The sequence below is a fragment of the Pongo pygmaeus genome, chromosome 19 (assembly GCF_028885625.2).
Source record: "Pongo pygmaeus isolate AG05252 chromosome 19, NHGRI_mPonPyg2-v2.0_pri, whole genome shotgun sequence".
Classification (NCBI taxonomy): Eukaryota; Metazoa; Chordata; class Mammalia; order Primates; family Hominidae; genus Pongo; species Pongo pygmaeus.
The window spans coordinates 44,153,486-44,397,426 of record NC_072392.2 but is presented as its reverse complement, the minus strand read 5'-3'; the positions used below and the strand labels follow the sequence as shown (position 1 = coordinate 44,397,426).

Below are 243,941 nucleotides of genomic sequence, written 5' to 3'. Positions count from 1 at the left end.
ACAAATGTGGCAGATATAAGTTAGAGCCGTGCATTTGGCAGCTCCAGGCAGGCGCTTGAATTTCTCTGGGCTGCTGCCTGTGGCCTTATCCTGTTTGTCCAGCAGGTGGCAGTAAAGACCCACTGACTCCGCTGTCTCCGTAGGACCCACTGACTGCTGTCTCTGGTGCGATCCACATCCAGGGGCTTTGGAGGAGAGGCTGAATCTGGTTCAGCGTTACCTTCCTGTTAGCTGGCTTCCTACTGGCTGGCAAACCCACCTGTGAATCCTCAGGATTTACTCCGGATTTACAGCTGAGTTTTCTCAGAAGCGGTTACTGTGAAATCTAGGGCCAGGGTCATCATCATTACTCCCAGCACCTGCCTGAATCTGGCACGTGGTAAGCGCTTCACAGATGCCTGCCGACATCAGCCAAAGTGTGCATATGGGAAGGAAGGTGGAAGGCATTGTGCTGCGTCCCTCTACCGGGTCACATGCCAGGTGTTTTTCTTATGAAGTAGGGTTTATAATTCCCACTTCAGAAAGAGAAATCGAGGCTCAGGGAGGTGAAATAACTGACCAAAGGTCATAAAGATAGGATGTGACCTAAGTCAGCCGACTCCAAGTTTTCAGCCTTGTATGCTTGCCGTACTGAGGTGGGAAACATTTAGATTCAGCGAGAGTCTAGGATGAACTTAGTTTCAGAAAAGCAAGGGAATTTAGTGTAGGTGTGATCTTTATTCATTAACATATTTCTGGGCACCTGCCATATGCTGTGTACTGAGGAGGAAGAGGTAGAGGCTGTAGTTCCTGCTTTCATGGAGCTCGGAGTGGAGTGGGGAGGCAATGGCACACAGGTCAGCACAACACCATCCATGAACTATGGAAAGGGTAAGCCTGGGGTGTGGGGGAACCTAGAAGGGGTGGGGGATAAAGGAGACCCCTCAAAGGAGACCATCTCTCAGCTAAATTTTTTGTTTGTTTGTTTGTTTGAGGCAGAGTCTTTCTCTGTTGCCCAGACTGGAGTACAGTGGCATGATCTCTGCTCACTGCAACCTCTGCCTCCCTGGCTCAAGTGATTCTCCTCCTCAGCATCCTGAGTAGCTGGGATTACAGGCTCCTGCCACCATGCCCAGCTAATTTTTGTATTTTTAGTAGAGATGGGGTTTCACCATGTTGGCCAGGCTGGTCTCGAACTCCTGACCTCAAGTGATCTGCCTGCCGCGGCCTCCCAAAGTGCTGGGATTACAGGCTTGAGCCACTGCGCCAGCCTCAGCTGAATTCTTGAGGACTTGCTGGGCAAGTAGTGGTGGGGGTGTCATCTAGGCAGAGAGAGCTGTGTGTGCAAAGATCCCAGGTGTGAGAGGAGTTGAAGTGTTCGGGGGAACTGGCAAGGGAGGTGGTGAGGGATGAAGTCTGGTAATCACAGGGCTTTGAAAGTCATGCTGAGCGGCTTGAAAGGTTTTTAACAGGCATGTGACATGGGCAGATTTTCATTTTTGGAAGATTATTCTAGTTTCTGGTAGGGAGTGGCAGGAAAAGGCTGAGACTGAAGGCAGGGAGGCCAGGCTAGGGGCTATAGTCTAGCAAGAGAGGATGGTGACCTAAACTAGGGTAATGGGTATGGAGATGGAAGGAGGTGGACAGATTGGAACTATGGATAGAAGGTAGAGCTGGCAGGAGTGGGAATAGATTGCCTGTGAGGGGAGGGCGAGGGAGAGAGAAGACTCTGGGATGACCTGAGTGGAGCAACCAGGTGGATGGAATAACCTCTTAAGTGTGAATGATTTTTATAATTATTATGTACTTTCTTTTTTTTTTTTTTTTTTTTTTTTGAGATGGAGTCTTGCTCTGTCGCCCAGGCTAGAGTGCAGTGGTGTAGTCTTGGCTCACTGCAACCTCCGCCTCCCAGGTCAAGTGATTCTTCTGCCTCAGCCTCCCGAGTAGCTGGGATTATAGGCGCGTACCACCACACCCGGCTAATTTTTGTATTTTTAGTAGAGACGGGGTTTCACCATATTGGCCAGGCTGGAGGCTGGTCTTGTACTCCTGACCTTGTGATCTGCCTGCCTCGTCCTCCCAAAATACTGGGATTATAGGCATGAGCTACTGTGCCCAGACTCATATGCACTTTCACATCCACTCTTTCAAGAGGATGGTGCTCCATGTTCCAGATGTACCGCTGCATTCTCAGCATTTGGAAGACCCGCCCCCACCTCCAGGATGGTGTAGTCCTGAGCCTTGACCTTGTCCAGGTCTGGCCTCTAGGGTCCTGTTTTTCCTATGCTGTCCTCTCTCCCAGAGCAGATGCTCAGGGAATGGCACTTTTCTTACACAGGGTGCCTGGAGTGGACACTGTGCTTGCCTCTCCCATATTCATTCCTCTTCTCTTGGTGACCATCCCTTTCCCATGCAGCCCATGAGCTTTGGGGAAAGCTAATCCCACCCCTGCACATAGGGGCAGGGCACAGGGCTCAGGACTCAGCTAACTCTCATAATTGCAGTCCTTGTCCTCTGTATTCATTTCCTAGGCCTGCCATAACAAATTACCACAAATTTGGTGGCTTAAGACAACAGAAATGTATTCTCCCATAGTTCTGGAGGGCAAAAATCTGAAAGCAGGGTATTGGCAGGGCTGTGCTCCCTCCAGAGGTTCTAGGGGAGTCTGTTTCTTGCCTCTTCCAGCTCCTGATGGCTGCTGGCCCTCCTTGGCTTATGGCTGCTTCCAATCACTGCTTCATATTTACATGGCTTTCCCCTCTATCTTCTCTCTCTCTTTCTCTTTTTTTTTTTTTTTTTTTTTGGAGACTGAGTCTCACCCTGTCACCCAGGCTGGAATGCAGTGGTGTGATGTTGGCTCACTGCAACCTCTGACTCCCGGGTTCAAACAATTCTCCTGCCTCAGCCTCCTGAGTAGCTGGGATTACAGGTGCCCACCATCATGCCCAGCTAATTTTTGTATTTTTAGTAGAGACGGGGTTTCACCATGTTGGCCCGGCTGGTCTCGAACTCCTGACCTTGTGATCCACCAGCCTCGGCCTCCCAAAGTGCTGGGATTACAGGCATGAGCCACCGTGCCCAGCCTCCTCTATCTCTTACAAGGATACTTGTCACTGGATTTAGGGCCCACTTGGGTAATCCAGGAAGATTTAATCTCAAGACTCTTAATTACACTTGGAAAAATGCTTTTTCCAAATCAGGTCACATTCATAGGTTCCAGGGGTTAGGAAGTAGACATAATTTTGGGAAGGGGTTGTATTAGTCCCTTCTCACACTGCTAAAAAGAACTGCTGGACACTGAGTAGTTTACAAGGAAAGAGGTTTAATTGATTCACCGTTGTGCAGGGCTGGGGAGGCCTCAGGAAACTTACAGTCATGGTGGAAGGGGAAGCAAACACTGCTTCACATGGCTGCAGGAAGGGGAAGTGCCGAGCAAAAAGGGGAAAAAGCCCCTTATAAAACCATCAGATCTCGTGAGAACTCACTATCATGAGAACAGCATGAGGGTAACTGCCCCCATGATTAAATCACCTTCCACCGGGTCCCTTTCATGGTACGTGGGGATTATGGGAACTACAAGATGAGATTTGGGTGGGGACACAGCCAAACTGTATCAGGGTGCCATCCAACCTACTATGGCCTTTGTGGATGGCAAAATAGGACAAAATTGGGACTGTGATGACACCGTTGAGCCCCTATCAACCAATCCAGAAGACTGACTGCTTCAGGGCTTCACGTTATATAACTCAATAAATCCTTACTGCTTGAAGCCACTTCAACACAATCTGCCACGCCCCCATCACTAGCTGCTGAATGTGCCCTACTGATACACCGTGCCCACCTGGAGTCCTGCATGCAGGCAGTGGGATGTGATGGAGATTGGAATTCTTCTTTGTTGGGCTCTATTGTGGACACTCCGTGTGACCGTGGGAAAACCACAGCTTTGCTGACCATCAGTTTGAATATATAAATGGGCCCTTGTCCCTGCAAAAGGCTCTTCAAAATGGAAGCCACTGTGGTTTCTGTTGTATGGCTTCTGCATTCCAAGAAAGATGTAATAGGACTGGAAAAGGGCCAGACAATGGAGTGATGAAGGGCTTTTACCATGAGGGCAAGCTCTGCAATTAGAGTTCTCCAGCCAGGAAAGATGGAGGCTGAGCAGGGAGTGTAACTAAATCCTTTTCTGTGGTACAGCATATCCACAAGGCAGGCCAGATTCACCCAATTCCAGAATCCTTATCATATATATATATGGTAGCCAAATATAGCAACACAGCCACTATATATATATGTACACACACACCATATATATACACAAACACACATATACACACACCATATATATAGTGTATATATACACATATACATGTATATACGTATATATATACACACATATGGGGGGTGTGTGTATAATCTATATAAAGAGAGGCACTTCTGAAAGTTTGAGAAGTTGTTTTAGGGCAAACAATAGAAAGCGCCGTGTTCCATGGTGGAGCTGAGCTCAAGGCACTCGGGCAGTTTTGTGTAGTGCACCTGGAATCCGGGAGCGCTTGGCTCTGCTTCTGGCTTCAGTTGTGTGATGGTGAGCAAACCCCTTTTCTCCTTGAGTCTGAGATTGTGCGTCGGTAATTTGTGGGTGATAATATTGGTAACAAACCAGAAGTGAGCTGCCACAGATGCCCACTGCTCTACCCACCCGCCACCACAGGCAGCCCTGTGCCTCTGCCTCCTGCTGGTCCTCTCGATGGCCAGTCGAGGATCTCCCCACTTAGGCGTAAGGCCTCATCCTGTCACGTTGCTCAAGGACTGCTCAAGCGATTCTCTCGTCTTTCCCACACCACCCATTTCCCCCTCTCTACTAGATTACTCTCACATACACAAAAACAGTATCATTTCTTCCATCTTAAAACCACCCTCCCTTGATTCCACTCTCCCTCTAGCTGCTGCCCACGTTCACAGCTCCACTCTGCAGCAAAACTCCTTGAAAGAATCATCTCTATCCATTGTCTCTTATGTGTCAATGAATCTTTACAAAATGAGTGTACCTATGGAAGGACCACCCAGATTTTAAAAAATACTACCAGTTCCCCAGAAATCCAGCCCCCTCCCCATCACTTACACTTCTTTATACTCTAAGGTAACTACTATCCTGAGTTATTACACCATGGATTCATTTTATCTTACTTTATTGTAAAATACACATAAACGTTACCATTTTAACCATTTTAAAATGCACAACTCAGCGGCATTTAGTACATTCACAGTATTGAGCACCCACGACCACTCCCTAGTCACAGAACATTTTCATCACTTCAAAAGGGAAACCCATATCCATTAGCAGTCACTCTCCATTCCCCGTTGGCCTCAGCCCCTGGCAACCACTCATCTGTTTTTTATCTCTATGGACCTACCATTCTGGATATTTCATATAAATGGAATCACGTAATATGTGGCCTTTTGTGTCTGGCTTCTTTCACTCTGCATAATATTTTCAAGGTTCATTCATGTTGTAGCATATATCAATACTTCATTCTTCTTCTTTTTTTTTTTTTTCTTTTGAGATGGAGTCTTGCTCTGTCGCCCAGGCTGGATGGCGAGCGGTGGCGCAATCTCAGCTCACTGCAACCTCCTGGGTTCAAGCAATTCTCTTGCCTCAGCCTCCCCAAGTAGCTGGGATTACTGGTGCCTGCCACCAAGCCCGGCTAATTTTTTTTTGTATTTTCAGAAGAGATGGGGTTTCACCATGTTGTCCAGGCTGGTCTTGAACTCCTGACCTCAAGTGATCCGCCTCCCTTGGCCTCCCAAAGTGCTGGCATTACAGGCGTGAACAACCACACCTGGCCTCAATATTTCATTCTTTTTTATGGCTGAATAATATTCCATCACATGGCTATACCAGATTTTGTTTATTTATTTATTTTTATTTTTTGTAGAGATGGGTTTTTGCCATGATGCCCAGGCTGGTCTCAAACTCCTGAGCTCAAGTGATCCACCTGCCTCGGCCTCCCAAAATGCTAGGATTACACGTGTGAGCCACCGCAACTGGTCTCTATTGTGTATTCCAAAGTAGCTAGAAGAGAGGACAATATTATACTCCCTAATATGAGATCAGGAGGTCAGGAGTTTGAGGCCAGCCTGAACAACATGGCAAAAACCCATCTCTACAAAAAAATACAAAAAAAAAAATTAGCTGGGCGTGGTAGTGTGTGCCTGTAGTCCCAACTACTCAGGAGGCTGAGTGGGAGGATTGGTTGAGGCTGGGAAGTTGAGACTGCGGTGAGCTGTGATTGTGCCACCGCACTCCAGCTGGGTGACAGAGCGAGACCCTGTCTCAAAAAAAAAAAAAAAATAGACAATAGATAGTTGTTAACTATAGTCACTCTGCTTTGCTGTCAAACAACAAAACTTACACCTTTTCCTAACCGTCTGTCTGTAGCCATTAACCTGCCTCTTTTCTCCTGCATCAATATTATACTCTCTAATGTGAGATTCATCCACATTATTGCAGATAGCAGTAGTTTTCTCACTTTCATTGCAGGGTAATACATCATTATGTGACTATATTACCATTTACTAATCTATTTTTGATGGATTATTTCCAGTTTGCGATTATTATGAAGAATGCTATGAATGTTTTTGTTCACTACTTCTGGTGAACATATGTACAGATTGCTATTAGATATATACCTAGGAAGGGAATTGCTGGGTCATAGATTATAAACATGTTCAGTTTTAGTAGATACTGCCAAAGGGTTCTCTTAAGATTGAACCAATTTTCACTCCCATAAGAAGAGTGTAGGCAGCCGGGTGTGGTGGCTCATGCCTGTAATCCTAGCACTTTGGGAGGCTGAGGCAGGTGGATCACGAGGTCAGGAGTTCGAGACCAACTTAACCAACATAATGAAACTCCATCTCTACTAAAAATACAAAAATTAGTCAGGCATGGTGGTGGGTGCCTGTAATCCCAGCTACTCAGGAGGCTGGGGCAGGACAATCGCTTGAACCTGGGAGGCAGAGATTGCAGTGAGCCAAGATCGCACCATTGCACTCCAGCCTGGGTGACAGAGCAAGACTCTGTCTCAAAAAAAAAAAAAAAAAAAAAAAAAAAGAGCATGTGGGCCGGGTGCAGTGGCTTACACCTGTAATCCTAACACTTTGGGAGGCTGAGGCAGGCAGATCACTTGAGGCTAGGAGTTCAGGACCAGCCTGGCCAACATGGTGAAACCCCGTCTCTACTAAAAATACAAAAATTAGCCAGGCATGGTGGTGGGCACCTGTAATCCCAGCTCCTCGGGAGGCTGAGGCATGACAGTTGCTTGAACCTGGGAGGCAGAGGTTGCAGTGAGCTGAAATTGTGCCACTGCATTGCAGCCTGGGCCACAGAACAAGACTCTGTCTCAAAAAAAAAAAAAAAAAATAGTATGTGAAAGTTCCAGTTGCTCCATATCTTTGTCAACACACAGTATTTCAGTTTTGTTTTGTTTTTTAATTTAAAAAAAATCTGATGGCTGGCAATTTTCTAAGTTTACTTGAGGCCAACTCTCACCTCTTCCATTCCACCAAGACTGCTCTTGCCAATGGTCAGTGCTCAGTCATCGTCTCGTTTGACCCACCACCTTGACAGTTTTGAGGAGTGCTGGTCAGGTATTTTGTAGGATAGCCTGCTATTGGGATTTCGTCTGCTTTTCTCACTGCAAGACTGGATACTTGATGTCTATTACTGTGTGCTAAATATGATGCTCAGTCCTGATTCAGAGATAAAGCGTAGGTTCTTTTCTTTTTATTTTTGAGACGGAGTCTCAGTCTGTTGCTCAGGCTGAAGTGTAGTGGTGCCATCTGGGCTCTTGGGCTCACTGAACTCCCAGTTCCAAGTGATTCTCCTGCCTCAGCCTCCCGAGTAGCTGAGACCACAGGCATGCACCACCATGGCTTGGTCTTTTTTATTTTTTTTATTTTTATTTTTATTTTTATTAGAAACAGGGTTTCACCATGTTGGCCAGGTTGGTCTTGAACTCCTGACCTCAGGTGATCCACCCGCCTTGGCCTCCCAAAGTGCAAGGATTACAGTTGTGAGCCAGCGTGCCCAGCAAAGCCTAGGTTCTTAGCTTGTGCTCACTGAACAGCCTTGCATATCCCCTCCTTGTCTCAGTTCCCTCAGTGTGGCTTCCAGGGCCCCACACTCTCTTGGTTTTCCTTTAACCACAGTGGCTGCTGCTCTTCACCCCCCCTTCTGGTTTCTCTTCTCTCTGACCTCTCTCTGTTGGCGGTGCTTCAGGGCTCAGCCTTTAACTCTCTTCTCTATATTCACTCTGCTGGTGAGCTCCTGCAGCCTCATGGCTTTAAATACCATCCGTATGCCGACATCTCCCAAATTTACATCTGTAGCCTGGAATTCTCTCCTTAATTCCATATATATTTTTTTTAATTTTTATTTTTTGAGACTGGGTTTCAGTGTGTCACCCAGGCTGGAGAGCAGTGGCATGATCACAGCTCACTGAAGCCTTGACCTCTCAGGCTCAAGCAATCCTCCCACCTCAGCCTTCTGAATAGCTACAGGGACTACAGACTCATGCCATCATGCCCAGCTAATTTTTGTATTTTTTTTGTAGAGACAGGGTTTTGCTGTATGGCCCTGACTGGTCTTGAACTCCTGAGCTCGAATGATCCTCCTGCCTTGGCCTCCTAAAATGCTGGGATTACAGGCATATGCCACTGTGCCCAGTCAATTCCATATATCAAACTGCTGACTTGGCATTTCCCCTTGAATGTTTAATAGCTCAAATTTGGCCAGGCGTGGTGGCTTACGCCTGTAATCCCAGCACTTTGGGAGGCCGAGGCGGGTGGATCATGAAGTCAGGAGTTCGAGACCAGCCTGGCCAAGATGGTGAAACCCCGTCTCTACTAAAAATACAAAAATTAGCTAGGTGCAGTGGCAGGTGCCTGCAATCCCACTACTCTGGAGGCTGAGGCAGGAGAATCGCTTGAACTTGGGGGACAGAGGTTGCAGTGAGTGAGCCGAGATCATGCCACTGCACTCCAGCCTGGGCAACAGAGTAATACTCCGTCTCAAAACAAAACAAAAAAAACAAAACCAAAAAAAACCAAAAAATAAAAAAAAACCCTCAAATTCAGCAAGTCTAAAATGTACCTTCTTTTCTTTTTTTTTTTGAGACGGAGTCTTGCTCTGTCGCCAAGGCTGGAGTGCAGTGGCTCCATCTTGGCTCACTGCAAGCTCCGCCTCCCGGGTTCACGCTATTCTCCTGCCTCAGCCTCCCAAGTAGCTGGGACTAGAGGTGCCCGCCACCACGCCTGGCTAATTTTTTTTGTATTTTTAGTAGAGATGGGGTTTCACCGTGGTCTCGATCTCCTGACCTCGTGATCCACCCGCCTCGGCCTCCCAAAGTGTTGGGATTACAGGCGTGAGCCACTTCATTTTGTTTTTAATGATTGTGTTTAATTGACCTACTGTAAATGAATATTAATTTTGGAAGTCAGTAGTGTAAATAAACCCCAGTGTAAAACAAACTTGGATTAAGTTTTCAGCTGCATTAATCTTTCCAGTGATCTTAAAGAAGTTATTTAATCTCTGTAAATCTCAATTCCCTCATCAGTAAAATGGGCATAACATTCATGTCTGTTTTTAAAACCTGTGAGTCATAAATGAGATAAATGACATAGTAAGGGATTTAGCATTGGGATTGGCAAACAGTATGAGTTCAATACAAATTATCTGTAATGGCTGGGCACAGTGGCTCACGCCTGTAATCCCAGCACTTTGGGAGGCCAAGGCGGGCGGATCACCTGAGGTCAGGAGTTCGAGACCAGTCTGATCAACATGAAGAAACCCTGCCTCTACTAAAAATACAAAATTAGCCGGTGTGGTGGCACATGCCTGTAATCCCAGCTACTCAGGAGGCTGAGGCAGGAGAATCACTTGAACCCAGGAGGCAGAGGCTGTGGTGAGCTGAGATCATGCCATTGCACTCCTGCTTGGGCAACAAGAGTGAAACTCCGTCTCAGAAAAAAAAAATTATCTGTAATGATAAAAATGTTTTCTTTGCATTAGCCATATATTTAAATAAACATTTCCCCGGTTTCTAAGTGTGCTAATCAAACATTTAGATTCCACTAGGAAATTCTGCTAGTGGGAAAAAAAAAGAGAGAGAGTGAGAAGGAGAGAAACACGTGACGCAGTGTATCTTTATTATGGATATTTCTTTGGAGCTATGAAAGGCATTGTTAAGCCTTTATTAATCATAGGCCAGTGGTTGTTTACCAGGGGTGATTCTTCCTCCCAGAGGACATTTGGCAATGCCTAGAAACATTTTCTGTTGTTACAGCACAGGTGGAGGTGCTACTGGCATCTAGTGGGTAGAGGCCAGGGATGCTGCTAAACATCCAAGGCACACGACAACAACACAAAACAAAGAATTATCCACCCAAAATGTCAACAGTGTTGAGGTTGAGAAGCTGCTCACAGTGGCATCATGTACAACCTGATTGCAGAAGGAGTGTGTAACAAAGTGAGCTTATTGCCTTCCAGCTTTTTCATCCATTGTATGTTTGTGTATGAAACTGAAGTGGAAACATTTTGGAAACACCTCCTCAACCCACCCCACATAGAATATTCTTTCTCTTCCACAACCCAATAGATCTCGGGTCCTATTGTGCACCAAATCTGTTTATCAGGGTTAAAAGATGAAGAAACACACAAGCAACTCATTGAAAGCCAGGGTTAGAGGTAGTAGGGTGAAGGTTAAGAGCTTGACTTTTGGAGTCTGACCAATATAAGTTCAAAAGTCACTTTCCTCACCTGCTACCCATGTGATCCTGGGTAGATTTTTTTTTTTTTTTTTTTTTTTTGCTTCTCCACAGGTTAGTTTCCTTAAATAAAAAATGGAACTAACCACACCTAGGATCACAAGGTTATGAGAATTAGATGTGAAAAGATAATGTAAAGCCTTTAACCCAGAGGCAGATTATGGGAGGAATTCAACAAACTGAAATAAAAGTAGGAGAAGGAAAAGAGAAAAGAAGGACTCTTAACAGTTCCTTTGCTCCAGAGCTGGGTTTGGTAAGCACTTCAGAATGCCTATTAAAGCCTAATGCGTTTGACCTTGAAAGCCAGCAGCAACTCAACAGACAATGTACTTGATCAAACAAATCACAAGGAAGATGACAAATACAAGTTGCTGGACAAACCTGTTTTCTAGAAGAACAGATGCTGAAGCCATGATCCTAGGTGCCAAGAAAGGAATTCACAGAACCATGCTTTGCCAACAAATAAGTTATCAGATCAGAAGTAATTGTCACTGGTTCATCAATGTCAAAAGTCAACTCCAAATTGCAAAGCCGGAAAACATCTTTACAACATTTATGACAGATGCCTAATAGCCTATATAAAGAGAGCTTACAGATGGAAAATCCTCAAAATAAAAGGCTGATCAAGAGATGCCATGATGTTTAGCTCATTGGCAAGTCTGCTGCATTCCACAGCTTCGGGGGGTGTCTATTTGGAAATAGACACTCCAAATAGAGAATTGTGAAATTGGCAGCCTGCCTGATCATATTCAGTGCCGCTGCTTAGTAAACAACAACAACAATAAGTAAAACAATGAGAATACTGTAATACAGTTGTCCCTCCATATCGCTGGGGTATTGTTTCCAGGACCTCCCACGGATACCAAAATCCATAGATGCTCAAGTTCCTGACAGAAAAAGGTGTATTTGGGAGGCCAAGGTAGGCGGATCTCTTCAGCTCAGGAGTTCCAGCACAGTCTGGACAACATGGCAAAACCCCATCTCTACAAAAAGTACAAATATTAGCTCAGCATGGTGGCATCCCCCTGTAGTCCCTGCTACTTGGGAGGCCGAGGTGGGAAGATGGCTTAAGCCCAGTAGGCAGAGATTGCAGTGAGTCAAGATCTTGCCAGCTGCACTCCAGCCTGGGCAACAGAGCCACAACCTGTCTCAAAAAACAAAAGAAGAAGGTAAATTTGCATATAGCCTATGCACATCCTCCTGCACACATTAAGTTACCTGTAGATTACTTACAACACCTAAGCCTATAAAAATAGTTGTTTTGCAATATTATTTAGGAAATGACAAGAAATAAAGTTGGTACATGTTCAGTACAGATGCAGTTTTTTTTTTTTTTTTTGAGACAGAGTTTCACGCTTGTTGCCCAGGCTGGAATGCAATAGCTCAATCTCTGCTCAACACAACCTCTGCCTCCTGGGTTCAGGTGATTCTCCTGCCTCAGCCTCCTGAGTAGCTGGGATTACAGGCATGTGCCACCAAGCCCAGCTAATTTTTTTGTATTTTTAGTAGAGACGGGGTTTCTCCATGTTGGTCAGGCTGGTCTTGAACTCCTGACCTCAGGTGATCTGCCCACCTCAGCCTCCCAAAGTGGTGGGATTAAAGGCGTGAGCCACCGTGCCCAGCAATCATCTTTTTTTTTTTTTTTCAAATATTTTCAGTTGAGTTGAGTTAATCCATGGATACAGAATACGCACATACATAGGGCCGACCGTCCTGAGGGGAATTTTTTTTTCTTTTTTTTGAGACAGGGTCTCGCTCTGTCACCCAAGCTGGAGTGCAGTAGCATCATCATGGCACACTGCAGCCTCAACTTCCCAGGCTCCAGCGATACTCCCATCTCAGCCTCCCGAGTAGCTGGGACCACAGCCATGCAACATCATGCCAAGCTAATTTTTGTATTTTGGGTAGAGACAGAGTTTCACCATGTTGGCCAAGCTGGTCTCAAACTCCTGAGCTCAAGCAATCCTCCCACCTTGTCCTCCCAAAGTGCTGGGCTTATAGGCATGAGCCACTGCACCTGGCCTATCTGGGGGGATTTTTAAAAGCATCTTTATTGACATGTAATTAACATACAATAACTACACATATTGAAAAGGTACAATTTGTTCTGTTCTGTTCTATGTATATGACCATGAAATCATCACCACAAATCAATATAGTGACCTTATCCATTAGTCCAAAAGTTTTCTTTGTAAGTGCTTTATTTTGCTCTTCCCCACCATTACCAGGCAACCACTGGTCTGCTTTACTATAGATTAGTGTCATTATAGATCAGTGCCACTAAATGCAGATTAGTGTATACTTTTTAGTGTTTATACAAATGGAATCCAATGGTATGTACTCTTTTTTGTCTGCATCTTTCACTCAGCATAATAATTTTGAGAATCACTCATGTCATTGCATGTATCAATAGTTCAGTTATTTTTATTGCTGAGTGGTATTCCATTGTATGGATGTACCACAATTTATCTATTAAGTTGTTGATGGACATATGGTTTATTTTCAGTTTGAAGTTATTACAATTAAAACCACTACAAACATTTGTGTACGACTCTTTGTATGGACATCTATTTCCTTTTCTCTTGGATAAATACCAAGGCATGAAATGGCTAGATCATAGGGTAGATGGACATAGAACTTTTAAAGAAACTGTCAAACTATTTTCCAAAATGGTTACAACACCTTTCTTTCCTTCCAATGGTATATGAGAGTTCCAGTCCCTCCACATTCTTTTTCTTTCTTTCTTTTTTTTTTTTTTTTTTTGAGATGAAGTTTCACTCTTGTTTCCCAGGCTGGAGTGCAATGGCACCATCTCAGCTCACCACAACCTCTGCCTCCCGGGTTCAAGTGATTCTCCTGCCTCAGCCTCCTGAGTAGCTGGGATTACCGGCATGCACCACCACGCCCAGCCAATTTTGTATTTTTAGTAGAGACGGGGTTTCTCCATGTTGGTCAGGTTGGAGACAGGGTTTCTCCATGTTGGTCAGATTGGTCTCGAACTCCCGACCCCAGGTGATCCACCCATCTTGGCCTCCCAAAGTGCTGGGATTACAGGCATGAGCCACCTTGGCAGCTTTTTTTTTTTTTTTTTTTTGAGATGGAGTCTCACTCTGTCACCCAGGCTGGAGTACGGTGGTGCAATCACGGCTCACTGCAAACTCCACCTCCCAGTTTCAAGCGATTCTCCCGCCTCAGCCTCTCGAGTAGCTGGGATTACAGGCATACACCACCATGCCAAGCTAATTTTTAAATTTTTAGTAGAGATGGGGTTTCACCATGTCGGCCAGGCTGGTCTTGAACTCCTGAAAAATGATCCACCCACCTTGGCCTCCCAAAGTGCTAGTATTACAGGTGTGAGCCATTGTGCGTGGCCAAGTCCCTCTACATTCTTGCCCACTCTTGGTATGGTTAGTATTTTAATTTTACCAGAAAATATCATAAATAATAAGGTAATATATAATGAGAAGAATATTTTGAACTATAAGATTTGCAAAAGAATTTCCATTGTTAAAAACCAGTGTTGGTAACATATAGAAGAAAGCACTCTTATATACTGGTGTTAGAAATGTAAATTAGCACAATTTTCTGAGAGCCAGCTTGGCAGTGTGTATCAAATGGCTTGAAGTCTTTTTTGTTTTATTGGGCAATTCCACTTCTGGGAATTTATCCTAAAAAAAATGATAATGCATGCAAATATATATAGACAATGCTATTTGCCTCATTGATGTAATAGTATAAACATGAAATCATAGAGACATAATCAATAGAGATGTATGAGATTGATACACCCATCCCTGGAATGGTGTGCAGTGGTTAAAAAATTATTTTGCAGAAAAGTACTTGTCGGAAATTTTTCATCACAACAAAAGTTGAGATAAATTTCGCAAACACAGTGTGTGATGTGACATCTGTGAGGCTGCTGGGCCTACAGGTAAACGTGGGCACTGGGACGGCCTGGGTTCAAATCCCAGCTCTGACACATGATGTAGAAACCCTACGACACTACCTTTCCCACTGTAAAGTGGTCATAATAGCATTCCTTTCTTTCAGAAGCCAGGATGAATGAGAAAAAGCACAGTGGGCTTGGCACAACCTCAGAGAGGTCTTGGCTTTGTTTGTTTGTTGTTTTTTGTTTTGGGGTTTTTTTGGGGGTGGGGGATGTTTGTTTTTGTTTAGAGACAGGGTCTCACTCCGTCTCCCACACTGGAGTGCAATGGCACGATCTCAGCTTGCTGCAACCTCTGCCTCCCGGCCTCAAGCAATTCCTCTGCCTCAGCCTCCCAAATAGCTGGGACTACAGGAGCGCACCACCGTGCCTGGCTAATTTTTGTATTTTTGGTAGTGACAGGGTTTTACCACATTGGCCAGGCTGGTCTTGAACTCCTGGCCTCAAGTGATTCTCCCACCTCGGCCTCCCAAAGTGCTAGGATTACAGGCATGAGCAACCATGCCTGGACTAGTTTGTTTGTTTGTTTGAGACAGAGTTTCACTCTTGTTGACCAAGCTGGAGTGCAATGGCACGATCTTGGCTCCTTGCAACCTGCACCTCCCAGGTTCAAGTGATTCTCCTTCCTCAGCCTCCTGAGTAGCTGGGATTACAAGCACCTACCACCACCATGCCTGGCTAATTTTTTTTGTATTTTTAGTAGAGTTGGGGTTTCACCATGTTGGCCAGGCTGGTCTTGAACTCCTGACTTCAGGTGATCCGCTCACCTCAGTCTCCCAAAGTGCTGGGATTACAGGTGTGAGCCACCACGCCCGGCCTTGTTTGTTTTTAACTAATGATTTTACATATACCATTCTAAATGCTGGCCCTATTTTCACTATTAATCTTAATCTATATTTGTATTCTCTGAAAATAAAGATCCCTATTAACAATGGGTGTTTTGCAGATACAGGGTTTTTGGTAATTTTTTTCTTTTCATTTATCTGTGTTTGCTAAACATTCTCTCTAAACTCACACTAGTTTTGTTATTAATAACTGTGTATCAACCAGAGGTAGAATTTATTTGCATATTTTTCCTCTGGGATATTTTTCCTTTGTTTTTCCATTAAATACAGATTAAAATGTTTAAAGTTAAAAAATCTTAAAGGTAAATACAGAATTAGAACATAATTCAGCAGTTCCACTCCTAGATATATATATCTAAAAGAATTGAAAACTGGGACTCAGATATTTGTACATCGATATTTATATCCACATCATTCCCAATAGTCAAAAGGTAGAAACAACCCAAATATCCATCATTAGATTAATGAATTAACAAAAATGCAGTACATATATATAATGAAACATTATTCAACATTAAAATGCTACAACATGGCCGGCATGGTGGCTCACGCTTGTTATCCCAACACTTTGGGAGGCTGAGGGAGGCGGATCACTTGAAGTCAGGAGTTCGAGACCAGCGTGGCCAACCTGGTGAAACCCCATCTCTACTAAAAATACAAAAATTAGCCGGGCATGGTGGCATGCACCTGTAATCCCAGCTCCTCAGGAGGCTGAGGAAGGAGAATCACTGGAAGCTTGGAGGCAGATGTTGCAGATCACACCACTGCACTCCAGCCTGGGTGAAAGAGTGAGACTCAGTCTCAAAAGATAAATAAAATGCTACAACATGGACGAAACTTGAGGACATTATGCCAAGTGAAATAATATTTCATTTTTTTGCCAATATTTCAAAATAAAAAGCTGTGATATAAAAACCTAATTTCCAGGCTTTTCTTGAAAAATTAAGGCTGGGTGTGGTGGCTCATGCCTATAATCCCGGCACTTTGGGAGGCCGAGGCAGGAGGATTGCTTGAGTCCAGGAGTTCAAGACCAGCCTGGGCAACATAGTGGGACCTGGCCTGTACAAAAAATAGACAAAATTATCTGGGCCTGGTGTTGCATCTCTAGCCCCAGCTACTTGAGAGGCGGAGGTGGGAGGATTGCTTGAGTCCAAGAGGTTGAGGTTGCAGTGAGCTGAGATCACACCACTGCACTCCAGCCTGGGCAACAGACTGAGACTCTGTCTCAGAAAAACAAAACAAAACAAAACAAAACAAAAAAGAATGAAAGAAAGAAAAAGGCTGGGCACGGTGGCTCACGCCTGTAATCCCAGCACTTTGGGAGACCGAAGTGGGCGGATCACCTAGGTCAGTAGTTCAAGACCAGCCTGACCAACATGGATAAACCCCATCTCTACTAAAAATACAAAAAAATTAGTTGGGTGTGGTGGTGCATGCCTGTAATCCCAGCTACTCAGGAGGCTGAGGCAGGAGAATTGCTTGAACCCAGGAGGCGGAGGTTGCAGTGAGCCAAGATCACGCCATTGCACTGCAGCCTGGGCAACAAGAGCAAAACTCCATCTCAAAAAAAAAAAAAAGAAAAAGAAAATTAGAAGATTGGACACACCCTGGGCCTCCATGAAAACCAAAAGCTACATGAAATATCCTTTATGTTATGTTACCTAATTCATAGCCTTTGTCACACTGTGGTACAAACTATGTGTTGGCCTGTCTCCGTGCCTCTAGTCTAATGGGGATACTTTTCAGGGTATCCCCTCATTCCTCTCATCCCAGTTCCTGACACAAAGGATAAATGTTTGTTGAAAAATGAATGGTTGGATATTACAGTTAGTTTCAAATACATAATTAGTTGAAGCTTAGTCAACTTAAAGACAGAAGGCTCTATTTTGTTAATAAAGGTGTCAGCAAGACATATCTCTACATAGATGGTAAGAACATAAACAGTCATCTTTGGAGGAGTTTTGTGAGGTCTGTCAACATTTTAAAGCTGCATACTCTTTGACCTGGTTATTCTGTTTAGAGGAATTATCAGACAGATACAATAGCATATGGGCATTTGCACACAAAGCTATGAACAAGAATACTTATAGCAATATTATTTGTAGAAGCTGGCAACAATCTGAATGTTTATCAACAGGGGACTGAGTAAATAAGTGATCTATCTGTACAGGAGAATACAGTATTCTGCAGCTTGAAAGAGTCTATCTGTGCAGATATGGAACTATCTCCATGGTTAGGTAAAAAGGATGAGATGTAGAAATATGTGCATTGTTATTGCGGGATCTGGCCAGCAGCCGGCAATGCAACGGGGCTCTCTGTCTGCCCCTAGGCGGATCGGCGGGTTGAGAAATAATAGACACACACAAGATAGTAAAAGCTGGGTCCAGGGGGGTCACCGCCTTCTGGTCCCACAGTGCCAACAATGCACTGGATATACCAGCATTTATTATTAAGTTTAGTGAGGGCGGGGGTAGGTTAGTGAGGGATTTAGGGTCATTTGATTATGAGGTGAGATGTTCACATGGGGATGAAGTAATTCTTTAACATAACATTTGTACGTAGAAGTACAGTACATTTGTATGTAGAAGTACAGTATACAGAGATAAGAATTTACAATATAGTGTGTGCATCAGTAATTTATAACAGAGCCTTAGAACAGAAACACAGTCTTTCCATAACGTATGATTAGCAAGATATTAATCAGCAGTAACAATTGCAACGAAAGCTGGTTACTAACAATCCATGGAAACAGGATGTGAAGCTAGACAACTGGTTAGACCAGAAATTCTCAGAAGAGAGTATGCTTTAACCCTAAAGAGGCCTAGAAGAGCCGTGGCAAGATGAGGGTGTTTATAGCCCTATCTTATCCATATGGACAGGCGCCCCCCCATGCCTCCGTTTATAGACTTTCCACAAGGGTCGCATTCCATTCCCAGAGCTATGAACATCTGCTTTTCTGGGATAGGAATCTTGGTGACGTGAAACCTCCCTGACTGCACGTCCATTCATAGGCTCTCTGCAGAGGGAAGCACATCATGCGCTGTTGGCTCGTTCTGGTAGTCCAACCTGGCATTGTCTTTACACAATCTTGCATGCAATTTTGTATTCACAATAATCAGGAACATTTCATCTTTTATTCCATAGCAATAGTTTCAGGGGGTCTCCCTACACAGTGTAGCTACCATTTGTGTATGAAAGGGTGTGTGTGCCTCTGTGTGTTCATGCACACTTATATTTGCTAATATATGTGTAAAGCAAGGTTTCTCAACCTTAGCACTGTTGACATTTTGCACCAGATAATTTTTTGCTATGGGCAGCTGTCCTGTGCAAGATCTCCTGTAACTGCTGTCTGTGGAGATGAAAACGAAGAGATCACAACCAAAAAGAGAGAGGGAAACTATTTTCACCTGTCTGAAATTTTAACTATTTTTTTTTTTTGAGAGAGACTTTTGCTCTTGTCCCCCAGGCAGGAGTGCGATGGCACTATCTTGGCTCACCGCAACCTCTGCCTCCTGGGTTCAAGCGATTCTCCTGCCTTAGTGTCCCGAGTAGCTGGGATTACAGTGCCACCAGACCCAGCTAATTTTTTTGTAGAGATGGGGTTTCACCATGTTGCCCAGGCTAGCCTCGAATTCCTGGGCTCAAGTGATCTGAGCCCAGGAATTCCACCTTGGCTTCCCAAAGTGTTGGGATTACAGGCATGAGCCACAGCAGCCGGCCTACACTCCATTTATATGAAGTACAAAACAGGCAAAGCTACTCTCTAGTTACCAGGGCTGGGGATGCTGGGGGTTCCTGAGGCGCAGATAATACTTTAGTTTTTTTTGTTTGTTTGTTTTGTTTTTTAATCTGAGTCATGTTTATACAGTTATTCATTTTGCAAAAATCTATTGTGCTGTATACTTACTACTGGTGTAGATTTCTCTATGTATATACTTCATTTCAAATTTTACTTGAAAAAGTCCTGTTGGAATTTTGAATGGACTTGCATAAATTTGTCGATGAATTTGGGAGATAATTGACATCTTAGAATTGTTAAGGTCATATTATCCATGAGCATGTTGCTAATTATTTTTTTCCTTTGAGACAGAGTCTTGCTCTGGCACCCAGGCTAGAGTGCAGTGGTGTGATCTTGGCTCACTGCAACTTCTGCCTCCTGGATTCAAGCAATTCTCCTGCCTCAGCCTCCCGAGTAACTGGGATTACAAGCACCCACCACCATGCCCAGCTAATTTCTGTAGTTTTAGTAGAGACAGGGTTTCACCATGTTGGCCAGGCTGGTCTCGAACTCCTGACCTCAGGTGATCCGCCCACCTCGGCCTCCAAAGTCCTGGGATTACAGGCGTGAGCCACCCACTGTCCCCAGCCTATTTTAAAAATATTTTTCTTTCTTCAATAATAAATTAACCTTAGCTTATTGTAACTTTTTAACTTTATAAGCTTTTTAATATTTTTAAATTTTTGACTTTTTTGGGATAACAGTGGAAAACACACATTGTAAAACTGCGCAAAATTAATTTTCTTTCTTCATATCATTATTCTATAAGCACTTTTCTATTAAAAAGTTTTTTTTTAACTTTTTAACTTTTTTGTCCAAAACTAAGACACAAACACACATATTAGCCTGGGCCTACAAATGGTCAGGATCATCAATATCACTATTATCACTGTCTTCCACCTCCATGTCTTGTCCCACTGGAAGGTCTTCAGGGGAAATAACACGCATGGAGCTGTCCTTTCCTGTGTTATCAATCCCTTCTTCTGGAACACCTCCTGAAAGACCCAGCCATTCCACTCCTAAGTATTTATCCAAGAGATATGAAAGTGTAAGTCAATATAAAGACTTGAATATGAATATTCATGGCAGCTTCATTTGTATTAGTTCAAAACTGGAGACAACCCAAATGTGCATCAATAGGTGAATGAATAAATTATGGTATATACAAACCATGGAATGACACTACTCAGCAATAAAAAGGAATACATTATCGATACACACAACCCCAGGGATGAATCTCAAAGTAATTGTGCTGAGCTAAAGAAGCCAGACAAAAAGATTGCTGGATCATTCGATTTGTATAAAATTCTAGAAATGAAAATTAATCTATAGTGACCCAGAAAGGTTAGTGGCTGCTTGGGGACAGGGACAAGGGTTCAGGGAGAGGTAAGAGGGAAGGGTTACAAAAGCACATGAGAAGACTTTTGGGAATGATGGATATATGTTCAGTAGTTCTTAGGAGTGGTGATTGCACAGGTATATACATATGTCAAAACTGAAATTGTTCACTTTAAAATGTAGTGTCAACTGTAGATCAGTTACACTTCAATAAAACTGTATAAAGATGGCATGTCACCAGGTGCAGTGGCTCACAGTCGTAATCCCAGCACTTTGGAAGGCCGAGGTGAGCAGATCACTTGAGCCCAGGAGGTTCAAGACCAGCCTGGGCAACATGGCAAAACCCCATCACTGCCAAAAGTACAAAAAAATTAGCCTGGTGTGGTCGTGTGCACCTGTGGTCCCTGCTACTTGGGAGCCTGAGGTGGGAGGATCTCTTAAGCCTGGTGGCAGAGGTTGCAGTGAGCAGAGATCGTGCCACTTGTACTCCAGCTTGGGAGATGCAGTGAGACCCTGTCTCAAAAAAAAGAAAAAAAAAAAAAAAAGGCATGTCTTTTATCTGAGTCTTTTAAAGCATCCTTTGAAAGAGTTTTATATTTTTCCTCATAAGGATTTTGTGCATTTGTGTTAGGTTAATTCCAGTTTACACAATAATTTCTGGTGCTATTGTGTCATATCTTAATTCACATTTTGTCATTACTTATTGATTCAGTAGTATCAGTTACATCACTTATGTATGGCTGCATAATAAACCACTCCCTAAACTCAGTGAATAAACACAACCGGGCCAGGCACAGTGGCTCACACCTGTAATCCCAGCACTTTGGGAGGCCAAGGCGGGCAGATCACCTGAGGTCAGGAGTTCGAGAACACCCTGGCCAACATGGTGAAATCCCATCTCTACTAAAAATACAAAAAAATGAGCCAGGCGTGGTGGTGGGCGCCTGTAATCCCAGCTGCTCGGGAGGCTGAGGCAGGAGAATCGCTTGAATGAAGTTGAAGGTTGCAGTGAGCCAAGATTAGGCCACTACACTCCAGCCTGGGCTACAGACAGAGCAAGCCTCCATCTCAAAAAAAAACCACAACCATGTTATTACTCATGATTCTGGGGGGATCAGAGTTTCAGGCAGCTCTCTGCAGAAAGTGCTTCACATGACATCAGTGGGATGACTGGACTGTCTTAGAGGCTTCAAGATGGCTTCATTCACATGTTTGAGGGCCTGGTGGTGGGCAGCAGAGCAAAGGCACATTGCAAAGGGATGGATCTGGAGAGGCATGATTCACTGGAGATAGTTTTTAATATTTTACCTTAGTGAGGAGGAACACTGTATTGGTTAGATTTATGTGTCAACTTGACTGGGCCATGGGGTGCCCAGGTATTTGGTCACACATTATTCTGGGTGTTTCTGTGAGGGTGTTTTTGGGTGAGCATAACATTTAAACTGGTAAACTGAGTCAAGCAGATTGCCCTCCATAATGTGGGTGGGCCTCATCCAATAAGTTGAAGGCCTGATCAGAACAAAAGGCTGACCATCCCCCAAGTAGGAGAATTCTCCGCCTGATGGCCTTTGAAATGAGTCATTGGCTCTTCCTGGTTCTACAGTAGCTTCCTGACTTCAGACTTAAACTGAGACATCGACTCAGACTTGGGCTGATTTGGATTTGCCAGCCTCCATAATCGCATAAGCCAATTCCTTCTAATAAATCCTTTTTTATTCCTTATGAATGAATGAATGCACCCTAGTGATTGTTTCTCTAGAGACCCCTGACCATTAATTTTTTTTGTTTTTTTTTAGATGGAGTCTTGCTCTGTTGCCCAGGCTGGAGTGCAGTGGCACAATCTCAGCTCATTGCAACCTCTGCCTCCCAGGTTCAAGCACTTCTCCTGCCTCAGCCTCCCAAGTAGCTGGGACTACAGGCATGTGCCACCACGCCCAGCTAATTTTTGTATTTTTAGTAGAGACGGGGTTTCACCATGTTGGCCAGGATGGTCTCAATATCTGGATCTTGTGATCTGCCCGCCTCAGCCTCCCAAAGTGCTGGGATTACAGGCGTGAACCACCATGCCTGGCTATTAATTTTTTAAGTGATCATTTACACAGCAATGTTGGTGAACTTTCTGATTCATAAATTTTTTGCTTCCCTAATAAACCTTATAACTCTACTTTTCTTGCCTTATAATGATGGCAAAGACTTCCAATACTATAATTAAATGTAGCTTTGACAATGGCTATCTTTGCCTTTTTTTCCCAATTCAAAGCAAAATGAGTCTGAAATTTCTCAGCTAACCATAATGTCTTTCTGTAGGTTTTTAGTAGATGTCAAGTTAAGGGTATTCTGTTCCTAACTTTCTGATAGTTTTTTAACCATAAAGAGCTGTTTACCTTTGCCAAATGCTTTTTCTGCATTTACTGAGATAACTGTATGTTTTGCTTTTATATTGATTAATTTTCTAATGTCAAATTATTTTGATGGGCCTGACTTTTGTCCTCTTTTCTATTTGATTTACTAATATTTTATTTAGAATTTTCCCATCTTTGTTGATAAGTAAAATGAGCCTAATTTTATTTGCTTTTCCTGTTTTATATGACTTTGGAATCAAGTTTATACCTGCTCCACAGAATGATTTTGGTAACTTTCTATTTTTATTTTCTGGAACAACTTGCACAAGACATGAGGTTTTATTCCTTCCAAGTTTGGTGAAACTTACCTATGGAATTATCAGGACCAGAGAATTTGAGGGTTGTGGAGGATATCTTGATTACCAATTTCTTTCTTTCTTTCTTTTTTTTTTTTTTTGAGACAAGGTTTTGCTCTGTTGCCCAGACTGGAATGCAGTGGTGTGATCTCAGCTCACAGCAACTTCTGCCTACTGGGCTCAAGCAATCCTCTCACCTCAGCTCCCCAAGTAGCTGGGATTACAGGCACGTGCCACCACACCCAGCTAGTTTTTGTAGAGAAGGGGGTCTCACTATGTTGCCCAGGCTGGTCTCAAACTCCTGAGCTCAAGCAGTCCACCCACCTTGGCCTCCCAAACTGCTGGGATTACAGGCCTGGGTGCCACTGCGCCTGACCATTTTTTTGTTTTGCTTTTGTGTTTGTTTGTTTGTTTTTGAGGCAGGGTCATCCCACTCTGTTGCCCAGGCTGGAGTGCAATGGCGCGATCTTGGCTCACTGCAACCTCTGCCTCCTGGGTTCAAGCAATTCTCCTGCCTCAGCCTCCCAAGTAGCTGGGATGACAGGCCTGCGCTACCACGCCCGGCTAATTTTGTATTTTTAGTAGAGACAGGGTTTCACCACGTTGGTCAGGCTGGTCTCGAACTCCCAACTGTTATGTGCGTCCACGTGAAAAGAGTCCACCAACAGGCTTTGTGAGAGCAACAAGGCTGTTTATTTCACTTGGGTGCAAGTGGGCTGAGCCCACAAAGAGAGTCAGCAAAGGGAGATAGGGGTTGGGCAGCTTTATAGGATTTGGTAGGTAGTGGAAAATTACAGTTAAAGGTGGTTATCTCTTGTGGGCAGGGGAGGGGTCACAAGGTGCAGGGTTGGGAGTTCATGAGACTCATTGTCCAGGGGAGGAATGCCACAAGGTCGATTGATTAGTTGGAGTGGGGCATGTATATGTGCACGTCACAGGGGTTATGATGGCTTAGCTTGGGCTCAGATGTCTGACATTGAGGATCCTTCTTTATCTTCCTCTGATGCCCTTCTATGAGAATGAATCTGTTTTGGAAGAAAACGCAATTAAGATTATCCATCACAACAACCATTAGCTCCAAATCTGTATTCATTCCTTTTATTCATTATAAGTCTCATCTACCCGATGAGATAACTTTTTTGAAGACAGGAATTGTATGCTATTTAACAGTGTTGATTCTTCCACAGTTCAGTCATCCTTGCTATCTTGAGGGGGACTGGTTCCAGGATACCGCCCCCACACCATACCAGAATCTGTGGATGCTCAATCCCTTACATATAATGGTGCAGTATTTGCATATAACTAACACACATCCCCCCCATATACTTTATTTACTTGCTTAGAGACAGGATCACCCTCTGTTGCTCAGGCTGGAGTGCAATGTCACAATCACAGCTCACTGCAGCCTCAACCTCCTGGGCTCCAGTGATCTGCCCACCTCAGCCTGTTGAGTAGCTGGGACTGCAGATGCATACCACCACACTGGCTAATTTTTTATTTTTATTTTTAGTAAAGACAAGATCTCACTATGCTGCCCAGGTCGGCCTCCCAAAGTGTTGGGATTACAAGTGTGAGCCACCATGCCTGGCCCCATGTACTTTAAGTCATCACTAATAAAATGTATAGATATTGTACAATGGTGACAGTCATTATACTGTACTTTCTATTTGTATTTTTATTGTTTCTTTTTTCAAATATTCAGCCTCATCTAGTTGAATCTGAAGATGTGGACCTGCTGATGAAGAGGGCTGACTGTATCTAACTTAGGGTCTTGCATGCAGCTGGCACTTAATACATTTAATTGACTGTTTTAGCTAACATTCAACAGACAATTCCTAATAATAATAATAAAAAAAACTCTTAAAAGTAGGAAATAAAGGAAACCTGAGTCCTTCCTCTAAAGTGGCATGAAAACCAGCCTGGAAAACATAGCGAGACCTTATCTCTACAAAAAAAATTTTTTAAATTAGCTGCTTGCCTGTAGTCCCAGCCACTCAGGAAGCTGAGGCAGGAGGATCCCTTAAGCCCAGGAGTTTGAGGTTACAGTGAGCTAGATCACACCATTACTCCCCAGCCCGGGTGACAACAAGGCCCTGAGAAAGAAAAGCAAAGAAAGGAAAGGAAAAAAAGGGAAAGGAAAGGAAGGAAACAGTATAAGTATCGAAAAGGAAGAGACAAAACTATCATTATTTGCATATGAAATGATAAATGTTAGACAGCCTAAGAAGCCTAAGAGAATCAACTAAGATTTTACTGGAAGTAATATGAGAATTCAGTATGGTATGTCAGCCTGGGTGACACAGTGAGATCATGTCTCAATTTTTTTTTATCTACATAAGCAGAATAGGCACAAAAATTATCTAAAATATATTTATTTATTTATTTATTTATTTATTTATTTATTTATTTATTTATTTTAGACAGAGTCTTGCTCTTGTCAACCAGGCTGGAGTGCAATGACACGATCTCAGCTCACTGCAACCTCTGCCTTCCTGGGTTCAAGCGATTTTCCTGCCTCAGCCTCCCTAGTAGCTGGGATTACAGGTGCCTGCCACCATGTCTGGCTAATTTTTGTATTTTTAGTAGAGACAAGGTTTCACCATGTTGGCAGGCTGGTCTCAAACTCCTGACCTCAAGTGATCTGCCTGCCTTAGCCTCCCAAAATGCTGGGATTACAGGCATGAGCCACCACGCCTGGCCCTGGGTGTCTTTTTAAACTGCAGGCACTGGTTCAGTAGGTCTGAGCTGTGGGCTGAGACCCAGTACTTGTCTAATAGGCTTCCTCTGAAGCCAGGCTGCAATTCTGCATCACACTTTGAAGAGCAGGTTCAAGACCAATGTATCTTCTGCCATTTCAGACTACTCAAAAATCCTTCCTCCTATCTCAAGGTCTGTCTCAATGTAATTCCAATTGCAGCCCCACCACACTGGTCCTGGCTACTTCCTGCAGAACCACATGGAACAAATTTAATTGACCTGAACTTGATAGCTTATCAGCTATGTTAAGGCAGCTAGCTGTTAGGGTCCCCTGAGTTTTCTTTTCTTTTCTTTTGAGACAGGGTCTCACTCTGTCACCCAGGCTGGAGTGTAATGGCACAATCTTGGCTCCCAGGTTCAAGCGATTCTCATGCCTCAGTCTCCCCAGTAGCTGAGCCTACATGTGTCCACCACCACGCCTGGCTAATTTTTGTATTTTTTAGTAGATTTGGGTTTTCGCCATGTTAGCCAGGCTGGTCTGAAACTCTGAGCCTCAAGCGATCCGCCTACCACAGCCTCCCAAAGTTCTGGAATTACAGGCGTGAGCCACTGCGCCCAGCTGACAATTAGATATCTTTGAAAGAAAGACTCTATAGCTGTTGATGATAACACAGAAGTTTTTAGTTTTAGTTTATTGACGTGACCCTTCTCCTGACTATGTAACCACTTATCTTCCTCTTCCCATTCATCTAATATGGGGTGATATGTGATATTACCAGTATAATTCTAATATATGCTTTTTGTGGAAAATTCAGAAAACATCGAAGCTAAACATGAAAATCTGCCAGGCAAGGTGGCTTACCCCTGTAATTCCAGCACTTTGGGAGGCCAAGGCAGGCAGATCACTTGAGACCAGGAGTTTCAGACAAGCCTGGTCAACATGGCAAAACCCTGTCTCTACTAAAAATGCAAAACAGCCTGGCATGGTGGTGCACACCTGTAGTCCCAGCTACTTGGGGGGCTGAGGCAGGAGAATCGCTTGAACCCAGGAGGTGGAGGTTGCAGTGAGCTGAGATTGTGCCATTGCACTCCAGAAGCCTGGGCGCCAGAATGAGACAAAAAAAAAAAATAATAAGAAAGTTGAAAATGAAAATCTCATATGATGCCATCATCTAGTAGCAACTGCTGTTGACATTGGGTATATTTCTTTTATTTCTTTTCTATTTGCATATTTTATCTTGCTAAAACTCAACATCTTACCTGTTTTAATGATAGATGTTCATTACAGAAAAAGTGGAAAATATAAATATGCCAAAGAAGAAATAGAAATTCCCATGGTCCCATTACCTAGAAACAACCTCTAGTTACATTTTGATGTGTTTCCTTAAAGATTTTTAAATTGGCTGGGTGCGGTGGCTCACACCTGTAATCCCAGCACTTTGGGAGGCCAAGGATGGTGGATCACCTGAGGTCAAGAGTTTGAGACCAGCCTGACCAATATGGTGAAACCTCATCTCTACTAAAAATAAAAAAATTAGCTGGGCATGGTGGTGGGTGCCTGTAATCCCAGGTACTTGGGAGAAGCTGAGGCAGGAGAATCGCTTTAACTCAGGAGGCGGAGGTTGCAGTGAGCCGAGTTTGTGCCACTACACTGCAGCCTGGGCGACAGAGTGAGACTGTCTCAAAAAAAAAAAAAAAAAAAAAAGAAAGAAAGAAATAAATGGGGGATATATATTCTATACACATTAAAAAGATAGTAAGGAAATACTAAAACTAGTTCTACATAAATTAAACAACTTAGATGAAATGGACCAATTCCTCAAAAAAATGAAAACAATCTACCACAATTCATCCAATATGAAATGGATAATAAGAACAGCCTTATGGCTATTAAGAAAATTAAATTTGTAATTAAAAAATTCACAAACAAGAAGTCTCCAGACTCAAATGATCTCACTAGACAATTCTACCAGTTAAAAAATAATTAACACCGCCAGGCAAGGTGGCTCACACCTGTGATTCCAGCACTTTGGGAGGCCGAGGCTGGTGGATCACAAGGTCAATAGATCAAGACCATCCTGGCCAACATGGTGAAAACCTGTCTCTACTAAAAATACAAAAATTAGCTGGACATGCTGGCATGCACCTATAATGCCAGCTACTAGGGAGACTGAGGCAGGAGAATCACTTGAACCCGGGAGGCAGAGGTTGCAGTGAGCCGAGATCATGCCACTGCACTCCAGCGGGGGTGACACAGCAAGACTCCGTCTCAAAAATAATAATAATAATAATAATTAACATCAATCCTACCCAAACTTTCAGAAAATAGAAAAGAACATTGCTTAATCATTTTAAGAAGTTAGTATTTACTCTGACACCAAAACCAAAGGAAGCACACACAAAAAAGGCGAAAACTGCCAAAGAATACCCGTCATAAATAAAGATGCAAAATCCTTAACAAAATATTAGCAAATAGAATTAATCAATATATGAGAATTACACAACATGACAAAGTGGGATTTATTCCAAGGATACATAGCTGATTTGGTATTTGAAAATTAAAAGGCTAAAAGAAAAAAAATCATGTCAATTAATATCAGAAAAAAAGTATTTGACAAAATTCAACACCAACTCATAATAAAATTCAGGTAAAATAGGTATATGGGGGCCAGGCGAGGTGGCTCACACCTGTAATCCTAGCACTTTGGGAGGCCAAGGGGGGGGGTGGGGTGGATCACGAGGTCAGGAGTTCAAGACCAGCCTGGCCAAGATGGTAAAACCCCATCTCTACTAAAACTACAAAAGTTAACCAGGCGTGGCTGGGTGCGGTGGCTCACGCCTGTAATCCCAGCACTTTGGGAGGCCAAGGCGGGAGATCATGAGGTCAGGAGATCGAGACCATCCTGGCTAACACAGTGAAACCCCGTCTCTACTGAAAATACAAAAAAAAAAAAAAAAAAAAAAAATTAGCCGGGCTTGGTGGCGGGTGCCTGTAGTCCCAGCTACTCGGGAGGCTGAGGCAGAAGAATGGTGTGAACCCACCCGGGAGGCAGAGCTTGCAGTGAGCCGGAGATTGCACCACTGCACTCCAGCCTGGGCTACAGAGTGTCCATCTCAAAAAAAAAAAAAAAAAAAAAAAAGTTAGCCAGGCGCAGTGGCAGGCACCTGTAATCCCAGCTACTTGGGAGGCTGAGGCAGGAGAATTGCTTGAACCTGGGTGGCAGAAGTTGCTGTGAGCTGAGATTGTGCCACTGCACTCTAGCCTGGGCGACAGAGTAAGACTTCATCTCAAAAAAAAAAAAAAAGTATGAAAGGTATATGGGGAGAATTTCCTCGATTTGACTAAAAAAAAAAAAACCTGCCAAAAAATTACAGTTAACATTATAAAGTGCTGGGATTACAGGCACGAGCCACTGCACCCAGCTGTCTTTTTTTTTGTTTTTGTTTTTGAGACAGTCTCAGTCTGCTGCCCAGGATGGAATGCAGTGGCGCTGGAATGCTGAAGGGGGTCTGCCCCTCGACACCTGTGGGTATTTCTCGCAAGGTGGAGATGAGAGACTGAGAAAAGAAGTAACATACAGAGACAAAGTATAGAGGAATAAAAGTGGGCCCAGGGGACCAGCGCTCAGCAAGCAAGGGCCTGCACCGGCACTGGTCTCTGAGTTCCCTCAGTATTTATTGATCACTATCTCTACCATCTCAGCGAGGGGGATGTGGCAGGACTATAGGGTAATGGTGGGTAGAGGGTCAGCAGAAAAACATGTGAGCAAAGGACTCTGTGTCATAAACAAGTTTAAGGAAAGGTGCTGTGCCTCGATGTGCAAATAGGCCAGATTTACGTTTGACTTCATGCAAACATCTCAATGCAATAAAGAGCAGTATTGCTGCCAGCATGTCTCACCTCCAGCCATAAGGCGGTTTTCTCCTATCTCAGTAAATAGAATGTACGATCGGGTTTTACACCGAAACATTCCATTCCCAGGGATGAGCAGGAGACAGATGCCTTCCTCTTATCTCAACTGCAAAGAGGCCTTCCTTTTTCACTAATCCTCCTCAGCACAGATCCTTTACGGGTGTCGGGCTGGGGGACGGTCAGGTCTTTCCCTTCCCACGAAGCCATATCTCAGGCTGTCTCAGTGAGGGGGAAACCTTGGACAATACCCAGGCTTTCTTGGGCAGAGGTCCCTGCGGCCTTCTGCAGTGCATTGTGTCCCTGGGTACTCAAGACTGGAGAATGGTGATGACTTTTATCAAGCACACTGCCTGCAAACAGATTTTTACCAAGGCACATCCTGCACAGCCCTAAATCCATTAAACCTTGAGTCAATACAGCACATGTTTCTGCGAGCACAGGGTTGAGGCTAGGGTTACAGATTAACAGCATCTCAAGGCTTTCGGGGGACCTGCCCCGATAATCACGTAGGTTCTTTTCTATTTTTCCTAAGCGTTGGCCGGCTTAAGAAATAAAGGGACAGAGTATAAAAGAGAAATTTTAAAGCTGGGCGTCCGGGGGAGACATCACACGTTGGTAGGATCTGTGATGCCCCACAAGCCACAAAAACCAGCAAGTTTTTATTAGGGATTTTCAAAAGGGGAGGGAGTGTGTGAATAGGTGTGGGTGACAGACATCAAGTACTTAACAGGGTAATAGAATATCACAAGGCAAGTGGAGGCAGGGCAAGATCACAGGACCACAGGACCAAGGCAAAATTAAAATTGCTAATGAAGTTTCGGGCACTACTGTCATTGATAACATCTTATCAGGAGACAGGGTTTTGAGATCAAGCGGTCTGACCAAAATTTATTAGGCAGGAATTTCCTCTTCCTAATAAGCCTGGGAGCGCCATGGGAGACTGGAGTATATTTCATCTCTGCAGTTTCGACCATAAGAGACAGGCGCACCTGGGGGAGCTGTTTATAAGCCTATACCTCCAGGCGCGTATTCTCTTCCTCAGGGACGTTCCATGCTGAGAAAAAGAATTCAGCAATATTTCTCCTATTGCTTTTGAAAGAAGAGAAATATGGCTCTGTTCTGCCCGGCTCACCGGCAGTCAGAGTTTAAGGTTATCTCTCTTGTTTCCTAAACATTGCTGTTATCTTGTTCTTTTTTCAAGGTGCCCAGATTTCATATTGTTTAAACACACATGCTCTACAATTTGTGCAGTTAATGCAATTATTACAGGGTCCTGAGGCGACATACATCCTCCTCGACTGACAGGATTAAGAGATTAAAGACAGGTTGGCGGGGCGTGGTGGCTCATGCCTGTAATCCCAGCACTTTCGGAGGCCGAGGTGGGCGGATCACGAGGTCAGGAGATCGAGACCATCCTGGTGAACACGGTGAAACCCCATCTCTACTAAAAATACAAAAAATTAGCTGGGCATGGTGGCAGGCGCCTGTAGTCCCAGCTACTCAGGAGGCTGAGGCAAGAGAATGGCCTGAACCCGGGAGGCGGAGCTTGCAGTGAGCAGAGATTGTGCCACTGCACTCCAGCCTGGGCGACAGAGTGAGACTCCCTCTCAAAAAAAATAAATAAATAAAAAATAAAAAAATAAAGTAAAGACAGCCATAGGAAATCACAAGGGTATTGACTGGGGAAGTGATAAGTGTCCATGAAATCTTTACAATTTATGTTTAGAGATTGCAGTAAAGACAGGCATAAGAAATTACAAAAGTATTAATTTGGGGAACTAATAAATGGCGATAAAATCTTCACAGTCCACGTTCTTCTGTCATGGCTTCAGCTGGTCCCCCCATGTGGGGTCCCTGACTTCCCACAACACAAGGCAGCAGAATTTTTCTTAGTACAGATCAAAATGGAGTTTCTTATGTCTTCCTCTTTCTACATAGACACAGTAACAGTCTGATCTCTATTTCTTTCCCCCACAGAATGCAGTGGCATGATCATGGCTCACTGCAACCTTGAACTCCGTGGGCTCAGGTGATCCTCCTATCTCAGCCTTCCGAGTAGCTGGGCCTATAGGTGCATGCCACCACTCTTGGCTAATTTTTTGTAGATATGGGTTTTCGCCATGTTGCCCACGTTGGTTTTAAACTCCTGAGCTCAACTGATTCCTCTGCTTCAGCCTCCCAAAGTGCTAGGATTACAGGCATGAGTCACGATGCCCAGTCCTTGAATGGTTTTAAAGTGTTATTCTTATCTGAATATTTGTTTTAAACAATAGTATTTAAACTTACAGGAAAGCCTAAATACAAACCTCTGCATGTTAACCCTATATACATTTCTCTATGCTGTCACTTACATTTGTTAATGTACTGCTTTAAACTTCAAAACAAGCAGTCTCCCCCAGGTCTCCCATCACCTTCTGAAATCCTAACTTATATTAACTAATATAAAGCTACAAATTATGCTGGTTGGGTGGCTGGGAACAAAGAATGTGCCATAAAAATAAGGCAAATGTGAATGCGTACATCAGTTTGCTAAGTTTTTTGCCACTGTTCAGCCTCTTAAATTGTGGTAGCAGCTATTGTTCACATTGATTTGTATATATCTGTAGTACAAGGAAGCATTTCTAAAGGACTTTACAGGTGAGGTCATCCCGCGGGCTGGGGGTGCCGGGTCCCTCGCCGGCCCACGCCCAGCCAGGTGCACCCGCGGCGAGAGTCCGGTGGCCTCAGGTCACAGGCCCCTCCCCGCCGGACATTTAAGGAGGGACGCCGGGCGCAGGCGCAGACAGCGCAAGCCCCGCGCCTCGCGTCGCTGGTCCTAGGCAGCGAGTCGCGCGCGCTATCCGAAGCCCGCCTGGCGACAGCCCCTCCGCACACACACATGGAGGGGAGCGCGAGCCCCCCTGAAAAGCACCGCGCCCGTCCCGCGGCTGCCGTGCTGTGCCGGGGCCCGGTAGAACCGCTGGTCTTCCTGGCCAACTTTGCCTTGGTCCTGCAGGGCCCGCTCACCACGCAGTATCTGTGGCACCGCTTCAGCGCCGACCTCGGCTACAATGGCACCCGCCAAAGGGGGGGCTGCAGCAACCGCAGCGCGGACCCCACCATGCAGGTAGCGGGGCGCCGAGGAGCCTGGCAGGTGGAGGGCCCAGGGCTGGAGCGTGGGGGTAGCGGAGGGGCGGGGCCCGCGTAATGATAGTGGCGGGTAACTGGAGGGAGGGTGCATTTTGGATGGTGGGCGGGACCAGAGCAAAGGGCCCTGACCGAGAACCTCAGCGTGTGGGATGCGAAAAGTTGAGCCAAAGTCTGGCCTTGCAGGTTAACAAAAGGGGGGGAAAGGAAAGGGAATGGGGCCTTGGTCCATGTCCTTCCCCCTCTCCACTGGCAGATTTTGAAAGTTGTGCTAAGATTCTCTGAGGTTTAGGGCTCCAAAGAAAGTCCTCATCCCTGTAGCTCCCGGGATGGCGAGGATTTGGGGATTGGGCAACCCAGAGTGAGGAACCGCACCCTGGTCATTGTGCCCCTACAGGAAGTGGAGACCCTTACCTCCCACTGGACCCTCTACATGAACGTGGGCGGCTTCCTGGTGGGGCTCTTCTCGTCCACCCTGCTGGGAACTTGGAGCGACGGTGTGGGCCGCCGCCCGCTGCTAGTGCTGGCCTCGCTGGGCCTGCTGCTCCAGGCCCTAGTGTCCGTTTTTGTGGTGCAGCTGCAGCTCCACGTCGGCTACCTCGTGCTGGGTCGCATCCTTTGTGCCCTCCTCGGCGACTTCGGTGGCCTTCTGGCTGCTAGCTTTGCGTCCGTGGCAGATGTCAGCTCCAGCCGCAGCCGCACCTTCCGGATGGCCCTGCTGGAAGCCAGCATCGGGGTGGCTGGGATGCTGGCAAGCCTCCTTGGGGGCCACTGGCTGCGGGCCCAGGGTTATGCCAACCCGTTCTGGCTGGCCTTGGCCTTGCTGATAGCCATGACTCTCTATGCAGCTTTCTGCTTTGGTGAGACCTTAAAGGAGCCAAAGTCCACCCGGCTCTTCACGTTCCGTCACCACCGATCCATTGTCCAGCTCTATGTGGCTCCGGCCCCAGAGAAGTCCAGGAAACATTTAGCCCTCTACTCACTGGCCATCTTTGTGGTGATCACTGTGCACTTTGGGGCCCAGGACATCTTAACCCTGTATGAACTAAGCACACCGCTCTGCTGGGACTCCAAACTAATTGGCTATGGTTCTGCAGCTCAGCATCTCCCCTACCTCACCAGCCTGCTGGCCCTGAAGCTCCTGCAGTACTGCCTGGCCGATGCCTGGGTGGCTGAGATCGGCCTGGCCTTCAACATCCTGGGGATGGTGGTCTTTGCCTTTGCCACCATCACGCCTCTCATGTTCACAGGTAAAGTGTGTGGGCTCAGGGACAGCTTGTCCCAGAGGCACTGGGTAAGAACTGGGGGCCAGCCACTCACTGCCCCCAGATGTGGTTCATTCCTGTGTCTTTGGAAACATAGTTATGCCCCCAGCCTGCACTGGAGAACAGACAACTAAGAAATCCCTCAAAAATGCCATCTTTGATACATGGAAAATATAGACCTTCAGTAGCTAAAGTAATTAACCCACTGTTATCAACCATTAATATTGTTAGTAATATAGAGCAAAAGACAAAAGTGTGGCTCATACACTAATTGCTTTACCCCTTGGCCTCCCACTGCCTATTCATATGTTCTTAAACAAAGTCCATGCCATTAATGCCTTGGTACTCACTTCTCTGATAAGAATCACAGGACCTACCTCAAATACCCTTAGTCAGCTTCTTTGGGTTTTTTAAAAACCAGTCTTCTCGGACCACAGATATGAAATTCCTGCTTCAGTTCCTCTTCTCTTCCTCCTTCTCCTCTCCCTCCTCACTTCCTCTCCTTCTTTTTTTGGTGGGAGAGGGTCAACAGGCCAGTAAATGAGGAAGTTAACTTTTTAAAATTTTTATTCGATTGATGTATTTAGAGACAGGGTCTCGCTTTGTCATCCAGGCTAGAGTGCAGTGGCACGATCATGGCTCACTGCGGCCTCATCCCCCGGGCCCAAGTGTTCCTCCCACTTTGGCCTCTCTAGCAGCTGGGACCACTGGTGCACATTACCACACCTTGCTAATTTTTGTCTTTTTTATAGAGATGGGGTCCTCACCATTTTGCCCAGTCCTGGTCTCTAACTCCTGAGCTCAAGGATCCGCCTGCCTCAGCCTCCCAAAGTGTTGGGATTACAGGCATGAGCCACCGTGCCCGGCTTTAGTTAACTTTTTTTAAAGGGACAGATTTATTTTGATAGAGCCCTAAAATGTGCTGTGTATAGCCAACAATACAATAATCACAGATTTCTTAACTCAACTGCTTGTCTGACAATTAAGCAGAAGGGAGCATTTCACTCCTGCTGATGGCCCTGGGGGATGCAGAGATGATAAAGATGCTGTCATTGCTCTGGGTCGGGGGGAGGTCTCAACAGAGTGGGATTTGAGGGGCCTGACACTGCTAGGGTCCCTGGATGCCTCATCGTATACCTTCTTTGGAGGATCCACTGTCCTGTAGGAGTTTGCAGTTTTGCTGAGGAGTCAACAGTCGCACAGGGAGAGAAATGGTTATGAAGAAAACAGGAAGCCTGTAAGTAACTGAATGCAAAGAGAAAAGGAACTCACATTTGCTGTGTCCCTATGCCATACTCTTCATAGATGTTACCTTTTTACCTCATGTATTGGTTCCCTGAGATTGCTGTAATGAAATACCACAAACTTGGGGGCTTAACACAACAGAAACATATTCTCTCACAGTTCTGGAGGCCAGAAGTCCAAAGTCAGTACCACTGGGCTGAATGGAAGGAGTCAGCAGGCAGTGCTCCCTTGCAAGGCTCCAGGACAGAACGTGTTTCTCATTTCTTCCAGCTTCTGGGGCTGCTGGCATTCCTTGGCTTGGGGCAGCCATCACCAGTCTCTGCCTCTGTGCTCACATTGCCTCTCCTCCTCTTTGTGCCTTCTCCATTCTGTCGGTGCCAAATCTCCATCTGCTTTCCTCTTATAAAGATATGTGTGACGGCATTTAGGGCCCAACCTGCTAATCCAGGATAACCCCGCTCTCTCAGGAGGCTTAACTGCACACGTGCATAGACTCATTTTCCAAATAAGGTAGTATTTACAGGTTCCAGGGCTATGAATCTGATGCCATTGGGCACCATTATTCAGCCTCCTATGCCTCAGAACCATCCTGTGATGAAGGCCTTATTATCTTCCTCATACAGGGGGTCAGGCTCAGAGAGGTTAAGTACCCCAGGTCACACAGATAATATGTAATGGCATCAGGTTTTGAACTCAGGGCTGACTCCAAAGCCCATGCTTGTTTTCTGTGCCCTGCCATATCCCTACTAAGTGCCAAGTGGGTGGGTGATGCCTACTGTGACCACAAGAGGTTTAGACAAGAAAGCAATCAATGGGAATTAGCATTCATTCATGAGAGCTAGCAGGTGGCCAAGCCCAGACAAGGGCAGTCTCCATTCCTCCTTGATTACTGTCTTCCCACCCTCACCATCAAGCAAGTTCTTCCTGGGTCTAACCTAAGCCCCACATGGGGTATGGATAGGAGCTCTGCTGCCTTTCCCTTGGACGCCCCTCTCCCCAGCCCCATTTTCCTGATGAGTGTTTGTTTCTCCACAGGATATGGGTTGCTCTTCCTGTCATTAGTCATCACACCTGTCATCCGGGCTAAACTCTCCAAGCTGGTGAGAGAGACAGAGCAGGGTGAGTGTCAGAACCCACCTGTGTCTGGTTCCTCATGTCCAGTGCTGCCGGAAATGGGCTGATGGGCAGCCATGGCTGGGGGAACAGCTTGCCTTCCCCCCTCTCACCCTGGAGAAGTAAGTGGCCAAGACAAACACATTTCGGTGAAATTGCCCACAATGGGCAGAGGATCATGCTGCCTTGGATTTTCAAACCGCAGAGTTGGGATTTGCAGTCAGCAGAGCACAATTATGTTCTTTCTGGATAACCAGAGCAGAGGATTTACCCTCTGCAGACCTCAGCTTTTCCGCCTGTAAGATGGGTGTGATGATGCCAGAGTTTCCTGTTTCTCTGGGGTCAGCATGTACAAGCCCAGAAGTGAACAACCTTGTGACATGGGTTTCATTTTCCACAGTTGACAGATGAAGAAACAGAGGCCCAGGGGGTTACATTGGCTCACCCAAGGTTACTCAGTAAATGGTGGAGCTAGGATGCAAACCCACGTCTGTGTTTAAAAGCAGCTGGTCTCAGGATCTGGGTTTTAGTCCGAGCCCTGCCACAGGCCTGTTTCTTCATCTGTGATGTGGGTGGTTTGCTTTTGATGGCATCACAGGCCCCTCTAGATGTGACAGAATTTAATCTCAACTTCTGTTGGGTTGTTGCACATTTTGTAAACTGTGGGTTCTCCTGGTGTATCTATAAAGAACAGCTTCTCCAGCCTCTGGGTCTTTATGCCCCAGTCTGGAAACATTCATCTTTCTCCATCTGTCCTGGAATGAGGATCTGATGATGACAGAGACCCTGGTGCCATACAGAACCCACTGTGGGTTCTGGTGTCCCCAGAATCCATGTGTCTTCATTCATTCACCTAAACTTTTTTTCCTAGCACTTTCTCTGTGCCCAGAGATGTCAAGAGAAACACGAGAAAAGAACAGCCCTTACTAACTAGCTACTTCCAGGGGGCCAGGCCCAGTGATGGGTGATTTCCATGTGAACTTAATGTTGCTCACAATCTAGGAAATAGGTATTATCCTTATTTAGCAGAAGGAGGAACAGGAACCCAAAGGATAAGAAGCTATTCAGTGGTGACACAGCTATGAATATTGGAACTGATCAGACCAGCAGTTAATCCCAAACAGGAGATGATTCCAAAGAAGATAAACCAGAAAAAAGCCATTTCCATCAAGCTTTCATCAGACAATATCACATGTACTTTTTTTTTCTTTATGTGCTGGGTTCTGTCAGATCACGTGTACTTTTAATGTGGATTTAATAGCAGCCATTTGTTTAGTAGCCCCTCTGTGCCAGCTACTGTCCACATATGACCTTACTGAATCCTTGTCACAGTACATGATGTAGCAGGATTTACAGGTGAGGAAAGGGAGACATAGGTTAAGTGACTACTCCCGGTCACACAGCTGTGAGGTGGTGGTGCCAGAATTGGAATATGGCCCTTTCGTACTTCAGAGTATGGTATTTATTTCTTCACAGGTGCTCTCTTTTCTGCTGTGGCCTGTGTGAATAGCCTGGCCATGCTGACGGCCTCCGGCATCTTCAACTCACTCTACCCAGCCACTCTGAACTTTATGAAGGGGTTCCCCTTCCTCCTCGGAGCTGGCCTCCTGCTCATCCCGGCCATTCTGATTGGGTAATGCAGGGCACTGAACCCATGCTCATAATGGAGCCCTTTCTCTTAAAAGTTTCCTCTTCTCCTCCCAACCAGAAATGGCAGCTTCATTCCTGGAATCCTTACCCTCTGGGTGTCTTGTCCCAGGTTGCCCCTCTCCTTGCAGATGGCTGCCTAATCCTCCAGGAGCCACTTTCCAAGGGCGAGGTGGCGAGCTAGGTGGAGGAAGGATCAGGCTAACATTGCTGCTTGGCAAGGCTGTGTTCTCTCTCCCAATTCCGCTATTTCCCTCCATTCCCATTTTATAGATGGAACTATGGCAGCTGAACTGTGTTAAAGGGAAGGCCAGGAAGCTTTGTCAGCTAGTTGTGGCTGGGCCACAGGCTAGCTTGACCCGCTGACTTTTTCCTGTATGATATTAAGAATTATATTTCATGGCCAGGCATGGAGGCTCCTGCCTGTAATCCCGATCCTGTGGGAGGCTGAGGCAGGAGGACCACTTGAGCCCAGGAATTCAAGATCAGCCTGGGCAACACAGCAAGACCTTGTCTGTATAAAAAATTTAAAAAATTAGCCAGGCATGGTGGTATGCACCGGTAGTCCCAGCTACTAAGGAGGCTGAGGCAGGAGGATCACTTGAGCCCAGGAGTTCAAGGGTACAGTGAGCTATGATTATGTCACTGCCCTCCAGCCTGGACAACAGAGCAAGATCCTGTCTCTTAAAAAAAAAAAAAAAAAGTTATTTTCCAGAGCCATGTCCCTGGATATTGTCCTCCAGCTCTCAGCTTCTTAGCTTGGGGAAGGAGGAGGTTCAGGAGAGCTACCTGGACCAGCCCACCCCAGTAAATCCTGTGTCACTTCTCCAGACAGGCCTTGAGGGTTCCCCATGTGAAATCCAAACTCTCTCTCTGGTCTCTCACAGGATGCTGGAAAAGGCTGATCCTCACCCTGAGTTCCAGCAGTTTCCCCAGAGCCCCTGATCTGCCTGGACCAGAAGACAGAGGGCAAGAGGAGCAACGTGAACACCAAACAACTGGAGATCTGCAGCTGGGAGCCCAGCCCACAGCAGGACCAGCAGCTCTTGTCTAAGGGCAGTGCTCTCTTTGGACGAGGTAGTCAAGACAGACCAAGGCACCACCCCATCCACAGCTGACCCAGCCTCTGTCTAGGATCTAGAATCATAACCCACACAAGCCCACTGCAGGAAAGGTGGCAGAGGAGCTATTTGGGACAGGAGTCAGTTCTCCCCTTCTGCCATCCATCACTTATAACCGCACAGGCCAGAGGAGAGGTCCTGAGAGAGGTGACACCTCAGGGATCAGAGGCAGCACAAGGGCTGGCATCTCTCCTTCCAGCCCAAACTGCACAGCCCCAACCAGGTTCCCAACACGTGTAGCAGTCACCAGCCACTCCTTAACAATGAATGTGGTACCTGGTTAGTGCCAGCCTTGGGAAGGAGGGAGGGAGGTAAGAGGGGCTTGGTGATCTCTGGAGGAAGAGTGCTGCCTTCGCTGTGGTTGGGGAATCGATCCTTGGCTATGGCTTACCCACTCCCTGGGCTGAAGAGTGCCAATCATTATAAACCAGCTTCAGCAAACTGAAACAAACCTTCTGGTGCCTTGGGCTTTGGGGCCCTCTGTTTTCCTGTTCCCAGTCTGCCTGCCATACGTCAGACAACAGAAGCTGCTGGGCTGGGCAGGAGCCCTGAGCTGCCTGGTGGATTGGTACCAAGTGGGGCCAGCCAGGGCTTCTACTGACTCGCTGTGCAACCTTGAGCAAGCCCCACTAGGAATGGCTGGATCAGCAATGCCCCAAATTGTTGAATCGTGGTGATCACATTTGGATGGACAAGTTAGGAAACTTAGCTGATTCTCTGAGATACTTCCCACTTCCTCATACATTCTACCATGAGATGCCTCTCTTCATGGGCCTGGGGAAAGGATGAATGAGTGTGGCTGGACTTTTGACCTTTAATGTCCCTGAGCAGTTCTTGGCCCTTGGGGAGAAGTGGGGGGAGGATCTGGCTGACTCAGCCCCAACCGAGGGGTAGCAGCTGCAGCCCAGCCAAGCAGAACACCCTGGCCCTACAGACCTGTGTCTGAGCAGGCTTTGGAGGAAAGGCCTCTTCTGAGTCCTCTGTCTCAGGAGAAGCCAGGCCTAGGTGCTTGACCTGGTGATCTGAGCTGTGTTTGTCCTAGTATGGGTGGCAGTCACCTCTGAACACACTGGCCTTGGCTTAGGGGAGGCTTGTGACTTCAGCTGTTCCAGCTGGGGCTGGATGCTGGACTCTGATTCCCCCAGAGAGACAGAAGATCGGGCAGAGGTCAACCAGAAGGCCACAAAGGGCAGTGGACAACAGTGGAGGGTATACCAAACAGAAATAAAACGTAGGAAACCTCTCTGAGTACTGCCCATGGGGACCTCAGGAGGGAGTGGGACTGATTGGAGACAAAGAGCCAGAAATCATCCCCTGGAGATACTCAGACACTGTATTACACTGTATTGTTATTGACGCTGTCCTGTGAGGGCAGTGTCCAGGCTGCCCTGCTTGTCATATCCATGCCCTGGCTCTGGCTCCGGTGAGCACTTGTGCTGCATGAGGAAAGGGGGATCAGGTGGGGTCAAAACCAAAGCATCGAGGCTGGCACTGGCCAAGACAGACTCTGGCAGGGAGGGGAGTGGAAGGAAGGAGCCCCAAACCTGGAGTGAGACCTTTTGACTCTCTGATGATGTGGTCAAGAACTAGAAGTCACCTGGCCAGCACAGCCAAGAGTGGGGCTGGGGGCGCAGCCAGCTTTAAGGTGTCAACACCTGGCCCTTGCGGGGAAAGAGCCTTCAGCAGCCCCCACGGCCTGGAGCCTGGGTTTATTGGAGGGTACTTTGTTGCCCTCTGAACCCAGTGGAGGAGGGGGCAACGGGATATTCCTGCTCTGTATGGCCTCTGGGTCAGCTTTTTGTTGCAAAATCCTATCCCCCGCTGCTAGATTCTTTGAAGCAAGGGAGAAGCAATAGCCCAGCCTCAGAATGATTCTCAGGAAAGCAATTCCACTGCCAGTGGACGGGGTGCCAGGAGGCCTAGGTCTGGATCTGGGGCTGCCACTAATGACAGGAAACTGGGCTTATCCTCAACCTTTCTGAGCCTCAGTGTCATTATCTGTAAAATGGGGATGATAATACCAGGTAGAGTTGTTCTGATGACTGGAGACCATGGAGCAGAGTGTTTGGGAAATGGCAAAGATTTGTGAGGGCTTCGTGCTTTAGAGATTTGCTACCCTTAACCACCAGCATCAGCTCACCTGGGAATCTGTAAGAAATGCAGAGTCCTAGGCCCCACCCCAGATCTCCTGATTTTAACAACATTCCCAGGTGACTTGGATGCACGTTAAAGTTGGAGAAGCTGCCCTAAGTGACAACCCTTTGCCTTTTCAGGACTTTGCCTCTTTCCACAGAGCTGCAGGTTCTGTCTAGGCTGCTTTTACTGCCATGGGGGGCTGCCTGGTCCCTGAGCAAGCGGTGGGTAGCCCTGGATGGCTGAGGGGCTGGGGAAGCCAGCTGGGCCAGACCAGGAAGGAGCCTGAGGCACAGCACCAAGGCATGGGGTAGGGTGGGCTTTGAGGCACGGCCTCCCCATGCCCAGACCCAGGTCCAAACAGGAGGCTCCTGTGCACCAGCAAGTGCAGCAAAGCTGGCTGCAGTGACAAGGAAGTCAGAGGGAGGGCTGGTTTGCCTCAACCCTCGCCCTGGATGTGGCAAAAGATACCACACCGAAGGAAGCTGTAGGGGATCTGGGACTTAGGCTAGCTAAGGGCACTGAGTGATTACAGGGCAAGGCCACAGAGTGGCAGGAAGTTGTAAGTGCAGGGGCCAGGCACGGTCTGAGTGGAGAGCCATGATGGCACTCATCCCTGGCTGGCTCCTGGGCCCAGGCCTTTGCTCAGAATACAGTGCCCAGGCCCGCCTGGGCATTGCCTTAATTCCTGTTTGAGGCTACCTTCCTTCATCCTCCTCAAGCTGGCTGCTATCAGAGCAGGAGAAGGAAATGCAGAACCACCCCCACCCCAACTCCAGTGTCTCCAGAACTGAACAGGGACCCTCCCCATGACGGAGACAGACAACCCAATGGCAGGGCCTGGGGGAGTTCTAACCTCCCGCACCCAAGCCTGACTTCCCTTCCCTCTCCAGATATTGAGGAAAGTGGGTTGGAGGTGGGCCACGAGGGTGGGGGACAGGGAGAGGGAGAGCCATTTCCTAAGAAGAGCCCAGGTTGTCTCAGCCCAGGGAGACCGGTTTCAGGAGCTGTTCCTTCAGAAAGGACGATGGAAATGGAAGTCACAGCAGGGCTGGGGAACTGGGGACTGGTTAGGTCGGACCCATGGGTGCAGCACCCTCCAAACTGGTGTCAGAGCCTGCAGATGAGTCCCGGGAGGAGCGACCCTGCAGGAAGCGGATGATCTTCTCAATGGTGGCCTCCTGGTATTCGTGGGACCACCTGTGGGCACAGGAGCCATGTGGGTCAGACAGCTGGGCAGAGGGAGCTGCTAGTCAGCTGTTTGCCTACACTCTGCCTGTCATGGTGATTTGTACCCTACCCCCCTGGTCCCAGGGCCCTGGGGCTCACTTGATACCGTTGAAAGTAAGCACAGCCTGCATGTCCTCAGGCAGGACCTGGGGCTCAGGCCACTCGAAGCCATCAATGATGGGCACAATGTTCTTGCCACAGCTTAAAGCAGTCACAATCTCCTGGAGAAAGAAAGGAAAGGAGGAAGATACCCCTGTACCCATCTAGGGACCCTTGTAGCCAGGCAGGTGCTGGGAGGGCCACTGGCCTGAGGCTGGGCCCAGGGCAGGACACCAGTCCTGATGTCCACCTTGATGTCTACCTAACCCTTGTAGTATAATAAAAAATCAATATTTCTCCTTTGCCCAGAGTTCCTGGCACAGAGCTCCTAAAACCCTTGGAATCTCTTGAATGATGAGTGTCTTTGTATGCTAAAGAGATGATTCCCCACTGGGGGCCTGGGTGGTGCTATGGGGGTAGCCTAGATAGTTTCAGGAAGAGGGCGGGTCACCAGGGAGACCAGGGCATGATTAGAGGACGGGAACTTTCAGCCCCACCTCCCAGCCTCCAGAGAGGTGCTGGAGATTGAGCTCAATCACCAATGGCCAATGATTTAATCAATCATGCCTACATAATGGAACCTCCATAAAAACCCCTCAACAAGGGGTTTTGAAGAGCCTCCAGGTTGATAAACGGGTGTAGGTGCTGGGAAGGTGGTAGAAGGCATGGCATCCACACCTCTACCCTCCATACATAGAGATCCTATATCTCTTCCATTTGGCCATTCTTGAGCTGTGTCCTTTATAACTGTGAAATTAAATAATTCAGCTGGGCATGGTGGGTCACGCCTGTAATCCCAACACTTTGGGAGGCTGAGGCAGGAGGATCACTTGAGCTCAGGATTTTGAGATTAATAATATTATTTATTATTATTATTCAAGCTTTGTTAAATCAAACCTAAAGCTCTTGGAACTTTAAATTATTCTGAGCCTTGACAGGAATTGGTCTGTGCAGCCTGAGTCATGAGGCATGCAGCTGCAACTTCCACCTATTTTTTTTTTCTTCTGTAATTACTTAGGAAGACCAAATGGCACCAAAGATAAGACTCCCTTAGATCCCCACCCAGATCACCACCCTTTCTCAGGGGGTGATAAAGTCATCTTCCTTGGAATGTAGCAATCTATAACCAATCAAAGCACTGTAACATATGCACTGGTCTTGTATGGAAAATGTTGTAATCCTGCTAAAATTCCTCTCTCTTTGCCTGTGGAAGTGAAACCTTAACTTCTCCAGTTTGGAATGCTCACCCCATTCCTTTGGAGTCAATGCTTCCTGGGTGGCTATTCTCAAACTTTGCACTCAAAGAAACTCTATACTTAGTCTTATTTTCTGAATCTCATTATTTAAGGTTGACATAATAAACAACTAATAGTAAGTAAAGTGCTCTCCTGAGTTCTGTGAGTCATTCTAGCAAATTGAACCTCGGGGTGTCATGGGAACCCCCGAATTTCTAGCCAAATCAAACAGAAATGTGGTAGCCTGGGGACCTGGGCCTCGTGACTGATATTTCAGAATTGAATTGAATTGTGGGATACCCAGTTGGTGTTGGCAAGTTGGAGAATTAGTGGTTAGTGTGGGAAAAACCCCAAACAATTTGGTGTCAGAAGAAAAACATCACACTCCTGCATACAGGTTGATCCATCATGCGCCCTGCCAATTGTACTCCTTACTTATTTCTCAAATTCACCATTTTTCCCTACCTCCACCCCACTACCACCCTCTTCCAATCCCCATTATCTTTAAGCCCCCATCAGGTCTTTCCTCATCCACCCTTGTCTTCTCTAATTCACTCTCCACATTGCCCTTTCATGTAGCTAATATTTGCAAAATGCACATCTGACAAATTAGGTCCTGTCACCCCCTACTTAAAATTCTTCAAGACTTTGCATGGTCTTAGAATAAAGTCCAAACTCCTTCACGTGGCCTGTGAGGCCCTATGTGGTTGGCCACAGTCCACTTCTCAAACTCTACCCCTGCCCTGTCCTCCCAGACACACAAAATAAGCTTCCTTGTCCTTCCCCCTTGATAATGCCCATTCGTTTTTCTGATCTGAGCTCAATCAACTCTTACACAGGGCAGTTGTCTCCCACTGCCCTGACCAAGTCAGTTCCCCTAGTATAGGCTCTGCAGAACATATTACAGTTGCAAATTTTAATTAATTAATGGGTAAATTACTCAGTATTTGTCTTCTCTGCCAGACATGAGGAGGGATCATATCTGTTTTTCACTGACCTTATATCTCAGCATCTTTCACAAAGCCCTTATAGTTAGCCCTCGCTAAATATTTAATGGATGGATGAATGAATGAATGAGAAAACACAGCACAGCAGTTAGGGCTGCACTCTGGAATCATCAAATCGGAGTTCGCATTGAGTCTCTGACACAGGCTCTACGACATGAGGCAAAAATAATAGGTTCTCAAAGTCTCTGTTTTCTTCTTTCTTTTTTTTTTTTGGCGGGGGGCAGGGGAACAGGATCTCACTTTTTGCCCAGGCTGGAGGGCAGTGGCACCATCAAGGCTCACTGCAGCCTCAACCTCCTGGGCTCAAGCCATCCTCCCACCTCAGCCTCCCAACTAGCTGGGACCACAGGCGTGTGCCACCATGTCCGGCTAATTTTTTGTATTTTTTAGTAGAGATGGGGTTTCACCATGTTGCCCAGGCTGGTCTCAAACTCCTGGCCTCAAGTGATCCTCCCACCTTAGCATCCCAAAGTGTTGAGATCACAGGCCTGCACTACCACACTCGTTCCTCTGTTTTCTAATATATAAAGCAGGATTAATGATAGTCCCTGTCTTCAGGATTGCTCCATGGAATAAGCGCAACATTCCATGGCAAGTAATTAGAACAGCACTTTGCATACAGTGTATGCTTAATACGTAATAGGTGTTATTATTTCCTCTTCTGTAAAGTGGGGATAATAAAACCTACCTCAAAGCGTTGTTCTGAGGAATTATTTGCTAGTAATCGGGTTCCATAAGTGCTTATTGAATGTTTTTCTTCCTCTCAAGAGGGAACCAAAGGGATTTTACTTTCTTGAGTGCAGTTCACTTGTGGTTTTCCATATTGATTACCCACTAATGTGACTTCAGGGAAAGGAGTTTTAAAACCAGAGGCAATTAAGCACCAGAAACAACCAAAGAGGGATGACGGAGCCTCTGGGGCCGGTCCAAGACAAAGGCTCCTCCCACCTCTTTGCCATCTGCTGGGACGACAAGGGGTGCCAAGCATTCTTGGGAAGTGGAGCCTTCCTGGGGAAAGAACATGCCTAACTTCGTCCTTGACTGGCTTCCCGGGGAGCCGCTCCATTTTACAGATGGAGAGAAAAAAGCCCAGAGAGGAAGGGATTTCCTCCTAAGCCACACATACGGCCAGCCCACGAGGGGCCGGTCCTCTGACTCAAGCCTCGAGAGTCCAAGTCCAGGCTGTTTCAGCCAAGCCCTGCTGCCTCTCTGCTGAGCATTGGAACGAATCCTGACCCTGCAGCAATTTATTTGGAAATCTTTAGACATTTGTTTCATCCAGAATTATACAAAACCAAAGACAGTACAAATTATTCATCGCACAGATTCAGAGGCTGGCCAAGAAAGGGATAATGGCAGCCGGGTGCGGTGGCTCATGCCTGTAATCCCGGCGCTTTGGGAGGCCAAGGTGGGCAGATCACGAGGTCAGGAGATCGAGACCATCTTGGCCAAGATGGTGAAACCCCGTCTCTACTAAAATATATATATATAAATTAGCCGGACATGGTGGCGTGTGCCTGTAGTCCCAGCTACTCAGGAGGCTGAGGCAGGGGAATCACTTGAACCCGGGAGGCGGAGGTTGCAGTGAGCTGACTGAGATCTCGCCACTGCACTCCAGCCTGGTGATAAAGCAAGACTGTGCCTCAAAAATAAATAAATAAATAAATAAATAAATAAATAAATAAATAAAAGGGATAATGGTTTGTTCAGGATCACCTAGCTGGTTGAGAACGAAAATAATTAGAGTCAAGTCCTCTGGCTGGGCACGGTGGCTCATGCCTCTAATCCCAGAACTTTGGGAGGCCGAGGCAGGCACTGAACTCCAGGCTTGAGCTCAGGAGTTCGAGACCAGCCTGGGTGACATAGCGAAACCCTCTCTCTACTGGAAAAAAAAAAAAAAAATGCAGTCAAGTCCTCTAACCTGGTAAATCTACTAGATATGTATGGCTCTCCCAGGCATGGCATCTCAGCTTCATCAGTATCACTTGTCTGCTTAATCATTGATTCAATTGTTCTATAAACTCCTCTACAGCCTCAGCCTCTCTCTGTTTTTTTTTTTTTTTTGGTGCAATTGCATAGAGCCTCCTTTGTACCACGCATGGTTTTAGGCACCAGGGACATAGATGAATGAGGCAAGGTCTGAAGTCTCATGGAGCTCACAGACACTCTTTTCTTTCACTCAAAAGGCTGCCTGCCACGTGCTCTGGGTTATCAGCCATGTTCTTCCTGGATGCTCACCTGGCCCAGGGCCCCTCCTCAAATCAGGCCTAGTACTCAGCCCCTCCTACATGGCCTCTGGGGCTTGACTCCACACTCCATGTGGACTGCATTCCAGTGTCAGAGCCTTCATCCTAAAACCCACTGCCCTGGCATCTTCTCCTTCATGGGCTCCTTGATTTCCAGTGCTTTAAGCACAGGTCTTCTCCTGCCTTTAGACACTCCTTTACCTGGTTTCCATAGTTCTTATCCAGCCAGTGGTGTGCTGGTAACTTTATAATAACTAGAGCTATTCATGGGGGAAGAAAACCCAACCAGCCAATCAACCAAACAAACAAAACTTTGATTTGTAGCGGCTGCCAATTTCCTTGGTGTAAAGGCTCCCACCATGGCTGATGTCAAGCTACCAACATGACATCACTGGATGTGAAGTTGTGAAGAGATACAGACAATCATCTCTGGTGTCAACTGAATCCAGCCCTACCCCATCACCTCCCCTCACACCCCTAAGAGCTGTGCCATAGAATGCAGTGTGAATCTTGGGAAAGTGGTGAGCTTTGGAGTCAGATAGATGGAATTTGAAGCCTAGCTCTTCTGATTTCTACACTAGTAGTACAGCCAGGGGAAAATTATTCTACTTTTCTGAGCCTCAGTTTCTTCATCTGTGATATGGAGAAAGCAGTACCCAAGATGTATGTGGGCTTTCAGCACTGTTCTCCTCCCTACCTTTATTCCTTTGCTCATGCTGTTACCCTGGCCTGGGATGCCTTCTCTTCCACTTACCCAGATTCTTAAGATTCTTCTCAAGACCTGTTTCCTCCATGAAGTCTTCCCTGATTATTCCAGTCCTCTGAGGACTAAACTCTGATTTTTTTTTATCTTGCCCAAATTCCTACCTAAGGGGCCTAGGGAGTCATGTGCTACAAACCATAAAGTCTTATTGGAGGATTTTTAACCCTATATAACGTGGTCTGCTTTCTAACCTGACTCTAGCATAACATCACTTAATAAGGGAGGAAATAAAAGTATTTTAACCCCAAATATATTTCCCTGCCATATCTTGAAATTGCTCCACAAGTTCGTCTCTTGTGGGAAAAAGCCACATTCTATAGAGAATCCCCTTCCCCCCATTTTTTTCTTTTTCTTTCTAGACTCAGGAGATAATCAACAAAGAGCCAGGCACCCTTTTAAGTCTGACAAGAAACATTTTAAAACCTACTCTCTCTGAAGTCTGCCCTGAGAACTTCCTCTGCACAATAAAACTTGGTCTCCACAACCCTTTATCTTAACCTAAACATTTCCTTTCTATTGATCCCAGGTCTTCAGATAAACTCAACTAATTATCAACCGGAAAATTTTAAAATTTACCTATAGCCTGGAAGCCCCTGCTTTGAGCTGTCCTGCTTTTCTGAACCAAACCAATGTACATCTTAAATGTATTGATTGATGTCTCATGTCTCCCAAAAATGTATAAAACCAAACTGTGCCCTGACCACCTTGGGCGTGTGTTCTCAGGGTCTCCTGAGGGCTGTGTCACGGGCCATGGTCACTCATAGAGTCTGACTCTTTTCGTTGACACCTTGATGCTCTCTCCCTTCTCCAAACCCCTGTGGCAAGCAAGAGGTTTGCTTACCTGGCTCAGCATTTACACCAACTTGTATGCGATCTAGTCATTTTGAGACAGGGTCCCACTCTGTTGCCCAAGCTGGAGTGCAGTGGTGTGATCTCCGCCTTCTGGGCCCAAGCGATTCCCCTGCCTCAGTCTCCTGAGTAGCTGGGATTACAGGTGTGTGCCACCATGCCCAGCTAATTTTTGTATTTTTTAAGTAGAGACAAGGTTTCACCATGTTGCCCAGGCTGGTCTCGAACACCTGACCTCGAGTGATCCTCCTGCCTCAGCCTCCCAAAGTGCTGGGATTACAGGTGTGAACCACCGTGCCCGGCCCCGTGGGCATATTCTTGTCTCTGAGCTGACTGCTTGTCTCATCCTGTCCCTCAGATGACGACTGCATCCCTCAGCCCCAACTCCAATTCCTACTGACCCATTAATGATTAATAACCTGAAGATGCAATATGGATCTATCCATCAATGCATTCTGTTAGTATTCAGTAAGTTCCTACAATGTGTCAGGCACTGAAAATACAACGATGAATTAAACAGATATAGTAGTTATAATAATTATATTAATAATAATAATTGCTACCATTATTGAGCAGTTACTATGTGCCAGCCATTCTGCTAAGCACTTCACAAATTTTGGCTTTTTTAATCCTTATAACAATGTTCTAGGGAGTTAGATACTATTATTATACCCTCTTTCCAGTAATAAATACGAAGCTTATTGGGGTTAAGTAACTTGCCCAAGGCCAGAGCCAGGATTCAAACTCTCAGTTTTGAGTTCTCAACAACTATTCCATTCTGCCTGTCGCTATGCTGTCCTGTCTCTCACGGAAGTTATTTTTCAAAGCATTTTTATCTCTCTCTGATCCTCACAACAGTTCTACAAGGTGAGTGGAACAGGTAAGTTACCCCATTTTGCAGATAAGAAAACTGAGGCTCAGAGAGCCAAAGCCTAGTCTCTTGTCCCTTGTGGTTTGCTAAAGTCCTATTACAGTTAGAGCTGTGGTTCCTGACTTCCAGCTGGGCCAAGGAGGTGCTTCAGGGCTAAGTGTGCTGGGATGTGCAGACAAGAAGGAATAGAAGATGACCCTATCTTCTGGACCACGGGCCAATGCTGGGACTGCAGAGGCATAGGCGGGCACCTACCTTATGCACCCAATCCTTGCAGTCATGGTCTTGCATGCACTTATCCAGTGCTCCAGGTGACAGCACCAGCACAAAGTTACGGGCACCCATGACACTCTGGATGAGTTTGTCCTCGAACTTGCCTGCTTCCAGCTTCTCCACATCAATGAAGACACTGAAGCCATGCAGCTGCAGGTGCACCTTCAGGAGGCTGCAAGCAGGTCCTGTGTCAGTGCCACAGCCTTGTCCCCACACCCCGCCGCTGCCCGCCTGCCCCTCCTCACCTGGCCAGCTGGGAACCTGAGTTCCGGCGGTAGCTGATGAAGACATCTGGAGTGTCCCCACTGGGTTTGCCACCAGTACAGGGCAGCGGGGAGTGTAGCATTTCTGAAGTGGGCAATAGGCAGCATGGTGAGGGTGGCCCCTCCGCATCACTCACTGTCAGGTATATCATCCCTTGTGGACTTAGTCCCCAGTCCACCCAGCTCTCTCAGCCCAGCCTGGGAAGGGTGGCCTGCCCCAAAAAGGAGAAATGGGGCCTACAGAAGGAAGGTCATGTTATTGTTGGGTTCCTCTTAGGAGGCAGGCACTGTGTTCTAGGGACATTGATATGCATGCACTTCCAGCCCTGACCTCTCTCTGGAACTCCAGACCTGCACAGCCAGCTGCCCACAATCACTCCAAATTCAACACACCCCAAATCTCCCCCTCATTCCTTCTTCCCTATTTCCCACCAAAGCCAGACACCTGGGTATCAGCCTCAACTCCTGCCTCCCATTTAATTTATTCAACAAATACTTCCTAAGCGCTTGCTGTGTGCCAGGACTATCTTCAGTGCTTGAGATTCAGCAGTGAGTAAAACAGATAGCACTCTTCTCCTCTGGAGCCATGCTCAGTGCTAAGCGCCAGGCACCGCATTCTGAGGATTCTACCTACTAAACATCCTGGACTCCAGCCTCCGGGCCCTTCCCTGGCTCAGGTTTCCAATGCCAGCCTCCTCAAAGGCCTCCCCAAACCCAGCTAGAATTGCCCAGTCTAGGCCAGGCGCAGTGGCCCACACCTGTAATCCCAGCACTTTGGGGGGCCGAGGTGGGTGGATCACTTGAGGCCAGGAGTTCGAGACCAGCCTGGCCAATATGGTGAAACTCTGTCTTTACAAAAAATACAAACAATTATCCAGGCATGGTGGCACATGTCTGTAATCCAGCTACTTGGGAGGCTGAGGCACGAGAATCACTTGAACCCAGGAGGCAGAGGTTGCAGTGAGCCAAGAATGTACCACCGCACTCTAGCCTGGGCGACAGAGTGAGACTCTGACAAAAAAAAAATAAAAAGAAAAGAATTGCCCAGTGTAGTCCATTTGCCACAGCTACCAGAACATCTTTCTAAAATCCAAATCTGAGCATGTCACTCCTCCCACTTAAAAACTATGCATGGCTCCCTACTCACTATACAAACTATTTTTTGTAAGCTATTTTTGCCCTAGGATTTTCCTGTTGTTTAAAAATGAAATCTTGCGCCGGTGCGGTGGCCCACACCTGTAGTCTCAACACTTTGGGAGGCTAAGTTGGGAGGATTGCTTGAGGCCAGGAGTTTGAGAACAGCCTGGGCAACATGGTGAAACCCTGTCTCTACAAAAAATACAAAAATTATCTGGGTGTGGTGTTGCGCGCCTGTGGTCCCAGCTACTTGGGAGGTGAGGTGGGAGAATCACTTGAGCCCGGGAGGTTGAAGCTTCAGTGGGTTGTGATCGTGCCACTGCACTCCAACCTGGGTGACAGAATGAGACCTTGTCTCAAATTAATTAATTAAAATAAAAATGAAATCTTGAAGTTTTAATGGGAGCTGCAATGTAAAAATAATAAAAGCCAACCTGCTTTGGTTGAAGCATAAGAATGCAGCCAAAGCTCAGTCCCTTGTGTCTTGTGGGTGCTTAGTCTGTAATTGCTGAATGAAAGGATAAAATGAAAATAATTCATCTTCTTATAATATTTAGACATAACCCTCTTAGACAACATTTGTTTGTTTATGAAGCAGAAAGACAAGGGCTCAAGTCCCAGTTTTGCCATCTAATGACTTTTATGACCGTGGGAAATGTATTTGAATTCTTTAAATGTTAGTTTCATTATCTTTAAAAGGAACACCCATGATGGAAATATTCTATATCTTTAATGACGAGGGTGGGGGTGGGGGGTCACACAGATGTCTTTCAAAACTCCTCAAACTGATACTTTTTTTCTTTTTTGAGATAGGGTCTCACTCCTGCTGCGCAGGCTGGATGGAGTGTAGTGACCAGATCACAGTTCACTGCAGCTTTAACTTCCTGGGCTCAGGTGATCCTCCCACCTCAGCCTCCCAAGTAGCTGGGACTACAGGTATGCGCCACCACATCCAGCTAATTTGTTGTATTTTTTTATGGTTTTAGTAGAGACAGGCTTTCACCATGTTGCCCAGGTTGGTCTCAAACTCCTGGACTTGAGCGATCCGCCTGCCTTGGCCTCCCAAAGTCCTAGAATTACAGGCACGAGCCACATTGCCCGGCCCTCAAACTGGACACTTACTCCTCTTTTTATTCTTTCAAGAGTTCTTTAAGGTTGATTTTAAAAACTGAACACTCATTGCATAGAATCAATGTAGAGACTGATGGGATAACATCTTAAAAACCAAATAGAGTACCTTGTAATTGACAATAAAGATTAGCTAAGTAGTAAATTAGTAAGTTAAAATAAATTAGTAAACAAGGAGGGTGGCTAGAGGCCTAGAATTCACTCTAAACCACCTCTAGACCCAAATTTTGTAAGCTGTTGGCCAATAGGATAACACACATACGCACACCCTTCCTGCCTACACCCCACTGCATGGACTCTCCATAGGCCGCTGCCTCTGCCTGGGCTGCCCTTCCTGTTGCCACCCCTCCCCGCCAGTGCATCTCTCGAGACATAGTCAGGCATCCTGTCCTCTCTGAAATCTACACCTGGGTGGATGGGGTGGGCTGGGCTTCCTCTGTGCTCCCACTGGAGACCTGGGTGGCTTTCTGCCGGGGCCAACTGCCTGTTTAATACCCTCCTTCCTCCCACCGCCTACCCCGCTCAGACTGGGAACTTCCTGAGGTAAAGTGCAACGTATTCATCTTTACATCCTCAGAGCCCAGTGTGACCCACGTTTGTGCTCAATCAATCCACGGTGAGGCTGGAAGGCTCCACCCCGTGTCTCCCCTCACCCTTCCGGGGCCGCGGCTGGGGCTGGGGCTGGGGCTGGGGCGGGGTCCCGGGTGGGCGGGCTGACCTCTGGCCGCCGTGAGGATGCGGGCGCGGTGCACGCCCAGGTGGATGCCGCAGTCTTCCAGCAGCTGCTGCTCAGACACGCGGTGCAGCAGGGAGCGGTCCAGGCCGCAACTGACCAGGCCGTAGGTGTACTGGCGGAAGCGCGGGTCCAGGCTGCCCAGCCAGTCGGCCAGGTTGCTGCGGTCGCACGTAGAATAGTTGGCGAAGGTCTTGAGCTCCGTGAGCTCCCTAAAGAACCTGCACCCCACGGAGGAGAAGACGCTGAGGTCCAGAATCGGACGGGCTGCGAGCGGAGGGGGCGCTTATTTAGACCTAGCTGGGGTCCGGCGAGCAGGAGGCTCCGTACCTCTTGCGGGTGATGCCCGATTTCATGCCCAGGTCGGTCTGGAGTTCCTCCTCCGTGAGCCGCAGAAGCAGGTCGCCATCCACCTGCTGCTCCTGGGGAAGGAGTCGGGTGTCAGGAAGGGCTCCGCTACTCCGCCCTTGGACCTCGAGCACAAGACGCAAGGGAAGGAACTGGAGAAGGCGTGGAGGAGGCGGATGGGACCTAGATCAGAGCCGAGTGACCCCAAGGGTGGCTGCGTACAGGCTCCCCGCCCCCAAAAGCCACCCCGGCGCCGCGGGAGTGCGAGTCGGGGAGGGAAGGCAGTCCCTGTGCACAGGGCGCCCGCTCTGACTCGGGGGAGGCGTATCCCCTGCGACTCTACCCGGAAGCTCTCGCAGTACTTGGAGAAACCGATCTGCTGCAGCCACGTCTGGACTTCGGCCTCCTTCCAGCTGGGCACGGAGGGCAGGATGGGCCGTGGCACCTCCTCGCCCAGCAGGCGCAGGGCGCGCTTGGCCAGCGCCGACTTAGTGCCATTGGTAGAGTAGGAAACCAGGCGTTTCAGGCTCTGGATGGCGCCGATGTCGCTGAACACCTAGGGAGGGAGTGGGGAGAGGGCTGTAGGTTCCACCAGTTCTCCGGGTGCCTCCACACGTGCCCAGTCCCTCTCCTTGTCTCTTCTCACAACCCAAAGTCCCTCCATCTGCCCTGGCCCCGCCTTCAGCCACTAAGTCATGGGGCCCTGCGGATCCCCCTCCTGAATTTCTCTCAATTCCTGACCAGGTCCTGACTCGGATGGGTTGGGGGCGGAGGGGCGTATCCCTCCTTCATATCCCTTCTACAGCATCCACCGGCCCTGGAATAAAGTTGAGCTTTCAGCATAGCGCCAGGCAGGGCACAGTGCAGCCGCCCATCACTCCCAGTTCACCTCGCCTTCCACTAACTTACACTTCACACACACACGCACACACACACATTCCAAGGCTTTCACACCTCTGGGTCTTGGCCCACTATGTTTCCAAACCCTTAGTTCTTCCAGTCTGCTCATGGGAATCCTCCCACTCCACGGAAATTCTACTCATCCACCAGAATCCAAATTGATTAGCACCTCCTTCGTGCAGCCTGCTTTGATTCCTCCACATCCTGGCCCACACCTCCAATGAGGACTTATACCACACTCTGAATGCCACTGTCACTGGTTGACAATGCAACTTCCACTGGAGTATAAGCTGAGGACATGTCTTAGTCACTACTGGAAACCTGCATCTGGCACAATGAAGGACAGAGTGGGACTCGAGATGTCTTTTTTGAACTGCACTCACTTGGCCTCGGTGGGAAAGGGGTGACAGGCTGGTGATCATGGTTGCGGCCCAGATCCAATCCTTGGGGTCCTCACTCCCTACTTCCTTTAAGACCCTTCTCCCTAAGCAGAATGACCTGCCTTATAGAGCAAGTCCTCCCTGACCCAGCTCTGGAGTGCAGAGAGAAGAATCAGAAGTTCCTAGAACACTGGATGTTGAAAGAGGCCCCAGAGACCCCCCTAACATAGCAGTCTCCTTTTTCTTTTTCTTTTTTGAGATGGGGCTTCACTTAGTAGCCCAGGCTGGAGTGCAGTGGTGCGATTCTGGCTCACTACAACCTCTGCCTCCCAGGTTCACGTGATTCTTCTGCCTCAGCCTCCCGAGTAGCTGGGATTACAGGTACCTGCCACCATGCCCAGCTAATTTTTGTATTTTTAGTAGAGACAGAGTTTCACCATGTTGTCCAGGCTGGTCTTGAACTCCTGACCTCAAGTGATCCACCTGCCTTGGCCTCCCAAAGTGCTAGGATTACAGGCATGAACCACCTCACCCAGCCAGCAGTCTCTTTTCGATCTGCAGGGACACACATGATGGGTGATAATCATCTGTAAGATACACTCCTTTGAGCACCTCCAGATGACAGCTGGGGTAGAGACAAGGTGGGCCATGGGGTATGCACCACATCTCTGTGCACCAGCTATCACCAACCTCCAAGGCTCCACAGAAAAATGCAAAGAAGAGAGAGTGACATTGTAGGGAGAATTTTCAACCTGTAATATTTTAAAAACAAAGCCCAGCTGGGCGATGTGGGTGTGTGCTTATAGTCCCAGCTACTTGGGAGGCTGAGGCAGAGAGGATTGCCTGGAGCCTGAGAGTTTGATGCCAGCCTAGGCAATATAGTAGAACTCTGTTTCCAAAAAGTACAATCCACAAACTTGTGGTGCTAAAACTATCCCACATCCAGGGTAAGAACTGCTGCTGTGGTCCAATTTATTGAATTTTCCAGAAGATAAAAATGAGGCCCAGATAGAGGCCTAGAGAGGGGAAGCCAGGTGCTCAAGGTCACACAGCAAGTTAAAGCAGTGGGCAAAGGTCACTGGTAGATTAGATCCTGGACATGAGGACCCCTTGGAACTCCGATGGGGGTTATCTGGCTGACACACTGATGTCCTGTCCCAAGCCCCAAGCCTCTGTCCCTAACAGCCATCTTGACTCCAGACTCAAAAGGCTACACTACCCACTGAAGCTCCCCAGCTGGGCATCTCTCAGGCATCTCAAACTCCATATGTCCTGCAGAAGTCACTTTCTTCCCCTTCCCCACTTCCACTTGTCTCTCACCCAGTTCACCTTATTCATTGCTTATGTTCAGGGCCAGGAGTCATCCTCAGCTCCTCCCTCTCCTTCTCCCAGCCACCAAGTGCTAACTCCATCTCTTAAACATCTCTTGAATCTGCTCTCTGCCACTGGCATCCCTGTCTCTCCCTTCCCCCAACGCCCACCCCTGCAAGTCATAGTCTTCTATTGGGTTGCCTTGCCTCCATCCTCACCCTTGCCAAGCCCCTTTCCACACAGCAGCTAGGATGATCTTTGTAAAACCTAAGTGTCCCCTTGCTTAAAAGCTTCTTAGTGTCTTCCTCTTGCCCCCAAAACCAAGTCCAAACTTCGGGTCTTGCCTTCAACGCCAAAATGACTGGCCCCCTTCTCCTTTGTCTTGCTTCACCTAATTCTGATGTGTATTTCAAGACCCGGTTGAATGTGACTTCCTCTGGGAAACCTTCCCAAAGGCTCTCTAACCCCTGATCCACCTAACTCCACATCTGCACCCACCTTGGTCTTGCCTTGCAGGCTCTTGATGGCAGCCTCCGCGCAGAGGTAGAAAGCCCCGATGCACTGCGCCTCCAAGCGGTTAGAGTCGAGCAGCGGCACGAGGCGCTGCAGGTCGTCCGGCCCGCGGCCCTGGCTTGTGTCGCTGGCGTCCACCAGACAGCGGGCGAAGCGGCCAGGGTCCAACGAGGCCACAAGCGGCTCCACCAGCGCCAGCGTGCCCGAGCGCTCCACCTCGCGCTCCACCTCCTTGTTAGACGCCAACACCGCTACTGCGAGGCAGGCGTGCAGCCGAAGCAGCTCGTCCTCCTTGGAGAAGGCGAGCGGGAAGAGCCACTCGGCTGCGCGCTTCTCCACCATGCGCCGCTGCACCGCCTGGCCCCCGTGCAGCGCGCAGTTGCCCAGCGCCAGCGCGCAGTGGCGCAGCAGCGCGGGGTCCGTGCGGCGGCACCAATACAGCACCGCGTCCAGGCCGCCGGCCGCCACCAGCCTCTGGCACGTCTCCTCCGAGTGCTTGAACATGTGCTCCAAGATGCCTGCCACGCTCCGCGCCAGCTCAACGGGTTCGCGCTCCTTCGCCAGGTTCAGGATCACGCCCAGCCCAATGCGCGCCACGCGGTCTCTGCCCAGTGAAAGTGGAAGGGGACAGTGGAATTGCCGCAGCTTGGGGAGCTTGGCTTGCCCGTTTGGGGCCTGGTCACTAACCCTCTCTGGGCCTCGCTGGCCTCATATACTGGAGAGCATTCCCCTCCCTGCTCCCCACCCTCACCACCTCCCCTGGGAGGACCCCACTTCTCGGATTCTAAGGGTGCTCTATTTTGGCCGCAGCCGTTCTCCCCCTCCCTCCTCCCCTTGAGAGGCAGTATGTGTGGTGGCTAAGAGCCTCAGCTCAGGAGCAGATCCCCCTGGGTCCTGGTTTCTTCTCAGCCCGTTTTCTAACTGGGATAAAGGAGACCTTTGGTCAGCTTCCTTTATCTACCTTGCTTTCCTTATCTCATAAACAGAAAATAGAAATACCTGCCTCATAGGATTATTATCAGGACTAATGAGATAAGCCTTATAGAGTGCTTGGCACAATGCCTGGCACATGGTAAAAACTCAACAAATATTAACTTGTCCTAATTTGAAGTGTCACTTGAAGCACACCACTCTTAGCCTTGCCTTTTCCTCACTCCATGGCCCATGACTGGGGCACATCATTCATTCAACAGATGTTTCCTGAGGACCTCCCCTGTGCCAGGCACTGCCCTACGGGCTGAGGTTTAACTGAGACTGGCCAGAGCTTATCCTCAGGGTGATGGAAGAAGACATAGACAAGAAAACAATGAGTGAACCAGATCGTAGTGACAGGGCCTTGGCTAGCAAAACAGGATGATGTAATGGAGTGTGCCTGGAGGAGGGGTATGTGGGAAGAGATGACATCTAAGAGCTTAATATGAAGAAATTCCTGTGTGCAAATATCTGGGAGGAGCATAACAGGCAGAGAGAGGAGCAAGGATGAAGGCCTGAGGGCAGAGGAGCTGACATGTTTGAGGAATAGAAAGAATGCCAGAGGTATTGCAATGTCTAAAACCAAAAAGGGAAAATATAAAACCAGGCTGGGCAAGGTGGCTCATGCCTGTAGAATGCTTGGCACAATGCCTGGCACATGGAGGCCAAGGTGGGAGGTTCACTTGAGACCATCCTGGACAACAAAGTGAGACCCTGTGTTAAAAGAAAAAAAAAAAGAGAGACAGAAAAAAAATAAAAAGAAAAGAAAAAAAATCAATGAGGGGTTTATATGTAGAATATATCAGCAAATATTCAAATCAAGAAGAAAAAGACAATAAATTCAAAAGAAAATGGGCAAAGGACATAAACAGGCAATTGACAAGGGGAAATCCAAAATTTGAACAACCAGATAAAGAGATGCTCTAACTCATTAGTAATCAGAGAAATGAAAATTAAAACAATAGCTATCGCTACCTGAAATGTTCTTCAATAAAATCCTCTTCATGGTTCATCATTCCAATGTCTGCTCAAATGTTACTTCCTTCCAATAATCCAATCTAAAGGCTTTTCCCCATCACTTTCTAACTCATTACCTTATTTTATTGTCTTCAGGGCATTTAATATCTGATATTATATTAATAGTCTACTTGTTTGTTAGTTCCATAGACCAGAAACCTTATATGTCATTTTCTTTCTTAATATGATCTAGGCCGGGCGTGGTAGCTCACGCCTGTAATCCCAGCACTTTGGGAGGCCGAGGCGGGCGGATCACAAGGTCAGGAGATCGAGACCATCCTGGCTAACATGGTGAAACCCTGTCCCTACTAAAAATACAAAAAATCAGCCAGGCGTGGTGGCGGGTGCCTGTAGTCCCAGCTACTCAGGAGGCTGAGGCAGGAGAATGGCGTGAACCCAGGAGGTGGAGCTTGCAGTGAGCCGAGATGGCGCCACTGCACTCCAGCCTGGGCGACAGAGCAAGACTCCGTCTCAAAAAAAAAAAAAAAAAAAAGATCTAAATGGAGAAAATTACCCTTTCCTAGAGTTTCTTCACCTAAATCATTTTATTTTATTTCAAAGGCCATTCCCACTCTCCTTTGTCCCTGACCATTCTCCACACACATACCTTGAATAAAATGTTCACTGGCAGAAAACAAACAAACAGAAAACCAGCTACCACTTTACACCTGTTAGATGGGCAAAATCAGAAGCTGAACAATACAGGCAACTTCTCCCAAAGAGATTGTCATATAGACAAGAGCACTTAGGCAAGGATGTTCACTGCAGTGTCATTTGTAGTGTGAGGAAGTTGGAGGCAATCAGTATCACGCTTGGGGAGAGTCAGGTAACATGGGCAGGTGCCTACTCTGTAGGATTTGGGGGGAGGTCCAAATAACTGAGCAGGTGATAACACAGCAACATGAACCTGGACAACATAGCCTGGGCAACGTAGCAAAACCCTGACTCTATAAAATCAAAAAATTAGCCACGTATGGTGGCACAGGCCTGTAGTCCCAGCTACCTGAGAGGCTGAGGCAGGATGATAGTTTGAGCCCAGTAGGTTGAGGCTACACTGAGTCGTGATTGGGCCACTGCACTCCAGCCTGGGCATCAGAGCGAGACCCTGTCTCAAAAAAAAACCAAAAAAAAAACAAAAAAAACCCCAACAAAACCCAACACTGAGTGGGAAAAAGTAAGAAATAGAATGTGCTATATGACACAGCACTATTTATATACATTAAAAATAAATGCACACAAAACCAAGAATAAAGATTTAAAGATTTTAGCAGAACACAGATAGAAAGATACACATTAGATATATTGAATGGTTCCCTATGGAGTTAGGGCAAGAGAATAGTGTGGGCATTAGTCAGGAGGAGAAGGAGAGATTGCATTTCAGGCACAGGTGTATGCAAAGAGTTGGAGGTGCTGGAGAGCTGGTGCACTTGGGGAGCTGCCCACACTTCCATGGCTGAGGCAGAAGATTCAAGGGGAGAGTGTGAAAAGAGATTGGACCTGGGGGCCTTTTGAGGCACCTCAAGGCATTTGTACTTTATCTTGATGTCAAAGAGAAGCCACTGAAAACTATCAGGGAGGGGAGTGGCCTGGCCATATTTGGGTTTTAGAAAATTCCCTCTGGCTGTGGTGGAGAGGACAGATCCAACAGAGAGAACTTGGAGGCCTGCCGAGCAGGTGGGAGAGTTGCCACATCCTGGAAGAGGTTCAGGCTTCCTGCCTTACTGACCTCCACAAATGATGTCTTCCACAGATGGCCAGGCGCCGTGGCTCATGCCTTTAATCCCAGCACTTTGGGAGGCTGAGGCAGGAGGATCACTTGAGGTCAGGAGTTCGAGACCAGCCTGGCCAACATGGTGAAACCCCATCTCTACTAAAATTACAAAAACTAGCCAGGTGTAGTGGTGTGCGCTTGTAATCTCAGCCACTCAGGAGGCTGAGACAGGAGAATCACTTGAACCCAGGAGGCAGAGGTTGCAGTGAGCTGAGGTTATACCACTGCTCTCCAGCCTGGGTGACACAGTGAGACTCCGTCTAAAAAAAAAAAAAAAAAAAAAAAGTGATGTCCTCCACAGGTGACATTACTGCCAAAGAGGTAGAGGCCCAGCCAGCAATGGAGTCCTTGCCCAAAGGGCACCACTGTGACCATAGTGCATGTGATTTTGTGTCCACTGCAGAACCTAGCTGAGTCCGGAACATGCCATAAGCTCACAGCTCACTGCAGCCTTGGCCACCTAGGTTAAATTCATCCTCCCAACTCAGCCACCTGAGTAGCTGGGACTACAGGCATGTACCACCATGTCTGGCTGATTTTTTTTGTTTTGTTTTCTTTTACTTTGTAGAGACAGGATCCCATTATATTGCCCAGGCTGGTCTCAAACTCCTGGGCTCAAACAATCCTCCCACTTCGGCCTCCCAAAGCGCTGGGAATACAGGCGTGAACCACCTCGCCTGGCCCAGTTATTCCTTTTACCAATGAGAAAACCAAAACTCAAAGAGGTTACATGACATGCCCAGAGTCACACAGCTTCTGAGAGGCACAGCTGAGATTTGAACCCAGATCTGCCTGTCTCCGGAGTTCAAGATCCTTCACCTTCACTTTGCGTTTCTAGACATCTGACTACATAAATGCCTAGAATATAAGAGCCAGGATGTGCTTAAGAAATATCTAATGTGGCCAGGCGTGGTGGCTCACGCCTGTAATCCCAACACTTTGGGAGGCTGAGGTGGGCCGATCACTTGAGGTCAGGAGTTCGAGACCAGCCTGGTCAACATGGTGAAACTCCATCTCTATTAAAAAGGCAAAAACTAACTGGGCATGGTAGCAGGTGCCTGTAATCCCAGCTACTCGGGAGGCTGAGGCATGAGAATCACTTGAGCCTGGGAGGCAGAGGTTGCAGTGAGCCAAGATCGTGCCACTGCACTCCAGCCTGGGTGATAGAGGGAGACTCCATCTCAAAAAATGAAAAATAAAATAAGAAAATTATTTAATCTGGCTGAATGCAGTGGCTCATGTCTGTAATTCCAGTACTTTGGGAGGCCAAGGCAGTAGGATTGCTTGAGTCCAGGAGTTTGAGACCAGCCTGGGCAACACAGAAAGACCCTGTCTCTACAAAAAACAAAAACAAAAAAAGATAAGAAAGAAATGATCTAATCCAACACCCTTATTTTCTTTTTCTTTTCTTTTCTTTTTTTTTTTTTTTTTTTTGACAGGATCTCACTCTGTCACCCAGGCTGGAGTGCAGTGGCGCAATCTCAGCTCGCTGCAACCTCCACCTCCTGGGTTCAACTGATTCTCATGTCTCAGCCTCCCAAGTAGCTGGGATTACAGGCATGTACCACCATGCCTGGCTCACTTTTTTTTTTTTGGTATTTTTAGTAGAGACAGAGTTTTACCATGTTGGCCAGGCGGTCTCGAACTCCTGACCTCAAACGATTCGCCTGCTTTGGCCTCCCAAAGTGCTGAGATTACAGGCGTGAGTCACCGCCCCCAGCCAGCCAACACTCTCATTTTCAGAGGACTTACCTGAGGCCTAGTGAAGGGAAGGACTTGCTCAGGAACATATCAATTCAGAGCCAGGACTTTATTTTGAGTCTCCTGATGCCCCAGCCCTCACTTTTCCCTATGCACCTGGCACCTTTACAGAGTGGAACTGTGCTGCACTCTTGTGATAACTACTCACCCAGCTCCCAGTTCTTCTGTGGTCTGAGAGGCTGTGGGTCTGGTGAAATGGGCACATATTTTAGAATTACACAGGTATGGATTCAAATCCCAGCTCCAAAGGAGGGGAAGATTGTGTATATATTGCAAACATGTCTATATAATATACATGCAAATGCCTGTATATGCAGAGAATGTCTCTGGAAGGATATACAAGAAACTTGTTATAGTGGTTTATCTCCAGAGAGGGGGTCTGGTTGAGAAGAACTTTAAAAAAATTTTTAATTTAATTTTAAAAAATTGAGACAGGGCTCTCACTATGCTGCCCAGGTTGGTCTCAATCAAACTCCTGGGCTCAAGTAATCCTTCTGCCTCAGCCTCCTAAAGTTCTGAGATTACAGGCATGAGCCACCACGCCTGGCCGAGAATAACTTTTAACTGTGTACCTTTTGTGTGCTTTTCCACTTTTTTGAATTTATGTGCAATGGCTTTCGTGATTTTTTTTTTTTTTTTTAAGATGGAGTCTCACTCTTGCCCAGGCTGGAGTGCAGTGGCACGATCTCGGCTCACTGCAACCTCCACCTACCTGGTTCAAACAATTCCCCTGCCTCAGCCTCTGGAGTAGCTGGGATTACAGGCGCATGTCATCATGCCTGGCTAATTTTTTTGTATTTTTAGTAGAGACGGGGTTTCACCACGTTGGCCAGAGTGGTCTCGAACTCCTGACCTCAGGCAATCTGCCCGCCTGGGCCTCCCAAAGTGCTGAGATTACAGGGATGAGACACTGCTCCCGGCCACCTTTCTGTGATTTCAAAAACCTGTCTCCTCCATTTATTCATTGAATATTCCTGGGAAAGCCATTTAACTACTCTGAGGATAGCTTCATTAAGATCCCCTGAAGGGGGTGGACTGTGAATATAGAAGGCTAGCAGTCATACGGGGCCCTCACTGGGTGTTGTGGGGCCAGATTTGAAGAGCCATATTCTGTTGGACTTCTGGTAGTTGGAAGTCAGGAAAACTGTGACCTAGGCTCCTTGACAATGGGTGCAATAGCATCCTGAGAAGAAGAAAGCAAGAGGGAAGTGGCAAAAAGGGGTGGGCACACTGATGGAATAGGTTTGTTTTGTTTTGTTTTGACAAGGTCTGGCTCTGTCGCTGAGGCTGGAAAGCAGTGGCATGATCTCAGCTCATTGTGACCTCCGCCTCCTGGGCTCAAGCCATCCTCCCACCTCAGCCTCCTGAGTAGCTGAGACTGCAGGTGCATGCCATCACGTCCGGCTAATCTGTATATTTTTTGTAGAGATGGGTTTTTGCCATGTTGCCCAGGCTGGTCTTGAACTCCTGGCCTCAAGTGATCCACCCACCTCAGCTTCCCAAAGTGCTGGAATTACAGGCATGAGCTACCATGCTTGCCCAGAAGAGCCTTCTTTGAGATGAGGCAGTGGGGGCTTGGTTGGTGAAGGAGAAAAACGTTTCATAAAAAAATTCGCAGTGTGTCACTCCCCTTCTCTTCTTTCCAGCCCCATTCTCATGCAGCCTACAAGGGGTGCAGGGACCCTCCCCTTCTTTTTTCTTTTGAGATGGAGTCTCACTCTGTTGCCAAGGCTGGATTGCAGTGGCGCGATCTCAGCTCACTGCAGCCTCTGCCTGCCGAGTTCCAGCAATTCTCCTGCCTCAGCCTCCAGAGTAGCTGGGATTACAGGCACACACCACGCACCACCACCATGCCCGGCTAATTTTTGTGTTTCACTTGACCTCAGGTGATCCGCCTGCCTTGGCCTCCCAAAGTGCTAGGATTACAGACAGTGCCTTTTTTTTTTTTTTTTTTTTTTTGAGACGAGTCTTGCTCTGTTACCCAGCATGGGGTGGAGTGCAATGGCACAATCTCAGCTCCCTGCAACCTCCACCTCCCGGGTTCTATGTATTTCTTCCACCTCAGTCTCCCCAGTAGCTGGGATTACAGATGCCCGCCACCATGCCCACCTAATTTTTGTATTTTTTTTAGTAGAGACAGGGTTTCACCATGTTAGTCAGGCTGGTCTCGAACTCCTGACCTCAGGTGATCCACCCGCCTGGGCCTCCCAAAGTGTTGGGATTACAGGCGTGAGCCACGGCGCCTGGCGGGGACCCTGCCTTTCTTTGGAAGTATTGTGATAGCAACCACGCAGGTTGTGCTCTGTCCTTGGTCCTGAAGAGACCAGCGTGCGTTTCTTGGGACCAGTGACACTGGTTAGTGACTCTTCTCTCGGTAACTCTGAACCAGGTGAGAATTGTCATTTTTAACCTTGAGATATAGCAGTACTGTTTGCATCTTGCAGCCCTCCTCTCCTTGGGGTGCTGGCTGTACTCACTCTCCAGGGATTGTAGTTATAGCTACCTGACTCCACATAGCAAGCCTGCAGGGCACACCTACCAGCCTTGACCCCACCACACCCAGTGAGCACATATTTTATTTGCTACCTCCTCCAAATTCACGGCCTATCCCCACCATGGCAACGGATGTCAGATGGGAGGTTAATGGCTTGCCAAATAAGCAGAACCCTATCTTGGTCTCCCAACCTAAATTGCTTCATTCATGCATTTTTGACAGTTGTATCTTTCCACCAATCACAAGGTAATTTTTTTCTTTTCGAAAGTGGCAAGGAAAACACCCCCAACCCACTCCCTTCACACTTGTGAGAGCTGCATGAGCTGAAAGTGACTCTTCCAAAAACTCTTCTAAGCTTGAGAAGCTGGAGGCTTCAGCATGAGACTGGAGTGTGACAGCTTGGTCTGCTCTGGCATCAGAAGGGAGGGAAAGTGAGTCCTTGGAGGTCTTCATACTCCCGGAGAGATCCCAAGAGACATGCAAGAGTGGCAACCAGGCCTCTGTTTGATCCTCTTGCGGCATTTTGGTGCTAAGTGGGGTGAAGGGAGAGAACACACACTCTGCCTGGTCCCTGCCGGGCTCTGCACCCCGGTGTCCTCTTCCCCCACCCATGCCTCCCAGCAGAAAACTGTTTCCCATCAGCAGCTGCAGAATGAGATCATGTCTGGCCTGTTGCAAGAACCAGAATGAAGGATGGAGCAGAAGCTGGATTGGGGCGGCAAGAAGGGAGTAAGCAGCTTCAGGCCAGCACGCCTTACAGCCTGGGAAGGAGGGAAAGGAGAGGTCTCCCTCCCTCTTTTCTGAGCATTGTGTTTCCCTTCTTCTCTCATTGGGAGGGGGACGGGATGATGGCGAGAGAAGGTGTCATAGAAGGGAACCCGAGCCGGTGGGAAGGAGAGCTGTGGGCTTGGGGGCGGGGCAGAGGGAGAATTGGCAATAGGATGCCATCTCCATCCATAGAGCCAGGGACGGACTCCTGTCCTGTAACTCCATTCCTCACCCCACTAGCCCTGGGAGCAAATCTTAGTTCACTGTGACCCACTGAGCAAGTCACTAAACTTTCCCAAGCCTCAGTTTCCTTATCTGTGAAACAGACAGGCTGATCCCTAACAGAGATGTAGTGCAGGCAGGCAGAGAGGTGAGGGAGGCAAAGGCACGGCGCGAGGCACACGGGAACGCAGGCGCTTAACTGTCCACACCACGCGGCGCTCTCCCAACCCCAGCCTGGCGCGCTCACCGGTTCTCAGCCACCAGGATCTGCTCCAACAGGCGCGCGGCCTGCACACGCGTCTCCAACTCCGGCGCCTGCAGCAGCCGCAACAGCAGGTCGAGGCCGCCATCCAGGCGGATGGCGTCGCACAGACCCTGGGCTACCTCGCGGCCCACGGCCGGCAGCAGCCAGGCCTCCTCCACCAGTTGGAAGACCTCGGCCAGGCCGGCGCCCACGGCCCGCGCGCCGCCCGCCTGCTTCAGCGCGGACAAGGCCTGCTGCAGCTCCGGCAGCGCGCGCTCCAGGGCGTCCTGCACCTCGGTGCCTGCCCCCGGCGACACTTCGCGGGGCCCGCGGCCACCCGCAGCCCACCATGGGCCCGTGCCACCGCCCCCATCCGGCCCAGGCACCGCCAGCCGCTCGGCGCCCGGCCGTGGGCCCGACATGGCGAAGAAGCGACACAGCTTGTAGGCGGAGAGGAGCAGCGTCAGGACCATGGGCGCGGGGCCGCGGGGGACATCCCCGGCCTGGAGGCGGGGGCCACGCGGAGAGACCCCGGTTTTGGGAAAAGAGGGACCCGAGAGGGGTCGGGGAAAGAAGATGGAGGGGGAGGAATGGAGATAAGGGTACCAGGCAAGGGTGCCGGTCAGAAGTTTGGGGGAGGAGTGTCGGCAGGATCGGGGGAGCGGTTGGCAAAGGTGATGCAGGCCCAGATGCAGGGAGCGGGGGAAAGGAGAGAGCGAGGAGGCGAGGGATGGCTCCGGACGCCGGAGGGTAGAGGAGGCGGCGGCTGGAACAAAGCGTGGCCTGGGCAGGGGCTCGGCTGAGCTGGGAGATGCTCGGCAGCAGCCACGCCCCGGAGCCGCAGCGGTCCCGGGGCCGACGCCCCGCCTCTGGGTCCCGCGGGGCTCCTCCAGCCTCCTGCGCAGCCCCACCCTCAAGTCGTCGCCAGCCACGCCCACGCCCCTGGCCAGCCTTCCCTAGCCCCTCAGTCAGTCGCAGCCACCTCCCCCTGGGCTGGACTTGGAGGAAGGGGGTGGAGAATGAGAGGACGGTCTCCGTTCTCAGCCCCGCCTCCCCGCCCCACGTGACATCGGTACGTGGGAGCAACACCGCTGGGTGCCCCCTCCCTACTAAGTGGTTAAAACAATCATCATAATTCTTAAGGCCCTTTTATGGCTGTTTCTCAGCGAAACCTCACAACATGCCTATGGGGTGGGAATTGATGTTCCATTCCACAGCTGACTCCACTGAAGCCCATGAGGAAGAGATTGGCCAAAATCACAGTCCCCTCTGATTACAGAACAGAAAAAGTCAGCTAAAATCTCAGGATCACTTTTTTCAGGTGATGGGAGGATTTCAGAAGTTCTGTGGACACCTGAAATTGGGCACAAAATCAGGTGTTTCATGCCAGTGGGCATTTTCCAGGTAGAGGGATCATATTTCTCTTGAGAGTCTAAAAGTGTGTTGAACAAGCCCATTCTTTACAGATGGGGAGACTGAGGCTGGGAACAGGGAGTGGCCTGCTCAGAAAAGACTCAGAAATTAAATCCAGTCCAGTGGGTTGATATTTACCCAAATTTCCAGCCTGGGGAGATTGATGCACCCAAGAGAAGAACCCAGAAATGAAACTTTGTTCTTTTATGCTAAAAAATAAAATTCCCCAGAGTGCTTACAGTCTCTCCTCCCACTCCCTTTTTCCTGCCCTAAATAAATAATGGCAAATGAGCACCCAGCCAGGGATGTGTCTGATCAAACACAATCATAGATCAATAGCTATGTTTGGAGAAGGAATTTGTGGCTGCTCCAGCTACTGGGCATTTTGTCTGTTCCAGTTAATGTAATCTCCCAGCACCCCATGAGGCAAGGCTTTGTTAATCCTATTTTACTGAAAATGAACTAAGACTCAGAGAGATAAAGCTGTTGCCCAATGAGCCTTCTTTCTGCCCTCCAGACCCACGGTGCTAATTCTCCTTCCGATGACCTAATGATTCTGAGCTTGGCAAAGGTCTTATCTTCCAGCTCTCCCAGGCCCAGTGTTCCGGGAATGTGACCTTTGCTGCAGCAGCCGCTGGAGGGGGCAGAGGGGATGGGCTGGAGGTTGAGCAAACAGAGCAGCAGAAAAGGCAGTTTCTCTTCTCCAGTGCCCTCCTTCCCTGTCTCTGCCTCTCCCTCCCTTCCTCAGGCATCAGAGCAGAGACTTCAGGGAGACCAGAGCCCAGCTTGCCAGGCACTGAGCTAGAAGCCCTGCCATGGCACCCCTGAGACCCCTTCTCATACTGGCCCTGCTGGCATGGGTTGCTCTGGCTGACCAAGGTACAGGGGGGTGTTGGTGGCCATCTGAGTCAATGTAGGGAGGGCGAGGGTGGTCTGGGCTTGGTGGCACCGACTGACACTCCTTCCTCAGAGTCATGCAAGGGCCGCTGCACTGAGGGCTTCAACGCGGACAAGAAATGCCAGTGTGACGAGCTCTGCTCTTACTACCAGAGCTGCTGCACAGACTATACGGCTGAGTGCAAGCCCCAAGGTGTGTTCAGAGCCCAGGTGGGTGGGCTGGGGTGCCCCCTGCTGCTGGAGACTCACTACCATCCACTCTCTGCAGTGACTCGTGGGGATGTGTTCACTATGCCGGAGGATGAGTACTCGGTCTATGACGATGGTGAGGAGAAAAACAATGCCACCGTCCACGAACAGCTGGGGGGCCCCTCCCTGACCCCTGACTTCCAGGCCCAGCCCGAAGGGAATCCTGAGCAGGCACCTGTTCTGAAACCTGAGGAAGAGGCCCCTGCGCCTGAGGTGGGCACCTCTAGGCCTGAGGGGATGGACTCAAGGCCTGAGACCCTTCATCCAGGGAGACCTCAGCCCCCAGCAGAGGAGGAGCTGTGCAGTGGGAAGCCCTTCGACGCCTTCACTGACCTCAAGAACGGTTCCCTCTTTGCCTTCCGAGGTGAATCCAGGGCAGGTGTTGGGGATGGGGGTCTGCCCCAGGAGCATCCCCGCTCTCACACCACCTCCTCCACTCTAGGGCAGTACTGCTATGAACTGGATGAAAAGGCAGTGAGGCCTGGGTACCCCAAGCTCATCCGAGATGTCTGGGGCATCGAGGGCCCCATCGATGCCGCCTTCACCCGCATCAACTGTCAGGGGAAGACCTACCTCTTCAAGGTGCCAGGGGCTGTGGGCCAGGGTAGAAAGCATCTAGGGAGGGTTTGAGAGCTATTGCTCCCAGGGACAGGGTGGACAGGGAGGCTGGACCCGGGGCCCTGCAGGACCTGGTGGGAGCTCTGTGAGCACAGGGCAGCCCCAAAACTCCAGGTCCTGGGCAGTGAACCTGGACCTGGGAAAGGCTGCCTTAGGGCAAGGGACTCTGCCTCTGTGCCCAGCCAGCAGCCTCTATACCCCTTTTCACTTTCCCCACCTCTTAGGGTAGTCAGTACTGGCGCTTTGAGGATGGCGTCCTGGACCCTGATTACCCCCGAAATATCTCTGATGGCTTCGATGGCATCCCGGACAACGTGGATGCAGCCTTGGCCCTCCCTGCCCATAGCTACAGTGGCCGGGAGCGGGTCTACTTCTTCAAGGGTACTCAGGGGGTGGGTGGGAGACTGAGCAGGCAGTGGAGCAGTCTTGGATTCCTTTCACACTTCACTGGAGACAGGCCTCAGCATGTGCCCACCCCCGACCCCCACCTCATGCTGGGAGATCCTAACTTCAACAGCCTCTGGGATCTCCAGTCTTGCCCTGGCCCAGCCCTCCTAATGCCCACCACCCCGCTTCTCAGGGAAACAGTACTGGGAGTACCAGTTCCAGCACCAGCCCAGTCAGGAGGAGTGTGAAGGCAGCTCCCTGTCGGCTGTGTTTGAACACTTTGCCATGATGCAGCGGGACAGCTGGGAGGACATCTTCGAGCTTCTCTTCTGGGGCAGAACCTCTGGTATGGAGAGGGCAAGTCTTGCTTCTCCCTCAAAAGGGCTGAAACCCCTTGGTATTGGTAGAGCCAGGCTGGCTGGAGGGGGCTGTGGTTGTGGAGCTATCGATCAAAGTCTGTTTGCTCAGGCCAGACTTTGCTTCTGTTGACCTTTTGGGGAAAGCTCGGCTCTACCTGGACCCCACACCTTGGACTTTGCCTAGCACAGCCGAGAGCACAGCCAGCAGAGGGAGGGGCTATGGCTGAGGAGTTTAGGGGGCCTGGGGGGATGGGGTGGAGACACCAGTGATATGGTGGAGGGAGAGCACAGGGGGAAGGGAATTGGATTGAGAGTCAAAGGCCTGGCTCTGCCATTCGCTGCCGTGTGTCTTTGGGCAAGGTGCAGCAGATGAACTCTAATGGCCCTGCTGGAAGGGGCAAGATTGGGACCCCCAAGACCTCTCATTCACCCCTTCCCTGCCACAGCTGGTACCAGACAGCCCCAGTTCATTAGCCGGGACTGGCACGGTGTGCCAGGGCAAGTGGACGCAGCCATGGCTGGCCGCATCTACATCTCAGGCATGGCACCCCGCCCCGCCTTGGCCAAGAAGCAAAAGTTTAGGCGTCGCAACCGCAAAGGCTACCGTTCACACCGAGGCCACAGCCGTGGCCGCAACCAGAACTCCCGCCGGCCATCCCACGCCATGTGGCTGTCCTTGTTCTCCAGTGAGGACAGCAACTTGGGAGCCAACAACTATGATGACTACAGGATGGACTGGCTTGTGCCTGCCACCTGTGAACCCATCCAGAGTGTCTTCTTCTTCTCTGGAGGTAGGAGCCGCTGCCACCCCTGAAGCTGGTCTAGCTTGGGTTTTCCTTGCTGTCCCTGGTGCACAAGGGCTGAATGCAGCCTGCAGGTAGTGACCACAGAAAGCCAGGCCAGAAGTCCTTAGCTGCATCATGGATGTTCACTCACTTTCCCTTCTGAGAGAGACCCTAGACTTTCTTCTCAAGGGAAGAGTGGGCAGGGCCAGGCTGGGCCTGACGCATCCTCTGCTTTCCTCTCTTCCAGATAAGTACTACCGAGTCAACCTTCGCACACGGCGAGTGGACGCTGTGGACCCTCCCTACCCACGCTCTATCGCTCAGTACTGGCTGGGCTGCCCAGCTCCTGGCCATCTGTAGGAGTCAGAGCCCACATGGCCGGGCCCTCTGTAGCTCCCTCCTCCAATCTCCTTCCCCCAGGCCAATAAAGGTCCCTTAGCCCTGAGTTTAAAACTATTGTCCTGACTGGGGTGGACACATCCCTGCCTGGGTAAAGGAGAGGAAGCTGGACTGTCAGAATGGGCTGGTGAGGGGGACAGAGAAGGGACAGACAAAGGCATCGCCGTGTCCAACCCATGTTGGGCTCAGGACCTCTCTGTGCTCAGGACCTCTCTGTGAACCGAAGTTTGGGGCTGGGGAAGGCCTCCTGAGAGCTACCCTTCCTCTTGAGCTAAGCAGCCCCCAGCAACCCACCAGCAGCTAAGCAGACACTTGAACCCTTCTGATGATGACAGAGTTACCAGGCCAGCCTCCCTCGGTGAGGCTTGCTTTGCCCCTTGGAGTTGACTAGGGTCTTGGAGGAGAGAGAACGGGCAAGAGGTGGTGGGGTTCTGGCTCAGCTTTTTTGTCCATCCTGATCTGAAATCATAGTAGCTCTGACTCCTGAGCACTTGGGGAACCAGTCACTATGCTTCCCCAAACCCACCCCTAGGGTGAGCCTTTCTTGAGGTCTCTGTCTAGGGTCTAGGATGGGGAGCAGCAAGACCAGGAGAGATAGTGAAGGGCAGAAACTGAAAGGAAATTCAAAAGCACACACTTCTTGTGGAAAAGTGGCCCAGGAGCCCAGGAGTTTGAAGCTGCAGTGAGCTATTATTGTACCACTGCACTCCAACCTGGGCAATAGAGTGAGACTCTGTCTCTAAAAACAGAACAAAACAAAAAAAGGGGGGAATTTTTGGCTGGGCATGGTTGCTCATGCCTGTAATTCCAGCACTTTGGGAAGCCAAGGTGGGAGGATTGCTGGAATCCCGAAGTTTGAGACCAGCCTAGGAAATATAGCAAGACACCATCTCTACAAAAAATAAATAAATAAGTTAGCTGGGCAACTTATGGGTGGTGTGTGCCTGTAGTCCCAGCTATTTTGGAGGCTGAGGTAGGAGGATTGCTTGAGCTTGGGAGGTTGAGGCTACAGTGAGCAGAAATCACATCACTGTACGCCAGCCTGGGCAACAGACTGAGAAAAAGAAAATTTAGGCCCGGCACGGTGGTTCATGCCTGTAATCCCAGCACTTTGGGAAACCGAGGCGGGTGGATCAAGAGGTTAGGAGTTCGAGACCAGCCTGGCCAACATGGTGAAACCCTGTCTCTACTAAAAATACAAAACATTAGCCGGGTGTGGTGGCGGGCGCCTGTAACCCCAGTTACTCCGGAGGAAGAGGCAGGAGAATTGCTTGAACCCAGGAGGTGGAGGTTGCAGTGAGCCAAGATCACGCCACTGCACTCCAGCCTGGGTGACAAAGCAAGACTCCATCTTGAAAAAAAAGAAAAAAGAAAAAAATTTAAAAAATTTAAGAAAAAGTAGCTCAGAATATATCCAAGGAAGAGAATACTGTACACATAAACATCTTTATCATCTTTCTTAGAACCCCTCAACTGCACCTGTGAAACCTCCTCTGGTTCCAGGTTCCTAACCCCAGGAAGTCCATCTGGCTCTTGAGGGGCCAGAGAGAGAAAGGGTTAGATGCAGGCAAAGCTCTAAAGCAGACCTGAGGGCAATCTGGTGGTGACATCTGTTCCCCAGTCCTGCTGACAGCGGCTGGCTCCCATTCATCCCATTGACATCCTACCATCCTTCTCATCCTGTCCCACTTCACCAGCCCAGTCCCCAGTTGTGGCAGAGGACTCCACTCCCTCTCCCCTGAAGGTAGCCAGGTTCAGAGCACTAAGGGCTCCAGAAGGGGCAGCCAGTGCCTGGGAGCACTGGAGAGATGGTTTTCTTTGGCTGCCTGGAAGGACCCCTGGGAGGATTTTCATGAAGTATAGGATTTCAGGTACAGACTGCCAGTTTGAGATTTGAGGAGGGATGCTGGGCCCAGCTTCCTTTGTGAGGCCTTGGAGGGGCAGGGGGTATACAATTTGCCCCACCCATACCCTCGTAAGCCCAACCCGGCCTCTAGCCTCCCTTCTTCCCCACCGAGACTTCTCTGCCTTGCTTGAGCTGGACTTTAAACCTCTCCACTCCTGAAGGTGGGGCCAGCCACCCTGAGCATGAAAAAACCCAAATCGGGGGGTCTGGTGTGGGCACAGCCCTCTGGCACCTTACCCTTTGCCAGCTCCATGCCCAGCCCTGTGGATGCATCCTCAGCAGGTGATCTGATGGGGGAAGTGTGGGCAGGGTGAGAACGCGGGGCATGGTGGGATGAGGAAGGTTGAAGAGGGGTGGGAGTAGGGACTTCAGGGTTGACTGAGGGCTTTGAGGCTGGGTAGAGGCTCTTGCAGGGAGTCCCAGCTTGACCCCCACCATGGCCTGCAGACGGTGGCAGCGGGTTGGGTTCCCACCAGAGAAAGCGGACCACCTTCAGCAAAGGGCAGCTGCTGGAGCTGGAGAGGGCGTTCGCAGCATGGCCCTACCCCAACATCAGCACCCGTGAGCACCTGGCCTGGGTCACTCGCCTTCCTGAGGCCAAGATACAGGTGAGCTGTGACCCCTTCTCACACAGCCAACATCTGGGCTTGGCCCACAGCCCCTTCGCTGGGTAGCCCACCTTCAGGTTGTTTCCCCTGTCCCTGGGTGGAGGGGATGCTGGGGCCAGAATAGACCCCTTCTTCTTTCCTAGCAGGTGTGGTTCCAGAAGCGCCGGGCCGAAATAATAAAGAACAGGAAGTCAGGAAGTCTAAGCCCCAGGTCTGAGTCCCCCCAGAGCTCCTGCTCTCTTTGAGACACCCTCCAGCAGCCCTGGGATTCCCAAATGCCAGGCCAACCTCCACCCTCCAGCGGCACACCTCAGCGCACCTCAGCGTACCTCAGCGTGTCGACATAGCTCCTGTCCAGCTCCCGGCTTGGGTCCAGGGCAGGGTTGGGAAGGAGCTAAAGCTGTAGCCCCATGGGGACCAGCTGGGGCTTCAGAGGTCCACCCTTCTTTAGAGTGAGCTACTCCCCAGACTTCACTAGGCAGCCTGTCTGACCTCATCTATGCCTTGGCCATTGTTATCAATGTGGACCACTCCTAGTCTTGGTCCAGAACTTGCAAGACCCTTCCTCTGACTCCTGTGGCCCACCCTGCCCCTCCTGGGATTGAACACAACAGAAATGGATCCCCTGGCCCCACTTTTTATGCAAAGGGATTCCCTATGGGAAAGGAGTTTAGCTCAGGCATCCCTCCCTTCCACTGGCCTCCAGGCCAGCCTAGATGCAGGTCCTAAGCAGACTGGGGCCTGGCTCCTGCCACCCCACACCCTGACCCCTTTGGGGCATATGCTCATTGTTGTGGCAGGAGGTACCTTCAGAAGGATGAGATGAGGGTCATGTTTTCCTCCACTCTTGCCAGGCCTGGTCCCCAGTTCTCACCAGCTGATGACCTCCTCCTTCTGAAGGGGCAGGCTCCTATCTCCTGAGGTCTCTCCAGGCCATTACCTTGCTAACTGCTAAGTGAGGTAGGAGAGGAGAGTGCTGCTCCTCATCTAGACTGCTGGAGAGCCACCTTCTTTATGCGTCAGGGCCCCCTCTCTTGACCATCGACCACCTGGACAAATTAATCAGAACTATGGATGTGAAGACGGAGTGGCATTAAAGTAATGAAGCAAAGATAGGAAGCTGGGGCTTATGTTGATTTAATGTTCACAAAGATCAGATTGGCTGCCCTCTGATGTGGGGCTGTGGAGACAACCTGACAGATCTGGGATGGAGGCGGGTACAGCAGCATTAGGTTTTGGTATCACCATCATCTGTAATACCAACTAATCTCCAAATAAAACCCAAACTCTGTACCTTAATCTGGATTGTTGTGCTCTGCAAATGAACGTGGACGAGGGCCGTTTGCCATGGAAATTTATCTCCATCACCTAATCCCTAAATAGGGGCAGGTTCCACACAGATACCTCTTGGTGGGAGGTATTACCCAGGCTTCAGCTGGGATTAGAGGGATAGTTAATTGAAGGGTTTAGGACTCTGACTGACAAGACCCTGGGGAGATGAGAGCCTCTGCTGGCACCCCCTGCTCCTGGTCCCACTGAGTCTAGGACATTCCAGTCACCTCCACCTCTGGAGCTGCTCTGCTTTGGAGAGAAAACCATGGTGTTTGCGGTCTGCACTGGATTCAAATCCTGACTCTGCAATGTAATTGTGGCAACTCTGGAACTCTATGTGACTAAAAAATGGGGATACTTATTTGCTCTCTGTTTGGGGTATAAGAAATAATGTAGGTAAAGGGCTTTACATGGTGTGTAACACATCGTAAAAACTCAGTAAATGCTAGTTCCCTCTCCAGACAGGCCTAAGAAACTGGGAAGTCCCCAAACTTCTTGTTCTTCCCACCTCCTGCCAAGCAGTCCCTGGACCCAGAGTGCATTAGAGAAAGCATGGCATAGTGAGGCAGGAGTGGCTAGGAGATGAGAGAGCTCCCTTCTATATGCTGAGAACCGGAGGATAGGGCATTTGGTTCTCCCCTCCCCCTGCCCCCTGCTTTTTTATTGAGACAAGGTCTCACTCTGTCATCCAGGCTAGAGTGCAATAGCATGACCTTGGCTTACTCAGCTTACTGCAACCTCTGCCTCCCAGGCTCAAGTGATCCTCCCACCTTAGCCTCCTGAGTAGCTAGGACTACAGGCGTGTGCTACCATGTCAGCTAATTTCTGTGTTTTTTTTGTAGAGATGGGCTTTCACCATGTTGCCCAGGCTGGTCTCGAACTCCTGAACTCAAGCATCCTCCCACCTTGGTCTCCCAAAGTGCTGGGATTACAGGCATGTACCACCACGTCCGGCTAATTTTTTTGTATTTTTAGTAAAGATGGGGTTTCACTATGTTGGCCATGCTGGTCTTAAACTCCCAACCTCAAGTGATCCGCCGGCCTCAGCCTCCCAAAATGCTAGGATTACAGGCGTGAGCCACCTCACCTGGCCCAGTGTAGCTTTTTAACACAAATTTTATATAGCTCAGGTTACTGGAAACACTGTAAAATGCCACCTACTTTTTCTTCTCACAGCTGACACTTCTCCCAACTAACAGAAACTGGCAAACATTGTAGAGGAAGTGTCCACTGAGTGAATGAGTATATAATTTATAAAAACAGAAAAGTGCTTTGGAAAAAAAAAAAAAAGACAACAGGAGTACCTACAGTGAACCAAAAAAGAGTGTACCAGGAGGAGCAGACCCTGAACAGTTAGAACTATGGAAATCGCTATGCTTTGTGTTGTCACAGGAGTTAAAATAGGAATACCCTGGATACAATAAATATTTATTGGATAAATAACTAAGCCTGATACCCTTTTCAATGCATTATACAGACTCTACCATCACACCACTAATCTAAGTTCTCAGAAGTTAAACATTACAAGACTTCAGGACAACATAGGTGTCTTTGGCTCCATTTAACAAAGGAAGAACCACACTGATCATTTGATCTCTATGAGTCTGTCTTATCTTCTGGAAAAGGGGCCTAATACCATTTCCTTTTGCAAAAAGGTAGCTACCTTGCTTCCAGTTCTACCATCCTCTAGCAACCCATCTTTCTCTTATTTGATGTCTCTGATCAGCTCCTCTTCCAGCACAAACTGGAGAAAGGGGATCCTTTCTGTTTTCTTGGAGCCTTCTGAACTCAATTACAGGTCTGCATTAAAAATGTATGGAGAAAGCTGGTGATCAATTTGTACGTATGGACAAATTCAAGGCAGTATGGTCTACTTCTGGGAAGGCCTGGATTCCATTTGCTCCTGATGGAAAAACCCTAGTCCCAGCAGTGTCTAGAATGGACTGGAGAAGGCAGATGGGTACCAGATTCAGGAAGAGGTACTGATAGACTAAGACCAGTTCTTTCCGTTTTAAAGATGTGTTATCTCAATCTCCTCCAATGCTCCCTGTGGAAATTCACAGAAAATAGGGCTCCCCACAGAAACAGCAGCTGGCCTGGGCTGGTCTTCTGACTAACTGGAGCTGAATACAAAAAGTCTCATGAGTTGACTGAGTCGGTGACTGGCAATTGGAGCCTGAAGCCCCCAAAGTCTTCTCTAGACTTGATGATGAAGCACCAGTTACAGTTCTCCCAGCTCGCCTTCCATTGCCCGCACCATGACATACAGCTCGGCCAGACCCACCACAGAGGCAACGATCAATGCAGCTAGCACCCGCTGGAGATGGGGAGAACCAGGCGTAAGGGATGCAGGCCAACAACCAGCTCTGTACCCCAGCACTTTTAATGAGGATGGAGAGCCCCCAACCACCCTCTAAGTTGGGGGAGGGGAAGAAAAGAGAATGTGGCTTCTCCTGGGGTTATTACCTAACCCCCTGTGACTGCTGGAAAGCTCTAATGCTCCCCTTGTTAATGGCATAAATATCTGTTCAATACCTAACCTGTGCAAGGCACTTTCACATATGTCCTCCCTTACCCACTAACACCCCTACCTGGGGCACCCTGCCCTGCCCAGTGCCTACTCACCGAGGCCATTTCTGTGAAGATATATTGGCTTCCAAGGTAAGTGCAGACGAAGGCAGCAACCACCGTGACAATGAAATTGAAGATGGTGATGACCAGAGCCTTCAATGATCTCACTTTGGGGAGGAGCCAGAGAGGGCACCTTTAGTTCAACATTCTCTAGGAGGTGCTCTTATCTCATGGCTCCCCCATCAACTGGGTTTCAGTCAAACAACAAGCCTGAGTGTCATGACCCATCTCAGGAAGAGGTTTTAGAAGCCTGATCTCCTAGTACCTCACCTTGCTTTCCCAGGTCGCTGAGAGTCCCACCATGTCTTGTGTCCTGGGAAAAAGAAAAAGAAGATGATTCAGAATAGAAGCAGCTCAGAGAGCATCCAAGCATCCACTGACAGTTTGGGCTCAGCCCTCTCCATTCCCCAACACATTAACTCTGCTCTCTCCATGGATTCTTTTGTCTGGAACCATTTTGACTCTTTTCTGGACCACAGAGCAAGCATTTCGGAGAGAGGACATAGGCTGCCAGTACCCATCTACTCTCCTGTTCCAGGGTAGGAGCATGCCATAGAGTAGTAGGGAGCCCTGTCAGAAGAAAGGCTCCAATGGCTGGGCACAGTGGCTCACCTTGTAATCCCAGCACTTTGGGAGGCTGAGGCAGGAGGATCATCTGAGGTTGGGAGTTCAAGACCAGCCTGGCCAACATGGTCTCTACTAAAAATACAAAAAATTAGCCCGGTGTGGTGGTGCATGCCTGTAATCCCAGCTACTTGGGAGGCTGAGGCACGAGAATCACTTAAACCTGGAAGGCGGAGGCTGCAGTGAGCAGAGATCCTGCCACTGCCCTCCAGCCTGGGTGATACAGTGAGACTCCGTCTCAAAAAAAAAAAGAAGAAAAAAAGCCTCCAAGATTCATTCCCACTTTTTTTTTTGAGATGGAGTCTTGCTCTTGTTGCTCAGGCTGGAGTGCAACGGTGCAGTGTTGGCTCACCGCAACCTCTGCCTCCGCCTCCTGGGTTCAAGTGATTCTCCTGCCTCAGCCTCTCGAGTAGCTGGGATTACAGGTGCCCACCACCATGCCAGGCTAATTTTTGTATTTTTTGTAAAGACGGGGTTTCACCATGTTGGCCAGGCTGGTGCGAACTCCCGACCTCAAGTGATCCACCTACCTCAGCCTCCCAAAGTGCTAGGATTACAGGCATGAGCCACCGCGCCCGGCTAACTCACTCCCACTTCTATGATGTTTAAAACTTGGTCACCATCTCAGCCCAGAGTCTCAGTGAATGAGATGGGAACTGTGTTGAGTTTGTATGCAGACCTCCTATGGTCCCTGAACAGTATAGAAACCAAGTTTCCATGTTTTTTCTAAACTCCGTATCTTCTTCCAGTGCAGGGCCCTACTCTGAGGGGCTACCTAGACCATGTACTGAAGAGCAGGCCCTTACCTGACAAGTGACGTTGCGGGTGATCCGCTTATATTCCTCATTGGCCAGCTGTATCTTAATCTTCTCCAGCCGGGCAACTAGTTCTGGGTTCTGAAGCAGAAAAATCAAATGAGAAGAACGATATTCCCAGCTTGTTAGAAAGCACATCACAATCATTGGTTCCAGGGGAAAAGCACTGCTAAAGGTATCAGGAGACCCAAATACTAGTCATAACTCCAGTGCTTTGAAATTGTTTTTTTTTTTTATTTCAATTTTCCAAACGGTTGATGGGGAGGACAATATCTGGCTCCCCCAGATCCCAAAGATTTCAAAAACAATTTTTCAAGCCTAAAAGTTGATTTATAAGTTCAGTGTATCATAGATAAGCCCAACTCAGTCAATAACCACTCTCACAAACATATCCCTTACATACCCGTGGAGGCTTCACAACCTCTGGGAGATAGATTTCACTGCCTTCTAGGAGCTCATGGAGGTATAATTTGGAATCTGAGAAGAAAAGGTTTCACAAACACAATGATCCACAGAGCTGAGGTTGAAGGGTTAAGATCGAAAGGGGTCTAGCCCTTCTTTCTACCAAAATAAAACAGGGCCATCTCTACATTAATCCATTTCCAGGATCATTTTCAATTGAAAAGAATTTTGGATAATTCCATATAGGTATCTCTCAGTGCTGCGCAGGTGACTTTAGCTGTCAGCTCTCAATTATCCTGCCAGTGTTACAACTAACACGTAAGCCATTTACTTGTGCCTTTGGGTTAGATCAGTTCTGTGGCCACCAATAGCTCTTCCCTAAATAGGTTTGGGTCATAGTGATGCTAAATGCTCAGAGGACACTAATACTAGGCAATCTCTTTCTAAGGTCCTTTCTAATTCTAATAATTGAGCAGTCTACTCTTTGCACTTCTGGCTGGTCTATGTTACTTCTGGCAAAATACCTTACGTGCTAGTTTGTCCTATTCCTTCCCTTTACACATAAGGGAACTGAGGCCCAGCGAGGAGAAATGACTCCTTCAAAGGATTAGTGACAGAGCTAGGACTGGAACTCACATGCTACTCCCAGGCCAGATCTTTCAACACAGCTTTTGCCATCCTATATCAAAAACAAAACAAAACAAAGTATCAGATTTCACCACTCTTGCTTTTGAGGTGGAAAGAAATCCGGATTCCTACAAGCTCACTATGCTAAGCTGATTCCTAAAGTGGAGAAAAAGAAGAGACAAAACCTGTCATATTTGTATTTAGTAAAAACCTAGACTTTCACAAGGGTGAATTGGGCCTAGGTGTGCCTGGAAGTGAAGAGGGGGCTCTCAAAAGAGCAGAAACTGCACAAGCACGAGGAATTCCCATAGGAGTTAAGAAAGTGGGTAGCCCTGGGATTTATGGGGTGATTCTTGGCTTGTCTTGATGAGTGCTCCGTAGAAGAAGGGGAATGATGGGAAAAGACCTCAGGAGGGAATCGATCTGGACACAAGGAGGGGACCCCGGACTGGAGACTGGGGCTCACCCCTTTCTCTCAGGTGCTGGTGCAGATCCCGGATGAGACGGAAAGAAACCAAGCGTTGGGGGCCACTGGAGCTATCACCGCCCGTGTGCTTCTTCCCCAGCGCGGCCTCAAGCTCGGCCCGCAGCTTTCGGGGTAGCAGCTCTGGCTCCAGCTCCCCGCCGGGGCCCAAAGCACGCACCAATCGCTCGCCCGCAAGCAAAGACGACGCCATATCTAGCCGACTCTCCTGTCAGGTGACCCCAACCCGGACTTCCGCCCGCCGCGCGCCGGAAGTAACTCTGAGCGCACCGGAAGTAGCTCTGAGCTCTGGGGTGGGACCAGGGGGGCCAAGAAGGCTGGGACGCCTCGCGGGGCAGTGTGGGACGGGGGCGGAACGCCGCCCGGCCGCGGGTCGGGCTCTGTGTCAGCAGCCGGGCGGGCGCTCGGGCGGGACATGGCAGCCTGTGCAGCCCGGCGGGCCCTGGCCGTGGGCAGCCGCTGGTGGTCCCGGTCGCTGACTGGGGCCCGGTGGCCAAGGCCGCTCTGTGCGGCGGCTGGAGCTGGGGCCTTCTCGCCAGCGGCGACCACGACGACGCGGAGGCACCTCTCGTCCCGGTGAGGGACGGAGCCAGGGGGCGCGAGGACTGGGCCTGGAGCCCAGAGAGCGTGTTCCTAGCCAGTGCGGAGGCCAGGGGCCCGGGCCTGCTGAGGGTGACTGGAGTTTGACCCGGGAGAGGGTCCCAAGCAGGGAGCCGACCTGCGTTGTCTGGGACATGTGCCAGGAGCAGGGAAGCCAGCGCGGCCCAGAGCCCTGATTGTACAGGGCTGGCCCTGAGGGGGAACAGGTTACCCTCCCCAAGTGAATCCTACTTCCCCAGCTGGGGTCGCCAGCACCGATGTCAGAGGGCAGCTTTTTAATTCAGCCCTAGGGCTTTGGCTTGAACCCTCAGCCTTTGGATTTGGTCAAGGTCTCCCTCAGAAAGATGCTAGAGGTGGGAAACGAGACTCTTGGGTGTGGACCCTCGTAGGCCCCAGGTTTCCAAGTGACTTTGGGGAGATCGATTTTCTATCTGTGATTTGGGGAAGGGGGTTTGAGGCCATGGGGGTGGTGTAGAAACTGTTTCCGCGGATGGGACAGGCGGATCAAACGGGCTGGTGGATCAGTGGGAGGAAGCATAAAGTTCACATCTTCAAAACAGTAAAAACAGCCTTTATTTGAAGGGCCCCTAGAAAGAGCAGCCCTGTTCAGAGTGGTGACTGACATTTTAGTGGCTGATATTAGACACTGACGTTGGGGAGAGATGATAGCTATTTGCAATTTAAGACCCCTGTGAGAATATGAACAAAAACGGTATTGAGAGAGGCGATGTGCCGTAGGAAATCTAGAGGTGTTTAAGCTTTTCAAGGGCAATGTAAGGGCTACAGGTTAGAGGGAGAGATGGACATGGAATTATAATACAGGACAAATATTTTTTGAGCACCTCTTCTACACTAGGCTCTGAGGGGGCAGTACCAGCTAATCAGACTCAGGCATTGCTCCCAGGGAATTTACAGTATTTAATAAAGATAAGACATGGACACAACTGAAATGTAAAGGGGGCAGGATATTGTTTGATGACTTGTGATATAGAAAATGGAAGAAAATAAGAAAAAAAGATATTTCCCTTCTAAAAAAATTGAAAAAGTGAGCAAGACAGTTAAAGTGCTGTGGGAGGTCAGGAGGGTGGGTTAGGGAAGAAACAAGGGCAGGGGTACGTTTGATGAGTGTGAGGGCATGATATGAAGAATGCCCAGTGAAGAGAGAAGACAGTAATATGGGAGCGGTCACATCTAACACTGGGAGACTGTGGAGGTTTTCACCAAGGAGGAGGAAAGCCTTTCCTGCTCCAGCTGGTCCCACTACCCCAAACCCTTCTCTGCTGTCATCGCCCTGGCCCCTCAGTATCCTAGGAGCTTTTTCTTATGGATAACTACCATTACCTTCTCAGCTTTTCTGTTGCTTGTTCTTTTCCTTCCTACTCAGAAACCGACCAGAGGGCAAAGTGTTGGAGACAGTTGGTGTGTTTGAGGTGCCAAAACAGAATGGAAAATATGAGACCGGGCAGGTGAGTATTGGGCTGGGTCATGTTTCATTTTCATAGAGTGCTCTGCTTCTGAAAGAAGTCAGATTAGGTCACAGGCCTGCATGGTATGGTGTTCCATTCATTCCACCTTGATGTTTGGTGCCAGACCAGAATCAAATTTGTATTTATTTTTTATTTATTTATTTTTTATTTTATTTATTTATTTTTTGTGAGACGGAGTTTCAGTCTTGTTGCCCAGGCTGGAGTGCAATGGCATGGTCTCGGCTCACCGCAAGCTCCACCTCCTGGGTTCAAGCGATTCTCCTGCCTCAGCCTCCCTAGTAGCTGGGATTACAAGCATGCGCCACTACACTCGGCTAATTTTGTATTTTTAGTGGAGATGGGGTTTCTCCATGTTGGTCAGGCTGGTCTTGAGCTCCCGACCTCAGGTGATCCACCTGCCTTGGCCTCCCAAAGTCCTGGGATTACTGGCGTGAGCCACCGCACCTAGCCCAGAATCAAATTTTTATAGATAGGGTTTCTGTTCTCCTGGATTTGAACGCACTTAATGTGTCAGTGGGTTCTCTTTCCAAGTTAATGTGGACAGGGATGGTGTGGACTATAGTGAGGTTTAGCCAAGTTGCTGAAGATTTCTCTAACATAGTGGATGGTGGGAAGCCGTGGAGGGAGCTTTCAGAAAAGTATACCTTTGATGCTTTGCTGTAATAAAATTGACTTCAGTGTGGTAAACTCTGGATGTGTGGTTCTTTTTCTATATCAGCTTTGTTCTGGGTCCACTGGGATAGATTTAGGCCCTTCTAGGATATTGTAGGTAAAGGAAGACTTTTTGTTTGTTCAACATTTTATTTTTCTGTGTGCCTACAATGGACCAGGCATTGTGCATTAGGGTTAAATCAGAAAGCAAAGTAGACATGATTCCTGCCATTGTGGAGTTTCTAGTCTAGAAAAGAATGAACGATTTGCAAATGGCCAATAGCTGTACATTGTGCTAAGTGGAAGGGAGGTCAGCGAAGGCTTCCTGGAGGCCTCAGCTTTTACCTAAAGGATGAATAGAGTCAGCCAGGTAAAGAAGAAATAAGAGTGTTCCAGCATTGGTCTGGTTGATCACAGACTTCAAGGAAAAGGTAGCAAGACCTTGTGCTGGAGTTGCCTCCACCTGTGCTGCTTTGTGGTCTGGGGCCCGCCTGGATGGATTTGCTGGACTGCAGACTCACTGAGGCCCCTCTTTCCTTCCAGCTTTTCCTTCATAGCATTTTTGGCTACCGAGGTGTCGTCCTGTTTCCCTGGCAGGCCAGACTGTATGACCGGGATGTGGCTTCTGCAGCTCCAGAAAAGTAAGTTTCCCTGTGGTTGTGCCTCACAGTATCCTCAGGAGGAGATGGCAGACATATGTAATTGGGGTACTAGGGGTGAAGACAGCATCCTCCTAGGCCTTGGAAACATCCCCAGAGTACTTCTCTGGGACTAAGACCCATGGAGACAAAAGTGCTGAGTGCCAGGGATAGTCTAAGTCAGAGAGTCCCTTTAGGCCTCCCCAGAATGCTTTCCTAAGCCATTCCTAATTTTCATTATGAGTACCCCAGAGGGCATTTGGGGGACAAGTCTTCTTGATTTCTTGATGTTCAGCTGGAGTCTTTCCCTCAATCTCACATCATCCCTAGAATACATTAAAACAGAAAAGGTTCAGCACCATTAAGTGATCACAGACACTCCCTGGGATATAAGAAGACAAGAGTACTCTGGGCCCTGGGGACTGAGGTGGCAATTTGATTTTCTCAACATGGCCCCCTTCTTTTAAGAGGTATCCACACGGTCAGGTGATGGTTCCATACCATGGTCTTCCATGCTTTATTATTTGCCCCAACTGAGGAGCAGCTCAGCTGAGGTGCTGCAGAGCAGGTGTCCAGCTGGTGCTAAAGCCCCTTCAGATCAGGGACCAGCCTGTTTAGGTGAGGAGGAGTAGGGAGCTGAGTCAGCCACAGCTTCTATTTCTCCTTGGGTGATCTTGGCCTCCTTCTCCCACCCCATAGAGCAGAGAACCCTGCTGGCCATGGCTCCAAGGAGGTGAAAGGCAAAACTCACACTTACTATCAGGTGCTGATTGATGCTCGTGACTGCCCACATATAGTAAGTAAGCAAGATGGCTGGGCTTGGGGGTCCTCTCCATGGAAAGTCCTGCATCCCAGTGGGGACAAAGGGAGGGAAGGGGGTCAAACAGAGCCCAGGTCAGTCTTGGTCCCCAAAGCCTTGGACTGCACAGTGGCCAACAAAGCCCTGATTCACTTTTTTTTTTTTTGAGATGGAGTCTCACTCTGTCGCCAGGCTGGAGTGCAGTGGTGAGATCTTGGCTCACTGCAACCTCCGCCTCCCGGGTTCAAGCGATTCTCCTGCCTCAGCCACCCGAGTAGCTGGGATTACAGGCGTCTGCCACCACACCAGGCTAATTTTTGTACTTTTTAGCAGAGACATGGTTTCACCACTGATTTACTTCTTGCCTTAGTCTCAGAGATCTCAGACAGAAGCTGTGACCTTCTTGGCTAACCATGATGACAGTCGGGCCCTCTATGCCATCCCAGGTGAGTAGTTAGCATTTGAATGGTGCCTGTCAAGAAGGAGTCTGGTGTGTCTCAGGGAGAGGATGCTGATGTCCTGTCATCCACTGGGAGGGATTATGATGCTGAGAGGTATGATACCAGGGTTATCCCATACTGGAACAAGGCCAGTTAATGTTTCTTCTCAACCCCATCTCTCTCCTCTCCTGTGAGTTTCACCACTGTCTTTTGCATCTCTGTGCCAGGCTTGGACTATGTCAGCCATGAAGACATCCTCCCCTACACCTCTACTGATCAGGTTCCCATCCAACATGAACTCTTTGAAAGATTTCTTCTGTATGACCAGACAAAAGGTAATCTCTCTCAAGAAGGGGAGGTGGAATGGGAGGGCCTTTTCATCAAAGAATATCATAGAAATAATTCCAGGGCCGGGCACGGTGGCTCACGCCTGTAATCCTAGCACTTTGGGAGTCCCAGGGAGGTGGATCATCTGAGGTCAGGAGTTCGAGACTGGCCTGGCCAACCTGGTGAAACCCTGTCTCTACTAAAAATACAAAAATTAGCTGGGCGTGGTGGTGGGCGCCTGTAATCCCAGCTACCTGGGAGGCTGAGGCAGGAGAATCACTTGAACCCAGGAGGGCGGAGGTTGCAGTGAGCCGAGATTGCACCATTGCATTCCAGCCTGGGCAACAGAGCAAGACTTCATCTCGGGGGGGGGGGGGTGGCGGGGGAAAGGCCCGGGCGCTGTGGCTCACGCCTATAACTCCAGCACTTTGGGAGGCTGACATGGGCAGATCACTAGGTCAAGAGATCGAGACCATCCTGGCCAATGTGGTGAAACCCTGTCTCTACTAAAAATATAGAAATTAGCTGGGTGTGGTGGCGTGCACCTGTAGTCTTAGCTACTTGGCAGGCTGAGGCTGGAGAATTGCTTGAACCCGGGAGGCAGAGGTTGTAGTGAGCTGAGATCATGCCACCGCACTCCATCCTGGCGACAGATCAAGACTCTGTCTCCGAAAAAAAAAAAAAAAAGAAATAATTCCAAAGCTGTATTTCCACAACCCTTTTTCAACCTCCTGTTAGAGCTGTCATGCCTCATAGGTGTCATACAGGTGTCATACCTGACAGATGGCAGTTATTTCCTTACAGATATGGAAACTGAGGATCAGGGATGATGACAAGGGACTCAGGGTTGCTAGTAGCAGAGTGAGGGCTGAAAACCAGGGCTCTTAACTCCCAGTCCGATTGTTGTCCCATAGTATCACACTAGCTCCTCAGGGCTTCTTCTTGGTAGCAGTCCTGTGCCTTCTTCCAGCCTGTACTTTTGCTTCATGTATGAGCACCTTGTTTGCCTGGGCCACCACTAGGGAGGGTTTTCTAGGAGGGGCAATCGCACTGGACTGTTGTGTGATTGGACTAGATACAATCGTATCCACAACACACAATTGGACTAACCAATTGTATCTTGCCCCAGCACCCCCTTTTGTGGCTCGGGAGACGCTAAGGGCCTGGCAAGAGAAGAATCACCCCTGGCTGGAGCTCTCCGATGTTCATCGGGAAACAACCGAGAACATACGTGTCACTGTCATCCCCTTCTACATGGGCATGAGGGTATGTGGCCAGCCTGGACCCCTTCTAGCAGGGGTAGGCCCCAAGGTGTATGGTGTCCTTAAGGTGACTGCCAGGGGAAGGGAGTCTAAATATAAACCATGTCCCTGTGGTTCTGCTCCCAAGCGGTTGCATGTGTTGGGTGGGGCTGAGTAGCCTCTAGACAGTGGCTGACTCCAAGACCTAGAGCGGGTAGGAAATGTCATAGGTCCCAGGAAGGAATCCTTTATCCTGTCTCTTCCCTCTTGCTCAAAGGGAGCCATGTTTATGAAGAATATACACATAATTATTTAAAGCAGTGTAGGCATAACACTTTTTACACATTATAGACACTTACACATCACCTGGCTGTAAGCATGTGCAGTGGTAGGGGCCGCCCAACTCCACAGACAGAAGCTATAGGTCAGAAAAGTATGTATAGTCAGTGCATGCTTGGATACAAATATAAATGAAACACCGTCCCTGTCTTCCAGGACCTTATAGTAGTGGAGGAGGCCAACTTAAAGTATTATAGCAAGGGACAGTAATGGGAGACAGGAGGAGGACAGGGGCCCAGGGCAGCAAGGATAGGGGGCAGGGCTGGTGAGGAGGGCAGTGAAAAAGGTAAGAGCCCTGTAACTGATTTCTGTTGGCATCCAGTTCTGTTGGTGATCTTGAAGGGATGAGGAGTGGGGGGGCCAGGAGTGGATACAGGGATGTTGCCTCCCTGTGGGTGTGTAGGCCATGGTTCAGCTATCATCGTTATCCCACAGATACTCTCAGCTTGGTCTGTCTGCAACCTTCCTGGAATACATCAACTGCACTGGAGAGATGTTGACTGGAACACACTTGGTCTTGCCCTGTGGGACTTAAATTCTTTTTGTTTTCTCCCTAGGAAGCCCAGAATTCCCACGTGTACTGGGTGAGTGTCACTGTCTGGGAGAAGGGGAGCTTGTGGGGTGTGCCTGGGGGTCAGGGTGGAGGTGGGGGAGCTCACCTTCTGACGGGAGCGGAACCTGTGCAGTGCATGTGTCAGCTTTGTTGACTTTTGCTTTGCACAGAATTCTGAGGAGGGTTACCCAAAGTTTATTTTTTTTAAACTCTCTCTCCCACACCCACCTCAGTGGCGCTACTGTATCCGTTTGGAGAACCTTGACAGTGACGTGGTACAGCTCCGGGAGCGGCACTGGAGGATATTCAGTCTCTCCGGCACCTTGGAGACAGTGCGAGGCCGAGGGGTAGTGGGCAGGGTGAGCATCCTTGGTCTAGTAATTCTGGTCCTATGTGGCAAGCCTGGGGGCTTAGTGCACGGCTTCCTTCTCCTTTGTTGTTATAGACAGAGGCTCACTTTGTGAATACATTGTGTTGTTTTGGGTTAGAAATCTTAAAACAACCCCATGAGATAGGTTTCTTAAAACCCATTTCATAGATGAAAAGAGTGAGACTGAGAAGTTAAATAACCAGCCCATGGTCCCATATCTAGTAGTGGCAGGGCCTCGATTTAAATCCAAGTGAGTCTGAAGTCAAAACTTGTGTAGTTTTTAAAACTGGTATAGTGTCTTTTAAAAACCAAAATTTGAATGTCGTTAGGTGGGGCACGCACCCCCACCAATCCCTGTGGTCTTGCCTCTTTGCCCCTTTACATATGTACATCCTCTGCTGGTCCTTGAAGAGATGTGATTTTATAATCCCTGCCTACCCAACCCTGTCTCCTGAGAAATAAAGTCACAAGCAGTACTGGTGTCAGGGGCCACATTCAACAAGCATTTATCAAAGTCAGCAGGGACTGGGGAGGCAGTTGGGCAAGTGAATAAGAACAGGGCTTTGGATTTAGGTAGTCACTTCAAATTCCAGCTGAGTTATATATTAGCATAACTTTCGGCAAGTTAGTTAACCAAAGTCTTAGTTCCTTACTGCCAAAACGTAGATCACACCAGTTATCTTATGATCATTAGGAGAATTAAAGCAGCAGAGGTTTGCAGAGTACCTGCCATGGTGCCCGTAGCATGTGTGAATGGACACTGGAGGGGATATCTCCACAAGAGGTCCTTTGTTTTTAGAGACAGGGTCTCGCTGTGTCACCCAGGCTGGAGTGCGGTGGTGCGACCATAGTTTACTTTTCTGGGCTCAAGCAATCCTCCGCCTCAGCTTTCTGAGTAGCAGGACTACAGGCACACACCACTATGCCTGGTTAATTTAAATTTTTTTTTTTTTTTTTTTTTTTTGTGGAGATGGGGTCTCACTGTGTTCCCCAGGCTGCAGAGGAGGTCCTTTGCCCAGTGCCTTTGGACATTCAGTCCGAGATTATCTTTCCCAGAGCCAGCATAAAAGGCCCAGGTCAAATGGCCATCTATGGGAGGAGGTACTGGCAGGAAGTGTATCATGCTGTGGGAGTGCCTGCTGTGGTGGTGGCTGGGTAGGGGACATCCAGTCTTGATGAACTGGCAGTCAGCATGTAACCCTGGGGTGCAGGAAACATGTCCCTGGGGCTTGGCCTGACCCATTTTGCCTAAACCTTTACAGGAACCGGTGTTATCCAAGGAGCAGCCTGCGTTCCAGTATAGCAGCCACGTCTCGCTGCAGGCTTCCAGTGGGCACATGTGGTGAGTGAGTGTGCACAGCAGTAGGGGCCACCCAGCTCCACAAACAGAAGCTTTAGCTCAGAAAAGTGAGAGCTTAGGGCTTGCCATTAACTCTGGGCCAAGTTACATTCTTAGAGGGAGCCTTATCTGCTATATTGTTGTGTGGGACTTGTCTGATTTTCTATTACCGCCTGTTTCCCAGTTCCCTATGATTTGTGGACTGAGGACTTAGGCTAAAGAGGTCTGGTGATTTGATGCTGCAGAGTTGCTCGTATAGTTGGGTTTTTCCCCTTGGTGTTTCACTCCTTAACCTGAAAATGCAGTTGGCTAGCTTATGCAGTATGTATCTAAAGGCCAGAATCTGGACAGCTGTGTTTTCCTTTTTTCTTTTGTGAGATGGAGTTTCACTTATTGCCCAGGCTGGAGTGCAATGGCACAATCTTGGCTCACTGCAACCTCCGCCTCCCAGGTTCAAGCCATTCTCTTGCCTCAGTCTCCCAAGTAGCTGGGATTACAGGCATGTGCCACCACGCCCGGCTAATTTTGTATTTTTAGTGGAGACGGGGTTTCTCCATGTTGGTCAGGCTGGTCTCGAACTCCCGACCTCAGGTGACCTCAGGTGATCTGCCGGCATCAGCCTCCCAAAATGCTGGGATTACAGGCGTGAGCCACTGCAGCTGTGTTTTTCTTTTCATGGATAACCATGAGGGGCTCTTGGGTCTCTGGACCAGTCATCCTGTCATGAGCTAGAGATAGAAGAGAGCTCAGGCTTACATGTCCTCTGTGGCTGGCAGCTGAGGGCATATGGGGCCATCCAGATCCTTAGGAGGCCCCAGCCCTGGCTCCTTCTAAACCAGCTTCTCTCTGACTGCAGGGGCACGTTCCGCTTTGAAAGACCTGATGGCTCCCACTTTGATGTTCGGATCCCTCCCTTCTCCCTGGAAAGCAATAAAGATGAGAAGACACCACCCTCAGGCCTTCACTGGTAGGCCAGCTGAGGCCCCAAGTGCCCAGGCTTGGTCACCGGGAAGAACAACTCTCATCCCACAATTGCTGCAGAACTCTTCTCTCCCCATCATGGGCCACAGTGGGTCTCTTAATTTGATTGTGGGGTTCTTTTTGTGGGGAGGGGTGGTATAACTTTTCTTCAGAAGACCCGTATGGGACACCTCCAAGGCTGGCCTCCTCATAAGCCCTGCCTACACTTATGTTCCAGTAAACCTCTCCACCAAGGAACTGTGTTCAGCTGCCACAGGCCTGGAAGAGTTTCCTGGCCTGTCACATGAGGTTTGATCAGTAAACCAGTGCACGCTTGGCCACCCTTGCCATTTCTGCTCCCAGAGTCTCAGGCTCCCCTTCTGACCCAGTGTGCGCCCTTGACTGCTTTCTTTGCTGCCCTTCCAGGGAGCTGCCCCCCTGATAGGGCATGTGCCTGTTTCCCTCTCAGCCTAGAGGCTGGCTGGACATCTCCTAGGGTCACTGTGCCTCTCAGCTAGTTGGCGGGGTTGCTGGACTGGACTCTTGTTCACTTTACCTTCTGCCAAATGCAGAGAGGGAGGCCAGTGTCAGGGTCGGAGTGGCCTGGCTCTTAGCACTGACCGACCATTGCCATTTCTGGCCTTGCTAGGCCCAGGAGAGGAGGGAGGCAAGCCAGTCGGGTTTCCTGTAGCAATGGGTGTGCCAGCCCTCAGCATGACTCTGCCAAGCATCCAGACCACGAATGCAGGAATTTGGCCGAGGAGCAGCTTTAGGTATGGATGATGACTAAGTCAAGCTACTTCCTGAGCTTCTCTCAGATTCCAAGAGCCAGAGATGAATTGTGCTGCATCTTGCTCCAATTCTTAGGATTTTTTCTCTCCACCACTGCAGTGATTGTTAGAGGTCGTTTTCTTGAATTAATATTAAATCACAGTTCCAGCCCTTGTTATTCTTGTCCTTAGTCCTCCAGGAGGAGCTGGGGTTGCAGGGCAACAGTACAGTCGCGCTTACGACCTAGCTAGAACACAAGGTCAGATGATAAACAGAAGCACAGGAACTCAGCCCATGGTCGCAAGCTGGCCAAGGCCTGCTCACTGTAAACATGGCTCTGTACCATTGAGTTTAACACAATTTTATTAGAAATTAGTGTTTGCTTCCATCACTTATGCTGAGCAACCAAATATTAGTTATGTGATAAAGGAAAAATTCTTTCCTGCCCAGGACCTGCGCCATCCTTTAGGCCAACCTTGGTCACATACCAAATTCAATAAAACCCAATACTGGTCTGTGTTGTTAACAGCAGGCTGCCAGGTTTCTCAGAAACTGACAAGAAAGTCTGACCTTCATCCATACTTTTTTGTTTACTTACCCCTGGGCTGCTTGGAGTTGAAAAATGCACACAGCCAAGAGTTGCTTTCTGAATAGGGCTGGAAACTTTCAAAGAAAACCCCCAAACTTTTAAGTCACAAAGTCTGATTAAAGAAGCTAAGATCATGTCAGTGAGTTCAATGTTAGTATTTTCCTTAAGACCAAGGAGAGATTTTCAGTCAGAGAAGATAAATGCCCAGTCCCAGACTACTGTGCTTTCTCAGCAAAAAAGACCGAAACACTGAGGATGTGAATGTCAAAGTAGTAAGCAGGGACTAAAGGGGATGAGGAGGTCAAAAGGCAAGCATCAAAACACCTCCGTGGGGAGCTGGGAATTTGAGTATTAAAGGACCTCAAGAGGACAGCTGAGAAAATAGGCCAGTGGTCTCAGGCTGACGCATTCCAGTCCTGTGGGAAAGCCATAAAGCCAAAGCCTGAATTTGGCCAAAGAAGTGGATTTGTCTTTATCTTGTTACCTCAATGAGGGCTGGAAGAACTAGTAGCTGATCACCAAGGTACCTGACCTGAGAGTCTTAGTGCTGTTTATACATTAAAGACTGTGACTAACATAAAATCCCTAATTAGTCACATTTCCCCTGTCCCGCCGTCATGTCACTTCAGGTCCTCGTGTCTGACCCTGGGTCTGGCATTTGCCCATAGGCTCTGTGGCATCAGCTATCATAAGAGTAGTCAAGAGAGATGAACTTGATAACCTGTGTTCTCTCCAAAGAGCAGAAAGTGGGTACTACACGTGGCTATGTTGCTTTTTTAGGCTGGCAGAATAGTCCCTCCCTGACAGCATTCCTTTGGAAAATAATTCAGATAAGCTGAATTCTGGTTTGGCCAAGCCAAACAAAAAGGAATGAAAACCAAAGCCCTAAAGAGGAATTCACCTCCTGGCTAGTGCTTGGCATCTCCATGGCTGAGTTACCCAACAAGGAGTGAAGGCCTTCAGGGTGCTTCGGTTGCTCCTGTCATCCTGCGCTCAGAGACACCACTGGGCAGAACTGCCATCCCAGCCAGGACAAACCAAGAGCATAGATGGTGTGGGCAGGGAGTAGATGTGTGGCCAAGCATGTGCCACCTCTGCAGGGGCTGCTGGGAGCACTGGGCTCTGAGTTTGCTGTCCTCAGCTGATGGGCATGCCAGCCAATACCATGCAGTGCCCATGGGCTCCACGGTCTTCCTGCTGTGGCTCATGTTTCTGGCCCGTGACAGCTCTTTGGCTTTACCGTATGTGAGGACAGCATGGCTGGAAGCCAACAGTACTCAAGAGAATCACAAAGAGCAGTCGTGCTAGACCTAGGAGTCAGTGATGTGACTCTTAAGATCGGGGGGTAAAATGTCCTTTCTCACAGGCACCCTGTGAGGACTGCCGGTCCCAGCTTAGCCATCCTTCCCTCCTCGGTGCACTCTGAGCTGCTGGCCAGGCTGGCAAAGCCAGAGCTGCTCTGTCGGATGTTTTTTTTTTATTGCTTCCTCTTTATCTCCTCCCTCAGATTGATTCTGCAGGGAAGTGGGGATTAGGGTAGAAAGACATGGGTCAAGGAGAATATCAACCTCCTGAATAACAGTACAAAGTGCTTTAAAGAAACAGATCCCACAGGCATGGAGAAGGGCCAAGGGTTCTGTCATATGTAGGGTCTTGGCACCCTGAAGGGCAAAGAAGTGCCCAGTTTCCTCATTACTAGATTTAGAACTATTCATTTCCTAGATTATTTTTTAAAAACCAAACTTATCAAGCCTGTGCTTAAACACCTTAGGAAAAAAGACGTCCCTTTCTGTTATAAAACTGGGCCTCTACAGCACCAGGAGCTGCCTTTCCCCCAGAATGAACCCATTCCCCATGGGCCTCAGCTGAGGCCTAAGGGGCAGTAGCCCTTCCGCACAGGGCCTAGGGGAAGGTTCTCAGCAGGAGGTGGGTCAGTCCATATGCCCCAGGGAGCAGAAGCAGCTCCCTGTCAGGCAGGAAGGGTGATGGTGAGCAGATAGGACAGGACGCAGTCTCCAGAAGTGCTCAGGGGCAAGGCAGGGGAATGTGGTCCCTCCTCTGCCCAGACCCTCTGACCTCTGAGCAGGGCCTGTCATGCCTCTGGGTGCTAGAGCAGAGACCCAGGCAGCAGCAGCATGGGGTGGCCAATGGGGCGGGTTCCACAGGACGGGAGATAGGGCCTCCCGTGCCCTGACTCCCTGAGGGTCTGGTCAGTCGCGATGGGTAGACTGGTGGCCGAGCTGCCGGTCATCGTAAGTGCTGTAGCGCTTGACGTGGATGCGGCGGACACGGTCCCGCAGTTCAAAGGTCTCCTCATCTTCACTGGGGGAAGCCTGGCTGCAGCTACGGCTTGTGGCCTCCAACAAGGAGTTGTCGGGGACGCGGGGAGTCTCATAGAGTAGGACATTGAGTGTCTCCTCATAGATTCGGGCCTCTGGGAATTCCACCTGGGGTGAGGGAGGAAGAAGATGGAGCAAGGTTTCATCTTTAAGAGGGAGCCACGTGTCAGAGCGGCTGGCCCTGAGGCTCCATAAGGCCTCTGCTACCTCTCATAAGACAGGTGGCGGTCCGTCTCTAGGGAAAGCCAGCCTCCCTCCGAAGGCGGGGTGAGGGGATGTACTCTGCAGACATGAGGACAGGGAAGACCAACATCCTCCACACCCCTGCCCCAGCCTGAGACCAAGGGACTAGTGGGCATAGAGGGTGGGCCAGAGCTAGGTCCCAACACAGCTCCACCACTTGCTAGCTGTGGAGCCTTGGGCTGAACCCTTCTGGGCTGCAGCTCCCATATGTACAAAAGAATGGTTCAGCTCAACCCCTGAGAGTTGCTGTCAGCATTACAGGAAAGATGTGATTGCTTAGCAGAAGCCTGGCACACAGCAAACCACCAAGCAGAGGCATACACAGAGCAGCTGCTATGCTGAGTGGTTTCACTGCCCTTCTCTGCCTGCCCAACGCAGTGTGTCACCGGCATGACCTGCCTGGAGGAGGGAGAAAGGGAAGGCAGTCAAGCACCTGAATTCTAGCCAGACCTGCTCTGTTGGACTGAGCTTCTGTTCACTCATCTGTCACATGGGGAGAGTGGCTCTAGCCCTGCATGTCTCACAGGCGTGTTGTGAGGGGTCACACGAGTTCATGAAAGACAACACACTTAAGAAGATGCCAGGTGCTGCTGCCACTTCCGCTGCAGTATCACCAGCCACTAGAGACCTGCCCCTGAACCCTTTCACCACCGATAGGGTCAGGAGCCACCTGTCGCCCTCCCTCCCACCCCTACACCAAAAAACGCAGGAGGAAGCAGGGCCACCTGTAAGCTGGCCTTCCCCAAACCCTCTGCAGATCTCCCAGCAGGAGGCACTTGAGTAGTCTGGGGGTTGACAAGTTGCTTGGCAAGTCGGGCTACTTTGAGCTCTTCACATGCACGTGGCCCTTCCTGGATGACCTGCCATCCACCCCAGCGTATCATCTCCAGGACCTGCACTCACAGGAGGCAGCTACTGTCTGGGGTAACTGACTGCAGTCTGGGGGAGAGGGGCCAGCTGAGTTTGTGATGACTGTCACCTATCAAATGCCTCCTGTGTACCTGGCACTAGGTTGATTAGCCAGAAACCCCCAGCTGGTTGGGGCCAGTAAGGAGATTTTATTTTATTATTATTAAGAGTGTTTGGAAATGGAGTCTTGCTATTTTGCTTAGGCTGGCCTCAAACTCCTGGGCTCAAGGGATCTTCCCACAGCAGCCTCCTGAGTACCTGGGACTACAGGCGTGTGCCACGATGCCTGGCTAATTTTTCTATTTTTTGTAAAGACGGGGTTTCACCATGTTGTCCAGGGTGGTCTTGAACTCCTGGGCTCAAGTGCTGTGCCCGCCTCTGTCCCTGGCTCAGACAGGAGATCCGAACAGCATTCTAACACGAAAGCCCAAGCTATCTCTATACCACACTGCTGCTCCAAAGAGTTGTATCATTTTCATATCTCGTTAAATTCATACTATCATCCCCATTTCTGCAAATGAGGAACCTGAGGCCCAGATGGCTTAAGTGGCTTATCCAAAGTCAGAAAACTGGCAAGTGGTGCGAGCCAGCATTCAAACCTGAATTGGGCCAACTTCAAAGACCCAGTCCTTCCCACTGTACTAGGCTACTTCCTGGTGGTCAACGGCCCCTGCCCTGCACTGTCAGGAACAAAGCGGTTCCTGTCCATTCCCCACACCCCCTGTTCTGGCTTTGTCCTTGCCCAGCACTATTACCATGTTTGGAAAAAAGAGCCAAGTCCATGCCCCTTTTGCTCCGTGCTGGTCACAGCCTGACCGTCCCCCGCATAGTGGGTGTGTGTCCTCCCCTACCCATGCAGGGGCAATCCCCCACACCTTGGTCTGCTTCTTCTCTGTGGCATACACGATGGAGGTACAGCACACCTCTGCCAGCTTACGGCCCTGGCCATAAAAGGACCAGCAGCAGATCTCGTCACCAATGACATCCTTGATGAAGAGCACGCGGCCGTTGAAGCGCAGGGAGAGCTTGTCAAACAGCTCAATGTTTTTCAGCAGGTGGTCATCAGAGTTGCTGAAAAAACCACAAGGGCCAAGAGGCCTGGGAATGAGGTTCCAGTCCAAGGGAGGGTGCTAGACAAGTCGGGCCCTCCCCTCCCTCCCTTCCCCCATCCTGTCCTGCTAAAATGAAAGCAAGATGCCAGGGTGCCAGGAGAGAAAGGATCATAGGGTACCCTCTGGGTTGGGGGGCCTGTGAGGAAAAGGAACTCCATTGGCTTTAAGTCAAAGTAGGGACAGTTGAGGAAGGAGGGCTCCCCTCCCTAAGCCTGGAAGGAAGGAGACAAGGCTGCTATTTCAGTGGGAGGCATTCGTTCCCTTACTGTGGGGGTGACAGTGGCAATATGCCTGTCCACAGGGAATCATAGGGAGGGTTTGGGACTCTGAACCTGCAGCCACCTGCGTCTACCTAACTGTGGCCTATGGAGAGGACATGGGCTGGAGAGTGTGGGGAGGGAATCAGCCCAGTGTGAACTGCGCAGGCTGGCTTGGGGGACTCCCAGCTCACCGGCCTCCTAGCATCCCCTCCACCCGGTAGGATGACACGTGTGAAAACACCTGCCATGCTGCCTTCGTGATACACGTTGAGGGCGCATTTCACCTTTAATCATTTATATCCCAGCCAGGGCACCCTGCTGAGTTCCAAAGGCCTCTGTCCCAATTTCCCTTCTACTTTCTGTTTTTCCCCAACTTAGCACAGCCAGTTCCAAGACCCAGGCCCAGACCCACGCCGACCATGCTGGGAGTACAGGCAGTATTCCTTGGGTCTGCTGCCCAGTGTCTGCTCTGGCTGCTCAGCCCTGTGACGCACCCTACCTGGTGTAGGAATACTTGTTGTTGCTTCTGTTGTACAGCAGCTTCACCACGGGCTGCGAAGGAGTTCAGAGTGAGGGGCCAGGCCAGGGGACTGGCATCCCCGGCCCGCACCCCTCAGAGGTCCTGGTACCTTGGTGGAGGATTCGATGAGCCGCTCCTCCTCCTTTAGGGATGTGATGATGGGGATGTTGCACACAGGCTGGTAGGAGTCCTTCTTGTCCTGCGTGACACAGAACAGAGAACCCTCTTTAGGATCTTCTGCTTCCCAGGCTTATCGAGGTACCTCTGGAGCCCCTCTGCCATGGCCACCCGCTGCTTGGTGAGGAAGTGTCAGATACAGATCATGAGGCCCCTGGCAATAGAAAATGCCGGCTGGAAAGCAGACCCCCAGTTAGAAAACCCAAGATCCAGGCCGGGTGCGGTAGCTCACACCTGCAATCCCAGCACTTTGGGAGGCTGAGGCAGGCAGATCACTTGAGCCCAGGAGTTCGAGACCAGCCTGGAAAACATGGTGAAACCTCATCTCTACAAAAAATACAAAGATTAGCCGGGTGCCATGGCGCATGCCTGTATTCCCAGCTACTCTGAAGGCCAAATCACGAGAATCACTTGAACCCAGGAGGGAGAAGTTGCAGTGAGCCGACATCGCACCACTGCACTCCAGCCTGGGTGACAGGAGTGAAACCCTGTCTCAAAAAACAAAAACAAAAACAGAAACAAAAACAAAAACATAAAAACCCCCTAAAATCCAGGTAGCAAAGCATAGAAACCAGAAGCAGGGCCTACTCACGCTGCCAAGTGTGAAAACCTGGCTGCCAGGTTGGTGGGCCTGGGTGGCATCTCACTTGTCTCATTAGGTTTGCACTCATCAACCACGCCTCCCACACAACCTGCCAGGAACCAGAGTCCTCCAACCCACAAGAAGGGGGCAACTCCTGACCTCGTCTGCCCGCCCTGCTCCGCCCCACCCATGTACCTGCAGGGCACTCTGGCACATGTTCACCAGCCCCTGGATGAGGTAATACTTTGCTTCAGCCATCAATTCCTTGATTTCTTGCCGGTTCTGAGGGAGGGTGATGGTGTCATCTCGGAGGTAATTCAAAATGGTGCCAAAGTGCTTTCCACAACGGTCTATGAGGATCCAGCCTAGGGGTGCAGAAGGCCCTACAGGGTTAGTTTGCCACCAGGTACCTCCGAGGCAGGCAAAGGCCACCTGACGAGCTGGCGGCAGGTGGCAGGGAAGGGGGTCCACGAGCACAAAGCCATCGCGCAGGGTGACAGAGGCGGGGATGGAGGTTCTAGCACTCAGGCCCATGGCTGCCCTTCACCATTCCTCTCTGAAACCCAGAACTGGCACATCCCACAGGGGATACAGCCCTCCAGGCTGTAGAAGCCACAGGGGCCTAGGCTTAGGGCACCAGGCCCAGCCCAACACAGAAACCACCAGCCGCTGCCGGCCTTCTGCCCGCTGCCCAGTCTTAAGATGACGGCTCCTATGAGAATCTCGTCCTATTTAAATATTTTAAAAGTATGGCTCTTCTTCCTGGAAAATACATAAACATAGCATTCCATATACAATTTCACAGAATTCTGAAGCTCTACTAGGGACTCCAGGTGAAGACACCCTACATAAGGTGAAGAGGAAAAGTGACTGAATTCTAGATCTGGTCATTTCCTTGGGAACCCCTCCTGCCCTCCCCACCCCGAGCAGCAGCCCCAGTGCCTCACCTTCTTTGTCGGTCAGCACCTCCATGCGCCCGCTGAACATGGCCTTGAGCATGGTGTCGTGGCGGGTCAGGGCCCGCACAGTGGTGTAGTACAGAGAGCCGCCCACATTGAGCTGGACATACTTGTTGCCCAACCCTCCTCCCTTGAAGCCACTGAGCTTGGGCTTGGCCCCTGAGGCCGGGCACAGGCAGGTGTCCCCCGACATCTCCCGTTGCAGGTAGATAACCACACGGCAGGAGGTAGGCTTGGAATGCTCCGCCGTGGTGGAAACGGTCACGAGTGAGTGGCCAGTGGAGGCCAGAGCCTCATACTCTCAGTGCTGTACATGGGAGACGGAAGAGAAGACACGAACCAGCAGAGAGAGCTCAGGAGGAGACGATAGCAGAAACACGACTGTACTCATTCTCTCCCTGACAAGCCCAAGCACTGCTCCCTGGCAGAGGCTAAGTCCCTGCCATTTTGCTTTCTTTTTTTTTTTTTCTTAGAGACAGTGTCTCACTCTGTCACCTAGGCTGGAGTGCAGTGGCACCATCTCGGCTCACTGCAGCCTTTGACTCCCAGGCTCAAGTGATCCTCCCACCTCAGCCTCCTGAGTAGCTGGGACCACAGGTGCACACCACCACACCCAGCTAATTTTTTTTTTTTTGGTAGAGACAGGGTTTTACCATGCTGCCTAGGCTGGTCTCGAATTCCTGAGCGCAGGCAATCCGCCCACCTCAGTCTCCCAAAGTGCTGGGATTATAAGCATGAATCACCGCGTCTGGCCTCCCTGCCATTTTCACTATAGCAGGAACCAGGGCTGAAGGCAGTCTCCCAGACTTCTGCCCTGGTCACCTCATCAGCCTCCCTGAGACTCAGCTCCACTCAGGGCAGCAAGGAAGACAAGCAAACCCATGGAACCAGTTAGAGAGGGCCAGAGGAACAGATCACCCTAGAGATCTATCAGTCAGATTCCAGTTACTTTCTTGTCAAGGTTCCCAGGATCCCGGACTTCCAACCAAACCTACTGGGAATCCAGCCAGCCTAGGAGTTTCCCAGGAGCCAGAGGGACAGGATGCACTTCCTTTCTAAAGATTCCAGCCTCAAGAGCAGCCTGTGCCAGTGTTTATTTTGAGCACCACCGAGAGTCTGGCTTCAGGAAGGAAAGTAAAAGCAGCTTCAGGAGAGAATGCAGTAAGCCAGGGTGGAGGGTGCTGGCCAGTGTTCCTGGCGCAGGTTACCTGGGCTTCGGTTGGGGCTTCCTGACCTTCCCCTTTCTTGGCACCAGCCTTGTCCCAAGTTGCTGAAATTGTCACCATTTTTCAGGGAAGAACAGCTATACGATGGCTGTTTTCCTTTCTTTTTCCTGAGAGGGAGCCCAGCCCTACTCTCCTCTTCCCTCCCAATAAGAATGGGAGAAGAAAGGACTAGAAAAGATCAGAGGATAAATCTAAAAACAATGAGGTGAGCTGTGTGCTGCCACCTGCATGTACTCCTGGCTACTCAGTAGGCCGAGGTGGGAGGATCTCTTGAGCCCGGGAGTCAAGACCAGCCTTGGCAACATAGCAAGACCCCATCTCTTGGCATTTAATAGGTACTAGCTCATTTAACTCATTCAGCAATTAAACTACTGCGTGCCTACTATGCTAAGCAGTAGGGAACAATGAAAAAATATTGTCTTTGCCTTCAAACAGTTCAAAGAAGCATCATAACAGGAATTTTTAAAAACAGAGAGAGCTAGCATTTATTGTACCCCTACGTGCCAGGCATTGGGTACTCAGAAGAGAACACATATAGAAAGTCATGTCCACATGGAGCTTACATTCTAGTGGAAGGAAACAGACTATCAACAAGGACTTAAATAAATAAGCAGATAATTCCAGAACCTGATAAATGCAATAAAGATAATAAAACAGTGATATGAGAGTGATTAGGGAGAGGCACTAATTTAGACAGAGGGACAGGAAAAGCATCTTTGGGATGGTGACATTTCAGCTGAGGTTTGAAGAGAGCTTTCTAGACAGATGGAAGAGTAAGTGCAAAGTTCCTGTTAGAAACAAGTTTTAGGGGGCGGGTGTGGTGGCTCACACATGTAATCCTAGCACTTTAGGAGGCCGAAGTGGGCAGACTGCTTGAGCCCAGGAGTTCAAGACCAATCTGGGCAACATAGTGAGAGTTTGTTTCTACAAATAAAAAAAAAATTAGCCAGATATGGTGGCTCATGCCTGTGGTCTCAGCTGCTCGGGAGGCTGAGGTGGGATGACGGCTTGAGCCTGGGCAGGTCAGCCTGGGTGACATAGGGAAATCTCGTCTTAACAACAATAAAATAAAAACAAGTTTTAGGATCAGAAATAAGGTCATAATGGCTGGTGCACAGACAGTAGGGGGAAGTTGGTTTGATGTCAAGTCAGGGAAGGCAGGCTTTAGATGATAACAAAGTGTGGATTTCATACCAATTGCTATATAGTATATGAATCAACTGGAGGATTACAAGCAGGGGAGTGATATGATCTGACTTGCTTGTAGTGTATTTTGAAAAGATAACTTGCTGCTGGTTAGAGAATGAATTGTAAAGGTGCAAGAGAGAAAGTGGGAAGACCAGAGGAAGCAGTAGTCAAGGCAAGAAGAGATGATGGCAGCCTGGACCACATCGGTAATAATGGAGACAGAAAAAAAGTGGAATGATTTCACCGAATGCTCATCACATGCAGGAGTTTACAGTTGCTCATCCCTTGTAAGTGTAACCCAGAAGCAGGGCACTGGTTTCCCAAGTTTACTGCTGTGTTCCCCTAATGGTGCTTAGCACAATGCCATGCACATTTTAAGTATTTAACATATGTCAGTTTGTTAGACTGAAATTGTACCTGAAAAGATTTAAGTAAGTCCCTAGGAAGAATGTCCGAGGAAGTGGACAGCCAGCGTGGGTGCTGTGTGAAGCAGTGAATTCCTTTGGCGGCTTGTCTGGGAGACTCTTTCATTTGCCACAAGGGTTGGGTATGGGAGGTGAGCCCTCACCAGGAGGCTGCCAATGACTAAGAAACACTAGAATGGTATGAGATCACCTTCCCTTTTCCCGCCCACCTCAAAGGAATAAATCCACCTCTCTAACAGGTATTAGCAAGTTCCCTATGTATTTTGTGTCTAGTCCTAGTTTTCCCAGGATCAGAGAAAGCACACATACATGTTCTGCCAATGCAAAGGAGCTCAAAGGATAGGCCTGCCAAGAGAGGTCGGCGGATCCAGAGCTAATCTATTCCTTTCCTACAAAGCAATTGCTTTGAGCCCCTGGATGACGTCAATCAGATTCCGCCCAGACCAATGGGTTCCAGGAATTCTGTGGCAGGTGACGCCCCAGAAAGTAATTCCAGTGAGAATGAAGTTTCCACTGATAGCCACAGTGCTCTTCCTTCCGCACTTTGTGTGAATATTTGGGGATGCCTGGGGCTAGGGGCGGATCCGTGGCTCACGCAACGAAGCTAATGGGAACCCAAGCACAACAAAGGGCAAACAGCCGCGGAGGTGGAAAGAGGAGGGGTCTAAAAAGAAGAAGGACCCAGAAATCTGTCAGACACGGAGGACGGCGGGAGGAAAGCTGAGGGCTAGAGTGGCGGATCTAGCAGAAACCCTAGGTGTAAAGGTTAAGCGTCACCCAAAAAGTCTTGGGAAATGTGGCCGGTATGGGCTCTTCTCTAGCCCGGACCACTCCTCACTACCGAGAAACCCACACCGGTTCTCACGCCCACCCTCCGTGGGAGATCGGAGCTCTCCATCTCCCCTACGCCGCCCGCGCCTTTTCCCCCAGGACCCGGCCGGGCTCGCTCTACTCCAGCAGGGGCCGTCCATCCCTTCCCCGAGGGCATCGGCGGGCCCGGCTCTCACCGTCCCCGGGGGCGCCTCTCCTCTCAGCTGGGTGGCCAGCGGACTCCGAGCCGCCCCTAGCCTGCAGCAGCCTGCCCACCAGCAGTCCCAAGCTGTGAGCTCACATCCTGCGCTCGCCGACTCCGCCCGGAGTGCGGCCCAGCCCAGCCGGCTGGGGAGTCTGAGACTACAAGTCCCTGCACGCATAGCGCTCTATCCGGGAAAGGGTGGAGGCGGAATCCCCCGAGGGTCTTCGCGGAGAGAGCAAAGCCACTTCCGGCCGCCTTGCCGGCGCTAAGGCTTCTGGGTCTTGTAGGCCCGACCTCCCCTCGGGCCTCTGTTTCCCAGCAGGCTCTGTGGAATGGGGGCTGTAAGTGCTTCCGGGGTCAGGAAGGTAGTGACGGCGTAGGTAACCAGGCTCTGTAGCCGTGGCAGCGGCCGTGGCAGGCTGGCTGGGTACCGGCTGCCGCTGACCCGGGAGACGCTACATCAACCGGGGTTGCAGCGCGCTGCCGCCGCGGGGCCGGCAGGTAGGCTGACCTCGGGTCGGGGGACGAGGGCGGACCAGGGGTGAGAGGAGCCTGACAGGCCCGCGTCCTGAGGAAAGGCAGTACCGGGCGGAGAGAGACGCTGGAATTCCGCCCCACTCTCGGGGGCGCTTTCACACCCAGGGCCTGGAGTTTGATGCGTTGATGCTTGCCACGGTCGTACGAGGAAACTGCGGCTCGGATAAGTTCGGGGAGTTTACATAGTAAAGAGTCGGCTCGCAGTGCCTCGCATGCATCTGGGAGAGCCGGGGCGCAGAAAGTATGCCACCGCCTCATGCTCAGGGAGCTTAGTCCCAGCTCTTGGGCCAGGTGTTGCTCAGATGCTCAGACACGTGTGTGATGGGAGTTGGTAGAGAATCTGTGAACTCTTTGCCTGCACCTCTTCTTCCATCTTACCTATCTCTGTAAGCCAGCCCTTCCAATCAGATAGGTGGGCCAAGCCAGATTCATGGGAGTCATGCCTCATTGTTTTTCTCTGATCCCCAAACCCCCACATTCAGTCAGTGCATTACTAAGCCCCATCACCTCGACTTATAAAACATCTCAACTCGGAACACTTGTCTTCGGCTGCCAGCCTTGGTTACTGTAATAGTTTCCTGTTTCCACGGTCATTCATTCCACAGACATTTACTGAGTTCCAGTTATGTGTGGGCACCATGCTAGGTGCTAGGGTTAGAGTGATGAACAAGAAGGTAGTTGGGGCCTTGCCCTCTCTTGTTCCTTCCAGTCGGTTCTCTCAGGCTGAGCAAGAGTGATCTTTCTAAGTCTGATTTGGTTGGTCTGCTGAGAACCCGCTGGCTGTCCATTACCCTTCTGATAAAATCCAGGCTCATGACTGCGTCTTTCAGAGCCTTCCATGATCCAGCTGTTGTCTCCCTGTCTAGCCTCATTCTCTTCCCTTCTCTTGCTCAGTCTCTGTTCTCGGAATGCGTCAAATTTCCTGTTGCCTCAGGATCTTAACATACGTGTTTCCTTCTGCCTGCAATGCCTTGCTTCCCCTTTCATTTGACAAACTTTTGGACAGTCTTTAGGTCTGTTTAAGTGTCATTTTTTTCAGAAGGCCTCTGTTGGCCCTCCCCTCCAAGTCCGCCCCCCATGAACTGTGGCCTCCTGCAGCACTTCACATAGCACCATGTACTTTTCCTTATAGTAATATCACGATTTGTGATTATTTGTTTACCATCTGTCCAGAGGCATTGTTTTCACTAGTCTGTCCCCAGAGCAGGGACTCAGTGGATGTTTCTGAATAAATGCATGCTCTCAGGGAAGGGGGTGGAAGTTGAAGCAGATATTTGCTCCCTCATGTTACTTCAATCTTTCTGGAGCAGCTGGTCAGATTAATGACCTGTAGCTGCGAAAGACAGATTTTTTGTTTTTTTTTTTTGAGACAGGGTCTCACTCTGTTGCTCAGGCTGGAGTGCAGTGGTGTGAACACAGCTCACTGCAGCCTCCACCTCCTGGGCTTAAGCGATCCTCCCAGCTCACTCTCCCAAGTATTGGGGATTACAGGCACATGTCACCAGGTCTGGCTATCTTAAAAATTTTTTATAGAGATGGTATTTTGCCATATTGCTCAGGCTGGTTTCAGACTCCTGTGCCCAAGTGATCCTCCCACCTCAGTCTCCCAAAGTGCTGGGATTACAGGCATGCGCTACCGCACTGGCCAGATCTTTTTAAAAAGCCCTATTTTAAGGAAGCTACAGATGAACAAAATGCTTCAAAAGGATGATGCTAGTTCACATCAGTGGATTCCAGTGAGGCCGAAGGCCAGAGTCGTCTACAGACAGCTCATAGACATGTATTAGTTGGCCCATGCAGTGTTGGATGTAGGTTTTCCCCCTTACTTAAAATTTTTGAATTACATACCAACATTGAGGTACTGGATTTCTGGTCCTCTTAAAAACCAGAAGTTCTGGAAACAATGAGACTTGATTATTTTCCAACCATTGCTCCTCCTGTGGCACACCTGCCCTGGACAGCCAACCCCAGAATCACCCCATTCAGAACAGGACTTCTCTAAGGAAGCCAGAAGGGAAACAGCTGAGGCTGGGGGTAGTGGGGGCAGAGGGAAGGGGCTGGTGCAGGTCCAGGTAATGGTAGATTTTGGAGCACCTGGGTTTTAGAATTGGCATAGCAGCCAATTGCTAGATATAAGTAGCATTGCCTCCCTTTTTAAACAGGTCATAATGATGTCTTTTTAATTTTGTGTGTGTGTGTGTGTGTGTGTGTGTGTGTGTTTTGAGCCAGAACGAGGGTGAGTTTTCACTATTTCCTTCCTAGAATTGAGGCATCCTTGGGAACAGGAATGCAAGGTGGCTTGGAAAGGGAGAAGATATCTCTATTAGTTCTCTGTTGCCTACAGAAAAAATCCAAACTCCTTAGCTTGGCATGCAGGGTCTTCCTGGTTTGGCTCCAGCTTACCTTTCCAGCTCCATTCTTTTTCCTCTCGTCCTTAGGTGAGATAGGTCCTTTCAGTGACTTCAGGCCTTTGTCCATGCTGTTTTCTCTGCTTGGAATACCTATCCCTGGCCTCCTGCCTTGATACGTTCTTGCTGATACTTCATTCCTTTTTGTGTTTTCTGCTAGAAAGAGAATGACCCAACTTTGATTCCCAATTCAGGCAAGCATACGTTTTGAGTAATAATCTTACTCCTGACTTTTTATTTTTTAACCATAATTTTTAATTCACTCAGATTTCCTTTATTTGGCTTTTGTGTTGTTCCAGTATATGTATTTGAGAAGCCTTTTCATGTGCTTTTCGGTACATAACTGGTGATATATAAAGTAAAAACACTTATGGCTTACAACTTAGTTCACATGTCACTCCTTCATTAATGGCTCTGTCCTCCTCTGGCTCTTAACTGATATTTCTAAACAAGCATTTAACACAATGTGATTTTTCAGTTTCCGTGTCTGTCTTCTTCCAGCTGAACTATGTGCTCTTCAGGGCGGGCACCGTGTTGCATTCATCTTTGTACCCCCAGCATCTAGCAGTGTTGGCATGTAGTAGGCACTCAAGAAATGTGTGTTGAATGAACGATGCCTGTGACAAGCAAGCGGACTTTATTCTTTCCTGACCCTTGCTCCTATGACACACCTCCTCCTGACTGCCACTGTCACTCCTTCAGAGCAGAACTCCTCTAGGGAACCTGGATGGGAAACAGGTGAGGCTCAGAGAGGTGGTGGCAGAGGGAACGGGGATCCTTTGGAACATCTGGGTTTTTGGCATTGGTGTCCAAGGGCAGGAGTGGGGCTGGCTTGGCAGCAGGCATTTCCTTGGGTGGCTGGGAAGTGATGCGGAATTGGGCCTGTTTCTTTACAGCCATGGCCAAGGACATCCTGGGTGAAGCAGGGCTGCACTTTGATGAACTGAACAAGCTGAGGGTGTTGGACCCAGAGGTTACCCAGCAGACCATAGAGCTGAAGGAAGAGTGCAAAGACTTTGTGGACAGTGAGTATTGGGGAGATACAGTGCCACTCAGCTTTGAGCTGCCATTCCAACTGTACCCCAGGCTCATCTTGGCCCTGCCACAGTGGAGCTGCTGGCTCCCTGGAGGTTGAATCTGGCATCTGTGAGTTCCCACGTGCCACCCTTTTCTGTCTGCCCTCTTGTGCTCTCATGTGTCCCCAACAGAGCACCAGTCAAACCAAACACTGGGATGGGGAGGGGAGGGTGTTTTTTAGATATGCCATCTTTCATTTCTTGCTCTTAGAAACCTTAAACTTTCTGGGAACACAACCATGGCTTGGGGGTGGGAAATAGAATTATGTACTCATGATTTGATTTCTTCAGAGAAAGTCTTCTCAGTGGCAGGTTCTCTGTTATTTGGAGTTAGAAGTGATAGGTGAAGTTTCTAGAAGCAGCTCAACAGACTTACTGAAGTAATCTTTTGGCTAGAAATCTTCAGGAAGCCTCCTGTCCCAGCAGCCAAGCAAGCCCAATGCCAGTACAGAGCCAGATCTAGCTAGAGCAAGGGACTTCTGAGCTTTCTGGGGGCTTCCTAGGTTGTGGAGAGAGCTTGATTAGTGAAAGGTAGCTTGGGTTCTGTCACTAACCTGTGATTGCTGTGCCATGCACACACCTCTCTGGGCCTTAGTTTCCCCTTGGTAAATTGTGTTTCTGTCACATCCAGGACATTGGAGAAAGTGAGTGGGAGATTAGGCACTTAATGCTGTGAGCTTGCTTTTCTGAGGTTACAAGTGGGAAGCCCCCATCCCCACTGTTAATTGAAATCTGGTGTCATACCTGTAGCTAGTCCAGAGGCAGCGCTTGTGTCCTGAGGCTGCCCTTTTGTGAACAACAGCGCTTCCTGTCACTCCTGGGGAAGCAGGGTTGGGGTCTGTCTGGAGAATGAGCCCAGCAAGGGCCTAGTGCTTTCATAGCCGGAGGTCATAGCAGCTGGCTGGCTCAGTGGGGATGCAAGGTCTGGGTATGCCCTGGTCCAGCTGGCCACCCTTCTCTAGGTTCAGACCAAGGGTAGGAGACAGGCCAACAGGCACCAAAGTGTTTAAGTGACAGGGTCTTGCTATGTTCCCCAGGCTGGAATGCAGTGGCAGTTCACAGGCATGATTACACATCCTCTAACTCCTGTGTTCAAGTGATCCTCCCACCTCAGCCCCCTGAGTAGCTGGGACTACAGGTGCTCTCCACCACGCCTGGCCCACACCGAACTATTTTAACACAAATTAGAAGGGGCAGTCCGCTCTGCCCTCCACTGCCTCAGCACTCTACCGAAGGGGATTGATGATACTGAGGAAATATTTTATTTTTTGTTCTTTTCCTAAAAGAAATTGGCCAGTTTCAGAAAATAGTTGGTGGTTTAATTGAGCTTGTTGATCAACTTGCAAAAGAAGCAGAAAATGAAAAGATGAAGGTAAGATCAGCATGTCTTTTGCCTACATCTTGGCCTGGGACCCTAGTTCACTACCCTCTCATCCTTCTTCCCTCTTGATTTGTTTAGAGGGGTAGAGGGGTGGGTGGGTGAATTTTTATTTAAGATTTTAATAACTTCTGGTCCACTTAACCTACTGAACTTATGCCAGTCTTTATTTCCTTTAATCTTTTTTTTTTTTGAGACAGAGTCTTGCTTTGTCACCCAGGCTGGAGTGCAGTGGTGCAATCTCGGCTCACTGCAACCTCTGCCTCTCAGGTTCAAGTGATTCTCTCATCTCAGCCTCCCGAGTAGCTGGGACTACAGGTGTGTGCCACCACACCCAGCTGAATTTTTGTATTTTTTTTTTTTTTTGAGACGGAGTTTTCTCTTGTTGCCCAGGCTGGAGTGCAATTGTGCGATCTTGGCTCACTGCAACCTCCGCCTCCTGGGTTCAAGCGATTCTCCTGCCTCAGCCTCCTGAGTAGCTGGGATTACAGGCATGTGCCACCATGCCTGGCTAATTTTGTATTTTTAGTGGAGACAGGGTTTCTCCATGTTGGTCAGGCTGGTCTCAAACTCCCAACCTTAGGTAATCCGCCCGCCTCAGCCTCCCAAAATGCTGGGATTAAGGCGTGAGTGACTGCGCCTGGCCATTTTTTTGTATTTTTAGTAAAGACGGGGTTTTACCATGTTGGCCAGGCTGGTTGCAAACTCCTGACCTCAAGTGATCTGCCCACCTTGGCCTCCCAAAGTGCTGGGATTGCAGGTGTGAGCCACCACACCTGGCCTCGTTTCATCTTCATATCAGCACTGATGTAGATGGTCTTATCCTCATTTTATAAATGAAGAAATGAAGGCTTACACAGTATGATTGGTGAAAGGCACAAGGCTGAATGGCACCACCAAATGTGCTATTGTGCCTGTGTCCCTGACTCTAGGAATACTCCTAGACCTGCCTCAAAGCTGCCGTCTAGTTCTTGAGGCACTTTGTGATCAGTAGGTTAATCCTTCTGACTTAACCCAAAAGCTTTGGGGCTCCACTTTCTTTTCCTCTCTGAAGACTGACATAGCTCCCAGATAACCCCTCCCCTCTTTGAGGACTTGATGCTGTAGATGGTTTTAGTGAAGCCATGGCCTTCTCTGGCAATACTGTAGGCCATCGGTGCTCGGAACTTGCTCAAATCTATAGCAAAGCAGAGAGAAGCTCAACAGCAGCAACTTCAAGCTCTAATAGCAGAAAAGAAAATGCAGCTAGAAAGGTAAGAAGTCATGATGTAAAGCAAGTTCTTTACACAGCTGAATTTCCAACTCTTCCTTCTGGAATGATCACTTCTTGTCCTTATTCTTCATCATTGTTTTCCCAGGAATAGCATCTCACTTGTCATCCTGATTTGAAGATTTTTAAAAATAAAATTACATTTGATGGGAAGGAAATAGAAAACTTGTTAATATCAAACCACCTCTAGTAGTTTGAGCATGAAAGGGTCCACGAAGTTGGCTGGCTCTCTGAAAGAAGACTTTCCTAGGGCTGGAGATTTCTCATGGGTGGCTCTGGGTAGGGCTTTGCCTCTTTCTTTCTTCATTCTGAACTCACACCATTTCTTGAAATCATTTAAACCTCTATATCCTTCTCTAGAAGAATTAAGTCTGTGGTTTACTTCATCTTTTTTTCAGGGCCTCTAACAATTTTGTTTTTCAGGTATCGGGTTGAATATGAAGCTTTGTGTAAAGTAGAAGCAGAACAAAATGAATTTATTGACCAATTTATTTTTCAGAAATGAACTGAAAATTTCACTTTTATAGTAGGAAGTCAAAACAAAAAAAAGCCCCTCAAAACCAAAAAAACCTCTGTAGCATTCCGCGGCTTGACCAATGACCTATGTCACAAGAGGTGGCGTGTAAGGAATGCAGCCCCCTGAAGACAGCACTACAAGTCTGGGGGAGCCAGTTTTAACATCAGTGCACAGCTGCTGCTGGTGGCCCTGCAGTGTACGTTCTCACCTCTTATGCTTAGTTGGAACTAAGCAGTTTGTAAACTTTCATCCTTTTTTTTGTAAATTCACAAAGCTTTGGAAGGAGAAGCAATAAATTTTTGTTTTCAAATGGCTTGATGTACCTTTTTTCCTGTTGCTCTTGAAATATGTTTAACTCCTCATGAGAGAACCCTGGATTCTCTATCCCCCAGTCCACAAAACAAACCAGGCAGTGGTCAGCAGCTACCTTTATTTGGATCACACACGTGAGACAGACAGTACCACTAATCAGGCCAATAAGGCTTGTGAGCAAAATGGGTGAAAATAGAGAGAACTGACTGGGACCTGTTGTCTAACATCATTTTAAGGTTGAACTTGAGCAAAGACTTAGAGAAAGCTGATGGAATGCCAAGCATCAACGTGAAGAGACCCTCTGTGCACACAGTGGATATGTTATGCCTGGCTGTAGCCACCTTCTCTTCTGAAAACAAGATGGGAATGATGGAACTGTATTAAAGGATTAAGTTATCCACTAGGGAGCATACTAGCACACTTCCAGATCAGCCTTGAGATGCTAGACTTCAGATACAGGGACTTGTGTCAGGTGGCCTCTAGAAATGTGGAAGACTAAGATTTAGAAATAAACTAACTTAAAAGCAAACAAACAAAAAAAAACTTCGCCTAGGATGATCTGTTTACAACAGAAACAAAAACATTTTCCACTTTGATCCATTTGACTGAAAGTCATTGTTGGGCTGACCCTTAGGGAAAACTAAGTTTAAACTTCCTTTGCATAGTATGTTTTCTCTTTTTTCCTTGGGTTAGAGGTGGGGACAAGAAAACACTGATATAGTTTTGAATTAACATTAAAGAGGCAAAGTTTCACATTTAAAATGGCCTGAAATATCCCACTGTTCATTTTGCTGACAGGTGATATACTCTTGAGAATCAGGAGTGGAGGGTTTAGTCATAATAAGCATATATGCTATGGGTCAGGTGACTCATGAACATGTCAAACAGGCCATGTTCTTTAGCAGTTTCTGGTCTGGTCCTGCTTTTAGTAATCTTGTGGTGGAACTCAGGCACACAGGTATTTGGTACCACTTCCTTATAATCTAGCCCACACCCCTTTGCCCACTCTCAAGCCGATCGGTCTGTTCATCCCAGTGCCCTTAGAAGGTGAAGGTTTGGGCTGAGCCCAGTGGTTCACATCTGTAATCCCAGCACTTAGGGAGACTGAGGTGGGCAGATCCCTTGAGCCTAGGCATTCGAGACCAACCTGGGCAACATGGCAAAACCCTGTCTCCACACACACACACACACACACACACAAAACAAAAAAAATTAGCCATACGTGTTGGTACATGCCTGTAGTTCTAGCTATTTGGGAGGCTAAGGAAGATGGCTTGAGCCCAGGAGGCGGAGGTTGCAGTGAGCCGAGATCATGCCACTGCCCTTTACTCCAGCCTGGGCAACAGAGTGAGACTGTCTTTTAAAAAAAAAAAAAAAAAAAAAGGAAGAAGGTGAGGGTTTGACGTGGTTCCTGACACCATCTTGCTCTTGTGCGTTGCTGCCAGTGTTTCAAATGCTGCTGAAGACGTGGGTTCTGAGCAGTGTTCCTTGTATTGTATCCAACAAGCAACCACCCTGTAGGCATCTCTACCCTGGGCCAGTGGTTGTTTCCTTCATTTTTTTTTTCTTTTCTCCTCATACTTGTAGTAGGGGCTCCGCAACATGAAAATTAAAAGTACGAATGGGATGACTAAGTAGGGGGCATAGACAGACACAAGGGTTAACCGTTCATGCAAAGTCTCAGGTCTTTGTCCCTTGAAACCACTGGCTTTGGAGAAATCCTCAAACAGAAATGTGGAGAGTATCGGAATTAAGGTTGTCATGGTGTGAACGGAGTAGATGATTGCAGGAGTTCGAATCCACTTGCAGCTTCCTGAGGTAGTCGGGGAAAAGAAAAATGGTTAGGTCTGTTCATGACTCAAACGTGTCCATGACCTTCCCACTGTCTCTGCCTGCCTGCCTGCTTTCTTCTACTCCCTTCTCCAAGTGGAAACTCGGAACTGGAAACCTGGATGTGCCACACTGTCCAACATGCAGACTTACGTGACAGCTCACCGACAGCTCGCCAAAGAACCAAGAATGGGGGTCAGAACATAACTCGGAAAAACTCTAGGGCAATAAAACTGCCATTACCGGTTAAACCTGTGTGGTATAAAATCCAAGGGGAGGGAAATCCCTGCCCCATGGCATCTGTTTGTTCAGTAATTATATATAGGTGAGAGGATCAGGAGGCAGATTCAGTGACCCCAGGGGATGCCAATGGGAAACGAGCATTTTCAGCGGTTTTAGCTTCATTATCAAGTACACATGTATGGTCACCTTTTTAAAAAAGCATTGATTATGAGACCACTAAGAATAATTTTAAAATGAGAAGCACGTTAGGGATTAGCCTGATGCTACACCTTATAAGTCCGTATGATACTATCCAATGCAGAGAAATAAAAGCCAACAAAAAGAGAAATTAATTCTGTTGGGGAACAAAACAAAAGGGAACAAGCTCATCGTTTAAATGGTCTCAGGTTTCATGTGTATGCAAGGGATTTCCAGACGACTGAGGCAGCCGTGCAGCCCCGCTGACCACAGACACGAGCCTGAGCCACACTAATGTCCCTTTACAAGATCTACCCTGGCTATTTACCCCAGATCCTGTAGCATTCTCCCACAAACTATGGGGACCATCCCATTCCCTTTGGAGATACTTTCCCAAAAGATTTCTGGGACCTGATTTCTGAGGAAAAATGGGATTTTCCCACCATTTACCAACCTTTGAGGAAGGCATATGTTGCAATGGGAAAGAAAGGCAGCTGAAACACAAGCTCGCAAAACAGAAAGGACTTAAACCAGGCTGGGGGCTCCTGTAGCAGCGGGTCTTTGAACTCCTTAGCATACCACTTCAGCAGGTTTCTAAACTGAAAAAGAAAACGATCATGATGAATTACAGCCACCTGGCCTCAACAGGCTCGGCGCTAGCTCATTTGAAAATATACTGGAGGAGCCTGTCATTAATTAGCCAACCCCCGCTACCCCGGCAGCAGATGGCATGTCCAGCTGGCTTTTCTGACACAGCCTAGGTGGTCATTTAATAAAAACTTACTATCCCTAACTCAAACGTTCCCTTCTCTGAAATTTTCTCAACTCTTCCAGCCCCTTCTTTGTGTTACCCAGAATCTGTTCATAATTCCAAGATAACACATCCAGGTGTGTTGGCCACTGTCAGGAGCAACAATAAGTATCTGGCACTTGGTAGGCACTCAGGGTGTTCGCTGAATGAACAAATGTGACATTTCTGCCGACAATATCATTCTTTGTTTAAAAAAACAAATACACGTGAAAACCATCCTGACACTTTCCCTTTTGCAATGGCAACTACACACCAAACTCCAAAGGCCAGATTCCCTCAAATGCAGAAATGAATTGAATTTCCCTCTTCTTTTTGTGGGGTGGGGGTGGGAGTGAAAGGGGAAATAAATCTAACCTCTGTGGCGATGTAGTTTTGGACACTTTAATTCCAATATGACAAACAAGTTCCTTAACTCCCCTAATTCTAATTTTTGGTTTATTTTAGGAGACAGGATTTTAGTGGAAGAACAAACTCTGCCCCAAACTACACACTACCTAGTAGCTTCTTGGTTATGCAGGGCTTTAGCGTCTCAGTTCTAGCTTGGGCCCCACGCTTGTAATTACCCTGTCAAATAAAAAGGATGTGGATCCATGCTGACCTGGCTACAGGCAGGGAAAAGAAGCAGAGTTTAAGGCTTCCCATCTTGGGCTTTTATAGGAGCCCAAAGCCTAGTGCTCTTGGCTCTATGTGGACTACTAAACATCTGTCACATTTAACCTCCTAGATATGGCGTTGTCCTGACACACAGGCCTTCAAAGACAAATAAGTCTTGATATTATGATTAATAAAGGCAACTCCAGGGTAAGAATTTATCTTACAATGGAAAATCCAAGAATATTTTTCCTGTTAATTTTTAATCAAAAGATAAAGGCTCGCTATTGTGAAATAGAAGCCCCACTGCTGCAAGAGCACTTTAAGCAAACATCCAGAAACAAATATCCTGTTAGCATGTTATTAATTTCAGAAAGGCTCTGGCTAGATAACCAGTTTATTGACCAAAGGATATCCAAATTTGTACTTAATCTGAAATTGAAATTCATAGCAATACCCTTTGCTTCCTTCCAAGCACTTTTCTGGATGGGAATGTGGTTTGAATAGGATTGAATTGATAAGAAACACAAAGGCTAAGTCACTGTCCCTCTCCAGGGTTCTACTTCCTCATCTGTAAAATGAGCAACTTGGACTAGATGTTTTCTTAAGATCCCTTTTTTGCTTTTTAGATTTTTAAAAATACTGGATGACACTACCTGCTTTAAAAGATTGACTATAAAATTATTATTATTTTTTTGAGACAGTCTCTGTTGCCCAGGCTGGTGGAGTGTGGTGATTTGATCTCGGCCCACTGCAGCCTCAACATCCCGGGCTCAGATGATTCCCTCACCTCAGCTTCCCCAGTAGCTGGGACTACAGGTATGCGCCACCGAGCCCAGCTAATTTTCTGTAGAGACGGGGTTTCGCCACATTGCCCAGGCTGGTTTCAAACTCCTGGGCTCAAGCGATCCTCGCTTCAGCCTCCCAAAGTGCTGGGATTACAGGTGTGAGCCACTGCACCCGGCCTGACTGCAAAATTTAAGAGGCATTCTGGGCCAGGCCCGGTGGCTCATGCCTATCCCAGCACTTTGGGAGGTCAAGGCGGGTGGATCACCTGAGGTCAGGAGTTCGAGACCAGCCTGGCCAACATGGTGAAACCCCATCTCTACTAAAAATACAAAAATTAGCTGGGTGTGGTGGCTCACGCCTGTAATCCTAGCAACTCTGGAGGCTGAGGCAGGAGAATCGCTTGAACCCAGGAGGCGGAGGTTGCAGTGAGCCGAGATCGAGCCACTGCACTCCGGCCTGGGTGACAGAGCGAGACTCCATCTCAAAAAAAAAAAAAAGGCATTTTGGCCATTTGAACTTCACTTTCTATTCAATTTGTATACAACCTCTCTGATCCAACTATTTCATAAACTGAGGCAGACTTGTACAGCACTTAATTTCTAAGGCCTACAAGATGAGATCAGCGAAATTTAAAAAACAATCTTATCACCCAGATGTCGTAATAATGAATTATCATAATCGTAACCAACCATCTGCCGACAGTCATATACCTGCCACCTGATGCCAGAATGAGGCTGGGACTAATTATGAGTAGGAGAGTAGAAAGCCCAGGCACCTGGCAGACGGGTGAGGCGTGTAGGACCTGGGGTAGAATGCCTGGCTTTAGGCAAGGCCTTTAATCTCCCTACACTTGTGTCCCCATCAATAAAATAGAGCCAGTAATAGTGCCTACTTCACTATTGGTAAGAGAGTGACTTAATACATGTAGTCTTTAAAATAATGGCTAGCACATAATGATTAATTGAATGTAATTAATACATATTTGGAGATATTCAAGTTTAATCCCATTAAAATCACAGCTCACAACTGGTCATTAAAAATTATTAGTTATGGCCTCCCCACCAAAGGTAATGAAACTGTTTCCATTTATACCTGACTCACATTTGACTCAACTCACCCTTGTTATCCATTAAAAGATTCACCTGGCCTGCACACACAATCTCTAAACCAGGAGTTGCTACTCGCCAATTTTGTACTTCTGTAATTTAGAATGGGAACACTGGCTGATTTCAGAGCCAGAGGCTCACTTGTTTTTCCTTATTTTTACCAGAAGCAATGTTACCCAGCTGCAAATGATACTACAAAATGCTTCCCATCCTCTCCTTTCCATGTTCTTATCCAAACTAAATTCTTACTGTTTCATAATAAAATAAGAGTTTTTCCAGGCCGGGTGCGGTGGTTCACACCTGTAATCCCAGCACCTTGGGAGGCTGAGGCATACAGATCGCTTGAGGTCAGGAGTTTGAGACCAGCCTGGCCAACATGGTGAAACACCATCTCTAAAAAAATATAAAAATTAGCCAGGCATTGTGGCACGCACCTGTAATCCCAGCTACTCGGGAGGCTGAGGCAGGAGAATTGCTTGAACCTGAAAGGCAGAGGTTGCAGTGAGCCGAGATCGCACCATTGCACTACAGCCTGGGCGACAAGAGACTGTCTCAAAAACATAAACAAAAAAAAAAAAAAGAAAAAGGAAATAAAAAAATGAGTTTTTCCAAGCAGTGATTTGGTGCAATCCAAGAAAAAAAATTTATTTTGCATATTTCAGCCCAACCACTAGGTGATCTCCTACAGGCTTTTTAACTCTAGGGAAACATTCCTTCTATTTCAGGAAGAAAATGACAGATGTTGAATTTTGGCATTTTTCAAAGAGAATGTGAGAATAACTCAAGGCATTTATTATTATTTGCCCCACAGAGAAGCAACAAAATCAGCATTTCCTACACCAAAGCAACAAGAATGGAGGCACAGACCTTCCATGCCAGGATGCCCCCGAGCTAGTGCTTTCAAACATCATCACACACACAGATACACAACCAGGATGCCCCTGTACTAATGCCTAAATCTCACAAACACAAAACACACACACACACACACACACACACACACACACACACACACAGGTTCTGGCCAGATGCTGCCTGCACTGGCCCTTGGGCCTTCTGCAGTAAGTCAGCATTAAACAAATAAAGCTGATGCTGGGCATGGTGGGTCACGCCTGTAATCTCAGCACTTTGGGAGCCCGAGGCAGGAGGATGGCTTGAGCCCAGAAGACCAGCCTGGGTAACATAGTAAGACATCATCTCTACAAGAAATAAAAAATTAGCCAGGTGTGGTGGTGTGCACCTATAGTCCTAGCTACTCAGGAGACAGGTGGGAGGATCTCTTGTGCTCAGGTTCAAGGCTGTGGTAAGCCATGACTGCATCACAGCACTCCAAGCCTGGGTGACAAAGGACCCTGTTTCTAAAAAAAAGACTGAGAAAATTTTATCAAATGTAAACATTTAAATGGGATCTTTATGATATGATGTTGAGCACCTTTTAGGTGTATTTTGTTAGGGGTGAGCAAGACGGGCTTGTGGGAATGGCACATCCAGGAAGGATAAAGAAACCAACAGCTGTGAAGTCTGGAATGGCTACATGGAGTAGCAGGCTAATTACCAAGTATTAAAAGGTCCTATAACATCAGAGATTGTAAAGAGGCAGCCTGAGTATTGCTGGCCACACAGGTTTCAAAAACCACAGATAGGCCAACACTGTAGTAGATTTTCCTTTCTTCAGGGCAATTAATGGTCACTGCAGAGCTGCGATGACCTCTTCAGTCTTCGGGAAGAGTCTGTACTATCTGGCCCTGTAGTAGGCTGAATAATGGCCCCCAAAGATAACCACATCCTAATCCCTGGAACCTGTGACTATTAGTTTATTTGGCAAAAGGGACTTTGCAGATGTAATTAAGGATTTTGAGATGGGAGATTTTCTGGGTTATCTGGTGGGCCCTGAATGTATGACAAGTGTCTTTATAAAAGCGAAGCAGAGGGAACTCTGACCACACAAAGGGAGGCAATGTGATGACCCGAAGCAGAGATTGAAGTGATGTGAACACAAGCCAAGGAACACTGGCAGCCACCAGAAAATGGAAGAGGCAAGAACCAGATTCTCCCCTGGAGCCCTCAGAAGGAGTGAGCCCTGCCTTGATTTGAGCACTGTAAGATTTCATTGTGAACTTTTGGCCTCCAGAACTGTAAACAAATAACTCTGTCAAATCACTACATTTGTGGTTAACTACAACAGCAATATGAAAACTAACCCACCCTGTACATGTTTGAGCTTATAATTTAACTCAACTCTCTCAACAGTTGAGGATATAGAGCCCTGACCTGCCCATGTCACCACCAGTTCTTGGAAGAACCAAGTCCCCAGACTGCACCTTGCCACACACTACCTACGCTTTTCCCATGCAAAAGGAGGACAGAGGTCTTCCAGTTGTGTTTGGATCTAGAAGCAAACAAAAAAGAGTGACTTATGGGAGTGGCAGAACATTCTTGAGCCGTGGCCTTTTTAGGAGAGTTAGGCCCCTTGAAAAGTCGATGGAAGCTATATTCTTCCAGGAAACAGAAGGCACACACACATTTGCACCCATTTTTGGGAGTTCATGATCCTCAGGTAAAGAACCCCTCCTCGGCAGATAAAAAGCATTTAAGGAGAAACAGACGCAAAATAAAATCTTCAGGTAGACAAGTCAGTCCTGCCTACAGTTCTAGATAAGTTGGAGAAACAGAACTGAGGACAGGAATTCCATGGAAGAAGGTCACAGGGTCCAGATACGAGAAAAAAACCCCAACGAACCGGGAAACTAAAGCTGTAGCTTTGGAGAAAAAAAGCATTAAAGCAGAGTTTGGGGTTGAAAGAATGCTCTCCAACAACCAGGAAATCGGGATTTTCACCTTTATTTTTACTCAAGAGATCATTGTTACTCGAACCCAATATTGAAGAGCCAATCTGAAAAGATGGCAATTTACTCTTGAGCTCTGGAAGTTGCTGGAACCCGATCTTGAAGTTGACGATCTATGAACGCCCCAGCTGCACCAACCAAGGTGCTAAACCTTCAGACAGGTCTATTTCTACTCGGATTTTTTCTTTGGGATCAGACTGATATTTTAAAGCCCTTCCAAAAAAAAAAAAAAAAAAAAAACACACAAAAAACCCCAGAAGCTTAAAGCAAACCTAACATGTGACTTTAGACACCACTTCATCCAGACTACTTCCCTCAGACACTGACAACCGGCCAGAGGTGGAATCGCGGGAAACCTTAAACCCAGGGAAGAAGTGACTTTAAAGGAAACAAAGCGTTCGCCCCTGTCGCTTGGGAGAAGGGTCTGGGATAGAGACAAAGTCCGAGGAAAACACCGAACTAAAGTTGGGTTAGGAGCGGGGGAGGCATGGGCAGGACCCGAGGGAGGCAACTGGAACCCAGGGTGCACGAGCGCGGAGGAGGTGGAGGCCCTGTGGACACAGCGCGCTGGAGAGCCTCGGCGGGACGGGATAAGAGGGGCGCCCCTCACCTCGACTGGGTAGAGCTCGCGAGGCAGCACCGCCTGAAGGTCCATGAACAGGGTGATGGGGATGTGGCTGAGGAAGTAGAGGCCCAGCAGCCACTCCACGCAGCGCCTGGTTGCCGGAGCCCCCATCGTCTGTCGGTTGGGCCTGTTCCCGCTGATGTGAGAAGAGGGGCCAAATCCGCGCGCCTTCCCAGACCCGCGCGCCTTCCCAGACACACGCGCCTCGGTCACCGCCTCGCCCCCGCGAGGGCTACGCAGACCGCTTCCATTGGCTGGCGAGAAGAGGAGTCTCGTGGACAGGGGGCGGCACTCCCCAAAGGGCGCACCCATTGGTCCGTATAAGTATAGCGCGTGGAGAAGGCGTCTCGTAAGCCATTTCCATTGGCCGCCAGGAGCGCCGCGTGGGCGGGGCTCAGCCACGTCGTTCGGCGCGCGGCTACTCAGTGTAGATCGCGGATGCGAGCGCGAGCTCAGCGTCTCGGTGCTGGCCGCGTGGTATCCTGGGCTCCGGGCAGCTGCCGGCGGTGCTCCCTTCCCTCGTGGCTCCGTTCGCCACTACAACAGCAATATGAAAACTGCACTGGCCCTTGGGCCTTCTGCAGTAAGTCAGCATTAAAAAAATAAAGCTGACGCTGGGTACGGTGGGTCACGCCTGTAATCTCAGCACTTGGGAGCCCGAGGCAGGAGGATGGCTTGAGCCCAGAAGACCAGCCTGGGTAACATAGTAAGACATCATCTCTACAAAAAATAAAAAATTAGCCAGGTGTGGTGGTGTGCACTTATAGTCCTAGCTAGTTCGTGTACTAGTGACCAGCGCCTGTGCTGGGCCGCGGTACCCCCGTGCAGTGCGGGCGTCACGGAGCAGGGGTCGCAGAGCGGGCACGAGCGCCGCGGTGCAGGTTCCCGGCCCAGCCGGGGTTGCGGGTCTGGGGAGGCAGCTGGCCGCGGTGAACAAAAAAGCAGAGGGGAGGACTCGAGGGACGTAGGAGGCAGTAAAATGGACAGGAATCCTCACCGGCGGTGGAGTATGAGGGAAGGTCAAGGATTCGTTTACTCGTTCAGCAAATACTGATGATCATCTCCACGCTGGGCGCAGGCCTGTCTCGGGGCAGGATCGCCGAGGCTGCCATTTGCTAAGAGGGGACACAGGGCAAGGGAGTGCGAGGAAGGAATGCAGCTTGGACTACGTGGACCTTGAGTGGGCTGCAGCGTTGGGTGGAGGAGGCAGTTGGGTGAGCCTGTCTGGAGATGTAGGCTTGTGAGGCATCCGCCTCCGCCTTTGATGGCGAGCAGAGGGCCTGGGAGAGATCCTGGGGGAGCTCCAGCCTCGGGTCATGGGAGGAGGGGACTGAGATAGCGGACTAGTAGGGGGCTATGTCACAGGGAGGGGCAGCCGTGTCAACACTGAGTGATGCCCGCCTGTGGCCCTGTGGGGAACAGTTGTGTCGTGGGGGCAGGAGCCAGGGAGTAAGAAAGTGGGGAAATGGAGGCAGGAAGTGTAGACAGCTGGTCACGAAGGGGAGGAGACATGGGGCAGTAGCTGGAGAGAGATGCACTCGAGAGTTTATTTTTCAGGTGAGAAAGACTTGAGCTAGTTTAGTTTGGACAGTGGGAGAGGTTACCCCTACTCGAGAAGAGCAGGAAATGCGGCTCAAAGCCCTGGAGGAGGCGGAAGGAATGGAAGGATTGGGGTGGGTTAGGTGGGTGCTCTGCGCTCCGCCTAGCTTCCCCTTCCCTTGGGGCGCTATGGGCTAGGACAGAGGGATTATGGCAGTGTTGAAGGCCCAGCTGAGGTGGGGGGCCGCTGACCCGGAGGCCCCCAGTCTCTTAGGCTGTGTGCTTTGCATTTCTCTAGTGCGGGGTCTATCCAGAAGAAGTCTGTTGGACCCCTACAGAATTTGGGTTCAGAAAAGCGAAAGGTGGTTTTGAAGAGTTGAAGAAGAGTGATTGAAGTGCTGGAGGGTACAGTTCAAGCTGGGTAGGGGGAGAGGGAGAGGTGAGGCCAAAGGGGGCTGTAAGACAGGGAGACAGTGGAGGAGTGAATGGGTTTGAGGCCTGCTGAGGAACACGTGCCAGCGTGATGGGAGTCACTGAGCCAGAAGGGTGGGAGCTTATGAGGAGGGCGTGCAATACCTGAATTCCTGGGGTCAGGAAGAGGTTCTGCCCGTGGGAGTGTGCGGCTGAAATGGAGTGGAGGGGAAGGTCTTTAGAGATGAGGTCAAGGGAAGGCCACCCAGGGTGGTGGTGGTGAAAATGCCACTGCACACGGGGGAGTAACCAGAAGGAAGGTGAGCATGGGATGAGAGTGGAGGGGAAGCTGTGTAGACATGGCCTTGCGGAGCGGGGAGGCCGCTCATCCTGACCTTGAAGAGTGCGAGAAGGTGAATAGCCTGCGCTGGAAAGGGCTGTGGGGAAGCTGAGTCCTCAGCCAAGTGCCAGTTACTGGGGGAGGTGACAGTGGAGGGGTTTGGCTGGAGAGGAGAAGGAGCAGGTTGGAAGGAGACACAGTAGGAGAAATGTGGAGGTCTTTGGGTGGGGAGCAGGGGATGAACAGCACGGGTGGCTGAGCATAGTGAGGGTACACAGTTCTGGCGTCCCCTGAGCCTCAGGTCAGCCTTGCCCAGGACCACAGAGCCGGCAGCCAGAGGGAGGCAGGGGTGTTCAGGGCTGTTTGTCCTGCTCCGAGGGGGGAGCCGGGCTCCATGGAGAGAACACTCTTCCAGGGGCTCAGGAGGGAGGACTCAGAATTAGCTGCTGCTTTTTTTCCAGAAAAAAAAAAAAAAAAAAAGTCAATGCCTGGGAAACCTTAGGTCACCTGAGGAGAGAGGCCATTTTGTTCACACCATAAATCTTTAAAGGCAATTTGCTCTTTCTCAGACTCCACTCTGTTCCCAGACTAACTACTCCTCTTAGTCACTTAGTAGCCATCTTGGTTGTCAGATTGACCATTGAGGTATCACAGTGCTTGTGTTCAAGTAACCCTTATGTTATTTAATAGTGGGCCAGGTGTGGTAGCTCATACCTGTAATCACTTTGGGAGGCCGAGGCAGGAGGATCCCTTGAAGCCAGGAGTTTAAGACCAGCCTGGGCAACATAGCAAGACCCCATCTCTTAAAAAAAAATTAGCTGGGCATGGTGGCGTGCCTGTAGTCCCAGCTACTTAGGAGGCTGAGGTGGGAGGATCCCTTGAGCCCAGGAGTTTGAGGCAGCAGTGAGCTATGCTCACTTCACAGCACTCCAGCCTCCGCAACAGTGAGACCCCTCTCAAAGGCCCTAAAGTGCAATGGTAGCGATGTGATAATTCGGATATGCCAATGAGAAATCCTAAAGTTCGTTTATGTGAAAAGATGAAGATTTTTGACTTAGGAAATAATGCTGAGTTTGCTGAGATCTACAGTACAGTAAGATATTTTGAGAGAGACCACATTCACATACTATTTATTACAGTATATTGTTATACTTGTTCTGTTTTATTGTTAATGTCTTACTGCGCTTGATTTATAAATTAAACTTTATCATAGGTTTGTATGTATAGGAAATAACAATATGGTTCAGTACTACCTATGGTTTCAGGCCTCCACTGGGGGTCTTGGAACAGATAAGGGGGACTTTTGTATACAGCTCCTCTCTCCCTTCTCCAAACCATTCACTTAAATGAGAACATGAAGGCTGGGCGTGATGGTTCACACATGTAATCCCAGCAGAGGCCAAGGCAGGTGGATTACCTGAGGTCAGGAGTTCCAGACCAGCCTCACCAACATGGTGAAACCCAAACTCTACTAAAAGTACAAAACTTAGCCAGGCATCGTGGTGCACACCTACAGTCCCCACTACTCAGGAGACTGAGGCAGGAGAATCGCTTGAACCTGGGAGGTGGAGGTTGCAGTGAGTCATGATAGCGCCATTGCACTCCAGCCTGGGCGACAGAACAAAACTCTGTCTCAGAAAAAAAAAAAAAAAAAGCCCGGGCACGGTTGATCAGGACTGTAATCCCAGCACTTTAGGAGGCTGAGGTGGGTGGATCACCTGAGGTCAGGAGTTCAAGACCCGCCTGGCCAACATGGTGAAAACCCATCTCTCCTAAAAATACAAAAATTAGCCAGGCATAGTGGTGTGCGCCTGTAGTCCTAGCTACATGGGAAGCTGAGGCAGGAGAATCACTTGAACCTGGGAGGTGGAGGTTGCGATGAGCCAGGATCGCACCACTGCACTCTAGCCTGAGTGACAGAGCGAGACTCCGTCTCAAAAAAAAAAAAAAAAAAAAAAAAATGGAACATGAAGAGCTGGGAGGGCGTTTGTAGATAATCTAGGGCCTAGGGCCTAACACCTCATGAGGAAACTGAGGCTCAGAGAAGTGTTTGTCCCAGGTCACAAAGTGAGTGACAAGGCAGGGACCGGAACCCTGGTATCCTAACGCCCAGCCCCAGGCCAAGTCTTCTATCCCTAGGGCAGAGCAGCGCCTTCCCGCACAGGGTCTTCAGACCAAACCCAGGGCCCAGGAGAGGCCTGGCTAGGTTGGCACACTACGCAGCTGGAGAGGCCTGGCAGCACTGCTCCCACCCTCCACCCATTATGGCTTTAAGGATATAGTGGTACCTTTTAATTTACCTTGGGGTGGGTTAGGTGTGTGCTCTGTGCTCCACCCAGCTTCCCCTTTCCTTGGGAAGTTATAATTAAGTTCCCTGTAGAACTTAATTATAACTGCTTGCTGGAGGGCAATGGGGCCGGAGGAGTGTGGGCTAGGATTTGTCCAGGAAGTGTGGTAAGTATACAGGTGTCAATGCGACCGTTTCTCAGAAAACATCTCATCCAGCCCTGGCAACATAGTGAGACCCCCATCTCTATAACCAAAATTAGCCGATGTGGTGGTACGCACCTGTAGTCCCACCTACAGGTGCCGAGGTGGGAGGTTGGTTTGAACCCAGCAGTGATCACACTACTGCACTCCTGCCTGGGTAACAGAGTGAGACCCTGTCTCAAAACAAAAAACCCCAAATGTCACCTAGCCAAATTTGTTGCCTATAAAGATTTTCAAGGCCAAGCACTTTCAGTGGATGGTCCCTCTGTCCAAAAAAATTCTGTCCAGCTGTTTGAAATTCCTTTAGTGGGGGACCATAGCTCTTAATTTGATGAGGTCAGATAAGTCTTAGAATGCAAATGGCTCTAAGAGAGGTCAACTGAGGAAGACAACAGTGTGGAAAGAATGACCCTGTCCTTATGAGAAAAATGTTTAGTGCCTTTTAAAAAGTATATTGTGATGAGACAAACACCATAAGCCTAACAGTGAACCCAATGGTGGCAGAAAGGGAATTCTAGCATTGTCACCCCAGCTGAAAGGTACTTGGAGCAGGCCATGCCAAATTGGCCACTTGCCTCTTCGGCAGCAACTGTACAAAGCTCTTCCTTCACCTCTCAGCTTTTGCTTCACTTTTCTCTCTACTTAAAATGCACCCACCCTTCTCACCCCACCCCTGTTTACCTCCCCCATCTCTATGTATTTTACTATTTGGCTGAAGGCCACCCTACCCCCGCCCCCAATTGCTTCTATTTGGTGGCACTGTTACGTCCTCTGAACCTGTCTCTGAAAGTTTGTCCGTTTCCACTGAGCAACACTGATTGGAGCTCATGTCTCTGGACATATTTCCCACTAGATCATAGATTCCTTGAAAAGTATAAAAACTGTTTATATTTTTCACTGTTTTAAAACTTACCCTTTGAAAAATTAGGAGCCACAACACCAAGTCAAAAGGAATAAGAAATAAACACATCATCAAAAGTATTTATTATACAAGAAAAATTATCAGTACATCTTTCATCTCAGTTCTTTAAAAAAGGTTATCAGCAATTCTAAGTCCTGTCTTCATTAATAATTCGCTGTATGACCTCATGCAAATCATGTCGTATTCCTCATTCTTTGTACCTTCATTTGTAAAATGAACTTGAACTAGACACTCTTTCATGCCATTTCTTGGTCTAAAATCCCACAAATTTGCAGACTTAACCTGAATTAAAGTTACCCTATTAAAAAAGCTAATTGATTTCTTTAACATTAATGCAAAAACATAAACACCATCAACTCCCACAAAAGTAAACAATCACAGTAATCACAACAATCATAGTAATCCCTGGTAGTGAAGCACAAAACTTTTTCCTCCTACTGCTAAAATAAATGTAGTCTCATCACAATGACACGAACACCAAGTAAAAGCAAACAAAATACTAGGTGTCACTGGGGTTAGTGATGACTTTTTAAATGGAAAACCAAAGGCACACCCATGAAAGAAAGAATTGGTAAGTTAGACTTTATTAAAATTTAAAACTTCCACTCTGCAAAAGACACTGTCAAAAGAAAGAGAAGACAAGACAGTTTGGCAGTTTCTTACGAAGTTAAACCTATTTTTACAATTCAATCCAGCAATCACACTCCTTAGTATTTAACTAAAGGAGCTGAAAATTTATGTCTACCCAAAAACCAAAACACCAATATTTATAGCACTCTTTATTCATAATTGCCAAAACTTGGCAGCAATTCAGGTATCCTTTGGTAGGTGAATAGATAAGTAAACTGTGATATACCAGACAGTGGAGTATTATTTATCACTAAAAAGAAATGAGCTATCAAGCCAGGAAAAGACATGGAGGAATCTTGGATACATATTCAGCAGTATGTGAAAGAAGCCAATCTGAAAAGGCTACATAACCATTGGAAATATATGGCATCCTAGAAAAGGCAAAACTACGGAAACAGTAAAAAGATCAGTACTTGCCAGGAATTTGAGGGGAAGAAAGTAAAGGGATGAACAAGTGGACACCGGGGATTTTTTGAGCAGTGAAATTATTCTCTATGATACTATAATGATAGATAAATGTCACTATACATTTGCCAGAATGCATAAAACTACACCAAAAGTGGACCTTTCATCTATTGTAACAAATGTATTATAACAAATGTGCAGGAGGCTGCGTCTTTACTTTCAGCTCAAATTTGCTGTGAAGCTACTTGAAAAAATAAAGTCTATCTATATAAAAGTAAACAAAACAAAAGTTAATAATTACAATAAACTCATATGCAATATTTCTGAAGCACATCTTCCAAACAGCATGTGTATTTTAAAATTTTAAAACTTTACTAAAAAACTGGTAACAAACTGAAAACAATGGTTACCTCTAAGAAATGAAACAGAGGAGAAAGGAGGGCTTTCTTTCAGTTTTTACTTGTTACAGTGTAGCGTGAACTTTTAACAACATCCATTTTACATTTGTATTATTTGTGTTTAATAGAATATTTTAATAAAAGGGGCCACAATGTACTAAAAAATTAAAGACATTGCTAGCACAACCTTTCCTCACCTGTGACCAGGCTGTCAGACTAGATAATGTATCTAGAGGTAAGATTAAAAGTTCTTACAAAAAAAAAAAATGTTTTTTAAGTTCTGCCTATGAGTTCAGTCTAACAAAAATGTCTCAAGAAAAGCATCTTACAAAAAAATGTCCTTAATGGGCATAATTTTAACAGTGCTAATTACCTTTAAAAGACTGTGGGCCTGTAATCCCAGCTACTCTGGAGGCTGAGGCACCAGGACTGCTTGGGCCCAAGAGTTTGAAAACAGCCTGGGTAACACAGGCTGTTAAAAAAAAAAAAAAAGAAAGAAAACAAAAGAAACGGAAAAAATGGAGAGAGAGGAGTGGACAAGAGCAAGGATGTGGAAGAACTCAGTCTTTACCGTGGTTAACTTGAATAAAATAAAAATTGTCTTGTATGAACCAGTCTCTTCTCATTTCATTTACATAGGCAACATGGCAAAACCCTGTTTCTACCCCCCCCCCAAAAAAAAAAGCCACACACACACACACACCAAAAAGAACAAAAATTAGCCAGATGTGCTAGTGCACACCTGTAGTCCCACAGCTACCTGGGAGGCTGAGTCAGAAGAATAATTGAGCCCAGGGAGTAGAGGCTGCAGTGAGCCGTGATTGTGCCACTGCCCTGTAGCCTGGGTGAGCCTTAGTTACTCTAAATCAACACTTTTTTTTTTTTGAGATGGAGTCTAGCTCTGTCGCCCAGGCTGGAGTGCAGTGGCGCGATCTAGGCTCACTGCAAGCTCCGTCTCCCGGGTTCAGGCCATTCTCCTGCCTCAGCGTCCCGAGTAGCTGGGACTACAGACACCTGCAACCACGCCTGGCTAATTTTTTGTGTTTTTAGTAAAGATGGGGTTTCACTGTGTTAGCCAGGAATCAACATATTTTTTTTTAAAGTAATAAGCTTTGTAAATATTTTCTCCCAGTCCAGCTTATGAATTTTTTATTTCATATATTGTGCTTTTGGGCTGTCTCTAAGAAAATATTTGTCTAGCCTGTGGTCACAAAGATTTTCTTCTGTATTATTCTTTTAGAATATTTCATTTTCAGTTTTACATTTAGGTCTGTAGCGCATTTTGAGTTAATTTTTTATTATGATTCAAAGTATGGATTGAGGCTCTTTTTTTGCTTTGCATATGGACACCGAGTTCTAGTGTCGTTTATTGAAAACACTATCATTTCTCTGTTGAATTCTCTTTGTACTTTTGTTGGAGATTAATCATAGATGTGTGGGTCTTTTTTTGGACTAAAACTCTAAAACTATATTATTAATCCTGATTTGTATTGCATCTGACAGATCCAGAATGATTTGAAAAGTTAATTAGCTAACAAATTTAGAAATTTGTTAAGTGTCTTATTTGGAACCTGGCGTTTGCTGACAGTAGTTTGTAATCTACAGAAGGGTTTTCTAAAATAACTTTAAGCCTAAGATTAAAAGAAGATTTTGCTAATGACTCATTATCTGTTTGGAAAAACTTGTGTGATTCTTCATGCAGTAGGGATGAGCTGAAATGGTTTTTCCTAGAAGATGCCCATTTTCTTTTTTGTAGAATTACTTGGTAGTTCTCTAATAATCTGTTTGTGCTTCATATCATCTTTGATAGTGACACATTTGGGGGCAGTTCTGTTTTTGTTTAAAACCATCACGTAGTTGTCCTAAGTTAAATATTCTAGGCCAGACTTGATGGCTTATGTCTGTAATCCCAGAATTTTGAGAGGTAGAGGCAGGAGGATCACTTGAGCCCAGGAGTTTGAGACCACCTGGGCAACAGAGTGAGACCACTCTACAAAAATCAAACAGGTCGGGTGCGGTGGCTCAGGCCTGTAATCCCAGCACTCTGTGAGGCCGAGGCGGGTGGATCACCTGAGGTCAAGAGTTTGAGACCAGCCTGGCCAAAAAAAAAAAAAAAAAAAGAAAAAAAAATTAGTTGGGTGTGGTGGCGCATGCCTGTGATCCCAGTTACTCAGGAGGCTGAGGCAGGAGAATTGCTTGAACCCAGGTGGTGGACGTTGCAGTGAGCCAAGATCGCGCCACTGCACTCCAGCCTGGGTGACGGAGCAAGACTCCATCTCAAAAAAAAAAAAAAAAAAAAAAAAAATCAAAAACATATCCAGGCATGGTGGTACATTCCTGTTGTCCTAGCTGAGGTGGGAGGATTGCTTGAGCCCAGGAGTTCAAGGTTACAGTAAGCTATGATGGCCCCACTGCACTCCAGCCTGGGTAGCAGAGAGAGACTCTGTCTCTAAACAAACTAAAGGTTTAATTACTTTTTAAAAAGTAGTACACAATTATTGTTTTTAGGATGGTTTTTTTTTTTTTTTTGACAGACTCTTGGTTTGCCACCTAGACCTGAGTGCAGTGGCTCCATCAGCTCACTGCAGTCTTGAACCCCTGGGCTGAAGTGAGGCAGGAGCCTCAGCCTCCCGAGTAGCTAGGACTATAGGACTAGGAATACAGGCACATGCCACCACACCCAGCTAATTTTTTTGTAGAGACAAGGTCTCGCTATGTTGCCCAAGCTGAAGTCCAACTTCCTGGCCTCCAGCAATGAATGCTCCCACTTCGGCCTCCCAAAGTGCTAGAATTACAAGCATGAGCCACTGTGCCTCGTCTATTCTTTTATCATTAAATTGTATAGACCTGTAGAGTGAAAGAATTGATATTCGGCTGTACATTGCTGTTCTATAATATAATGAGGTTTGAGCTAATCTCAGTATTTGAATATTTATTATTTAGTAATTTAGAAGTACTTTGCAATTAACACCTTTAAATTAACTTAAGATTTTAAATGTAGTAGAAATTAAAATGCCAAGAAGCAGGCATTATTTAAAAAAAATCATTGGACAAAATATTGAGGTTAATTTAAGACAGACTTTCAGGATTAATAGCTATTTTAAATTTTTAAAAAATCATTTGTTGATGAATGCTTTTTCTTATTCCTGAAATACCTACTCGTAAGTCCTTTTTTTATTTTTTAATTTTTAATTTTTATTTTTTTTGTCTTTGGAAAACATACTCCTGTCCCTTGCTATTCCATTTGTCTCCTTTTTTTTTCCCTTTCTTCATTTGGATAGACTTTGCCATACAATTTTATTTTTATTATTTTTATGTGGTAAAATACATGTAATAAAATTTATCACTTTAACTATTTTAAAGTGTATAATTCAAGCCACCTGTAGTGGAGCCCGTAGTTCCAGCTAGTCAGGAGGCTGAGCCTGGGATCGTTGAGCCCAGGAGTTTGAAGACAGCCTGGGCAACAGAGCGAGACCCCCTTCTCTTAAAACAAAAGTATATAGTTCAGTGGCATTAAGTACATTAACAATATTGTATGACCATCACCACCACCATCTTGTTCTAGAACTTGTTCATCATTGCCACTTAATGTTAGCACCTCATTGTTCCCTAGTGTTTGGCTGCCATATTAAGTATTAGGTTTGTAAAGGATAAACAAGACTCAGTTCTTGTCCTTGAGGACTTCAGAGTCTAGTGAGAGAAACTTAACATTTATGATACAATGTGGCAAATTACATCCTAGAGTTCCCCATCTCTGAATTTTATTTATTCAATTAGAATTTTTTTATATATTTACCAATGCATATATTTAATGAATCAGGCATACAATGCTCACCCATTCAGCAATTTCAGTGCTTTTCCTGTTTGCCTTGAAAATTTCATCTAGGAGTTCACAAAGGAATACTCGGTGAAGCCACATCATCAAATGGATTTTTTCCCCAGGGAAGTCCAGTTTTTTTTCCTTTTTTTTTTTTTAATTATACTTTAAGTTCTGGGGTACATGTACAATTCCTCAATTAGAATTTTAATTTTACCTTGAGAAAGCAAAGTAACTTTTTGTTAATATTCCGGTTATTGTATCATTCCACACACTGAATTCATTTAGGCTAGACCAAAAGACTGAAGTCTTTAGTCTTTTGACTTAGGTCATTGTGGGACTCACGAATCCTCATGCCCTATACTTTATTGCAAGAAGGGAACCAGAAAATTGATATTTTGATTTAAAACTAAATTATGGGCTATTCCTTCCTAATGAAGCAGGGAGATCTGTGAAAACTATGATTAGAGAGAACTTCTTAGTTGTCTGCAACTATCATTTGTTGAAACTGTTTTTACTTATTTTAGTTGCAGTGACAACTTGCTTATGATCAAATACAGTATTATACGGGTATGTTTATCTCTCTAGGCAGATCATCTTGATGAATAGTTGCTTTGGAAACTGTCAAGAGATTGTTTTTAATTTCTTGAAAAGCCTGGGAGTGCATTTTACAAACCTCCTGTAAGACAGAAAAGTTCTCTAAGTCCCCACTCGACCCAGGAAGGATTTTCTTCATTATTAAAAATTTAATGCAATATTGCTTATAAAAGTAAAACAGCGTGGCTCTTTCCATCTATAGAAGGGCTAAATGTGGCAAATATTTTCTATTAAAATGTTGGGGTGGAGTTGAGAGCAGCGTTTTCATATTATACACACAGGCCTTCTATAAACGGCCAGTAAATCTTCCCAAAGGGTGGTGGGCATTTCCAACGGGCCAAATATGGCGTGTCATTCTACTATTTCTCTCTTCCAGCAGCAAGGTCTAGTAGCACTAAGACCAACCGCCCGATGGCCGCTAACCGTTCTACCGGTCGTCGTTCGGAACTGCGCTCTCCTTCTAGGCCCGTTAAGGCCTTTGTCCGTTGAGGTCAGGACTAGGTGGTCTCAGCCAATGGGGACAGAGCGGTCACTGGGACCGGGTTTGCGCGGCTCCGAGGCCTAACCAGGCAGCCGAGCCTGCCTGCGTCCCAAGGCCGCCTTCCCGGGCCCTCTGCACCCTCAGGTCCTCCGTTAGGTGGTGTTCGTGCGGCCGCCAGGCTTCCCGGCCCGCCATTCCCGCTGCCACCCAAAGGCGCTGCGTGCCGGCGGCTTGGTGGGGTTTCGTCGAGGCCCGGCAGGCTTGGGCCAGGAGACCCGGCGGCCGGGCGGGGTTCGGGCTGAGAGAGGCCGATGCCGCGGTCAGTCCCGAGATGGGATGGGGAAGCTTCAAGGCCTGGGTCTGGCCAGGGGGCAGCCACAGCGGGGCCCCAGGTGTGTGCAGGGCGGAGGGCGCCGCCTGTCCCGGAGCCCCCAGCTCACCCGCCGGCCAGGGCAGGAGGAGCCTGGAGGGCCCTGGGGGAACGGGCCGCGCTCTGCCTCAGCTCATAAGAGTCCATAGTCTTCCTAATGTAGTCAGTCTAAGACAATTGGTGTCCCAAATGGTTGATAGTGTTTTAGTTTACAATTTCAACACTTGTTAGGAGAAGAAAAGTTCAGATTACTGGGCCTAAATTCCTAATAAATTGTGTTTTGTTTTGTTTGAAATAGGGTCTCGTTCTGTCACCCAGGTTTGGAGTGCCGTGGCTTGATGACAGCTCACTGCAGCCTCGACCTCCTGGGCTCAAGTGATCCTCCCACCTCAGCCTCCTGAATAGCTGGGGCTACAGGTTCACACCACCATATGTGGCTAATTAATTTTTTTTTTTTTTTCAGAAACAGGGTTTCACTGTGTTGCCCAGGCTGGTTTTGAACTCTTGGGTTGGAGTGATCTTCCTGCCTCGGCCTCCCAAAGTGCTGGGATTACAGGCGTGAGCCACTGTGCCTGGCCCAAATACGTTTTTATAAATTTTTTAAAGTTGGAATTTGTGGTGTGGTTTTGATTGTCTACTGAAAAAGAATGATTGCAGTCTCCTTTTAGGTAAAAAAAAAAAAAAGGCAAACAAAAACAACAAAAAAACAAACTTAAAAATAACTCTTAGTTTGGTTAGGCTGTTAATAAATTTGACATTTATTGCTCTTGAAAAATAGCTGTGATCATCTTTTTTTCAGGGTAATCACTTTGATCAACATGACGAAGGATACTTGGAAACTGAACAAGCATCGCTTGACAAGCCTACAGAATCCATAAGATGATCATTGCTTAATTTCGGGTCTTAGCCAGTTAGGTAGGTAGTGTTTGTGTGACACTTAATGTGAATGAAGTTAAACTTATTAATAACCAATATAGTTTAGAGTTGTTTTCTTGCATGCCATACAGTAACCAGATAGAGTTTGGGATGTAATCTAATATTTAATATGTTGGGAAATCATTCCAAAACAATCTAAAAACACATTAGAATTTTGATGGGGGAAAAATATCTTTTTGGCCCATACTAATATTTTGTTGAAGGTAGCAAGTTAAAGTTTAGCATTTTGTGAATTGAATAAAGGAGTAAAATGTATTTTGATCCTTTATAGATTTACCTTTCCTGGGCAACATAATTATGTATGAAATGTTCCTACATAAGTAGAATATGGAAAAAAAATTTTGAAAGTTCCATTAGAAACAGTTAAGGGCTGAGTGCAGTGGCTCATGCCTGTATTGCAGCACTTTGGGGGGTCGAGGTGGGCAGATCACCTGAGGTCGGGAATTTGAGAGCAGCCTGGCCAACATGGTGAACCCCATCTCTACAAAAAGACAAAAATTAGCTGGGCGTGGTGGCGCACCCCTGTAATCCTAGCTACTCTGGAGGCTGAGGAACGAGAATTGCTTGAACCCAGGAGGTGGAGGTTGCAGTTAGTCGAGATTGTACCACTGCACTCCAGCCTGGGCAACAGAATGAATCTCCGTCTCAAAAAAAAAAAAAAAAAAAAAGAGAAGAAACAGTTAAGGAGTAATAAGTTTTATTTATCAGACTCTTGTGAAACATGGCAAGTTTGGGCTCTGTGTCTTAAGAAATGTCTAGTTTTTGTCAAAAGTTGATTATTTCTATCTTTTCACACTGCTTAGTTTTAGACACTGATGATATCAAGCAATAGAACAAGGAGATTTATTTACCTGGCTCTTAGTTTAAAAACAAAACAAAAAACTGACTGGGTACTGTGGCTCACACCTGTAATCCCAACACTTTGGGAGGCTGAGGTGGGTGGATCACTTGAGGTTACGAGTTCAAGACCAACCTGGCCAACATGGTGAAACCCCATCTCTACTAAAAATACAAAAAAATTAGCCGAGCATGGTGGCAGGCGCCTGTAATCCCAGCTACTTAGGAGGCTGAGGCAGGAGAATCCCTTGAACCTAGGAGGTGGAGGTTGCAGTGAGCTGAGACTACACCATTGCACTCCAACCTGGGCAACAAGAATGAAACTCTGTCTCAAAAAAAAAAAGTCTAAATTTTTTAACATTATTTTTATTTTGAAAAACACATTATTTTTAAATAACACATCCATTGTTAAAATGAACTTGTCATTATCATCAGCATTTACTATTTGTGCTTAAGTGCACATATTTAATAAGGTTTCAGTGAGTTATTGGTAAAACTCGAGTGTGGAAAAAAAGTCAAAGAGGGAATCTTAATCATTATAACCATCATGACAAGCCCTCTTCCCCTTAAGAAACACTAGCTTCTTAGGAAAATAAGGCAATTAGAGAGTGCAGATAGTTTAACTTTGGCTTTTATTTTCAAAACTGTAACATAGTAAAGGACCAACATATATTAATGTTCCTAATTAGGTTGGTGTTTTGTGTGTTTGTGTGTCTGTTTAGATGTTTATAGAAACTTACACAACTTGGGGTGTACATTTTTCTTCCACAGCAGTTGGCCCATATTAGCTAAGCAGCCATGATCTGGTTTGTTTTGCATAGTCTGCCTTTTTTTTTTATTATACTTTAAGTTTTAGGGTACATGTGCACAATGTAAATTTCTTCTCTTCTTTCTCTCCATCTCCCCCGCCTCCCATCCGTTTTTGTTGTTGTTTTGAGATAGAGTTTTTGCTCTGTCACCCAGTGGCGTGATCTCGGCTCACTGCAACCTCCATCTCCTGGGTTCAAGCGCTTCTCCTGCCTCAGCCTCCTGAGTAGCTGGGATTACAGGCACCCACCACCATGCCCTGGCTAATTTTTGTATTTTTAGCAGAGATGAGGTTTCACCATGTTGGCCAGGCTGGTCTGGAACTCTTGACCTTGGGTGATCCGCCTGCCTGGGCCTGCCAAAGTGCCAGGATTACAGGCGTGAGCCACCACGCCTGGACTCCACCTCCCTTTCTTATTTCTGTCCTTCTGGTCCAGTGAAAACTGCATAGAGTACCTTCTATCTTAATGTGCTTTCATGATGCTAGACTTAGGCATGGCAGTAATTGATGGCGCATGTGATAATACTGCAGAGGGAGAATTCTCATCTGCTGTTTAACTGAAAGCCTAGTCTTGTGTTTTGACATAAGGATAAAATGCCAAGCTCACTTTGCTAAGTTAAAAATCACTGGTTTGTGTCTTATTCTGTATTATTTTGGGGATTATCACAATAATGAAATCTGTAGGCTAGATCAGTATCTTGTATTTGAAAAATAATTTTTCCATTTTAATTTTAAAACTTGGGGGGGGGTCAAAAGTTTCAGATCAGAGCTATCAGAATCAACTCCCCAGTACCATATTCTACAAGGTGCGTGGTTGGTTAATATCCTTACACAAGCTATAATTCTGTGGGTACTCAACAGTAGCAGGAAATTTAATTAGATGAAATTTGCAACCTAGTATTCATCATTACTATACACAACAAAGATTTTTTTTAAACCACTAAATTAAATGATATTTAACATTTTTAAGCCTTCTTAGAGGGCTACACTGAAAGATTTTTGGAAAATTTATTCCTGTGGCACATGAGACTAATGCTATTTTACCTCTCACAATGTCCAGGATTTTTTTCTAGCACACATCATAGGGAGAACGCTATCAGAGGCAGTCTAATTGAGTAATCATTGTTGAATAATCTCAATGAATAGGAGTAGAATTGATATATGCCTTATTTATTAAATAGTGCTACCTTCTCCACTTAAAATAGCAAATAGTACATAGTACTCAGGCTGGATATTTAATTTTTTAAATAAATAAATGCATGTTCAGAAATGTCTATTAATAATTATACTTCTAATGAAAATTTACTTCCGAAATACATAAATATATGCATTATTTGTGACATGATAGTTTAGGGAGGAGGAGGAGCTTCATAGCCTGCACTGTGTTAGACAGAAGTAGGACACAGGAAATAGGAGAATAAACAAATATGTAAGACAAGAAAAAGAAGTAGGACACGCAAGATAAGAGGGATCTTATTTCTGTTGCCTGATCATTTGGGAGTAAAATTTTAAGTGTTCTTCTTTTTTTTTAACTTTTTTTTTTTTCTTGAGCCAGAGTCTCAAACGATTGCCCAGGCTGGAGTGCAGTGGTGCGATCTCAGCTCACCGTAACCTCCACCTCCCAGGTTCAAGCGATTCTCGTGCCTCAGCCTCCCAATTAGAAGAACTTAATTTCCAACCGAAGAACAGGCCACACACCCACCATTGTGGGGTCTTGAGCAGAGAGAGAAAACAAATAGGTGGTTTGTGAGAACTCTGAATTATGTAGAAAACCAGCTTTTTGCGTATTACCCTTTGTCAAAATTCAGTTGCCTTATTAACTAAAAGTTAGGATTCCTTTGCAATTCTTCCATGTCCATTTAAATTATATCAAGTTGACTCTTGAGAAGAAAAAAAAATTATAAGCAGCCTACTTGTATCATGCTTATTTGTTAGTTGTAAACCACGCAGTTGTGTGTGTGTCTGTGTCTTTTGAGAGACAGAGTCCTGCTCTGTCACCCAGGCTAGAGTGCAGTGGCATGATTTCAGCTCACTGCAACCTCTTTCTTCTGGGTTCAAGTGATTCTCCTGCCTCAGCTTCCCAAGTAGCTGGGACTACAGGCGTGCACCACTATGCCCAGCTAACTTTTGTATTTTTAGTAGAGACGGGGTTTCGCTATATGTTGGCCAGGCTGGTCTTGAACTCCTGACCTCAGGTGATCCGCCCACCTCAGCCTCCCAAAGTGCTGAGATTACAGGTGTGAGCCACCGCACCCGGCCGACAGTTTTTAAAAAGTTTCTATAATTTATTTTTGGTTCTATGAGATTATAATTAAACCCCAAATTATATATTTTATTTAAAAAAAAAGCCAAAAGGTTTTTAGTCATTATTATAGTAACTGAAACTAAGTAAAGAGTTACTTTTTAAAAAATTATTTTTCAAAATAATTACTACTTTAGAAATAAATTGGCTGGGCATGGGAGCCCGGCAGGTGAAGGATGCAGAAGCTGTGTGACCGTGCCACTGCACCCCAGCCTGGGTGACAGAGCAAGACCCTGTCTCAAAAAAAAAAAAAAAAAAAAGAAAAGGGAAGAAAGATATTTAGTATTCATTGCTCTTGTTCTGTCTAGATTACATGTTTGAGCCATAAGCTAGTTCTACCAACTTAGTGTTATAAATATAGCATCCATGGGCCGGGTGTGGTGGCTCAGGCCTGTAATATAATCCCAGCACTTTGGGAGGCTAAGGCAGGCGGATCATGAGGTCAGGAGTTTGAGACCAGCCTGACCAACATGGTGAAACCCCGTCTCTACTAAAAATACAAAAATTAGCTGGGTGTGGTGGCGTGTGCCTGTAATCCCAGGGTCTCAGGATGCTGAGGCAGGATAATCGCTTGAACTCTGGAGGCAGAGGTTGCAGTGAGCCGAGATCACACCACTGTACTCCAGCCTGGGCAACAGAGCAAGACTCCGTCTCAAAAAATAAAATAAAATTAAATTAAAAAGTAGCATCCATGGACCAGGCGCGGTGGCTTAGGCCTATAATCCCAACAATGGGAGGCTGAGCGGGTGGATCACTTGAGGTCAGGAGTTCAAGATCAGCCTGGCCAACATGGGGAAACCGTCCTCTACTAAAAATACAAAAGACGATTGGCCAGGCATGATGGCACGTGCCTCTAGTCACAGCTACCCAGGAGGTGGAGGTTGCAGTGAGCTGAGATCGTGCCACTGCACTCCAGCCTGGGTGACAGTGAGACTCCATCTCACAAAAAAAAAAAAAAAGCATCCATGGGAATAATTGAAAAAATCACAGTACTAAACAGAGAGAATAGATTGCTTGTTTCTCACAGACTGGTTATTGAATTTCTTGTTCTTTCACAGAGAAAGTTTTGATCATTTCAGCGATAGACAAGTCTGGTTTGTTTTTACTTTGTTATAAGTTATTTTGATGTGCCTCCTTGTGTTACCCATCATCCTTAAGCCTATTGGATTTTTGATGAATGTTTATAAAACCTTACCTTAAGCCTATTGGACTTTGACAAGTGTTTATAGAACTGTTTTTCTCTTATTGGTGGGAAAGGGGACCATACTGAATACTAGCCCTTCCTGCAGAGTCACAGAGCTGCCTCTTTTCCTCCAAAAGCAGGTAGTTTGAAATGATAGGAAAGGTCCATGTTTTCTGTGTTGGTCATTCACTTGCCCTGGGAGGTTGGTGAGGGGAGGGGATACTGGGAGAAGTGTCTATTGTTTCTGTTGTCTTTGTTATGATTGGAAAGACTTAGAGTGGCCTATTAACTATTTTATTATAGTCCCTGAGAAAGTAGATTTAATTAAATAACAGTTTTAACCTAAAGTTTTTGAAGAAAAATGCCGCTACCATTTTTTTTCTGAGAAGGTGACAGCATCCTCTTGAGTGGTTTTGTAAAAGTGGTGCTAATGTGTATAACTTAAATTTTTTCTGTTTTCTCCTTCTCCCTTTAACATTTGCTTTTCCTTTCACTGTTGTCAGTCACAACACGCTGCTCTTGAATCTCTCAGCTGGCCTTGACTCGTGAATTTACTTATGCTTTCACTCTTCTTTAATACATACATTACTTGCAAGCAGTGAATTGAGAACAAGATAAAAAAAAAAAGACCATCAATCAACTGTGATTGGACAGTTTCTTACTTTGTGTTACATTTATTTATTTATTTATTTATTTATTTTGAGACGGAGTCTCGCTCTGTCGCCCAGGTGTGATCTCGACTCACTGCAAGCTCCGCCTCCCGGGTTAACGCCATTCTCCTGCCTCTGCCTCCTGAGTAGCTGGGACTACAGGCGCCTGCCACCGCGCCCGGCTAATTTTTTGTATTTTTAGTAGAGATAGGTTTTCACCGTGTTAGTCAGGATGGTCTCGATTTCCTGGCCTCGTGATCCGCCTGCCTCGGCCTCCCAAAGTGCTGGGATTATAGGCGTCAGCCACCGTGCCCGGCCCACTTTGTGTTGCATTTAACTGTTCTTTTGACAGCCCAGTTTTGAAAGCCAGGTTCCTATGGAAATGCTCTCACTCCACTTGGACTGCTTTTGGAAATAGCGTACTGCTTCATCTGCATGTTTATTTTAGTGCCTTCATAATATAACACAGTCAGCATAAAGTCTCATCTCCACTTAGCCAAAGATTGAGTTTTCTTTTAAAAAAAAAATAACGACAACAACAAAATGGGAGGGAGGGAGGAACAATTTTTGTCAGCATTGTTTAACATCTAAACCTTGGTGCCAGATATAGTTACAACGTGAGTCTCTTAAGAGATTAAACAAGGCCGGGCGGGTGGCTCACACCTGTAATACCAGCAACTTTGGGAGGCCGAGGCGGGCGGATCAGTTGAGGTCAGGAGTTCGAGACCAGCCTGGCCAACTTGGTGAAATGTCTTCTGTACTAAAAATACAAAAATTAGCTGGGCGTAGTGGTGGGCGCCTGTAATCCCAGCTACTCAGGAGGCTGAGGCACAAGAGTCCCTTGAACCCAGGAGGTGGAGGTTGCAGTGAGTCACTGCACTCCAGCCTAGGCGATAGCGTGAGACTCAGTCTCAAAAAAAAAAAAAAAAGAGAGAGAGAGAGAGATTAAACAATAATCAACCATATACTCTTAGAGTCATTCTGCTATGCTTGTCCTTTCTAGAATTATTCAGTTGTAGGAATTATGATATGAAATAAGGATTTTCTGCACAGGTAAGTTTGTTTTCATAGTAGTAAAATAAGGGCCTGTTTACCTTTGTTTTCTGCAAACATTACCTATATTGAGACTTTTAATCTTTTTTTTTTTTTGGGGTAAGAAAGTTATAAATAGACGCTGAGCACTGGGTAAGGGAATGCTTTTCCTGGCAGTTCATTTGGGAGGGGAGAAGGGAAGAAGCCGCAGCAGCAGTAGTGTTATATTAAGTTTTCGTGATGTATAGTAATGTGGAAGTCAGCGCTTGGCATCAGTAGTGTTTCTAATTCTTTCAGTTCATATGTAGCAAAAATAACTTGCAGCAAACTTTTGTGTACCATAATGATATTATATATATATGTATATTTAAAACAATATATGTTTTGTTTTAGAAACAATTTTTCATTATAGTTTGCCTCCAGTTTTTGTTTTTTAAAAAGTATCCGGGGCTCATGCCTGTAATCCCAGCACTTTGGGAGGCTGAGGAGGGAGGAGGGCTTGAGCTCAGGAGTTCTAGATCATCCTGGGCAACATAATGAAACCTCGTCTCTACAAAAATGTAAAAAGTAGCCAGCCAAGGCCATGTGCGCCTGTAATTCCAGCTACTCGTGAGGCTGAGGTGGGAGGATTGCTTGAGCCCGGAAGGTCAAGGCTGCAGTTAGCTATAATTGTAACACTGTACACCAGCCTGGGCAACAGAGCAAGAACCTGTATCAAAAAAAAAAAAGTGTCCTGATTTTCCCCCATCAATGAAATAATCAGCTGCTTAGCCCAGTTTTGTAGGTTGTATGCTATCATAAACTTAAAGAAGGAAATTGTCCTTTAAAAACAAAACACAACTGAGCATTTGGAAGGCTTAATCTTCTTCTAACTTCTAGTTAGAGAAGATAACAGTAAAACAATGTTTTTCTTTCCTCAATGACTCCAAGGAACATTTTATCATTGAATATGGAGATGTAAGACAAACAATTTAATGTGCAATATTTGGTTTTAATGCAGAAATTTGTGGTTTAGTCAGCTTTATAAATTGATTTCAGGAAATATGAGATTATTTTCAAATGGTTTACCTTTGTTTTCTGCTAACGTTACTTATATTGAGACTTTTAATCTTTTCTAGATTAAAACTATAAATTACATTTTAATACATATAGAATACTTTGTGTTTAGAATTTTTCAATCTTTTCCTTTGAATGTATAGCACCATTTTTTCTGATACAGTTAGTGCTTATTTTAGCCTTGTCTTGGTACTTCATAATAACTGTAAAAAGCAAAGAATTGGACAAAGAGCTGCAGATGTTTCCGATACCTTGACCCATTAAACAAAAGCTGACATTTAATTGTTGTTTTTAGCATTTTTTTCATGTAGTTTACATTGAAATACCTTTTCCAGTGTGCTCCTGGGAAGATGAGACATTATGTATGTTGTTTCTCCCCACTGCGTGCACTAATGGTTCTTTCTATTTATTTATTTATTTATTTTTTGAGAGGGAGTCTCGCTTTGTCGCCCAGGCTGGAGTGCAGTGGTGACATCTCGCCTCACTGCAACCTCTGCCCTCCGGGGCCAAGCAATTCTCCTGCCTCAGCCTCCTAAGTAGCTGGGATTATATACATATATATTTTATATGTGTATGTGTGTATATATATATACACTTTTTTAAAACCAATCAAGTCTAGCCTGGATTTTGCTCTGACTGTTTTTTTCATTTCTAGTAGTGGAACAGTCTTACATTTACAACTTACTTTGTATCATGAAAGCCTGACACATAAAACAACTAAACACAATGTATATTATCTTTAAAAAAGAATCTTAACGTGGTGCTGTTTAGGTGGTAGATATGACTATATACGTACTTTGATTTTATGTTTTTTTTGAGACGGAGTCTTGCTCTGTCCCCAGACTGGAGTGCAATGGCACGATCTCGGCTCACTGCAACCTCCGCCTCTGGGGTTGCTGCAATTCTTGTGCCTCAGCCTCCTGAGTAGCTGGGATCACAGGCACCTGCCATCATGCTTGGCTAATTTTTGTATTTTTGTAGAGACAGGGTTTCACCATGTTGGTCAGGCTGGTCTTGAACTCCTGACCTCAGGTGATCTGCCCACCTTGGCCTCCCAAGTTGCTGAGATTACAGGGTAAGCCACCGCGTCTGGCCTATTTTATGCTTTTTAATGTTACTTTAAAACTTCATAAATGTATTCTTCCCCTTTTCCCTTTCCCCTTTTTCTCCATTTTAAAATGTTATGTACAAAAGTTGCCCAGCACACCATCAGAAAGGACCTTTATCCTATATGTTCTTCCCATATAAAATACTAGCCAACTTTTCTTTTTACATTAGTGTCCCTCTTATTGGACACATTTACTCTATTATTAGCACCTTTTTGCATGCATATATGTAGAATTATCGCTTGCTCATCATCTGTTTAAGTGTCACTAGGCAGGGAAGAATATACTATTGGAATATTTTTGGTTTGTCTGACTGTTTTGTCTGTCAGGATATTATTGGACACTGCTTACTCCAGAAACATGGGTGGAAGCTGGGCCAGGGATTAGGAAAATCTCTTCAGGATGAGTCTTTACATTTACCAAAGAAAAAGAAAGAAAACTGTTTCTGATGCAGATCTTGTACCTGAATATATTTGTTGTCTTTCTAAAAAGGTGCTTGGGTTTTTCTGCCTCCCTGCCTTTCTACCCTTAGATTAGTCTATTTTTCCTATAACTGTATTTTAAGTCACTGTTAAATTTGCCAGTAATTTGCAAGAGTAAGCTGCTGTGTCATCGAAACTTTCAAGTCAAACATACTGTGTGTGGCTCAACCTGTTTTTAATTTTTTTTTTTTTTTTTTTTGGTGGAGGTGATGGGTGGGTGGAGTGAAAGGAATGCAAAATATCAGAGTATGCTTTATTTGTGATATTTAGTAATGTATTGTGGCTTCAGTATTATAAAGAGAATCATCCAGTAGCAGAGTTTAATTTTTATCCTTTTAAATTCTCCCTGAAGCTGGTGATTGCCCTGGCTCTTTTGCTCTGCAATAAGAAATCTGTGTAGTGGTAGAAAGAAAAATTAACCCCCATGAAACATAAAATGAAAGCAGGGGTTTCTGAGGGCTCTCTAAGCAGAGAGGTTATTTCCCAGGTTCCTATCAAGGTCTGGAAAATGTATGGCTTAAAGTTTCCATTGCATTTGTTACATTGTTTAACTATACCGGTCATTTGGATTATTTCAGCTTCTGAGTTCTTGCTAGTTGGAAACCAAGCAGCTGCATTCACTTTTTAGCTCTCTCGGATTCAAGAGCTACTGTTTGTTCTTTGCAGATGTGATGTGAGTGCTGCCTCAGAAATTATGGGAATCATTGTGCCTGTACATCTGGTCATGGGGGAGCTTATTGTATAAGGGCATCTTTGGGGAGAAGTGTGCTACTGTTGACGAATTCTTTGAATTTTGAAAATTGATTTTGACAGTTTGAATGCTGAAGTCTGATCAATTCAAGTGTGTTGAGAGGAACAAGGACAGGTGTAGTGGTTCATGCCTGTAATCTCAGCAATTTGGGAGGCTGAGGCAGGAGGATTGTTTGAGGCCAGGTGTTCAAGACCAGCCTGGGCGACATAGCAAGACCCCATCTCTATTTTTTAAAAAAGAAAAAATTAATTAATTAATTAAAGAGAGAGAGAAACCAAGAGGATAGGACTTGAAATATAGGACATTTCAGTTATTAAAACCTTTACTTTTTAAATTCTACTTCTGCAAATTCAGTGGTGACAAATGGGAGATGCTCAATAAATATATTTTGATGGAATATTCATCACTAAGCATTAACCTATTCTTTTGGGGAGTTAGAAAGATTCCATTACCTTTAAACTTGTTTTCCAGTGGCACAAGAATTCTTTGCAAACACTACAAAGAATACTCTGATTAAGAGCAATTTGTATGGTATAGGCCACAGATTGGTTTTTGTTTGTTTGTTTGTTTGTTTTGAGACGGAGTCTCACTCTGTTGCCCAGGCCGGAGTGCAATGGCGCGATCTCGGCTCACTGCAACCTCTGCCTTCCAGTTCAAACAGTTATCCTGCCTCGGCCTCCCGAGTAGCTGGGATTACAGGCACATGCCACCACACCTGGCTAATTTTTGTATTTTTAGTAGAGATGAGGTTTCACCATATTGGTCAGGCTGGTCTCGAACTCCTGACCTCATGATCCTCCTGCCTCAGCCTCCCAAAGTGGTAGGATTACAGGTGTGAGCCACCGCACCCGGCTGGACCACAGATTTTGTAAGAGCCCAGGAGAGAGAAGATAATGAAGACTGAAATAGAGTTGGCTTTTTATAGAATTTGTCCCATTGGTTTGCATAGTTGTTAGTGTTGGGTTGAACTGAATGGAAGTGATTGCTTTAGAAGAAGGCCAGAAGACTAGATTTGCTTTTCCCTCCAATTTGAAATACCTCTTCTATTCCAGGACACCCAGGAGCATTGCTGATTGTTACTTTCTTTGTTCAGGCACACAAGGTGGGGCCGTTTCATAGTGGCTAGCAAATCTGTTTGAATCCCAGAATGTTCATTTTAAGCATCAGAGACTTTAAAGTACAATTAGAATCTGCAGAGAGGAAAGGAGGGGGAAGAGATAGATAATGTATTTAAGAGAGCATAGGTAAATGGCTACTCACCTACTTTGAGTGATCCAAAATTATTATCAATTTTTGTTTTTAAGGAGATTTTAGGCAGGGTGCTGTGGCTCATGCCTGTAATCTCAGCACTTTGGGAGGCTGAGGCAGGAGGATCACCTGAGCTCAGTGAGACCAGCCTAGGCAACATAGTGAGACCCCATCTCTGTCTTCTCTTATGCCCCCCCAAAAATGAGTTGGTCATGGTGGTGCATGCCTGTGGTCCGAGTTACTCAGGAGGCTTGAGGTGGGAGGATTGCTTGAGCCCGGAAGGTTGAAGCTGCCGTGAGCCATTATTGCACCATGCGCTCCAGTCTGCGTGACAGAGTGAGACCCTGTCTCAAAAAAAAAGAAATAAAAAAGAAGAACAGTTTAGAATTTTGGTTCTCTTTAAGCTTTGAGCTTCTTGAAAAGAGGAATTAGGTTTTCTCTATATTTTACCTCCATCTCCATGGTAACAGGTATATATAGTAAGTACTCAATAACACATAAATCTATTCATTTAAAAATACAAGGGAAATTTAAAGCTCATTTGAAGTTTTTTTTCTTTTTAATTGTTAAAAAATACATAACATAGCCAGGTGCAGTGGCTAGCACCTGTAATCCCAGCACTTTGGGAAGCTGAGACAGAAGGATTACTTGAGGCCAGGAGTTGAGACCAGCCTGGGCAATATAGCAAGACCCCATCTCTAAAAAAAAAAATTAAAAAATTGGCTGGGCTTGGTGGCACACACATGAAGTCCCAGCTACTAGGGAGGTTGAGGTGGGAGGATCACTTGAGCCCAGGAGTTGAGGGATGCAGTGAGCTATGATTGGGCCATTGCACTCCAGCCTGGGTGACAGAGCGAGACCCTGTCTCTGCTTAAAAAAAAAAAAGAATTCCCCCTTTCCACAACACGGAGCATAAAATTTACCATCTTAACCATTTTTAAGTGTACAGTTCTGTATGTTAAGTATATTCACATTGTTGGTGTGAAGTCCATCTGTTTTAAATGGTTAGTGTCTTTATTCTCCAAAAAGAATGGAGCCTTATTCTGTTTCCAACATTAAGAATTGAGTTTGTTTCATAACTGGCTGTTTATTTCCTAGTGTCAGATTCAACAGTGTGCAGGCATTGTGCTGGTTTCTCTTGCATATCTCCTTCTGTAGCACCCACATAATTTTACCTAGAATATATCCACATTTATGGCATATTGAAGCAAGTTATGACAGATTTCTTTGACTGTACTAAACCTTTGCTATAAATAACCACTCAAGGAAGCCCTGTCACTTTGGTGTAAACAGTCATGCCTTCTTGTTTTTTTTGTTTTTGTTTTTGTTTTGTTTTGTTTGAGACGGAGTCTCACTCTGTCACCCAGACTGGAGTGCAATGACACGATCTCAGCTCACTGCAGCCTCCGCCTCCCAGGTTCAAGCGATTCTCCCACCTCCGCCTCCCAAGTAGCCAGGACTATAGGTGCGTGCCAACACACCCGGCTAATTTTTGTATTTTTAGTAGAGATGGAGTTTCACTATGTTGGCCAGGCTGGTCCCGAACTCCTGACCTCGTGATCCGCCCATCTTGGCCTCCCAAAGTGCTGGGATTGCAGGCTTGAGCCACCGCACCCAGCCGCCTTCTTGGTATTTTATAGACTAGGCATTGCATGTAATTTCTGGGCTTATGCTTTTGTAAGCTCTTTGCATTGACTAGTTTATTGTCAACTTGCCTTTTTATTTGAGTTTAGGACTCTAACATATCTAACATGCAACCATCCACTAAAATTTTAAGCCTGGTCTCTTTGGGCTTTCTTTATCAAAGGTTTAAAAATTATCTTGACCCATGCAAGGCTTTTGCCAACAAAAGTTGCAGTCCTTGCGGCTCCAATGCCGATATCTTGTCACTGGATAGATGGGAGAATAGGGCATGCAGACTCCGGAGTGAAGTTATCTGTGGCAGGATACAAACTGAACTTTGGAAACTGAGTTTATTTTTGTACTTCTATTTTCATATTCGTGTTTTGTTCTCCCTTAGTATTTGCTAAAATATTTCAGAAGTTTTAAAAAAATTATCGTATGTGGCAGATAAGTGATTGTTAGTATTAAAACATAAAAGACCTGAAGAAAATATATGTTGACAAGATTTCTGAAGGAAACAACACAAAGAAAGCACAACTGATGAGAAATATTATGAACAATTATTTATTGTAGAAGCAGAAGATGTGTTTAATTCAGAATAAAGCAAGAGTGAATGATAGTTGTATTTTGTAGCAGTTGGACTAGATTCAGTTCTGGAAATTGTTTTATAACCTTTTGGCAGTTTTGAAATGAAATGTAGTTCAAAATTTTAATTTTTCTGTGAAATACATTTAGTCAGTAGGTGTAGCCCAGTAGGTGTAGCTTTACATTGTCTAAGAACTGTTTGATGATTTGGCTGAGTCTTTGCTCACAGACAGAAGTTTAGCCCGTGGGAAAAATAAGTGGGGTCTGATATTATTTCATATCTCACCCTGTCTAGAAGGTTCGATCAGTACATTTAGACAACCAACAAATATTTACTGACCTAACACTACATTCTAGTTATAGTTATACCAGCAGTAAATACTGTAAGACATGGAGAGAGTAGATAAGATGGTTCCTGACCTTCAGGTTTATTTTCCAGTCTCCCAAGCCTTGTTTGTTTAAACTGCTGTAGACCTTTGAAGTTTCCTTAAAGCCAAGGATGTTTTCTACTTCTGTGTACTCCTTTCATGCTTAGAATTAAGTATGTGATTGGTCTGAATATTTAATTGAAAAATCGTTTCAACCTCCTTGTGAGTAGGAAGTCTCATTAATTTTTGCATAAAAGTACTTGGTGCAGGATATAAAAGCAGAGTGTTAATATTTGGAAATATAAGATCTGGGTTTGAGTTTGGCACTACCACTTCCTATAAGTAAAGGGACAAGGTACCACCACTGAATTATTTTCCTCAGCAATAAATGGAAATTAAAATCTCTGCCCATCTTCTTAAAGAGTAGTTATGAAGACAAAGTAAGTGAACTCACATTATACAAACTGTAAAAGTGCCATATAAATGCTCATTATTAATACTTATTGTATAGTACATAGTTATTTTAACTGAATTAGAGATAATCCATCCTTAGGTCTTCCAAGTCTAACAACAGTACTAGTTAATATGCTTTCTGTGTGATAGATGTTGGACTTCAGGATCTGTGCTTTTAATGTTATATGTGTTTTAGGACCCCTAAATTCCTAATTTTGGTGTTGGTTTCACTAATTCTGAGCTCACTAGTCATCTCTACTTCTGAGTCTAACTTCTAAAAAATCATCTAAAAAGAGCTACAGTTACTCAGTAGTGGTGTTGGGACAACTGAATAGCAACCCAGAATTTAAACAATTGGATCCCCATTGTTGTTCCTTACCCCAAATAGATTCCAGATGAATAAAAGGTTTAAATGTAAAAAATGAAATCATAAAATTATTAGGATGAACAATGGTTATTATCTTAAAAATAATATTTGAATAAGAAAAACTTTTCTAAGCTTAACCCAAAACTTAGAAGCCATAAGACATGGACAAATATGCCTAGTATTCCATTATTGGAATGCTAAGCATCTGGGAGTTATTCATGTCCTACTGTTCAAGGTCATTGCCAAGGTCTGATTGCAAAAATTTAAAAAATTGCAATGTCAGGCGTAAATGAGTTAAGAAAAGGATAAGGCCAGTCACAGTGGCTCACACTTGTAATCCCAGGACTTTGGGAAGCCAAGGTGGTGGATCACTTGAGGCCATGAGTTCAAGGCCAGCTTGAGCAACAATAAGACCTCGTCTCTACAAAAAATTTTAAAAAACAGATTAGCTGGGTATGGTGGCATGCACCTGTATTCCTAGCTATGGAAGGCTGAGGTGAGAGGATCGCTTGACTCCAGGAGTTTGAAGTTGCAGTGAGCTATGATCCTGCCACTGTACTCCAGCCTGAGCAACACAGCAAGCCTGCCTCAAAAAAGGAAAGGATAAATTTGGTTATATTTCATCATAACAAAGTCAACAAACAAATAGACTGGGGAAAATATCTGTAATATCTCATTATAGGCAAAGAACAACTTTCCTTCAGGTATTTATCAGTTTGAGAAAGACCTAAATATAATAGAAAAGGGGAAATGATATGAACACTGTGTACAGAAAGGTAATACAGATGGCCTTTACTTTTTATTATTTATTTTTTTGAGATGGAGTCTTGCGCTGTCACCCAGGCTGGAGTGCAATGGTGCAGTCTTGGCTCACTGCAACCTCCAGTTCTCAGGTTCAAGTGATTCTCCTGCCTTAGCCTTGTGAGTAGCTGGGATTACAGGAGTGAGCCACCACACCTGGCTAATTTTTTTGTATTTTTAGTAGAGACAGGGTTTCACCATGTTGGCCAAGTTGGTCTTGAACTCCTGACCTCAGGTGATCCACCTTGGCCTCCCAAAGTGCTGGGATTACAGGCATGAGCCACCACGCCCGGCCGCAGATGGCCTTCAAACATATGAAAATATTCTCAACCATTTTCATAGTAAGAGATGTGCATATTAAACTATAAAATGTTAGCTTGGTAAGATTATGGGAAAATAGGTGCTTACATCATAGCAATGAGAATATAAATTGGTGAAAGCCACTACAGAGAACAATTTAGATTACTTAAAAATTAAAATGGATGTATTCTTGAATCCAGCAATTTTTTTTTTTTTGAGACAGTGTTGCTTTGTTGCCCAGACTGGAGTGCAGCGGCATAATCATAGCTCACTGCAGCCTTGATCTCCTGCGCTCTAGTGATCCTTCTGCCTTAGACTTCTGAGTAGTGGGGACTACAGGTGCACACCACTATGCCTGGCTAATTTTTAAGAAACTTTTTGTAGAGACAAGGTTTCACTATGTTGCCCAGGCTGGTCTCAAATTCGTGGGCTCACGCGATCCTCCCACCTTGGATTCCCACAGTGCTGGGATTACAGGTGTGATCCACCATGCCTGGGCTAGTCATGCAATTTTTTTTTTTTTTTTTTTTTTAGACGAAGTCTTGCTCTGTTGCCCAGGCTAGAGTACAATGGCGCGATCTCGGCTCACAGCAACCTCTGCCTCCTGGGTTCAAGCAATTCTCCTGCCTCAGCCTCCTGAGTAGCTGGAACTGCAGGTGCCCGCCACCACGCCTGGCTAATTTTTATATTTTTAGTTGAGACGAGGTTTCACCATGTTGGTCAGGCTGGTCTTGAACTGCTGACCTCATGATCCGCCTGCCTCAGCCTCCCAAAGTGCTGTGATTACAGGCGTGAGCCACTGCGCCTGGCCCTATTCATGCAATTAACAAAATTTTTAGGATATAAAATTCTTAAGCATTTCTTTCTGGTTACTAAATAATTAATATAACACACAGTTGCTTCCTGTGTAATAACACGTACATTCCTTTTGTTGATATTGAAGCAGATTTTTCAAAGTTTTGTTAGTTTTATTTGGAATATATCTCCAGACATCTCACACATCTTTTTAAGAACATTGTATTATGTTTTGGGATTGAAATAAATAAATGTAAAAATTTTACTTTATAAAATCATTAGCCGAAAAAATGTGTTAAGAGAGATGAACATTCTCTATAGCTTGGGTAGTAAAACTGAGGCATTTTAATGTGAAATATTAAAATGCTGCATTCTGTGGGTATACAGGAGTGTGCCTGTAAATTTATGTTTGTATCTGCTTGATGATGAAGGTAAAAATTTGTGTAAAGATAGACTCTCTGAAGGGAAACTGAGTTGCATTTTATTATATTTTAAAAATTTGGTATCATGTACTTGTATTACTATTCAAAAAATATAATTGTTTTAGAAAAGACCTAGAGTGGGCAGAGTGAAAGCAGAGTAGGGTTGGGGCATTTCTTTGGTTTTGCTTATGTATACCTCCTTCCCAGTCTTGTTTCAGTTAGGAAATAAATGGTGACTACAGTAGAGTAAGGCCTGCATTAGGTAAGTCTCAACAATATTTAGTCTACATTTTATGACTAAATGAAAATTATATTTTTTTTTCCTCTAGAAATGAGGTCTTGCTATGTTGCCCAGTCTCCTGGCCTCATGCAGTCTTCCCACCTCAGCCTTGCAAAGTGCTTGGATTACAGGCAGAAAACTAGATTTGAATTCAATACAATAGAATAGAAACATGTAATGTTACAATTTAGGCCTTATGGTTAAATTAGAATTAATTAAATTAATTATATTGCACTAACTTCTGGCCTGGTGTGGTGGCTCACACTTGTAATCCCAGCACTTTGGGAGGCTGAGGCAGGAGGGTAACTTGAGGCCTGGAATTCAAGACCAGCCTGGACAACATAACAAGACGCTGTCTCAACAGAAATAGAAAAATTAGCCAAGCACGATGGCACATGCCTGTAGTCTTAGCTACTTGGGAGGCTGAGGGGAGAGAATTGTTTGAGCCCTGGTGCTGGAGGTTGTAGTGAGCTGTGATGGGCCATTGCACTTCATGCATTCCAGCCTGGGCAACAGAGCTAGATCTGTCTCTATAAATAAATTATGCAAGACCTGTCTCAATCAGTCAACATCAATATTTTACTAATTTCTTAAGAAAAATCATTCTTTGAGAAAATATTTTTATTACTATTATAGTGACACAGATACATTTTTCTGAATAGACTTTGCAGAAGCTAAGTTGTCTTTGTATCTTCCTTTTCCTTCTTTCTTTCTTTCTTTTTTTTTTTATGAGATGGAGTTTCATTCTTGTTGCCCAGGCTGGAGTGCTGTGGCACCATCTCGGCTCACTGCAACCTCTGCCTCCCAGATTCAAGTGATTCTCCTGGTTCAGTCTCCCAAGTAGCTGGGATTACAGGCACACACCAGCACACCCAGCTAATTTATTATATTTTTGGTAGAGATAGCGTTTCGCCATGTTGCCAGGCTGGTCTTGAACTCCTGACCTCAAGTGATTGGCCCACCTTGGCCTCCCAAAATGCTGGAATTACAGGCGTGAGCCACCGCGCCTGGCCTTACTTTTCCTTTTCAATTCATGTTTTCCTTTGTAAAAAGGAAATAATGCTTAATATTTATTATGTGCCAAATATTGATCTAGAGTCTAGATGTTTTGCATTGTCTCATTTAATGAAATAGATATTAGTATGCTCATTTTATAAATTGAAAGTTTTGGAAAGATTATACAGCTACTGAGTCTCTGCCATTCAAACATAAGCCTGACTTTGAAATCAATATTTATACCTTTTCCCTTCTCAGGAAAAACTGATACTGAAAATAGGAACAGGTAGGTGGTAGGATAGCAAACATGTAGCTCCCCCAAATCGCAAAGCAAGGTATGGATTGTCAGAAAGGCTGAGTTATACACAGAGCTGGCGTAGCTGAAGGAGCATGTAGCTGTAATTTCTGTTTTTTGCTAATTAAATGGGCCTTGGAGTCTTTATTCAGTTGCCAAAGGCAAGCATAATTTTAGTTATTTACAAACCAGATTTAATAAGGTATGGGCTCTATAGAGTCTTTGACCTTTTTAATGGAATAAATATAAACCATAGAAAACAGGCCCAGATAATAAACAAGATTAGTCAGAATTGGCTGTCAACACTAAGAGGTTAGGTTTTAGGGATAAAATAGAAAAGGAAAGGGCCGGACGTGGTGGCTCACACCTGCAGTCCCAGCACTGTGGGGGACCAAAGCAGGAGGATTGCTTGAGGACAGGAGTTCAAGAGTAGCCTAGGCAACATAGCAAGACCCTGTCTCTACAAAAATTAAAATAAATATAAGGATGAAAGGGATTGCAGGAGAGGAGAGGGAATGAGAATGGGGAACTTGCATGCTGTATAGAAAGGGACTACTTGTTTCCTAGTACAGAGATCATCACATTTAAAGAATAAATGAAAAGACCTTAAGTGTGAGTTAAGTCAAGAAAAAATAATAATCAGAAAAGTAGTTGCAGTCCCAGTGGCATGTGCCTGTAGTCCTAGCTACTCAAAAGGTTAAAGCAGAAGGATCAGTTGAGCCTGGGAGTTTGAGCCTGGGCAACATAGTGAGACCCCATCTAAAAATTAGCCAGGCAAGGTAGTGCACACCTATGGTCCTAGCTACTTGGGGGGCTGAGGTAAAAAGATTGCTTGTGTCTAGGATTTGAAGGTTACAGTGAGCTATGATTATGCCACTGCACTGCAGCCTGGGTAACAGAGCAAGACCTTGTCTCTAAATAATAAAAATAATAAAATAATAAAAATAAAATGCTATAAGGGTTCAAAAGAAGAGTGACTAGGGATGACTTCAGAAAGAAGTCCTGAGGAGAGAGGAATAGGTATTACCAAAGACAGGAGATACTGATGTATACACGGTAATTGCAGTTGACAAACAGTAGGCATAGCTAATTGGAGCAGATTGTGTCCATGGTATAGTGGATTTCATGCATTCTTTAACAGAAGAAACCATCTCAAAATTTTTTTTAAATGTTGAACTTCAATATATGAAAGAGAAGGGAAACCCCACACAGTTTTTGTTTTTCTTTTTTTTTTTTGGTCTTTTTATTTTATTATTTTTAAAATTATTTATTTATTTATTTTTTTCTTTTTATTATTATTATTATTATTATTATTATTATACTTTAGGCTCTATGGTACATGTGCGCAACATGCAGGTAAGTTACATACGTATACATGTGCCATGCTGGTGCGCTGCACCCACCAACTCGTCATCTAGCATTAGGTATATCTCCCAATGCTATCCCTCTCACCTCCCCCCACCCCACAGCAGTCCCCGAAGTGTGATGTTCCCCTTCCTGTGACCATGTGTTCTCATTGTTCAATTCCCACCTATGAGTGAGAATATGCGGTGTTTGGTTTTTTGTTCTTGCGATAGTTTACTGAGAATGATGATTTCCAATTTCATCCATGTCCCTACAAAGGACATGAACTCATCATTTTTTATGGCTGCATAGTATTCCATGGTGTATATGTGCCACATTTTCTTAATCCAGTCTATCATTGTTGGACATTTGGGTTGGTTCCAAGTCTTTGCTATTGTGAATAATGCCGCAATAAACATACGTGTGCATGTGTCTTTATAGCAGCATGATTTATAGTCCTTTGGGTATATACCCAGTAATGGGATGGCTGGGTCAAATGGAATTTCTAGTTCTAGATCCCTGAGGAATTGCCACACTGACTTCCACAAGGGTTGAACTAGTTTACAGTCCCACCAACAGTGTAAAAGTGTTCCTATTTCTCCACATCCTCTCCAGCACCTGTTGTTTCCTGACTTTTTAATGATTGCCATTCTAACTGGTGTGAGATGGTATCTCATTGTGGTTTTGATTTGCATTTCTCTGATGGCCAGTGATGGTGAGCATTTTTTCATGTGTTTTTTGGCTGCATAAATGTCTTCTTTGGAGAAGTGTCTGTTCATGTCCTTCGCCCACTTTTTGATGGGGTTGTTTGTTTTTTTCTTGTAAATTTGTTGGAGTTCATTGTAGATTCTGGATATTAGCCCTTTGTCAGATGAGTAGGTTGCAAAAATTTTCTCCCATTTTGTAGGTTGCCTGTTCACTCTGATGGTAGTTTCCTTTGCTGTGCAGAAGCTCTTTAGTTTAATTAGATCCCATTTGTCAGTTTTGGCTTTTGTTGCCATTGCTTTTGGTGTTTTAGACATGAAGTCCTTGCCCATGCCTATGTCCTGAATGGTAATGCCTAGGTTTTCTTCTAGGGTTTTTATGGTTTTAGGTCTAACATTTAAGTCTTTAATCCATCTTGAATTGATTTTTGTATAAGGTGTAAGGAAGGGATCCAGTTTCAGCTTTCTACATATGGCTAGCCAGTTTTCCCAGCACCATTTATTAAATAGGGAATCCTTTCCCCATTTCTTGTTTTTGGCAGGTTTGTAAAAGATCAGATAGTTGTAGATATGTGGCATTATTTCTGACGGCTCTGTTCTGTTCCATTGATCTATATCTCTGTTTTGGTACCAGTACCATGCTGTTTTGGTTACTGTAGCCTTGTAGTATAGTTTGAAGTCAGGTAGTGTGATGCCTTCAGCTTTGTTCTTTTGGCTTAGGATTGACTTGGCGATGCGGGCTCTTTTTTGGTTCCACATGAACTTTAAAGTAGTTTTTTCCAATTCTGTGAAGAAAGTCATTGGTAACTTGATGGGGATGGCATTGAATCTGTAAATTACCTTGGGAAGGATGGCCATTTTCATGATATTGATTCTTCCTACCCATGAGCATGGAATGTTCTTCCATTTGTTTGTATCCTCTTTTATTTCCTTGAGCAGTGGTTTGTAGTTCTCCTTGAAGAGGTCCTTCACATCCCTTGTAAGTTGGATTCCTAGGTATTTTATTCTCTTTGAAGCAATTGTGAATGGGAGTTCACTCATGATTTGGCTCTCTGTTTGTCTGTTATTGATGTATAAGAATGCTTGTGATTTTTGTACATTGATTTTGTATCCTGAGACTTTGCTGAAGTTGCTTATCAGCTTAAGGAGATTTTGGGCTGAGACAATGGAGTTTTCTAGATATACTATCATGTCATCTGCAGACAGGGACAATTTGACTTCCTCTTTTCCTACTTGAATACCCTTGATTTCCTTCTCCTGCCTAATTGCCCTGGCCGGAACTTCCAACACTATGTTGAATAGAAGTGGTGAGAGAGGGCATCCCTGTCTTGTGCCAGTTTTTAAAGGGAATGCTTCCAGTTTTTGCCCATTCAGTATGATATTGGCTGTGGGTTTGTCATAAATAGCTCTTATTATTTTGAGATACGTCCCATCAATACCTAATTTATTGAGAGTTTTTAGCATGAAGGGTTGTTGAATTTTGTCAAAGGCCTTTTCTGCATCTATTGAGATAATCATGTGGTTTTTGTCTTTGGTTCTGTTTATATGCTGGATTACATTTATTGATTTGCGTATATTGAACCAGCCTTGCATCCCAGGGATGAAGCCCACTTGATCATGGTGGATAAGCTTTTTGATGTGCTGCTGGATTCTGTTTGCCAGTATTTTATTGAGGATTTTTGCATCAATGTTCATCAAGGATATTGGTCTAAAATTCTCTTTTTTTGTTGTGTCTCTGCCAGGCTTTGGTATCAGGATGATGCTGGCCTCATAAAATGAGTTAGGGAGGATTCCCTCTTTTTCTATTGATTGGAATAGTTTCAGAAGGAATGGTACCAGCTCCTCCTTGTACCTCTGGTAGAATTCGGCTGTGAACCCATCTGGTCCTGGACTTTTTTTGGTTGGTAAGCTATTGATTATTGCCACAATTTCAGCTCCTGTTATTGGTCTATTCAGAGATTCAACTTCTTCCTGGTTTAGTCTTGGGAGGGTGTATGTGTTGAGGAATTTATCCATTTCTTCTAGATTTTCTAGTTTATTTGCGTAGAGGTGTTTGTAGTATTCTCTGATGGTAGTTTGTATTTCTGTGGGATCGGTGGTGATATCCCCTTTATCATTTTTTATTGCATCTATTTGATTCTTCTCTCTTTTTTTCTTTATTAATCTTGCTAGCGGTCTATCAATTTTGTTGATCCTTTCAAAAAACCAGCTCCTGGATTCATTTATTTTTTGAAGGGTTTTTTGTGTCTCTATTTCCTTCAGTTCTGCTCTGATTTTAGTTATTTCTTGCCTTCTGCTAGCTTTTGAATGTGTTTGCTCTTGCTTTTCTAGTTCTTTTAATTGTGATGTTAGGGTGTCAATTTTGGATCTTTCCTGCTTTCTCTTGTGGGCATTTAGTGCTATAAATTTCCCTCTACACACTGCTTTGAATGCATCCCAGAGATTCTGGTATGTTGTGTCTTGGTTCTCGTTGGTTTCAAAGAACATCTTTATTTCTGCCTTCATTTCGTTATGTACCCAGTAGTCATTCAGGAGCAGGTTGTTCAGTTTCCATGTAGATGAGCGGTTTTGAGTGAGATTCTTAATCCTGAGTTCTAGCTTGATTGCACTATCTGAGAGATAGTTTGTTATAATTTCTGTTCTTTTACATTTATTGAGGAGAGCTTTACTTCCAAGTATATGGTCAATTTTGGAATAGGTGTGGTGTGGTGCTGAAAAAAATGTATATTCTGTTGATTTGGGGTGGAGAGTTCTGTAGATGTCTATTAGGTCTGCTTGGTGCAGAGCTGAGTTCAATTCCTGGGTATCCTTGTTGACTTTCTGTCTCATTGATCTATCTAATGTTGACAGTGGGGTGTTAAAGTCTCCCATTATTAATGTGTGGGAGTCTAAGTCTCTTTGTAGGTCACTCAGGACTTGCTTTATGAATCTGGGTGCTCCTGTATTGGGTGCATATATATTTAGGATAGTTAGCTCTTCTTGTTGAATTAATCCCTTTACCATTATGTAATGGCCTTCTTTGTCTCTTTTGATCTTTGTTGGTTTAAAGTCTGTTTTATCAGAGACTAGGATTGCAACCCCTGCCTTTTTTTGTTTTCCATTTGCTTGGTAGATCTTCCTCCATCCTTTTATTTTGAGCCTATGTGTGTCTCTGCACGTGAGATGGGTTTCCTGAATACAGCACACTGATGGGTGTTGAGTCTTTATCCAATTTGCCAGTCTGTGTCTTTTAATTGGAGCATTTAGTCCATTTACATTTAAAGTTAATATTGTTATGTGTGAATCTGATCCTGTCATTATGATGTTAGCTGGTTATTTTGCTCATTAGTTGATGCAGTCTCTTCCTAGTCTCGATGGTCTTTACATTTCGGTATGATTTTGCAGTGGCTGGTACCGGTTGTGCCTTTCCATGTTTAGCGCTTCCTTCAGGAGCTCTTTTAGGGCAGGCCTGGTGGTGACAAAATCTCTCAGCATTTGCTTGTCTGTAAAGTATTTTATTTCTCCTTCACTTATGAAGCTTAGTTTGGCAGGATATGAAATTCTGGGTTGAAAATTCTTTTCTTTAAGAATGTTGAATATTGGCCCCCACTCTCTTCTGGCTTGTAGGGTTTCTGCCAAGAGATCCGCTGTTAGTCTGATGGGCTTCCCTTTGATGGTAACCCGACCTTTCTCTCTGGCTGCCCTTAACATTTTTTCCTTCATTTCAACTTTGGTGAATCTGACAATTATGTGTCTTGGAGTTGCTCTTCTCGAGGAGTATCTTTATGGCGTTCTCTGTATTTCCTGAATCTGAATGTTGGCCTGCCTTGCTAGATTGGGGAAGTTCTCCTGGATAATATCCTGCAGAGTGTTTTCCAACTTGGTTCCATTCTCCCCATCACTTTCAGGTACACCAATCAGACGTAGATTTGGTCTTTTCACATAGTCCCACATTTCTTGGAGGCTTTGCTCGTTTCTTTTTATTCTTTTTTCTCTAAACTTCCCTTCTCGCTTCATTTCATTCATTTCGTCTTCCAGGGCTGATACCCTTTCTTCCATTTGATCGCATCGGCTCCTGAGGCTTCTGCATTCTTCACGTAGTTCTCGAGCCTTGGTTTTCAGCTCCATCAGCTCCTTTAAGCACTTCTCTGTATTGGTTATTCTAGTTATACATTCTTCTAAATTTTTTTCAAAGTTTTCAACTTCTTTGCCTTTGGTTTGAATATCCTCCCGTAGCTCGGAGTAATTTGATCGTCTGAAGCCTTCTCTCAGCTCGTCGAAGTCATTCTCCGTCCAGCTTTGTTCCGTTGCTGGTGAGGAACTGCGTTCCTTTGGAGGAGGAGAGGTACTCTGGTTTTTAGAATTTCCAGTTTTTCTGCTCTGTTTTTTCCCCATCTTTGTGGTTTTATCTACTTTTGGTCTTTGATGATGGTGATGTACAGATGGGTTTTTGGTGTGGATGTCCTTTCTGTTAGTTTTCCTTCTAACAGACAGAACCCTCAGCTGCAGGTCTGTTGGAGTACCTGGCCGGCCGTGTGAGGTGTCAGTCTGCCCCTGCTGGGGGGTGCCTCCCAGTTAGGCTGCTCGGGGGTCAGGGGTCAGGGACCCACTTGAGGAGGCAGTCAGCCCGTTCTCAGATCTCCAGCTGCGTGCTGGGAGAAACACTGCTCTCCTCAAAGCTGTCAGACAGGGACATTTAAGTCTGCAGAGGTCACTGCTGTCTTTTTGTTTGTCTGTGCCCTGCCCCCAGAGGTGGAGCCTACAGAGGCAGGCAGGCCTCCTTGAGCTGTGGTGGGCTCCACCCAGTTCAAGCTTCCAGGCTGCTTTGTTTACCTAAGCGAGCCTGGGCAATGGCGGGCGCCCCTCCCCCAGCCTCGCTGCCAACTTGCTGTTTGATCTCAGACTGCTGTGCTAGCAATCAGCGAGACTCCGTGGGCGTAGGACCCTCTGAGCCAGGTGTGGGCTATATTCTCCTGGGGCACCATTTCCTAAGCCCGTCGGAAAAGCACAGTATTCGGGTGGGAGTGGCCCGATTTTCCAGGTGCCGTCTGTCACCCCTGGAAAGGGAACTCCCTGACCCCTTGCGCTTCCCGAGTGAGGCAATGCCTCGCCCCTGCTTCGGCTGGCGCACGGTGCACTCACCCACTGACCTGCGCCCACTGTCTGGCACTCCCTAGTGAGATGAACACGGTACCTCAGATGGAAATGCAGAAATCACCCGTCTTCTGCGTCGCTCGCGCTGGGAGCTGTAGACCGGAGCTGTTCCTATTCGGCCATCTTGGCTCCTCCCCCCTACAGTTTTTGTTTTTGTTTTGTTTTGTTTTTTGAGACAGAGCTTTGCTCTTGTCACCCAGGCTGGAGTGCAATGGCGCAACCTCGGCTTACTGCAACCTCTGCCTCCTGGGTTCAAGCGATTCTCCTGCCTCAGCCTCCCCAGTAGCTGGGATTACAGGCATGAGCCGCCACACCTAGCTAATTTTTGTATTTTTTAGTAGAGACAGGGTTTCATCATGTTGGCCAGGCTAGCCTCGAACTCCTGACCTCAGGTGATCCACCCGCCTCAGCCTCCCAAAGTGCTGGGATTAGAGGCCTGAGCCACCACACCCGGCCCACTCAGTCATTTTGATTGAAGCAGAGTTCTAGGTCTCCAGGAACAGTTTAAAAGCTGTAGGCTGGGCGCGGTGGCTCACGCCTGTAATCCCAACACTTTGGGAGGCCGAGGCAGGTGGATCATGAGGTCAGGAGTTTGAGACCAGCCTGGCAACATAGTGAAACCCCATCTCTACTAAAAATACAAAAATTAGCTGGGCGTGGTGGCGCATGCCTGTAATCCCAGCTGCTTGGGAGACTGAGGCAGGAGAATGGCTTGAACTCTGGAGGCGGAGGTTGCAGTGAGCCGAGATTGTGCCATTGCACTCCAGCCTGGGCGACAGAGCAAGACTCTGTCTTAAAAACAAAAACAAAAACTGTAACTAGGCTGGGCGCGGTGGCTCACGCCTATAATCCCCAACACATTGGGAGGCTGAGGCAGGAAGATCTCTTGATCTCAGGAATTTGAGACCAGCCTGGGCTACAATAGTGCGACCCTGTCTTTACAAAAAAAAAAAAATTAGCCTGGTATGGTGGTGTGCACCCTTGTTCCTAGCTACTTGGGCAGCTTAGGTAGGAGGATCACTTGAGGCCAGGAAGTTGAGGCTGCAGGGAGCCCTGTCCATGTCAGTGTGCTCCAGCCTGGGTGACAGAGTGAGACCATGTCTCAACACACACACACACACACACACACACACACACACCCTTAAAACTAGAAGGCAGAAATGGGAAATATTAGAATAGGCACAAATCTCATATTTATTGTTTACTATGTGCTAAGCACTTAACAAATATCTCATTAAAATCTTATAATAAGCCCCTGAGAGAATTACTGTTATTCCCATTTTGTGTAAGAAACTTCTCTTTTGTGTAGAGAAGTTTAATAAGTTCAAGGATAAGCAACCAGTAAACTATAGAATCAGGATTAAGATCTTAGTCCTTCTGCCTCCAAAACTCATGCCACACTGAATGTGGAAGGCTTTAATGCTCCTCCAATGCGGAATTGTATTTTGTAAGCCAAAGACAATTTTTGATCAGAAGAGAGATATAGACTTATAGCAAGAAGAGATACTGAAGGCTGGACATGGTGGCTCACTCCTGTAATCGTAGCACTTTGGGAGGCCAAGGTGGGTGGATTGTTTGAGCTCAGGAGTTCAAGACCAGCCTGGGCAACATGGCAAAACCCTGTCTCTACTAAAAGTACAAAAAAAAAAAAAAATTAGCTGGGCATGGTGGCGTATGCCTATAGTCTCAGCTACCTTGGGGACTGAGGTGGGAGGATCGCTTGAGCTCAGAAAGTCAAGGCTACAGTGAGTTGAGATAATGCCACTGCACTCCAGCCTGAGTGACAGAGACCCTTTCTTAAAAACAACAACAACAACAACAAAGAGAGATTGAAGATAATTTAATCTAAAACTGATTATACAGTTGAGAAATTTATTTTTAGCATTCCACAATGTTTTAGTGATACTGCTGAAACCCAAACCCAAATTCTTTTATTTGAAATCTAAAGCTCTTTCCATTACCCCAGCCCAGCATTTGTGGTGGAAATAAAATAATAGTCTGGTCAATGTATGTCTGAGGATGGAGATGGAAAACCATTTAGAAAGTTATCTGGGTATGAGTGTAGATAAAGGCTTGAAAGAGTAATAGCATTGGAAATGGAAAGGGAGGTATAACTATGAAGGTTGATAAAACAAGTGAACTATGAAGCACAGTATATAGTCAAGTTTATGCATGTGTTTGACTAGCAAGCCCCTGTTCACTAGATTTAGTGTTAATCCTTTATAACAGCTATCATTTATTGTTTACTGAGTGCTTGCACATGAATTATCTAATTTAAATCCTCTTTGAGGTAGACATTCCCATTTTATAGGTGAGGAAATTGACATTCTGAGCAATAATTGCCCAAGGTCTTATAGCAAATAAGTGGTAGAATCATGGTGCTGAAACCTATGCTTTTAACCAATATGCCTTAACATACCTAAACTGTAGGTGCTAGTTCACTTCTCTATCCTGGGGAGATATGGTAGTGGTAAGGAATACCAGTACTACAGAATTGAAATATACTGGGCCGGAAAAAGTGGAGATAATTCTGAATATCATATATTTTCTTAGGGCACTTGAAGTCGTAATATATATTTTTCATGATGAGTATAAATTCACTAGAAACCTGAGGTTAAAATTGAGTGGTAAGAACTTTTGCCAAATATTTAGGGATGGAAATTGGTGTCCAGGGAAAAAGAAAATACTATAACTTTTATCTTATACTGTAATTTCCTCCCTGATTTCTTCTTATACTTTATATTTCTCTCCTGTGGCATTTTAAATGTTCTGTCTTGTATAATTTTTGTTGATGTGTGGCTTTTACCCTCAGTAGACTGTAAATTCCTAAAGGATAGTAATTACTGTGCATTTATGTATTCTCTATTGTTGCTTTTCATGTTTTGTATTCTGCATTTGTTTATTGCATGCTTAGAATGTGCCAGATGTGGGTCAGACATGGTGGCTCATGACTGTAATCCCAGCACTTTGAAAGGCTGAGGTGGGCGGATTACCAGCCTGGCCAACATGGTGAAATCCTGTCTCTCCTAAAAATACAAAAATTAGCCAGGCATGTTGGTACATGCCTGTAATCCCAGCTACTTGAAAGCTGAGGCATGAGAATCACTTGAACTCAGGAGGTGGAGGTTGCAGTGAGCCACCTGGGTAACAATGCGAGACTCTGAAAAAAAAAAAAAGCCAGATCTGTACTAAGTCTTTAAGAGTGAATAAAATATAACGTCTGCCCTTCTGCTCTCCAGAGGCTTATTTCTAATAAGGAGACAAATGTAACAAATTTAATACAGTATAATGACTGTTGTAATTATGAAGTTAAAGGTACAGTGGAGGCTTAATAGAGAACTGAGCAATTTAACTTAGAATTTCAATTTGTTGGCCAGGTGCGTTGGCTCATGCCTGTAATCCCAGCACTTTGGGAGGCTGAGGCAGGCGGATTACCTGAGGTCGGGAGTTTGAAACCAGCCTGACCAACATGGAGACACCCTGTCTCTACAGTACAAAATTAGCTGGGCCCGGTGGTGCATGCCTGTAATCCCAGCTACTCAGGAGGCTGAGGCAGGAGAATGGGAGGTGGAGGTTGCAGTGAGCCGAGATAGCGCAATTGCACTCCATCCAGGGCAAGAAGAGTGAAACTCCATCTCAAAAAACAAAAAAAAGAATTTCAATTTTTTTTTTAATGATTAACAAGTGAAAAGTCTCAGCTTGTGAGAATAAAGAAGCAAGCAACTATTTTCTATCCATGCAGCTATACTTGCTGATAGATACATGGAGCACAGGTGTCTGTGAGTTAGTGGAATCTCTTTATTCTTCCATGAGAAGCATTGGTATTTTAAAGTGGGATGAAACCTGAAAATAAGAATACAAAGTAAAAAATGTTTTATAAGAAATCTATTTTATTAAAGAAAATCTTTAGAAAGTTCATTTAAAATTTACCACCAAAATTCAAAGTAATGTTGCTTAAACATTTGGAAAAGAGAACAAAATGTAATATCTTTTCATGTAATGTAATATCTTTTCAAATATAGTTTATTAGTTTAAAATCCAGTTTTTCCTTTCTCACTAAATCTTCCCAAACCAGTAGATAGAACTCCCACTGGATTTTCTTGTAACTCCCATTTGGTTCAGAAGGAGGGAGCAAAGAATGTAGGAGCTGGGTCCTGGTGGTAGCATACATATTTGAAATTGACTGAGTGTGAGACAATAGCAAGTGGTGTGAGTTGTGCCACGTTTAAAGAGGACTGATTGTTGCCACCTAGGATTATAGTCTCAGTGTAACATTTTAAAGTTACTTGAAAACTTCTGAACTTACCTGAACAATGAATGAATGAAAATAAAAAAATGAAAAAATAAACATTTTACCCTTAAATATTTCATTTAGATGAACTTTATAGAGGAGCTAGTAGCCAAGCTTCTATTTTTGAGATCCCCATGATTGTAAAGGGGCTCACATTTGTCCCCTATGTAGTCCAAAATCAGTCGCCTGTCCTGGACCTTATCTCTAGAGAATCTCAGTATGTCTGGGGCACAAGAAGCTCTACATTTAGGGCTGGGCTCAGTGGCTCACGCCTGTAATCCCAGCACTTTGGGAGGCCAAGGCGGGCAGATCATTTGAGGTCAGGAGTTCGAGACCAGCCTGACCAATACAGTGAAACCCCGTCTGTACTAAAAATAAAAAAGTTAGCTGGGCGTGGTGGTGGGCACCTGTAATTCCAGCTGCTGGGGAGGCTGAGGCAAGAGAATTGCTTGAACCCAGGAGGTGGAGGTTGCAGTGAGCTGAGATTGCGCCACTGCACTCCAGCCTGTGCTACAAAGTGAGACTCTGTCTTCAGAAGCTCTACATTTAACAAGCCCTACAGGTGATTTTGACGAGCAGCTGGGCTTAAGAACTATTACCTTATCTCAAGAACATTTTTTTCATTTACAGGTTTTGCCCTTTGATGAGCTAAATGTAGAGGCAAAGTGGGTGAAGTGAAAATGACTAGATTGTTGCCACTACTTTTAAGTAAAGTAAGAACAAACTTACGTGATGCTGTATAGGTTACACAGCATTTTCATATTTCATTTAGATTTATAACCCTTTAAATAATTGTTATTATTAATATCTCTATTTTGTAGTTGAAGAGAGGGAAGCACCAAGGAGTTAAATGACTTGCTCAGTGTCCCCCAGCTTGTTTGTGGTAGAACTGGACTTTCAACCCAGATCTCTTAACTCCCAAACCCTGTTTCATGCTCGTAGTGGTAAGAGGCAACCTGGATGCAAAGTAGATGTGTATTACAGGTTGAGGAGGGGTGAATAGTTTCATGAACTTTTAAAAAGCAGTTCCATTTTTAAATTCTTCCTAGAGCTTCTATAAACCCTTTTTAAGACAGCAACAATGACTCTGGCTTATTTGCTACTAGTTCTCTGCTTTGTTATATTATCACCCAAGCCCACCATGGATCCCATGCTAGAGAGGGTAAGACTTCTTTTTTCTTTTTCTTTCTTTTTTATTTTTGAGACAGAGTCTCACTCTTGTTGCCCAGGCTGGAGTGCAGTAGCATGATCTCGGCTCACTGCAACCTCTGTCTCTCGCGTTCAAGCAATTCTCCTGCCTCAGCCTCCCAAGTAGCTGGGATTACAGGCACACGCCACCACACCTGGCTAATTTTTGTATTTTTAGTAGAGACAGGGTTTCACCATGTTGGTCAGGCTGGTTATGAACTCCTGACTTCAGGTGATTCACCCGCCTTGGCCTCCCAAAGTGCTCGGATTACAGGCGTGAGCCACTGTGCCCAGCAAGACTTCTTTTTTCTAATGGCTACACTCCTAACAAGTCATGCTTGTGCATCACCTGTTTCTTTTTTTTTCTTTTCTTTTTGTGAGAGATGGAGTCTCGCTCTGTCACCCAGGCTGGAGTACAGTGGCATGATCGAGGCTCACTGCAGCCTTCGCCTCCCGGGTTCTAGAGATTCTCCTGCCTCGTCTTCCCAAGTAGCTGGGACTACAGGCGTGTACCAGCACGCCCAGCTAATTTTGTATTTTTAGTCGAGATGGAGTTTCACTGTATGTTGGCCAGGATGGTCTCGAACTCCTGACCTCAAATGATCCACCCGCCTCAGCCTCCCAACGTGCTGGGATTACAGCCATGAGCCACCACGCCTGGCCTCGACTATTTCTTATTGACTTCCAGCATGTTGTGTTGTTGGAATTCCCAGTTGAGTTTGAAACAGATTTTCCACTTGGCATATTAGTAGTTCCTATCATGCCATTCATACTTGCTTTGTTGTTTGACATTTATCTTTTCATAGCATGAAATGTAGTGATTGGAATTGCATTATGGGCTACATCTTCTCTAATTGGTTCAAAGCAAATGAGATTGGATGGGAAAAGTCAGTGGATTATGGGCCTGTACAAAAGTGCTTTGATGAACATCTGTGTCATGTACATCTCCTCAATACTAAAAATACTGGGTCATAGGATGGACACATGCTTTATTCTACTAGTTATTGTCAGAAAGCATTTAAAGTGTTTTACCAATTTATTTTTATTATTTATTTATTTATTTATTTTTTTGAGACAGAGTCTCACTCTGTCACTCAGGCTGGAGTGCAGTGGCGCAATCTTGGCTCACTGCAAGCTCCGCCTCCCGGGTTCATGCCATTCTCCTGTCTCAGCCTCCGGAGTAGCTGGGACTACAGGTGCCCGCCACCATGCCCGGCTAATTTTTTGTATTTTTAGTAGAGACGGGGTTTCACGGTGTTAGCCAGGGTGGTCTCGATCTCCTGACCTCGTGATCCGCCCACCTCAGCCTCCCAAAGTGCTGGGATTACAGACGTGAGCCACCGCGACCGGCCATTTTACCAATTTATAATCCCACCAGCTGGGTATGAGAGTTTCAGTTTCCCTATGTCCTCAAACTTTAAAATATATGTCAGTTTGACAGGATAAATGTGATCTCATTGCTTCTCATTTGTGTTTTCCTGGTTGAGTGTCATTTTGTGTACTGATTGGCCATTTGGGTTTTCTTTTCTGTCATTTGCCCTTTCTCCATTAAAAACAAAACAAAACAAAACAAAAAACCAAAAAAAAAAAAGAAAAAAACTTCCTGTTTGACTTTTCCTATTGACTTGTAACAATTCTTTATATATTTTCTGCACTTCAGTCCTTTGTTACCTGCTGCAGAGATCCTCCAGTCTGTGCTATTCATTTATTTGTTTATTTTGTGGCTTTGGTGTACAGAAGTTTTTTTTTTTTTTTTTTTTAATGTAGTCAGATGTATCAGTCTTTTCCTTTGTGGTTTGTGGGTTTTGTGGGGGCGGGTAGTTTTTGCATTTTGTCTTTTTTTTTTTTTTTGAGACAAAGTCTTGCTGTGTTGCCCAGGCTGGAGTGTAGTGGCAGCATCTTGGCTCACTGCAACCTCTGCCACCCGGGTTCAAGTGATTCCCCTGCCTCAGCCTCCCAAGTAGCTGGGATTATAGGCATGCACCACCATGCCCGGCTAATTTTTGTATTTTGAGTAGAGATGGAGTTTTACCGTGTTAGTCATGGTGGCCTCGAACTCCTGACCTTAGGTGATCTGCCCGCTTCGGCCTCCCAAAGTGCTGTGATTACAGGCGTGAGCCACTGCGCCTGGCCTGGATTTTATCGTTCTTTAGCCTGAGGTCATTTATGCATGCCTGTATTTTCTTCAGAAAGTTTGAAATCTTTGCTTTTTCCACTTAAGTTTTAAGGGAGCTAGAGTTTATTTTTGTGTGTTACCTGAGGTGTCTTTTTTCTGTGTGGATAACAACCAGAGCTGTTGGCATTTATTGTAGTCTTTTTTTTTTTTGAGATGGAGTCTCACTCTGTTGCTTAGGCTGGAATGCAGTGGCACGATCTCAGCCCCCGGGGTTTAAGCGATTCTCCTGCCTCAGCCTCCTGAGTGGCTGGGATTATAGATGCGCACCACCACACCTGGCTAATTTTTTGTATTTTTAGTAGAGATGGGGGTTTCACCATGTTGGTCAGGCTGCTCTCGAACTCCTGACATTGTGATCTGCCCGCCTCAGCCTCCCCAAGTGCTGGAATTACAGGCATAAGCCACCGCACCCGGCCTGTAGTCCCTTCTTTCAAAAGCTCTGAAATACATGGGGCTATGTCTGGGCTCTTTCTTTCATCTTGGGTCAGACATAAGATTTGCCTTTCCTTGTCCGTCTGTACCTGCACTGCCTCCATATTGTTTTCATTGTTACTGCTTTATAAGTCATAATAGCAGGTGGGACACATCATTCCTCCTCCTCCTTCTTCAGAGTAGTCTTGGCTATTCTTTGCCTCCCCCATTTTTATTATGTCACTGTTCCTGTTGATAATGTTACCAACTTTCTGATTTTTCTGTTAAGTCACCATTGAAAATTTACCTCACAGCCTACCTCAGGACTTCCTTAGAATACTAATTCTCCTTTCCATCCCTGTTACCATCCAGTCCCCTACACCTGTTCCCATGGTAGCCCTGATCAGATGTCAGCTACCTCAGGCTGCATCCTACATCAGCCCCCATACCTCCACACCCCTGCATCATCCAAGAATATCCTGGACTTACCTTCCGGATGCAGCAGTCTGGTCTCAGACTCTAGCAGTGATTTCTAGTTGCTTCTCAGGGCCACAGGTCTTGCCTAGGAGCACTCCAGGGAGTCATTTGACAGCTTGCCCAGCTTCTTCTGGTGCCCTAGGGAAGACCACAGGGAAGCTGTGGAAGAGACTAGGCACAAGCTGAAGCCAAAGTTGGGTGCCTGACTGGCTTTGGTAAATTTGGGGTCATGGTTTGCAGTGCTCACGGTGTAGAGTGGTTGCTGACCTTTCCTCCAGGGTTGGAGATGATGTGAGAGCCCAGCAGGCCCCCTTCACATGGGCTCTAACTTGCGGAGACCTCCATCATGAGTACCAGGAGGTGGATGGTGGGGCCAGCATAAGCAGTATCCCAAGGACTGATCATGGAGGACCACAAGGAAGGGTCTTGAGGGTTACATTCGCCAGGCCCTGGGAAGCCTCCAGAGAGTGCTACTCAGATCCAGGGTACAGTGTTGCATTTCCAAATGAGACGGCAGTTCCTTCATATTGCCAGGGAAAGGTGTTTACCAAACAGGAGGTCCCTGTCATTCAGGCCTTCCTCTGAATGGTTTCCTCCAACAATTTGCTTCCTCTTCCTCTCCCACTGACCCAACTCTCTTTCAAGCAGCCCACCCTGCTTGCAATCCACATAACATTTCTTGTATGCCTTTTTGCATATCATTTTCTTCTATCTTCCTTCACCAAATGATGTCTTCCTTCTTCAAAGTGATGCTCAGAACTCTCTCCATCCACAAAACTTAGCTGGTTTTTCTTTCTCAGCCCCACCCCTGTGTCTGCTTGTCAGTGACAGCACTGTGCAGAGCTGCCCCTCTTTCTGTGTGTTAACACTTATGTGTATTGCTTTTCTCGTAATCTTCCCAGGGATTGTTCATGTCTGCCCAGCTTGTCATTCCTAATCATGTTGTTTCTCAAGGACAAAGATTATATCTCCCTTGCACTTTGACTTTTCATAGTACAGGCCAGTGCTTAGCACATTGGGTCATAGAACAGAACGTGGGATTGGCTGGGTCCAGTTCGAGGTTTATCACTTGCTATGTGACCTTGAACAAGTTACATAACCTTTCTGGGCTTTAGTCATCTTATTTATAAAATGAGGACAATAATGGTACTTTCCTCATAGGGTTACTGACTTGGCAGTCTATCTTGATATGGTAAGCACCCATAATAATATTGCCTATCAGTGTTATTAGTAGTAGTTAAGATATTAGAAACGATGCCAAAATATGAGGCCTAAAGTGCTACATACAAATTTTACAGTTCAGTGATGCTGTCAATTTAAATCAGTTACATCTTGGCATCAGGAAAATTGTCTTTCCTGACTGAAGCGCTGTTGATTGCTTGTCTCCGTCATTTCCTCCCTCTTCCTGTGACAGGCAAGTCCACAAGATCCAGTCTTGCATGGGATGTCTGGAGATGGCAGACAAGCAGTCTGGGCACTGTGAGTAACAACCGTGGAGACCAGAGTCCTTTCTCTAATGACACGATGCTAATGGGCTGGGTTTCCTGATTGTGCTCTGCCTTGGGGGCTTAATGATTCAGCACGGAATGAGTTTTGTTGTTAGGGTGGACAGAAAAACCCTATGACAAAGTCACTGATTTCCCTTATTATGCCCTTTGGAATCCCACAAGTCTTATCCCCCATTACCCCTTCACTCAACTTGACATGGCCCTGTGGGAATGGAAGCACCTTCCTCCATCTGTCTTAATCTAATTACCTAGCCTTAGAGGAATGTGCTCCATAAAAACTCAGTGATGGTCAGGTGAGGTGGCTCATGCCTGTAATCCCAGCACTTTGGGAGGTCGAGGCAGTGGATCACTTGAGGTCAGGAGTTTGAAACCAACCTGGCCAACATGGTGAAACCCCATCTTTACTAAAAATACAAAATTAGCCAGGCGTGGTGGCACATGCCTGTAATCCCAGCTACTTGGGAGGCTGAGGCTGGAGAATTGCTTGAACCTGGGAGGTGGAGGTTGCAGTGAGCTGAAATCTGTTGGTAGAGGAGCTGAGGCAGGACTGGCTTGTCTGTCATAATATAAAAGAGTCTTGGAAGATGTCTGGGGTCCAGGGTCTGAAACCCCTCATGGCTTTTGGAACACCAAGCTCTGTGCCAAAGGGTGGAAGGCTGCCCTGTCACACCACAAATCTAAGCCCAGGGCATAAAACCCCTCATGGCTTGGATGGAAGCCAGGGCTCAGGGCATAAAACCCCTTGTGGCCTCTGGAATGTGCACAGACTTGTTGATTGCTCTCCCAGGCTTGTAAACATGTTCTCCATTATCTCAAGCAGCAGAGCATATTCTATATGCGTCAAAGAAAATGCTAAACCATCACAGCTCTGCTTGATGCACCACTACCTTTCTACCCCCACATCCTCACGCCCTCACCTGTTTACCCCCACATCCGCACTTCCTCACCACCTGCTTCTTTGTTTGATCACCAATAAATACTGTGGGCTCCTAGAGCTTGGGGCCTTCACAGCCTCCATACCAGCGTTGGCCCCCTGGACCCACCTTATGCACTCTTGTCTTTTCTCATTCCTTTGACTCCGCTGGACTTTGTAGCCCTCATGGCCTGGTGTTGGGTCTGATCACCCCAACATTTCTGGTGGCCAACGTGGGGCTGTGAAGACCCCGGTGAAGGAATGCTAGGGTGTGTGGAAGCGGAGGACACATTGTCACAGGACACCTGAGGACGACTAAAAGAAGTTTGGTGGGTAAGCTGGGTGCTCAGAAGAACCAGGGTAACAATGGGACAGAATGAAAGTAAACATTCTGCTCATTTAAATTTCTTAAGGCATTCATTACAGAGGGGGGAGTGAAAGTTAGTACTCAGAATTTATTAACACTCTTTAGTACAGTAGAGCAGTTTTGCCCATGGTTCCCAGAAGAAGGGACAATGGAGTTGGATGAATGGGAAAGAATTGTCAGAGATTTTAAAAAGGTGCATAAAGAAGGAGCCAAAATTCCAGTTTCTGTGTGGTCAGTGTGGGTGTTGATAAAGGCAGCTCTTGAGCCATTTCAGATGACAAGGCAGATTCAGATGAGGAAGAGGCCGACAAGTGTAAAAAACTAACTTCAGATTCTGAATGTGAGGAACAGGAACCAGAAGAAATTAAAGAAAAGAAAGGGAAGCTGAAAAAGGTGTATTTTACTGGCCCATCGATTCCACCTGCTGAATTAAGTGAATGGCCACCTCCTCCCTCTCCCCTTAATAGGTGAGAAGATGAGTTAACTGTAAAACTTACTGCTCCTGTAGTGGCAGCATTAAAACTGGGAACAATTGGTGATGCTATACGAAATTCTATTCAAAAGGCTAGAGCTGAGGGAGATCTAGAAGCATGGCATTTTCCAGTTAACTATAGCTCAACAAGGAGGACAAAATATAGCTAATTGGGCCACTTTTCCTTTTAAGTTGTTAAAGGAATTTAAGCAAGCCATTAGTCAATATGAGCCAAATTCTCCTTTTGTACAAACTTTACTAAAAACTGTGGCTCTTGATAATAGATTAATACCATATGACTGGGATACTTTAACAAAATCTGTTCTCACTCTGTCCCAGTACTTGCAGTTTAAAACTTGGTGGGCTGATGAACCTCAAAACTCAGGCAAGAGAGAACACACAAGCACAGCCAGCTGTGCCTGTTTCCTTTGAACAATTAATGGGGTTGGGCCCTAATTGGGGCTGATTAGACAATCAAGCAGTAACGAAAAATGTTCCCATTGTTCAGTTATGCACTGTGTGCTTACGGGCATGGAAAAGAATAAATGTTACAGGGGAAAATATCCTTCTTTCAGTTGTTTGATTAACTGCCAAACCTGTTTGGGTGGAGCAATGACCACTGAAACAGGAAAAACTAGAGGCTTTAAAAGAATTGATGCAGGAACAATTACATAAGGGACATATAGAGCCTACTTTCTCTCCTTGGAACTCTCCTGTGTTTGTTATTAAAAAAAATGAGGTAAATGGAGAATGTTAACAGATTTGAGGGCTGTTAATGTTGTAATTCAACCCATAGACACACTGCAACCAGGACTGCCCTCTCCAACTATGATTCCTAATTAGTGGCCTCTCACAGTAATAGATTTAAAGGATTGCTTCTTTACTATTTCTTTAGCTACCCAAGATTATGAAAAATTTGCTTTTACTGTTCCCACTATAAATAACAAAGAACCAGCAGACAGATACCATTGGAAAGTATTACCACAAGGCATGTTAAATAGCCTATTTGTCAAACTTATGTCGGAAAAGCTATTAAGCCATTAGAGAACAATTCAAAAAATGTTATGTTATCCATTACATGAATGATATTTTATGTGCAGCTGAAACTAGGGAGGAATTAATGCTATGCTACAAACAGTTAGAAACCCTGCTGTAACTGAAGCAGGGTTAATCATAGCCCCCAATAAAATCCAAACGTCTACTCCCTTCAATATTTAGAAATGAAAGTAGAACAAAATACTATTGAGCCTCAAAAAGTTTAAATAAGAAGAGATAATTTAAAAAACTCTAAATGATTTTCAAAAATTATTAGGAGACATTAGTTGGATTTGTCCCACTTTAGGCATTCCTACTTGTGCTATGTCTCACCTCTTTTCTACCTTATGAGGTGATTCTGATCTTAACAGTAAATGCTCTTTATCCAAATAAGCATTAGAAGAACTTCAACTAGTTGTAGAAAAAAATTCAACAGGCACAAGTGTCTCAAATTGATCCTATGCAGCCATTACAGTTTTTAGTTTTTCCTACTAAACATTCACCTACAGGTGTTATTGTTCAACAAAATAATCTGGTTGAGTGGCTTTTTCTACTTCACCACACAACTAAAATGCTCACTCTGTACTTAAGTTGCTGTACTAGTAGGACAAGCAAGGCTGTGCAAACAAAGTTAATGGGATATGATCCAAATCAAATTATAGTTCCATTAAACAAACAACAAATTCAGCAGGCTTATATTAGTTGCCAGGAATGGCAAGTTAATTTGGCAGGTTTTATTGGTGTTCTTGATAATCAATATCCTAAATCCAAAATATTCCAATTTCTTAAATTAACATCATCGATATCGCCTTCCATTACTCAAAAAACCCCTATTGAAGGGGCCATTACTGTTTTTACTGATGGATCTAGTAATAAAAAGACCTCATTTGTGGGACCTCAACAACAAGTTTTTCAAACTAACTTTGCTTCTGCTCAAAGGCCTGAACTTATGGCTGTGATAACAGTGTTAAAAAATTTTAAACAGCCAGTAAACATTGTTTCTGATTCAGCTATGTAGTGCAAGCCATGCAAAATATTGAACGTGCCTTAATTCAAAGTATGACTAATGACCAACTTCATCTTTTATTTCATTCTTTACAGCAAGCAGTACAACAAAGGCATTCCCCTTTCTATATCGCTCATATAAGAGCACATACTAACCTCCCTGGCCCTTTAACTAACTTAATCAAAGGGCAGATAATTATATGGGGAAGAGGATTTGCTTGTGTTTAGTTTAGAGTTTAGTTTAAAGGTGTGGATGCTTAAACTTGGGAAGATTGTATAGCAAGTAAGGCTGAGGTGCTACAAAATAATTCCTATGGAATCATCATTAATTAGTCCCCTAAGGGGATCTTTAAAAAAAATAGCACCAGAAGGCCTTCTTGTAGAACAAATGTAACAAACCGATGGAACCATTGGCGATTAAATCATACACAATATATTCGGACAAAAGCTTAGGTCCTTATCATATGGAGTCCTACTGGCATTGTCACCCCTAGTCCAAAAATAATATCTCCTGCCATAGGACAGGAACATTCTGAATTATGGAAATTAGCTATGGCCCAAAGTTCAATCAAAATTTGGGAGGGTAAATATAACAAGTATAACGGGGAGGGAGGTAAAAATAAATAATGCTCTTTCTTTTCTTTCCAACAGGACTTTTTGGATTCAAAGTTGTGTCCAGCCACCTTTTGTGCTAGCAATAGGAAATGTTACTCTTGATATAAATACGCACTTTATTTCATGCCCCAAACGTCATTTGTTTACCTGCATTAATTCAACTTTTAATAAAAATCAGACTATACTAATAATTAAAGCCAGGGAAGGAGTCTGGATCCCTATGTCTTTAAATAGACCATGGGAGGCATTTGCATCCATTCATATAGTAACTGAAAACCTTTAAAAAACTTTAACCCCATTCAAAAAGATTTATAGTTGCTCTCATAGTTGCTGTAATTGGCCTCATTGCTGTTACTACTACTACTGCAATAGTTGGTGTGGCTCTACATTCATCTGTACAAACTGTTAAATTTGTCAATAAGTGGCCAAAGAATTCCACAAAATTATGGATCTCTCAAACTCAAAGAAATAAAAAAATAGTTAACCAAATTAATGATCCCCATCAGACAGTGATTTGAATGGGAGATTGTATTATAAGTTTAAAAAGTAAAATTCAAATGCAATGTGATTGAAATAACTCCGATTTTTACATTACTCCTCAGCTGTATAATAAAACAGAGCATGCGTGGGAAAAAGTTAAGAGACATTTAAAAGGTGATACTGGAAATTTATCTTTAGATATTGTGAAATTGAAGGAACAAGTATTTCAAGCCTCTCAGGCACATATGACACTAATGCCAGGAACTGAAGTGCATGAAGGAGCTGCAGACAGATTAGCAGCTATTAACCCACTAAAATGGATCAAGACACTTGGAGGCTCTGTGATTTCAATAATGATTGTGCTTTTAATCTGTGTTGTTTGTCTTTATGTAGTCTGCAGATGTGGAAGCCGCCTCTGGAGAGAAGGCTGCCACTAAGAACAAGCAATAATAGCTGTGGCAGTTTTGCAAAGAAGAAAAGGGAGACATGTTGGTAGAAGAGCTGAGGCAGGATTGGCTTGTCTGTCATGATATAAAAGCATCTTGGAAGATGTCCGGGGTCCAGGGTCTAAAACCCCTTGTGGCCTTTGGAACACCGAGCTCTATGCCAAAGAGTGGAAGGCTGCTCTGCCACACCACAAATCTGAGCCCAGGGCATAAAACCCCTCATGGCTTGGATGGAATACAGGGCTCAGGGCATAAAACCCTTCATGACCTCTGGAATGTGCATAGACTTGTTGGTTGCTCTCCCAGGCTTGTAAATGTGTTCTTCGTTAACTCAAGCAGCAGAGCATATTCTATATGCATCAAAGAAAATACTAAACTGTCACAGCTATGCTTGATGCACCACTACCTTTCTACCCCCACATCCTCACCTGTTTACCCCTACATCCACACATCCTCACCACCTGCATCTTTGTTTGATCACCAATAGTGTGGGCTCCCAGAGCTCGGGGCCTTCGCAGCCTCCATACTAGCGTTGGCCCCCTGGACCCACCTTATGCACTCTTTTCTCATTCCTGTGACTCCGCCAGACTTTGTAGCCCCCATGGCCTGGTGTTGGGTCTCATCACCCCAACAGAAATTGCACCATTGCACTCCAGCCTGGGCAACAAGAGTGAAACTCTGCCTCAAAAAAAAAAAAAAAAAAAAAGCTCAGAGATGTTTAGCTGGAATTGGCCATTTCTTCTGAGCTGAGTACTGTGGCTTTTCAGGAGGATTATTAAAAAATGAACAGCAATGTTAATTAGTTCCCACACCATGGTTTCTTTTGAGAAACATTATGGTTTGTTTGTTTGTTTTTTTTCATTCTAAGGAAAGGTCCTTTTTCTGAGTTGGTCATATGGATACCACCTACGGGGGCTGCCTTCCCACCTGACTGCTGGGCTCCTGCGAGGCCCATTCCTCCCATTCTCTCACATCTTTCACAGCTTCAAAAGCAGCTCTGCTCTTGGTTCTGTGTCCCACTTTTTTCTTTTTTTTTTTGAGATGTAGTTTCACTCTTGTTGCCTAGGCTGGAGTGCAATGGTGCGATCTTGACTCACTGCAATCTCCACCTCCTGGGTTCAAGTGATTCTCCTGCCTCAGCCTCCAGAGTAGCTGGGAATATAGGCGCCCACCACCACGCCTGGCTAATTTTTGTATTTTTAATAGAGATGGGGTTTCATGACATAGGCCAGGCTGGTCTTGAACGCCTGACCTTAGGTGATCCACATGCTTCGGCCTCCCATAGTGCTAGGATTACAGGCATGTGCCACTGCGCCAGGCCCCCCCACCTTGTTCTAATCTCAACTGTCTTTGTTCACTGTGGGCACAAAGGCCTAGGAAGGGGCAGTGTCGCTGCTGTCACTTCTTTATGGGGCAAGAGGCAGTTTGGATGCTTTCTTCTGTGCACAGTTTAGCTTCTTTGTTCATCGGACTTTGCCTCCTCAACAATCTGATTGTTACATGATTAGAAATGGAAAGAGGTCATTTTGACTGTCTTATCAAAAGGGATAAGGAAAACTGTATTTTTTTTTTGAGACAGAGTCTTGCTCTGTCGCCCAGGCTGGAGTGCAGTGGCACAATCTCGGCTCACTGCAACCTCCACCTCCTGGGTTCAAGCGATTCTCCTGCCTCAGCCTCCCGAGTAACTGGGACTACAGTCACGTGCCACCACATCCAGCTAATTTTTTGTAATTTTTCTTTTTTAGTAGAGACAGGGTTTCACTGTGTTAGCCAGGATGGTCTCGATCTGCTGACCTCATTATCCACCCACCTCAGCCTCCTAAAGTGCTGGGATTACTGGCATGAGCAACCTCACCTGGCCAAAAGTGACCATATTTATCATATCTCTTTATGTCTGTGAATTCTTTCCTGGGCCTTTCCTGTTGATATTTGGTGTTTTGGGGATGTCAACATTGTTTAGCCCACTCATTCTTACAGAAAGCCTTAAGCGAACTCTTCTCCATATGTTTCACATACTAATCTTCTCCTTCCTTTGTGCTTTTTTTTTTTTGAGACGGAGTCTCACTCTGTCACCCAGGCTGCAGTGCAGTGGCATGATCTCTGCTCACTGCCACCTCTGCCTCCCGGGTTCAAGCAATTCTCCTGCCTCAGCCTTCCGAGTAGCTGAGACTACAGGCATGCACCACCATGCCCTGCTAATTTTTGTATTTTTTAGTAGAGACAGGGTTTCACCATATTGGACAGGCTTGTCTCAAACTCCTGACCTCATGATCCGCCCACCTCGGCCTCCCAAAGTGCTGGGATTACAGGTGTGAGCCACCGTGCCTAGCCTATGCTTTTTTAAACAAACAAACCTCATTACTATAGGGAACTAATCTGCAGTCTTCTTACTAGGTATTTATAATGCATGTGTGAGAACAATCTCAAAGGAAAAGAGAACTGTATCAGAAAATTTAGTGTAAGGTATTTATTTGGACAACCTTTAAATGTTTATTTTCTAAAGGTGGAAAATTTATTTCTACAGATTTACCTTCAGCTTTAACAAAAACTTGGCCATCAAAACCTGAGTCCTGTCCTCTTGCTCTCCTCCCCGGACAGCATGAAATTCACCACTTGCTCCACCTTCTCCACCAACTACCAGTCCCTGGGCTCTGTCCAGGCACCCAGCTATGTGCCTGGCTGGTCAGCAGTGTGGCCAGTGTCTATGTAGGCATCAGGGGCTCTGGTTCCCGGATCTCCATGTCCTGCTTCACCAGCTTCCAGGGCAGCATGGGGTCCAGGGGCCTGCCCACGGTGATGGCCAGGGGTCTGGCAGGAATGGGAGTCATCCAGAATGAGAAGGAAACCATGCAAAGCCTCAACGACCACCTGGCCTCCTACCTGGACAGAGTTAGGAGCCTGAAGACCAAGAACCAGAAGCTGGAGAGCCAGGAGCACCTGGAGAAGAAGGGACCCCAGGTCAGAGACTGGAGCCATGACTTCAAGACCATTGAGAACCTGAGGGCTCAGATCTTGGCAAATACTGTGGACAGTGCCCACATTGTTCTGCAAATCGACAATGCCTGTCTTGCTGGTGATGGCTTTAGGGTCAAGTATGAGACAGAGCTGGCCATGTGCCAGTCTGTGGAGAGCGACATCCATGGGCTCCGCAAGGTCATTGATGACAGCAATGTCACTTGGCTGCAGCTGGAAGCAGAGATCAAGGCTCTCAAGGAGGAGCTGCTCTTCATGAAGAAGAACCATGAAGAAGAAGTAAAGGGCCTATAAGCCCAGATTGCCAGCTCTGGGTTGACTGTGGAGGTAGATGCCCCCAAATCTCATGACCTCGCCAAAATATTGGCAGACATTGGGCCCAATATGACGAGCTGGCTCCGAAGAACCGAGAGGAGCTGGGCAAGTACTGGTCTCAGCAGATTGAGGAGAGCACCACAGTGGTCACCGCGCAGTCTGCCGAGGTTGGAGCTGCTGAGATGACACTCACGGAGCTGAGACATACAGTCTAGCCCTTGGAGATCAACCTGGACTCCATGAGCAATCTGAAGGCCAGCTTGGAGAACAGCCTGAGGGAGGTGGAGGCCTGTTACACCCTGCGGATGGAGCAGCTCAACGGGATCCTGCTGCACTTGGAGTCAGAGCTGGCACAGACCCGGGCAGAGGGACAGCACTAGGCCCAGGAGTATGAGGCCCTGCTGAACATCAAGGTCAAGCTGGAGGCTGAGATCGCCACCTACTGCCACCTGCTGGAAGACAGTGAGGACTTCAATCTTTCAATCTTGGTGATGCCCTGGACAGCAGCAACTCCATGCAAACCATCCAAAAGACCACCACCTGCCGAATATTGGATGGCAAAGTGGTGTCTGAGACGAATGAGGCCAAAGTTCTGATATATTAAGCCAGCAGAAGCAGGAGACCCTTTGGGGAGCAGGAGGCCAATAAAAAGTTCAGAGGTTAAAAAAAAAGAAAAAAAAATTGGCATTGTTATGGCACTAACAGCTATATATATGTACTTTTTTTCAAAACAACATTTATAGCATAACTTGAATTTTCTATTTATTAGTATATACATTTTTCTTCTTTTGAAATGTGTATTTTCTAGTTTATTGGATATTGAAAACAATCTTTGATTTATCATTGTAATTTAAGTTCACTGTCTCTTTTCCAGCAATTATTATTTTTTCTCTTTTGTGCAGTAGTAGAAAACAAAATCCAAGCAAGCATAGACCAGGCAAGATATTCAGCTGTCTAGAAATCTGGAGATTTTGTCCAGCAAGGAGCCCCCTAACAAAAGGCAGAATGCCGAACCGTGAGTGCTGACCTCTGACATGGCTCTGATACCCCAGGCCCATTAAGAGAGGCTTTTCTCCCAGTGAGGAGGCGATAGAATATTCTGAAAGCCCATGTACCTGTTGAAAAACTAAGACTATATGCAAAGAAAAATTCCCCCCAATGGGTGCAATTCTATCTGGATGATGCCTTCTCAAAATAAATAGCCTGTGAGGTTTGTGGCTTAGAAGCCTTGTGACTCCTTACCTCTTTGTTTCATTTTGAAATTTTGCCTCCAGTTCTGTTTCTCTGACAAGACCCATGGCCACCTGCAGCCTAATGCTGCCATGGAGCTTTGTTCTGCTCTTTGGTTGCTGCTGGGTTCTTCTTGGGTTGAAAAGAAAAATCACTTCAATCAGTCCATCTATAATGAAATACTGATCTAATGTTTGATACTCCACCATAAAATTAAAATGAAACCGCCTTTGCCACCTCCACCCCCAGCGCCTGTTTCCGAAAGTTTTATGAAGCTTCGTGGATGCTTTACCTCAAAGATGCCCTTGGGCTTCCTCCAGGAGAATGAAGAGGTCAGCGAACCTGCTTCCTGTCCCCTGTTCCCTGTCATGCATTCAGAATCAGAGAACAGCAGATTCTGAAGTCAAGCTGCCAGAATCTCATGCGCTACCATCTCACTTTAACCACAGGCTACTTCTTTACTTTCAACATCATTGATCAAAATCAGATTTCATGGTGGGTGGGTGATAGTGTGGGGGTGGTGTAGGGAGAAGTAAGGAAATGCTGTCTTTTGTCAGTACAAAGCCTGGCCCCCTCAGACTCTGCTGCCCTGAGTTAAATTTAATCTCTCTTTCCATCAATTCCAGTCAGGTTGAGCAGTTAAAGTATGATGTCCATCAACTGCAGACTGCTCTCAGAAACTTCCAGCACCAGTGCTATGCAAGGGAGCAGCAGGAGAGACAGCGAGAAGAGCTTCTGTCTCGAACCTTCACTGCTAACGTAGGCCAGGCTTGCGGTGGGGGTCGGCCTGCACTTGACAGATTGTGGGGGCTGGAGTTCAGATCTCTGAGCGTTATCTTTTTTAGGGGGTATCTGAAAAAGATTGATGAGGAGGAAACCAACCGGAAATGACAGGGACTTTGTGCATTGCCACAGAGACTAGACCCAGACAGAAGAATCTCTCTTTCTAACACAAAAACCTGAAGAAGAAGCAGTTAAATTGAAGGGGAATAGGCAGAGGTGAAAATAACCTGGTTGGACTGGTCTGAGACAGAAAGGTGGAAATTCACATGGTGGAAACTTTTTTCTGATCAGATAGAGACAGATTATTAGAATTTAGGCCATTTGTAGAGAAGGCAGCATTTCAAAGCTGCCTGCGCAGTTGCCATTGTGCCGAGTTTGTGTGTGGTTCCGGTGTCAGGTGCCTTAAAATGTTTTTGTCCCTAGTCTGAGCAGCGATTTGAAGGAATTTTTTTAACAGATATTTAGGGTTAGATGGACTGCTTGCCTGAGTGTGTCTGAAAGTGTGTTGGTTTCCACGTTTGATTTCTCAGAACCCATTGTCCCTGTCCTTTAGTCTTAACCAGACCATTTCCTGAACATGGCTGTAGAACATACTGGCCTTTTCTGTGTCATGTGTAATATATTCCACCAAGTAAAGTGTGCTTTGGCTTTTTGTGTGTTTTTTTTTAGAGGTTTATTTTCCAGAGATGTTAACTTTCTAAGCCTGTCGTTAGAATTCACATCATTTCCCACTTTGCAGATGTTTAATCCTCAATGCTTCATCCTTGCTTTGCAATACATTTCCCCAAGTGTTTAAAAATGTGCCTATGTAGTTTTTGCTTCTCCAGAGTAAGAATCAAGTCACAATGTTTTTTTCTTTGTTTGTTTTTGTGTTTTGAGACAGAGTCTCGCTCTGTCACCCAGGCAATGGTGCGATCTCAGCTCACTGCAACCTCTGCCTCCTTGGTTCAAGTGATTCTCCTGCCTCAGCCCCCCTAGTAGCTGGGATTACAGGTGCCCACCACCAGGCCTGGATAATTTTTGTATTTTTAGTAGAGACAGCATTTCCCCATGTTGGCCAGGCTGGTCTCAAGCTTCTGACCTCAGGTGATCTGCTCGCCTCGGCCTCCCAAAGTACTGGGATTACAGGCATGAGCCACCATGCCTGGCCAAGTCACAGTGTTTAACAATTCAAAAATTTAATGAACTATAAGACACACTAAAAGATGATGTTTGGATTTTAGATTGTTACAATTATGATTCAAGTCTTTTTTCTGCAAAGGATGATCGCTCAGGATTATTTTGTTTCTTGCCAGCCTGGTGTGATGCTGGGCATACAGTGGGTTCTTAATAAACACTGACTTGCAAGATGAAATTTTTTCCTGGTCATTCTACCATCTGGAGCTATAATACATCTTTCTGAGAGATAATGGACCATCAGCCATACCTTTTCAGTTGGGAGGGTAAGAAAGATTTGTATGTAAATGGAATTCTGTAAGTGCTTAGCAAATTACTGAGAGAACTCTCTAATTAAGTCTTTCCAACACTAGCATCTTTTGATGCACTGAGCATTAGCTGCATGTTTGTTGGTGTGCCCTCGGGGTTCAAGCCAACACAAGAGCCTTACAGTGCCCAAGGTGGTTAGGGTACAGCTTGGTTTTATATATTTTAAGGAGGCATGAGGCATCAATCAAATACATTAAGAAATACAATGGTTTGGTTCAGAAAGGCGGGACAACTCAAAGTGGGGGCTTCCAGGCTATAGTTAAATTTAAATATTTTCTGGTTGACAATTGGTTGAGTTTATCTGAAGACCTGGGATCAACGGAAAGGAATGTTCAGGTTAAGATAAAGGATTGTGGAGACTATGTTTTGCTGTGCAGAGGAATCTCTCAGCAGAGTTCAGGGGGAAAGCAGGTTATAAAATGTTTCTTATTGGACTTAAAAGGGTGCCTGGTTTTTAGTTTATTCTCTCCTGGATCTGGAAAAAAGGAAGGAAAACAAAGGGGGAAGGGGATTGATTCTCTATAGAATGTGGATTTTTCCCACTTGAGATTTGGCAGGGCAATTTCAAGGTATGGCAAGGAAATATATTGTGGGTTAAATATTTTTTCCTTGTGCCAGAATTAGATTGAAAAGTAAGTCATGATATATAGGGTCAAATAAAACCCATCTGGTGAGAATTTATGGTTTGTAGGGCATGACTCCCTAGACCCCTTAGGTAGGAATTTGAGCAAGATAAAAAATCAGAGGTTAGTTATCAACTGTATCCGGGCAGCCTGCCTTCAGAAGTCCAGGTGAACTCAGATGAGCAAGCTGGACTTTCTCAATTCATTCTAGAGCCTGAAACTCAAAACTCAGAGACCCTTGAAGAGATCCAGTCCTCTTAGCTCCAGCAAGAAGCCCCAGCACAGCTTCCACAGCTCCCTGAGGAGGTAGAACCTTCTTTAACCCAGCAGGAGTCCCCAGCTCTGCCTTCACAGTCCTTTGAGGGGGTCGCTCTTCTTCAACAGAGCAGGAGTCCCCAGCACAGCAGCTACCTCCCTCTGAAGAAATTGTAGCTCAGCCATCAATACATCATGAGGTAAATGTCCCATTTAAAAGTTGGAGTGAAGCTCAGCACTCACACTTGCCCAATGTCAAGCCAGGAACAGGCTGCCCCTCAGCCTCCAGAGCACCCCAAGGAGGTCAACTCTTCTTCAGCCCAATTAAAGGCCCCAGCTCAGACAACAGAGTTCCCTGAGGAGATGAAACCTTCTGCAACTCAGCAAGGGACTCCAGCTGAGCCTCCAGGTCCTCCTGTGGAGGTTGAACCTTCCCCCAGTGAGCAGGAGCAGCCAGCTCAGCCTTGTGAGTTTCCTAGGGGAGTTGAACCTTCTCAGACCCAGCAGGAGGCCCCAGCTCAGCTCTAGAGTCTATGGAGGGTGCAGTTCAAACTCCACCGAATCATGAGGTGACAGTTCAACCTCCAGGTGAGGATCAAGCTCATTCTAACTTGCCCGATGTTACAGTTAAACCTGCGGATGTGGATATTGCCATAACTTCAGAGTCTGCCAAGGAGACTGAATCTTCTCCAGCCCAGCAGGAGGCCCCAACCCAGTCTCCAGAGGAGGTGGAACCTTCTGCAACCCAAGAGGAGGCCACAACTGAGCCTCCAGATCCTCCTGTGGAGGCTGACCCTTCCCACAGTGAGCAGGAACAGCCAGCTTAGCCCTCTTGAGTCTTCTGGGGAGGTTGAATCTTCTCCAGCCAAGAAGGAGACCCCAGCTCAGCCTTCAGAACATTATGAAGTCACAGTTTCACCTCCAGGTCACCATCAAGCTCAGCATTCCGGTTTGTCCAATGTCACTATTAAGCCTCCAGATATGCAGCTCACCATAGCAACAGAGCCTACTGCAGAGGTGGGAACTTCTCCAGTCTACCAAGAGGGTACAGCTCAGCTCTCAGGGCCAGTTAATGATGTAGAACCTTCTGCCACCCAGCATGGGGGCCTACCTCTACCTCCAGATCACTGGAAGAGGCTGGGCCTTTACCAGCTCAACAGGAGACTTCAGTTCAGTCTCCAGAACCTATTAAGGATCAGAACCCCTCTGCAACCCAGCAGGAGGCTGAGCATCCACAGACCCCTGAGGAGGTTGTCTTCTCTAACTCAGCAGGAGGCCCCAGCTCAGACTCCAGAGCTCCTTAATGAAGTTGTAGCTCAATCTCCAGAGCATCATGAGATAACAGTTTCTCCTCTAAGTCATGATCAAGTTCAGCCTCCAACATTGTACAATATCACTGTTAAACCTGTGGATCACATGGTTACCATGACTCCAGATTTCACTAATCAGGTTGAAATTTTAACCCAACAGGGTGCCCCAGCCCAGCCCTTAGTGTCCCCTGAGCAGTTTCAACATTTGAAAGACTAGCAAGAGGTTATAGTTCAGCAGCTAAATACCCCTGAAAATGATGAACTTCCTCCAGTCCATCAAGAGCCCACAACTCAGCCTCCAACTGAGCTCTCTTCAGACTTTGAAAGTTCACTGAATGATGGGATGATATTTTCACCTCTAGATCTGTCTTCAATATCCAGAAGTAATTCAACTTTACCTAATACCACAGTTAAAAATGTGGATATGGAGCTTCCCATACCTTCAGCAGTCACTATGGAGGTTGAACCTTCTCCAGTCCAGCAGGACAACCCTCCTATTCCCACTGAGCAGGCTGACTTTTCTCTAGCCCAGCCTGATCTGCCTTCCCCACCTCTGCATTCTCCTGAAAAGATTGAACCTCCAGTCTGGTAAGAGGCCACAGCTCAGACTCCAGATCCCCCTAGGAAGGTAGAACTTTCTCCAGTCCAGCAAGAGTTCCAAGCTGAGTCACCAGAGGCCCCTAAGGAGGTTGAACCATCTGCAACCCAGCAGGAAGCCTCAGATCATCCTCCAAAGTCCACTGAAGAGGTCAGTCCTCCACCACAGCAGCAGATATCAGCTCAGCCATCAGAGCCACCTAAGAAGGTCGAACCATCTCCAGTCCTACAGCAGCCCCCAACTCAGCTTTTAGAGGCAACTAAAGAGGTAGAATCCTCTCCAGTCTAGCAGGCAGGCCCTGCTCAGTCTTCAGAGCCCCCTATGGTGACAGAACCCTCTCTGACCCAGCAGATAGCCCCATCTTTGCCTCCAGAGTTCCCTCAGGAGGTTGGACCATATCTAACTCAGCAGGAGGTTCCAGCTCAGATTCCAGAGACCTCTATGGAGGCAGAACCTTCTCCAACCCAGCAGAAGGCCACCGTTCAGGTTCCAGAGCCCCCTAAGAACATAGAACTTTCAAGCCAGCAGATGGTCCCAGCTCAGCTTCCATAGCCACCTAAGGAGGTTGCAGCTCAACATCCAGCTCACTATGAGGTGACAGTTCCAACACTAGGTCAGGATCAAGCTCAGCACTCAATATTAGCCAGTTTCACAGTTCAACCTTTGGATCTGGGGCTTACCATCACTCCAGAATCCACAGTTGGAGATGTTGAACTTTCTCCAACCATGCAGGAGACCCCAACTCAGCCTCCTAAGAAAGTTGTTCCCCAAATTCCAATATATCAAGGTGTAACAGTTGCAACACCAGGTCAGGATCAAGCTCAGCATTCAATGTCACCCAGCATTACAGTTCAACCTTTGCATCTGGGACTTACCATAAATCCAGAATCCAGTACAGTGGTTGAACATCCTACACCCCTGAAGAAGACTATAGTTCCTCCAAACCACCCTAAGGTGACACTTCCACATCCATGCCATGCTCAGACTCAGCATTCAAACCTGACTCAAGCCACAGTTCAACCTTTGGATCGGGGGCTTACCATCACTCCTGAATCCACTACAGAGGTTGAATCTTCTACAGCCCTGACGACTACAGCTCCTCCTCCAGAACACCCTGAGGTGACACTTCCACCTTCAGACAAGGGTCAGGCTCAGCATTCACACCTGACTGAAGCCACAGTTCAACCTCTGGATCTGGAGCTTAGCAAAACTACAGAGCCTACTACAGAGGTTAAACCATCTCCAACCAACCAGGAAACCTCAGCTCAGCCTCCAGACCCAGGGCTTGCCATAACTCCAGAACCCACTACAGAGATTGGACATTCCACAGTCCTGGAGAAGACTACAGCTCCTCATCCAGACCAGGTTCAGACTCTGCATCGAAGCCTGACTGAAGTCACAGGTCCACCTACAAAGTTAGAATCTTCGCAGGATTCATTGGTGCAGTCTGAAACTGCACCAGAGGAACAGATGGCCTCCACAAGCACCAACATATGTGAGCTCTGTACCTGTGGAGATGAGACTGTCATGTATTGATCTCAGCCCAAAGCAGAGGCTCCACCAAGTGCCTGTGCCAGAGCCCAACACCTACAATGGCATCTTCACCACCTTGTAAGAATCACCTTTCCTCAATCATCCTCTGTGTCTTTCCTGACATGGCAGCCTTTTCCTGGAGGCCTTCCTGGGCCTTCTTTATCTCCCCAAGCCGTACTGACAACTGACTTTCTGCTTTCACCTTTGCTTGTCAACTCTCCCTTCTCCTCATTCTCCTTTAAGGTTAGACCCATTCTCCAGTCTTTTACTTTTACTCCAGTCTTTTACTCTTACTCGTTTTCTTATCCATTCTTATTTATCCCCATCACATCATTGCTTAACCGCTGCTCTGCTCCTATTTTCGCTTCGCTTCACCCTCTTTTTTTTTTTTTTTTTTTTTTGTTGAGACAGAGTTTTGCTCTTGTTGCACAGGCTGGAGTGCAATGGCATGATCTTGGCTCACCACAACCTCCATCTCCCGGGTTCAAGTGATTCTCCTGCCTCAGCCTCCTGAGTTGCTGGGATTACAGGCATGCGCCACCACACCTGGATAATTTTTTGTGTTTTTAGTAGAGATGGGGTTTCTCCATGTTGGTCAGGCTGGTCTTGAACTCCTGACCTCAGGCGATCCACCCACCTTAGCCTGCCAAAGTGCTGGGATTACAGGTGTGAGCCACGGCGCCTGGCCCGCTTCACTCTCTTTACAGCAGCCTGTCACTCTCCCAATCTCAGTGATGATGCTCTAAGTGGTTAAGAGTTGATTCTGGAGCCAGGCTGCCTGGGTTTGAACCCAGGTCTGTTTATTAGCTTGGTGATGCAGAGCAAGTTATTCTGCTCTGTGACTCAATTTCCTCACCTTTAAACTGGGGATTATGCTAGTTACCATTTCATAGGATTGTTGTGAAATTTAGGTGAGTGAATATATGAAACACTTCATCAGTGCCTAGCGTATGTAGGAGTGTTGGCTGTTAACATGATTACTCCATCCTTTAGTTATGTCCAGAACTCATCTTTGTCCCTGGCTTTTTATATGTAGCACTCATTTTGTGTCAAACCCAGCACCATGTATGCTATTGTCTGCAGAACATGAAAATGATAGGAGGGAAGAAAGAGAATAGGCATAAAAAGGGAGGTGTATATAATTAATTACTAAAAGATAATGCCTACCATCGGTGCTAGAATTTACCAGAATCTGTGGTCTTTGAGGTGTGGAGATCAGGGAAAGCTACATGGATAAGCTAAAAGTTTACTTGGGTCTTAAAGAGTACACAATGAGGTATGGAAAGCCATTGAAAGTTTCCAAGCAAGAGAGATTAAATGATTAAAACAGGAAGATTATTTTATTATTATTATTATTATTTGCTTTATGTTCAAGTATAGACATGCAAAGGATTATTTTAGAATCCATATGTAGAGTGCCCAAAAGGAAAATCTTATTTCAGGGAGACAAAATAGAAAGGTCTAGCAAAATGTAGGAGTAAAGTGTGAAAGGGCTAAATCAGATCAGTTGTAATAAGAAAGAAAAAGCCTAGGATGTTTCAACAGAGGGCAAAGCTTTGATGTTACCTGGCATAGGGTTTCTTTCTACTTATTTATCAATAAAGATAAGCTTATGCCCATTTTTGTGTTGAATTATTTACCATTTTTTTTGTTGATTTCTAAGAGTTTGTTTAGACACATAAGTGCTTTTGGATGAAATACTTACATTCAAAGTAATTAACTGGCATCGTCTGTCCAAAAGATGGGATGGATAGGAAGTTAAGCTTCCGGGAGATGCCTCATCATTTGTGCCAGTGGCCCCGCATTATTTCTTGATGAATTGTGCAAACTGGGAAGCTGATAGCTCTGGAAATGAGAAAGCAGGTGTTATTTTCTGTTTCTGAATATCCCCGAAAAGGTTGCCATGATTCTTTTATTTATCCTGTTCATTCTTTTCCTGCCTATTCAAGGATATAAAATGTCTTTCTTCACAGAAATTTCCAAGGAAACTATATTTCATACATTGATGGAAATGTATGGAAAGCATACAGTTGGACCGAAACACTGTGAGTATATTCTCTCCAAATATGACAAAAAACTAACTGCATTGTAAGATCCTTCTTGGTCCAGAATTTTGAGATCCATACTTCTGAGAAAAGATATTTCCCCTCCATACCCCAAATCAACCTCTGTGGATTGCAATCCTATGGTTATTTTAAAATTAAATTTGGTAGGCTCTCTCTAAAATAAGAGGCAATTTAAATTTATTTTTTATTATACAAATAATACATGGTTATATTCTTTTTTTTCCTCTTTTTTTTTTTTTTTTTTCAGAGATAGGGTCTTACTTTGTCCCCTGGGCTGGAGTGCAGTGGCACAATCACATCTCATTTCAGCCTTCACCTCCCAGGCACAAGTGATCCTCCCACCTCAGCCTCCCAAGTAGCTGGGACCACTGGTGCATGCCACCACGCCCACCTAACTTCATATTTTTTGTAGAGACGGGGTCTTCCTATGCTGCTTAGGCTGGTCTTGAGCTCCTGGGCTCAAGTGACCCTCCCACCTTGGCCTCCTAAAGTGCTCAAAGTATAGGCATGAGCCACCACCCCCAGCCCATGATTCTATTTTTAATGTATAAAAATGCAATAACAGGTATAACAAAAACCCTCCTTGTGCCCTACTCCCTCATCCGTGAGGTAATGCTACTCTGTGTTCAGTATACATGCTTCCAGACTTTTCCCCATTTACCTACATACATATTTACATAAAGCAAAATAGATTTGTTGTGTGGTTTTTAAAATCTTTTCTCCTTCCATAAAGTGTAAGATCTTGCAACTTGATTCTTTCACTTCATGGTATCACTTATATCATATGATATTCTTTCACTTCATAATTTCTTTCCTTCCTAGGACTTAGAGGGTCACCCCATTCATTTAAACTCCTGCATAATCCATAGTATGGATGCATCATAGTTTATTTAATAATTTCCCCATTGATGAATGTTTAGCTTATGCTTAGTGGGCAAGTATTCCTGTAGCATAGATATCTAGAAATGGAAGAGTTGGGGTGAAGACTATGTAGATATAAAATTTTAATTGTCCTCAAAAATGTTGTGCCAACTGACTCTATTGTCAGCAGAATAGGACAGCATTCATTTCCCCACACCTTTTCACTGCTGGGTATTCACCAACTTTTTGTTGAAGTTATGGATGAATAAAAGGGATTCCATCCAAATTTGAATTTTTCTGATCACTCATGAATTTAATTAAATATCTTTATATGTTTACTGAACATTTGTGTTTCTTCTCTGAGTTTTCTGTCCTTTGTTCTTTTTCCTGTTGAATTGTTTTATCGCTTTCTTCCTGATTTATAGAAGGAATTAGTTTAGACACATAAATGATTTTGGAAAAAATGCTTACATTCAAAGTAACATTTTTCACAACAGTTTGTGTCACATCATTAGTTTGACTTATATAGACAAGACATACATGAGTTCTAAATTAAAAATAAAACACATGCTAGGTGCAGTGGCTCATGCCTGTAACCCCAGCACCTCAGGAGGTCAAGGCAGACAGATCACCTGAGGTCAGGAGTTTGAGACCAGCCTGGCCAATATGGCGAAACCCCATGTCTACTGAAAATACAAAAATTAGCCAGACATGGTGGTGGGTGCCTATAATCCCATCTACTTGGGAAGCTGAGGCGGGAGAATTGCTTTATTTATTATTTGAGATGGAATTTTGTTCTTGTTGCCCAGGCTGTAGTTCAATGGTGCGACCTTGGCTCACTGCAAGTTCCACCTCCCGGGTTCAAGGGATTCTCCTGCCTCAGCCTCCTGGGTAGCTGGAATTACAGGTGCCCACCACCATGCCCAGCTAATTTTTATATTTTTGGTGGAGACAGAGTTTCACCATGTTGGACAGGCTGGTCTTGAACTCATGACCTCAGGTGACTCATGTACCTTGGCTTTCCAGAATGCGGGGATTACAGGCATGAGCCACCATGCCAGGCCAGGACTACATTTTGAAAGCAAGAAAATCATTACAAAAGTCAGGTTAGTGGTTACCTATTAGGGTTAGAGAGAGGAATATGACTGGAAAGGGGCACACTGGGGCTTCTGGGATGCTAGGAATAATCTTTTGTAACAATGTTTCCATGGGTATATGCTTTATAATTATTAAACTGAATATTTGGCCAGGTGAGGTGGCTCATGTCTGCAATCCCAACACTTTGGGAGGCAGAGACAGGAGGATCACTTGAGCCAGGAGTCTGAGACCAGTGTGGGTAACAGAATGAGACCCTGTCTCAGAAATTAAATTAAATTAAATATAAACAACATTTACGTTATGTGCACTTTATGCACATTGTAGTTCTCAAATTTTTTTGGTGGGGGAAAACAGTTGAATGGCTTCACTTGCAGCCCTGACATGGTCCCATGTGGGGCTTTCATAATAAGGTTTGGGAAAAGAGAGGAGGAAATGGAGGTTCTGCTGATCTTGGTGACACCCAGAGTTGGATTCTGAAAGGTATATTATGATCTAGAGAGGAATCATTAAAGATACAATTTGGTGGGAAGAGTGGTGCGGTGTGCTTGTGTGTGTGTGCTTGCTTGTGTGTGTGTGCTTGCACGTGTGTGTGTGCTTGTGTGTGTCTGTGTGTGTGTGCTTGCATATGTGTGTGTGTGCTTGCCTGTGTGTGTGGTGGTGGTGGTGGAGAGAGATAGACACTAAAAGGAAAATGTAGGGTAAGATTTGAATGAAAGCAGAGCAGATCCCACCATCTTGAAATGACCATGACCCAGCTTTCCTCCACATGCAAGAGATAGTCCTGTGTAGCAAATAGTTGTAGTTTGCATTTTAATCTAGAAATAAATTTTTCATTTTCCAGAATTCTCAGTGAAAATTATTTGACTGAATTACATAAGGATTCATTTGAAGGCCTGCTATCCCTCCAGTATTTGTAAGTTAGTTAATCATATTTTTGAGTTTTTAGTCATATTATCTTTAAAATGAATAAGGCGTTCAAATTAGATAATCTCTAAGATTTCTTCCAGCAATAAAGTTCTGGAATTCTGTAAGTTTGTATAGGGTCTCAGCCCATCTCTAGCATTAGCTACATCCTATGCATTTTCATTTTTTAAATTGTATAGACAAAATACAGACAGAAAAAATTTCACATGGTAAGAAGATCTGAGGAGTGACTGACACCCGTATGAACCTTGTTTTATAAGGATTTACATACCATCTTCTTCTATTCAATCTACAGCCAATAGATCAAAGCTAACCTAAGGTCTGTTTTTTAATAGCCTATTAAGTTAAGAATGGTTTTTGCATTTTTAAAGGACTGTGAAAGAAAAAAGAGAAATCTGTGAGAGAGATCATATGTGGCCCACAAAGCCTTAAAATGTTTACTGTCTGACCTTCACAAAAAAAGATTTGAAAAAGTTGGTTTAGTAGGATGAAAGGAATTAAAGTTACCTTCAGATTGTTGCCTAAAGGAGAAGAAAATATAGACCACCTACATTGATTTGAACATCATTAATCCAGAATTTTTTGGTAATTTAATCGGAATTAAATTAACACTTAAATATTTGAAATCAGCTGAATTATAGAAATAATATTATCTAGAATATTAAGCTACCAAGAGAATAGACTAGTATTAAGGATTTCATTTCGGGAATTGTTATATTAAAACAGATGTTTAAAATGATGGTTAAGTGGTAGAGCTAGAAATGTTTACACTAACAGGCATAACAGAAATGCCCCTAACTCTTCACTAATTACACAGTAACTATCTCCCCAGCTCTGTTACCAAGAAAGGGGTACCCATAGTATTTCTGTCTGTTTAGATACAAGAAGAAAACTATGTTCAGTTGCTATGAAAGCTTGATTCTTATCCTCTGTCCATAGAGGTGTGTATGTTATTAATCTTTATTAGTGATGCTCTTTTGCAAACAGATTCTTTAAAATGTGAAAGGCTTAAGGAAAGTGGGTGTAAAGACCCTCAAGTGGATGCCAAAGTGCTACAGAGGCCATGAAGTAATAAAACTACATTTGCTTTAAAATAATCATTTTCCTTCTACTCACTCCCCCAGCTATTTGTTTATTTATTTATTTATTTATTTATTTTATTTATTTTTTTTTTTTTTGAGATGGAGTCTCGCTCTGTCACCCAGGCTGGAGTGCTGTGGCACGATCTCGGCTTACCCCAAGCTCTGCCTCCTGGGTTCACTCCATTCTCCTGCCTCAGCCTCCCAAGTAGCTGGGACTACAGGCACACGCCACCACGCCCAGCTCATTTATTGTATTTTTAGTAGAGATGGGGTTTCACCTTGTTAGCCAGGATGGTCTCGATATCCTGACCTTGTAATCCACCCACCTCAGCCTCCCAAAGTGTTGGGATTACAGGCATGAGCCACCGCGCCCGGCCAGCTATTCATTTGTTTTACAAATATTTGAATTTACTTTATATCCGTATGTCAGTTTTAAACATGGTGGGCAATGCAGATGAGCAAGACCCAGTCCATGATTTCAAGGAGTTTATGCTCAGAAAAAATGGGATGAGAAATAACTCCATTAAGAAGAAGAAATGGGTGTGGGCACTAGGAGGGATAAATTGTTTCTGAAGCATAGAAGAGGGGAAAATGACTTCAGTTTGGACTCAGGAAGATGTTACTAGAACAATCCCATTTGAATAGGACTTTGAAGGGCCATTGTGTAGCATCGGACAGACATCTTGCGGACAATATTCTAAACTTGCAAAAGGGAAATGGGAGAAGAGCAAAACACAGGAAAGTATTCAAGGAATGCCATGAGTACCTGTAGATTACAAGGAGGAAGAGTAGGAAATTGGAGCCAGATCTTCTAGGGCTTTGAATGCCAAGCTGAGGAGCCATCATGGGGAACCGTGTTATCACAGCAGTGCCATAAGATGTATCTGCATCACAATCATTGAGAGGGCACATTAGAACTCAGTTCTGGACTCCACCCTCATAGTTATTGATTCAGTTGGTCTAGAGTGGGACCAAGAATTTGCATCCTCAATAATTTCCCAGGAGGTGCTGGTCTTTGCAAGCCACTTCTGGAGAGTTTATATGATGACTGTGTGCAGGATAGTTTAAGAAGGGAGAGACTAGAGCTGGAGACATCAGCCAGACAACGTTACACCATCCAGGTAAAGGGGGAGGGAAAAGCCCCATCACTGTATAACTGAAGAAATTGCTTTCATGAAATATTAAAGCAATATAAAACCAAAAATGAATTTCTATTAATATGATAGAAATTAATTGTATTAATATGATTTGAATATTAGTTCAACGTTATGTATTAAGTAAAGGGTTAACTTCCTTTCAAATGCTGTTGAAAGGATGTCTTCTATTTCTTCTGATACTGAACTGGCTTAGGAAAACAAACCTAAACTAGGAAGGTGTATAAATGTGAGGCTATCGTTTTAATATTAGAAACTGTATATAGAGATAAAAGCCTTGAGCTCATCATCAAGGATTTGATGAGACTACAAAAGGGCATCTAATCAAGTCTACTGCTCTCAGGAAAAATTAATTCCAAAGTCTATTAAGTTGTATATTTTATTTATTAAAAGTATGAAGGTGAGACTCTAGGAGAGTTACAGGCAGGGTTAGGAGTTCTGGAAATTTCAAATAGAGGTCCAAACGTTTAGAGTTGAGATGAAAACTGTGTATTCAATATTATTCTAAACTCTTGTTACTATTCATACTAGTCAACACTGATAACTTATCAAGGCAATATTTTCCTTTTATTTTTCCTAGAGATTTATCCTGCAATAAAATATGGTATATTGAAAGACATACATTTGAATCACTACCATTTTTGCAGTATATGTAAGTTACAAATATAACTTTATTACATTTGGAAATTTTATAAAACTTAATTATAAACCTCTTTGCTATTCATTTTGAAATATGATTAAAATTTGACCAGTAGAAAGGTACCAAAATTATATAGCAAGTCCTTTTTGTCTCTAGCAAAGATTAGTGTGAGAATTATTACACAGATCATAGTGAATCATCAGAGAGCAGTGGTTCTCAACTGGTGTGATTTTGTACTCAGGTGACATTTGGTAATGTCCAGAGACAGTTTTGGTTGACAAAACTGTGGTTGTGCTCCTGGCATCTGGTGGGCAGAGACCAGAGATGCTGCTAAACATCCTGCAAAGTATAAGACAAACCCCCAAGGCAAAGAGTTATATAGTCCAAAATGTCGATGGTACTGAAGTTGTGAAATCCTGTTCTAGAGAAATAAAGATCACTTAACACAGGTATTTACTGAGCGTTCACTGTTTTGTAGCTAATGCACCACATGTGCAATGTTAAAGTATAAATCATAAGCCAGTTTCTTCCACAGTGAGATTTCCTTAGTGCACAGAGAAAGGATTGAGGTTATGTTCCATCCTATATAAATTAGACTCACAGCAAATGATAAATGTTGTGAAATAATTTTTTTTCCTTTGGCTTATGTCTTTTTTTGTAGAAATCTGGGCTGAAATTTAATTACAGAACTGAGCCTTGGAACATTTCAGGCCTGGCATGGAATGCAGTTTTTACACAACTTGTAAGTGAAATAGAAGATGAATACGTGTAAACAACTATTTTGTACAAAAACTCATACAATTATTGGTTAGCTGGGTATAAGCCCATTATGAACTCTGAAAAGCATGTCTTAAGATCCATTCATTTTTCTCAAGTGGGGAAACTAAGGTACAAAGAGGCTAAGAGACTTATGCAGCTTATATATGACCTGCTCTGCTTGTCCTAGTTCTGACCTATGGCATGAGCAAGAAAAGGCATCAAACAAGTGACTCTCAAAGTAGCCTTGTTGCTGGATGGGGTGGCTCAGCCCTGTAATCCCAGAACTTTAGGAGCTGAGAAGGGTGGATCACCTGAGGTCAGGAGTTCAACACCAGCTTAGCCAACATAGTGAATCCCCATCCCTACTAAAAATGCAAAAAAAGTTAGCTGGGCATAGTGGTGCAGTTTTTTGCTCCCTGGAGGATTTTGTGTTAAGCTTTCTTCCTTGCAGCTAAATGTTGCAGACACTTAAGCAGTTTGAAACTGCATGTGAGCAGGAATCAAAGTTAAATCCAAAGTGTAGGGCTGGGCATAGTGGCTCATGCCTATGATCCCAGCACCTTGGGAGGCCAGGGTGGGAGGATCACTTGGGGTCAGGAGTTTGAGACCAGCCTGGCCAACATGGCGAAACCCCTCCTCTACTAAGGATATAAAAATTAGCAGGTCGTGGTGGCAGGTGCCTGTGATCCCAGCTATCGGGAGGCTGAGGGTCGAGAATGGCTTGAACTTGGGAGGTGGAAGTTGCAGTGAGCCGAGATTGTGCCACTGCACTCCAACCTCCCCTCCAGGTTGGTCTGGAACTCCTGTGACCTCAGGTGATCTGCCCACCTTAGCCTCCCAAAGTGCTGGGGTTACAGATGTGAGCCACCATGCCTGGCCAAAATGGTGTTTATGTTAAGCTGTTGTGCAAAAAAAAATTTTGTAAAGAAAATACGTCGCTCTATTTTAATTCCATATACTTTCCTGACTACTCTTCTACGGTGAGTGCAAAAATTCTATGATTTCTCTGTATAACATACCCAGCAAATCAGAGTGGGTATATTCAATGGCCTGAAGGGGACTCTAGACTCAAGGTGAAGATTCTCCTCTACATCTGACTTTAGAAAATACTTTCCACCTTTCTTGTGGTTGAGAAATCTAGTTTCACACAGTTCATTTTGAGGTAGAGGGAGGCGTTCAGGATGTGTCTGGATTAGAGCAGCAGTTTCTGCAGATGCTCCTCTCTGTCTTCATTAATTTGCTGATGCTTAACTTAGGGAAGAGACACTGAGGGTCTGTTTTTCTTTTGCTCTCACACCAGAGAACAGGCTCATTAGGTCCCTCCACCAAGAGGTTTGGGTAGCATCAATACAAATGTCTTAAACTCACCACCTTTACTAAGCACTTTATAACAGTGGGAGTCCCACATAAGAATCTGGCAGCCGGGAGCGGTGGCTCATGCCTGTAATTCCAGCACTTCTGAAGGCTGAGGTGGGTGGATCACCTGAAGTCAGGACTTCAAGACCAGCCTGACCAACATGGTGAAATCCCGTCTCTACTAAAAATACAAAAATTAGCTGGGTGTGGTGGCGGGCACATGTAATCCTAGCTACTCAGGAGGCTGAGGCAGGAGAATCACTTGAACCCAGGAGGCGGAGGTTGCAGTGTGCCAAGGTCATGCCATTGCACTCAAGCCTGGGCGACAGAGCAAGGCTCTGACAGAGATGGGGTTTTGCCACATTGGTCAGGCTGGTCTGGAACTCCTGACCTCAGATGATCCACCTGCCTGGCTTCCCAAAGTGCTGGGATTATAGGCCTAAGCCACCAGGCCCAGCCAATAAATGGAAACTTTAACTCAAAAGAAGGAAGGAAGGAAGGGAGGAAGGGAGGGAGGGGAGGGAGGGAAGGGAGGGAAGGGAAAGAAGGAGGGAGGGAGGGAAATGAGGAAAGAAAGAGAAAGAAAGAAAGAAAAGAAAAAATTGTAAAACCATAAGGTTGAAGTAAACCTTTTTTCTTCATACAGATTAAGCACATGAGTTCAGATTATAGCTTTGCTTCTTTATAGCTTGGTGACCTAAGACAAGTTATGTAACCTCTCTGTGCCTCAGTTTCCTCATTTATAAAATAGGGCAATAATAATATCTACCACATAAAGTTATTGTGAGGATGAAATGTGAAATGCTGATCACAAATACATAGCAGCCTGATAGATACTCAGTGTAATAATTATTATTTTTATAATTTCTGCAAAAGTACAGTGATGATTCTTGGGTTAATTTAAAGGGTGATTTTCCTTTGTTTCTTCCTGTTTCTTTGCTTTTTCTTGTTCACGTTAAAGAATTAAAAAGAAAATAGATTCCAGAATTTTGGAATAAAAATTCACATCAAAATGAATTTATTCCTTTTATTGACATATAAACAAAATGTCATTTGTTTATTCAATAAACATTTATTAAATCCCTAGTAAATTTCAGACATCATGCCAGTCACAGGGATGACAATGACAATAAGATGTGGTCTCTGCCCTCAAGGAGCTGATAGCCCAGGAGACTGACAAGTAGACAGGTGGTTACATGCAGTGTAACGAAGGCTGTGATGTCATACAAGAAGACAAGTGGGAGTATGTGATGGGAGTATGGTTTTGACCAGTACCTCCTCTTAGATTTATCCCTTTTTCTTTGGGTATAAAGCAAAAGAATTGGTCCTTTTTTTTTCCTTAACTGTGCAAATTAAACCATAAATTTAAAAAACTTTATAAAGATAAAAGGCAAGCAATCAGGCACAGTGTCTCACACCTGTAATCCTAACCCTTTGGTAGGCTGAGGGGGGTGGATCACCTCTGGTTAGGAGTTGGAGACCAGCCTGTCCAACATGATGAAACCCCATCTCTACTAAAAATACAAAAATTAGCTGGGTGTGGTGATGGGCACCTGTAATCTCAGCTACTCAGGAGGCTGAGGCAGGAGAATTGCTTGAACCCAGGAGGTGGAGGTTGCAGTGAGCCAAGATGGAGCCATTGCTGTCCAGCCTGGGTGACAGAGCAAGACTGTATCTCCAAAAAAAAAAAAAAAAGGAACTTGAATTATGGATGAACAACTTGAATTATGGAGGACACTAGAAATAGTGTTTCCTACAGAGTCAGGGCTTTCTACCAACATTGTCATTTCTAGGGTTTTTGACCTGAAAACTTCTGTGGCATATTTTTTCTTTGCTATCCACTTCTTGTTTTTTTTTCCTATTTCTTCCCTGCTTTCTCTCCTCTACTTTTATCTTCTAGAGACCTAGATAGTTCCCAAAGGAATAGTGCTTTACAGAGTCTAATGGTGTGTTATTATGTAAAAGCAGAAAATTATTTTTTTACCTAAAAGTTCCATACCAAAAAATGAATATAAACTTTTTATGCAGTTTCACACATTGGAAATGCAGGTAATTTTAATTTCATTGCATTTTTCAGAATTCTCAGTCGCAATCCTCTGACTGCTGTCAAAGATCCATATCTCTTTGAACTGCCGGCATTAAAATATCTGTAAGTACTATAGTACTCTCATGAGTCATGAGATGATTTATGCTTTTTAAATTTGTCATCAAAGATAAAGTATTTTGCATTTAGGCTAAAAAGTCATGATTTAAATTTTAACTGAGTTATTGAAAAAAGTTATTGGCAAAGAAAAGGATTAAGAAAGGATGTATAACAGCCAAGGCAGCCAGCGGGGGAAGAGAACAGTGTTGAAGAACCCGTATAGATTTGGAACATGTTGACACATGGAGGAATATTACTTAACCAAGAAAGCAAAGAGGAATAGGTGTTCATTATTCTAAAAATGAAAAAAAGAGTAAATCAAGATGGGTGAATGCAATATGAAATGAGAAGTAAGATAACGGTAAAAAAAAAAAGTGTAAGTTCTCTTAAATATCATTAATTTGATAATGTAGATCAACTTAAATTTCTTTAATAAGATCTCTCTGGAATTTTACGGCAAATAAACTGTTGAAGTGGCTTGTTTTATAGAGAAGCCAAAATAGAAGTAATCACATGTCCTTGAATTATCTTTTGAAGTACAGAATTTTGTAATGGGTTCATATCATGAATGTTTTGGCTTTCTTCTTTAGAGACATGGGAACAACACACATCACACAACACTTAAGAACATTCTCATGATGACTGTTGAACTGGAAAAACTGTAAGTTATTTTTTTCTTAGATTTATTTTTACTTAGTAGGTTTTTTAGGTTTGTTTTATTATTTTCTTAAGTCAGGTTTATTGAGATATAATTTTCATATAACATTCACCCTTTATAAGTGTGTAGTTTGATGAGTTTTGACAAATGTATAGTTACATAACCACCACCACATTCCCAATATAAAGCATTTCTGTCACCTCAGAAAGGCCCCTCATTTCCCTTTGTAGGCAATCCCTTCCTCCCACCATCAGCCCCTGTTAGCTACTAATCTGTTCCTATAGTTTTGTCTTTTTCAGAATGTCTTGTAAATGAAATCATGTAGCATGTAGCCTCTTGTGTTTGACTCCTTTCACTTAGTATTGTTTTTTACTTTTTTTGAGACAGAGTCTCACTGTCGCTCAGGCTGCAGTGTAGAGGCGTGACCTCAGCTCACTACAACCTCTGCCTCCCAGGTTCAAGTGATTCTCCTGCCTTAGCCTCCCAAGTATCTGGGATTACAGGTGTGTACCACCATGGCCAGCAAATTTTTGTATTTTTAGTAGAGATAAAGTTTCACCATGCTGGCCAGACTGGTTTTGAACTCCTGACCTCAAGTGATTTGCCTGCTTCGGCCTCCTAAAGTGCTAGGTGTGAGCCACCTCACCCGGCCTCACTCAGCATAATTTTTTTGAGATTATGCTACCATCCAAGTTGTTGCACCTGTCAGTACAGCTGGCCCTCCATATCTACAGGTTCCTCATCCATGGATTCAACTAACCATGAATGGAGAATATTTGGAAAAAATAAAATATATAAAATAATACAACAATAAAAACAGTAGAAAATTTAAAACATGGTATAATTATTTACATATCATTTACACTGTACTAGGTATTTAAAGTATACCTGAGGCTTATGTCATTTATTATACCAAGTATTATGTCATTCCATATAAAATACTTCAGCATCTGTGGACTTTGGTATCTGCAGGGGGTCCTGGAGCCAATCCCCTGCAGACACCGAGGGACAACTCTTCACTCCTTTTTATTGCTCAGTAGTATTCCAGTTGTGTGGATGTATCAATTTGTTTATCCATTCATCAATGTATGGACATTTGGGTAGCTTCCAATTTTTTGCAATTATGAATAAAACTCCTAAAAACACTCATATACAGGTCTTTGTGTCAACCTATGTTTTCATTTCTTTGGGTAAATATCTAGGATTTGGATTGTTCACATGCTTAGTGTATATTTAACTTTTTAAGAAACTGCTAAACTGTTTCCTAAAGTGGCTGTGCCATTTTACATTTCCAAGAGCATTGTATGAGAGTCACAGTTGTTCCACATCTTCAGCATTTTTTTTTTTTTGTGACACAGTCTTGCTCTATCCCCAGGCTAGAGTGCAGTGGTGCCATCTCGGCTCACTGCAACCTCTACCTCCTGAGTTCAAACAGTTCTCCTGCCTCAGCCTCCCAAGTAGCTATAGGCACCCACCACCACACCCAGCTAATTTTTATATTTTTAGTAGAGATAGGGTTTCACCATGTTGGCCAGGCTGGTCTTGAACTCCTGACCTCAATTGATCCGCACCCCCTGGCCTCCCAAAGTTCTGTGGTTACAGGCGTTAGCCACCATGTCCAGCCCAGCAGATTTTTTTTGAGACAGAGTCATTGCTGGAGTGCAGCAGCAAGATCTCAGCTCACTGCAACCTCGGCCTCCCAGGTTCAAGCGATTCTCCTCCCTCAGCCTCCTGAGTAACTGGGATTATAGCCACACACCACCATGCCCAGCTAATTTTTATATTTTTAGTAGAGACGGGGTTTCGTATCGTCGGCCAGGCTGGTCTCAAACTCCTGGCCTCACTTGATCCCCCTGCCTTGGCCTCCCAAAGTGCTGGAATTACAGGCATGAGCCACCATGCATGGTCCACCCCAGCAGATTCTTATATTTGAGTTTTTAAAGAAATGTTCACCTTTCTACTCTAGATGTGTAGTGGAATCTCATTGTAGTTTTAATTTGCATTTCTTTAATAGCTAGTGATGTTGAATGTTCATATGCAAATATCTTCTTTACTATACTGTTCAAATCTATTCCCGTATTTTAATTGGATATTAATATTTTTATTGAGGTTTTTTTCCCCTGTAATCCCATTGGAGATTCGTTATTATTGAGTTTTAAGAGTACTTTAGGCCAGGCGCGGTGGCTCACGCCTGTAATCCCAGCACTTTGGGAGGCCAAGGCAGGTGGATCACAAGGTCAGGAGATCGAGACCATCCTGGCTAACATGGTGAAACCCAGTCTCTACTAAATACACACACACACACACACACACGCACACACAAAATTAGCCAGGCGCAGTGGCGGGCACCTTTAGTCCCAGCTACCTGGGAGGCTGAGGCAGGAGAATGGCGTTAACCCAGGCAGTGGAGCTTGCAGTGAGCAGAGATTATGCCACTGCACTCCAGCCTGGGTGATACAGTGAGACTCCGTCTCTAACAAAAAAAAAAGTGCTTTATAGATTCTAGATACAAGTCTTTTCAGGGACCAGGTACAGTGGCTCATGCCTATAATCCCAGCACATTGGGAGGCTGAGGCAGGAGGATTGCTTGAGGCCAGGAGTTTTAGACCACCTGGGCAATATGGTGAAACCTTGTCTCTACCAAAAACATAAAAATTAGGCAGGTGTGGTGGTGCTCACCTGTGGTCCCAGCTACTCGGGAAGCTGAGGTGGGAGGATTGCTTGAGCCTGGGAGGTCGAGGCTGCAGTGAGCTGTGATTGCCACTGCACTCCAGCCTGGGTCACAGAGTGAGATACTATCTCAAAAATTAAATAAGTAAATAAACAAAAACAAAAAACAAGGCCTTATAGATATGTGTTTGGTAAATATCTTCTCTCAGGTTGTGGTTTGTCTTTTCATTGTGTTAAAAGTGTTCTCTGGCTGGACATAGTGACTCACACCTGTAATCACAGCACTTTGGGAGGCCGAGACAGGGGGATCACTTGAAGTCAGGAGTTCGAGACAATCCTGGCCAACGTGGCAAAACCCCAATCTCTACTAAAAATACACAAATTAGCCAAGTGTGGTGGCCCATGCCTCTAATCCCAGCTACTCAGGAGGCTGAGGCACAAGAACTGCTTGAACCTGGGAGGTGGAGGTTGCAATGAGCCAAGATTGCACCACTGCACTCCAGCCTGGACAACAGAGTGAGACTCTGTCTCAAAAAAAAAAATAAATAAATAAAATAAATAAGTAAAGTTTTGTGAAGAGCAGAAGTTTTTAATTTTGGTCAGCTTTAAGTTAGCAATTTTTTTCTTATATGGCTTGTGCTTTCTTGTTTCTTACCTAAGATATCTTTAAGAACCTGTTGTTTAATCCAAAGTGGAAAAGATTTACTCTCTATGTCTTCTCCCAGAAATTGTATAGTTACATTTAGATCTATGATCCATTTTGAGTTAATTTGCATATATGGTATGAGGTTTTTTTTTTTTTTGTTTTTTTGCAATTTTATTTTTATTTTTTGGAGAAATGAGGTCTCACTGTGTTGCCCAGGCTGGTTTCGAACTCCTGGCCTCAAGTGATCCTCCTGCCTCGTTCTCCCAGAGTGCTGGGATTATTGGCATGAGGCATCATGCCTGGCCTTCTTTGTAGATATAGGTATAGATATATATCTGTCTATCCATATCTATCTATATATATATCTTCACCAGGTGTGATGGCACATGCCTATAGTTCCCGCTACTAGGGAGGCTGAGGCAGGGGTATCACTTGAACCCAGGAGGTAGAGGCTGCAGTGAGCCAAGATGACACCACTGCACTCCAGCCTGGGTGAGAGAGCAAGACCCTGCCTAAAAAAAAAAAAATATATATGTATATACACGTATATATATATATGTATATACGCGTATATATATATGTATATACACGTGTATATATATATGTATATACACATATATATAAAAATATATATATTTATATATTATATATTATATATTATAAATTTATATATTATATATTTATATATTATAAATTTATATATTATATATTTATATATTATAAATTTTTATATTATATTATATATTTATATATTGTATATTATATATTTATATATTATATATTATATATTTATATATTATATCTTATATATTTATATATTATATATTATATATTTTTATATATTATATATTATATATTTATATATTATATATTTTATATATTTTTATATATTATATATGATATATTTATATATTATATATGATATATTTATATATTATATATGATATATTTATATATGATATATGATATATGATATATTTATATATTATATATTAAATATTATATATTTATATATTAAATATTATATATATTAAATATTAAATATTATATATTATATATTATATATGATATATTTATATATTATATATTATATATGATATATTTATATATTATATATTATATATGATATATTATATATTATATATGATATATTATATATTATATCTTATATATTATATATTATATATTTATATATTATAATTAGTATATATTATATATTTATATATTATATAGTATATATTATATATTTATATATTATATAGTATATATTATATATTTATATATTATATATAGTATATATTATATATTTATATATTATATATAGTATATATTATATATTTATATGTATTATATATAGTCTATATTACATATTTATATATTATATATAGTATATATTATATATATTATATATTATGTATTATATATTATAAATAGTATATATTATATATTTATATATGATATATTTATATATAATATATATTATGTATGATATATTTATATATATAATATATATTATGTATTATATGTTTATATAAATATATATTATGTATTATATATTTATATAATATATATTATGTATTACATATTTATATATAATATATATTATGTATTACATATTTATATATAATATATATTTTGTATTACATATTTATATATAATATATATTTTGTATTACATATTTATATATAATATATATTATGCATTACATATTTATATATAATATATATTATGCATTACATATTTATATATAATATATATTATGCATTATATATTTATATATAATATATATTATGCATTATATATTTATATAATATATATTATGCATTATATATTTCTATAATATATATTATGCATTATATATTTCTATATAATATATATTATGTATTATATATTTCTATATAATATATATTATGTATTATATATTTCTATATAATATATATTATGTATTATATATTTCTATATAATATATATTATGTATTATATATTTCTATATAATATATATTATGTATTATATATTTCTATATAATATATATTATGTATTATATATTTCTATATAATATATATTATGTATTATATATTTCTATATAATATATATTATGTGTTATATATTTCTATATAATATATATTATGTGTTATATATTTCCATATTATATATTATGCGTTATATATTTCTATATAGTATACATTATGCGTTATATATTTCTATATAGTATACATTATGCGTTATATATTTCTATATAGTATACATTATGTGTTGTATATTTCTATATAGTATACATTATGTGTTGAATATTTCTATATAGTATACATTATGTGTTGTATATTTCTATATAGTATACATTATGTGTTGTATATTTCTATATATAATATATATTATGTGTTGTATATTTCTATATATAATATATATTATGTGTTGTATATTTCTATATATAATATATATTATGTGTTGTATATTTCTATATAATATATATTATGTGTTGTATATTTCTATATAATATATATTATGTGTTGTATATTTCTATATAATATATATTATGTGTTGTATATTTCTATATAATATATATTATGTGTTGTATATTTATATATAATATATATTATGTATTATATATTTATATATATTATGTATTATATATTTATATATATAATATATATTATGTATTATAATATATATTATATATTATGTATTATAATTTATATATAATATATATTATGTATTATATATTTATATATATTATGTATTATATATTTATATATAATATATTATGTATTATATATTATATATAATATATATTATGTATTATATAGTTATATATAATATATATTATGTATTATATAGTTATATATAATATATATTATGTATCATATAGTTATATATAATATATATTATGTATCATATAGTTATATATAATATATTATGTATTATATATATTATGTATTATATATTTATATATATAACATATATATTATATATTATATAATATATATATTTCTGCAGGGCCCTGTTGTGAGTTTGTTACACAACTTACTGCAACTTAAATTGTGTCACCACCACCCCCCACAATATGGCAAGCTAAATGGAAACTCAGTTATGCTAAGGCTGGTTCAGGGCATCATGCAAGATTAGCATGGAAAGGGCCGTTCATTTTTTAGCACTCTGCTCCATTCATTTTTGTCAGGTCACTTCCTTATCTTCACCAGGTTGTCAGATCTGTTTTACTGCTCTAGCCTCACTTTCCTCAGCCTGCTGCAGCATCTTCCCTGTGAGCTAGACCCCTTCCTCTCTGGATGAAGTCCTCTTCATCGACCAACTTTCTCACTCAGTTCTCTAGTGTCTGCTTTTTTCTTGACCATTAGTGGATAGGAAAAATGCTCTGATTGTCTGTAACCATTTGTCACCAAGGACATAAAGCCATTGAACTAATTTCGTTATTGGAGTTCATTATTGGAACTCTTGAGGAGTTTACACATTTATATACAAAGTAAGTAGGCCATCTCATTTGTCTTGGCTCATGTGTAATGATCTTTAATGTGTATTGAAAAATTACTATTCTCAAGTAAGGATAATGTATATCTCAGGTCACTAACAGTCTCAAAGTTTTGTCAGTATACTTTAAAACAATCCTGCGAACAGATCTAGATTGAGGGAGACTAAAGAATCATGAACTCGAGGCGGCGCTGGGGCAGGCGCAGAGCTGGCAAGCACGTGGTGGGGCCCCTGAGGCGTGCAGAGGGTCACAGCACCTGGGAGCCTGTTGCTGGCAGGTCCGGGCAGGAGGTTCGGCGGCGGGAGGCAGCACGTCGGTTGCAGGGCTGAAGAAGCAGTTCTACAAGGCGAGCCAGCTGGTCAGTGAGAAGGTCGGAGGGGCTGAGGGGACCAAGCTGGACGATGACTTCAAAGAGATGGAGATGTCATCAGCAAGGCAGTGACGGAAATGCTGGCAAGGACCATCAAGTACCTGCAGCCCAACCCAGCCTCGCAGGCTAAGCTGACCATGCTCAACACGGTGTGCAAGATCTGGGGCCAGGTGAAGAACCCCAGCTACCCGCAGTCGGAGGGGCTCCTGAGCGAGTGCCTGATCCACCACCAGAAGGAGCTGGGCAACAAGTCCAACTTCAGTGGTGCACTGCTGGATGCCGGCGAGTCCAGGAAGCACCTGGCAGAGGTGAAGAACTCCCTGGACATAGAGGTCAAGCAGAACTTCATTGACCTCCTCCAGAACCTGTGTGAGAAAGACCTGAAGGGGATCCCACACCACCTGCAGAAGCTGGAGGGCCGCCGCCTGGACTTAGACTAAAAGAAGCGGCAGGGCAAGATCCCCGATGAGGAGCTGCGCCAGGCACTGGAGAAGTTTGAGGACTCCAAGGAGGTAGCAGAAATCAGCATGCACAACCTCCTGGAGACTGACATTGAGCAGGTGAGTCAACTCCGGGCCCTGGTGGAGGCGCAGCTGGACTACGACTGGCAGGCCATGCAGATCCTGGATGAACTGGCAGAGAAGCTCAAGTGCAGGATGCGGGAAGCTTCCTCATGCCCCGAGCAGGAGTATAAGCCCAAGTCCCGGGAGCCTTTTGACCTCGGAGAGCCTGAGCAGTCCAACGGGGGCTTCCCCTGCACCACACTCCCCAAGATCGCAGCTTCATCCTCTTTCCAATCTTCCAACAAGCCCATCCAGACTCCTAGCAGGAGCATGCCGCCCCTAGAACAGCCAAGCTGCAAGGTGCTGTACGACTTCCAGCCTGAGAATGATGGGGAGCTGGGCTTCCATGAGGGCGATGTCTTCATGCTGATCAACCAGATCAACGAGAAGTGGTACCAGGGCATGCTGGACGGCCAGTTGGGCTTCTTCCTGCTCAGCTATGTGGACGTGCTCGTGCCTCTGCCCAGTGACTCACTGGTGCCCCCGCCCCTCCCCTCCATCTACACTGGGTGGCACCCCCTGCCAAGTCTCCTGCCTTCCATGGGCTCCTGCTGCCAAGGCAGTGTCCAAGCCTGCCGGTGCCGCCTGGGCCCTTGAGGTACTCCCTCAGCAGGGAGCCACACTTGGGTGGGAAGCTTATCTGGGTGGGTGGGGACGCTTGTTTACACTAGCGCTGACCCCCAATGGTGACGGCTCCCTTCCCCACTCCATGGCGCTGGCCTCCTCCCCCCTCCCCAACTCCTCACCCAGCTGGCCCAGGCGGGGCAACACTAAGGTGCTCTCAGAAACACTAATGTTCCTCCAGGGCAGCCCCCACCTCCTTCCTGACCCCACGGGGGCCCAGCCCACAGCCTACCCTCGAGTTCCACGGCCTTAACAGGCTTGGATCGAGTGTCCCTGTGGGGTGGCTCAGAGACAGGACCCTGGTTTTAAATCCCCCCACAAGCCTGCTGCTGGCGATGAACCCTAGCCCCACTCCAGGGCCACGGTACCCCAGCCTCACACATGCACTCCTTCTCCCCAAGGCCAGGGCAGAGGGCCTCACTGTTTCCCTGGCCTGCTGTCAGCTTGCAGCCAGGAGACAGAGGCCAGCTGGGATCTGCCCCACCTTCCCCCCACACTGCCCCCCCCAACCAGGACAGAGAACATGGCCCCCTGTAGGGCCCTGCCTCCCAAGCCTTACCCTCACAAAGCCAAGTACATTTTCAGCTTTTTAACTGCCCCCAGCCAGGCCCACGGAAGCCTGTGTCACTCTGGCACAAGCTGCCACCACCAGCCACCTACACACGCCCCCAGCACACTTCACACGGGACCGCAGCCCCAGCCGTGCTGCTAAGGGCCAAGCACAAAGGCTCCAGTGAGCAAATGTTCAAGCCCCTGGTAGCCAGGCCTCGCCTTGCCGAGCCACTGCCACCCCACCCTGTGGGAAGTGGCCCCAGCCATCTCCTCTAGACCATGGCAGGCAGCCCTGGGGTCCCTATACCCCTGCCCAGGCCAGCATGTCTGCAGCCCCGACATCTGCTTCCTCTGTCGCCCAATCCAAAATCGATGAAATGGAGGGTCCTCTGGGCTGGGCCACATTTACATTCCCCTCCCACTGAGGCCCAGCGAAGCCTCCGGACCCCAGGCTCTGCTCTGCACCCTCGTGGTCAGCAGTACATGAAGGGCACAGACACCCTGGCAGAGATGAGCACACAGCCTTGGGCATGGTTCAGGGCAAACTGAAATGTATGCCTGAATTTTGTAAACAGAAGTATTAAAGGTCTTTCTACAAAAACAAAATCATGAACACTAAATGCAATGTCTGATGTTTGACTGGATTCTGAATTTTTTAAACCATGTTATGATTGGGACAATTGTGAAAATGTGTATATGGAATGCATAGTAGGCAATGATAATATAAAGTTCCATTGGGTGATGAGAATCTTCTGGTTATGGAGGAGAATGCCTTGGTTCTTAGGGGCTGCACACTGAAGTCTTTAATGGTGAAGGGTCATTATGTCTGCAACTGACTCTCAAATGGTTTGTCCAGAAAATGTATAGACATACACACATGGAAAGGAAATGTGGCAAAGTATTAGCTACTATTGATTCCAGATGAAAGTTATACAGGTGTTCATTAAACCATATGAAAATTCTTCCTAGCCATCCTAAGCCTTAAAGGAAAAAAAGAAAATGTTTAAAATCAAAAGTTGGGGGCAGGAAAAGAATAACAAAACCTTTGGGCTCATGCCTGTAATCCCAGCACTTTGGGAGGCCAAGGAGAGGGGGTTGCTTGAGCTCAGGAGTTTGAGACCAGCCTGGGCAACATGGTGAAACCCCATCTCTACAAAAAATACAAAAATGAGCCAGGTGTGGTGGCACACACCTGTAGTTCTAGCTACTCAAGAGGCTGAGGCGGGAGGATCACTTGAGCCCAGGAGACAGAGGCTGCAGTGAGCCGAGATTGCACCACTGCACTCAGCCTGTGTAACAGAGCGAGACTCAGCCTCAAAACAAAAGAAACATCTTTGTGTCAGAGTTAAGGTTGCTATATAAGTAAAATGCTAGGTTATGGTTCTTGGTACATTCAATCTATATGAAGATCAGAGGCTTCTATTGGACCCAAAGGAATACTAGTCAGTTGTGATTATTCCTCTACAGGTTTGAAAGATGTATCAGGCCAACTTATTGGATGCAGTTTTAATCTAAAACTCTATACATTGTACCCCCAACTCACAGACTTCATGTATCCATTGAATACTCTTCTGTTTCCACAGTCTTAATGTGGCCCTAACAAAGTCATCCTTTTAGAGGACTCAGAAAAGGCCCTCCTACAACTCCTGTAATGTAATAATTATAGTAGTTAACATTTATTGATCACTCACTGTGTGCCAGACATGTTTCAGGTAGGGATTCATTTAATCCTCAAAACTCATTCAAGGTAGGTACTATTATAATGACAAGGCCAAGGAACAGAGATTAAGCCATTTGCCCAAATTTACATTATTCACAGAGCTTGGATTTAAGCCTAGTCTGGCTGTGGAATCTGTATTCTTAATGACCATGCTATACTGCTTAAGATTAACCTTGAAAATTTATTCCAGTTCCACAGATTGTTTTTATTTCTCTGAAACTGCCCCCCAAGAAGCCATAACAATAAATTAATCAATTATCTTGGTTATGTCTTTTGTCCAAATTTATATTTTGAAAAAAATTCAAACATGCCAGAAAGATGAAAGAATACTATAGAATCCAGTCAAAGATCAGGCACTGCATGTCATGTCTTCATTTCCTTTAATCTAAAACATGCCTCTACTTTTTTTGATCTTTCATGACATTGGCAATTTTTAAGAGTCAAAGATAGTTGTCTTGCAAGTTGTCCCACAATCTGGATTTCTCTGTTTCCACATGAGATTCAAATTAAGCATCTTTGGGAAGAATACTGCATAGGTGACGTATCTTTCCTGCCTCGTGACCCCAGGTGGCTCATAATGCTAAGTTTGATCACCTGTTTAAGGTGATCTTCCAGATCTCTCCACTGTAGTTATTTTGCTGGGTGTGGTGGCTCACACTTGTAACCCCAGCACTTTGGAAGGCCGAGATGGGCAAATCACTTGAGTCCAGTTTTAGACCAGCCTGAACAACAAGGTGAAACCCTGTCTCTACTAAAAATAACAAAAATAAAAAATTAAAATTAGCTGGGGTGATGGTGCAAGTCTATAGTCCCATCTACCTGGGGGGCTGAATTTGGAGGGTCACTTGAGCCCGGGGGGGTCGAGGCTGCAGTTAGCTATGGTTTTGCCACTGTACTTCATCCTAGGTGAAAAGAGTGAGACCTTGCCTCATAAAAAAAAAAATAACTTTTCCCTTTGGTAATTAATAAAAAATCTATGGGGTGGCACTTTGAGATCAGTGAAGATCCTGTTCTCAAATGTCTTTTCACCCAACTGTCCATCAATGATAATCTTTGTCTGAATCAATTTTCATTACATTGGTGGTTGCAAAGTGACACTTTTTAAAATTCTGTCATTCCTTCTACATTAGCTAGCATTATTTCATTAAAGAACAACTCCCCCTCTTTTTTAATATCATTCTTCATGGATTTTTTATATATTATGATTTGCTTATTGTTGTTATTCTTTTGAATGCTCAAAATGTCCAGATTTGGCCAATGCAATCTCCATTTTTTTTAACCCCACAATCCAGGTTAAACTGAGCTATTCTTAATGCCCAGAGTAATTTCTAATATTTCCCACTCCCAACAGGAATTGAGAAAGGGACTCCCGAAGTTGGGGGCTTATTCAGACTCTTCTTAGAAGTCTACCTTCTTCCTGTGTACTTTCAGCCCAAAATGAGACTTTTGAGTTGGGAAGAGACACCTCTGAATTAAACTACTGATCAGTGTCACCCAATTCTAATCCCAACCACCTTTATTCTAGGCATACCTTACTCACTGCCATGCTTTCCCTTCAGTTGGGCACCTGTGTCCTCCTTCCCTTTGGCCTTCTGGTTCCTACCCAACTGTCCAGTCCACAGGCCTCAGTAACACCTTTTTGCCCAGCCCTGTGGTAGCATTGGCTGCCTCCTTTACCTACTCAAGTAACTGCTTTACCACTAATTTATTGTTTTGTGTTTTCATCTATAGGATCTTATCTAGCCATATGGCCTGCTGCCTCTGCCAATTTAAAAATAGCATTGAGGCTGTCTGCAAGACAGTCAAGCTGCATTGCAACACTGCATGTCTGACTAACAGCATACATTGTCGTGAGTCCAAATTCCCTGGTGATAAATTGTTGCATTATTTTAAGTATTTGTTTTTAAATTTTTATTCTTAATTGATGAAATTTTAAGCTAATGATATAATTGTTTTATTTACTCAGTCAGATTTAAACTCCCTCAACTTCTGAACTACTCCCTTGCTGGGAGTCAGGTTCTCAGCTATTATTACAAAATTTAATAATGGAATAGTTCCATATGCATAAAGGACCAAGATAAAGGAATGGGAAGGCTAGGGAATAACATTAACATCCACACACTGTGTACTGTGCTCTCTGCTTGGTGCTTCCCCCCAGTGATAATTTCTTCATATAGTGCAATGTAGTTTATAAGCTGGTTTTATATCCATGAGGTCTCAAGTACTCTCTGCCTTTTAGGACAGATGTAGATCCGGTTTTGTTTTTGTTTTTACAGTTTTATAAGAGTAGAAGTGATGCTGTTTTATTTGAAGCCTGAGAGCTTCTGGTTCCATAACCAGAAATTGCTACCTGGCTCTTCTAATGGAATGGAGGGCTTTTCCATTCTTAGTCCATCCAACTCTGAACTTGCTCTGAATCTCAAACATTTCTATTCACAGAACAAATTCTCAATTGCTTTCAAGAGTTTTTCTGTAGATTAGGTTTATTAGCACCAACTTCATGACTTCTAAAATGTGACTGCTTGAATACAGGTATCTACCAGTGACATGGGGTGGATAATTAATAATGCTTGGCTACTTCTATAAACACAGTGTTGCTTATTTTTCAAAACTTTTTTTTTTTTTTTACCAATTATATTCTTCCCTTCTCCCCAAGAGGTGGGCAGAAAAGCATTGTTAATCTCCTTTTACAGATGAGGAAAAGATCAGAGGTGCTAAGTGCTGTAGCCTAGTGCCAGGTCTTCTGTCCCCAATTCTGGGTTCTCCCCAAGCCCATGTTTCTCCTTTCTCACAATCTTTACTTTTTCTGCTGACCTTCAGCACCACCCAAAATACTTTTAGTTCTGGAAAAGAAGCCCAGCTACACACTGGCACACTTGACCTTCATGCAGTCAGAAGCTTTGGATGATTCCCCATCCAAAATATTAGAGATGAATGAAAGCAAAGTAGGCATCTGACAAAGGGAAAAAGTTGCTTTTTCCCTTCTGCATTTAGGACTTCAAATAATGTTTATCCAGAAACTGCTATCATACCATAGATTCATTGTATATTTAACAACATAAGCATATAATCTGGCAAATTAAAAATCTCTTAACCTACACCCCAGGTCCCTGCCCAAATTTAAGAAAAGAACTAAGGTGGACACAGTGTTTTTTTCCATGTCGCATCTTCTGTGATGGGGCTATGATATGTGGGAGCAGCGAATGGGGTGGGTGGGTGGGTGGAGCCCATGCCAGATGAGGATCTATCAGCAATGGGAGGGGGCATCCACTTTAGCATCTCCACCCTGTTCCTCTCAGAGGACCGCCTTTCATTGCATTCAGCTGTGATGGCAGCAAGAACACAGGCACACTGAGGATGAGGAGAGCGGGAGCCTTGTGCTCTCTCTGCATATGAGGCAGGACAGCACAGGGTACAGAGCAGTCTACAGAGAGGCCAGCTCATCAGCTCATCAGGGAAGCACTTGTCTTCCACCTTGGGCTTTGACTGAGCACTGGGCAATTGGCCCCTGGGGATCAACGGAATAATCCTAAGCAGAGTTACTCTATGTCACACTATGGAATGTTCCAAGTAGGTGGCCATGTTATCAAAAGATGTCTTTTCCTCCTTTGGTTGTTGCCATTTCATAGGTTTAGGTTTGGGTGTATGTTTCTCCTCTCTGAATGGCACTCGAATGTTTGCTGACTCTTACTCTGTGTGACTGGGGCGTACAGCTATGGACTGATTATGAAAGATGATCAAAGATCTTTCATGATAAAGCAGTCTCCTCTTTTCTGAGAGCTGAAGAAGCATCTGTAGGGAATCCAGAAGGAGCGTTCATGAAGGTGTTACAAGCCTGGAAGCAGCACATGATCACTGAGCTGACTATTGAGCCAGAGGCGCCCTCAGACAGCAGTGGCATCAACTTGTCAGGCTTTGGGAGTGAGCAGCTAGACATCAATGATGAGAGTGATGTTATTAGTGCACTAAGTTACATCTTGCCTTATTTCTCAGCAGGAAATCTAGATGCAGAATCAGTATTGTTACCGTTCGCTAAACTGCTTTTTTCAAATGTACAAGATGGAGATAGTATTTTGAAAAACAATAGAAAGAGCCCCTCACAGTCCAGCATTCTAGGTAACAAATTTAAAAAGCAAATGTTTAAAAACAAACTAGAAACTGTGCAACTGCAGGAAAACAGCCCAGCAAAGATTCAAAGTGTAGGCAAAAACCTGCAGAGAGTGAACAGAGTCCTCACGGGCCCAAGAAGCATCCAGAAAAGGCACTTCAAAGAGGTGGGAAAGCACAGCACTAGGAAAGAACAGGATGCCCAGGCATTTGTGGACAATGCTGCCAAAGAAAAAAGGCTTGAGGGTTCAGCCCCAAGGGAGCTGGAACAGCCTCACATAGTGCAGGGGCCTGAGAAGGTAGTGGGAAACACCATCTACACCAAGCCTTTGTTCACCCAAGAGCATAAGGCAGCAGTCTCCTCTGTGCTGAAACCCTTCTCCATGGGTGTGTCTTCTGCCTCTAGCCCAGCAAAAACCCTACCTCAGGTCAGAGACAGATCAAAAGACTTAGCCTGCACCATTTTAATTTTAGAAATGGCAATGGCTAGAGTGAAAAACATGAAGGTTGCTAAACCAATCGCACATTCCAGAAAAAAATACCGCTTTTATAAAACTCGCTCCCATGTGGCCCACAGAACACCCAAGGCCAAAAAGATTAGAAAGTTTAGAAAGGCAGTTATCTCAACAGACTGATGCTCACAAAGAGGCCGCCGTTCTCTGCAGTGAAGAGCCTCATAAATTCACAAGGGGTTTTTTCATCCTTAGGAGACCTGAGTCCTCAAGAAAACACTCTTCTGGAAGTATTTGCTCCTTCAGAAAGTTTTACAGAAAACACCAATGTAAAAGACATGACTGCAAGAGATGCCTTTGAAGAAAACATTTTTATGGAAAACACTATTATGCCACAAGGCACCGTCTCTGAAAACACAAACTACAATCATCCTCCTGAGGCAGATTCCACTGGGACTGCATTCAACTTAGAGCCAACTGTTAAACAAACTGAGACAAAATGGGAATACAACAACGTGGTCACTGACCTGTCCCCCGAGCCCAAAAGCTTCAATTACCCATTGCTCTCATCCCCAGGTGATCAGCTTGAAATTCAGCTAACCCAGCAGCTATGGTCCCTCATCCCCAAAGAGGATGTGAGAAGGTTCATGTCTCATGTTATCCAGACATTGAAAATGAATGTTCAGAAGCATATGTGAAAGTGACCTGTGCCAAGCTCATCTCGTGAACAGATCTCCTGATGAAGCTTCTCAGCGAGCAGCAGGAAGCAAAGGTATCCAAGGCAGAATGGGATACGGAACAATGGAAAACTGATAACTATATTAATGAGAGCATGGAACACAGTGAACAGAAAGAGCAGAAGTGAAGTGAGGTGAGGACCACACAGAAACATGAGACCCAGATTTCCCATCATTTAGCATATGCCAGGAAAGTGACCACATAGGAGAACCTGGGACTCCCAGGCCATAGCTTGTCTTGGCCATGTAACTTTGGCCATGACAGTGATCTCCCACTTTGCTCATGTAGACGGTGAAATAGATTAGGGCACAAGATGAACTGTAGGCTGGGGGTGGTGGCTCACGCCTATAATCCCAGCACTTTCGGAGGCCAAGGTGGGTGGATCACTTGAGGTCAGGAGTTTGAGACCAGCTTGGCCAACATAGTGAAACCCTGTCTTCACAAAAAATACAAAAATTAGCTGCGTGTGGTGACATGTGCCTGTAGTCCCAGCTACTCAGGAGGCTGAGGTGGGAGGATCACCTGAGCCCAGGGAGGTCAAGTCTGTAGTGAACTGTGATTGCACCACTGTACTCCCGCCTGGGTGACAGAGTGAGATCCTGTCTCAAAAAAATAAAAAGAACAAAAGAACCTGTAAGCTACTCAACTGGAATACTGACTGGGGTTTTGAAAAGTTAGCTTCCATTCTTTTTTTTAATTGTTCTTTCCTTTTTTTTTTTTTTTTAGCTCACAAAAGAAGTTCCATAATAATAATAATATTATTTCTTTTTTAGCTCACAAAAGAAGTTCCATAATAATAAACTCATCTTGGCAATATCTGTGACTGTAATACTAACAATTTTGATTATAATTTTTTGTCTTGTTGAGGTAAGGACAATAATTAATTCAGGTTTTCAGAATGCAATCCTCTCTTTGTGTGGATTCAGAACCCACAAACTGAAAATCAATGTCACTTTCCCATTTGACATTCTTCTTCTGTTGTTTAAGGCTGAGATATGCTTTGTTCTTTTACTGCAATGTATATTCCAGGATTTTTAATGGATCCTCACTTCCAGGAGATCTCTGTGAAATGAAACCAAGTGAATCCCACTAGACTATTTTAAGAAGTTAAGTTGATATAATAGCAAAATTTCTCCCACCCAAAACTATGTCAACAATTGGATGTACTCAACGAGTCACCCCTTACTCTGCCACTAATTTATTTCCTTGTTGCTTAAATGATGAGAGACGTGTAATCTCCACCCTCATGGAGTTGTCATCACCCTGGAGAGGAAGAAGACAGCCAAAAGAGAGAAGTATTGTCTTATAGACTTATTAGATTCACATAGTATCATCCTTCTCCAGTGTGTAAGGTGTTGTCTAAACAGGTCCAGTTAAAGCACTACAGGGTAGCCATTAAAAAAAAAATTTGGCCATGTTTTTAAATTCACAGGGGAGGGGGAATGTCTCATACTCCAGCCCTCCTGAGCCTAGGCCCTCTGTGAGATGTGTCACCATTTCTTGGACACCATATGAGACATTCCCCCTCGGATTAGAGATGCTCAACCTGCATCAACATATCTAAAGCCTGCATCTGGCTACTCTGGGGTGAGTCCTGTTTACAGTGCCCATTCCTGGAGCTTGCCTCTTTTTGCCTTTTGTTTGATTATGTGATGTATTACTTTTCCCAACAGGCCAGTGCTAGCATACTGGAAGAGTGATTTAATAAGGTGGCAACGTTGACCCTATTCTCCTGATCCAAACTTATTTGCCTCATTTACCATTTCCATTATTGTGGTAGCCCTCCATTCCAGCCAGAGCAGCCCCTCACCATACCCCAGTCACACCATCCCCATTTCTGCTCTTGTCTGTGCCTTTGTCCATCTAAAATTCCCTTATTTCACTCTGCCTTTGGGAGTCCTGTGAATCTCTCCAAAGCCAACTCAGTTCATCACAGGGTCCTGAGGCAACATACATCCTCAACTTATGAAGATGACAGGATTAAGAGATTAAAGACAGGCATAGGAAATCACAAGAGTATTGATTGGGGAAGTGATAAATGTCCATGAAATTTTCACAATTTATGTTCAGAGACTGTAGTAAAGACAGGCATAAGAAATTGTAAAAGTATTGATTTGGGGAACTAATAAATGTCCATGAAATCTTCACAATTTAGGTTCTTCTGTCACGGCTTCAGCAGGTCCCTCCATTCAGGGGGTCCCTGACTTCCCACAACAAGCATGGTGGCAGGTGCCTGTAATCACAGCTATGGGAGGCTGAGGCAGAAGAATTGCTTGAACCTGGGAGGCAGAAGTTGCAGTGAGCTAAGATCTGCCATTGCACTCCAGCTTCGACAACAAGAGCGAAACTCCACCTCAAAAAAAAAAAAAAAAGTCCGTATGCAGTAAATAATGACTTTTTTCTTTCAGAGATTTAGAAACTTAATCCCTATTTAAGAGCTTTCATATACAGTCATGCATTGCTTGCCATATGAGGAGGAGCTTGAGAAATGTGTCATTTCTCAATGTGAATGTGATGTCACCTTGTGCTAACATCATAGTGTATACTTACACAAACCCAGGTGGTATAGCCCACAGCACACCTAGGCTATGTGGTATGGCCAATGGCTCCTAGGCTACAAACCTATACTATATGTTATTGCTGTTAGGTTTTGAAGGGAAGGTGAGGGCTAAAGAAAGACACAGAAAGAGGGCAGCTTAATAGCAAATGCAGGCTTTACATCCAGCATAAAACCTACAGAAGACCAGCCTAATGCCAGAGCCTACACTGCTTACAGGCTGGGGCAATTTATAGGTATGGGTGGGAGTCGTCTGGGCAGTATGGCTTGCTGCCCAGCAGGATATTGATGAGATGTTCGTTCCCATGATGTGGCTGTTCTGGCCCTTTTTCCAGCAGGATGTCATCATGGTGTTCCTTGGATCTTTGTCCAGCAAGACATGATAGCGATGTTTCTTTAGTTGGGCCTTTGTCCACCTTGTGGTCAGGTGGTTAGGCAGGATGTTTCTCATGGCCCAAACCCCTGTGAAATGTTTCACTTTGACCAAGATCCGCAAAATTAGCAGGGAGCTTACAACATGGTGCAGTTTGGACTAACATTCTTGCCTTTTACTTTAAAAGGAAGAGGGGCATTGTTGACTGTCATGCTGCTTCTTGCTGAATAGGGCACTGTACTCAGGTTTGGGTTTTGAAGCAGTGGGTGTTTGACTTCACAATTGTTTTCTTCCTTTTTTTTTTTTTTAGATGGAGTCTTGCCCTTGTTGCCCAGGCTGGAGTGTAATGACACAATCTCAGCTCACTGCAATGTCCACCTCCTGGGTTCAAGTGATTCTCCAGCCTCCAGCCTGTAGGCTCCTACCACCACTACTGGCAAATTTTTGTATTTTTAGTAGAGACAGGGTTTCCATGTTGGCCAGGCTGGTCTTGAACTCCTGACCTCAGGTGATCTGCCCGCCTCGGCCTCCCAAAGTGCTGGGATTATGGGCATGAGCCAGCACACCCTACCCAGAGCTGTTTTCCTTGAGGCGCTGATATTGGACTTGGCAGAAGAGAATGATGGTATTAATGTGTTTCTGAGTGGTTGCCTGGACAAGGGAGTTCAGCCTTTGGGAGAGAAAGTGGGATAGGAAGGTGAGTACACATGGGCCAATTGTTAGTATTATGAGGAGGAAAATTTGGGGCCCTAAGAAAGGGCCAACCGGCTATCCTGGTGCTGAGTGTGGCAAAGATATTTTGCCCCTGCTAAAGAGAATGAAGTGTACCACCTGCCTGGTGTGTGTGGAGAAGGAGGAAATAGGGATTACTAAAGGAACTTGAATAGTTTGGTTGTTAGGCAAAATGTTAATGTTTGGAGATTGAAACACCAGGGTGCATGTTCCTGGCCAATTGGCCAGTAGGCAGGGATAAGAGTTTGTACTGCAAAGGAAGAAGATCACAGGTGCACACCACCACGCCCTGTTAATTATTATATTTTTTTGTAGAGACGAGGTTCCCTAGGCCCCCCAAGGGCAGCCTAGGGAATTCTGACACTCTCCAGATGTCGGAGGTCATAATCAAGGATGACGCCTTTAGTTAGACAAACCAACTTTGAGTCTTCACTCCATGCTGTAGGGGAGTCCCAGACAAGAACACAGCTTGGGCTGGGCACAGTGGCTCACACCTGTAATCCCAGCACTTTGGGAGGCCAAGGTGGGCAGATCACTTGAGGTCAGGAGTTCGAGACCAGCCTGGCCAACAAAGTGAAACCCCATCTCTACTAAAAATACAAAAATCAGCTGGGCATGGTGGCAGGGACCTGTAGTCCTAGATACTTGGGAGGCTGAGGCAGGAGAATTGCTTGAACCTGGAAGTTGCAGTGAGCTGAGGTCATGCCACTGCACTCCAGCCTGGACCACACAGCAAGACTCTGTCTCAAAAATAATAATAATAATAATATGCAGCCATAAAAAAGAATGAGTTCATGTCCATTGCAGGGACATGGATGAAGCTGGAAACCATCATTCTCAGCAAACTAACACCGGAACAGAAAACCAAACACCACATGTTCTCATAAGTGGGAGTTGAACAACGAGAACAGAAGGACACAGGGAGGGTAACATCACACACTGGGGCTTGTTGGGAGGTGGGGGACCAGGGGAGGGAGACAGTAGGACAAATACCTAATGCATGCAGCTTAGCTTAAAACCTAGATCACAGGTTGATGGGTGCAGCAAACCACCATGGCACATGTGTACCTATGTAACAAACCTGCATGTTCTGCACATGTATCCCAGAACTTAAGTATAATAATAACGTGTTATATATCATGTCATATGATATATAATGTAGCTATAATGATATAATAATAATAGCTATTAAAATGGCATTTGAGGCAGGTCTTGAAGGATATGCAGCCTCATTGGCCAAAATTTCCATCACTCCCTGCTTGTTCTCCCCTCTGTCAGTCAATCAGCTGCTACCAGGGAGGTCTAGTTTCTGAAACACAGGAACTGTGTGAGCAGAAGGGTGAGGAGGAGGGCATTTGAAGGCAAGGTAGCTCTGCAGCCCCCAAGCTGTCCTCCACACTGAAAGCCAGTCAAGGTGTGGCCTCCTCAGCTGGGCTTGACATCCTATTCTGCTCTGGACTTGCCAAGGGTCAAGCTCTGAGGGTTTCCTGCCAGGCTGCAGGGAAGGGTTTGGGTGTAGAACTGGTGGACTGGAAATGTACCGATTTGCCCCCAGATTAATGATTAACAGGTTACTACCCTCACCGTGTCTGGGAGAGGAGCCCAACTCCAGGCTGGGCCAGGGGGAGCCCGATAGCACCTACCTCTGCTTGGGGGTTTTGGAGATATGCTCCATGATGGGTCTGGAATCTACGGGTGATTTCTGAGGGTACTTGGGGCCTGGCCAGGCTGCATAACCTCTGGTGAGGCTCCTGACTTCTGGGGCATACAGAGAGCGTGTGGCATCCAGCCAGACGTCCTGGCTAAGGCAGGTGGCTTCAAACAGGAGAGCTGTGCCCTTGGCTCAGAGGGATGTGGGCCTCTCTAACCACTTGTGGCTTGACCACAGGACTTGCCTTGGCCAGTGGCACCTGAGCAACAGTGGCAAGTGCCACATCCAAGCAGGAGCTCCAAGAGCTATCCCCTGCTTCCACCTTTGCTTTGCTCTTTTTTTATTTGATACAGGGTCTCACTTTGTTGCTCAGGCTGGAGTGCAGTGACGCGATCTCAGCTCACTGCAGCCTCTGCCCCTCAGGCTCAAGCTATCCTCCCATTTCAGCCTCCCAAGTAGCTGGGACTACAGGCTTGTGCCATCATGCACTGCTAATTTTTGTATTTTTAGTAGAGATGAGGTTTCGTTATGTCACCCAGGATGGTCTCAAACTTCTGGACTCAAGCAGTTCACCTGCCTTGGCCACCCAAAGTGCTGGGATTACAGGCGTGATCCACCACACCCAGCCCACTTTTGCTCTTTTACCATGGCTATGAGGTCAGGATGCCCCAGAATGGGGTTACTTCTTTCGGTGTGGGGGGGCAGTCCTGGAATGATGTATATTTCATCCACACTGGGGGGCACCAGGGTATAGTACAGCAAATATTTTGAAGCAGCAGAGCTATCTCACAGTTTCTGGGAAGAAGGAAGGCGAGCTCTAATTCCAATTTCCACCCTGCTGCCAATATGTTGAATGACCAAGCCAGTCGCAGCCTCCTCATTAAACAATCATTTCCTTATCTGGACAAAGGGGAGACTCTTTGTCTCTTAGTTAGAGAGTAAATTATATTGCAAAATGAGAGAAATTTGGGAAACTCCAGTTAGCAGGAAGGTAGGCCTGCATGTGGTTATCCATTTCATATAATCCTCCCAGCAACCCTAGGAGGTAGAGAAGATCACTCTCCCCAATTTCCAGAAGAGAAAAACCAAGGAAACCGCACAGCTATAAAGTCAGTCTTAGAATTTGGCAGCTTGGCTCCAGAATCGATGAACTTTGGATCTAGGAGAACAAGAAGTCTGGGATTGATGGCCTGATGGGAATTCAGCTCCTTCACCTTCATCCAGCCATCCATCAGTCCTTCCTTCCTTCCTTTCTCTTTCCTTTCCTCCCCTTCCCTCCCCAGGCATCTATTGTAGCAGGCACCAAGTGGTCAGATGGTTGAAGGTCTATCTGGGAAGTACGGAAACATGTTAGATTGGTATGGGATTACCTGGGCAGCAACATAATGTAAGGGAGAGAGGGATGTCAGGGGACCTTGGCTGGGTGTCCGCTCAATGTGCACATCCCCTCTGCCGGCCTCCTCTTAGGAATGTGGCTCTCCTGGCCAGGTAGCGACCAATACCACGTGCGCTATTTCCCAAACTTCTTGGATCACAAAAGCTAGCCAGGGAATGTGGTAAATATACATATTCCCAGGCTCAATTCCAGACTAGTAGACTCAGAATTGCCCAGCATGGATCCTGGGAAAGTGTATTTTTAATAAGCACCCCAGATGATTTTTCTAACTGGGCAAGTTTGGGAAACAGGGTGGGTAAGAAGAGCAGAGATGAGAATCTGGAAAGCTTGGGTTTAAAGTCCTGCAGCAACCCTTGTTCCAGGAACTTTGGTTTCCTCATCTGTAAAATGCGGACGGGCCCCCCATGGGGTCAGCCTGCCCCCCAGAAGAGCAGTAAATGAAGCCCCCGAGAAGGCCCCCTTCCCTTCATCTGCCCCACGCCACCATCCCCAAGGCTCACCCATCTCCCTCCTCTTGCCCTCTCCAGCCTGACCGGGTGGGAGGTCCTGACGCCATTCCCAGGATTGGGCGCTGCTGTGGCCCCAGCACGGGGCGGGGCCCACCTGAAGCAGTGTGACCTGCTGATGCTGAAGTTTTCCCAGCAGCAGAAGCAGCTCTGCCGGAGGGACCCCGACCTGGCTGAGACCCTGCGGGATGCTGCACACCTCAGCCTGCTCCAGTTTCAGTCCCGTCCTGAGTTCCATCCTGAGTTCCAGCTCCGTTGTGAGCGCTGGAACTGTAGCCTGGAGGGCAGGATGGGCCCACTCAGGAGAGGTGGGGAGGAGAGCAGGGGAGGAGGAGGGCTGGGGGAAGAACGCTGGGGGGGAGGAGGAGGCTGGGAGAGGCCACCTTTTCCTCTTCCCTGGCCCTTGTGCCCAGGCCACACTGCCCTTCCTGCCCTAGCACAGTCCCAGATGAGAAGAGTCCTGGGAGGTAATAAGGGGCAGTTGAAGGCCAGGTGTGGCCCAGCCTCAGGTTTGGGGGAGCAGAGAAGCAAGGAAGATCCAAGAGAGGAGGAGACACAAGCCCATTTTGGAGGATCCCACAGATAAGATGGGGGGTCCCTCAGTTTCCTCCCTCTGCCTCTTCCACATCCACATGTGAAGCAAAGCACATGAACATGTGAGGACGGGTGGCAGCTGCTTCCAGGCCTGATGAGGTGACCCAGGCCATGCATTTGTTCACTCATTCATCTGTCCCTTTGTCCCTTTGTGGGTCACATCCATTGATCCATGAGTCCCTCCTTCCCTTCTGCTCCTCCCTTCCTTCCTCCTGCCTCCCTCCCACCTGCACCCACCCCCTAAGCATCCAAGGAGGCCCACGGTGAGCCAGGCACTGTGCCAGATGCTGAAAGTTCAGAGCTGAACAAGACCCCAGCTGCCCTCAGGAAGCATGCAGTCTAGAGGGGAGAACACAGGACACCATGAGACTCCCTCACCAAGGGGAAAGGGCTTCTATGGGACTTTTTTAAAAAAATGCAGTGATGCTGTACAGGGCAGCCAAGCCCCTCCTAGGCCAGCTGCTCTCTACGGTCTGCAGCCGAGCTAATGGCCTCTCCCTGTGTCTCTCTCAGGACATCACCAGCACCCCAGATGCGCTGGAGAGCAGGTAGGAAGGAGTGAGGCCCTGGGAGGCCAGGTCGGGGCCACCCCCAGCGGAGAGGAGTAGTGGTGGTCCCAGAGTGGGTTGGATGGTCAGTCTGGGGCAAGTCAGCCAGGAGACTCAAGATCACTATCATTGGGTCTGTTCCACAGCGGGTAGCAGAGAATGACATTTGAGAACCATCATGCATCACAGGAAGCCCACGGGGCTTATCTTAGGGGCCCTGGAAATGGGCCAGTCCAAATGGTCACACACCAGCTTGGAGCCCCTGTCCTGCTGCTCTCTGGGAATCTGGGCACATACTCCACAGTGAATTTGAAAGGTCCATTTAAATGGCAGCTTTCAGTCAGAGTTTAAGGGGTGATTGACAGGGAGATCCACCTGGAGCTGTGTCCTCAAGCCACGTTCCCTCGTCCTGCCCATCACAGCGCTGCCACCACCACCTCCTGCCCTCAGAGGGTGGCAGGCAGCCTCTGAGCTTCCTTCTTTCCTCTCTTCCACCTTTCCTCCCTCCCCATACCCCTTCACAGTTCCTGGAATTAGTAAGGGCGTCTGGAAGAGCGAGGGGCTGAGAGCCCTCAGTGCCTGCAAAAGAGCCTGGGTTTGTAAGGACAGCTGAGGCTGTAAAAGGACACATCGTTTGAGCTCTTATAGGGGCGGGGGGATGTTCAGCACTGGGCTGTGACTAATGGGGATAAGGAATAGCCTGTTTGCTGGTATTTAGGGTACACTGGTCCTTAGATATCTCCTCCCACCCTGTACTGCGGAATTTTTTCATGGGAAACTCATTTCTTTTTCTAGAGAGTATTGGCTCCATAGAAATGCAGTCCTGGTCTCACTTGGTTACTGAGCCATCCCATAAACTTCAGTGACATTGACATTGAGTTTCTCACACCCCCGCCAAGAGCAGGGTTTGCTTGTTTGTTTTTGTTGTTGTTTTGAGACAGAGTCTTGCTCTGTCACCCAGGCTGGAAGTGCAGTGGCGAAATCCTGGTTCACTGCAGCCTCAATTTCCCAGGCTCAAGCAATCCTCCCACCTCAGCCTCCCCAGTACCTGGGACCACAGGCATCTGCCACCCACACATAACTTTTTTTTTGAGATGGAGTTTCGCTCTTGTTGCCCAAGCTGGAGTGCAATGGCACGATCTCGGCTCACTGCAACCTCTGCCTCCCGGGTTCAAGCATTTCTCCTGCCTCAGCCTCCCGAGTAGCTGCGATTAGAGGCATGCGCCACCACGCCCATCTAATTTTGTATTTTTAATAGAGACTGGGTTTCTCCATGTTGGTCAGGCTGGTCTCGAACTCCTGACCTCAGGTGATCTCCCCACCTCGGCCTCCCAAAGTGCTGGGATTATAGGCGTGAGCCACCATGCCCTACCACACCTAGCTTTTAAAAAATTTTTTGTAGAGACAAGGTCTCGCTATGTTGCTTAGGCTAGTTTCAAACTCCTGGGTTCTAGTGATCCTCCTACCTCAGCCTCCCAAAGTGCTGGGATTACAGGCGTGAGCCACCATGCCTGGCCAGGAGCGGGTTTTAATAAGGAGAAGAGGCCAGAAGAGGAGACACTTTCAGGAGAAGTAGAGATGGGAGAAAGGGTTTCTTTTACGAATGGAGGGGCTCATGCCTGTTAATCATCTAGCATGTGCCAGGAGCTGTCCAGAGGCTGAGCTACATAATCCAAATCCATCTTCACAACAGTCCTAACCAGTTCCATTTCACAGATGAGGATGTGGAGGCTCAGGGGAGATAATGTCCCTTAATCAAGGTCACACAGCTAGGAGGTAGTGAAGTTAGGATTCCTACCCAGAAGCCCTTGCTCTTCCTAGTGTGCCCCTTCTGGGGTTGGGGTGGACATGAAGAATTGGTACATTTCACAACCTTGCCCCAGAAAGGTAGCAATATTGAACGGGTAGAGGGGACCTGACAGGCCACACAGCTGAGGCTCTGTGGCCTGAGGCAGCCAAGGCCTAAGTTCATCATCCAAGCAGCCAAGACCCATCACCCTCTAGAAGGGTTAGCAGGTCATGCCTCAGGGGCTCCAAAATGGCCAGGCAGGCTGAGAAAATCTCCAAGCTGTGCAGTGGGGCCTGCAATCCCAAAACCAGAAACCGCAACCCCACCCCCTCCCCATGGCAGCAGGCCTAGGGGAGGGGCATAGGGGTGCTAGGACCCCACAGCAGCCGTGTAGGGAAAGGAGGCACTTTGGATCTAGCCAGATGGGGAGGGGCATCTGGTCTCAGCATAACTCCCTGACAGTAGCCCCTTGGAAAAGCACAGCCCCCTCTCAACCCCAGAGCCAGTTTCTCCTTGGATCTGTATACTTGGAGCAAAACATTACCCTATTCCCCAGGCCTCCCCGCCTCTGCCACCCACAGCTCTGGGCCCCTGGCAGGGACTGTGCCCTGGTCAGAACAGCTGGTGGCCCATGTGCTTCCACCCCCACCTTCTCTCTGTTCCGGACTTTCAGGTCATGACACGGGGAGGAAAAGAAGGCTGCGCTGGAAGTGGAACTTTAGCAGGAAAGGGGGTATGGATCCTTAGGAATATAAAGGGCCTCAGGTCCTGGCCAGAGACACTTTGCTGCGCTCCTCTGCACCTGCCCAGCACCATGGTAATGTCTGGTGGCCAAGTTTGGGCCCCCTATCAGCTGTATTCTCTAGGAGCTTGAGGATGGGGGCTGGCACCAAGGGTCCTCCTCAGGCTCACTAAGGGCATGAAGGAGTTAGGCCAGGGCAGCCTCGTCTGCCATTCTGATGGTCAGGACAGCTACTAGGGCTTCTTATCCCTGCTTGGGGTGGTGGGGATGAGTGGAGTTCCTGGTTAAAAGAGGGTTGAAGGGCTTAGGAGCTCTGGGGGTGTGCATCATGTTTATGGGCATCGTAGTCTGTGAATCATGGTGTGTTGCAGGCACAAAATTCTCTATGCTTTGGGTGTGTGAATCATCAGGCTGGCTTTCCTGCGTGTAACTGTTAGTCATTCATTTAATATGTATTATTGAGTATCTACTAAGTGCCAGGCACTGTTCTAGGTGCTTGTGATACATCAATAGACAAAATAAGCAAAGAGCCCAGCTGCAATTAATGATGCCTACACTGAGGGAGGAGATGCCGCTGGGAAGGGACTCGGACATAAATATAATAAGTATAGAATATATAAGTTAGAAAGTGCAGGCCGAGTTTGGCAGCTCATACCTGTAATCCCAGCACTTTGGAAGGCAAGACAGGAGGATCCCTTGAGGCCAGGAATTTGAGAGCAGCCTGGGCCACCTAGCAAGACTCCATTTCTACAAAAAAATTAAAATTTAGCTGGGCATGGTCGTGTGCACCTGTAGAACTAGCTACTTGGGAGGCTGAAGCAAGAGGATGGCCTGAGCCCAGGAGTTTGAGGCTGCCGGGAGCCACGATCCTGACACTATATTGCAGCCTGGGCAACAAAGCAAGACCTTCTCTAAAAAAAAAAAAAAAGAAAAGAAAAAAGAGTGCAAAAATAGAGCAAGAAAAAGAGCAAGATGAGGGGTTGGGTTGCAATTTTTTTAAATTTATTTTTTAAATTGTAGAGACAGGGCTCTCTGTCTTTTGCCCAGACTGGTCTCGAACTCAGGGGCTCAAGCGATCCGCCCGCCTTGGCCTCCCAAAGTGCTGGGATTACAGGCGTCATCTACCGCACGCTGCCACTGCCGGGTTGCAATTTTAAACAGGGGTGTCAGGGTAAGACCCACTTAAAAGGTGGATTTTGAGCTAATGCCTCCAGGGGGCGACAGAGCCGGCCATGAGAATGTCTGGAGGAAGACTCTTCCAGGCTGAGAACAACGTGACTGACATTTTGAGGTAAGGGCAGAGAGAAAGCGGGGCGATAAGTAAGGAATTTGCGGGAGAGAGGTCGGTGAGATTAGGGAGCTGACCAATGGTTTTATGCCGTCCTCATGCGTACACCCTAGGGTGTGTCTCCCCGTTCATTTTTACCTCGATGCTTTCTGCGTGCATCACCGGGCATGTCTAGGTGTGCACTATTCCCCCGGGCACCAGGATGTCCCTTAGGGCGTCCGTGCACTGGTGTGTGTCCCAGAAATAGCCACGTCCCTCGGCCTGAGCGCCCCTGCACCCCAGGCTGCCCACCGCGCGGAACACCCGCAAACTACCGTCAGATATCGCGCCGACCCCAGCCGCGGGGTCACGTGACCGCCCGCGGCTCTGTCCGCCCTGCCCCCCTCCAGACGGCGGCTCTGCGCTGCGCATGCGCTCTGGCCGTGGCTGGCCTCGTGTGGCTGCTGCTGCCGCGGGAGGGCGCAGTGGGCGAGGGGCTGCAGGTGCCGCAGCAGTCCAGGGCCGCCCGTTGGCCGAACTTAGGCTGATCAAGAAGTACGTGGGGAGGCTCTTCAACAGCAGGTGATCCGGCGGAGGGCGAGAGGTTGGGAGGGAGGACGACGGCGGGTGCCGGGGGACACGGACGCCGCCGGGCACCCCCACGCGCATCGCGGCCCAAGCTGGGCTCTGGGAGCGGCCTCATGACCGCTGCAAAGACGTGTTCTCAGCTCCAAGAAATCTAAAAACCACAAGAAAAATGCAAACGCCAGGAACACCTCCCCACCGAAAGCCACGAAACCGCCTCCATGGACCACCACGAAACCCCAGTGGCTGAACACCTCGGAACCCCGACCACCAACCTCCTCCTGTGGCCCCAGGTAGGACAGCACCGAACCAGGGGCCTTGGGACTCGGGGCAGCTTGGGTGGGAGCGAGAGGAAGCCCTCGGGGGCGGGCATGCGGGGAGATACTGGCGCCCTGGGGCTTCCTTCTCCAGGCTGGGGCTTGGCCTCCAGACGCCTGGCCCTCCACCAACCCTTTTATATTGAGAGGGCCTCAACCCCTCCTCATCCCCCTCAGTGAAAACAATAAAGACAAGTCTCTGTTGCTTCAGTGACTTCTGTGGGCCGGGGAGGGACCAGTCCTTCGACCGGGAGGGGGAACCCTGGAGTTTCTGCTGTGGGAGAAAAAGAACCTCAGCTGCTGGGTGGAGGGGTCCTCCCCTCACTCCCCCAGCAACCTTCCCCCACCTCACCCCACACACCACCACCAGCGTGGGGTGACTCCAACGCAGAGGGAGGGCAGAGGTGAGAGAAGCAGGAACCTCAAAGGAGGGCTTCAGTTAGATTAGACACACCCCCAGTCCCACCTCACCCAAGTTTCTACCAAACAGCCCAGCTTGGGCTGTCAGAGTTGGCACAGGAAGAAGAAGAGGTGCCTTTGCCCCTCAGCGTGCAGAGTATAGGGGGCCGCCTTTGCTTCCTGGACTTCTAAGCTCTTCTGGGGTGAGCAGAGCAGGGGAAGGGGTGGACCTGGCCACGGCCTGTCCCTGAGAAGCTGGGTGTGAAGGTGGCTCTCTGTCTTCTGGGGGCTCCCTTGGCCATCAGAGAGGCTTGGTGGGGGCAGAGCCCCCTGCCCTGATCCTACTCTCAGATCCAGGTATGTCTCCAGGTTGCGAACTCCTGGCTCTAGGAAGTATCCACACCTCTCCCCATTCTCACCCCATTCCCTTAAGCTGCCAGAGAAAATACTGGGACTTCAGGCTCCCTTATTCAGACTCAAACTGTTCTCTTGCTGAAGCCATCTTTCTATCCAGACACCCGTTGGATTTAAGAATCAACCTGAGGTCGGGCATGGTGGCTCACGCCTGTAATCCCAGCACTTTGGGAGGCTGAGGTGAGCAGATCATTTGAGCTCAGGAGTTTGAGATCAGGCTAGGCAACATACCAAGACCCTGTCTGTACAAAAATAAAAAATTAGCTGGGCATGGTGGCATGTGCCTGTAGTTTCAGCTACTTGGGAGGCTGAGGCAGGAGGACCACTTGAGTCCAGGAGGTCAAGGCTACGGTGAGTTATGCTCATGCCACTGCACTCCAGCCTGGGTGACAGAGCAACACCCTGTCTCCAAAAACAAACAAAAAATCAATCTGAGCCAAGCAGCTGCATCCTTTTAAAGCTCTTTGCCTTTTAGGACCTGGTTCTACTTCCAGGTCATTTGCACACACCAGATTGAGTCAGGACTTGAGGGGAAACACAATTGTGGTGTCACTTCCATGGGGTCTGTGCAAGGTGCTGAGCCCAAGAAAGTAGACCCCTCATCCTCCAAACCCATGACCCCATCCCTTCAGGCCAAGCATGTGGGGGAGGCAGGAGAAGCCATTCTAGGAACCAGACACATTCTAGTTCCCTCACTTCTCCCCTTTACACACACGCACACACGCGCGCTCTGTCCCCGCCTATTCAGGATGACTGAGAAGGGTCAGGAAGAGACAGGTGCACTGGGACTCCGGGCAGTCCTCCCTGGGGCAGGATCCAGGTCCTCGCCCTCCCAGAGCTGGAGTGTGGAATCAACAGATTGGACTCATGGCAGTGGCTGGAACTCTCAGCTCATCTAGCCTCCTCCCTTTCCGCAGCAGCTTGAATACCTCCTGTACCCAGGATTTCACTACCTCTCTGGACAGCCCATTCTCTCCACATTTCTGGATGGCAGCTCAGGCCCCTGGATGCAGCCACGACTGCCATAGCACCAGAATTGTGCCTCCATGCTGGGCTGATGCCCCTGCCCCCATGCCAAGGATGCTTTAGTATACATTTTGGTGCTCCTGCTGCCTCAGCCACAGGAAAGCACTGGTGCACTTGGGGCAGGGTTGTTATGGGGCTGGGTCGGGAGGGTCTACAGGTGCTGAACTGGGAATATTCAAGCTCAAGACTGCCACTTCACAGATTGCCGAATGACCACAGAGGAGTCCCTGCCTTCCTCTGGCCACAACTTGTCCCTCTGTGGAGAGGATGAGCTGAGTGACTGATGACCTCATGGACGTTCTGGATGATTTACAAGCACAGCCTGCTTTCCCCGTTGCCTCCGCCCTGTCCTCCCCTTTCCGTGCATTTGGCTCTTCTTGCTGCCCCCACCAGGGGTCCACAGAGACACAGAGGTAGGCTGTGGCTTTGACTTGCTTTATTGAGCCTGTGCGGGAACAGGGAGCGAGATTCGGCCAGAGCCAACAGTACGGAGGGGAGAGCTGGGCTGGCACTGCCTGTGGAGTGGTAGGACGCAGGAGGTAGCATTACAAGTCCAGCGGGCTGAGCTCTGTGTGAGGACAGGGTGGAACATGGCAGTGTGGGGGGCAGGCCTTGCGCCATCAGGAGGCCTCAGGCCAGCCCTGGTCTCCTGTTCTCCCTCTTCCATCCCACACCACACCTTTTCAAGCCCTGATTCAGTCCCACCATCCCCATTTCAGCCCCAGGGAGCTGGACAGACAGGGTAGGGAGTCGAACTCACCTGGGGACAACAGCATGGGAGGACCCCACTCTGAGAAGGCCATCGTGTCCTCTTTGTCTCTTTCCCCATACCTGGAAGCACTGTGCAGGTGCCAGCCCACCGGTTTCATATCCACCTGTAGGCACCCTCTTGCCCAGGGTACATGGGCCCAGGCCTGGTCAGCACAGATGCTCTGTTTCCCCAAGAGTGGCCTGGCAGGGGCTGGGGCTGGAGATGGGGCTTGGGCTGGGGATAGGGTGTGGCCAGGAATGTGGAGTGGGCCCAGGGTCCCAGGGGCTGGGATCTCTCTCCCTGTCCATGGCACACGCCTAGGCTTGGTCAACATGTTGATGCATCTACGGAGCTCAGCTGTGTACTGGGCCATCTGCTTCAGTGTGGTATTGTCCTCTGGGTATAATGGCTCCAGTGGGGCTCCGCGGGCACCCAGCAGTGGCTGCAGCAACAGAGCCACACAGGTGGACAGGAGCAGCAGGGAGAGGCAGCGGCATGCGGCAGCCATCTGAGGAGCAAGCAGAGGGGAGGTGGAGGTGGGAGACCCCATGCTGCAGATTTTCCTATGCCCAGGAAGCAATGCCCATCTACCCAGCCCCTTAGGCCATCATCCATTTCTCCAAGCCTGGGGACAAGAAGGCAGAGAAAAGGGCCACTCTGAGCTGACCACTCTGCCTCCTAGGCAGTGCACTGGAGGCACGGACAGCCTGTCCTGTGAGCAGCCCAGCAGCCAGGGCCTCGCAAGTTAGAAAAGTGTAGCAAAGAAAATGGAGACATGAGTCCTGGAGACCCATGTCTCATGACATCCAGGTCCTCATGGCTCCGAGGCAGCAGTAGCTAGTGGGAAATAAGGGCACACCAAGTCACCCACAGGGTGTGGGACATGGAATGAACTGGGGAAGCAAAGGACAGAAATCCATGGCCTTGTGGGTCTGGCCCTCCACCCAGCAGTAGAGACAGATATAGGTCCTGGAGAAGACACTATTGTCCATGTCATCCTGCACAGACCGGCACAGCCACTCACACAGGGACACATTCCAGTTCACAGCCATGCACACGAGTGTGCACACACACTTGCAGTCATCAGACGGCCCTCCTAGTGTGACAGGTCTGTCCAGATGCAGAGCAAGACCCAAGCAGGACCTTAGGCCTTTGAAGGCCTCTGGCCCTGCAAAGCACGAACTCCTTCCCTCCATCCCAGACCCCAGCCTGGGGGAGTCCTCCAGAGCCCCAAGAAGGCTGAGCCCACTTACCCAGAGTCCAGAGTAAACGGTCACTGGACCAAGCAGGGACGGGTCCCTGCCCTCAGCTGGGCCGCTTTATAGTCCTCAGTCCCCCAGAGTCCCCGTCTCCTGTCAGCCTCTGTCACTCCGCAGCCCTTACTCCCTCCTCCCACTGTCTCTCTGGTACTCACAGCGCCACTACTGGGGCCAGAGATGGGAGGGGACAGGGCAGTGCTGGGGGTGCCAGACTAGCAGCATAGCCGATAAAACTGAACCACAGCAAAAGTCTCCTGTGGGCCCCCATTGCTGACACCCCTTCCTTTTGGGCACCAGAGCAGGCTTGGTTCAAGAAAGATGGGGTTATGGGACTTCAGGGTGACTGAAAGGTTTTGGTCACAGGCCTTGGAGCTGGCCCTCCCATCTCCCAAGGATCAACCCAAATCAAATGGATTCTCTCAGGGCAGAAGATTGAGGCTGCAGCTGGAGCCTCCAGGATGAAGAATGGAAACTCAGGCCATCCTTTGCAATTTGGAACTAGAACAAGGTGGGAACAGGGAAGAGGCCTCAGGTCCTCAGGCAAGGTGGAAAGAAGTGGGGTGCCATGTTTGGAGAAAGCCGTTTGGTGGGTGCATAGGATGCAGAATGAGAACTAATGTGCCTAGGTTCAGGGGAAAGGTCGAGGGGGTGCCAGTTTCTGGTAGCCATCCTAGAGCCCCCATTCCAGGGGAGTGCTAAAAACCAGCATCATTTGTAAAGCCTCACCTTTTCCAAAGTGCTCCCTGCTCAGTCACCTCACTAAATCCGCACAACAACCCACTTTACAGATTCAGCGTCCAAAATCTGAGCAGAAATGTCAAGTAACTGACCACACAGCTAGTCAGTGGGAGATCCGGGGTTTGGAACAAAATCTAACTCCAAAGTCTAACTCCAAACCTGGATTTTTTTTTTTTCTAAGTGGGACTGTCAAAGTATTGGTATAATTTCCCACTTTTTTTGCTGAGAAACCTGAGGCTCACAGAGGTAAAGAGGCTTGCTCAAGATCTCATAGCTACCTAGGTCTCCAATTCTGGCTTAGATTCTCAACCCCACTAATCCATCCCCATCAGAAGCCCACAAGTCTCCCCTGCCCAGCGTCTCTTCCCAACCCCAAGTCTCCCTCCCCTGCTCAGGCCAAGGAGTAGTAACTGACTGTGTCTGAATGACATGGTGACACCCAAGTAGGGAGCAAAGGACTTCTCACTGCTGACGTTCTGCTGTCCCAGATCAGGACACCAAGAAGTTGGTGGGGGGACTGTTGGGGAAGAGGGGGCTGGAGGTGAAACTCCATGGATCTGGCAGGGTGAGCTTAGAGTCAGATAGACCTGGGTCCAAATCCTGGCTCTGCCATTGGATGGTTGCATGAGCCTGGGAAAGTAATTACTTTAGCCTCTCTGAGTTTCACTTTTCCTCTCTGTAAAATGAGCTCATCACATCTATCTCAAGGTAAAGAGAATAAAGGAAGGTTCAGCGAACATCATCAGTGTTCTGCCTTGACCCTCTCAATTTTTTTCTTTTCTTTTTTTTCAGATGAAGTCTCACTCTGTCACCCAGGCTGGAGTGCAGTGGCATGATCTTGGCTCACTGTAACCTCCGCCTCCTGGGTTCGAGCAATTCTCCCAGTCAGCCTCCTGAGTAGCTGGGATTACAGGCACGTGCCACCACACCCGACTAATTTTTTATATTTTTGGTAGAGATGGGGTTTCACCATGTTGGCCAGGCTGGTCTTGAACTCCTGACCTCAAGTGATCTGCCGGCCTCGGCCTCCCAAAGTGCTGGGATTACAGACATGAGCCACTGTGCCTGGCCGATCCTCTCAATTTTGATTTCTGGTAACAAGAAGAGCAATAATGCTTCACCAGACAACTTACATTCCACAAGGCAAGTATGAAAGTTGTTCTGTCTCAGCAAACCTGGGTCTTTCTTTGGACTGAGGTTTTCCACTTGCAAAACAAGGGTGTGAACTGGTGGCTGGTCTCAGGCTGGCCTTGGGTTTGGTGGGTAGAGGCTGCAGCTCACCACCGTGGGGCACCAGGCTCCATCCCTAGTTAAAAGGGTTGGAGCTTTCACAGGACCATGGCCTGGAGGGACCTGTTCTGGCTGCTATTCATGTCGGGACCCAGCCCCATCTGACAGACATGGGTCTAGGCATTGACTCAGATGCCAGGGCCACTTATAGTTCTGTTCTGTCACAGAGATAAACCGAAGTGCCTAAGAAATAACAGGTACTCCACAAATGTCAGCCAAACTGCACCTTTCATTTTCTCCTTTGCAAATGACAGATTCCTCTTCTGGGTCCTGTCAGAGATGTGGTGACAATCTAGGAGGAAGTGGTAGTGGATGTGCCTTCTATACTGCGTGTCCATGTGTATTAGTCCGTTTTTCATACTGGTATAGAAAACTGCCTGAGGCTGGGCACGGTGGCTCATGCCTGTAATCCCAGCACTTTGGGAGGCTGAGGTGGGTGGATCACCTGAGGTCAGGAGTTTGAGACCAGCCTGGCCAACATGGTGAAACCCCATCTCTACTAAAAATACAACAATTAGCCAGGTGTGGTGGCTCGGACCTGTAGTCCCAGCTACTGGGGTGGCCGAAGCAGGAGAATTGCTTGAATCTGGGAGGCAAAGGTTGCAGTGAGCTGAGAGCGTGCCACTGCACTCCAGCCTGAGCCTCCATCTCAAAACAAAAAACAAAAAGAACTACCTGAGTTTGGGTAATTTATAAAGGAAAGAGGTTTAATTGACTCACAGTTTGGCATGGCTGGGGAGGCCTCAGGAAACTTACAACCATTGCAGAAGGCGTAGGGGAAGCAAGGCACCTTCCTCACAAGGTGGCAGGAAGGAGAAGTGCCGATCGAAGTGGGGAATAGCAACTTATAATATCATCAGATCTCATGAGAACTCACTCACTATCACGAGAACAGCATGGGGAAAACTGCCCCCATGATTCAGTGACCTCCACCTTGTCTCTCCCTTGATACATGGGGACAATGGGAATTGCGATTCAAGATGAGATTTGGGTGGGGACACAAAGCCTAACCATGTCACCATGTCTAGAACACAGCAATGCTCGCTCATCTTCATGTGTTCCTGTCTGAGGCGTTTGAACCAGAGCGAGTCCGTCTTGAACAGGGGCTGGGTAAAATGAGGCTGAGACCTGCTGGGCTGCATTCCCAGGAGGTTAGGTATTTTTAGTCACAGGATGAGATAGGAGGTTGGCACAAGATACAGGTCACAAGACCCTGCTGATAAAACAGAATGAGATAAAGAAGACAGTACAAACATGCAAAAAACAAGAGGGTGATGAAAGTGACCTCTGATCATCTTTGCTGTTTTTTTTTTTTTTTTTTTTTCAGTAGAGATGGGGTTTCATCATGTTGGCCAGGCTGGTCTCGAACTCCTGACCTCAAGTGATCTGCCCACCTCGACCTCCCAAAGTTCTGGGATTACAGGTGTGAGCATGCCCGGACTCACTGATCATTATATGCTAATTATAATATATTAGCATGCTAAGAGATGCTCCCACCCGTGCCAGACAGCTTGCAAATATCATGGCAACATCTGGAAGTTACCTTACATGGTCTAAAAGGAGACGGGACCCTCAGTTCTGGGAAATCTGCACCCTTTTCCTGGAAAACTTATGAGTAATCCACCCCTTGTTTATTAGTATATGATCAAGGTTTATTAGTATATGATCAAGGCATAACCATAAAAATAGCCAACCAGCAGCCATGGGGGCTGCTCTGCCTATGGAGTAGCCATTCTTTTGTTTCTTTTTTTTTTTTTTTTTGAGATGGAGTTTTGCTCTTGTAGCCCAGGCTGGAATGCAGTGGTGCAATCCTGGCTCACTGCAACCTCTGCTTCCTGGGTTCAAGTAATTCTCCTGCCTCAGCCTCCCGAGTAGCTGGGATTACAGACATGTGCCACCACTCCCGGCTAATTTTGTATTTATAGTAGAGATGGGGTTTCTCCATGTTGGTCAGGCTGGCCTTGAACTCCCGACCTCAGCTGATCCGCCCACCTCAGCCTCCCAAAGTGCTGGGATTATAGGCATGGGCCACTGCACCTGCCCTCTTTTATTTCTTTACTTCCCTTTTATTTATTTATTTTGTAGAGATGGGGGTGCAGTATTTTGCCCAGGCTCAAACTATCCTCCTGCCTCGGCCTCCCAAGGTGCTGGGATTACCGGCATGAGCCACCGTGCCTGGCCCTTGTTTCCTTTCTTCTCTAATAAACTTACTTTCACTCTACTCTGTGGACTCACCCTGAATTCTTTCTTGCAGGAGCTCCAAGAACCCTCTTTTGGGGTCTGGGTCAGGACCCCTTTTCAGTAACTCCCATAGTGCTTGCCACAGAGCCCTGATCTGAAATCACCAATTCCCGGCCTGCAGATGCACTAAATGAAGATGATAGTGGTGCCTCTTCCCCTGCCCAGCACCATGCCCTCTGGCACAAAGAGGATGGCCACTGGCAGTGATGGGGATGGAGTAAGTGCTATGAGACTAGGAGAGGAACACCCCAGAAACACCTGAGGTCACAGAGTGAACGAGGCAGGTAAAGGAGCAAAGGGAATGGTGTCCCCACATATGTGACCCCAGGGCAGCAGTTTGGCCTGCACTGTGTCCTCCATCACACCCCCGGTCCTAGCTGTCTAACTGCAATCCCTGCTGCTTTCAGTTAATGACCGAGTGGTCATTTATTGCACATTTGTTCTGGGCCTGGTGGGGGCAGCGGGAGGAGATGAAGAAGCAAGGGTTCTGCAAGGAAGTTCAAGCTGTGTGAGGAGCCAGGGGATGGCTTGCTTTTTTTTTTTTTTTTTTTTTTTTTTTAGACTGGCTCTCACTCTGTCACCCAGGCTGGAGTGCAGTGGCATGATCATGTTCACTATAGCCTCTGCCTCATGGCTGAAGGGATCCTCCCATCTCAGCTTCCCAAGTAGCTGGGACCACAGGTGTGTGTCACCACAGCCAGCCAATTTTTTTTTTTTTTAATTTTGTATAGAGACGGGCTCAAGTGATCCATCTGCCTCGGCATCCCAAAGTGCTGGAATTCAAGAGTGAGCCACTGCACCCAGCCAAGACGGTTTTTTGTTTTGGGGTTTTTTTCTTTTTTGAGACAGAGTCTCACTCTGTCACCCAAGCTGGAGTGCAGTGGCACAATCTCAGCTCACTGTAAACTCTGCCTCCCTGGTTCAAGTGATTCTCCTGTCTCAGCCTCCCAAGTATCTAGGATTACAGGCACCTGCCACCATGCCTGGCTAACTTTCATATTTTTAGTAGAGACAGGGTTTCGCCATTTTGGCCAGGCTGGTCTCTAACTCCTGACCTCAGGTGATCTGCCCACCTCGGCCTCCCAAAGTGCTGGGATTACAGCCATGAGCCACTGCATCTGGCCAGGATGGCTTTTTTTGAAAGTGAGGACATGAAAGTTCAGAAAGGGAAGAAGCTGGCTGTGGCCTTCCAGCAAGCTGGCAGCCATCCCTCACCTAAGGCTGCACTTCAGAACCTTCCTCGCAGGTCATTTTACAAATGCCTCTTTGCTACCTTGCGAAGGAGGCAGGAATTACTCTTTGCTCTTATCTGATGAGAAAACCAAGGCCCAGTGAGGTAGCTGAGGCTGTCTAAGGTCACATGGGAGTCAGGGAGGGTCAAGACTAAACCCAGGTCCACATAGTTCCAGCCTGGCTTTATCCCTATTTCCAGACACCACCCTTCCGCCCCTGCCCTCTGCCACTGGCCAGAGCCTGGCCCAGCCCTTAGGCCAATGTCTTATTCCAAAATTGAATGGCAGCAGCAGAGGAAGGGGGTAAATTGGGGGGTAGCTGTCCCCAGATGCCAGGACCTATGCCCTAGAGAAACCTTTGGTCTGGGGATAGCTGTGACACCCACACGCATACCTTGAGCACCTTGTCTCACCCACTCTGAACCAACTCAGGACCCAGTGGAGGCTCACTCCACTAATTTGGAGCCTGGGCTCTGCCTCCACTTCTCTCTGCCCTGGGAACTCCATGTGCCTCCAGGGCCTCCTGAAGACACACAGGGAGAGTTCAATATTTCTCCTTTCCTGTCTCCAGTGTCTGCAACAGCAAATCCTATCACTGCCACTCGAAATTGTTCTCAAAGAGGACAGCTTCTTTCTTGCTGAAATAGAGGCTACACCAAGCTACACAACACAGTGTTGGGAAGGTGAACAGGGAGGGCAGGGCAGGAAGTTTCCTGGAGGAAATGAGGCCTGAAGTGACCTTGAAGGTTGGGGCAGGGGGAAATGCTATTTCACAGAAGCGGAGCTGTGGCAGTGGGGCTCAGCACTTTAGGGACACACACTGAGGAATTGCAGGAGGAGGAGGAAAGGGTGTTGTGAAATGCCTGGAGTTCCAGGAAATAGTTTAGATTTCACGTTTAGTAGAATCAGAACTGCTTTGGGATGAGAACTCTTACCTCTGTCCCTCACTCTATGGGCTCCTGCAAGCCTCTCTCCCTCTTGGCCTTGGGATTCCCATTGGTTCAATGAAGAGATAGGACCCAGTGATTTCTAGGAGATGGTACATATGTAGGTTTGTTATATAACAAAAAAAAATCCGTTTTAAATAAAAATATTTTTAAAAACAAAGAGCTTGCGATGGGCACACAGACACTCAGCTAAAGACATCTCGTAGGTTGTCCTTGCAGCTAAGTGGGGCCATGAGACTAGGCTTTAACCAATGGGCTGAGAGTTAAGTGATTTTTGCCATTCTGTTTTTAGGAATGGATGTGTCTGCCTGTGGCAGATTATATTTTTCAAAGATGACCACAAAAATATCTCCTATCTCATGTGTGATTCTACAGTGGGGTCTACGCTCCCTCTTCTTGAATGTGTGTGCACTTGTGACTGCTCTGACTAACAGAGTATGGGGTATGATGCCATGTGACTTCTGAGGCTGGGTCACAAAAAGCAATTGTTATGAGTTAAATTGCATGTCCCCGCCCCCCGCCAAATTCATATGATGCAGTCTTAATTCCTACTACCTCAGAATGTGACCTTATTTAGAAAGAGAATCATTGTAGATCTAATTAGTTAAGATTAGGTCATACTACAGTGTGTGAGCCCCTAATCCTGTAGGACTGGTCTTATAAAAAGGGTAATTCGGGCACAGAAACAGACATGCATAGAGGGAAGATGATGTGAAGAAACACAGCTCAGACACCCATCTTCAAGGCAAGGAGAGAGGCCTGGAACAGATCAGAAGGAATCAACCCTGCCTACACCTTCATTTCAGACTGCTAGCCTCCAGAACTGTCGTTTAAACACCCAGTCTGTGACTCTTTATTATGGCAGTATGGTATGAGACCACCACTTCTCCTGTTGTCCTTCCCAGTTTCTCCTAACCTCCCCTTTTCCCTAGTTTATAAGACAGGAGAAAAGGGAGAAAGCAAAAAGTTGGAAAGAAACAGAAGAAAGATAAATAGCTAGATGACCTTGGTGCCACCACCTGGCCCTGGTGGCTAAAATAATAATAACATTAACCCCTGACCAAAACTACTGGTGTTATCTGTAAATTCCAGACATTGTATGAGAAAGCACTGTAAAACTTTTTGTTCTGTTAGCTGATGTATGTAGTCCCCAGTCACGTTCCTCACGCTTACTTGATCTATTATGACTCTTTCACGTAGACCCCTTAGAGTTGTAAGCCCTTAAAAGGGCTAGGAATTTCTTTTTCGGGGAGCTCGGCTCTTAAGATGCGAGTCTGCCGATGCCCCTGGCTGAATAAAAAACCTCTTCCTTCTTTAATCCGGTGTCTGAGGAGTTTTGTCTGCAACTTGTCCTGCTACATTTCTTGGTTCCCTAACTGGGAAGCGAGGTAATTGATGGATGGTCGAGGCTAGGCAGCTTAGGCCTGCCCTGTGGAGCATCCCTGTGGGGGACTCTGGCCAGCTTGAGTGACATGGATCCTGAGAGCGCTCCCAGGTAGGCAATTGCCCTGGTGGAATGTCTCATCAGAGCAGTGCGTGGCAGGCCCCCATGGAGGATCAACACAGTGGCTGAACACTGGGAAGGAACGGGCACTTGGAGCCCAGACATTTGAAACTTGGTAAGACTGGTCTTTGGAACTTACCCACTCCATTTGAGTGGAAGCGTGGCCTGATCACCCACGGCGTGCCTGTACCTGCACTTTGGTTTTTGTTTTTGACTTGAATTGCTTGATACTTTGGTTTTGGTTTTGACCTGGCTTGGACTTCTGGATACTCTGATTTTGGTTTTGATTCTGGTTTGGTGTAAACTGAAAAAGTGTGTGTGTGCCCTTTTTACCTGTTCTTTGTGGTGTGAGCTTGGTGTTTTGTCTCGAGGAAACACAGGTCAGACACAAAGTAAGCCTACTCCACTAGGAACTGTGTTGAAAAATTTTAAGAAGGGATTTAATGGAGACTATGGGGTTATTATGACACCAGGGAAACTTAGAACTTTGTGTGAAATAGATTGGCCAACATTAGGAGTGGGATGGCCATCAGAAGGAAGCCTGGACAGGTCCCTTGTTTCTAAGGTATGGCACAAGGTAACTGGTAAGTCAGGACACTCAGACCAGTTCCCATACATAGACACTTGGTTACAGCTGTTGCTAGACCCCCCACAGTGGCTAAGAGGGCAGGCAGCAGCAGTGCTAGCAGCAAAGGGACAGACAGTCAAGGAAGGATCCCACTCCACCCGCCAAGGGAACCAACTCCTGAAGTTCAGTTTGACCCAACATCAGAAGATCCATTGCAGGAGATGGCACCAGTGATCCCAGTGGTGCCCTCCCCTTACCAGAGAGAGAGGCTCCCCACTTTTGATTCCACAGTGCTTGCACCTCCACAAGACAAAAACATCCTTAGGCCACCCAGAGTAGACAAGAGAGGAGATGAAGCCTCGGGAGAAACCCCTCCCTTGGCAGCTTGTTTAAGACCCAAAACTGGGATACAAATGCCCCTGAGAGAGCAGCGGTATACTGGAATAGATGAGGATGGACACATGGTGGAGAGGCGTGTTTTTGTGTACCAGCCCTTCACCTCTGCCGACCTTCTCAACTGGAAAAGCAATACCCCATCCTATACTGAGAAGCCACAAGCTCTAATTGATTTGCTCTGAACTATTATCCAGACCCATAACCCCACTAGGGCTGATTGCCACCAGTTGCTCATGTTCCTTTTTAACACAGATGAAAGGCGGAGAGTGCTCCAAGCAGCAACTAAGTGGCTAGAGGAACATGCACTGGCTGATTACCAAAACCCCCAAGAGTATGTAAGGACCCAGTTACCGGGAACCGACCCCCAGTGGGACCCAAATGAAAGAGAGGATATGCAAAGGCTAAACCGATACAGGGAAGCTCTCTTGGAAGGATTAAAGAGAGGAGCCCAGAAGGCCACAAACATTAACAAGGTCTCTGAGGTCATTCAGGGAAAAGAAGAAAGCCCAGCACAATTCTACGAGAGACTGTGTGAGGCCTATCATATGTATACGCCCTTTGATCCCGATAGCTCTGAAAATCAGTGCATGATTAACATGGCTTTAGTCAAAGCGCAGAAGACATTAGGAGAAAACTGCAGAAACAGGCTGGGTTTGCAGGGATGAACACATCACAGTTATTAGAAATAGCTAACCAGGTGTCTGTAAACAGGGATGCAGTAAGCTGTAAGGAAAACTGCAAAGAGAATGAACATCAGGCCTAGCGAAATGCCGATCTGTTAGCTGCAGCAATCAGAGGGGACCCCCCAAAGAGGCAAGGGAAGGGGGGCCCCGGGAAAGAAACTCAGCCTGGCTGTCGGAGCTTGCAGCATAATCAGTGTGCTTATTGTAAAGAAATAGGACATTGGAGGAACAAATGCCCTCAGCTAAAAGGAAAACAAGGTGACTTGGAGCAGGAGGCTCCAGACAAGGAGGAAGGGGCCCTGCTCAACCTGGCAGAAGGGTTACTGGACTGAGGGGGACTGGGCTCAAGGGCCCCCAAAGAGCCTATGGTCAGGATGACAGTTTGGGGTAAAGACATTGATTTTCTTGTAGATACCAGTGCTGAACATTCGGTAGTAACCACCCTGGTCACCCCCTTATCCAAAAAGGCTATTGACATAATTGGAGCCATGGGAGTTTCAGCAAAACAAGCTTTCTGCTTGCCCCGGACTTGTACTGTAGGAGGACATAAAGTGATTCATCAGTTTTTGTATATGCCTGATTGTCCTTTGCCCTTGTTGGGAAGGGATTTGCTTAGCAAGCTGAGAGCCACTATCTCTTTTACAGAGCATGGCTCTTTGCTGCTAAAGTTACCCAGAACAGGACTCATTATGACACTTATGGTCCCCCAAGAGGAGGAATGGAGACTTTTCTTAACTGAGTTGGGCCAAGAGATAAGACCAGCTCTGGCTAAGCGGTGGCCAAGAGTGTGGGCAGAAGACAACCCTCCAGGGTTGGCAGTCAACCAAGTCCCCGTATTTATAGAAGTTAAGCCTGGGGCCCAGCCGGTTAGGCAAAAACAGGACCCAGTCCCCAGAGAAGCACTTGAAGGTATCCGGGTCCATCTCAAGTGGCTAAGAACCTTTGGAATTATAGTTGTTGTCAGTCTCCATGGAACATTCCCCTCCTGCCTGTTCCCAAGCCTGGGACCAAGGACTACAGGCCGGTACAGGATTTGCACTTCATTAATCAAGCTACAGTGACTTTACATCCAACAGTACCTAACCCGTACACATTGTTGGGGTTGCTGCCAGCTGAGGACAGCTGGTTCACCTGCTTGGACCTGAAAGACGCTTTCTTTAGCATCAGATTAGCCCCTGAGAGCCAGAAGCTGTTTGCCTTTCAGTGGGAAGATCTGGAGTCAGGTGTCACTACTCAGTACACTTGGACCCAGCTTCCCCAAGGGTTCAAGAACTCCCCCACCTTCTTTGGGGAGGCGTTGGCTTGAGACCACCAGAAGTTTCCCACCAGAGACCTAGGCTGCATGTTGCTCCAGTACGTTGATGATCTTCTGCTGGGACACCCCACGGCAGTCGGGTGTGCCAAGGGAACAGACACTCTACTCCAGCACCTGGAGGACTGTGGGTATAAGGTGTCCAAGAAAAAAGCTCAGCTCTGCCAACAGCATGTACGTTACTTGGGATTTACTATCTGACAGGGGGAGCGCAGCCTGGGATCAGAAAGAAAGCAGGTCATTTGCAATCTACCGGAGCCTAAGACCAGAAGGCAGGTGAGAGAATTCTTAGGGGCTGTGGGGTTTTGTAGACTGTGGATCCCAAAGTTTGCAGTATTAGCTAAGCCTTTGTATGAGGTCACGAAGCAGGGGGGACCGGGACCTTTTGAATGGGGATCCCAACAACAGCAAGCCTTTCATGAGTTAAAGGAAAAACTTATGTCAGCCCCAGCCCTGGGGCTACCTGATCTGACAAAGCCTTTTACATTGTATGTGTCAGAGAGAGAAAAGATGGCAGTTGGAGTTTTAACCCAAACTGTGGGGCCCTGGCTGAGGCCGGTGGCCGACCTCTCTAAACAACTAGGCGGGGTTTCTAAAGGATGGCCCCCATGTTTGAGGGCCTTGGCAGCAACTGCCCTGCTAGTACAAGAAGGAGATAAGCTGACTCTTGGGCAAAACCTGAACATAAAGGCCCCCCATGCTGTGGTGAATTTAATGAATACTAAAGGACATCATTGGCTAATGAATGCCAGACTCACCAAGTACCAAAGTTTGCTCTGTGAAAATCCTTGTATAACCACTGAAGTTTGTAACACCCTGAACCCTGCTACCTTGCTCCTGGTATCAGAGAGCCTTGTCAAGCATGATTGTGTAGAAGTGTTGGACTCAGTTTACTCTAGCAGACCTGACCTCTGGGATCAGCCTTGGGCATCAGTAGACTGGGAACTATACATGGATGGGAGCAGCTTCATCAACTCACAAGGAGAGAGATGTGCAGGGTATGCGGTGGTAACCCTGGACACTGTTGTTGAAGCCAGATCGTTGCCCCAGGGCACTTCAGCCCAGAAAGGTAAACTCATTGCTTTAATTCCAGCCTTAGAACTCAGTGAAGGTAAGACTAAACATTTACACTGACTCTCGGTATGCCTTTTTAACCCTTCAAGTGCATGAAGCATTATATAAAGAAAAGGGCCTATTGAACTCTGGGGGAAAGGACATAAAATATCAACAAGAAATCTTGCAATTATTAGAAACAGTATGGAAACCACACAAGGTGGCCATTATGCATTGCAGAGGACACCAGTGAGCTTCCACCTTGGTGGGTTTGGGGAATTCCTGTGCTGACTTAGAGGCTCGAAAAGCAGCATCTGTCCCCTTCCAGGCATCAGTCACTGCACCCCTGCTCCCTCAAGCACCTGATCTTGTACCTACTTATTCTAAAGAAGAAAAGGACTTTCTCCAGGCAGAGGGAGGACAAGTGATGGAGGAAGGATGGACTCGGTTACCAGATGGGAGAGTAGCTGTGCTGCAGCTGCTAGGAGCTACAGTTGTACTGGCTGTGCATGAAACCACCCATCTAGGTCAGGAATCACTTGAAAAGTTGTTAGGCCGGTATTTCTACATCTTGCATTTGTCAGCCCTTGCCAAAATGGTGACACAGCGGTGTGTTACCTGCCCACAGCATAATGCGAGGCAAGGTCCAGCTGTTCTCCCTGGCATACAAGCTTATGGAGCAGCCCCCTTTGAAGATCTCCAGGTGGACTTCACAGAGATGCCAAAGTGTGGAGGTAACAAGTATTTACTAGTTCTTGTGTGTACCTACTCTGGGTGGGTGAAGGCTTATCCAACATGAACTGAGAAAGCTCGTGAAGTAACCCATGTGCTTCTTTGAGATCCTATTCCTAGATTTGGACTGCCCTTATGGATCGGCTCAGATAATGGGCCGGCATTGGTGGCTGACTCGGTACAGAAGACGGCAAAGGTATTGGGGATCACATGGAAACTGCATGCTGCCTACCGGACTCAGAGTTCCGGAAAGGTGGAGCAGATGAATCGGACTATCAAAAATAGTTTAGGGAAAGTATGTCAGGAAACAGGATTAAAATGGATACAGTCTCTCCCTATGGTATTATTTAAAATTAGATGCACCCCTTCTAAAAGAACAGGATATTCCCCTTATGAAATATTGTATCATAGGCCCCCTCCTATATTGTGGGGACTTCCAGGCACTCCCGAAGAGTTAGGTGAAATTGAGTTACAGCGACAGCTACAGGCTTTAGGAAAAATTACACAAACAATCTCAGCCTGGGTAAATGAGAGATGCCGTTAGCTTATTCTCCCCAGTTCATCCTTTCTCCCCAGGTGATCGAGTGTGGATCAAGGACTGGAATGTCGCTTC

The 243,941-nt window shown here is 46.1% G+C and overlaps 10 protein-coding genes and 2 pseudogenes across 23 annotated transcripts; 8 read left to right on the top strand and 4 right to left on the bottom strand.

The window, feature by feature from the left end:
* Window positions 1–24,080: 24,080 nt before the first annotated feature.
* SARM1 (sterile alpha and TIR motif containing 1) lies at window positions 24,081–66,789 on the bottom strand. Of its 4 annotated transcripts, none has more exons than XM_054458636.2 (9): window positions 66,204–66,789; window positions 56,937–57,555; window positions 54,191–54,403; window positions 53,830–53,921; window positions 53,485–53,720; window positions 50,484–50,586; window positions 50,221–50,410; window positions 42,995–43,116; window positions 40,845–42,865 (listed from the first exon to the last, which is right to left on the bottom strand). In XM_054458636.2, exons 1-9 carry the CDS (start codon window positions 66,671–66,673, stop codon window positions 42,736–42,738), a joined length of 2,175 nt encoding a protein of 724 aa, XP_054314611.1. In that variant the 5' UTR covers window positions 66,674–66,789; the 3' UTR covers window positions 40,845–42,735. The 4 variants fall into 4 exon arrangements, with proteins under 4 accessions (XP_054314614.1, XP_054314611.1, XP_063512129.1 ...); XM_063656059.1 differs by having other exon boundaries at window positions 43,002–43,116; XM_054458639.2 differs by lacking the exons at window positions 40,845–42,865; window positions 42,995–43,116 and adding an exon at window positions 24,081–24,430.
* Window positions 32,777–40,775, top strand: SLC46A1 (solute carrier family 46 member 1). Of its 3 annotated transcripts, XM_054458643.2 has the most exons (5): window positions 32,777–33,121; window positions 33,539–34,391; window positions 36,687–36,770; window positions 38,241–38,397; window positions 39,299–40,775. In XM_054458643.2, exons 1-5 carry the CDS (start codon window positions 32,894–32,896, stop codon window positions 39,354–39,356), a joined length of 1,380 nt encoding a protein of 459 aa, XP_054314618.1. In that variant the 5' UTR covers window positions 32,777–32,893; the 3' UTR covers window positions 39,357–40,775. The 3 variants fall into 3 exon arrangements, with proteins under 3 accessions (XP_054314618.1, XP_054314617.1, XP_063512130.1); XM_054458642.2 differs by lacking the exon at window positions 36,687–36,770 and having other exon boundaries at window positions 32,781–33,121; XM_063656060.1 differs by lacking the exon at window positions 38,241–38,397 and having other exon boundaries at window positions 32,797–33,121.
* A 352-nt stretch (window positions 66,790–67,141) lies between the features above and the next one.
* Window positions 67,142–71,353, top strand: VTN (vitronectin). The gene is made up of 8 exons (XM_054458641.2): window positions 67,142–68,492; window positions 68,584–68,703; window positions 68,779–69,123; window positions 69,202–69,341; window positions 69,602–69,758; window positions 69,958–70,110; window positions 70,570–70,914; window positions 71,156–71,353. The coding sequence occupies exons 1-8, from the start codon at window positions 68,429–68,431 to the stop codon at window positions 71,266–71,268; spliced, it is 1,437 nt and encodes a 478-aa protein (XP_054314616.1). The 5' UTR covers window positions 67,142–68,428; the 3' UTR covers window positions 71,269–71,353.
* Window positions 71,354–73,653: 2,300 nt separating this feature from the next.
* Window positions 73,654–74,434, top strand: SEBOX (SEBOX homeobox; the record flags this gene model as incomplete). Its single annotated transcript, XM_054458154.2, is given in 3 exon segments — window positions 73,654–73,821; window positions 73,968–74,138; window positions 74,140–74,434. Coding segments are annotated over 3 exon segments (558 nt in total), but the record flags the coding sequence as incomplete, so codon positions are not given.
* A 508-nt stretch (window positions 74,435–74,942) lies between these two features.
* TMEM199 (transmembrane protein 199) lies at window positions 74,943–81,019 on the bottom strand. Of its 2 annotated transcripts, none has more exons than XM_054458648.2 (6): window positions 80,719–81,019; window positions 79,627–79,700; window positions 79,215–79,304; window positions 78,055–78,097; window positions 77,779–77,891; window positions 74,943–77,470 (listed from the first exon to the last, which is right to left on the bottom strand). In XM_054458648.2, exons 1-6 carry the CDS (start codon window positions 80,927–80,929, stop codon window positions 77,375–77,377), a joined length of 627 nt encoding a protein of 208 aa, XP_054314623.1. In that variant the 5' UTR covers window positions 80,930–81,019; the 3' UTR covers window positions 74,943–77,374. The 2 variants fall into 2 exon arrangements, with proteins under 2 accessions (XP_054314623.1, XP_063512134.1); XM_063656064.1 differs by having other exon boundaries at window positions 74,943–77,276; window positions 80,719–80,983.
* On the top strand, window positions 80,992–91,425 carry POLDIP2 (DNA polymerase delta interacting protein 2). Its single transcript, XM_054458645.2, has 11 exons — window positions 80,992–81,312; window positions 82,721–82,802; window positions 84,018–84,115; window positions 84,812–84,908; window positions 85,282–85,357; window positions 85,579–85,686; window positions 86,808–86,944; window positions 87,816–87,842; window positions 88,045–88,170; window positions 89,444–89,523; window positions 90,377–91,425. Exons 1-11 carry the CDS (start codon window positions 81,152–81,154, stop codon window positions 90,489–90,491), a joined length of 1,107 nt encoding a protein of 368 aa, XP_054314620.1. The 5' UTR covers window positions 80,992–81,151; the 3' UTR covers window positions 90,492–91,425.
* Window positions 91,426–91,596: 171 nt separating this feature from the next.
* TNFAIP1 (TNF alpha induced protein 1) lies at window positions 91,597–102,996 on the bottom strand. Of its 3 annotated transcripts, none has more exons than XM_063656062.1 (8): window positions 102,789–102,949; window positions 100,482–101,941; window positions 98,931–99,503; window positions 98,179–98,348; window positions 97,333–97,422; window positions 97,203–97,255; window positions 96,207–96,402; window positions 91,597–94,287 (listed from the first exon to the last, which is right to left on the bottom strand). In XM_063656062.1, the coding sequence occupies exons 3-8, from the start codon at window positions 99,133–99,135 to the stop codon at window positions 94,051–94,053; spliced, it is 951 nt and encodes a 316-aa protein (XP_063512132.1). In that variant the 5' UTR covers window positions 99,136–99,503; window positions 100,482–101,941; window positions 102,789–102,949; the 3' UTR covers window positions 91,597–94,050. The 3 variants fall into 3 exon arrangements, with proteins under 3 accessions (XP_063512132.1, XP_063512131.1, XP_054314621.1); XM_063656061.1 differs by having other exon boundaries at window positions 98,931–99,249; window positions 101,774–101,941; XM_054458646.2 differs by lacking the exon at window positions 100,482–101,941 and having other exon boundaries at window positions 98,931–99,249; window positions 102,789–102,996.
* A 111-nt stretch (window positions 102,997–103,107) lies between these two features.
* IFT20 (intraflagellar transport 20) lies at window positions 103,108–110,295 on the top strand. 3 transcript variants are annotated; one of them, XM_054458632.2, is made up of 6 exons: window positions 103,108–103,297; window positions 106,243–106,479; window positions 106,638–106,766; window positions 108,104–108,189; window positions 109,345–109,448; window positions 109,889–110,295. In XM_054458632.2, the coding sequence occupies exons 2-6, from the start codon at window positions 106,404–106,406 to the stop codon at window positions 109,968–109,970; spliced, it is 477 nt and encodes a 158-aa protein (XP_054314607.1). In that variant the 5' UTR covers window positions 103,108–103,297; window positions 106,243–106,403; the 3' UTR covers window positions 109,971–110,295. The 3 variants fall into 3 exon arrangements, with proteins under 3 accessions (XP_054314607.1, XP_054314609.1, XP_054314608.1); XM_054458634.2 differs by having other exon boundaries at window positions 103,144–103,297; window positions 106,444–106,479; XM_054458633.2 differs by lacking the exon at window positions 106,243–106,479 and having other exon boundaries at window positions 103,144–103,297.
* A 100-nt stretch (window positions 110,296–110,395) lies between these two features.
* Window positions 110,396–120,027, bottom strand: TMEM97 (transmembrane protein 97). Of its 2 annotated transcripts, XM_063656063.1 has the most exons (4): window positions 119,298–119,760; window positions 116,276–116,388; window positions 112,999–113,138; window positions 110,396–112,107 (listed from the first exon to the last, which is right to left on the bottom strand). In XM_063656063.1, exons 1-4 carry the CDS (start codon window positions 119,622–119,624, stop codon window positions 111,848–111,850), a joined length of 840 nt encoding a protein of 279 aa, XP_063512133.1. In that variant the 5' UTR covers window positions 119,625–119,760; the 3' UTR covers window positions 110,396–111,847. The 2 variants fall into 2 exon arrangements, with proteins under 2 accessions (XP_063512133.1, XP_054314606.1); XM_054458631.2 differs by lacking the exon at window positions 116,276–116,388 and having other exon boundaries at window positions 112,999–113,143; window positions 119,298–120,027.
* Window positions 119,924–210,322, top strand: LOC129017839 (keratin, type I cytoskeletal 18-like; annotated as a pseudogene). Its single transcript, XR_010124625.1, has 12 exons — window positions 119,924–120,018; window positions 132,512–132,627; window positions 168,527–168,591; window positions 176,478–185,136; window positions 187,032–187,103; window positions 189,925–189,996; window positions 190,187–190,326; window positions 192,824–192,895; window positions 193,545–193,625; window positions 197,076–197,147; window positions 197,732–197,802; window positions 210,161–210,322. The product of XR_010124625.1 is annotated as a keratin, type I cytoskeletal 18-like (transcript).
* On the top strand, window positions 197,306–207,310 carry LOC129017552 (endophilin-A2-like; annotated as a pseudogene). The gene is made up of 2 exons (XR_008495081.2): window positions 197,306–197,358; window positions 204,763–207,310. The product of XR_008495081.2 is annotated as an endophilin-A2-like (transcript).
* A 32,552-nt stretch (window positions 210,323–242,874) lies between the features above and the next one.
* Window positions 242,875–243,895, top strand: LOC134738708 (uncharacterized). The gene is made up of 2 exons (XM_063656065.1): window positions 242,875–243,330; window positions 243,436–243,895. The coding sequence occupies exons 1-2, from the start codon at window positions 243,024–243,026 to the stop codon at window positions 243,870–243,872; spliced, it is 744 nt and encodes a 247-aa protein (XP_063512135.1). The 5' UTR covers window positions 242,875–243,023; the 3' UTR covers window positions 243,873–243,895.
* Window positions 243,896–243,941: the final 46 nt, after the last annotated feature.

Coding starts and splice junctions, on each gene's coding strand:
- SARM1 (XM_063656059.1), bottom strand. CDS start 66,673: ATGGTCCTGACGCTGCTCCTCTCCGCCTACAAGCTGTGTCGCTTCTTC. Junction 53,721..53,829: donor TCGGGCATCACCCGCAAGAG/GTACGGAGCCTC, acceptor CGTGGGGTGCAG/GTTCTTTAGGGAGCTCACGG. Junction 43,117..50,220: donor GCAAGGATTGGGTGCATAAG/GTAGGTGCCCGC, acceptor TTCTTTCTCCAG/GAGATTGTGACTGCTTTAAG.
- IFT20 (XM_054458632.2), top strand. CDS start 106,404: ATGACACACCTCCTCCTGACTGCCACTGTCACTCCTTCAGAGCAGAAC. Junction 108,190..109,344: donor CAGAAAATGAAAAGATGAAG/GTAAGATCAGCA, acceptor GCAATACTGTAG/GCCATCGGTGCTCGGAACTT. Junction 109,449..109,888: donor AAGAAAATGCAGCTAGAAAG/GTAAGAAGTCAT, acceptor TTTGTTTTTCAG/GTATCGGGTTGAATATGAAG.
- TMEM199 (XM_054458648.2), bottom strand. CDS start 80,929: ATGGCGTCGTCTTTGCTTGCGGGCGAGCGATTGGTGCGTGCTTTGGGC. Junction 79,701..80,718: donor CCAGCACCTGAGAGAAAGGG/GTGAGCCCCAGT, acceptor TTTTCTTCTCAG/ATTCCAAATTATACCTCCAT. Junction 78,098..79,214: donor CCCGCAACGTCACTTGTCAG/GTAAGGGCCTGC, acceptor TCTTTTTCCCAG/GACACAAGACATGGTGGGAC.
- VTN (XM_054458641.2), top strand. CDS start 68,429: ATGGCACCCCTGAGACCCCTTCTCATACTGGCCCTGCTGGCATGGGTT. Junction 69,342..69,601: donor GGAAGACCTACCTCTTCAAG/GTGCCAGGGGCT, acceptor CCCACCTCTTAG/GGTAGTCAGTACTGGCGCTT. Junction 69,759..69,957: donor GCGGGTCTACTTCTTCAAGG/GTACTCAGGGGG, acceptor CCCGCTTCTCAG/GGAAACAGTACTGGGAGTAC.
- TMEM97 (XM_063656063.1), bottom strand. CDS start 119,624: ATGGGTGCGCCCTTTGGGGAGTGCCGCCCCCTGTCCACGAGACTCCTC. Junction 116,389..119,297: donor GCGAGCTCTACCCAGTCGAG/GTGAGGGGCGCC, acceptor TTTTTGAGACAG/TCTCTTGTCGCCCAGGCTGT. Junction 112,108..112,998: donor AACATATGCCTTCCTCAAAG/GTTGGTAAATGG, acceptor CGACTACCTCAG/GAAGCTGCAAGTGGATTCGA.
- LOC134738708 (XM_063656065.1), top strand. CDS start 243,024: ATGGAGGAAGGATGGACTCGGTTACCAGATGGGAGAGTAGCTGTGCTG. Junction 243,331..243,435: donor AGAGATGCCAAAGTGTGGAG/GTAACAAGTATT, acceptor TGCTTCTTTGAG/ATCCTATTCCTAGATTTGGA.
- TNFAIP1 (XM_054458646.2), bottom strand. CDS start 99,135: ATGTCGGGGGACACCTGCCTGTGCCCGGCCTCAGGGGCCAAGCCCAAG. Junction 97,423..98,178: donor TGTGCCAGAGTGCCCTGCAG/GTACATGGGTGG, acceptor TGTGTCACGCAG/GACAAGAAGGACTCCTACCA. Junction 97,256..97,332: donor TCATCGAATCCTCCACCAAG/GTACCAGGACCT, acceptor ACTCCTTCGCAG/CCCGTGGTGAAGCTGCTGTA.
- SLC46A1 (XM_054458643.2), top strand. CDS start 32,894: ATGGAGGGGAGCGCGAGCCCCCCTGAAAAGCACCGCGCCCGTCCCGCG. Junction 33,122..33,538: donor GCGCGGACCCCACCATGCAG/GTAGCGGGGCGC, acceptor GTGCCCCTACAG/GAAGTGGAGACCCTTACCTC. Junction 36,771..38,240: donor GGTGAGAGAGACAGAGCAGG/GTGAGTGTCAGA, acceptor ATTTCTTCACAG/GTGCTCTCTTTTCTGCTGTG.
- POLDIP2 (XM_054458645.2), top strand. CDS start 81,152: ATGGCAGCCTGTGCAGCCCGGCGGGCCCTGGCCGTGGGCAGCCGCTGG. Junction 81,313..82,720: donor CGGAGGCACCTCTCGTCCCG/GTGAGGGACGGA, acceptor CTTCCTACTCAG/AAACCGACCAGAGGGCAAAG. Junction 89,524..90,376: donor GCTTCCAGTGGGCACATGTG/GTGAGTGAGTGT, acceptor CTCTGACTGCAG/GGGCACGTTCCGCTTTGAAA.